We start from the raw sequence: 288,358 nt of genomic DNA, 5'->3' as shown, positions 1-288,358 counted from the left end.
TCTTTGCAGTTTACTGAAAGAGGTTCACAGCAAAGCAAACGCACATGAACATAAAAGCTTGTGCACTAACTGTATACCATGTATAAAGATGGCTGACATGACAGCTTGCCAAAACTGATGCATAAACATCTTGATCACACACGAATGACGGGATGCAGGAAAGAGGCATGAAGCCCATCTCCTACAGCTGGGCAAAAAGGGCAAAAGTCAAAATCAGTGTTACTTGAACATTCTTCCTCGATTTCATTTAATTCATGACTATCCGACTCTCAACTTAGTTTATTCTGTGAATATTTATATAATTTGAAACAAGTAACTAATATGAACACGCACAGATGATTAATTAAGGACCAATGGAATTGAAAACACATCAGCTAGAATGGAAATGTTTTGTGAAAGAAAAACAAAGAAAACTTTTTTTTTTTTTAAAGGAGCAAACAAAAAACTTCTATTTCTTGAAACAAAACAAATCATCTTGGTGTTAATGCATAAAATAAATTTCACTCTATGAAAATGTTTCTTCACTACTTTTTGGTCAACGTCATCCTTATTGTAGCCAATTTTTTTCCAAACATCTGACACTGAATTTCTTTTTCGGTCCAAGCTGCTCGGCTTGGTGTTGGAGTCTGATTGCAATCGCATTACCTATGTGTGTGACTCGAGCTCTGCTCAGTTCATTCTTGGTCCAACTAAGCTGTTTACATGCATCTTAATAGTCTGATCTTGTGGTGACTAAGTGCATAGTCCGATTTCTTAATCTGCATGTAAACCAGTGGTGATTGCTCTAAGACTGCAAGGGCAGCTCAGCTTCCCCTAAAATTTCCCCCCAAAAAATGGTGTTATATACTGCTGTGTTTACATGAAATTGACAAAATATGCACAAGAATTCCTTCATCTTTTGTTCAGAATCAGCTACCTTTCACAGGTAACTGGCTCGACCTCCTTCTCATTCATCCCCGCAGCTTCACAGCACTTTAACACAGTCAGGCACTGAGTGTCTTCTGACTTCAGCAGGGAAGCATAGAGTAGGTTGTTCCACTGTGGAAACTGGACGGTCATTGGATAAACGCTGGATTGGTCCTGCCCATCGGACACTCAGCGTCTCTGGGGGTCTATGAGGTAGTGGGCTGGCCTGGAAGCTCGGCTTCTGCATGATGACTGGATGATCTGCCTGAGGCCGAATCCCTTTTTGATTGACAGTGAAATGAGCCAGTCAGTGATCTCGGAGCATCTTCTCAGTTGTTCTGGACTGATCCAGAGGCTTTATTGATCCCCAGCAAGTTTACCTTCCTTAAAAACAACGAGCGTTAAGAGAATACCGGTAAAATCCCTGGAAAAAACACCTGGTTGGTACAACAGGGTCACAGGTTATTTTCTTTAAAAAGGAACAGAGGGTAGAATTTACGTTTAAATAAATAAACAAATTTATGATGTAGGCTGGAATGAAATTAGCTTCCCCTCCTTGACTGACCAGCAGCTGCCACTGATTTAAATGTACTGTGAGTTGGGGACTGGATGGGACAGTGACAGCTACTTCTTTGACTGTTTTTCTGGCAGCCTTCACACTTTGTGACACCTGGCTGCCTGTCATGTAACTACACAACCAGAGGTGTATTATATGAGGATTTGGTTATTTTTCTGTCTATCACCGGGCCCTACCACCTCCTTTGTGTGAGCATTTTATAATTTGTATCCAAGAGCTTATTGTTCAGAATAGCTAAGTTTTGATCGGTTCTATGAAAATATTGAAAACTTGTCGTAAAGTCATGGTGAACAGCTCTGTAGTCAAACAGGCTCCTGAAAGGTTCTGGTGAAGGGCAAGAGACAAGGTATTGCTAGGAAGAACTAATGTCTCTGGGAGTTTAATATAATCAATATTCATAAAGATGGACATCGCATCTCCACTTTCCCAAAAGTAATGCCAAAAACAGAGCGTGCTGTTTGAGAATGAGCTATACAAACCAAACACATCATTTAACCAGGGTGTAAAACATCTGCTTTTTTTATTTATGTGTGGGTGGTTTCCATTCTACAGCAGCCAGCCTCAAGTGAACATTCAATGAGCTGCAGCTTTTAGCACCTTTGCATCATCTTTATTTCTCACAGCCTGAGGTTGCATCATGGTCCCCACAGAGTGCTGTGACAATCTTTGCTTGGCAACCAATCAGATGCTGGAAAAGGTTGATGGCAGTGTTCAGAGCTCTTGATGATATAATATGACTGTCTTCATATCAGACATCAAGTAAAAAAGTGTTACCGTATTTTCCGCACTACAAGGCGCTTCAGAATATAGGGTGCACCTTCAATGACTGGCCTATTTGAAAACTGTTTTCATACATAGGGCGCACCGCATTATAAGGCGCATAGAATAAGCTATAGTAGTGGCTGGGGTTGCGTTATGCATCCACTAGATGTAGCTGTGCTAAAAGGAATGTCAACAAAACAGTCAGATAAGTCAGTCAAACACAGACTACATCCACACGGAGCCGCACATTTTCCTATCCAACTATTTTCTGTGCCGTTTACAAAAAAAGCGCGCTGTAAAGACGAAGCCGTTTCTGCCGTCCACAAAAGTCGTTTCCAGAGATCAGTTCAAATGCCAGACCTTTGGGGGCGCTATATTGCTCTAACAATAAACAAGAGAAGAAGCTCGGGCTAGCCTATGAGCTAATGTTAGCACTTAGCAGAATTCCTCTTTACAGGTTCTATTGCTTACCGCGGTTACTCCGGCGACGCCCCCTGACTACAGTAGCCATGATTAATCAATATCGCTCCATATATAAGGCACATCAGATTATAAGGCGCACTGTCGACTTTTGAGAAAACTGAAGGCTTTTAAGTGTGCCTTGTGGTGCGGAAAATACGGTAGTCTGTGAATCAGCTGTTTACAACTTCAGGTAAATGTCTCATTTCCAGACCTCAAATGGAACCTGAACTGCTTGGATTAAGTTGAATATATACAGTGGAGAAAATAAGTATTGAACGCATCAACTTTTTTCTCATCACATTTATTTCCAAAGATGCAATTCAAACAAAATGTCTACCAGACATTGGTATTAACTCAAATAATCCACACATAAAAAGAAATCACAACGTTCAGGTCCATAAATAATGATTATGTGAAATTAAGTGAGATAACACAGGAAACAAGTATTGAACACGCTGACTGAGACTCATTCAATACTAAGTCTTGAATGTCTTTAAACCTTCAATATTCTTTGGTGCCCTCTGGTGAACCCTTTTCTTTAGTTCTTTCCACAAATGTTCAATTGGATTTAAGTCAGGTGATTGACTAGGCCATTCTAACAGATTGATTTTCTTTTTTGAAACCATTTGAGAGTCAACTTTGCCGTGTGCTTTGGATCGTTGTTCTGCTGGAAGGTCCAGCCACAACTCATCTTCATCATCCTGGTGGATGGCAGCAGATTCATATCAAGAATTTCCCCATACATGGCTCCATTCATTGCTCTGTCAATTTTATGAAGTTTGCCAACACCATGAGATGAGAAACAACCCCATGCCATGATGCTTCCACCTCCAAACTTCACTGTTGGTGTAATGTTTTTTGGGTGATGTGCAGTGCCATTTCTCCTTCAAACATGGTATGTAGTATGACAGCCGGAAAGTTCAATTTTGGTCTTGTCTGACCAGACAATAGTCTCCCAGTATTCTACAGGCTTGTCAAGATGCTATTTAGCAAACTTTAAACCAGCTTCAACATGCCTTTTCTTGAGGGATGGAGTCTTGCGGGCTGAGCGTCCATTGAGGCCATGGCGGTGGAGTGCATTGCCTATTGTTTTCTCTGTAACAATTGTACCTGCTGCCTCCAAGTCTTTCAGGGTGGTCCTTGGCTCGTTGAGTACTCTTCTGACTATCTTTCTGACTCCCTGGTCAGAAATCTTGCCTGCTGATGGTAAGGTGGTGCTTCTTCTACTTGTGAATAATGGCCCCAATGGTGCTGACTGGAATATTTAGGTGCTTTAATATAAGTCTGTAACCAGTTCCATTCTGATGCTGAGCAACAATCAGGTTGTGAATGTCTTCAGAGAGCTCTTTGCCTTTACATCATGAGGTGTGCCGTATTTAACTGCTTGGTGAAAAAAACAACCTTTTTTATAGGACCATCAATTTGCTTGAGCCCAGCTGATGTTGGTTCACATAAATTGGAAGTTCATGCAATAATTACTGACAGAGTTCAGGTGGTATGGTGCATTTCCTTGCCAAAGTATACAGCCTTTCCATGATGTGTTAAATACTTTTTTTTTCCTGTGTTATTGTACTTAATTCCACATAATCATTATTTATGGACTTGAATGTCATGATTTCTTTTCATGTGTGCATTATTTGAGTTAATACCGATGTCTGGTAGAAATTCCATTTGAATTTCATTTTTTACTTCTTTCAAGCTATGTTATGGGTTTTTTGTTTTTGTTTTTTCATTTTTTGTATAGTTTGTAATAGCTCAAAATTAGAAGTTTGTCAAGGCTTTTCGAGTGAATGTAGCTTTCTTTGAGTGAAGTGATATTTTATCTTTAGAATAATGATCCAGAAACACTTACTTGGTTTTGAGGTTTTGTTGTGTGGAGTCTGCAGGGATTGGCCCTCTGAGCCCAGTTCTCACTCAAAACAGCACAGATTCCCCAGGACGGTACAGTCCAAAGCCAAACAGATTCAGATGTTTGTGTTGTTTTAAACTTCTCAGAGCTCCTCTAACTGTCAGTCTAAGGGAGTGATGTTGGTTTGTTGATGAGTTAGATGAGCATCTTGAGCAGGCGTGAGAGGTCAATCTAGCAGCACCAGTGCAAAGGAGATGTTTATAAAGTATTAAGCATATGTGTGAAACAGAAACAGCTGTTTTGTTGTGAACTGCGCCGGCCTAAGCTACAGTTACGCTTTTGAAAGCTGTGTGTTTTGGCAAGGTGCAAGATGTCAATATCATGGCATCAGCACAAGATTTTGGCAGTATCTTTGCCTGACTTTTGAACGGGGGGAGATGGAGCCTCTTCATCCATCTGTATGTGTTGTCATGGTGCTGGCATGCAAACTCTGACTCACTCCGGGTGTCATCTGAAGGCCTGATGGAGGACCATGTGGTGTTTGTGGCGAGTCAGCCCCCTATGGCAGTATGTGAATGACATAACAGCAACATGCGAGCCACCCTGCTTCTGTCATTAACGGTGAAGTCATGAAGAGCTTCATGTTAGAGGCTGAAGAGTGAGAATTGGACCTCGCTGCACTTCCACATGACGCAACTCTGACAGCCTGGTGAGCAATATAGTAGAATATTACTGCACAAAACGAAAGTGCTTTGGAGGATAAAGAATGAAACTGATAGGAAATCACTGACGTGTGGGCACAACAGGTGCAAAATCAACCAACCTGTGGAGGTGAAGGAGAGGTGTGTTGTGGGGAAAAATGAAGCTGAGGGAGGTGATCTAACACCTCTGGAGGTATCATCTCCTACCAGCGTGTCATGTCATCCTGCCCCGTGTCAGTGCTCAAGCCGTCACAGAGCTCTGGAGATTCCAACACCTCTCCAGTAACCTTCCTCCTCATGTTCCCACCCCTTCCTTTCAAGGTGAGCGCTTCAAGAGCTAACGCTAACATTCCCCAGACAGGCGGAGATTAAGTTCTTTTCAATTTGAACGGGATGATTTTCTCTGTTCAATGCCACTCTCCACATCAAAGGAGCTGGCAGGGTTTTCAACAAAGTCAATCAGGCCTTTTTTATTTCTTTATTTTTTGGGAAGGCAGCTGTCCTACATTGAGCATGAGAGCTGCATAAAAGACTAGTAATGATACCGTGTGGGGAAATAATCATCTCATTTCTCTCGGACGTGTCACGTAGCGCTGCATGGGAGGGGGCAAAGATTTGTGTTTGTTTTCTGTGCCGAATCCTCCTCCGTCAGTTCATTTCAAAGGGGTTATCATGAGCTGGGTGCATGTCTGTGTTCTAACTTTACTTCAATCAAAGTAAAAATACTACAGTCTTTGGATCAAGTGCTGTCTTAAAGGAGATGGGAGGGACAAAAAAAAATCAGCCCAGAGCTGTGTCTCTTCCAGGGCCTGATGCCAGACGTTATATGGAGGCTATAATGTGCAACATGAATTAATATGCAGCCAAACAATATGGACAAACTGGGGCTTTGTGTGAAGCTTTGTGCCAAACTGCAAGCAATTCTCATTTCAGTAATTACAACATAAACATTTTAGAGTCAAACCCCCAGCTGCACTGGAATATGACACTTTCAGTCGATTTCACAGATGGAAAATGGTTTTGACAGAGTTTCTAAGATTTGAATTTAGTGTTTCTTTGAATTACAACTCCCTGATAAAATCCAAAGGGATGAGATGTAATATGTGATGGATGATTTCAATGGTTAAAGGTGTTGTGAGGACTTTTTAAGAAATCTTGAAAAAGACTCCTTTTAGATTTTTGCCTGATCGTAATTCACACATTAAAATCAGATTATAAGTGTCAATATAAATTATTCTTAAATGCTACTTCTTAGCTTCCCAATCAGGTCGAGCAGGGGGCCTATATCACGAAGCAGGATTATTGTCTTTGCAAGGTAACTTCAGGGTTAACCCTGGTTTATCAATAGCACAAAGCTGGTTCATTTCTTATTGGGATGGATCACCACGGTGACTAACTCTGAACAGCTAACCTGCTCCAGAGCAGAGTAAGTTAAAGGTTGAATCTGTATTTATAAAATGCCTCTCCCACCGGCCAATCAGCTTCTCCAAAACAATGAAAGGTACCAGTTCTCGCAGCCCAGACATATCTACCTCCACAGGGTAGACTACATCGTCCATAGGAGCGGTGCACTGACTGTCCCGCAAATATTAAACTAGGAAGGGATAATCAAAGCAATCAAACTTCATTTCTATAGTCCCTTTCATACAAATGCAAAAAGGATGTAATGCTGATGTGAAACAGCACAATAATCTATTATGTTATACCTACTCTTCATAAATTGTGTTTGAGGGGTTTCTTTCCTTAAGGGGGGAAAGTGTATTTCACTCCAGCTGATTTGCGAATCATAAATTTGGGTCAGATGTCACCTCGGTGTTTAGATATGATTCCATTGTGGAGACAGCTTTAAGCTCAATTGTAGCATGATGTTATGACATGAAACAAACCAATTTACCAGAAGCAACAAGGTTTTTGTACTTAATTCTTTATATATATATATTTTTTTAATTTTTAATAAATCATGTGCCCCATGCCCTTTTTACTCCAGAGGGAATATGTCTGGGGAATGGGATGATAATTGTAATATACGCTATTCATCTGCACAATATACTGTTTAAATAGATTCATGAGTGTGATAAGTGTCGGATTGAGCCATTGATCAGTAACGTATGCATTTACACAGTCTGCTATGTGTTGTCTTGCATTTTGCCTGTGATTGGCAGCCGCCATGGTGTTTCCTTTTCCATTACTTTGGCTCTTTCTTCTTCATATTTCATCATGATCAGATGGTGTTACTCACAAGAGAGATGGGGTGCTCTGTCACTCTGCTTCTCTGTGTTTGCTGTGTTCACGATTGCTATTGGTCAGCTGCCTCTGAGCCCACTCTTCATATGTGAAAGTTCACGGCTCTTGATGAGACAAACCTGGGTTGAGTTACCGTGTTGATAACTCATGTTGTGCAATTGATTACCTTAATTGCCACTGTTGGGATAAGTCAACCGTGGATAGAAGTGAGTTACCCATAGTACGCTAATCGCCCTTTGTGCTATAGGCCCCAGGACAACATGGGTTTACGTCATGACAAAAAGAACAGAACAGTATGAAAGCGAAAAGGAGACATTACTGTTTGAATTTTAACAGACACTAAATTTTAAAATACTAAAATTAAAAAAAAAACACTGAATTCATTGCATTGAATTATTTTTGCTATGAAAACCATGAACCTGAATTTAATTGTCCTGAATTTACCTCTTTAAAATTCAGACCCCCCAAAAAAATCACGAAAAGTTCAGATCCAAAAATTCAAGTTTCAGAACTCATTGTCAAAAGATTCAGGTTGCTCAAATTCAATTTGTCAAATTCAGTTTGAAATTCAACTTGTCAAAACTCAGATCCAAAAACTCAAGTTGAAAAATTCAGATGGCAATATCTGGGCTACCCAGGGCAGGAAAGACAATATACTGTATTGACATGAATATATAAAAAAATATTTTCTTCTGCTTATGGTTAGTGCTGCAGCCTCACAGCAAGAAGGTCACGGGTTCACTTCCAAGCTTGGCCGGTGGGCCTTTCTGTGTGAAGTTTGCATGTTCTCCCCGTGCATGCGTGGGTTCTCTCTGGGCACTCCTGCTTCCTCCCACAGTCCAAAAACATGCTCATCAGGTAAATTGATCACTCTAAATTGTCCGTAGGTGTGAGTGTGTGAGTGAATGGTTGTGTGTCTCTGTGTCAGCCCTGTGATTGACCAGTCCAGGGTGTACCCCACCTCTCGCTCAATGACAGCCGGGATAGGCTCCAGCCACCTGTGACCCTGAACAGGATAAGCAGTTCAGAAAATGAATGAATGAATATGGGTTGCCTGTAACGCTACATACAGCCGGCTACTAAACTACCGTACAAACTGACAAAGTTTGATTGTTGTCATGTTTCAAACCATATAGCTCTACCTAACTGCTGATAAATACCTGTGAAAAGTTGTCTTGAACAAAGAAAAGTAGTTTTAAAAACAAGAACCGATCCATTTATTTCCAAAACAAACACACGCCTTGTTAAGAGGTATGTCTTCACAAGTGTGTGCAGGAGTGCAGATCTAAAGGAGTTGCTGCAGTCTGTTGGAAATGAGGTGCTCATTGTATCACCAAAATACCTTAAAATTCATAAATCTGACTCCATACTTCCCTCACCTCCTTCCCTGCAGATCGTTTGATGGGGAAAGATGAGCAGGAGGTGTCCCTGGATGCTTCCCTGACCACAACATGTGCTGGGTCACTTCACAAAGTCTGACACCGTCTGTCTTTCTCAACACCCATATAAAGTCTAACAGAGTTTTGTCTAAGCCTGTAGGTGGAATCATCTTCAGGTGGTGTCCCTTCTCATTGGCTGTTGACCTTCTTCTCTGCCTCCCGGCAATCTGAGATGTGCTTTCCTTTCTGTTTATCCAGCCCCCCCCATCACCGTCTGCAGAGAAACTGTAAAACACCAGTGGCGTGGCGTGGCGTGGCGTGGCGTGGCGTGGCGTGGCGTGGCGTGGCGTGGCGTGGCGTGGCGTGGCGTGGCGTGGCGTGGCGTGGCGTGGCGTGGCGTGGCGTGGCGTGGCGTGGCGTGGGGATTTTTTTGAGGAAGCCAAATGAGACAAAGCCTCTAATCTGTTTTTTTTTTTTTTAGGGAGTGGGGTACATAAAAGGCTATGTTGCAGCTTGTATATTCCTATTTCATGTAATGAAACGACCTGTTAGAGCGCCCAGACAGCGCTCATTTTACTTACTTTGAACACCCACACACGCCCTTTAACTCTCCCACTCTCAGTCACTCATTCACACACGTACATGAGCCTCTTGACTTAGCTTAAACATCTTATTAATTCATTCAACCGCCCACTCAAACGCACAACCGGCCGCTTCGTGCACACTGCTAACATGCTAATCTCCCTGATTTCATTCAGTGGCTTGACGATGATGAGGATACTGTGATTTGATTGGTTTGAGGCCAAAGACGGGGTGGCTTCCCTTGACACAGTCTTGGCCAATCACAGGTGAGCAGTGCCATGACCACAGCCTCATCTGATTGGTTAATCATTTTTTTTCACCAAGGGACGCCAACTCGGCTTGGCTTCCTCGCGGACAACAGCGTGCAATATTGTATTTTCACCACTCATTCACAGCATAACATTTAGGAGGGCGCTGTTTTACACATCGTAAAATGCTCAATAAATAGAGGAAGAGACGATAGTGATGAAACAGAAGAATTATCGAAACTGTCAAAAAGGAGGGTTTTCATTAAAACACAGCTGCAGTCTGAAAAAAGAGAGGAAGCATGGCTTCCCTTGGCCTCCGGGAGAAAACGCCACTGTTAAACACACATCTTCCTGACTTCTGTTCATTTATCATAACTGCTTTAAATGAAGCATACACCTAAACTCTACAAAAGTAAATTCCTAAATTGAGTTATTAAAATTACACACTAATTCACTTATTATTGGGCATAAGCGTTACCTCCAGTTGTGGTCACCCCTCATCTTTATCCTGGGTGATCTATGACCTTCCAGGAGCTTTTAACCTTCCTTCAAGTGTACAACAATCTCCATTACTGCAATGAGCAGATTTGTATGACAGTGTTGGTAAAACACATGTGTATAAGCTATATTTTAATTAAAAGAGATCCTCCTCCTCTTTAACATTTTGAGGAGTTAAAAAGGGTTACCTTCTTTTTCTTGCAGCTGTTTTTTCATCGCCCTGCCCCGTCCCATTCAACCATGACTATAATTGTAATTGTTCAATAAACTTTGCAGCAGAGTTGTTATTGTACCCATGACCATCATCTTCATTAAGCAGTGATTTTGTCACATCCTAGCCGGATGCTTGGGTTGTAATGTCTTTGTTTTCAGAGTCGTGTTTTCTGTTTTTATGCACCTTTTGTTTTAGAAACCTTCACTCCCTGCCCTAATGTCTCATCACTTTCATCTGTCTCTCATTACTTTTGTTTCTCTGTGTGTGAGTCCTTGAGTTGTCGTTTCAGCTTCACACTTTGATGACGTCTCTGCAGCAAGCTGTCCAGTTTTGGTCTGCATTGTGCACAGTGTCTGGTACCAGTCTGATCATTTCAACTCAAATTCAGTCTCATGGACTAGATTTAGTCTTACCCTGTCCAAACTGTGACTGAAGCAGCGTCAGATCAAAGACTCAAATAAGAAATCAGGATCAGATCCTATGAATTCATGCTCCCAGATAACAAAATGCACTCATGTTGTTCTAGATGAGGGTTAATCATTCTCCAAGTCCACTTGTGATCAAACTGACACCACTAATACTCAATCATCAGCCCCTCGCTGGCTGTTCAATACTGTTAAGGCATCAAAAGAGAAAACACTCACAGCTGCAAATTTCCCCAGATACACTGTTAAATTATCAAACTTTGTCTTCCTCCCTGATAATGACATCTTTTTATTGCAGTCTTAGCATCTTGAATGTCGAATGTAACATTCTTGTCAGTGCTTGGTGGCTTCATCTTCACCAACGCTTGCAGAGTTTTAATCGTCGCACAAATTTAATACCCCCAACATCTCTTCTCTTAGCAGTGGAAAGAGAAAATGTGTGTTTCTCCGCTTAAAACAGTTTCTTGGATTAATGCAGTAACGATGGTGGACACTAGAGTTGAACTGCCAAAAAGAAAAAGGGGTGTCAGAGCTTAACAGGAGAGCGAGAACACAGCTAAAGGCTAAATAAACGAGCAAAAGGCTAAAACACAGACTTCAATATGAATATAGCCAGCTAGTAAACAATACTACAAACTGAGTTTATAAAGTTTTCTTATTATCAAGTTTCAAACAGCAGCGCTACGTAAATGTTGAACTGTTAGACTAATAAATACCCTACCTCATGGCGTTGTATCCTGTAAAATGTTGTCTTGAACAAACAAGATGTGGTTTTCCAAAACAAGCACATGCTTTGGTCCTCACAACATTGTCTTTGTCGCTAGTGCTAACACTAGCTTTTTCAGAAAGTCCTTACAGCACACACTGTCTTACCACACATGAAATGCAGTTCATTGTAGTGAAGTCTGTTTAATGTGAATCTGTCACCCAGGGGCCTGTACTACGAAGCTGGATTAGCTCTTAGAGAGATAACTTCCTGGATAAGTTTCAGGTATTCCATACTACAAATGTGGATCCCTTTTTATCCAGACACGTTGCCCCGGTAACTGATGCTGAATGCCAAACCTGGTCTGGAGCAGCTTAAGTTCCAAGATAAGAGCTCATGGGGTGTGATAGACCGCCCTCTGACCAATCGGTTCTCTCGGGCGGACATGAAAGACCGCTCAGTCACCAATTTGCTCAGCCAGAGTGAAGTCCTCCGGCGCGGGACCACCCCCTGTCTTTTTGGCCCAACATTTTTTCTTATGGGCTGTGAACAAACAATATCTTACTGATCATCATAACTGAGACATTGTCAGGGAAAAGTAGAACTGTGTGCAAATGGAATCTTTCATTCTGACCACTTTGAAGGATGTTTTTATATTTATTTCTATTTGCTCCCACGTCCTTTTTCCCCCACTGCTGTTGCATCTGCAATACAAATTGCCAATGATGAGCGTTTTCCTTGGGATTTGTAGGAAAGTGGACTCTTTCTAATTATGAGGTCTGACATGATGTTGCTCACACACACACACTGACTGACAACATGAATGAATAAGGACCTAACTACCCGTGTCGTCACATGATGAGATAGGTCTATCAATATCAGCATTTTGGAAGTTTACGCATTCACTAAGTCGACGATTTTTTGCAGCAATCCCTCCAGCTTCTCGCGGCCGCAGTCGTGTTGCTCCTGGCCTGGATAATACTGCGGTACTCCCTCATATTTTTGCAGGATTATTTACTGCTCCTCCGCCGTAAAGTAGGCTGCTCTCTTCTCCATTGTGGAAAATGTGCGCGCACAGATCCCAGCCAGATTCACTTATCCAGTTGATAACGTAGTACAGCAGATCTGGATGACGGAGATCCGGTGAAGTTCAGCGAGTTGTCGCAGAGTTATCCTGGATGACTTAATCCAGCTTCGTAGTACAGGCCCCTGGTCTGACATAGGTGTAGCTGTTATAAATTGTAGCTGTCACAAAAGCAGCTTCAGCTTTATTGTTGTAACAAGCAATTTCAAAAATACAACCAACAATTTAAAACATGGCTAATATTTGATATTGTGTAAAGGGGCAACCCTCCCCCTCCATTTCTGCAGCAGACCAAAGTTTATGTAGGTTTGGTAGGCAGGAGTCAAGTTACCCTGTAAACTAATTATCCCAGCCACCTCCTCCACCAATCAGCAACCCTGGACACCCCCTGTCAATCATGCTCCTGCTCCCTGAAGAGACAAGTCTGGGCTAGTTTCTTTGTCATTCTCAGCCCACCTCAGCAACTTCTTCACCATTTAAGGACTTATTCTCTTATCATTTCATTTCCTGTGTGTCCTTAAGACTAAACCACACATACAAACACATACACACATACACACCACACCACACATGGTTACAAAGGAATAAAGAGTGGGATCCGTATGAGTGTCTGTTCCCATCATTTAATGCCATCATTTCTGTTCTGACCGGACAAACTGTGTTGATTGCAGCTGTCACTTTACAGCAGAGTCCTGCACCGAGTCGGGTACCTGCAAAAACAGCTGATTTGCGGGTGGTTTTTAAAACCTTTTTTTTCCCCCGGGTTCGGATCTGGGTGGAAAAAATAACATGCGGATTGGGTCGCAGGTTTTAGTTGGACACATCAAAATTAATATATAATAATAGTAAATACAATAAAATAAAAACGTAAGTTGTAAGCTGGTTGTAAGGCTGTGACCATAAAGAGTGTAAAAAAAAAACATGGACGTCATCTGTAAATCTGTAACATGGTGGAAGGCTGAGCCACGCTATCCAGTTCTTAAAATACATTAATGATTGTGCATGATCACGAGCCGTACCTGCTGAGCGTCGCTTCAGTCTGGACAGAAAGTAAGTCTACTATTACACATGTTAAGGTCCTTTTAAGAAATTAAAAGTTTAAAAGCATTAAACGTAAAAAACAGTGATTTTACAGTTGTATGTGAGAAGATCACAGAGGGTTGATGATGGAGCTGAAGTCAGGCTTTTATTGGAAGAGTTGCTTCATTCAGGTGCGTTGTTTACTCACTGGCATCTGAACTATGGCGATATACCGTTCTATTTTCAGACAATATGACCCAAAATGATTACTTTAAATGGGGCTGCGGGTCGGGCTTCAACAGGTCGGATCGGGTTGCAGTACTGATCGGGCTGATGCACGGGTTTGTGGTTCGGGTGTGGGTTTGTACATCCCCCGGTCGGGGCGGGGCGGATCTTGAAAATTGGACCTGTGCAGGACTCTGCTTCACAGGCAATTCAGTTTTCATTTGAGGTCACAAGTATGGGATCCAGCTAACCCATCGACTCTTTTACAAATATATATATATATATATATATATATATATATATATATATATATATATATATATATATATATATATATATATATATATATATATATATATCCCTTTTTCTTGGTCTTATGGAGAACTGAGCGGTGTCTTAATTCTATGAATCACTGCTGATCTTATGCCATTAAAGTATATGAAAAAGTCTCGATTTTACTTTTATTGTTGTTTGTTGTTCATCTCAATAGAGCCCCCTACTGGGCTTCAGGAACCAATCCCCTTTGTCACAGTTGCACATCAGAAGATTTTTGCACATATAGAGTTTTTAGAGACGTGAAGAAGTGAAATAAAATCTTGCAAAAAATACCTGCCATTTCAAGAGGTCCTTTAAAAATGTACTGCTCTAAACAGGTTTGTCTGGGCCACTTGAAATGAATATAAGAGCTAGAAGAGATCTGAACAATGAAAATCAAGCTTCATGATTCCTTTCCAAATCTCAAAATTTGTTCTAAAGTACTGAAAAATTATACAGAACAAAATTAACTGCCATCAAAGAGCAAAAAAGTACAAGAAGCTAACACACATGTTGCATATGAAATAATTTCCTGGAGAACCAATTCTTTTCAGCAGACTCAGTACATGAACACCTCCAACTATGAATACTTTAGATTCCAACAAAATGAGTAAATAGATCTGCATGGGTAGTGAGAAAACAAATCTGATGAAAGCTGGACTACTCATAGATTAATCAGCATTAAACGAGCAGAGATTAGCAGCAGGCAGATGCCAAGACATCGCTTACAAGCAGATCTGCAGCTTAACTCCAAACACACAAACACAGACTGAACAAAGCCAAAACATCAGCTCGTGATAGTCTCCCCACTCAGAGCAGCGTTGGAGGCTAACAGCTGATTTAAGAAGTACTGCAAACAGGATTATTACCCAACAAAGTTGTCCTGAAGCAACATCAATGTTAGCCAGGGGGTGAGCTTATGAAATATCACATGATGAAAAATACAGGAGTGTTGGAATAAGGGAGTGGAGCAGGGATTGAATGATATGATGAAGTGCTGTTTGATTTTTTTTTTTATAACCTCAGGATTTTTTTCTCCTTTAATGGGCTCTTTTGTTCTCTCTGCCTCCTCAAAATGTATGTTTTCCATGTGATGTTTATACTGAAGCACACTACGAAGTAGCAACACTCAGCCATAAGGTTTCAAGCAATTTAAAGCGATATAAGCAGTATTTCATGTAAGTGTCCGTAAAATATCTTAGTTAATCTACTCCTGTTGTGTCAATCAAAACCTTTTTTTGTGTTTGGCGTTTCAGTTTGGAACCTCATCCATAATGGCAGATTAAACTGCAGAAAGCGAGGCTGAAATACACCTGGTGCATCTGCATTGTGTCTCCGCTCCATCATTGCAACAGATCCATGAGCTTCCATTCAAGTCCATAGTTGTGTCCAAATTCATGGGCTGCTTTTGGGGTGCTGCGGAGGACAGATTTGGTGACTCCTTCTTAGCTTTGCATAAATCACTTTATTAAGTCTTTTAGTGAAATTTGTGGGTCTTTGGCTTTCCTTCCAGCCCACAAAATGTGATATTTAATGACCAAACCTGTACTTAGTGCTTGTGAATGTAAAATCCTGACCTAAAACAAGCTGTTTGGAATTTCTGGGGTTTGCCGACGTCAGGGATTCCCTTTTTTGACTAATCAGGAGCAAATCTGACCTGATTTGTCCACCGGAGCAAATAGCCCCGAACCCCCTCCCTGCCCACTGGACAGAGAAATCTCTCCAGCAACGGGGAGAGGAGTGTGGCTGTTATTGACTGTAAACAACCATATAGTTCTATGCACAAGCTTCCCATCTCAGAAGAAGACAAGACTAAGTAGCTAGAGTACATTTATCAAGGAAATGTGCCAACTACACTCAGTAAAACAGTGCATGTGTGTGCAAGTCACTTCACGGCAGACTGCTTTTCCAACTTTGGACAGTACAACAGAGGGCTAGCAAATAGACTGGTCCTGAATCCAGGAGCATTACCAACCATCCACCAACAAACCTGGGACCCTGGAAATGTGAGTATTTTAAATGCTGTGTGCTGTGGAGCAGATGTAAGAGCTTTTCCTCAGTGTCCCCCCTGCCTCTGTGTTAGCTTTAGGATACTAACTTTTGCTGCGGTTAGCCTGTTGTTTTAGCCTGTATTGTTATGTTTAACGAGCTTCACTGTTTTCTAAACATTGTGCACTCAGAGCTTGTGGGGCTGCTCTCAGTGACGTGAAAGAGCGGGGCGGTATCAGCAGTGGCTCATTTACATATGAAGGCCACGCCCACTAAATCCGAGCCTTCTGAACAGAGGGGCTCTGAGAGCCTGGAAACAATGCTGCTGTGCTTGATTTATTGGCTTTTTGGACCAAAACATGGTACTACCATTTCATGAAGACATCAATGATCCATATTAAACTGCAGAAAAGGAGCAGAATATGGGACCTTTAACCAGTTGTGAAGGATTTCTGGCAACAACTGAGATTGTATTTCTTAAACAATGAAGATTTTGTTTTACTGTGGAAAAATGTGTTATTTGGGCTCTTTTTTAAGTAATTTACTGAGGAAAAATAGTCCTTCTTTATAAATCATCTCATTATGGAAAAATTCTATGTTCATAAATGTAAATTCTTGCGGAAAAAAAAAAACTTAAAGGATAAGTTGGGTTAATACAGCTACAGCTGACAGGTGAGGGCAGCACTGTGTGGCATTGCGATCGACAAACAGGAAATGGTTTGCAGACAGATCGTCTCAATTTAGTTTGGCCTTTGCCCTACAAGGGCTGGGTCTTCTGAAGGCTGAATTGGGACACAGCTCAGGAGTCAACTTACACTGAATCCATTCTGTTGCAGTCCATCTGCGTGGCTGGTCCATCATGTCGCAGGTAATACACAGCCATCTTATTTTCGATGGATGCAGAGCTGTGATGCATAAATTCAGCATAGGGAAGATCAAGCGGGACAGGAAGTTGTGACCGGAAACCACTTAAAAACAACCAGTGACTTTCAAGTTAAACAAACTGTGTCAAAATCGGTTCATATTTAGCCTAACTACAAAAATAAATGGACATAGTGAGTGGAGCCAGAACAGGAGTCAACAGGTTTGAGGTTTTACAGTCCAATATGGAGTGGGGAGAGCGGGAACTCCACGGTCTGTGACTCCAGCTGTCTGTCAGTCATTCAGCTTGTCGGACTGAACATGCAGTTGTAGTGGGTTGACAAATGCAGCCAACATGCAATGGAGAGGAGTCAGACTACAGATGTATCTGGTGTATTTGAGATGTAAGGAGTGTTCAGAAGATCTTTAACACTTTTTTTTTAAGGTCAATGTGAAATGTAAGACCTAAATTGCTTTACTGCAGGATCTGGGAGCAATTTGAAAAGCTGTAGTTTCATAATCTGTGATAACTCACAGCTTTTGTTTAGAGAGGGCCATCGAGCTGTCATAACCTCTTTAAATGTCCAGAGAAATAATTACTAGTGGTTATTTTTAACCCAGAGATTCAAACTTTTATCAAAGAGTTCAAATCTTCTCGCCTGAAAAATGCTTACATCAGTCTTGTCATTTATTTCTTTCTCAGCTTAATATCAGTCAGTGTTCCATCTTTAGCCGCTCACAGAGACCTTTACTACAACACTGGTTATGTCAGAGTGAGTCACAGCTGTGTCAGGATCTGCACATTGATCAGGATACGAGAAAGAGCTTCTTCCCTGAATGTCAACGAGCACACCAATTTTACGGTCAGCTCCAAAGACTCCCCCGAGCCATGCAGAAGAGAGGTACCACAGCTGGTGACAGTAAGGAGGTGGGTGATGTGGATCATGCAACACACTGTCTGCGGGATATGGACCCACAGTTGAACCCAAATGATGTATATCATTTTCAACTTGAGAAGTCTGATACAAAGGAGTGAGGTGACATGTACATATTCGAAGGCTGTTTTCACATTCTGGGTTTGTTCCCTCTCTACCTGTTCACATGAAAAAGATTCCTTTGTTACATTTTCTTTTCCTTGGGTCATTATGTCCCTTCTTCTCACACAGCATAGGTCATCAAATTCCTCACATACTTCCTCACATACTACCCACTGGATGCTAAAATGAGTTTGGGTGGACTTGGTGTCATGAGGAGGTGAATACCTCTTCAAAATTTGATCAGATCCTTTCAGACAGAAACCCATAAATGAAATCCTGTGACGTGGCTTTGCGGTCAGCATGAACTCCGTAAAGGTAAGGTCTGCAGGAATTGTTGCTTCTTCCGTCCATAGCTACGTGAACACATTCACTAGCACCTGTAGCATTGCGTTTCGACATGGGAGAAACTCTAGGGCCGTACACCAGACTTAGCATGTTAACACAAGCAATTCACGGGTATTTTACACAAACCTGGTTAACAGAAAGCTAACTTGCGCTGCTCTTCGACCCGCACTGCAATCCAAGTTCCTGAAAGCTAGTTAAGGCGAGCCAAGCTTCAGCCTCATTTAGGAAAAAACTTTTTCTGTTTGGTGTTTTGTTTCACTTTGGTTGTGTTTTTCTTCCTCCATGCTACATCTACTAATCTAGCTGCTCTGATTAGCTTCCTCACTTGCTAACCAACACGCAAAGTCACTTGTGCACTGGGTGGGCTGTGGTTGGCTGACATAACCATAACCACCAGTACAACCAAAACATCAACATACAGGCAGGGGAGGGGGCCGAGGCAGACTCAGACACTGACACACATGTAAAGAACCCCATAGGAGATGACAGAGCAGGATTATTCCAGGAAAAGTTGACAATTTATTTTTTTAGAAAAATCTTGCAGACTCTACCTTTCAGATAAAACTTGAGAATGGGAAACTTATTTATTTATTCATTTATTCAAAAGTCAAAGATGCAGATTTAGCTACAAAACTTTGCTGCATAAAAATGAAGAAAGCAGCCCAATGCAACAACTACTAGTTAGTACTGTTTAACATAAATTCCACTGGAGACAAATAAAGAGCCAGGGGTAAAGAGGGGTGTATTTTGCTTTCTCATAATTTTTTTAAAAATGGATATGACGTATTAGAATATATAGCTTATGTATGCATGTTTTCCTAACAATTTCCTGCACCTATAGTCGTTGTAGCATTGAAAAACAGTTGAAGGGAAATTGGAGATAAGAAGTGATTACGGCCTTGAATAATTATTGACTAAAGTTACCAGTGTAGCCCCAAGAACAAATGAATACTTACTTTTTAGAGTCAGAGTGAAGGAGGTAACTGGTCAGAGGAGGAAGAGAGAAGTGTGTCCCCTAACAGTTCCTCCTACAGATAAAGAAGAGCCATCTCGCTGAGGAATAGGGCTCTCAAATTGCAGAAGACCAAGGACGGCTGGCAGCCAATGAGAGGAGAGGCAACACCCGAAGATGACTCAATCTACATTTCCTTTGTACTGTTTGTTCGGTATATAAGGGTTCTATCTGTGAAGTACCCTGTCAGGACAGCAGTGTGGGAAAATGACTGAATGCACAGTTAAAGGTACCCTGTAAGACAGTGTGGAAAAAGTAGCTCTGCCAGGATAGCAGTGTGGGAAAATAACTGGGCGCACAGTTAAAGGTACCCTGTAAGACAGTGTGGGAAAAACAGCTCTGTCAGGATAGCAGTGTGGGAAAATAATTGGGCGCACAGTTGAAAGGTAAGGCAGTGTGGGAAAAGTAGCTCTGTCAGGATAGCAGTGTGGGAAAATAATTGGGCGCACAGTTAAAGGTACCCTGTAAGGCAGTGTGGGAAAAGTAGCTCTGTCAGGATAGCAGTGTGGGAAAATAATTGGGCGCACTTTTAAAGGTACCCTGCAAGGCAGTGTGGGAAAACAGTAGAATTGACCCTCAGAAGTCATACACCTTGCCTCATTTCCAACAGAAGGCATTATGCCGTGGCAAGACTAAACGTGTAGAGTTTTAGGCTGCTAGCTTTTGTTTAAACCCCTTAATCTGTCTGTACTACTCAAAATGTTCCTTTCCAGAAGAAAGCACAAGATCTTCACAAGATTTTGATGAGACTTGATGTAATGATGGGGTCATTACATTAGAGTCCCAATGGTTTATGGAGGTGGGAGCCTTTAAAAGACCGCAGTTAAAATGAGGCTGAAATAAGTTGTTTTTTGAACACAATTGGGAAAAAGAAAAACAAAATCTGTAAAGCTACTAAGGGACAGTAAAAAGCCTGAAAACAGGCACAGTACCCCCTCTTTAAGTTAGGGTTAAGATTTTGCGGGATGCCACCATATCTGACAGACCCTCTGGACTCACCTCTTCACCTCCCCATCCAAAGAGCAACAAGGATCCAGAAAAAATAACTCACAAAGCAGTGGTGCAGTGCCAGAAAATGTGAGAGAAGCAATAAAGGATGATGTGGAAAAAATGAGAGAGATGCTTCCAGGACACCTCTGGGTGTTCAGCATCCCTCTCAACAGGTGGGCAAGCCCTGAAATAAAATAAAAAGAAAATACCACAATTGGTGAGTAAGAGTGTGTGCTCAGGATGATCCTAAAGCAGGGATTAGTCACTGTCAGGAACAGCTGGTAAGAAGAGCTGCTGAGGCTGAAATGGTGCAGTTACATCACTGAGAATCTTAAAATGTTTGCAGGGATTCATTCAGATGTTGTAGTAAGTGTGGGTCTGATATGCATACATTTACATATCCACCTGTTGCAAATTCACCAAATCTAGATCAGTTTTTCTGTTTGCAAACATCATTGTTAGAGTAAATCACAAAGAATTATACTTTTTTTCCCCTGCTTTTTAAATAGAGGAGGAATAGAGCATCAGTTGACCTATAGCTAAGCCACGCCCCCTCCACTCCCTCAGACGGTAGGTGTCACAGACATTTCACAGGATGCCATTGATGATTTTTGGAGACAGAAAGATCACATACCATCTAGAAGTCACCAAACAGCTTTTAAGTCCACATTAGAGGGATATATGAATCGTTTTAATGTTGAGGTGGTTGATAAAAAGCTTCAATTACAGACCAAATTTACAGCTCCCAGAGCAAACCTGACAAACAGCATCTTAGCATCAGCATCTCAAACAATAAGATCGAGGATCAGCATTGGTCAGGACAAAAATATAACCTCCTTTTTACCATCTTTACCAAGAGTGTGTCTCTGTTGGTTTGGAGCTACAGTATTTACACCGAATCATACAGCACAATGTTTGACAACCTTTGTTATCTCAGCTATTACAGGTAAGCAAATGAAGCTAAGCTCCAGAGGCTAACGTTAGCTTAACTAGAGCCCTTTGGACAACAGCTAACAAAGATGTAAGATCACCAAAGAACAAATATTTAAAAATAAAACCTAAAAAAAAAGCCAATGAACTCCGACAAACAAAGAGCCACGATGAACAATGCAGCTAGAAGCTAACGTTAGCCTAACATTAGGCTAACTATAGCTAACGTTAGAGAAAATCCCAAAGTGTCCTGCAGACTGCAGTGGTGGTTCTAGTGTTAAAGATAACTTTATATTTCTTTACAGCAAAGTCACAATCTGCTGCCTTAACTACGATGTCAGCTTACCTTAGCGCAGATGGAGACATCCCTCTTCATTTGATTCACAGAGTTGATGTTGGTCTACTACACAACTTTATCCAAAGAAGACACTTTTCTCTGTTCAGACATGTCTTAGGAAAGGGTAAAATAATACATCCTGGTGCCCAACTTCTCAAGATATGTTGTGTTGGAGTTGCATGAACCCATATACACAAGTCGAAGGTTGTAAAACTTTTTTTATATTTATTTTTTTAACTTGTCTTGTCCAGCTCTTCTAGTGTTCTTTTTAAAAACAAAAAAGGTATTTTTTTACCTTGACATGTTTCAACGTGCAACCTGCCGTCTTCTTCAGAAGCTGTCATCCAGAAAGCTGTGTGGTGTCTTTTTGTCAGCTGTTTCCGGTAGTAGCTGGTGGGACAGATTGATCACGTGGTCTGTCCCGCCAAAAGAGCCGGAAAAGAAAACAAACAAAATAGGACAATCAATTCAGGGACATCATCACAGTGGCATACATTAGGGGGATCACGGAGCCAATACATCGAGCAATAAGGAAACATAACATTGGAACAATCGTCAAACCTCACACTGAACTCAGACAGTTACTCGTACACCCCAAGGACAGAATACACCCGGGCAATAAATGCAATGTCATATACAATATACCATGCAAAACATGCAATAAATCATACATCGGGGAGACGGGGAGAACTTTCAGCACAAGAAGAAAAAAACACCAGAAAGAGTGCGAAAAACAAACAGCAACACGTCTCACCCGGGCAGACAAGGAAAAGGCAAATCAGGAAAACTTAAAATCTGCAATATCAGACCACTGCAAACATGAAAATCACATAATGGACTGGGAAAAATCTACAATAATCGGGTCAGAAAACAACAAATACAACAGATGGATTAAAGAATCAATAGAGATCAGGAAACGGGGAAAGGACACCATCAACAGGGATGAAGGAGCCTTCCAGCACCTGGGACACACTTCTCCAGAGGCCGTCAGGCAACGGGGGCCGTAGTTGGCGGGACAGACCACGTCATCAATCTGTCCCGCCAGCTACTACCGGAAACAGCTGACAAAAAGACACCACACAGCTGTCTGGATGACAGCTTCTGAAGAAGACGGCAGGTTGCACGTCGAAACATGTCAAGGTAAAAAAATACCTTTTTTGTCTTTAACACTAGAAGTCCCACAGCCCAGCCATTTGGCTTTTCTACCTTCCATGCCCAAGGGGCAGCCAAGTGGCTGGATTAGTCTGGAATCAACATCTCTACTTTAGGTGTGAACAGCCATCGGATCACCATTGTTTTGTAAATGAGGCAATTACTTTCTCCTGAACTACTGAAAAAGGAAAAGATGTTGCTATGCCTTCACCTGAATAAACCAATGTGTTGTAATGTTATGAGAGAGAGGTAGAGGTTTAGTATAAAATGTTAATGACTTCATTTTATGTTCAACAAGCTATAATTAGTCCGCTTTGTGATCACGACAGAAAGTTATTTTCCCCTCCCTTCTCAGTATGAGGTCAACACAGTTTATGATTTTTATTTCTTGCTGAGATTTATTGCTGATGCACAGGTTGAGTAAATAAACTATCATGGGCTGTGAGTGAGCTTTTTATCCACTTCAGGTCCCTAGTTTAGCCATCGGTCACAGCCACACCCACCCTTCCACCTTGCATCCAGTTGGCCTGCTTTTACATTTTCCATCCATCTTTCTAACTATTTATTTTCTTATTTTATTGTTTTTACCAGGATTTTCTGTGTCTCTCAGGAGTAAATGTCAAATATGGGTAGATGAAGATAAACTCTATCCAGGCTACTCAAAGCACCCCGTGTCAACTTTGCATGCTTGAGACTCAACACTCTGTTATAGTGAAAAAAACACAGGATCTTTTTCTTTTAATATACATGTCTTCAAAGTTAGATCTTTGGGTGGCACCTGTGTGTGTGTGTGTGTATGTGTGTGTGTGTGTGTGTGTGTGTGTGTGTGTGTGTGTGTGTGTGTGTGTGTGTGTGTGTGTGTGTGTGTGCATTTGTGAAATGTGAACCAAAAGTTATACAAGCAGATATATTGTTAAAAAAAATAGCAGCCATGCAAACAGTGGACCTGACGGGAGCTTGTGACAGAGGCAGTCAGTTCAGTTTAGGTTTCTTTTATGTAGCAGCTTACAGTGTTCACAGTTGCACAAAAGGCTGCATGCATATAAACAAAGATCTGTCAAGAAGAATATAGAGATAGTATAGCTATTAAAAAAAACTTCAAAATAAATATAGTAAACTTAAACTAAACAGTCAACAGCTGTTTTGGACAAGGGCACTCTAATATGGGTTATGGAAGAAATATTTTTTTCTAATTATATCAGAGATATTTAGCTACACTTGCCTCACACTCTAACAGCCCGATGCAAAAAGTTTCAGTAGATGTTGGAAGCTTCCAGGCTCTTTTCAGGCACACCCCTCCCCCCTGATCATGTATCACATCTGTGGACTGCCAATCTGTCAGGTAAGGGCTGCATTTGCAAAACAATGGTGGCTAATTGAAGGCCGTTCAGTTGTACATTCTAACTGAGCAGCCTTTTGGCTGTCCTCTGGGCATTGCAGCAGGGGTAAGAAAACCCTGGGACTTCTAGTGTTAAAAAGAACACTAGAAGAGTTAAGATTTGCTCAGAAGACAAGATGAATCTAATCAGTGACTTGTCTTGTCCAGCTTCGCGACAACAAGAATTATGGTCTTGCTGCCTTATTGTGCAAAACACATCTACTTTTCCATGGGGAGTCACCTTGTTAAACTTATAATCTCAGAAAAACGTATAAGACCGAACAAAAACCAACCTTCTACAATGTATTTCAATGGACGTAGGGGCAGAGAGTGTCCGAGAGTATTGGCTGGCTATACCCACTGTGATTGGCTCATTTAGGACCTCAGACACACTGCATAGTGTTCAGCTTTGTGGTTAAACCATGAGGCCCATTCTCAAAGGCTCTGAAAAGCAGGGTGGCATGAGCCTGGCCGTCACACAGCCCTGTTCTGGTTATGATCCTCCACCTTCTCTTCTTCATGTCTTAATCTTTCCAGCATCCCATCCTCTGAGTAAAAGCATTACAGCCTTGAATTTAAATCTTAATAAAAGGGAAAGAGGTGTAGAAAAGATTGCCAAAAGTCATTCTGAATATAGCAATCCCGTTTCCTCTGAAGTCGAGAGTGAACTTAATATTTCCTGTATGGCTGAAAGTGAAGCTCTTAAAAGGAGGAAATGTTAGACATCTCTCTGGAGCGAGCAATTTAGAACTTTTTAAACTTTTTCCCACCATAAAATACCTTCAGAAGTTATGAGCAGATATAACTGATATTTTGAGGTATTTGTAGTCTTTGGGACTGTATGATGTAGTCATGAATCATTATTCTTTGAATGGTTGGTGAGACTCATTGTTTTATTTATTTTATCTCCCACAGAGCTGCAAGTGTTTCTTAAAAAGACAAGTTAAAAGCGTGCTTCTTCTGCCCCAGCTAACATTCAACATTTATGGGACTGAATCCTGCAGTAATGCATCAACATGAATCAAGAAACATAACACCTACTGTGAGTGTGTTTCATTATTAAGCTAACTGAAATAAACTTGAGTATTTCTTTGATGCATTTTTTATCCATAGGCATGTTCACAGTTAAATATGTAAAACACTTTTTAGACATGTTGTCCTTGTTGTAGGGATGGTTATTTAGAAGAGTTTATTGATACCAATAAGTAAATAATTATGACATGGTACTTTTGGTATTTAACACCATGCAATAACAAGTTGGTTGTGCTGCCACTGTAGGATAATATAACTGCATTGCACAAATCACACTTTGCGCTGTTGGCGTCCTTTTTGGTAAAGTCGACCCAAGCTTTCGGTCACTCCGCCATTATCATGGAAATTTATGCAGCTGAAACAACAATTTTTTTTGTTTGGTATTCAAATGAAATTTGGCAATGAAAAACACATCTTAAAACTAACAAAACATCAGCAATCAAAAATGTGTATCATAAAAAATCCACAACAGCATCAAAACAGGTAATGGCATTGATAACATTTTGCTTAAGTTAAATGTTATAAAATTGATTTTAATTAGTGCTGGGCAAGTTAACGCGTTAATTTCGCGTTAACCCATCAATCTATTAACGCCGTTAAATATTTTATCGCACGTTAGTGCATGTTGCTCACATGCTTTTATTTTGTAAATGTCTGTCGCTGACCGGAAGTGAAATTGGCGGAAAAACACTATGAACAACCAAAACAAGCATGGAGAAGAGGGGCATTTCGGCTATATTTTGTCATCCATCGCCAGTGTTATCATAAAGTCAGCTCGTCTACCGTCTTCAGACCAGACTTCGAGTTTGACGGTTGTCCTTACCAGTTTGAGCCTGAGTACACAGACGAGGAGCTCCATGAAAGAAGGATGCAGAGGGAGAGAGACGAAGAGCTGGCTCGAGAACAACAAACAGGAGTACGTCCACGACTCAATGCGAACTGGTGGTGCGCTTGTGGACAGTGCTCGCCTATGGCAACAGAAAAGGATTGTGTTTGTGATAACGATGGATAGCGATGGATGAAAAAATATAGCTGAAATGAGCAATTTTGCAGAGATTATGTCCCGCTCTGAAGCTCCCTTGCCGTGGCCTCCGCTAAGTGCGGCTAAAATCAGCTGGATCTAAATAACTTCTGAAGGACTCCGAGCTGCACAATGTTTGTCTGAGTGAATATATGAGCATGCACACACCTATAAATAAGGTCCAGGTGTCAAAAAAACGGAGTTGCCCTTTAAAGGCGCTCGCCGCTTAGTGTATCAGTCCGCGCGCACGGTGTGCCAGATATAAACAAACGCAGGTAGTCTACCAGGACAAAGAGACACGATGAGAACTAGAGCCTTATTTAGCTGTGTTTTTGTGTGAAAGCAACGCGCTGAAAATTCTCCAAATAAAGCGTGAATGCAGACCGATATCAGAGTTTTTCGGTGGGAGTTCATTTATTTGTGTTCTTGGTCAAGTAAAATATGGCCCCGGGTGTTTGGTGCAAGCGCCCTGGGCTTCTGCTCCACAAAATCACTGCTGTAGGGGTAATTTCTGCCCTAAACCTTGTGATAGGACCCAACTTGTTCCATCCCGGAACATCACTTTAATGCCCTGACAGTGGCAATAAGCTTTAATTTCGTATTTACATTTTGTAAATTTGATTTGCACTAAATATGTGATTTAACTATTACTGTATAACAAGTACTGATTTAGTGTTTGCATCACAGATGTTATGGCACTTTCACAATGCGATTAATTTTGATTAATCAGGGAAATCATGCGATTAATTACGATTAAAAGTTTTAATCGTTGCCCAGCCCTAATTTTAATACAATTTTTGCATTCTAGTGTGTTTTTGAATTAAAATGGAATATTTATTTGATGTCACTGTTTGATCAATGACAGTAATTAATTTTAATGACATTTTTCTTTTTTTAACACACTTTTTTTTTTCACTTAGAGCACAGTACGGTCACACTACCCCTATATGAACCAGACCTTTGGCAGGTATCACACACGCGCATGGCCCGCCTACGTCATCTGTTTGAATAAAGTACAATCTCATCAGAGTCAGCACAATGAGACACAGAGAGCACTGCAACAACTCTAGAGACTTTTGGACTTATGGTAAGTCCTTTTTGCCTGACAGCCCTCTAACAACCCTCTAATACCCCCACTTCATTGAAAATGATTGTCAAGATATGCGCTTGCGGTGTTCATACATCATGGATCACGTTAGACATCCACAAGTTCACCTGGAGCTCAGAAACCACAACTAAGTCTTTTTTCTTTGTGCTGTTTATCAGTGAATAGGATGGCAAATAAAGGCTTTTCTGATTCTGAATGGAAGAATTTTATATGATTTCAATTCAAAAACATCAGAATGCAAAAAAAGTATAAATATGGAATAATATGACATTTGATGTCTGATTTTTTTTTAAACATCAGCCACGTTATCAATGCCATTTCCTGTTTTGATGTCATTATAGTTTTTTGTAATGCATGTTTTTCAATTCCAGTGTTTCTTTTTTTCAGTTTCAGGGTGTTGTTTCCAATGCCAAATTTTATTTTCAATACCAGACAATAAAGTCATCATTTCAGCTCCACAGAAACTCTATTGCTAATTGACAAGAAAGATTGACATGTGGCACATCACATGATATCAGGGTATGGTCCAGTCGCTCTGGTGTAATATAAAGAATTTATAAGGCATAAAGCCTAAGCATAAAGGCTAATGATGTCACTTGATGGAACCGCTTCTTACAGGAACAAGCTAACTTTATCCATCCCTACCTCGATGTGAGTGTATTCCCTGCCATGACAAATGCCAAATTCCACTAGATCTGTGTCCAGTCCATCTCTGCTCTGTCACCGCACCAGATCTGATTGATTTCAGTTGTTATCACCGTGGTAACTTCTACTTACTTCCCTCTGTTGTGTTTCAAATCCAACAGGTCAGAGCTCCCACAGCTGCTAGTAAAGATTTATATTTTAGCCAGAGCCGAAGCTATGATTGGAGTTTATGCTGTAGTTTATGAGTTCTGTTGTTTCAGATGGTTTATAATTGATGAAAGTGACTTATATTTGTGCTACCAACACTAAACAGTAAATTACACAGATGCTCTACACAGCTACAGAACAGCTTCACGCATAAAAATTAATCTCATGTATTTAGGGACACGCAGTATTTGTATCATTGTTTCTTTTTTGTGTCATGCTGGAGCATTCAGGAGTCTATTTTTACAGACACTGAGTTATTTCATGCCTCTTTTTTTGCAAAAAATACCTATTGACTTGTGAGAAGTACAAAGCAAAGAAAACAGAGCTCTTAAATGTATTCATTTAGATGGGAAACTGAGTTGCGGATGAGGATTCAATCCCTGCTGACTTCTTAACCCTCGCTGAAAGCGCTTGAAAAAAGTGATGTTGCTTCACCCCGGCACTCACCAGTTGCAACATGAAAGGGAAAAAACTTTATCCCCATCAACTTTGAAGTGAAAGTTGTCATCTCTGCTCTTCAGTAGTCCCTCTTCACCTCCGCCAGCTCCTCGCTCCATGAGGGGGAGGGGGAGAGGTGAGGCGGGGCGGGATCAGATAAGGTTTCCATGGTGATTGTCTGTCCCACGTCTTTCCCCTGGGACCTGTCATAAAGGAGACGGTCTTCCTTAGCGGTGACTTCAGCGGCCACTTCCTGTCAGTGCGTCCATTGTATCTTGAGCGTGCATTAATGCTGGCTGACATTTACCTCTCTCAGGCCTCAGAGCAGATAGGAGATGACAGCTGTGATGGGCACCAGGGTAATACCGCACACCACCTCAGCCAAGGAATCTCACAAGAGCCATCGATGTCCTGCTGCTCCCGCCTGTGAGAAGAACATCCTGAGGAAATGAAGATTGATGAGGTGGCTTTGAACAAGCATGTCACAGCGTCTGATGGCAGCCACGCGAGCCCACGTCTGCCTCTGAAGCTTCCCATATTCTTTAAATCTTAGCAGGTATCTGACAAACAGCTGCTCTCCTGTCTGAGTTAGGGAAACATGAAGGGCGCTCCAAACAAAACCCGCTGTGATAATCCTCCCTGTCTGTCACAGGGAGCGAGGTTAATGGCTTCATCTGGCTCTGACGAGCGTTTGCCTGCAGATTTCTGAGGATAAGGAAACAATAAGATCAAACCATAAAGCACACGCAGTCGCAAAGCTTTGCTGTGAACTTGGCTACAGAATAAAATCTTTCCACTTTCCCCAAATATTGTTCCTCTCTGTGGGTTATTTTGAGATGAGACGGCTTGAGGAGCGTTTCCTTGGAAGGTTTGACGTTTTCACATGAAATAGGACATCGGGGTAAGATTTGTGTCAGGAGAGCTGGATTTAGACATCAGAACATTTTTGTCACATTGGGAAATATTCACTTTTTGTGCCTCCAACTTTGGAAGGATAGTTCCCGTTTTATTGCAGCTGTCACTTTGAGATATTGAAACAAACGTGGCCATCTTTGACGTATCATTCTTTAAATTTAGCCTGACAGTCTAACCCAGGACTGGTAAAGACCCAGCTATACTAAAGCAGATACAGGGAAATATTCCAAGCACTCCTACACTGTTTGACTCCAGGTGCACAAATATCAAAAATGACAGAATCTGTCATGATAAGCCGTTCTGTGAGACAATGAAACAAGACAAAGGAAAAACAAGAGGTATCATTTATTATATTAACCCGAGAAAAGTAGAGATTTACTGCGTTCAGAGAGTACAGTCTGAGAAAGAACACCAATAAAGATCTTTAATGCTCTTTATACATCATCAGATTAAACTTTGAACAAACGACAACTAACTCTGAAGTTCTTTAAATCAGGGCCTTTTCCATCTTAACAAAGATCAAACTGAGGTCGTTGCTTATAGTCAGTGAGCGGTTCAAGACGTTTAAGTTTGCCCAGAAACCTGGGTGCAGGGGTGTAGCTACAATTAGGAAAACACAGGCAGTTGCCTTGGGCCCCAAGATTCCCAGGGGCCCCCAAAGCATCTCTTAAAAACTGAATTATGAAGTTCTCTTCAATTGAAAGCATTTCTTTTTTCTAATTCTTACTTCACATGCTTCAAAATACATCAAAAGGCTTAATCTTTAATGATGGTTTGGGTACTCCCCCTCCCTTCTTATTCAATGGGCTATTCCATGTTACAACACATCTGAAAATTTGATTCAGGAAGAAAGTGGTAAAAAACACTTTTTTCCCATTTTTTTCTTATTTTAAACCAAGTTGGAGATTAAAACAATGTTGCTCTGAGATCTGAGATAAACTTATAAGACTTTTAGGATTTTAAGGACTTTATCTAACCCAGGAAACAGCATAATTTTCTCAAAATCAAACTTTTTGAGTTGGTGATAAACATTATTGCATAAATCTCTTTTTTGGAAACATAACTCACTGGACAGGGGGTCAAATAAAAATACATTAACTTTAAAATAATAGTACCAAAAAGTATGGTAACTGTAAATATCACCTCTTTCAGTAGATTTTTTTTCCAGTTTTATGTTGTGCTTGATATTTACATATTTTTTCTTTACTGTTTTTTTTTTATATATATATTAACCTATTGTAATGTTTTTCACTACATACTTTCTTGTTTGTTACTGTTGCTCTGTAAATTCCCCACTGTGGGACAAATAAGCTGTTAATTGACCATAAAAGATTTCAAATCCAGGACAAAGTGGACTAAATTATGTATTTACTTTTTCCAAAATCAAACTAAAGTACAGAACTTGAGGAAATGCATTTAGTTGTGTTAAGTTACCATGTAATAGATTAGCACTGTCTCATGCCTTGATTCTCAGAAAGAGACAGTGGACCCAGGGAAGGCCAGTCTAGCTCTGAGGAAGATGAGTTACAAGGACATGGAGGGCCCCATTGACTGGGTTTGCCTTGGGCCCCAAAACGACTTAATACGCCCCTGCCTGGGTGTGATCACAGACTCAGACCTGAATTTTAACAAACACATTAAGACAGTTACAAAGTCGGCCTACTATCACTTAAAGAATGAGTGGAGGATTAAAGGACTGATGTGTCAACAGGACCTGGAAAAACTGGTCCATGCTGCAGAAGGCTTGATTACTGTAACACTGTCTCCCTGAATAAATCAGTCAGACAGCTGCAGCTGGTTCAGAAAGCTGCTGCTCGAGTCCTCACTAAAACCCTGTTTACACAACAGCATTTCACTCTGAAACACAAAAAAGGCACAGAAAAAAATCTGCGTTTGTACAGAAACGCTGTAGTATGCATGCCAGGCCTGTAGTCTGCGATATAACTGGAAGAACACACTTCTCTACCCACCAGAAGAAATCCAGTAGGCTGCTGATAAACAAAACGAGAGGAGTCCAGAAGTATTGCAACAGATGCACTTTTTGTTAAAAGGCAGTCATATGGGGCCAGTATTGTAGCAGAACTATTTACAAATGTGTATTTTGATCTGTGTGTGTAACCAGATCCTCAAATTTGTAACTAAAACTATCTAGCTCTGGCCAGTGTATTTCAACGACGTAGCCAGGCTAAAAACAGTACAGGTGACCATTATTATTGGTGCTTGCACCCTGTAGAAGCCCATAACGTAATAATGACCCATAACGTAATAAATTCAGCCTTTTTAATATGTAATAGGCCCATAACATAATAACTGACCAATAACATAATAAAAGTCCTAATCCTATAACGTAATAACTTTTGACCAATAATGCAATAACTTATTACGTTTTTGGCCGTTTTTTACGTTATAGGCCTGATGCAAAAAAAAAATCTTTTTAAAAAAGCCAAATTTATTACATTATAGGTCGTTATTATGTTATGGGCTTCTACACACACCCCTGGTGGTCTAAAGCTGTATCGCCACGGAGGCTCACAGACAAGTCTCCAAACACAGATACAAATCGCTGCACAAATGTTTCCCTCTTCCGCGGCAGGAGTGTAGCAAAAGTCACGTGTGAGAATACATCCAATGTAGTGGCCAGATATTCACGGACCACACGCCTCCACGGTGCTGAATGTATTTACTGACCTGTCTACGCTTACAGATCACTTTACACAGCTGCAGATTTATTTTACATATATGTGGATCTGACTACACACACAGAGTTTATTTAACACACAAACAGATTTTTTTTTTTAAATAGACACAGTTTATTTTACACAGAGAGAGATTTTGTTTTTACATTTAAGGATGTAGTTACACACAGACAGATTTCCTTTACAAATTTGTGGGTCTGGTAACACGCACAGATCCAAATACACATTTGTAAATAGTTTTGCTACAATACTGGCCCCATACAGTCAGCAGATTGTTACTGTTGTCGATGTCCGGTTAGCACATGGCAATTATAGTTGCCCCGACAAAAAAAGAGTAATCGCCAAACAAAGCGTGACGTCAGCATTTCTACTGAAAACTCAAGCTTGCTGTTGGCAATACATGGCAGAAAATGTCATTTGTGTAAGTGAGAGGCCAGAACGCAACCACACTTTTGTGTTTCACCCTAAAAACGTAGAAAGTGGAACAAAGAAAGTAGATCACATCAGTCCAGTTCTGGTGTCTTCACACTGGCTCCCTGTTTGTCAGAGGATAGACTTTAAATTCAAGAGTCAGGAGCAAACATGGAGAAGCAGAATTCAGCTTCTATGCTCCAAATACCTGGAACAAACTCCCAGAGAAAATGAAGTCTGCTGACACTTTTTATTGGAATATTTTAACGAATCATTTTAATATCTTTTTTTAACTGCACAACTCTGCACAGTGACTTTTAGGCCTGTATCTTAAAATCTGTTTTAACCTTCTTTTTTGCCATTTTATTTTACTTTATTTTATTTTTTGCTCTTTAATTGATTTTTAACTGATTTCTTTTGAAACATTTTGCTGGCCTTTCAATGTGTATTTGTATCTCTGTAAAGCACTTTGAATCGTCTGTGCTACATAAAAAAAAACTTGCCTTGCCTTTCACACATTTGTCAGAGGAATGTTAACATCCCCACTCTAATTTTCTGTTTTCATTCTAACCTTTTTCCTTCATAACTCAAAGTTATAAACTCTGCAAAACTGAAATATTTTCATTTGAACTGTGAAGCATCAACAGTAAGGGCCTGTTTCCATTAACAGTCTAATTTGTTTTGTTGCACAAACTAATGCAGCAAATGGCATCTGAGGGACATAAAGTTTTTCTGTCATGTTTTTTTTTTTTTTTTTTTTTCAGTAGCTGCCCTCAAAGTGCTCTCAGTTGAAAATACTTTCAGGAAACCACATCGTCCGTCAATACCACCTCTCTATCACTGGTCAATCCAAATTGAAAAAGCTGGTACCAACTTTGTGAAACAACTCCATCTGAGAGAAGCAGAAGTGATGTGAGACAATTTTCTCTTTTTTTATTTTTTAAACTAATACCAGTGTCAAAAAGCACCCTGAAATTGAGGTCATGGGAGAGGCTGGTGTTAAAAGACTGTTGGTGGGCACAGGCCCTAAAGTCCTACCTGGATACCCCAAGAGATGACCTGTCTTTGAGTGTTTTCCAAGGTGCCCTCACAGATACATGTGTTGGTGTGGACCTAACCTTTTAAGGTGACTTTCCAGTGACTGGAAACATCATGAAGTGGACTGGGATGACCTCAGAGGACAGAAAATATCACAAAGTGTCCTCTGGGGTGGCTTTCAGAATAGAAAACTGGATTTAGTTCCCTTCTGCTGCTGCTAACAAGGTGTTGTTCCAACTCTACTCCAACCATTTGGGTTTACTTCAACTGGAAAATCAATCGCCACCAGAAAAAGCCCCCTTCCAGATAATATTAAATGTGATGAAATGACCACAGGTGTGCCCTAGAAGAAACCATGGCAAGAGCCCTCTCAAAAAAACAACAACAAAAAAATTCCAGTGGAGAGGCTGCAAAGCTGCCCAGCAAAAATAAAGGTTGTTTCTGATGCTTCAAGTCAACAAACAGATGCTCTGCCACTATTTTCAGCACCTGATCCTTCAAGCCTGAGTCTGCCTCTTCAAGTTCAGTTGATTGAATTCTATTTTTTATTCTTTTCTGTCAAACCACCAAACTTCTCATTTGAACTGTGTTAACTTTCTCTCATTCTAAAAGACAGAGTGTTTCTATTTGGCAGACATAACAGCATTAAACTTTCATAAACTAAAAGATTGTGTGGTAAAGCGAGTGTAACATTGAGCAAAGGCAGGATCCAGACACTAACCCCCATCATTTCTCAGAAATCATAACGTTAGATTATTGGTTTAATGGTGCTTCTGGGTCACAAAGCTTATGCAGTTTTTAAAGGGCTGCCAGGACACAAAGACAGGGAGTCACAGGCTATAAACTGTTTCATGAGCTCCAACTCTGAGGAGGGGAGGAGGAGGAGGAGGGAGGGGGTTGACATCTTTAAGCTCCAACTTCACATCGTTAAGCTCCAGCGCATGTAAAAGGGTCATAAACAGTCAATAAGGCATACATATTATGATTTAGCTCCGCTGGGAGTCGATGATGACGTAGGCTGAAGCTGAATAACCTGAGCGCACAGATGATGAGCGGAAGCGCCAGTGCGCAACTCCCCATCATAATCTGGCGGAGCAGCATCGCTGTCTTTTCAGCTCCACTCACTGACAATCCAACCAGCCGTGAGACAGGACGAGGGGGGAACTGACTTCTTCTGCTGCTTACTGATGAAATTTTGATTGGTATAGAGTTTTTCCAGCTGCAGAATTTTTTTGTTTCCTTTTTGAAAAGGAGCGACCATGTGGTTGATGCGCGTATGATTTGCTGTTTTTCCTATATTTTCCACACTGTTACCCGTACTTTTCGAATATTTTGACGCACTTTTGCCGTTTAAAAATGCCCACAACCGCTCAAACCGTTGAGTTGTCTGCTAAGTAAGTTCATCTGTTTACCAAACAGGAGAGATACCGCGATCAGTGAGTAGACTGGGAGGCTGTGTATCCTTTCACACGTGGATTATTCGTATCCAGTCGGAATGCTGACTCTATTAGTCGGACTTCTGTACCTGGTCAGCGGACGCGCTGTGCGGAGCCAGGATGCTACAGGTAGCCGTTTTGTTTGTAACGCCATTCCCCCGGGCGCAGAGCCGGGCTGCGCGTACGGTACAACGGGGAACCGCGTCCAGAGCAGCACCCCAGTGGAAGACGAGCTGCGGAATACTATCATCCAGCTCCGGGAAACCATCCTGCAACAGAAGGAGACCATCGTGAGCCAACAGGGCACTATCAAGGAGCTCAACTCCAAGCTTGCGCGCTGCGAGGCGGCAGCGGATGAGTCGACGCAGGGCAAGTCCCGGGGTCAGGGCTCCAGACGGAAGGAGTTGGGGAAGAACACGATGGGAGACCTGCCCCGGGACCCGGGTGAGAGCATAGACCAGCTGGGGAAAACGATGCAGAGTCTGAAGGGTCGGCTGGAGAACTTGGAGGTAAGGTGCTAAAATATGCTGCTGGTGCGTAAAAGCAGCGGTGAATCACTTTAGTTTGTATTTTGAATCATAAACCACCATCACAACCAACTGTAGCATTTTGATAAACATGCAAACGCCTGGTAATAGGCTGCAGGCACAGCAGGAAACCTGTCAGTGAGATCAAAGGGTCAGCGGGTTGCCAGATAAACCCGTTTTTAATCGTCAATTTCTGTTCAGTGGCGCAACCCCTGAAAAAAAAATGACCAACAAGATGTAAGCAACACAAAGTGTGTTAAATATGTTACCATGCGTGTGTTACAGGGTTTTCAGAAGCAACCCTGAATAATTTATGAGCACTCTGTGTATACCACATAGTATTTTATTTGCAGACACGTGACTCATTTTTAAAGCAGTTTATGGAATTAACTCCAGGTTTAACCTTCACCACAGTGGAGCTGGAACTGGAAGGCTGAATCAAACCCGTCATGGTGGAGTGGAGTGGAGTGGAGTGGAGTGGCTTCTTTTCCTCTTGACCTCAGATCTTTTGCAAACCAGTGCTTTGTTCACACCCAGGGGACCCTTCCTTCTTCCTTTTCAACTACTTCCTCCGCTCTGAGCATTAATTCCAGCAGCCTCGGAGATCACAAGCAGATATTGAGGTCACCTTTAATGAAGCGCTTTCCATACACTAAAAGGTGGATGGATATCAGCTGTTGTGGCTTCAGCTGTTATGTCATTAAACCTACCTTCCCGCTCAATCTGATTCCCTCACTAAGCATTATAGTGTTTATTTAAACTCAAGGTTATTTCTGTACACTCTATGCTGCATTGCTGATACATCCATCTCTCTTCCCTCCCCCCTCACACCCTCCTCCTTCCCTTGATTGGAAGCTTTAATACCCTGATCAAATCAGGGGATACTGCAGCTGTGTGCATACATATTATATTGAATTTTAATCTATTGATCTGCATCTGCTTTCCATAATTATTATTGCATGAACAGTGTTGCATGTAGCGTATGGCAGCCTGGAGCAGGACCTTTCCCTCACATCAGAGACATTGTGTAACTCAACAACTAAAACCAGGACCTCGCAGTAGCTGCTATGGTGGCCTTCAGCAGATTCTCTTTAACTGAGCTTTACAGACGCTTCTGTTTTGTGAGAAAGTACAAATCAACCTCTGAATGTGTCACAAAGAGTCTGACACCAGAAGTGAACTGTAGATTTATTTATTCATTAGATTTATTTATTTTTATTCTGAAGACCTTGCTTTAACCAGGAAGTGGCAAAGAGATTAAAAATGACTGTACGGGAGAGACACAGCCGCATCAGAAATCACACACACATCAGAACTTGGAGTGTCAGTTTTTTGCCCCCTTGGTGACCTCACCAGCTACCACCCATATAGGGCGCTGATTGTCAAGTTGCACAAACTACAAATAACGTTTCTTCACATTTAGCTCTAAAACATCACATTTATGCAGATTTAGAGAAACATTTGTGAAATATATCTGTCAAATATCATTTTTAAATGTTCAATGTAAAAAATGAATGTCCTGATTCTAAATATTTAGCTACATTTCTAAACATTTATTTTTTTTTATTCTAAGTATTTATCTAAGATTTCTAAATCTTTAGTAAATATTTCTAAATGTTTGCTAATATTTCTAAATCTTTGGCTAAGATGAAATAGGTTCTTCAAATCTTAAGCTAAGATTTCTAAATCTTTAGCTAAGAAAAAATTTTGTCCAAGATTTCTAAATCTTTAGCTAAGATGAAATATTTATCAAAGATTTCAAAATCCTTAGTGAATATTTCTAAATCTTTGGCCAAGATGAAATATTTATCTAAGATTTCTAAATCTTAAGCTAAGATTAAATATATATCTCAGATTTCTAAATCTTAAATTAAGAAGAAATAATAAGTGTAAGATTTCTAAATCTTTAGTAAATATTTCTAAATATTTGCTAATATTTCTTAATCTTTGGCTGAGATGAAATATTAATCTCAGGTTATTCAAATCTTAAGCCATTATTTCTAAATCTTTAGCTAAGATTAAATATTTGTCTAAGATTTCTAAATTTTTAGCTAAGATGAAATATTTATCTAAGATTTCTAAATCTTTGGTAAATATTTCTTAATATTTGCTCATATTTCTAAATCTTTGGCTGAGATGAAATATTTATCTAAGGTTCTTCAAATCTTAAGCCATGATTTCTAAATCTTAAGCTAAGATAAAATATTTGTCTAAGATTTCTTAATCTTAAGTTAAAAATTCTAAATATTTGCTAATATTTCTAAATCTTTGGCTAAGATATAATAGTTATCTAAGGTTCTTGAAATCTTAAGCCATGATTTCTAAATCTTTAGCTAAAATGAAAATTTTGTTGAAGATTTTTAAATCTTTAGCTAAGATGAAATATTGATCTAAGATTTCTAAATCATAAATTATTTCTAAATATTTGCTAATATTTCTACCTCTTTGGCTGAGATGAAATATTGATCTAAGATTACTAAATCTTTAGTGAATATTTCTAAATATTTGCTAATATTTCTACATCTTTAGCTAAGATGAAATATTTATTTTAGGTCCTACAAATCTCAAGCCAAGATTTCTTAATCTTTCTCTTAAATGAAATATTTATCTTAGATTTCTAAATCTTTAGCTAAGAGGAAATATTTCTCTAAGATTACTTAATCTTGAGCAACAATTTTTAAATATTTGCTCAGATTTCTAAATCTTAAGCTAATATGCAAGTTCACACCCCCGTCCACCGGAAGCACCAAAATAAAAGCTTGAGGAAGCGATCCAGCCAATCAGGGTTTGAGAATGTCAACCAAAGTCGGCTAATTCAGCTGTAAGAAAAGAAACATACCAAGTGCTGTGATGGTGCTGTTGGAGATCCTGTGGCCGACTAGGGCTGCAACGGTTAGTCAACATAATTGACTCATCTACCATAAAAAAATATTCGACGTAATTTTTAATAGTCGATGCGTAGTATTATTCTTTTTATTGTTGTTGTCATATGGTGAAATCAAATACCAGGGAGTAATGCTCATCCGTAATTTCAGTTCACTACATGAGGCTCCATGTTAACAGATACTTTAGTGGGAAAAGATCACTAAGTTCATACATGAGGAATATTAATGAGGAAAAATCTCTGCGCCCCAACGGCAATGTGTGCTGACGGAGGCTCTGTAACTCTGGCTTGGACAGCCTTACAGCTCCTGGTGTTTGACACTTGATAACGTGATTTAGAGAGTCTCCCTTTCTCTCCGTTTTAAACAGTTTTTCTGGATCTGAGTCACAAACTAGCATCAAAACTCCCCTAACTTTTTAAAAGAGAGGACATTTATCTGATGGAGCTCTCACTCTCAAGCTCACACTGCACCGGTAACACTCAGCGGGGACAAGGAGGGGCGGAGTGCGCATGAGCGAAATAGAAGTAGCCCATGTAGAGCAACAAAACTTAGCGCGTTGTTAAAATCTCGCTTGGCTGGGTCACTTCGTCAGGCGGGAGTGTAAATTTGGGTATTAGCTAAATATTTGGAAATCGTACCTCAGTATTAGAACTCAACTAAATATTTAGAAACCTTAGCTTAAGATTTAGGAATCTTAGATAAATATTTAGAATCTGGACTTTTATTCATAACATTGATATGTATTCTTCAACATTTAGCTAGGTATAACATTTAACACTCAGATATGACGTTTAACATTTATATTTAATATTTATATTTATATTTAATATTAGAAAAATTAATTTAACAAATATTTTTTTTTAATCTGCATAAAAAGTAATGTTTTAGAGCTAAATGTGGAGAATTGTTGTTGTTTGTAGTTTGTGCAACTTAACACTCAGCGCCCCACACACCCAATCATGTCTGTCTGTCAGGCCACCAGCTCCAAGTAGAGCACAGGGACACAATCTTCATTTTGATGGATCAAAAACAATGGTTCTAAAAGGATCAGACCCGAAATGAATTCAAGATCAGTCATCCGGTGCAAATCTGGGTCTTTATGGAGACTGAATGCCTGGTCGAGTGCACGGGGTTAACTGGATTAAATGTCTGTTTCTCAATCCATCTATCCATCCATCCTGTTCTTCTCTTCCCTGTTTCCATTCCTCGCCTCCCAGCAACAGAGTTTGCGTCTTCCCTCCACGAATGTATCAGCCGGGGGTGTCTCGGCCCTAGCCCCTTTGCCACCGGAGCTGAGGGAGCTGCTGCGGCAGCGTCTGGGGGCGCTGGAGACGCAGCTCCTCCGGAAGGTGGCTGAGCTGGAGGAGGAGAAGAGCCAGCTCTACAACGAAACGGCGGCCCACCGCCAACGCACCGAGAGCACTCTCAATTCCCTCTTGGAGAGGATCACCGAGCTGGAGAAAAGTGAGTGAGACAATGGGGTGTTGGGAGATGCTGGCCAGAAATAATCCCCCTCTTTTTTCTGTTTTTGTCTTCTAGATTTAACTCTCATTAGCTAATCCTTGTGCAAATTTCTGATGATGCAAGTAGAAACCTCACAGCACAGTTTCTTCTTAGAGTGGTTCTCAGAGCCGCTCCTGATTTTGGAAAAAGGAGGCTTGGAAAGCTACACTGAATGCTTAATTAGTTTAATAAATATTAGAGAGATGTCCTCACTCCGGGGTTTCACTTTGAAGATGGACGTCAAAATATCTCCGCCTTCGGGAAAATAAAATAATCTCACCACTCACTGGACATTTCCTGCAGACTGTCCCCTGAGGCTCAGCCGGCTGAGTCAGTGTCTGCTGGATGATTCCAGGTTTAACCAGAGCTAATTGCTTGGAATTAAAAAAAAGGTCAACCCAACAGCAGCCACTTGTCTGACAATAATTACTGCCTTTTTTCAGCTTTACAAAGTTCACTTCACATCACGTCTCTGCCGGAAATGTCAGGGTTCATTCTGCAGGGATGTTGACGGCTGCGCTTTGCGGTGAAAGCTCTTTTTTTCCACCGGTGATAGCCATGTAATGGCTTTCAAACATGCTTTGGTTGTCCTCCTGCTCTGGGCTTACAACAAAAGAAGTCTGGGAATCGGTCCAGCACCCCCATGATCCTTGGAGGTTAGGAATGAATTGAGTTGAGGAGCTGAGTAAATGAGAGCCTCAGAGAAAGTTACAGGGACCGTTGGTACTGAACCACAAACTTATTTACATGTTATCCTCTCCTCTTGTGTCGAGCGACTGAAAAAGGTCTGACAGCTTCAAACCTATGAACTCTCTTCTTACCGTACGAGCTGCAGTAGTCTGCCTCAGCTTCAAATCTTCTGCTCCACTGAGATAAAACCCTGCTTCAGTCTCATTAAAAAAAATAACATGTTTTCTTGGTGCGAAGACGTGTGTGTATGAGTGTGTGTGTGTGTGTCCTTTTCGGCTCCTTTATCCTCATTTTCTCTTTAAATTTTCACTAACTTTTCCTCTTTGTGTGTGTCTGCCTTTTTTCCCATCATGCTTAATTTAGTATTACCATGTTTACTCTGTTTCTGTATTCAGCCTCTGTGAAATATTAAAACTCTTGTAAGTTTTCTTTTCTTGACCCACCGCCTCTCTGTGAGTTAGCTGTGATGCGTGAAGTCACAGATGACTTGGTATGAAACGTAACTACATGAAACCTTTTAAATAATGATGAAGCTTGGTCTTGTTCTTGTTGTGATGCTAGCAGCTATGCTTCAGGGACTGCAATGTCAGTCAGGCTCTTGAGACAGAAAGATGTAAAACGTCTTAGAAGTCATATATTGTTACATCAAGAAAGCCAGAATATACTTTTGTTCACTCGTTAAAGGGGACATATCATGCTGATGCCTGATTTAATACTTACATATAAAATAATAAATTTGAAAACAAGACCTTTCAGCCCCTGAATTTTCAAAAAATGAGATATTGTATTTTTTCTGATATCCTAGAACGAGATTTGATGCCTCTGAAAACAGGTCAGGCCATTTGGCTGCAGGATTTCGAACGTCGTGATGACACGAGGATCCTTTCTTTTTATTGGAGTAATCTGATAAAGCAGCTCCTCCTCAGTGATGTCAGTTAGTCACACAACCGCCACCGAGGGATACACCCACCAAGAGCCGAGTATAAACGTATAAACTATACATGATACAGTACCGGTTGGACTCACCACACTGAAGCGTCCTGAAGTGATCTGTGTCGAGGTGGATTTTCTTCCTCCTGAGCTGCAGAACCGTCCGGGTCTGACTCGGGGTCCAATACAAAAGGACGTATCCTACACTCTGCCATTTTATTAGTGCTATCAATGCCTTACGGTGAAGTTTTGTCAAACAGCAAACTCGCTCGGTCTGCCCCATCCAATATGTCGATTTTGTAAATACTGCCATGCTGCAAAAACCGCCCCCTGGCTCTACCCCCTCTGCCCCTCTGATAGAACTGACCAATCAGAGCACAAAGGGCTGTGATGTTGCGAGGTTACTGGAGGTCATTCTCCAAACTGAGCCTTTCAACGAGATCTTCAGAATGGCCTAAACTGAGGATATTGAGAACGCTATTGTGGGGCAATGAAGGAACTAAATGACTTGTACTGAGGGCAGAAATGCTTTACAGGCATCCTAGTCTGGCATAGTGAAAAGGAGAAACAAGCATGATATGTCCCCTTTAAAAATCTTACACATCATATACATAGATCTCCATCAGGACAGGATCCGACTCTTCATCCCCTATGAGCCCAAAACTAGTAGAATTACCATTAAAATTTATTATAAAATCAATTATATTTTTTATTACTTAGATGTTTTGGTTTGCATATGGGGGTCAATGGCAAAACAAGCTAAACTAATAACACTCTACCTCAGCTCTTCAATATGCTTCATAGGCACTGTTAGCACACTAGCATTCCCAGCAAAGAAGCTAAACCTGGTAACAGAAATGATTGCACTACAAAAACTGAAATATAGTAAAGTGTTTTTGTCTTATTTTTAGTAAAAAATGTCTCATTGTACTGGATATGAACCACGTTCAACTGAGAAGTCCAGAAATGTTTTATTTCAAGATATTAAGAGACAAAAATGAGGTCTGAATTGCTAGTAGCAAGTAAAAATATCTGCCAGTGGTGAAAGTGGAATGTCGAGTCAAGTTTCTTGATGTTAGAGTAATGTCTTCATCCAAGAAACTTTGTTCTTACCTCAAAGGGAAAATAGTTTTTCTCCGAACAAGTAATGCAGACCTCATTTTTAGTCTTTAAATAACTTGAAATAAGACATTTTTTGACTGGTCAGGTGAAATTGGCTCATATTAAGTCTAAAAGACTTTTTTTTTTAAACTGAAAATAGGACAAAAAAACTTGATTAGATTTCAATTTTTTTGCAGTGTAATACCATTAAAGTAGTTTGTTGAAAATTCTAATCTTGGTTATTTTCTGATGGTAAAGTGAACTACATACATGAGCAGTACAAGCAGTCCCATGGTCTTTCTGAGAGCCACGTGTAGCACAGAAAATCCCTTGATGTAGTGCACCCTGGAAATTAGCTAAATAGTGGTTTAAAGGCAGGGTTTCACAACCTCAACCTCCCCTCCTCCCCCTCCCCTTGGAGCTCCTCCAAAGCAATGCCCTCGCTCACATACACGAGCGCCGCTGATTCACGACTATGATTGTGAATGACTGAAAGACGGACTCAACCCATCGTTTTATGTTTTGCACTATGTCAAGTCATGTCTCATTTAGAGGTAAGGAAGCACCAAAAGGTTAAAACGTAAAGCTAAAAATCAAATAAACAAACGTGACTTTTGTCAGTACTCCCAACTGTCATGCTAGCATTACCCACTTTTTTGCTTGTCAGAGCCCCCTGTGGTGAGAGTTTATTAGACTCTGATCCAGACTACAGCCCAGAGCCAATTGGCTCCTCATCGGGTCAGAGGGTACAAGCGCGAGGTCGAGCAAGAGGGGCAGTAGTTAGAGACAGGGGAACAGAGCAAGAAAATAAATCCTCTGTCTTTCTTTTCTTGCTCTGTTTAGCCAGAGGAGCGGTTAGCAGTAATCGGGGTATGGGTAGTTTCTCTGCTGTTCTTCTGCAGAGTGCAAAACTGTACACCGCTAAACTGGGGAACACACATTGAGTCAGGGGCAGTGCGCACTGGTGAAATGTACGGGCAAGAGGAGAGCATTGATTGGTTTAACAGACTGGATCCTAATCGATGTGATTGGCTGATGTTTTCCTGGGTTTTCTCCTGCTGTAGATAGCAGATATTATTTGTCTTTATTTAAGAACACGTCATGTATTGCTTGCCATTGGGACATTTAGATCATTTTTAACCAGTATAACAAAAAGTGTATCTAAATCAAACTCCCAATTATACCTTTAAATCGGAATAATTAACGGACATATTATCTGTGATGTCACCCATCTGTTTCTTATACAGTGTTTTGAAGCAAATCATCAGCAGGTGTTCTGTGCCTCTGATTGGGCAAAACTGGGAGCTTAATTTCTTCTACACTGCAGAATTATAAATATTTTTTTAAAAAACCTGTATAGTGTGTGCTGATTAAGGAATAAGGTAGCCAGACCCACCCATTTTTTTTTAACCAGGCTGTTAATCTCTTGGTGTGTATGTGGTTCCTGATCTTTCTTCAGCCGGCCTCCAAGCGGCAACCTCCGGTCTAAGAATATGAGACAATGCAGAAGTGCTAAGACCTGCTGTTTCTTGAGTGTCTGCTTGAGGCTGGCTCCAGAAGTACTGGAGGTCACTTACACACAAGCCCCCCCCAAAAAAAGCAGTTTCACAGCAGAAATAAACCCATTTACAGCCTGGTTCAAAAATCCTCTCCTGCCTGATTCGTCAATTTCAATATAAACACACACTGAACAGGGGGCACCTGAAACATAGCTTGAGCAACCCTTGCTGTGGGGCTAACACTGTGCTGTCATGGCATTAACTGCAAATTCAATACACCATTAATAAACCAATAGGATGTGGGTGAATGAGGACCTACATCCTGACTACAACTGGGATAAATCATTGTCATTAACAGAATCACTCCACCATCTTTGATTAACCGCCACACAGAGTGCACGCTTTTGTAGATTATCTAATTCTTATGAGGAGTATGGGGTGATAACAAGAGTAAGAATTACATGAAAAAAATCAAGTCAAAGTGAAGGCTTGTTTCAGAGACTGCTTTTAGGAATACTCAACCATGTATCCTTATTTCTCAACAACAGGTAACAGTGCCTTCAAGTCACCCGAGGACTTCAAGGTGTCCCTCCCTCTGCGGACGAACTACCTCTACGGACGCATCAAGAAGAGCCTCCCAGAAATGTACGCCTTCACAGTGTGCATGTGGCTCAAATCCAGCGCCAGTCCTGGGATAGGAACCCCGTTTTCATACGGCGTGCCAGGCCAGGCCAACGAGATAGTCCTCATCGAGTGGGGGAACAACCCTATTGAGCTACTAGTTAATGACAAGGTGGGTACATAACGAGAAACCGCTTCCTTACAGGGCTCATCATGCTTTAAAGGTTTTACAAACAAGTAGTGAAAACATTGGCATGGTATGAGGTAAAGCTTCTTGTGCTGTAAATAAATAAAAAATGGCCATCATGGGCCATACCTTCACAAGGAATTATAAAACCCACTGATGACTGACATCCTTGGGGTTAACTTGGATTCTTCCCATGAAAATGCTTGTGACTCAACCCTATGGTGACCAATCTGCCCTGTGTGTCTCAGACTGGACACAACGTAGTTAGATTTATAGTTACAGAGGTGAGAGAAAGGAAGCACCCCTTGAAAAGCATAGGATAGGTAAGATTTTTAAAGCGGGACACACTTTTGCTTTCAGCACCAGACTGATACAGGAGTTAGTGCTCTATGCAAATCTCAACTTATTCTCATCTGCCTCTGCTGTTCTGTCTTTTGAGTGAAATGTGGTGAAGTTTCAAGCTGTGTGGTTTTATTTTTGTGGGTCTGCTGCCTCACAATGAGATATGTGGTTGGAATTCTTGGCTGAGCAGGGGATTTTTAGTGTTTGCATGTTCTCCCCGTGTGCATGTGGGTTCTCTTCTGGTTCTCTTGCAAAGACATGCCTGGTAGGTAAACTGGTCACTTTGAAGGTCCCATATTGTGCAAAAATTACTTAATTAAGTCTTTTAGTGAAATTTAATGACCAAACCTGTACTTAGTAGTGCTTGTGAATGTAAAACCCTGACCTAAAACGAGCTGTTTGGAATTTGGGGGTTTGTCAACGTCAGCGATTCCCTTTTTTGACCAGTTAGGAGCAAGTCTGACCTGATTGGTCCACCAGAGCAGATACCCCCGAACCCCCCGAAATCTTTCCAGCAATGGGGAGCAGAATGCCAAAGTTGAAAAACCATCACTGCTCTGTTTTTGGCTGTAAATAGCCACATAGTTCCATGCACAAGCTTTCCATCTTAGAAGAAGACAAGACTAAGTGGCTAGAGCTCATTTATCAAAGAAACATGCCAGCTACACTCAGTAAAACTGTGCATGTGTGTGCTAGTCACTTCACGGCCGACTGCTTTTCCAACTTTGGACAGTACAACAGAGGGCTAGCGAATAGACTGGTCCTGAATCCAGGCGCATTACCAATCATCCGCAAACAAACCTCAGACCCTGGAAATGTGAGTATTTTAAATGCTGTGTGCTGTGGAGCAGATGTAAGAGCTTTTCCTCAGTGTCCCCCCTGTCTCTGTGTTAGCTTCAGGATGCTAACTTCAGCTGCAGTTAGCCTGTTGTTTTAACCTGTAATGTTACGGTAAACGAGGTTCGCCGTTTTGTAAACAATGTGCACTCGGAGCTTGTGGCGCCGCTCTCAGTGACGCTGAAGAGTCGGGCAGTATCAGTGGTGGCTCATTTGCATATGAAGGTCACACCCACTTAATCAGAGGGTTCTGAACAGAGGGGCTATGAGAGCCTGGAAACAATGCTGCTGTGCTTGATTTATTGGCTTTTTGGACCAAAACATGTTACTACCATTTCATGAAGACATCAATGATCCATAATAAAGGAGCACAATATGGGACCTTTAAATTGATGGTAGGTGTGAGTGTATGCGTGAAAAGCTGTTAGCCTGCACATTAGCTTTGTAAAAGATCTAAAACTGCTGAGGGTGTACTCCAACTCTGTTTATGTCTAGTCATTAGTCTCGGTCTAGTTTGGTTTGTCTCGGTATTTTGAGGCGTTTCCATTGATTAATCCCGGGACAACTCCCCAAATTACCAACCTGAACCATCCCACTTTTTGGTACCCTTCTGTTGGGGTGCCAGACATACTGATCCAACCCCAGAAGCTGGAGCTAGAAACACTGCAGACCACAGATCACAGAGAAGACACCTTGCTGGATGCCTTCCATCATTGCTCTTTGATTACTGTGTGGTTTTCTTCTTCCTTGATTTTTTATCAGGGTCACACTCTTATGGCATCACACTATTGCGTATTTGACTTGACTATTGGCATCGGCAAACCCAGCATCTGGCTCACACGCCACCTTCCAAGAAGGGTCATGGTGGGCAGGCTTTGCCAACCCAACCTGTCCCAACCTGTACTGATCCAAACCGGACTGCTTGGTGGAAACAGGGCTTTAGTGTTTCTGTTCTCTTATGCCCCGTATCATGAACTCAAGTACTACTAATCAAGTCCTTTATTCAGTATCCAAAACACGGAATGATCAAGACCAGAGTTTCTGATACAGACAGGCCGACACAAGCCCTTTTGCAAATATTCCAGAGGACTGTGTAACACAGTTTGCATCTTTATTCATTTCTATTTGAACTCTGATCTCTGCCCTGATGATCGTTCGGGGAGTGGAGATGTGTTTAGATCAATAGCTCTTATTCATCATTTGCCTGACGGCGCTGCTGGCAGAGATGTTTTGTAGATCCGCTCATTAAATGCAAAGAAGGCATTGATACCATGTTAATATTTCCTCATCGGTCTGCTCCGTGGTGTGAAATACTTGTACTTCTAAGCACAATAATGATACAGCTGAAAGCAGATCCACTGACCATCAGCTCTGAATTTTTAATTTTGCTCCTTATAAACATTTAATATCATTGACCCACATTCCTCACACACCCAAGAATAACAGTTCTTCATTAGGGAACTTAAGCTGCCATGTGCGCTCGCTGGAATGCCTCGTCTTCTTTGCTTTCTGCACCATAAATCCACACGCAAACTGTTAGCTTTCAGTCAGCCGAAACCAGGATTTCAATTAACACGACAGAAAACAAAGTGGTAGACACGTACATAAATATTTTATACCATTTATTTTTCAAAGGAAGGGATTTTGTGTAATTGTTATGCTGATTTGAGCTGTAATACAAGATTTTCCTGTTTCCCCCCGTGGCACAGATGCGTTTGCAGCGCTGTTGTATCAAATTTGGGTGATTTTTTTTTGTGTGTGTGAAATGTTGCTGCACTGGAGAGGATTCTTCTCCCCTCACTGTCTTGTTTACACTGGCTGTTATTGGCACAGGCAGGTCTCCTCATAGCTTCCCCTTCACCATGCATTATACATGTGTTCAGCTCAGACAGATGAGAGCGAGAGATGGCGGGAGAAAGGGATGAGTGAAAAGAGGAAAAAAGGAGAGGATGGGGGGTTTGGAAATGGAAAATCTGCAGAGCTTTGGAAGAGTGGATAGAGTTCTGCTCGGAGAGAAGAGTGAAAGATCACAATGAACCCTGGAAAAGAAAGTTATCATGTACAGGAGGAGAAATACAGCAGAGCCGGAAACAGGCTTGTTATGATCTCTGCATGTGCGGCGGCACATCCATGAGTCGAGCTTGCTCATGATGATAACAGGGTCCACAGGGGCACATTGTTTATGCTATTGATTTGAAGAAAAGGGAAGCAGCGAAGCTTCTTCAACAGGGATAGAAAAGTGCAGCGTTGTCTGGTTCTGCAGAGGGAAAATCTTCATTCTCATGAAGTAAAACCCCCAGAACAGTTAATCTCTTTGTAGATGTGTCATTTTTATCCCAATCAAGAAAAACGTCTTTGTAACATCTCCATTTGTCAGCTGAATGAGGCCGCTAGGAGTTTAATCTGAATTGGATTCAGATGGTCTTGTACTACATTAAAAATGACTTCTCCTGGCAAGCGCGCCTATGCAGTCTGATGCTCATAAACAAGAGTAATCTGAGGACCAGTCCCTGAATTTTTTGATGAATTCAACCCAACTCTTTGTAGATTAATCCCAATAATTCCAGTTTTTACCTCACACCAGACAGAATTCATCAGGTTGATGCATTTTTTATCACTCGTTGTTGAAAGCAGATCATTAACAGGCTGATTCTCTTTTTATGACCCTTTAAAACATCTCAATGAGGAGAGACAAGTTAATAAATTAAAGATAAACATTTATTTTAACAGGGGTGATGAGATGTTGAATCACTCGCAGAGTCTCTAGTGCTTGCACTGTCGGTGAGGATTTTGCCTGATGGTGTCATCTGACGCGGATGAGATGATGACACGGCGATGAGGGGGCGCTGATAGGTGGGTGGAGGGTTGCACACAACAATGGCGTGAATGGACTGGAGGGAAAAAAGCCACAGTAGCAAAAGACACAGGAGGTATAATAGGTTAACAGTGAGGCACGCTGCAGTGCTGGTGGATAAATTTGACGCAAAAAGGAAAGGAACAGCTAATGACTACAGGGAAATAAGTATGCATGCATGAAGCACTGAATGCACAATAACAGAAGAGAAACAAACAATGAATCAGTATGCAGAGCATAGTGTTCCTGACTGAACACCAGCCCAGCAGAGACGTAAAAGCTCCTACTGTTCATATGTTGACTCACAAGTTTGCAAACTTCCGTGTTTTTGTGTTGTTCAATGTTTGAGGAATATACTCATCCGCCAAATGTTGATGAGGAATTTGACCTCCTCGCAGCTTCAGCCCATGACTCAGGTTGCTGGTAGGTAAACGGGCTGACGTTTGCCAACGTCATAAGGCCAGCTGCCTTCCTACAAGGCAAAATGCGACTCATAGGTATGGCATTTGTCTGCTCATTCATTTAGGAAAGGGAACAAAGACAGTGACATAATGACAGAAGAGCAAACCTGCAGTGTGTGTATAGCTTTACATTAATGCAGTGAGAACACAAAGGGCTCTAATTTCATGGCGCAGCGCAGGGGGGCGCAAGCCTGGCGCAAAGATGGGTGTGACTGCACGCCAGGGGGAGTTGACAGCAGATTCATGTTGGCGCAGTAACAACTTTGTGCCAAAAAAGTGAAAGCTTGCCAGCTCCAACCTGGTCTATCCTCGGCGCTAAGTGGAGCGCACCCTCCGCAGCTGTAATTTGGTGACAGGCGCACATGTGCGTGTATGTCAACAAAGCCTCAGAGGCAGGTTTCCAGAGTGTCAGGCACATTTTAATGCAATAAAAAAATCACAGCAATCACTATTTAATGTAACTGTCTGAACCAGCAAATACATTTGTATCTATATTAACTGTCCCATCACATCTGAAGCAGCTGGAAGTTTGATGCACATCTTATAATTACACAATGAACAGCCTTAACATTTGATACTGAGTATATATCTGGCTTCTCTCATTTCATTTAATTCAAAGAAAAGAGGGAGAGAAAAGACGAAGAAAAAAACAGACAAAATAAATGTATGTCACTCAGGATTTACCGGTGATTTCCCATATTTCTCTGTTTTAGTCTTTATTTTTAACGTGATCTAAAAAGATGGAGTACATTATTGTAAGGAGGATGAGGCGGAGACACCGGGAGAGTATACAGTATATCACCAAAGGTTCTGCTTTTATGCGATGACAAACCAGGAGTGCAGGTGGATCAAAAGTATTCTGAATGGATAAGCCAGCTGTGTAACTGCCTCTTCATTTTGTTCTCCTATTAATGACAAAGGAACAGATTACATCTGTCCCGGGAGCTGGCCCACAAGGTGACGCGCTTCGTGTCCTCCGATGTTCCCCGCTGTCCATTCTCCTGCTGCAGGGACAGCGGCTCTGACTGTCTATCGGGTTTTTCCAGCACACTGTTTCCGCGGTGCTGGGGATCACTCAGACCAATCAGACGCGCCTCGGCAGCAGGGCATTTAAAGGCAAGGAGAGGCGCTCATTTGACTGGTGAAAACAGCGCTCGGCTGTGTTAAACCCACTCACGGCTTTTCTCCTCCCTCTCTGTCATTTGCGCGGAGGGAGGCGCCTGGTCTACGAAATTAGAGCCCAAAATGATCAAAGAGTAAATCATTTTATGATCTGAATTCAGACAAAGCAAACTAACCACAAGTGTGAAAGCCTCAGCCCAGTTTACACAAGGAACTTCACGCCACCTTCAGCCAGTGCCATGAATTGCAGAGCCAGTTTGTTCCCAGTCTAGTCAATACTTCAGTTTACACTAGTCAGAATTCTGACTTTAATCTCAGAACTCAGAGAGAAAAGTCAGAATTGAGACATTTTTTCAGAAAAAAAATTGTAAAAAAAAAAAATGGATGTCTTGTTTTTTCAGTGGCCCTAATCCTCTTCTGTATTTATCGTATCATACTATCTGGATAAGAGATACTCATTGATTATGGATGTTAGATGAAATAAAATTCTTTTTTTGCCCCAAAATGGGGAAATTTGCAACCGTAATAAGAATTTTTAAAATAAAATTATGGAAAATATGTACAGATGTATGAGCAACAAGATAAACAAACAGAACAAATATGAAAGTGAGAAATGTTCACAGAATCAGGGCTTGACGTTAAAACCCACCAGTCCGCCAAATGCAGGTGAATTTCAGCAGTAGCCGGTAACACCACTACACTTACTAGCCACTAGGTAGGTTGAATTATTTAATTGTAGTTTTCTGAAACATCATCTGAAACAGCATCTGAAATACTTAACCAAGTGCAATGTGAGACTACGACACTACAACTCCCATGAGCACTGCCTGCACACAGTGTTTGCTCATTGGTCCATTTGTGAAGCCTTTTGCTGGCGGCTGACAGGATCTCAGACTCCTCTCCAGCTTTGACAGCTCCTGGTGTTTGGTGCCTGATAACGTAACTTAGAGAAATAAAAGTTCACTCACGTCTTCTTTGCTCTCCATTGTAAATAGTTTTTAGGATTTGAGTCACAGACTAGTGTCAGGACCCCTGGCACTTAATAAAATTGAGGACATTTATCCGATGGAGCTCATTTGGGCTTACACTGCACTGGTCTGATGGGCAACACTCACACTAGAGCGGGGAGGAGATGGAGGGGTGGAGAGGAGCGCACATAGAGAAGAGAAACTGAAACCTAATTATGGTCACAGATAAGAGGAGTAGGAACAAAATTTAAATGTAGGGTCTGCAGGAATTTCCGTTACTTGTTAGTAAACACAACATTCAAACTGGGCTCCTCCTCCTTGGATCAGTGCCAGCAGCAGCACACACCCACAGCCCCTGACTGAAGCTACCTGAACACAGAGCCATGCACCTGACTTAGCATGTTAGTACAAGCTAATCATGGGTATTTGACACATATCTAGTTTGCAGAAAGCTAACTGGTGTTGCTCTCCATCCTTTACTGCTCTGCAAGTGTCTAGTGAAAGTCGAGCCAAGCTTCACTCTCGTTTAGGAAAGCGCTTTATCTGTTTAGGGTTTTGTATCGCTTTGGTTTTTTTTCTTCCCCTGTGTTACGTCCACTATCGTAGCTGCTCTGATTAGCTTCTTCCACTCACTATCAGCACACAAAGTCACCTCCACACTGGTTGAGAGAGCTGTGATTGGCTGATGTAACCACACCTACTCTCCGCCCAGAAATGTCCCAAAACAACCAAAACATCAACATTCAGGCAGAGGAGGGGGTTGAGGCAGACACAGACAATGACACATATGTTTTTAAGGAAAATCCTCCAGATTCTACCTTAAAATCTTATACAAATACTTATCAAAGTTTCTTGTAATTAGTTTCTTCTGGAAATGCTGTCAACAAACCAAATTATTCTTTATTAATGCGTCTTATAGTCCAGTGTGACATATATGTTTTTTTCCTTTTCATGACACATTTTTGACTGATGTGTCTCATACTTGGAGTGATCAAATATCTTCTATACCCCTTCACCACTTTATTTCATGCAATAATAAACTACTCCTTTTATGACTTTGTCCTAATAAACTGCATGTTTTTGTAAAAAAGGAGCACAACCGTATCAGAGCTGAATACCTGATAATGACCTGTGGCGTTAAACATTGATGTCATCTTGATTTGAGAGTGCACAGAGGTCATTTACATTTAAGAAGGTTATAAATCTAGTTCAAGTAAACTAACATGTCATAGTCAGCTTTAATCATATTAAACATGATTACACAACATCAAAATTGTGGTAAGTGAAAACGCTGAGTGGCCCTGGGAAACCATCAGCCACACACTAAAAAAAGAAAACAGTTGGACCAACTTGAATTATTGCTTCAATTGGTCACACCTAAATAAATTAGGTTATTTGAAATGAAGTTAATGAGTTCAATAATCACAATTGATGAAGTCAAATGAACTTAGAAATTTGATTGTTTTCAAATCAACTTTTTTGCATTAGTCCAACTTAAGGTTTTCAGTTGTTTCAACTCAATAACCTCAAAAGCAAAACCTCAAAGTAAAATCTGACGAGGTGTTTTTATACTTGTGTGTGGGACAAGTTGAGTTTACTTAAAAGAATCTAAGAAAACAATTGCACTGAAAAGGTTAGCAACTATAACTAATAGTCTTAAGTTGAGTTTGTTTTATGTCTATATGTAAAGTTAACTTTACAGCCTATTGTATTCACTTATTTTAACCATGAAGTGATGAGGGAATGCAGTGGATATTAGACCCCACATTCAGATGTTAACTTGCCAAGGTCACAGGCTTTCTTTGTTCCACATGGCATGGACCTGCTGTCTGTGCCCTGTGGCATGCACTGTGTACCTTTAAGTGTGTTTAATGTTTTATATGTTAATGAATGAGATGTGCTGATGGGCTAAAATTATGATTAGCAATGACAAACTGGGTATTGTCTTCAGTTAAATTACCATTATCGAGAGAGTATTTTAATTGGGGCCCTCACTGCCAGGGAGCACAGGCAGCCAAGACAAGCAGCCTATGCCATGGAGCACAGCCAGGACAAGCAGCCTATGCCGTGGTGCACAGTCAGGCAGCCAACCAGCAGAGTGGACCACAGACAGCCAGCTGGTCTATGCCATGGAGCACAGACACACTGACCCTGCGTGGTAGCTTCATTTGCAGCAGGGTCTCATATCCACAGCATTCCCTCCTCCCCCACGGTCTTTCCTTTTGGGTTTTGCAGATTATTGATTTGAAACAACTTAAAACTTTAAGTTGGATTGATGCAAAATGTTGATTTGAGAAGAATTAAAATATTAAGTTTATTTGACCTATTAAGTTGTGTTGATAAAACTTGTGAATTTAATTTAAAAGGATTCATTTAGGTGTGACCAATTGAAGCAATAGATTTAAGTTGGTCCAACTACTTCCTTTTTTTAGTTGTAGCAACGCAGAATTTCAAGTTGATATGATCCACAAAAATACATTGGAAACCTGAACTTAAAAATATTGAGTTGGATTGATTAAAAAAATTACATCACTTCAACTGATTGAAGATTACCTTTTTACAGTGCAGTGGCTATTGAGCAAAAAGTTAATGTCAAGCCCTGCACAGAATTATAAAAAAAAGTAACCAAAAACAGTTAAATTTCATTGATCCATCAATAAAAAAGGGACTTTTAGCTGATAGCCTTGTCAAAAGTAACGACTAACGACAAATGCTAAATATATTACACATGCTAAAAACACAACTTTATAGTCATGCAGCACACTCAGTTATGGTAAAAGCACAGAAAATTGAGCAGGAATTAACCACAGACAGACTTTAACCTTTTGTTTGTTTGTCCTTCTTATTACATCATACCCAGCTGCTCCTGGCTCTTCACTTAACCTTCGATCGCTCCCTGTGTGAATCAGGCATCATGATTCCCAGGGTACTGCAGAGGCACATGCTGGCTCAGTCTCACACAAAATAATGTAACACCTGTGTGAAAATCATCTCTGCTGTGTAATAACAGCAAAATTGAACTTTTAAGGAGTGGGAACGAGATCTTTTGCAGTCATTTGAAGGAAGATGAGCCGTCTTTGCCCTGTGGATCTGGTGTTTTATTCATCTCTTTGTGTGCAAAACCTCATCGCCATCACATCAGCGCTGCCGAATATTCTACAAGAATTTGTTTCATTTTGGGCTACTGCATCTTTAAAGAGTCAGCGAGGCGCAGACTCCTCCGACTCAAAGAGACTTTGTAATCACAGTGGCAGTGATCCCTGTAGTCCCAGTGGTTTAGATTAAGATACCACCTGGATTTCTTAACCAGGATTTAATTAAAAGGGAAATATATTTGATTTTCAGTGGCTATCTTTCCAGGTTTATATCTATCTGGAGCTTAATATGAGTATGAATCTGAATGCTGATAAGAAATGAGCTAATGAGTGGTGTAGTAGTGTATGTGCGTGTGTGTTGCTCTGTATCCTCAGAGGAGTATGATGTCACTGGTTGGTAGGATAACCACTTGTTTTTCTTTGATCCATGAACAAAGCAGGGAAACATACGAGGACACTGTTTTTGCTGTTAGCTACCCAAACGCTTTGAAGGACGTTCTCTCCCTTGATGTCACCTGGGTAATCTAAATTTGATGTCGCATCTGGAGACTTCTCTGCACAGGGCTGTCTCTTTGAAGCCCTAACCCTTCTAATTGTCGTTCTTGTTTCTAACGTGTCGCAATTATTCTCAAACCCCTCTTGTCCCATCTTAACCTGGATGCTCTCCTCTCTGCTCCTCACTCTTTGGCCTCCTCCCTGAACTTCCCCCTTTTTTTTTGTCTGGAAACCTCTCCTCCAGGTGGCCCAGCTTCCTCTTTCAGTAAGCGACGGGCGCTGGCATCACATCTGCATCACCTGGACGACCAGAGACGGCTTCTGGGAGGCCTACCAGGATGGAGAGCGTCTGGGCACAGGGGACAACCTGGCCCCCTGGCACCCAATTAAACCTGGTGGGGTGATCATCCTGGGCCAGGAACAGGTGAGAGCAAAGGAAGCAAAGGAGTGTGTGTGTGCGCGCACAGGTGTGTGAGTGTTTTCCTGTGCAAAGTCTCCCCTGAGCGCAATGCCTGAGGTGCGGAGCAGGGAGCAGGGGAAAGGAGGCAGAGAGGCTCCTCACACGCTATCATTCCTTTCAATATTGCCTCATTCATCTACCTCTTAACTGCACCTCTGAGCCATTGGGAGCTGCATTAGCAGGTTATTGTAGCTGCTAGCTCCACGACAGCTCATTTCATATTCTGGAGAAATGTACAGTGACATATGATTAATCTCCACAGAGGGCCATTAACTCACATTGCATTAGATTAGAGCCAAAGGAGCAATGTATTGCCACTCACTCAGGCTGAGATTGCTGCATGTTGCACAATATTGCAGTTTGCACATCACTTAGGTGTCTTAAAGTGGCAGTGCACTGAAAATTACTCAGGGCTGTTAGGCAGTTTGCTTCAAATGGAGCTGATATATTTTATGGGAGTATGTTAGCATTTCCTGTAAAAGCTAAAGCTACTATATGGAAGTTTAGGTTGAGTTTGGCGCCCCCTGTGGGGTATATTTTTCTTTCAGTTTGGTCTTTTTATATGTTATTAGTTTGTTCTAAAGACAAATAACTCAAACCTCTTACTCAGTGGAGTGTCAGTTTAGCGTAGTGACTAGAGTGTGCATCACTTATAAAAAGGTTATACAGTATGTCTGAAATATACATCAAGCTTGAATTAACACATCTGCGTTTGAGTCTTCATTCTAGTTGGTTGGTCACAGAACCCCAAGGTCTGCTGTTCCTTTATTGACCATTCACAGTCATGTGTCTTCTCTGACATCACTCACTCCAGCGGACAGCAGAAGTAGCGGTGTTAGCATTAGGCTATGAAGCATTTTGGCAGATAGTTTTACTCAAGGTGTATTTTAGAGCCTAAAGGATGGATAATGGTTTACACACAGATGCGATGCAGGGGAATCAGAACATATGTGGCTTTTAATCCTTCTAACACTGCAGCATCTGTTAGCATCCATTTCCAAACTGCAGGCAGTGGCACATCTACCACAATGTTAAACTAGAGTAGAATAAGTTTGCATTTGTTAACATTGTTAAAGAGGCTTTGAGGAGTTTTTAAGTGATCTTAAAAAAGTCTTCTTTCTAGATATATGCCTGATTGTAATCCACACTTAAAAATGAGAATACTAATGGAATTATAGGTTATTTCTAAATGCTACTTCTTAGCTTCCCGATCAGGTCAAGCAGGACCGAATTGATTTACAGCATGTCTACGTCTCTATGACAGCACCATGCCAACTGACAAACACTACAATCAAGAAGAGAGATACACGTTTTTTCTCAGCTAAAAACAATTTCTGTCATTAATTTTGTTGTGATGGTGGACACTGAAGAAAGCTGAACAGGAGAGTGATACAGCCCAACTTAAAGACTAAAACACGAGCTAAAGGCTAACACACTGACTAAACTGTTTGTGCTAATGTTCATTCCAACCCACACGCAGCAGATATTCTGCAGTGGTCTGTTCAAACTTGAGAGTTCAGCTCTGCTTGGTAGATGACTGGCAGGACATAACCAGGATTCACTAATGTTACACAATACAGACATGTCTTAGAGCACCGGGCTGTAAGTAGCACTAAACATAGCCGGCTACTAAATTGTGGCACAAACTGAATAGACTGTATGATAAATGTACATAGTTTCCCCGAAGTCACCCGTCTCTTTCTGAAACAGAATGGCTTTTGGGTGCCTGTCAGTCAAGTGAGCTAAGCTGTGCCACTGAATGGGTGAACTCGCAATCTAAGGCTTTGTAGAATAGAATAGAATAGAATAGAATAGTACTTTATTGTCATTGTAACAAGTACAACGAAACTGAAGTCACAGCATCAATCAAGAAAACAAAAGTAAGAAAGTGCAAAAAGGTCCATAAGAAAATAGATGATGACAGCTTGTCCATCATTGTCCAGTTCAGCCAGCCTCCACCTCCACAGGGTCCAGGACTGAGCTTCTTCAGTCACACTCTATCTCTGTCTCCTAGATCCTGTCTGCTAACAGCAGGTGAAGCTCTACCAATGCGGCGCTGGTGTCTGATGTTAGCTCCGTTAGCCATGTCTGTGAATAGCATGGTGCTGCTCTGTCCTCTGTTATTCCCTCTGTTGCTGGGCTAGCACAGCTAGCTCGTCCATCTTATTGGAGATAGATCTTGCGTTCCCAATAACAATGGATGGAAGGACAGGTCCATGTCATCACTTCTTTGCTCACACCTGAGAACCAGCACGTCGTCCTCACCTCCTTCTCCTCACCTTGGGGGAAGGCATCAGGCCTTACACCAGTTAGCATTGACATGCTATAGGCTGCTAACAGCTGAGTTCACATGTAAACAATGCAGCCATGGTCACATGTAGGATCTCCAGACAAACACAGGAGAAAAAGTAATAAAAATATCGCTGAAGCCACAAAAAGTTTGGTGTCCATGACCAACAATGAACCATACAAAGTAATGACCCACTCCAAATACAAAGATGACGAAAAAGAGACGAAAAAATTACAAGAAATGGACAAAGAAGAGAGCGCTGCTGCAAAAGGCAGCCATAGCCAACAGGGCGGCGCCTAGCAAACTCACAATCTTAAGCCTTGTACACACGTAACGGGGTATTTTCAAAAATGAATACCCCCCCTCATATGTTTTCTTGTCCACACATGGCGGGCAAATCCACCGATGAGTCCAGCTTGATGTATGCCAAACCCATAATGTGTTTTTCAGACGTAAAACCTGTCAGCCAATCAGAGTGAGCCCCCATCCCAACGTTTGAGAACTCCATTTACTGGTGTCTAGACAAAACCACAAAACCAGAGTTTTCCAAAATCTTCACTTTGGCCAGAGTTTTCAGAAAACATTGTTTTCAGAAAACATCGTTTTCAGTTTCAGTGACATAAAGCTGCGTCTTCGTAAGGACGACAGGACCTAAACATATAAAAATATATGTTTCCCAAACACCTGGCTACATGTGAACATGGTCTTAACATCCCCTGAACTGCCTAGTTAGAAAAAATTCACCTCCCGTACACTGTGTGCCAATAGTGAAATTAGTGATTCAGAGGGGAGAGTTTTTTTTTGTTGTTTTTTTTTTAACCTGACTGTTAAATTTTTTTTTGCTGCTGTGAAAACTGCTTTTTTAGATTTTTTTTTTAGATTGATGTGAGAAACAGCAGATTTTAGCACTTCCTCATTGTCTCATGTTCTTAAACCCCCAAATTTTTGTACTTCAGACACCCGGAGCTCCAGTTTGTCTGGCATTTCATCCAAGCGCCTTTTGTCTGGCAGTTAAAAAAAATCAGATATGCGCAAAAATTCCCGCTGTGAAAGGACTGCACAAAAGGGACGGGGCTACTAAAATGATGCCATTCATCCACACAGAGTCTTGCCAACCTTTAGGATGCATCGAGCATAAACGAAGCTTTAGAAGTGCCAGGAAAGATCAGAGTAGAGTTAGCTTACTTGCTAACCAGAGTCTGTATTTCAGCATCTGCTTTGTTCAGCATGCAACACTCACAAGATTAGATTAAAGAAGACATGAGATAAGACCTAAAAATCCTTCTTTTTACATTTTGTGACAAATCCTGTGACTGAAGCACACAATAAAGCTTGTCTTCTTGACCGCTACACAGTTAGCATCAAAGCTAGCACAGCAACATTTACTGCCAGTTCTTTCATTGTACGAATGTGATCCCCTTTGCCCTCTTTCTGTTTCCCTAGCATACAATGAAAGGTTGTATTAGCTTTGCTTTTTAGTGCACTCCACTGCACAACATGAGATACTATTAAGCCTGTTGTTGTGTAGCTTTGCATCGCCATCCAGTGAGCACTAAATCCATTTTGCTGTGCAGGCAAGGGCAAACAGGCTTTGTGACGTCACATGCAGACTAATCATAACTGCAACTTAACTATAATCATATTTATCCCTGTGTGCTCATATCCACATGTTTATTCACCATAAAAGAAGCTTGTGTTGCAGGGAATAAAAGAAAGGAGACAAATATAGCAGAGGAAAAGGAGATGATGTTGAGAGATGTTAAATAAAACTTCAGGCTACAACAGGAAGATTTACAAAGCTGAGGATGACACTTTGAGTAAACACTGACAGGGACACAGAATGGGATGCAGCGCTGTTCAAAGAGAGTGAATGAACAAAAGCGTCAACAGACTCCGACAGTGATGAAGCAGGAGAAACTCATCCAGGTGCAGAGTTAATTCATTCAGTCCCCCTGCTCTCACTGGTGGTCTACTTTGCTTTGTGGGTCATGCACAGGCATCAGTATTAATTTCAGTCTGTTTATCATCCTGCCAAAATCTCCTCACAGGAGCTTTAACCCACAAACTTTCCTCTTTCTTTTTTTCTCCATGAAGGACATCGTTGGAGGACGTTTCGACGCCACCCAGGCCTTTGTGGGCGAGCTGAGCCAGTTCAACATGTGGGACCGGGTGCTGCGGCCGGTGGATATCGTGGGTCTGGCTAACTGCTCTGCGTACATGCCTGGAAACGTGGTTCCTTGGATTGACGCTAACGTGGAGGTGTTTGGTGGTGCGAGCAAAGCTGCCTTGGAGATCTGCGAAGATCGTGCGTTTGATTCCTAGAGGAACTGATGGGAGGGAGGAAACCCAGTACAGCCACGAGGATGAGGAAGCAGCTGTGTTTTCTGACTCAAGTGACCCTTAAGTGAAGGGCAACGGGGGCGACATTTTCACGTATTTAAGCTCTGACTGCGTAGTTTGGAAAGACTCGACATTAGTTGGACTCGCATGTTGATGCACAGTTTGAACTCAGAGGACGCTGCAGGAGACTTTAAATTAGTCGGCTCATCTGAGAGGCTACGCTGTTGCATCAGTGCATTGTGATGACATGACCTCACGTCATTCTGTGTTATCTCTTCAATCGATCGGCTCTCATTTGACACCTCTTTGAAAAACAGCTCTTTTCTGTTGCGCTCATTCTTTTTACAATGCTGCTCTGTATCTGTAGTGAATGTGAGCCGGAGCGCTCTTTGATGTTGCTGAGGAACACGCTTCCCGTGTAACACAGTCGAGTACTACACGCTGTGCGCTCCCCTCATGTTTAAAGAGCAATGAGGCACCGTTGAAATGAGATGGATGCTCCAGGGTTCAAAGTGGATGAGAGCAAACCCATGTGGGTGATTATTTTCAGACAACCCAGCGCGTCAGAATGACCAGATATGATGCATGAGCCGGGGCAGTGACTAAAAGTCAGTTTGAGAGTGACGGTGCATGCTTTCTGTCACTCCACAGAGCGCATGTGAAGCGTCCAAACAAGCCAATGCTGCACTCTGACGTTATGTAAGAGACTGCTGCTGTGTGTGCGTGTGTGTGTGTGGTGTGTGTGTGTATCCCTGTGCGTATGGCTTGTCTTGCGTGTAAAAAGATCACAGATTATGAGCCAGAGAGGACATTTTCATTCTTGTCAATCTACGCTTAATACCTCTCTGCCCCTTGAGCAGCTGCCATGTCCCAAACAGCTTTACGGATGGGCTGGCTCTGCTCAGGTTAATAGCGATGTCGGACAGATGCCCGGGTCTGGCGTATCGACAGAGCTGTGGACCCGAGCCCAGAGCGGGCAGCGACTGGAGTTAACCTTCAAGGACAATCCTTAAATCCTCATCTGGGTAGTAATTATCTGAGCTCATGCTAACTCAGCTAACTGAGCCATAATTGATAAGTTTGAAGATGCAGGGAGGGTGCCAAATGAGAGCAGCTCTCTGCGGAAGTTATGAATGTCGATGTCTGATGATCTTGAGTCGTAATTGCCTCTCAGTGGAGGGAAAGAACAGCTCTAACCAATGGATATGTTTTTGTTGAAAAAAAAAAGAAGGATACAAATTGATTTCCTGCCACTGCTTGGTGGATCAAATGCTTTTCTTGAAGCCTGAGTTCTGTTGCTTCTTAATGTTGTGGCAGACTTTTTGTATTGGATAAGGAGTAACATATAGGTATCTATGGGGAGCTGATTGTAAAGATGCACATGCTACAAATAACAAAAATATTTCTCCACATTTAGCTGTAAAACATCACTTTTGATAAAGATTTAGAGAAATATTTGTGAAGTATATATGTCAATTATTATATATGAATTTTGAATGTTTTGTCTTTAAAGGGGACATATCATGCTGATCCCTGATTAAATATTTACATATAATATAATAAATTTGAAAACAAGACCTTACACCCCCTGAATTTTAAAAAAATGAGATATTGTATTTTTCTGATATCCTAGAACGAGATTTGATGCCTCTGAAAATAGGTCAATGCCAGATGGTCGTGAGATTTCGACCTTCGTGACGACACGAGGATCCTTTCTTTTTATTGGAGTAATCTGATAAAGCAGCTCCTCCTCTGTGATGTCAGTTAGTCACACAACCGCCACCGAGGGATTCACCCACCAAGAGCCAAGTATAAACGTATAAACTATACATGTTACAGTACCGGTTTGACTCACCACGCTGAAGCATCCTGAGATGATCTGTGTCCAGGTGGATTTTCTTCCTCCTGAGCTGCAGAACTGTCCGGGTCTGACTCGGGGTCCAATACAAAAGGACGTATCCTACACTCTGCCATTTTATCAGTGCTATCAATGCCTTACAGTGAAGTTTTGTCAAACAGCAAACTCGCTCGGTCTGCCCCATTCAATGTGGCGATTTTGTAAATACTGCCATGCTGCAAAAATCGCCCCCTGGCTCTACCCCCTCCGCCCCTCTGATAGAACTGACCAATCAGAGCACAAAGGGCTGTGACGTTGCGAGGTTACTGGAGGTCATTCTGGAAACGGAGCGTTTCAACGAGATCTTCAGAATGGCCTAAAATGAGGATATTGAGAACGCTATTGTGGGGCAATGAAGGAACTAAATGACTTGTACTGAGGGCAGAAATGCTTTACAGGCATCCTAGTCTAGCATAGTGAAAACGAGAAACAAGCATGATATATCCCCTTTAATGTTCATTGTTAAACAAAAATGTTAAATGTTTTGTATAGAAATTATAAATTAAAATTTCCCGATTCTAAATATTTAGCTACATTTCGAAAACATTTAATTTTCATTCTAAATATTTCTCTAAGATTTCTTAATATTATGCTAACACTAAATATTTACCCAAGACTTCTGTTTTTAGCTACAATTTTTAAATATTTAACTGATGTGAAAATTCACATTCCCGCCCACCAGAAGCACCAAATTAAAAGTTTAAGGGAAGCGATCCAGCCAAGCGAGATTTTGAGAAAGTCAAACACAGTTGGCTAAATCAGCCGTTAGAAAAGAAATATACCAAGTGCCATAATGGCGCCGTTGAAGATCCTGTGGCCGACATCAAAGAGGTAGAGCTTGAGGTTCTTAAAATTCTGCTTGACTGGATCACTTCCTACAATTCTAATTTTGGAACCCCCTGCAGAAAGGCAGGAGTGTGAATTTGCAAATTAGTTAAATATTTAGAAATCATACCTCAAGATTTAGAAATCCTTAATCCCCAAGGAAAAACATATCAGTTATAACAAATAGTATCTGATTTAAAGGTCAGATTCTCCCAAAAATTGAAATTTTAGCTTTTACAGGAATAATCCTGCTCAATCGTCTCCTATGGGCCTCTAATCATGTGTGTCAGTATCTGTGTTTGCCTCAACCCCCTCCTCTGCCTGAATGTTGATGTTTTGGTTGTGGCAGGATGTTTCTGGACAGAGAGCAGCTGTGGTTACGTCAGCCAATCACAGCTTTCCTAGTGTGCCAGTGACTTTGCGTGTTGATGATAGCGAGTGGAGACACTATCCTGTGCAGCTACAATACTGCGCATAACAGAAAGCTGTAGTAAAGGTTTAGAAATCTTGCCTCAAGATTTAGAAATCGAGACTAAATATTTAGAAATCATTGTGAAATATTTAGATATCCAAGCTAAATATTAAGTCTTAGCTTAATATTTCGAAATCTTATCTTAATACCTAAAATGTAAACTAATTGTTTAGAAACGTAGCCAAATATCTAGAATGAGGACATGTATTTATAACATTTAACATTTATTTAAAACATTCAAATTTAATATTTCATATTTTAGGAATATATTTCACAAATGCTTCTCTAAATCTGCATAAAAAGTGATGTTTTAGAGCTAAATATTGAGAAATGTTTTTATTTGTGGTGTGTGCAACTTTTCAAACAATCCCCCATGGATAGAAAGCCTAGTGCTGGAGCTTCATAAGGAAGTAATATCACAGAGGCGACAGAGACTTCATCTTTGGAATCAACTCCAGGGTTTATTTTCCCTTCTCTTAGAATTCACTAATAGCTGGTAAAAAGCTTTGATCCCTGTTGAAAATGCAGTGAAATCCAGAATAAGCAGCAGGTGTCAGGACAGCGCAGAATGTTATAACAGTGAGGGCGCACACCTTATATAAAAGACGTGTTGGAAATGTCGCAAACATGTTGTAACTGTTCCTCTTTTGAGTGTCTTTGTTAACAACGTTACATTGTGAAACCAGGAGACGTCTATTTTCTGTAGAAAGTGTTTTCTTCTTGCTTTTTCTGCTTATGATTTTTGTCCATTAGCAGCACATAAAGAACAAAAAAAGAAAAGCTTGTAGAAATGCTTTGTTTATGTAGTGAATGGCCTTTTTCTTGTGAGAACCATACGTGCTTCTGCCTGTGGACAATGTTCTTGTCACCTTTTAAAGCACACGCAGCTCACAGAACGAGGGAGAGATGAAAAAAGATGTATGTGTTAGCTGATCTTTGTTTTTAAGTCATCTTTCTGCCATGTGGTTGAATGTCCTTTTGCACCCAATAAAAAGAAACATGAACAAAGTTGCAGAGTTGTGGGAATCAAAGCTGTGAGTCAGTAATGTGGAGGAAAAGCTGAACAGCTGCTTGATGCATGTTTTATGAAAATATTATCACCCTGTGTTCATGAAGAAGTCAGAAGGGAGTGTATTCCTGTAAAGGTGGTGCTCTGCTCTTTGTGTGAGTTTCCTAACATAGAAATAATCTAAAAGAGACAATAAATAAAGTCATAACTGTGACATTTGTTCTCTGGGTGCAGCCGTATCAGCTGTAGGAGCTGCCATGATGCACAGGAGAGGATACGTCCTCTCATCTGGCCGGTGTAATGTTGTCAGCAGTGCAGAAATCCTCTGGATTGGCAGATGTCCAGGTGGAAATGAAAAAATCTGCCCATGCGGATTATGGACGCTGCTACAATGTAGGACACTGTGAGCCTCCTTCATTCTCCACAATGCTCTCTGCCTGTGTGTCGGACTAGTGATGCACCAGGGAGTCGGTTTTCTTCACAGAACAACAAACCAAGACTCCTGGTCTGCAGCCAACGCTGTAACTTAAGCTTTATATTCTGTCTTTGAACATCTTCTGTACGTCTCTCATTTCATTCCCACTGAGGCTTTCACAGCACGTCCTGCTGGTTTTACATGAAACATACAAATGAATAATCAAAGAAAGGTTTCATTTATAATGGAAGCATTAGTTTGTGTACAGAGCAGAGCAGATCCTCTTTAAAAGTCTAAAGAACAAAAGAGCACTGCAGATATAATGGCAGCGGGTGATCCACAGGGGAAGAATTTTAATTTCCACAACAACTTGGAGACAGGGCTGAGCATTACCACTGCTGCTTCTTCTTCTTCGTGTGGAAAAAAGCAGCAAGTGTCTCAACTATTGACCATACATAAAGATAGATGCGTATCTCCATTTACATGCAAAAGTAAAGCCAAAATAGAGCTGCAGTCCAGTAACTGCTATAGAACTATCATTGTTCACTATTAATGTTTTTTGATTTGTTTGATTTTTATTGATTAGATTTATTTATATAAATACGCTAATTTTAGGTTTTGTTTTTCGTGGCAGTAAAATTTTTTGAGGGCTTATTATGCAAAGAGAACAAAAACAGTAGATAGACAAAGATCAGAGTAGAGAGTGACATGTGAGAAAGAGGCTGCAGGTTGAAGTCTAAACCTGGGGCCTGTTCTACAAAGCTGGATTAGCTCTTGGAGAGATAACTTCCAGGATAAGTTTCGGGTTTTCCGTACTATGAATGTGGATCTCTTTATCCAGACACGTTGCCCCGGTAACTGATGCTGAACGCCAAACCTGGTCCAGAGCAGGTTAAGTTCCAAGATAAGAGCTCACCAATCACCAGCCTGTGAAGTCCTCCGGCGCAGGACCACCCCCTGTCTTTTTGGCCCAACATTTTTTTTTATGGGCTGTGAACAAACAATATCTTACTGATCATCATAACTGAGACATTGTCAGGGAAAAGTAGAAATGTGTGCAAATGGAATCTTTCATACTGACCACTTTGAAGGATGTTTTTAAATGTATTTTTTATTTGGTCCCACGTCCTTTTTTCCCCACTGCTATTGCATCTACAATACAAACTGCCTATAATGAGCGTTTTCCTTGGGATTTGTAGGAAAGTGGACTCTTTCTAATTATGAGGTCGGATATGATGCTGATCACACACACACTGACTGACAACATGAACGAATAAGGACCTAACTTCCTGTGTCGTCACATGATGAGATAGGTCTATTAATATCAGAATTTTGGAAATTTACACATTCACAGAGTCGGCGATTTTTTGCCAGCAATCCCTCCAGCCCCAGTCGTGTTGCTCCTGGCCTGGATAATACCGCGGTACTCTTCATATTTTTACAGGATTATTTGCTGCTCCCCCACTGTAAAGTAGGCTGCTCTCTTCTCCATTGTGGAAAATGCTCCGGGGCCGCTAACCACGCCCATTTTATGTGTGCGCGCACAGATCCCAGTCAGATTCACTTATCGAGTTGATAACGAGCTTCATAGTACAGCAGATCTGGATGACGGAGATCCAGTGAAGTTCAGCGAGTTGTCGCAGAGTTATCCTGGATGACTTAATCCAGCTTCGTAGTACAGGCCCCTAGACTGTCTCCTTAAAGAGGACATATCATGCTGATCCATGATTTAATACTTACATATAAAATAATAAAGTTGAAAACAAGACCTTACACTTCCTGAATTTTCAAAAAATGAGATATTGTATTTTTTCTGATATCCTAGAACGAGATTTGATGCCTCTGAAAATAGGTCATTGACATTTGGCCGCCAGATTTTGACCTTCGTGACGACAAGAGGATCCTTTCTTTTTATTGGAGTAATCTGATAAAGCAGCTCCTCCTCTGTGATGTCAGTTAGTCACACAACCGCCACTGAGGGATACACCCACCAAGAGCCGAGTATAAACGTATAAACTATACATGTTACAGTAGCGGTTTGACTCACCACACTGAAGCATCCTGAGATGATCTGTGTTGAGGTGGATTTTCTTCCTCCTGAGCTGCAGAACTGTCCGGGTCTGACTCGGGGTCCAATACAAAAGGACGTATCCTACAATCTGCCATTTTATTAGTGCTATCAATGCCTTACGATGAAGTTTTGGCAAACAGCAAACTCGCTCGGTCTGCCCTATCCAATATGGCGATTTTGTAAATACTGCCATACTGCAAAAACCGCCCCCTGGCTCTACCCCCTCCGCCCCTCTGATAGAACTGACCAATCAGAGCACAAAGGGCTGTGACGTTGCGAGGTTACTGGAGGTCATTCTGGAAACGGAGCGTTTCAACGAGATCTTCAGAATGGCCTAAACTGAGGATATTGAGAACGCTATTGTGGGGCAATGAAGGAACTAAATGACTTGTACTGAGGGCAGAAATGCTTTACAGGCATCCTAGTCTGGCATAGTGAAAAGGAGAAACAAGCATGATATGTCCCCTTTAAGGATGAGCCTCATGGAGTGTGGACCCCACAGTTAGGCCATACCAGCACAACTGGTTTAGTTTGTATCAGTTCAGTGGGTTTTAAATCACATACTCATCAGGAATAAGACCCTTAAAAACTGAAAACATATTAAGGATGGGTGGTGATTTTCCAATCGTTGAACATCCATTTCTTTGGGAAAAACATATCAGTTATAACAAATAGTATCAGATTTAAAAGTAGGATTTCCTAAAACATAAAATGTCAACTTTTACAGGAATAATCCTGCTCAATTGTCTCCTATGGGCCTCTAATCATGTGTGTCAGTATCTGTGTTTGCCTCGACCCCCTCCTCTTCCTGGATGTTGATGTTATGGTTGTGTCAGGATGCTTCTGGACAGAGAGTATTTGTGGTTACGTCAGCCAATCACAGCTTGCCTGGTGTGCAAGTGACTTTGCGTGTTGATGATAGCGAGTGGAGACACTATCCTGTGCAGCTACAATACTGCACATAATAGAGAAAGAAAGACACAAACAACTTGAAACAAAACACTCTTTTCTTACTTGCAGACCTTACCTATATAAAAAATAACTGATGCCTGCTTGTAGTGCGATATCCCCACCAGATGTTGGCTGTAGCGCACCTAATGGCTGATTACTAACGATATTATGTAACAGGAGAAGAAGAACTGTGGCTGTGTCAAATAGCAAAAGAAAAAGAAAAAATTGGCAACAGTTGCTAGAAACAGGGAGTGTATTGATACAGTGGCCGCTGGGTGTCAGACGATTAGCAAAAGCCACATCATGAATGCAAATGCTACGCAAACGCAAAGCCATCTGTGTTATTATTGATAAGTGTTACTATCATTTTCTAGTCAACCAATCACCAAGTAGATGCCAGTGGCTATCGAATCATACTTTAGCTTGAAAAGCTCAGCCCTAAAACAAATTGTGCAGGAAAAATTCATTCCATCATGGCTCATTGCTTGTCAACAAAAGGAGATATTTTTAAATTAAATATACAGACCAAAGATGCTACTTACTGGAATGAGAGCCCACGTATTATTCCACCCATGCATTAGTCAGTGCTCCATTGAAGTTATGGGAAATGGTTTTGCCCATTACTTTTATGATAACCTTGTGCCTCATCCCTACACTTATCTTACCTACAAAGCAGCAACGCTCCCTCAGGTTTCCCAGTCTGCAGCAGAACAGCTTCACGTGTCAGTTTGAAGCAGACCTTCAAGGTTATGGAGAGTTGTGCTTCTGCCTCCTCTCAGCATTTCTCTCCTGCTCTGATGGTCCCCTATAGATCTGTTACAGGAGCCGCATCTATCAGGAGAGCTGTCAATCATGGAGTTATAACCTATTTTATAGCCTCAAATAAGAAATCAACACACTATCAGTAGATATTCCACGTGAATTTTTCAGCAGACAAGTAACATACAACTAATTATTAGTAGACTAAAAGGTGTTGATTTCAAGGTTTACAACATTTTACCAAAATTGTCTGCCAACTGTCTTAGTTTTTGCAAACAGGCTATCAAATGGCATTAAACTATCTGTACAATGTCAACTTCTTGTTTGTTGATGCTCTACTACTCTGGATTGATCAGTCAGTTTAAAGTATGATAAACAACAACATATCTCCAAGGTTTCTCATTCATCAAATGACTAACTGTTGGTACTTTTTTGGTTGTCAACTACTGATTAGATTAAATGACTATCAACACATAATATATTAATTAATTAGTAGTTGGCTATCTATTGATTGTCAACATATATAGAGACAATGATCAACAGACTATCACTTGGCATTCTCTACCAAGCATTTGTAGACCTGAGTCCAATTAAAGTGAAAAACAGTCAACAACAGCTCAAGCCCTATAAACTTTCAACAGAGCTAAATACAGACAAGTTTGCACAACTGCATCTCAGAGGAGGACAGCTCATTTATTTGAATTACAAAACATACACAAAATTACGATAACATTTCAGCATACATAAACTTATTTTTCCCCAAAACAACTGCACAAATGTTTTCTGAAAAAGATCCCATGAGAGGAACCAGAGGCAGTTTTAAGGTCCCATATTATGCAAAAATCACTTTATTTAGTCTTTTAGTGAAATTTGTGGGTCTTTGGCTTTCCTCCCAGCCCACAAAATGTGAATTGAGATTTCTCTCCAGCAGCGGAAAGGAGAATGCCGAATTTGAAGAGCCATCACTCCTCTGTTTTTGGCTGTAATCAGCCACATAGTTCCATGCACAACCTTCCCATCTCAGAAGAAGACAAGACTAAGTAGCTAGAGCTCATTTATCAAAGAAATGTGCCATCTACACTCAGTAAAACTGTGCATGTGTGTGCTTGTCACTTCACAGCCAACTGCTTTTCCACCCTTGGACAGTACAACAGAGGGCTAGCGAATAGACTGGTCCTGAATCCAGGCGCATTACCAATCATCCGCCAACAAAGCTCAGACCCTGGAAATGTGATTATTTTAAATGCTGTGTGCTGTGGAGAAGATGAAAGAGCTTTTCCTCAGTGTCCCCCTCTGTCCCTCTGTTTGCTTCAGGATGCTAACTTTAGCTGCGGTTAGCCTGTTGTTTTAGCCTGTAATGTTACAGTAAACGAGCTTCGCTGTTTTCGGAGCTCGTGGCGCCGCTCTCAGTGACGCGGAAGAGCGGGGCGGTATCAGCAGTGGCTCATTTACATATGAAGGTCACGCCCACTTAATCAGAGCGTTCTGAACAGAGGGGCTATGAGAGCCTGGAAACGATGCTGCTGTGCTTGATTTATTGGCTTTTTGGACCAAAACATGTTACTACCATTTCATGAAGACATCAGTGATCCATATTAAACTGCAGAAAAAGAGCATAATATGGGACCTTTAACTTTGTCTTATCTGCACTGTATAAGCTAATTTGTTGATTCAACTTAACTCACTCAAGCCATCTTGTTGCTTTAAATGAGTTAAGTTAATTCAACATGAAGTGTCAAGTAATTTGAACTAGAACAAAAAGTTAAGAACTACATAAGATGCTGTTTGAACTTATAAATCAAGTTTTTATAGTAAAGTATTTTTTGTTGTGATGGTGTTTTGTAACTGTGAGTGAGGAGGAAACGTCGTGGGTATAAGACTCTGCTGTATATTGAGATGTTGCACAGAGAACACTGTAAACACATTATAAAATTCATTGAACACATGGGCCCATGCCCTGTGGAGCACAGACAACCGGTCTGTGCAGCAGAGCACAGACAGCTGTCAATGAACAGCAGGGTCTTATATCCACAGTGTTACCTCCTCACTCACGGTTGCAAAACACCATCACAACAAAAAATAACGATTTATATGGATATGGATTTTTGAGTTGAAACATATTTTTTAGTTGACATGATGCCAACTTTTAATTATGTCGGTCTCGAAATGGTATGTTACAAGCAGCCTTACTCAGGCACGTGCACACCAACCCTCTGCAGCTGAAGTGTAACGGAGCCTAAGAAGACGTTGAGTCCAAGGTTGTGTGTGTGCCATGTGACTTCATGCGTGTATGTGTAAGCCCATGGACTTCATCCCCGCCCAGACTCAACAATGTCTGTCATCTGATGTTGGCCTTGGAGACGACCTCGAAGAGTTCTGATCCAGAGACAACTTTAGAGTTTCACTGGTCATCTCTGTGGCGGTCCAAATGACCTGATTTGGTGGCCCATTACAGCCAAGCCGAGCTGACAACTTCTCCAAGTTGTTATCCATCCTATCCTGCCAGCGATTAAGTTGGTTAAGTTGGAGTGTCGTGTTTGTTCTTTGTGATCGAGTGTGTGGCGCAGAGATAAGCAAGTTACTTCTAGTCGTTATTCATTTAGTATGTTGGCGCCGTGTTGCTGCGCAGTTTGTGTGGAACTGAGACAGCATTGTGTGCGTGTGTGTTCGCATGTGTGTGTTTGGAAGTGAATGTGTGTTTGGGATTGGAAGTGAACACAGAGATTAAAGCAAAAATTTGATTTAGGTTAAAGTGACACTTTGGGATAAGGTATTGAATTAAATGTTATATGGTTAAGCAGTCAAATATTTGAATGTATAAATTAATGTTTATATGAATGTTTTCTGAACTTTAATTGTTATTGAGAAATGCAAATGTATTATGCATTTCAGCTCACAATAAACAGAGCTAATCTGTGTCCATGTCTCTCCTTGCTTCACAGTTTCCAATATTATTTTTAAGTTTCACAGCGTGCCTCTGCCTGTGATAACTTTTGCTATCAGCCCAGATTCCCCTAGGTCTGGCGCCGGTAACATTTACATCGATTAGGAAACTGCCAGCTCCAAACAGCAGAAAGGCTGATATTATAAATCCAAATATGTAGACATCTTCGACATCCTCAACGGAACAGATCGACAGGTACACAGTCCTCCAAGTATCCCAGGAGTCGATCGTCTACCTGGCTGCAAATGTTCCGCCGGGACAGGCCGGCTCCCCTTTGCCCAGTTTCCTCCTTGAGAAAATTTGATCAATTGCGTTGAGAGATCAGCCAATCGAATCCATGGTTTTAGGATTTGGATAGGATACAAAGAGAGGCTTTGATAGTTCAGACAGAGACAGACCAAGAGCAAGCAGGGCAGATAGGGAGGAGGGAGCCTTCGTTGAATGTATTTTCCTTGTCTTTTGACTCGTCTTGTTATATATCAACTGACACACAGTTGATATGCAACTACTTATTACCTGCTACCTTGTAGAGTGTCAACAGATGGAATACCAAAATAAAGTGTTACTGAAATCACAACTAAAATCTGAAAAAGAACTAACTATAATGACATGAAGCATGTTAGAAATGGAACATATTGGACATGTGTATTCTTCATTTTACTGTCAGACCCATTTCCCATCTGTTCATATGGAGGAGCCAGTTTATGACCTATACTCAGCCAATGCAATAACACTATATAAGGCACAATAAAAGATGACAGGGGGCGATGGTTAAGTTTTGGCATCACTCTTTGGGAGCTGCTGAGCCATTAATCTTTTGATACAATCTTTGTTATGAATCCCATGAAATGCACTTTTAAATTCAAGCATAAGTACATTAGATAATGTGAATCCAATCACAGACTTATTTCAGTCCAGTGACGGCAACACAAACAGGATTTCAGTCTTTCAAAGAGCATTTTATTTATTGATTGTCCTCCAGATCTGAAGATGATTTCAGAGTAATAAAACAACAAGTGCATCCAAAATAAAGTTGATGCACTCTCTTTAATGTGGGAGAACAAAGCAGCTGTCAATCCAGCCAAAAATATGTATTGGTAATAAACGGATGCCTGATGTCACATCATCTCCTGGTTGATTTGCAGCCATCCCCCCTCAGGTTGGAGGAGTATTGTCTATAAAACAAATTATCTTTCCGAAGGTTTCTCATGGAACTAATGAAACCTAACAGAGAGGGGAATTGAGCTGGAAATCTTCTTCCTCTGTGTCACAGATATAATCTGTCTCTCTGACAGCGCTATGATTCAACAGGACAAACAATGTGTGTGTGTTTGTGTGTGTCAGCGTATGTGGGTGTGCGACAGAAAGCAACACTTTCTTGCTGTATTGGGTCTGAGGAGTACATTTGTTCCAGTTATTGAGTTTTTCTCGCACAGCGTTGGAGTTTGAAAGGGAGATTTTCCAAGCCGGCGAGATCCTGGAGGGTTCACGAAGGAGTGAACTCAGCAGCTGCGGCAGATGTAATGACAGCACTACATCACTAAAAACGAATTACCAATTCGGCGGTGATGCCAGCTTGTCCATTTATCCATTACACATATCTGTTTGGAATGACAGGGTGTAATTATTTGGCACATTTTGTATCAAAGCTTTCTTTCACATTCATACACTCTTGTCTTGGGATCATCTGGGTTTCTAATAGCGCCCAAGGTTGTGAAAAAATGTGTGAAAAGCTTATAATTAAAATCAAATTACATAGATTGTATTGCTACAGGTTACATGCAGCAATCTGCAGGGGGTTGGGGAGTTGTGTGTGGGGAAGAGGGGTAGAATTAAAGTGCCATACTGCTTCAAGCACCTTCTCTCATACCAAGAGTCCCAGTGGAGCCCCAAAGAAGAAGCACTGTAAAAAAAAGAAAGCAAAAAAAAAAAGGGGGACGACATGTGAGAAAAACAAGTTTGGACTGGAGAAGTCCTTTGGCTTGGTAATTAAAGCCTGATGGAAGCAGAGCCTGCGCAGAAGGCGAGGCTCTCCGAGGCGTTTGAAAACTGCTGTTTTCTTGGATGTCACAGACTATTAGTGAGACCCAGAAACCCCCTTCAGCCTGTATCACCAGCTTTATAAAATTATGCATCAAAAATATCATACTCTGTTCCTGTCCCTGGCTCAGCCTGGCAGCCGTTTTTGAACCAGACACAGAAGTACTTTGTGTTTTTGTTCATTTTTTCAACACAATGTGTCGCCTTTAACTAAAACAACATTGTTTATCACAGAAAAAAACATCATTTGTGCGACAATCTATCACTTATCGGTGATAGATAACAGATTTTCTCCTCAGGGGAGACAGATCAACATCCCTGCTTAACTTTTTCAGACGTATTCATGACGTACATCAAACCAGGAGGGGGTAAAAAGAGAGAAGACATATTTTGGAAACAGCTGCTTTAAGACTGTTTGTGATGCCACCGCTCTGAAGATCAAAGTGCCTTTAGATGCCAGACGGAGATACTCAATCATCTCCGTTCTCTTTAGCAGCTCCTGTATTTTTAGTCTCAAATACACCTCAGACATTTTTATGCTCATTTCACAAAGCATCACAGCTCCCCTCTTATATTTGTTGCAGACTTTAAAGGATGATACGCTTGTTTTTCTATGGAGAACTTTTAAATTTCTGTACAAGTATTTTTTTGCAAGAGAAAGCTACAATAATGAACTTTGAAGATATGATTTTCTGCCTGACAAGACAAGCGTTTCAATCTCTCGCACAATCGCTCTGAATCAGGCAGCCGAGCACCTGTGTGGAGTACAAATTTGACACAACCCTTCAATGTTTATTTTGCAACAAGCAGCACATCTCTGCCGCTAGAACAAATCCCTCAATATGCATCAGTGAGACAGCTCTGCTTAAAATCTGTGTCCCACTGCAGCAAATAAAGACGCTGACTGGAAAATGACCTTAGCCTGTGCCTCTTTTGTTCCCTTTCACAAACTTTTACAAGGAAGTGTGTGAGCTTGTTGGGTGACATCGCACTTGTAAAGTCATTGAAAATCCTTGAGTATTGTGCTCCGGAGGAGACAGCGAGAGAATCTTCAAAATCCCTGATGTGAAGATGTCTGTCTCAGGAGATTATGAGCTGAAAACAGAGGCAAAGTTCATGTATTATAAAATATACGTGTATCCTCGTCTTTTTCAGGCCTTTATCAGAAGATTTACACCACTTTCCTTCTTCTACATTCAGAACGAAGCTAGCACACGTTAGCTTAGCAAACAGAAACAATATATCCCCTAAAGGTAGCAGAAGCAAACTCTCACACATTAAAAAAGTGGCGCATTGGTCGAGCACATTAACATCTTTTCTGCTTGTTGCCAGGCAACCACACTGCAGCAACATGACTCCAGGAAGTGACAACAAAACAGTCTGGATACAACATGTTAGAGAGCTTTGTTGTAAAGAACTGAGCCCAGCCTGCTTTTTCTGTCTTTTTTCCTGTTTCATGCTCGACTGAGGAACAAGCTGTTGATGCTAGCTCTGTGTTCACAGGATGGATGAAGAGGTGCATTTTGGGAAAGACTGAAAGCTTGTGTTCCAACTTTTAAGTGGGCTCCACATCTCATATACAGCATGTTTTTGAGTTGTGTTTTAGCCACTCACAAGGGAACTCATAAAGACTCAATAACCACCCTAAAGCCTAAACACTGAATCCTCAGAGACCTGGATAATCCCGGGTTGTCAGTCCATGAGGGCTTGAGATGATATAAAATGAGAAAGAAACAAAATGTGCAATGAGATTGATTCTAAAAAAGGCCAACCTTGAGTGTTAATTTGGTTTATGCTTCTTTCTTTACTGTATTTATACGTTCTAGAGAGCTATAGAAGTCAGACAGGTAATGATGTTCATCCTCTGCTGAAAATTCATCTCCACTGACATTCAACAGCAACTAAAGTGATTAACTTCATTCATGTCATTTCATTAAGAAAAATGATACTTTCTCTGTCACCACTGCTTATTTCTTTCAAACATTTCATTTTTGGTTGTTCAAACTTTGCATAAAAATAGTGTAGTGTATGAACACCTGTGGTCAATCATAGATCTCATATCATGTTCCTTCTTTGCATTTAATAGCAGATGACAATTTAATAATTGCCTCCATTATTTCACACACACCCTAAAATTTAATACACACGATTATCTTGGTCAGTAACATCTTTTAGATGGATTCTCTAATTAATTCATGGAAATGAAAAATAAATTGTGTTATACTATGGATTTCAGAACATGAGTGATATTCATTTTAGAGGTAATATTAAACTGTATTATTCAATACATCATAAAAGATTTTATATTAAACGCTAACCAGATGATGGTGCCTGAAGAAAATGATATTAGAATGCAGAATGGTGGACGGGGCGTAAAGAGAGCAGCAAGGTCTGCAGACGTTATTTGATTGTTCTGTTGATCGATCTCATGAGAGCATACGTCAGCTGATGCGATTATGACAAAATGTGATGAATCAGCTTGAAAAACCACGCCTCCCTCCGCGCAAATGGCAGAGAGGGAGGAGAAAAGCCGTGAGTGGGTTTAACACAGCCGAGCGCTGTTTTCACCAATCAAATGAGCTCCTCTCCTCGCCTTTAAATGCCCTGCAGCCGAGGCGCAGCGTCTGATTGGTCTGAGTGATCCCCAGCACTGCGGAAACAGTGTGCTGGAAAAAGCTGACAGCGGAGACAGTCAGAGCCGCTGTCCCTGCAGCAGGAGAATGGACAGTGGGGCACATCAGAGGACAAGAAGCGTGTCACCTTGTGGGCCAGCTCCCAGGACAGATTTAATCTGTTCCTTTGTCATTAATAGGAGTACAAAATGAAGAGACAGTTACACAGCTGGCTTATCCATTCAGAATACTTTTGATTCATCTGCACCCCTTTTTTGTCATCACCAAATAGCAGAAACCTTGGTGATATACTGTATACTCTCCCGGTGTCTCCGCCTCATCCTCCTTACAATAATGTACTCCATCATTTTAGATCACGTTAAAAATAAAGACTAAAACAGAAATATTGGAAATCACAGGTAAATCCTGAGTGTCAGACATTTATTTTGTGTCTTTTTTCTTCGTCTTTTTTTTTTTAATTAATTAAATGAAATGAGAGAACCAGATATATACTCAGTATCAGATGTTAAGGCTGTTTATTGTTTAATTGTAAGATGTGCATCAAACTTCCAGCTGTCGTCAGGTTAACTTTCCATTATGACAAACGGCTTTAATCTGACATCAGATGTGACGGGACAGTTCATATAGATCGAATGTTTATGCTGGTTCAGACGGTTATATTAAATAGTGATTGCTGTGATTGTTTATTGCATTAAAATGTGCCTGATACTCTGGAAACCTGCCTCTGAGGCTTTGGTGACATGTGCACACATGTGCACCAGACACCACATTACAGCTGTGGAGGGTGCACTCCGCTTTGCACCGAGAATAGACCAGGTTGGAGCTGGCGAGCTTTCAGCGCACTTTCTGCGCTGTTTTTGGCACGAAATTGTCACTGCGCCAACATGAATCTGCCGACACCTCCCCCTGGTGCGCCGTCAACTCCCCCTGGAGCGCAGTCGCACCCATCTCTGTGCAGACGGTCTGCCAAATTGGCAAATTGGCAGCACATGGCGGTGCGCCGCACGAAATTGGCACTGTGCAGGGTGCGCCCCCTGTGCTGCACCATGAAATTAGAGCCCAGGGTGTTTATGAACTCTCTTTTCGAATGCTGGATTTACTCAGTGTTTTATGACTGTTTGATGTTGTGTCGTTACCTAAATGTTTTATACTCTCATGCTAGTGGTAGTGAATACAGCTTTTAAAATATTTTGACTATTTTTGGTAAATATATACAGACCTGATCAAAACCTGAAGACCTGATAAAAAATTGCTAGAATTTACCTTTTGTACATTTGAATCTTAATGAGGTTTTAAGTAGAGCTACAATATGCAAAAGCAAGAAGGTAGAGTCTGACAAAAAGCGCTCGGACAAAGTAATTTATTGAAAACAACAAGTAAAGTGAAATAGGTTGTTTATCAGCTGATCAAAAGTTTAAGACCACAGGATATTAAAGCCTAAACCTGCTCAAAATTTTCATTTTCTGTCAGGCATTCACGGGGCCTACCCTTCTGATGGCTAAAGCTAAGAAGCTGTCTCTTCTTGAGCGTGGTCGGATCATTGAGCTGCATAAGCAAGGCCTCTCGTAGCCTGCCTTTGCTGCTGAGGTTGGACGCCGACAGTCATTCTACATTTTTTGAAAGATCCTGAGCGTTATGGAACAAAAAAGTCAAGTGGTAGACCCAAAACTTATACCTGCACTGAGCCGAAGGATCCGATTGGCTATCTGTTAATTCACAGGGTGGTCCTCAACCCAAATTAAGGCCCATATTGGTGCCGACTGCAGCGCATTAACCATCAGACGGCATCTGTGGGAATAGGGTTTCAAAAACAAAAAAAAAAATTCAAAGACCTTGTCTCCTTCAACGCCACAAACTGCCCGTTTAGACCAGGAAGCATCAAACATGGGACATTGATAGGTAGAAAAAATTTTATTCTCTGATGGGAAAAAATCTAACCTTGACGGTCCAGCTGGCTTCAACTTGAGGAGACAAGGAGATCCCACCTGAGATATTTTCTACCCAGTACAGTAGAGGGGGGTCTAACATGATCTGGGGGGTTTTCATTCAGTGGAACACTGGAGCTTCAGGTGGTGCAGGGTGGTCAAACACCGGCTGGTTACGTCCAGATGTTGCAGCAGGCATCCCTCATGACTGAGGGCCCTGGTCTGTGTGGTAACAGCTGTTTTTTCAACAGGACAACGCTGCAGGTCACAATGCTGGCTTGATGAAGGACTTCTTCAGGGAGAATAACATCACTCTTTGGGACCATCCCACATGTTCCCCTGATTTAAATCCAAGAGAGAACATTTGGGATGGATTGCAAGGGAAGTTTATAAAACTGTCATCAGTTTCAGACAGTTGATGCCCCTTGTGAAGCCATCTTCACCACTTGGAACACATTTGCCAAAAGCTTCCACTCACATCAAGTATGCCCAAATTTTGAAGTGTTTAACAAGAACAGTGGAGCTACTCATTACTGAGTCCTACTGAGACAATTTTTTGTTCTAGCCTGGAGAGTTTTTTGTAATTTCTTTTGAGCGATGCTCTTAAACTTTTGATCAGCGGATAAAGAGCCTATTTCAGTTTACTTGTTGTTTACAATAAATTACTTTTTCAAAGTTCTTTCTGTCACACTCCTTCTTCTTGCTTTTGCATATTGTAGCTCTACTTAAAACCTCATTAAGATTCAAATGTGCATAAGGTAAATTCTAGCATTATATATATATTTATATATAGTTGCAGCAGCTCTTTTTGTCATGGTTGTTTTTCTTTTTTTTTCTTTTCTTTTTGATTCTCTTTGTATCTGAAGCCTGTTATATTTTATGTCTCATTTGCTTTTAATTGGCATCAAACAGGTTGTGTTTGCAGTGGTGTTTTCATTTTTTTTTTTTTAACTCCTGTGTGAGCCCAGAAAGCCTACATGTAACCATGGTTGCATTGTTTACACACACAAGATTTTAGCTGTAGCAGCCTGTAGCATGTCAATGCTAACCGGTGCTGGGGCCAGTGTTCTCTGTGAGCTGAGGAGAAGGTGGTGCGGGTGGTGTTCTAGTGCTGCGGTGTGAGCTAAGAAGACACGACACGGACTTGTCCTCCCATCCATGGTTATGGGAAACGTAAGATCTATCTCCAATAAAATGGACGAGACAACCATGCTAACCCAGCACCAGAGAGAATGCCAGAGGGTAGAGTATGCTCTATACAGACATGGCTAAGGGAGCTAACACTGGACACCAACGCCACATTGGAAGAACTTCACCTGCTGTGAGCAGACAAGGTACAGGAGACAGAGACTAAACAAACTGCTGAAGAAAAAAAGAGGCTCAAGACCCATCTTTTTAATCAAGCTTTTAACTAACTAGATTAAACTCTTTTTATGCTTACCCCTATTTTTACACTTTTTTTTATTATTACTCTACTTTATACTATTATTATTAATTCTGTTTTGTTTATTTATTTATTTATTTATTTATTTATCTATTTATTAGATTAGTTTATCCTGTTCTATTATGTTGTTTCATTTCAATGTTGTTTGATGTTAATGTTAGGATAAAGATTTAATTAATCTCTACTGTTTTATTCCTTCAGTTTTAGCTTCTAGACCTTTTATCTCATTCTACTATTTTAGTCCCTCGGTTTTCCAGTGTTTCCTCCTGGGGGCCTGCCACACCGGGAGCTGTTTTTGGCCCACTGATTGGGGCGCTGTCCCATGGATGGCTCCGGCCCTGGTGGCTAGTGAGCTCTACACCTTGGTGTGGAGCCACCTGTCTGCCTGGGCTGGGGTGGTCCCTGTGGTGGCGCCCCTTTCAGTCATGGGCCATGGCTCCTCCCGGTGTGCGCAGCCCCCAAAGGTAGCTTTTTCCTCACCTCAGATCTTGGTGCTCAGCTATGTCTCCTCATCAACAGCCTGTCTATGTGTGTGTGTGTGTGCGTGTGTGTGTGTGTGCGTGTGTGTGTGTGTGTGTGTGTGTGTGTGTGTGTGTGTGTGTGTGTGTGTGTGTGTGTGTGTGCGTGCGTGTATGTTTGTGTGTGCCGGTATGTATGTCTATGTATGTGCGTGGGTGTTACCGTGTTGCAATGGGTATATTTGTGGGGGTGGGAGGTTTGGGGTTTTAATGGTATTCCTTTGTCTTTGTTTTTTTTTTTTGTTTTTTTTTTTTTTTGTTTGTTTGGTCTTGCCTTTTGTTTTTATCCTCTGTGAGGCACTTTGTGTTGCACAAGCATGAAAAGTGCCATACAAATAAAATAAAGTTGAAGTTGAAGTTGAAGAAGCTAAGTTCTGGACCCTGTGGAGCCTGAGTGGAGAATGAGCAACATGGTGTCGTCTATAATAGATTTTTTTTTTTTTTTTTCTAGTTGACATGTATGTTGGTTCGCGGCAACCTGTAACTCGTATATTTCCCACCTGTAACTCGTGAAAATGCCCTGGAACGGCAGTCAAACTCGTAACTTACGACCCGTGAACTCGTACCAGATTGATGTACTCCGAGTTACGACTCGTGACGTCACATCTGTGCCAAAACAATATGGCAGCCTCTATGGATGCGGTGGTGCTGCGCGTGACACGCGGTGAGAAATAGACTTTACAACAATGTAAAGTAAATTCGAACGTTGCAATCACAAATTACACACACGATTATGTACTATAATCTCATATGTGTCCGAGACGGTGGAAAAATGCGTCGCTAACACAAAATAGCTAAAAGAGAGAGAGGAGAGAGAGAGAGAGAGAGAGAGAGCTATCATTACTGGGCTACAAGTGTAAACTTCTAGTCTGATGTTCACACATTGAACATAGGCAGCAACTCTGCATTAATCAACAAAAAATACACTTTAAAATAACGACATATACCGTGAAATATAAAGTAAATACCTCATGCCCGGTTTCCCCTCCTCTGTTTCACCTAAATAAAGAACTTGCAGGCTCCTTTGGTAATTGAAATGACCAAGCATAAATCTTAGAATTTCTGCCATGCTGGTTTCTTTACATCCCAGAATTCCTTGCGCTCAAACCGAAGTCGTAAATTGCCTGGAATGCTCTCAGGTCGGAACTTGGAGATTTCAACTGGGGAATATACGAGTTACGGGTTGCCTCGAACGCACCATTACTTTATTATTCTATTTGAATATTCTTCAATGATTTGCACTTTTTGTGTGTGTGTGTGTGTGTGTGTGTGTGTGTGTGTGTGTGTGTGTGTGTGTGTGTGTGTGTGTGTGTGTGTTGCAGCTGTGACTCTGAATTTTCTTTATTAATATTAATATGGGGATTAATATGGTGTATTCTCTTCTCTTCTCTATGTTCTGTATATTTTTTACTTCTGTGCAAAGGTTTTGTTACAGTACAACTAACTGTGAAAGTACACATGGAGTTTTTTGGTGGTATAATTAATCTGTAGCTGCCTGTATGATAGTGTTTTTTTCTGAGGGGCTGTGAGGACTTTTTAGAAAAGTCATGTTTTCTGGGATAGAGACACTGTTTCCCATGAGCACTATCACCCTCTGTCATAAGGACGTGACTCTTGTTTTGGAAGCAAATGAATTGAGATTGGCTCTTCTTTAAACTCTACTTTTCTTAGTTTGAGACAACTTTTTTCAGGGTGCAAACACACTATTTGTAGTTATGTAGCTTTGCAAACTCAACTTGTAACCCAGTTTAGTCTACCAGACTGTTTGTTATGTGCTAATCACAGCCTGGTGCTTTAGCACAAACCGTACCCTAAGCCTGATAAATGAAAGCAAGTTTTATTGGTAAATTTGTAATAATAGATACAAAACAAACTCCCTGTTAGGCTGATGACCTCTGCCTTCTATATGTTGTGCATCTCTTATTGATTTTAAAATGTTAGACTTAATGCATTTTGCAAAAAGTATCAATAATACCGTTTAATTTCGATTATGTGGGCTGCTAGGATCTCCTGACTCCACATCCGCTGATACTTCAACCCTTAGCCCTTGGAAGAAAAGAAAAAAAAATAGGAACACCTCTGAGCAATTATGGTTTCTTAGTGGAAAAATGGAGAACAAGATGTTATCCTTGAAGTGCAGGTGAGAAAATGTAACTCACCCCATTTCCAGCCCAGCTCAGCCTTTCAAAATAAAAACCCTGAACGTGATGAATGAATCAGAGTGTCATGACTGGAGACTTAACATAGAAAGTCATCTTTTTATTATCTGACGTTGATTCATGGAAGAGACTCTCTAAGTCGCCCAGTAATAAAGGAGACATGTGACTCCTCGTGATCCTTTTATCTTTGTGGAATCTAATCAGATGCTGGTGGCTCGCCTTCTCCCACAGGGGCCGTGGATAAGTGCATTATCTAGATCATTCCACCGCTGCTAACAAAATCATCACCAGTCAACGCTTCCTACCCGAGAGATGAGCCTGCCCTCCTTTGACTCACAGAGCATGTGTGCACGCAGACTCGCACCATTAAGCCCCTGCCCCTTCCCTGATCTGACGTGAGCAGGTCATGTGGCTCTAATCAGGAAGGAGAAGTGAGGGCATTTGTTTATTTGCGTCCTTAAATCCATGCAAGCTCTATTTATAGAGATGCTTACTATTTATGAATATGAACTTCCTGTTCCCAACAGCTCAAAGTAAGCTTATCCTGCTTTGGATCAAGCAACAAACTTATTAATTTACCCTGAACCAATGACAGACAAGAGGCTAAAGGTTGACGGGACAGATGGGGGAACATGCACAGGCTTGTTTCAGTGGTATGGTGGAAAAAACGAGTTTGTTTGAGTGTGATGTCTGAGCTTTTCGACCCCGAGGAAGCTAGGGGGATCAACAGAGTCTGAGAGAATGGAAAATAAACGTGTGTCTGAGAGAAGTGATGGAGGAGCACGAGGCTGTGCACATCAGCAGCCCTGATTTCAAGGTCGGTATCATGATGTCTCCCATATGTTCATCCTGCTGGGCTGAAAGGTTGTTGTGTACAGGAAAAGCAGATGCTTTGGGTTTATGGATTGTGAGATTGTCTCCCTCCACAAAATATTAATGGTTGATGATGATGATGACAGTAAAAGTATCCTTTGTCATGCCTGTACATATTATCATTCAGTTGTACTCTTAAGCACAGTTTGCACGGGACCTCTGGTGATTTCACAATTACACCCTGAAGTTAGTTTTGGTGTAGCACATGCGCACAGCATAAGCAAAGCCCACAAATAACTTGCCGTTTTTCATGTTTCTGATTGGAAAAGCTGCACTTACCCACTGCGCTTTAGCAGCACCTCACTCTGCAGCGTGCAGCTAGCCATACTTTCTGATAAAAGAAGAAGACGTCAAACAATGAGCATTAAAAACTTCTGGTCATGCTGAATGTAATTATCTTAAAACTTAAAAGCTACTACACAAAAGATGGGATCTCGTAAATTTTGAGCAACAATTTGATCATGTGCTCTAAAACAACTCATCAGTGCCAACCCAACGCACACAGAGAGACTCCAAATCATATTTTAGGCCAAGTGTTTTTGGAGCTCTTCGGTTTTGTAGCGGTCTAAATATTTGCCTGTATGCTGATTGTGTCAGCTATCCTGTGAGTGAGACTAACCCCTTACTGCCTGGGTTAATTTAAAGTTATATAAAACAATTGTTTTTGTGTGTGTTTTTAATTGTTATAGATGCTTTCAGTGGAGGTTGTAAATTTGAATGAAGCACACAAAATAGTTATGTAAAAAGTTACGATATTTATATATATATATATATATATATATATATATATATATATATATATATATATATATATATATATATATATATATATATATAGAGAGAGAGAGAGAGAGAGAGAGAGAGAGAGAGAAATATATATATACATGTGTACATATATATAAATATATACATATATATACATATATATAAATATATATAAATATATATATATATATATATATATATATATATATACACACACATATATATACACATGTATATATACACATATATATATATACATATGTATGTATATATATATATATATATATATATATATATATATATATATATATATATATATACATATGTATGTACATATATATAAATATATATATATATATATATATATATATATATATATATATATATATATATATATATATAAATAGAGAGAGAGAGAGAGAGAGAGAGAGAAATAGAAATATATATATGTATATATGTGTGTGTGTGTGTGTGTGTGTTCATCCACTGACCAACATATTAGGGAATGCTGCATTTTATACAATCCTTGGTATGTGGATCATAAGCAACACTGGGGTACCAAAGTCATCTCAGCTGCATTGAGACCTGACAAGGTATGTCACAAATTTGCGACAACAGGCATTTAGGGGTTGAACAAGTGATGAGCCTTTTTTGTTTGTTTTTGTTTATGTTTTGTTTGTTGTTTGTTTTTTTTCCAGTATTTTAATTGTTATACCTTCATCTGAAAATGAGACTATGTAAAGCCTATTTAGCAATGACATAGGCTTCCATCTCATTCCTATCCAAAGTGCTGTTATAATGTTTGTTTAAAATACCCAACACTCCTTCTGTCTTTTTAATTTTGTTTTATACATGTTTATATATATTTATTTATTTCTGATTTATTTATCTATTGAGCAGAAAAAGCTGCAGAGACCATCTTTCAAAAAAAACTTACCACATGGAAAGTAAAAAGATGGACTAGATGAATAACCAGGCCCCCCCATACCTCACGAACATGCTCCACCCCTACATCCCTTCCTGTCCCCTCCGCTCCTCGGACTCTAACCTCCTCACCGTCCCTTGGACCAAGCACCGAACCTGGGGGGACAGAGCCTTTTCAGTTGCCGCCCCCTCTCTCTGGAACTCACTCCCTCAAAACATCCGCAACTCCACTGACCTCACCATCTTCAAATCCAGTTTAAAAACACACCTCTCCCGCACTGCTTTCAACCAGTAATCCACAGTCCCTCCTCAACGCTCTATGTTTTTACCTTTGCACTGTAACCTTCCGTTTTTATCTGTTTTCTGTTGTTCACATGTCTTTTATCTGCACTTTTAACTTTTTATGTAAAGCGACTTTGAGTTTTTTTGAAAAGCGCTCTATAAATAAAATTTATTATTATTATTAATAATATCTGTGGACCTATGTGTATCTCCAAATATGGTGATTGATTTGCCCTAGAATTTTTACTTTACAAATTACAGACATGGTTGATTTGTACAGGATTAAAGACAAAGACGTAATCCTTATTTATCACAAACTATACTAGTGAAACTATAGGGCTCTGGTCTGTATTTATAATCAATCAATCAATCAATCTTTATTTGTATACCGCCAAATCACAACAAAAGTTATCTCAAGACACTTTACAAAAACATTTACAGGTCTAGACCGTATATGTTAATAAAATTTTATTAGCAGAAACCCAACATCAAGACAAGATAAGGAGTCTTATCATATATTACATAATTACATAATTGTTTTTATGTTTTTTTTTTTTTTTTTGTGAAATCCTCTTACTAATACTAATACCTAATAAACAAAGCCTTTTTTTAAAACAGACTGTGTGGTCAGGAAAGCAGAAGTGACATGAAACAACTTTCGTAACCTAAAAACACTGGGTGCACTCTGAAATTTGATGTTATGTGCACTGTCAGTTAGAAAAATGCTGTCAATGGACACAGGCCCTAATAACCCACATTTTGGAATGCATTTTGTTATTTCAGGCAAATCAAACCTAGTAAGTGTTAAGTTTGTACGACTTTGGGTTTTAACTGGATGTGGATCTTTGGTTTGAACATGTTTACAAAATAAATAAATAAATAAAAATCTGAAAACACCTCAATGTCAGAATTTCAGTTACTTAGCTATAAATTGCCTCATTCAAGCAGCAGCCAGTGATAAATGTGAAAGAAAAAGATCCTTGAAGCACTACACAGAATAAAATGTGAGGAACAGCACAGGTTGACCTTGTACTATTCGACACATTTCATTCCTCCACAATACTTCACCATGAATATGATGACACCGTTTAATAATCAAGCAGTTATACATTCAGTTAGAGTGTGAGTGAAATGCCAGTGCTGTACAGTCAGAGGAGATTTAGATGCAGCAGGCATTCACCGCAGGCTTAGATCGTGCCAAAAAGCCAATCGTTCACCTGAGCTACACCGGCCATGATTGATCACGGTGAGATTTTGGGCTGACTCATTGCTCCCAAGCCAGACAGGAGTTTCAAGGTTGTTCTCATTAACAGCAGTAAATTTTGCATAATTGATAGCGGGCTTGTTCTCGACAAGTCATTCTTCACAGGGCCACAGACAACGAAAGCCATCCCTTTCCTCGCTTATGGCATTTTCAGCTTCAGTGTGATTCAGACCAATATGAACATGTGGTTTATGAGCTTAACAAGTTTGCACAAAAATTTGTTTGGGTGTAGCTTTACGGCTTAGACACATCAATTGGAGGATGGTAATTCTGCTCTCCATATCCATCCTGCATCTGTTGCTAAATATGTCTCTTTCACTCAGTGGTTACATAAAAGAAAGTCTGCGCTACAAACAACCATATCCCAGTGACATCTCTCATAGGCTCCCGAGGGATTTACGCGGCAGCTCCACATGGTGTGACGCTCAAAGGGCTGGGGGACATTGCATTATTTCCACAGTGCCCTTTGAGGAGTTTCAAAGCCTGTGCAAATATGTACCCACTCAAGGGTGAGTTACACGACAGTGTTTGATCTGCAACAGAAGATGCACAGACAGGCACTCAAAGACGCCTTTAATCATCCCATACCTTCTGTGCTCAAAATATAAGATCACTCTCTCCTTGAATCATCCTCTTGAATCATTACTCATTCTAACAGATAATACTGTTGAAAAAATATGTCACCTCAGATGCCTTCATGGTCATAAGGAGTTTTTTTTTTTTTCTTATCTCAAGTATTTTAAAGGTTTGACCACTCATGATATGTGAGAGATCCCACACATGGTGACAAATGATGATAGATTTGATCTGTGAGAGTGTCAAGTCAGAGGAACTGCCTACAGGCTACACCTGGGGTGGCCAACCTGTGGCCCTCGAGCCACATGTGGCTCTTTGCCTTTCGGTGTGTGGCTCTTTGATCCATTCATAAAAAAATATTTATATTTATTTATATATATTAGTTGGTGTGCTGATCAATTCCTCCCAACTGCAATAAGACTGTATGACACACAAACCTGAAGTTTCACCTCGTGCCATCCAGCATTAGAAAAATACATGTCCTTTTGCACATTATGCCAGTTCTCATAGTTTATTGTTCAGTGCTGCTCTTGTACTTTTTTGTCTTAATGTGAATGTGTAAATAGTCATATTTTCTACTTTTCTATTTTCCTTCAAATTTCTTATTTCATATTCTTATTATTCTATTTCTGCTTATTATTACACTTATTGCACTTTTTTGTGCGCTGTTGTAACAAAAGAAATTCCCCCCATGGGGGATCAAAAAAAGAATATTCTGTTCTATTCTGTTCTGTTAATTTAAATTTTTGTATGTTGATGTCACAATGGGATCAGTATTGGTCAATACTTGGGTGATAGGATGAGTACTTAAGTTTCAATTTCTCTTCTCTACATGTGCTCCTCTCAATCACTTATGTGTTTATCTATCTATCTATCTATCTATCGATAGATAGATAGATAGATAGATAGATAGATAGATAGATAGATAGATAGATAGATAGATAGATAGATAGATAGATAGATAGATAGAACTTTGTCTCTTCTGCAGTAAAAATAGAAATTTGTCTTTGGCACAGCTCCAAGTATGAGTTTAAACACTCAAACACATTAAATATCGCTTTGAAAAATGGAAATGTATTGATTTTCTTGTCATTTCATTTCATTTATGTGTGAGAGGAAGTGTGTTTGTAAGACCACATGGGTGATGGGGCTCTTTGTGCAACCACAATCATTTTTGTGGCTCATTTTTGTGACACACAAACACATGTGAAAATTCTGGGCTCTAATTTAGTAGACCAGGCGCAAGCGCAAGTGCACCTGCCCTGTGCCGGCCTTCCCCGCGAGGACAGGGTGTGACCAGCGCAATTTGCAAGTTTCCTGCAGTCCCAAGAGAGGCGCAGTCAAGCAGTCGAGCTGCGCGTCCACGCCTCCCTCCGCGCAAATGGCAGAGAGGGAGGAGAAAAGCTCTGAGTGGGTTTAACACAGCCGAGCGCTGTCTTCACCAATCAAATGAATGCCACAAAATTAGAGCCCTCTGTGTCGCAGACAGTCAGGAGGGACAATGTCACAACCACCACAAGAAATACAGATTTTTAAAAAATCTTTGCAGTTTTTTTTTTTATGCCTTTCCAGCGCCATCTTTGTTTCCACCCCAGACCCAATGCACCAGTCGCACTGACAAGGTTCCAGCTTGGCTTCTTGCTCATGTAAAACCAAACTGGTTCTTAGAAAGATCATGATTAGATCCAACAAAGCACTAGCACCAGCATCGAACAAGCACTGGTGGATAGAGGGTAAAAGTGTGAGCTTGGTTGTCCTCAATTCCTCCTTGCCACACACACACACACTCACATACAAACACACACACACACTCACACTTAAAAGGATATCTTGTCATAAACATTGAACAAGTTAATTATTTATTACACATCAGAAAAAAAAGATCAAATCAGTTCAGCCCTCATCGCCTTCAGTGCAGATGGCAGGAAGTAAATTGTGGGAGTCAGGCACAAAATCAGCCTGATTATCTTGTCGTGTGTACTCTGCTTTGCACAAGATAAGCAACTACTTTTCAAGTTTTGAGCAATTTTGCAAATCTAGCAGAGTTTTAATTCATTCTTTTTCAAGCAGAGAGAAGTCTTGTTTAATTTTTCATCGATTTCTATGAATTGATTTTCTGACATTTTGTTTTCCTGTGAGTATTTTTAGTGTTTTAAAATGTTAATGTAGGACTGCTCATTACAGTAGATATTTTTTAGCCTATTTAACATACTCTAGGCTGCACATTGGAAAGAAAAGTGCTGTGTAAATAAAGTTGGGTTAAGCTGAGTTATTCTTGACATGTCATTAGTGAGTAAGTTAGAAGCAAAATGTGCCATTTTCATGGTAAATAATGCATGATCGATCAAGTTGCTATGCAAACTGTCTCGTGTTTCTGTATAAGCCACGAGCAGGAGCACAAGTTTTACATTTAGCAGCTTATGTTTTATGAGTTGTATTTGGAAAAAAAGGACATGAATTCACTAGCTAGAAGGTAATATAACATCATCTGTGCAAAGCTTTTCCTGTCTTTCATCAGGATGATTCAGACAGCAGAGCTTAGATTCACTGAGATAAGAAAAGTGTAATTAACCCAGATTCAAACCTTGAATTTTTAGGGAAGGCATAGTGATGACAGAGACAGCAATTAGCATGTGTGTTAGAGTGTGTATTTTTGTGAGAAGCCTTCAAAAGCTCTGAATCAAGGTCCCCGAGCATAGAGCTTTGTAGCTTAAAAAAAAGTGACAGCTCTTGTCTCATTCAGACAGATTCGTGGGCGAGATGTCTCAGTGCAGCATTACGAGTGTTTCCAGCTTGAGGAGTTTGGTGTCATCAAAAATGTCTGGATTCTGTAGGGAGTTCTGCATAAACACAATGATTAGGGGATCAGTGTTGGTGTTGATCCCCGATGCCACACGGCCTGGAGGTGAGATTCTAAAATAGCGGTTTGTGACTTTAAATATGAGTCTCACCAGGCGCCAGGCTTCAGGCTGCTCAGTCAGGCTCATTCTTCACTTATTTCCTTTGAGGACAGAAGTTCATTAGTGATCTGTGTAAAATTCAAAATGAGACTGATTACTCCAAAAGGAAGTCACAGCTGCAGGTGGGGAGAAAGTGCAGAACTCCTGTTACAAGCAGCCTCCACGGCACCTTTGTTGTTACATCGTTACAAACTGTGCAAATATTGGACATACGCACAGAGACGTTGATTGTTTGTTTGACATTTTGAAAGCCGTATGTTCAGCAGCGCTGCCTTCATGAAGATGATGTTGTTCAGCCAGATGTGACTATGTTTGACAATGTTTGGCCTGATGGTGAAACTGGAGAGGAGTGATTGTTTGATAAGCACATAGTAATCAAAGCAGCAAACATTCTGTGCTCAAGGCTAATTCATTAACCAGCCACCATGACACAGAAACTTGGTATCTGTCCAGAGTTTTGGCTGTCTGCAGCTTTTTTCTAGTTGTTACAATTTATTCTGTATCATCTGTTCTGTTTTGTATAAAAGAACTGCTGTATGGTGTAAAGAACTTCTGTGATTAATTTTGTAGTGATGGTGGACACTGGAGCCAAAATGTCCGACAGAAAAAGGACAGAGCAGAAGAAAGATAAACAGGAGAGAGATAGAGCACGAGCTAAAGAATAACACAGGGGTTAAACTGCTTGGGATAATGTTGATTCCAACCCACAGTCAGCAGTTATTCTGCAGTGGTCTGTTCAAACTTGAGAGTCTATCAATAAAATGAAGAGTGAGGTTACGTTAGCTCTTCTTGGTAGATGACAGGCAGGACAGAACCAGGATTCACTAACGTTACAGGTTAAAGACACGTCTGCCACAGCCAGCTGCATTGAATATAGACAGCTACTAAACTACAAACAAACTGACAATGCTTATTTGTTGTCAAGTTAGCCTACAGATACCTCAGCCAACAGTGGGAGCAATTATGAGGCGCTGCCCAGGTAGCTGCCTGTTGCAGCAGCTCTCTCTTTTTTGTCCGTTTCTTGTGATTTTTTTTGTCTCTTTTTCGTCATCTTTGTATTTGGAGTGGATCATTACTTTGTATGGTTCATTGTTGGTCATGGACACCAAACTTTTTGTGACTTCAGTGATATTTTTACTACTTTTTCTCCTGTGTTTGTCTGGAGATCCTACATGTAACCATGGCTGCATTGTTTACATGCGAAATTAGCTGTTAGCAGCCTGTAGCATGTCAATGCTAACTAGTGTAAGGCTTGATGATTTCCCTCAAGGTGAGGAGGAGGAGGTGAGGACGACGTGCTGGTTCTCAGGTGTGAGCTGGGAGGTGACGACGTGGACCTGTCCTTCCATCCATCGTTGTTGGGAACGTGGGCTCTATCTCTGGTGGGATGGACGAGCTAGCCGTGCTAGCCCAGCAGCAGAGGGGATGCCGGAGGGCAGAGTGGCATCATGCTGTTCACGGACGTGGCTGACGGAGCTGACATCGGACGCCGGCGCCACATTGGAGGAGCTTCGCCTGCTGTGAGCAGACAGGATCCAGGAGACAGAGACTGAACAGACTGCTGGGGAGGCTCAGTCCTGGACCCTGTGGAGGTGGAGACTGGCTGGGCTGGAGAGTGGTGGACGGGCTGTCGTCATCTATTATCTTGTGGACCTTTTTGCACTTTCTATGCACTTTCTTACTTTTGTTTTATTGCTGCTGTGACTCCTGAATTTCCCCTCGGGGATAAATAAAGTTTTTCTGTTCTATTCTATTCTATTCTATGAACAAGTCATAACGTTAACATTAAAGCTATATTTATTATAGCTGTGGTTAAAAAAGAAAAAATCATTGACTTTCTTTCTCAATTTTTCTGTGTCCATTGGGAGAACTGACCTCTTAACTTTGTGTGCTGTGATTTTTTCTTTCGTGTTGTCACTTTTGCATATCATCTGACACCTACCAGCCACCGTAGAAAGGGTACTACAGGATTCCCATGAGATTTCTATGGATGGTAGTCAATTTTATCATTAATCACTTGATTGAGATGGTACAGGTTAAAAAGTTAATGGGAGTAGACAGGGGCGGGAACCAATCATGGAAGATAAAATATGATGTGATTTGTAGTTTATTTCCAATAAGCCTACACTCCAACGCAAGTGAAAAGAACTACACGTTCCGGAAGCCAACAGTGCTCCCAGTTGCTGTCTTCTACCAGAATTCATTTGTTGCCATTTGAAATAAAGCTGCAAAGCACAAAGTAATCTAAAAAAGAATGGGGAGAAAATCAGATCAAATTCAATATATTGCCTAAAAATTAGTAGAGCAGGTGAAAAAATGGGAGCGGTACAGGAGAGGGAGTCATTTTACTGGGAGTGGGGTGGAACAGGAGTAAAAATACACTCATGTGTCAGTCTCTACTGTGGAGCTACTACAGGGGGTACCAGAGGGGTGCTGCATTCCCTCATCCAGCCCTTAAAAAAAGATAAAACCCAGGTTCTCTAGACTCACAGTCCTGAAGAATTAGCTGTAACAAGGTTTTGTGGTCCAATAAAACAAGCCCTCTTCTGGGTAAAAAGGAGCAGCTCTTGTTGATGCGGGGATCATGGATGCTCTGTTTACTATCTGTAAGCGTTTCACGATGTCACTGAAGCATGGAGAACTCATACAGTTCATGGCAAGGGAGTCTAGCGCCTGACATCAAATATGTTATTAAATTTTCACACACTGCTGACCGCAATATCATCAGGAGCAAACTCAGGCTGCTGTGTGTACCCCCAGGTGCTCAGACCTGTTTACTGGCTGAGCCCTGAGTGTTTGCATGATTGTGAGTTTACACCTCGGATATCGAATCAACACTGACTGTGTTTGAAGATTTATTTTACCTGTCAACAAGGTCAACACTGACCTCACGTCTGCTCCTGGGAATGATTGGTTATTAAAGGCCTCGCTAACCTTTGGAAAGAGTGTTAATAGACTGGAGAAGGCGATATGATAGTAAAATGTGCGGAAGCAACTTTTACAAGAATCTTCCCGAAACTCGTTGGCTCTTAGTGAGCGAGCTGAATGTCAAACATGATTTTCTCAGTCAAGCGTTGAGGAATATGATTGAAAACAAATCAGCAGTTTCACGTAATTGGAATAAAATCCCCACTTTACAGCAAGCAATAACCGAAAAATATACTTCGACCTCCAAGACACGACAAAATGCACGTTTCCTTTCACACAGCCCCTTTAAAAAACAAAGTTTTGAATCAAAGTGAAATAAATTTGACCCCGTTCATTTAAAATCTTTTCTCAAATGTGAAGTTTTTCTCTTCATCCACTTCTTCCAGCCTCCTCCAGGCACCAGCACATCATCTATTCAAGCTTTTTTCCTTTTTTCTGTCTTTTTTTTTTTTTTTGACTGAGATTTATGTCTGCCTCAACTCAGAAAAAACTTATCCGGGAATAATTTGGTGCAGAGCAACCCCAAATGCTGATAAAACCCTACTTTTAGTATCAGTCACGACGAGGCTGTCAAGGCCCGGTGTCTGTTAAATGATGGTTTGTACCGAGAAAGCTTGGGTACTGAAGATGAATGCAGTAATTGATGTTTTGTGGCAACGCCGTTTGAGCTCTCAGATATATAGTGTTTTTCTGATGAATGAACGATGGCATTCACTTCCTGCCATCGCAAAGATGTTATTAAACCAATGCTTTGTGATTAAGCTTTAACGCAATATTTCAAACAAGAATTAGTTGTTTCGCTTGAGGTTTTCTGTGTGCAGGGTAGATTAAAGTTAAATTTATGACTGCATCGCTGCTCAGTCAGGAAACACAGTCGGGTCCCACACTTGAAGTGAGTTGGTGAAAACTGATGAGTGTAAAGAAGAGTTTTTTTTGCCTTTTTTACCCTCCCTTGGCTTTGTTCCATCCTCACTCCATTTCAGTAACAATTCGAATGACGTCAATAAAGAACTGAAAGAAGTTTCAGGGAATCAAGGTCGGAGTTACTGGAAACAGAAACCCACAAAAGGCTTTTTGTAGAGCAGCCTTTCACCACTTATCCTGGTTGTGGCTTCGGTTAATGGCTACTGCCATAATGCAATAATGCTCTGCCACAGCAGTGTAAACAAACACAGATGACAGATGCTTTCTCATCACACAGAATGGTTTGACTGCAGTTTGCTCTAGAGAATGCATTTAAAGTTATTTGTCACAGGTCTGTTGAGATTTTCCTAAAAGAGCACCAAAGGCTGGGGAGCTAGCTCTGCTAGTGTTAGACCCACTCAGCAGAGCAGTATAAAAGTGTCTACACTAGGCCTGTCACGGTAACAAATTTTGCTAGACGATAATTTTCCAAAATATTATTGCAGATAAACAATATTATTGTCAATATTATTTTGATTTTTTTTCCATTTTTTTTCATTGATGTAATTATGATAAATGGGATAATAAAGTGAGTACACCATATCAAAAGCAAGAAACTTTAATTTCTTGAGAGTATTTAGCTGTAATTAAAAGGTCAGGCTCTTTTAAATAAAATAAATTAAACAAAAAATATAGTAAATTTAACAAACAAGAAAGAGAAAAAAAATACAATGAAAATGAAATGGACTCTCTTTTAGAAAAAAAATACATGTCAATGAAAATAATTAATACCAATCAAAAACAATAAAACATAGACCCTGTCTCTAAAGAAAAAACGAAACTCCAAAAAAAAACAACAATAAAAACTTTAGCCTAAATAAAAGGGAGTTTATACAGTTCCTGAATTGTTTGTAACATGTACTTTTTCCCAGTCAATCCGTACTGTCTGTCAAACATTTTGAACATTTCTGGCTTTCAACCGTATTGAAGGGCTGCATTTCTTTGGCAATGTAGCTGTCTTTGAGCGCCCACCATTTGGCGCTTTTATTTCTATTTACTTTGCAGACCAAAAGCCTCAGTAAGAGCGGATTGTCAAAGAACAAGGCTCCGCTGCACCTCCCCTTCTTCTTCTTCTTCGTCGCCACTATTTTCAAACAAATGTGACATATCAGCTCGTTGGTGTTCATGAGCTCACACTTTGTTCATCCTGATAAAAAATAAAATATTACCACTCTGGGACTGTGGCAGGCGGCTTAAGAACCGTATCTTTGGTGCCATCACTCATATTAGCGTGTGTCTCCTCCTTACCCCTCAGGACGCTCGCTTCAGCTCTCTTCGTGTGTACGCGCGAGCAGCCCCGTCTTCACCCCAAAGATCGCATTTTTGACAGATGCTCACTCCGCTATAAATCTGCTGTAGAACCTATGCACCCCGATAAAAGGAAAGATAGACGTAGTGAGCCATCTTCTCATTCAGCCTCTTTGGTCGAAAGAGAGTAGGAAAACAAACATGCATGCACGTGTCAGTTTATCGAGGCTGGCAAACTTACCAAGGACGTTTTTATTATCGTTCGGTTAATTGATTTATTGATTATCGTGACAGGTCTAGTCTACACACTAGTGTTGTGCGAATCATGAACGAATCGTTCAATACCCAAGAATCACTTTACTGACTCGAGAACCATGATTCTTTCCAAATGACTCATTTACTGACTCAGTACAAAGCTCACGGTAGCCCAGCCCACTCACATCTTCGGGAGAATGGCTGGTACGTAGAATGGCTCAACTCACAGTGTATACGGGTCATTAACTCACCCACAGTACATACGGATCACTAACTCACTCACAGAATGACTCAAAGCACATACGAGTCACTCACCAGCTTGAACGTACGTAGCATGGCTTGACTCTTAGCACATACAGGTCGCACTAACTCACTGATCTCTCATTAAAACAGCACTGCTGCCACCTATGAATCTCTCTGAAATATAGATTTCTATGCACTTTCTGGGTAACTGACTTGATTGACTCAAATGACTCAAAAACCTGATTCACTTCGGTGAGTGACTCATTTAAACTTGATTCAGTAAAAAGAAACGAGTTTCCCATCACTACTGCACACAGACTCTCTGATCTGTTTAGCTGTGGTGAATAAATTTCACTTAAATTGGAGTTTTGTCTGAATGTTTTCTCACCTTAAGGCTAGTTGGTTAGTTAGACATTGAATTTCTCTTCAAGCAAATAGAAGATAAATTGCTTTGGACCGTCCCTGCTCTAAGCACAGTAAAGCCTCTTGGATTCATAACACCACAAAGTTATCTGGGCCAAGGCTCTCTCTTCCCGTGCTGGTCTTTGTTGATGTCATAATGGAGAATAAAGAGTAGCGTTGAGAGGTAGGGAAACAAAGCCTGTGAATGGATTGTTGGCCGTACATGGAGAACACATGCAGATTTCTTTAGAAAAAATGAATCATGGGTTTGCATTTCAGACTGCAGACTGTTTTCATGCATCGACGAAACCCACTCATAATCTGGAGAACAATACCTCTCAGACATCAGGCAGAAACCAGGACGCTTCTCACATGATCGCACACTTAATAAGTATGCCACGGTAGCTTGGCAGGTGGATCACGTGCATGTGCACAAAAGCTACAGCCCTCAAGCAGGAGGTCTGGGACTGATTTGAACAGTTTGTTCAGTCCTTAGCTGGATGTCACTCCTCACTCTCTCTTCCAAGCTTCCTATGATGTCTACGGTCAATGGAAGTAAAGGTTATGCCTCAAATGCACTGGATACGTCTGCAGTCTGGCTCTGTTCCGTAGAGTGTTGAATGTTTTTTTCAACTTACCTGCCTGTTGCATTGACAGGCATTAAGACTGAGGAGTTCCCGTGCTTCCCGCTCCATTGATGATCCTCTCTTCATTCATGTTGGGCTGTGAAACCTCAAACCTGATGACTCCTGGTCTGTCTCTGCTCATTATGTCCATTTCAGACATTGCATTAGATAATTTAATTCTCCGTCATTTTGACAGACAGGGTCCTAAAAATCCTGCTATAATGAACAATAATCCCTCAATTAAAAAAAAAACAACTGATGATAAGACCTGTTAGTTGTCAATTGTGTATTTTAGCATGTCGTCACAAAAGCAACTCAAATACAACTTGTAACATTAATTATACTGGGCAACTATGTTGCTTATTGGGCAGAAATAGATAGACAAATACTAGAAAATATAAGTAATAATACTAACCCTGCTGTCTAAAGCTTTATAAAGCAAAAAAATAAAAAAATAAATCACTTTCCCAGCAGTGAGCACCAAGCCAAACTCAGAACTGTTTTCACAATAAGTATCAAGTCAAATTTTTTGCCACCTTTTTTTCGATTTGCCTGAGTTCAAACTTTTCTGAGTCGCATAGACTTAAAGTGGAAACACATTTGGGCGAAATTGAAGTCATCGAGCAAGAGGGCAGTGGAGGAGATCAGCATCAGGTGTCTTTGCCAGACGACCAACTTTTGGCGTCCATCTTGATTTTATAGATGCTGAAGCCTCGTTCAGCTGCTACACTACAGACTGGAATGACCACTGCGGCTCCAGTCAGTGTATTAAAGTGGTACTCCGTGATGGAACAAGTTGGGTCCTATCACAAGGTTTCCACAGTGGAACAACCCACTTTAGCTTCCCCACTGAAGTCAGAAGACGCTCAGCGTCCGACTGTGTTAAAGCGCTGAGACGCTGCGGGGATGAATGAGAAGGAGGTGGAGCCAGTTGCCTGTGATAGGAGCTGATTCTGAACAAAAGATGAAGGAATTCTAGCGCATATTTTGTCAATCAAATGTACACACAGCGGTACATGTCACCATTTTTTGGGGGGACATTTTTGGGGAAGCTGAGCTTCCCTTGCAGTCTTAGAGCAATCACCACTGACTGGATCGGGGTTTCTAATCCGTCAAAACGACAAACAACCTTTTCCCATCATTGCTCAAACAATTCTGTCAAAGACAGGGAATAAACGGTTAACGGGTCTTCTGGACCGTTTGTTGTTGAAGTCAAGATGAATACGATCTGGTTTTGACACTGTTTCTTTTATCTTGAAAGTCACTGGGTGATTTTAGGTAGTTCCCATGCATGACTTCCTGTCCGACTCAATCTTCTCTTTACTGAATTTATGCGTCACAGCTCTGCGTCCAGCAAAAATAGGATGGCTGTGTATTACCTGTGACGTGCCAGACCACCCACACAGCCTGACCGCATCAGAGCGGATCCAGTGTAAGAGCTGGACTGGAGATACATCTGGTGTATTTCAGCTGCTGGTTAAATCACTGCAAAATCTATTAAAAGTCACAATCATCACATTTATCCATACCAACACATAGGTGGTCTATAAACTGAATATACCTTTTATCTGAATGTTTATCACATGTACAGCCTGCCTCCACCTGGGGAGTCAAAATCCTTTCTTGACATGTTGTCATGGGATTGAGCCAAAGCTTGAACAGAAGTGATCTGGATGGTTGAGCTGCAGGACTGAGATGACACCCTTTCTGCTATATCAAAAGCATATATACATGCATTCAAGTTCTGGCTCCACTTTAGCAGCTGCTGAGCTGTTCCCACAAAGTTGTATTAATAAAAAAAACAAAAGTTTTTGAAAATGTGTCTTTATGTAAGAAGTTCATTCAAAAGAAGTGAGATCACAGACCTAATAATAGCCCACATTTTCTTTGGCTACAGAAAAGTTAGTGAAAGCTTCAGATGTCTTTTCTAGCCCTTCAGAAATGTGAGCGACTTCATAAAATTGACCCTTACCCTGCTTTATATACGTGGCTCCAGATTCTGTCAGTATTGATTCCTGCCCACAGGAACATAACTCAGTGGGAGGCTGTCAGGACGGCAGTGTGGCAGGAGATAACAGGAGAGGAGACAATGTAGAAAGGCACTAACACAGAGGCTTCGGAGACTAATTACTTTGTATGCGTCACCTTACAACAGTTTAACGGTTGAAGACAGTGGTATGTGTGCCGAGCCCGGGGGCAAAATCTCATTCTGCATTCAGCTCTATCAAATGCTCCCTGTGGCTGCAGGAGGCTTTTCATAGTTTAATATGAAATGACATTTACTAAGCAAAGGTTTGCTTTATGTGCTCACATTTAGAGCTCATGATATCTGTGGATGCTTTGTTTGATTTTTTGGAAAAATGTCCCAGTTTGACATCAAATATGCAGAGCCTCTATGTGTAAGCTCTCAATTTTAAGCTCATTGGATTGTCTTCATACAAGAGTGCTGACTTAAACCACATTATGAGAAACATTAGAATATACCAAAATACTACTGATTTATGAATACATGCATGCCATTCCTTTCAGGTCTCTCTGGCTGTAAAATAAAAAAATTAGCTGACCATGGGGGACATCTAGTGGTCGTGCATTAAACTTCTTCAAACCCATAATCTCATATTTTACCAGTCTGCAGGAATGCTATAAATTCAATAAGTGTTTCAGCTGTACAAATTGGAAACAAACTAAAAATCAACCAAATTTTGACTTAAAGAAGCACAAGTTCTGTGTTATTCTGATTCAGGTCTTGTTTACAAACTTTATGTTAAATGTGAAAAATAATACATGAGTTAAAATTCTATAAAAATTGAGTAAAAGTTATTTTTGTTTCCTGTTTTTTTTAAGCCATTGTATGTGAAGTTATCTCAGAGGCTGATAACTTTTAAATTTCCAAAACTCTTAAACTCCTAAACTCATCTGAGATCCGCATTTTCCAAAATAAGGGTGCGTGAGATGTGGATGGTGTGACGTGCTCCCATTGTGTTAAGGATTAGTAACCTCCAGGGAGCGCCCGTCTCCTTTATGAGCTCTATTGTCCACATTTTCTACCTGCAACAGCGAGTGTCAAGCACCGCAGAAAGAGCCAGACGAGCAATGACGAGGGGAGGATTTCAGAATAAAGGCATGGTAAAGAAACTAAGTCAAATAGAAATATTTGGTAAAGCCATAAAAGTTAAATAAGCTGTGAAATATAGGCATGCAATGTTTGATTAAGTGTGATAAGATTCAATGCATAACATTTAAACATTTCGAGGGAGTTGTATTCATTAAAAGCGGAATACAGATACTTTTTTTTTTAATAGATTTAAATTTACTATCTGGATTTTTTGTGTGAAAAAATGTACCGTAACCCTTTAGCACCATAGTAATAGCTATTTTATTAAAGCTCCTGGTCTTTTTTTGTCTATTTTTGTCAATAATTTTGTCAAAAAAATACCCTGTGTGTAAATAATTTACACCCTTTTCCAGGAGAAGTAAAATTTTCCAACTCTGTCAAGTATTTACCATTCTGATGTATGAAAATACCCCAAACTGTGTGTTTTAAAAGGAAAAGGACGAAAATGGAATTGAATTTTCTTCAACTTTCTTTATATAAATTCTTGAAAAGTGCAGATTGAACATTTCTGAGTTTGCAAATATTTAATTCAAACAATTTTGCAACAACTTAGACGGTTTCACATTTCTGTAGCTTTCTGAGTCCATGTTACAGGCTGTATAAGATGTCAAAAAGCAAGCCGTTTATTGTTATTATTATTATTATTATTATTATTATTATTATTATTATTATTATTATTATTATTATAGCAGTGGTAGACTCTGAAATTGTTCCTGTCCACCTGAAGACAGAGACCCACTTGACACACAATGGCAATAACAATACACAATGGCAAAACTACAAAAACACGGCAAAATACACACCAAAAAAAACAGTAAAAACTCGATCAAAAAACACACAACAATTGCAAAAAACGACAAAATCACTTCGAGAAAAACTTTTATTTACAAGATTCGAATTTATTTAAACAGATTATACCTCTAAAACTCTCCTGAACTCCAAGAAACCGCACCAAAAGTTGACTTGAATCCTCCGCTCTCTCTCACAAACGCCGCCCACTCTTCCTCACGCAGCACTCAGTCATTACCGTAATGCATGTAATATCGCCAGAAAGCCCCGTTTCACAGCTTTCAGGGGCACTTTGAATGATTAAAATTGCACGAAGTAGCGATGAGTTACGGTAATTTGAAATACACTTGTGCAGCGGTGTCACCGGTGATCAACCCAAGTTTTAATTTGAAGGTCGCCAGCCGGAAGTGTAGTCTTGTGTCTTGTTCTGGTTAGCTTACCACCTGTGTCCACCTATTCCTACCTCCACATACCTCCTCCCCTCTTAAGTAAGCCAACCACCTACAACAAGTTTGACAGCTAAGCATTTACCGAGTTCACAGGCAGCGCTGCAGCAGCAACTCTGTTTTCTCTCCTCTCAGTTTTTACCTTTTCCTCGGTATGTGTGCGTCTTGCGTCTCCTGCTGGCTATGAGGAATTTCACGTGTCCGTAGGTTTTTGTCACTTTTCCCCCCTCTTGGACTTTTTCTTTGTTTTTGTTTTTTTTCTGGTTGTGGTTTTAGCCCACTCTGTTATTGAACACTTTTCGTTTTCGGGCGTCGCTAAGGAATTAAACTTCATCATGTCGAGGACCACGGAGGAAGTGTACAAGCTCACAGAAAGTACTTACAAGGTGGGTGCTGCTGGGAACACAACAGGTGCGACCACGACAGGGGAGAGGGAAACAAACCTCCATGGTTTCATGTGTGTAATAGTGAAGCTGTAGTTTAAATTTCCACAGACAGCAACAGAAACTTTTACATGTTAACTGACTTACAGTTATTTAAATACTTTATTTTAGCAGATAAAGCATTCAAATGTATACTAAAACTTCTGGACTGCAGGTAGAGTTAACTTGGCATCATAGTGAAAGGCTCTGATGTATATTACCAATAAATAATAATTTATTGCTAACACTTTGAGTAAGGATTTTGTGTTTTTACCCTATATTTCCTTCATTAGTCTATTTTTCTTGATATAAAATCCAATCCAAACAGCCTTCTTGTTAGAGGTTTTCTGAGAGACAGTTAACTGAAGTAGTGAGTTTGGTTTTGGAGTGAATAGCCCCACCCTAGGAATGCCATTTCCTCATTAAATTGCCACCTTTGTTGCTCAGCATTATTATTATTTATCCAAGATAATTTATGTTTGGAAAAGCTTTTACTGTTTTTCTCTGTTGGACAGTTGAATGACTGTCCTGAAATAATTGAAAGGACAATATAGCTTGATCATAACCACTTTATCGGGTGTTATTTGACTTACCTCATTGTATGGTCACATATGTATTCATTAGAGTAAGGATAAGTTTGTGAAATGTGTCTTCATGGGTCCAAAAAAAAAAAGCTCATTTTGCCCTCTTGACTAGTTTTTGCATGTCCAGCCTCCTCTCAGAGCAGCCCTGCAGCTCCTTGCTGTGATGAAATGCAGGTAAAAGACTCCAGGTTTAATAATTCATCTGCTTGTGTGTGTTCTGTGGTAAGGTTATACACACGGCTCCTCCAGCAGCCATCACCTCAGTATAATACAATATGTTTACATGAGGAGGGAAGCGAAATAGTGCTGATTCCTGCTGTTTCTGATCTGCAAAGTTTGATGTTAACTCTCTATATTTGATAGATACAACCCGATGTCAAACCTATTCCATGACATCCAGGTGAATTTGTGCCTAAAGCTCCTGTTAATAAATAGTCGATGTCATGACTGAGTGTTTCCTCTTCCCCACCTTTACTCCCATGTGATGTCACTCAGTCATGTTTGAGCCACCCACCTAGAAACTCATCTATGTTTCAACAGCATTCGTCAACGATTAAAACTTTGAATGAACACTGTGTGACTAAGTGTCCCCTCCTTTTTTTGTGTCTACCCACCCAGAGTGTGATGGACCAGTTCAACCCAGGACTGAGGAACCTGGTCAACCTGGGGAAGAACTATGAGAAGTCTGTAGCTGGTGAGTTTTCACTTTATATAAATGAACATGAACTAGGCCTGTCACGATAACAAATTTTGCTAGACGATAATTTTCCAAAATATTATTGCCGATAAACAATATTATTGTCAATATTATTTTGATTTTTTTTCCATTTTTTCATTGATGTAATTATGTTAAATGGGATAATAAAGTGAGTACACCATATCAAAAGCAAGAAACTTTAATTTCCTAAGAGTATTTAACTGTAATTAAAAGGTCAGGATCTTTTAAATAAAATAAATTAAACAAAAAATATAATAAATTTAACAAACAAGAAAGAGAAAAAAAAATACAATAAAAATGAAATGGACTCTCTTTTAGAAAAAAAATACATGTCAATGAAAATAATTAATACTAATCAAAAACAATCGAACATAGACCCTGTCTCTAAAGAAAAAACGAAACTCCAAAAAAAAAACCACAATTGAAAACTATAGCCTTAATACAAGGGAGTTTATACAGTTCCTGAATTGTTTGTAACATGTACTTTTTCCCAGTCAATCCGTACTGTCTGTCAAACGTTTTAAATATTTTTGGCTTTCAACCGTATTGAAGGGCTGCAATTCTTTAGCAATGTAGCTGTCTTTGAGCGCCCACCATTTGGCGCTTTTATTTCTATTTCCTTTGCAGACCAAAAGCCTCAGTAAGAGCGGATTGTCAGAGACAAGGCTAAATCTGCTATAGAACCTATGCACCCAATGTTAGGAAAGATAGAAGTAGTGAGCCATCTTCTCATTCAGCCTCTTTGGCGGAAAGAGAGGAGGAAATGCATGCACGTGTCAGTTTATCGAGGCTGGCAAACTTACCGAGGATGTTTTTATTTATTATTATCATTATTATTATTATATCGTTCGGTTGATTGCTGTATTGATTATCGTGACAGGCCTAACATGAATGAAAACAGATGTGGTTCAACAGTTACAACAGGAGCAGCAGAAAAGATAATTTATTAAATTATTAAATCTAGTGGGAAATTCACTCTCTGCTTTGGATCATATGATATTGGCCAAATTACACAAACACAGGCAAAAACAGGACCTGATGACCTTGTATTAATGAAGAGGTGTCAAAGTGAGGGAGCTTTACCCATGTGCGTTCCTCAAGGTTGCCCAGGATGTGAACTGGCACCTCTCCAGGAACCAGTTGACCTATTCCCAGACTGAGCTTCTGCTGCCCACTCAACAATAAATATAACCCTGTACATTGGCGTCCCTAATCTTCTTGAACATCTGCAAAAATGTCATACACTCCATGCACTTGGTGCAAAATTAAATGTCTAAAAATCTCTAGGGAAACTTTAGACTCTGCTTTGGTGCACAGAGTTCATGAGTGAGCTAAGGTTTGTAGGCGGTATTGAATTTTATAAGAAACCAACAAAATAAAAACTTCTTTAAGAGAAATATTTGTGATATTTTTGTCATTTTCTTTAAAAAAATTATCTTGCAGTTGATTGGCGTGAACATTTTTTTGTTTTCACTCCTTGATGTAACTTAAATGAACTGGTGCTTTTCCAGATTTTGGAATATGTAGGCTGCTCTGTCCAGTGGGTGAAAATCTATTTGTCCTTAATGATTTGGTCAAACATTAACAACAGTTTTATCATTTTCCCAGCAATGACCCTGGCGGGAAAGTTGTATTTTGATGCAATGTCAAAGATTGGGGAGAATGCTGCAGTGTCTCCTGTCTCCAGAGAATTAGGTAAGTCTCCGTCTCCCCTGTCCTCTGGCTCTCTCCTGGGATAAAGTGAGGGGAATCTGCAGACTGTGACGCTGGTTCCTGCAGTCTCACTGTGGTCCCTGATGCTTTTGTTGTTGTTTCAAGAGTGCATTTCTGCAGAGTAGTACATCTTATAATCTCAATCAGGACTTCTCTCCTGCTCAAAAATGTGTCTAAATTTATTAACACGGTTTCCAGTCAATAGAAGTAGAAAGCTAATACATTTATAGTGGCAATTGGTCAAAAATGTAAAGAGCCATGAATGCTACATGAAGAGAGGTAATATCAACAAAGCAACATCTGAGTTAAAAAAATGAAGCCTGTGCAGAAGTGCTAAAAGTTGCAGTTCATAGAGAAACTGCTTGAGGCTGGCTGCAGAAATACTGGAAACCACGTACGCACCGCGACAAAAAACAAAACAAAACAGGATTTTACAGCGCTAAAAACATATTCACAGCCTGGTTCAAAAATCAGCTTAGGTCTGAAACGCTCATACTGTACTGGGGGGGGGCTAACTCAGTGGCTTAGAAGATACAACGGTCATCTGATTGTCTGATCCGAAGCCAAGTTTCTGTTACACCTAGAATTGTGCAAAAAAATAAATATTGCAATAAAAATAGTAATGGAAACACCAAAATTTTGAAAAACTGCTAAATTCCGATGAGAAGTTTTTACGCTGTCATGAGGTGGTTTTTCGATTGATTGATGAATCAATCTTTATATAGCTCCAAATCATAACAAACATCTCAAGATACTTTCTAAAAACACTGACTGGTCTGGACCCGTTAATATTTATAAAATGTATTAACAGAATTAATTGTAAACTTTTTTTTATTATTTTATGCTGTTAAATATTGTACATTTTCTGAATTTTAAAGGCCCAACTAGGGACAAGAGTTGGAAATTAGCATTTGCTATAAACTCTGTGCAGCACATCAGATTCATACTTAGTGATGGAACTATATTAAACTGCACCGTCCCTACTTTATGAATAAATTCAATTCAATTCAAAAGAAACCCAACATCAAGATAAGACAAGACAAGGAGTCTTATGTCATCGTAGCCCACCATGAGTACAGGGCTTTGCAGCATTTAACAAGTTACAATAGAGAGCAACATCTTGCCTTTAATGGGCAGAAACCCTCGACAGAACCAGACATATGTTAGACAGACTGAGGGACTGAGTTGTTTCAGAAGTTTCCATGTAGAACTTTTTCACAAAAGTGCAACAGAAGCACCGTTTTTGCAAAAACCTTTCACCAGATGTAAATAACTGCTCCTCTCAGAGAAGTCCCAAGTGCGTGTCCACTGCCACACATACAGACTCTGGTGTTAATACTGTAACAGCTCTGCTGTTAGTTCTGTGTTCAGTGCAGATGTTGGTGTTTTTGAGCGCCAGTGAAGGCATCAGGAAGGCTGTGAGTGGGTCAGAGTGCAGAAGGAGGGAGGGGTGGAGGAGATGATGATTTTCAGTCAGTGTTTTGTTTCTGCCTGTTTTGAGTTCCAATCCAATCCACTTTATTTATATAGCATATTTTAAAAACAATCAAGTTTGTCAAATAAATAAAAATAACACAAAGAAACCAATAAGAGCCATAAAAACAAAGGGGTTAAGACCATAAAAGACATAAAAGGACAGAGATCGCACAACTGTCATGGTGAATTAAAAGCCAAGGAATGAAATAAGCCTCAAGACGTGAGGTCACGGCGTGATTTTGCAAAAAAAAGTCTAATGGGAAATGCAGCTAGTAATACAGTTCAGCTCGAGTCACTGACAGGCCCCCTATAGCTGTTAAAAACGAAGCTAAAAGCCTGCAACATATCCAATATTGCACCGTCTGAAGACTGGCTTCTTTCCTATCGTTTCGGAAACAGATGGCTGATGTCACAGAAACTACGTCCATATCTTATACAGTCTATGGTCTGAACACTGGGCTAGTTTTAGCCCAACTTGCAGTAGTTGGGCTAAAACAGTTTCAAAAAGACAGAATGTGTTGTTTTATTTCTGCAGAAGAAAATCTGCAGGATCTTAAAAGAATCTGACATTTGATCTGCAGAGAGGAGACCAAACAAAGTCTGAAATGAATTCCACAAAACCAGATTTTTTTCAAAGGCGTTTTTGTTCCTTCAGTTACAAGAATCACTGCTGCATTTTGAGCAGGCTGTTGTACCTTTTTTGTAATGACGGCGTGTAAACACGAACAAGTGTGCACTGTCAGATCTCTTCATTATTATCGAGGTAGACAAACAAGGGAGTCCTGTTGCTCCATCACAGCAGCAGTTACACTTTGATTAATGTCAGCATGGAGCTTGTGATGGATGTGCTGAAGTGTGTGTGTGTGTGTGTGTGTGAGTTTGAAACACACTGTGGCACAGAGTTTGTTTGCTTCTGTGTTAGTTTCTAGCTGACTCCCCACGCTCTGGATCCCACGGGCTCATTTGCAGCTTGAAGACGTCTGGCATCCTCACTCAGCGCCACTTGTGGCTCACTTTGATTTAACTGCTGCGTGTCTCTTGACTCTCCCGCTGATTAGCAGCAAAACTGCTAATTAAATTCAGCAGCACAATGGGGAGTGCCACGTGGTGCCGTACTGCTACACAAGTCCTGGCACAGTAAAAATGAACGAGAAAAGCCTGGTGGACATATAACGTCGCCTCCATGGGATTATTATCCGCTTCCATTTTAGCTACAATAGATTGTTATTATCACAAGCGCTCACTGTGCAAAATATGTGATTATAATTCCACATCACAGCTTTCCATCCTTCCATCTGCTCAGCCTGGTGGAGACAGTCTTTGTTTCTGTTGCAAAGACTTGAGTGGTGACAGCATTTCAGACTAAAGACAATGAGACGGATGCTGCTGTGAGCCGGTGGAGAAGTTTGAGTGGTTTCTTGGTATCAGTTTTTAATTTGAAACACAATCAGATGGGAGTTAGGTTATAAGTTGTTGTATTTGAGTTTAAAAGACAACTTAAACAAAACACAATATAAACAAACATGAAAGAAAACTGAGAATACTTGAAATGCTGCTTGTGGTATAAACTGTTGTGTCTTGCCTGTTAGCATGTTTTTGGCTGTTTTTTTTAGCAGAAACTTACCCCATAGGAAGTACTTTCTGACTCCTTGATTTTGGATTTAAACCTTAAAAATGCTCTTTGCTCTTAATACTACAGAGTTTTTTTTTGGTACCTAAATTAATTTGTAATGGTCGTGTGTGAAAATCCCAGTAGATGGAGCGCAGAAGGCCTTGTGATGTCACTCCCTAGCCTCACCCCTTTTCGTCCGCTATCCACTATCTTTCCTCCTATCCATTGAAAGGCAAAAAAGCCCAAAAAATCTTAAAGAAATAAAAAGGTAATATATTTGCATTAAGGGCTAGTTGAACAGGTATAAATAGCTGGTGCACTTCATTGTCCTGAAACTAGCAATTTGTTTAGGGTTAAGCCCTGACGGTTCTGTGCTCCTTTAAGGTGGAGTCTGCAGGACTTTCCTAAAAAATACAATTTCAACTTTCAGAGGAGTAATCCTGCGCAATTGTCTTCCCTAGGCCTGTATTCATGTGGGTCAGTGTCTGTGTCTGCCTCAACCCCTTCCTAAGTCTGTTTGTTGATGTTTTGGTTGTTTCAGGACGTTTCTGGGCAGAGAGTAAGCCTGGTTACCTTAGCCAATCATAGTGCCCCCAGTGCACAAGTGACTTTGTGTATTGATGGTAGTGAGTAGAAGAAGCTAATCAGAGCAGATATGATAGTGGACATAGCACGGAGGAAGAAAAACAACCAAAGTGAAACAAAACAGCAAACAAATAAAGCTTTTTCCTAAATGAGGGTAACTTTTACTCGCTTTCGGGAACTTGGAGAACAACACAGGATAAGGAGCGATGCAAATTGGTTTAAGGCTAACCAGGTATGCGTCAAATATCCGTGATTAGCTTGTGCTAACATGCCGAGTCAGGTGCAGAACTAGAGCCTTATTTAGCAGTGTTTTAGTGTGAAAGTAACACGCTGAAAATTCTCTAAATAAAGCGTGAATGCAGACTGATATCACATTTTTTTGGCGGGAGTCTGTTTATTTGTGTTTTTGGTCAAGTAAAAATTGGCCCCGCCTGAGTGCAGAGGAAACCAGCAGAGGAGCAGGGAGGGGGTGTTTGGTGCGTGTGCTCTGGGCTTCTGCTGCACAAAAACACTGCTGTAGGGGTAATTTCTGCCCTAAACCTTGTGATAGGACCCAACTTGTTCCATCCCGGAGTGTAACTTTAAAGGAGCACAGACACATAGATATTACCTCTACGTGGAATATTAAAGCCGTTACTGGCTGTGTATGGTTTTGAATAGATGGCTGGAAGACATCTGCTTGAGACAAAGTTGATGCTGTCATCAAAAAAAATACTTCTGGTTGATGGAAACTTTTCAACAAAACAGAAAGCGGGAGCCAAAACTGCTGGAGGTCAATTTAGAATTTAAAAAACTGAAAAAGAAAACAGTATTTTTAGGTGGATCATTTTTTCTCCATGTTTTTTCATTGGAACACCTTTTTTTCAGTCCTGAAAACAGCTCTGTCCCTGAGGACCCTTGCAGAAAATCATGATGCATTGCTGACAAAAATAAACCTCAGTTGCCGTGCTCTTAATAGGGAAAGGAGGGGAAGTTTTGTTCTACTTTTAGTCACAGCAGCATTTAAGGAAACAAAAGTAAGAAAGTGTATAGAAAGTGCAAAAAGGTCCACAAGAAAATAGATGACGACAGCTCCGTCCACCACTCTCCAGCCCAGCCAGTCTCCACCTCCACAGGGTCCAGGACTGAGCCTCCCCAGCAGTCTGTTCAGTCTCTGTCTCCTGGATCCTGTCTGCTCACAGCAGGCAAAACTCCTCCAATGTGGCGCCGGCGTCCCATGTCAGCTCCATCAGCCACGTCCGTGAACAGCACAATGCCACTCTGCCCTCCAGCAGCCCCTCTGCCGCTGGGCTAGCTCGGCTAGCTCGTCCATCCCACTGGAGATAGATCCCCCGTTCCCAACAATGATGGATGGAAGGACAGGTCCACGTCGTCACCTCCCAGCTCACACCCGAGAACCAGCACGTCGTCCTCACCTCCTCCTCCTCCTCACCTTGAGGGAAATCATCAAGCCTTGACATGCTACAGACTGCTAACAGCTAATTTCACATGTAAACAATGCAGCCATGGTTACATGTAGGATCTCCAGACAAACACAGGAGAAAAGTAGTCAAAATATCGCTGAAGCCACAAAAAGTTTGGTGTCCATGACCAACAATGAACCAAACAAAGTAATGATCCACTCCAAATACAAAGATGACGAAAAAGAAACGAAATAATTACAAGAGACGGGCAAAGAAGAGGGAGCTACTGCAACAGGCAGCTACTTGGGCAGCACCAAGCAACAAGGATAACTGTGAGATAATTTGTCATCTCCTCTCTTAATTCCCTCTTTCCTTGAACATGTGTTTGTGATGGTCCCTGCTTCCAGAAGACATCTTTAGACCAGTTTACTCTGAATCAAGCTGGAGGACATCTTGGGATGTGCTTCCTGTGATAGGAAATGAAGAGGAAATGAAGGGAGGGATGCAAACAAGCTGCTGATATTATCAGTATCTATCAAAGTAATTAAAACCTCAGCAAACTTAAACGGCTAACAGCAGTGTTAATTTTTGAATAAACCCACGGATCATTTTCCCTTTCTGCAGAACAAAAATGAGAAATGACAAGCCCTGGGGGTGATGCAGACGTGACATTAGCATTACAAAACAAATTTTATGTAGGGTGAAGTTAAAATGTCAAAACTGAGTCATGCTCACCTCTGACCTGTGGACTAACTCCAGCTCCCACTAATCCCTGAAAGAGAGACAGACGGAGACAGATCAGTTCAGAATGACTCATTATGGGGGATTATGTAAAGCAGGAGGCGATTAAACACTCACTACTCTCAGTCATCTGGTCTAATAAACCTGGACTGTTAACCTGAATGCTTTGTGAATGGAGTCTGTGAATGTCACACACCTCAGGAGTAATATCATGTCAGGCTTTAACAAGAACAGAAGAAGTCTCTGGATCTGCGCTCTCATTCTTCTCACGAATGAAGTGAAGCTCCCCCGTCAGAAACCTGATCTCTGGTGGCGCGTAGCAGACCAGAAACCAGATACTCTCTAGAGGCATTCGAGGACCGGTGCACCTCGTCCTCCTACCTTCTTCCGTTAACTCTTTCTGTCACTTGCCCCCTCTGCTGCCAGAGTTCAGATGTCAACGAGTTGTTTCATTCAGACACTCAGGTTTCTGACTTGTTTCCTTCACCGGGCAAAAACAATAAACAAGAATTTGGATCTCCAGGGTCAGGATGTGCAACCGCCAGGAGTTTAGATTATTTAGAGTTCAGTAGGCCTGTCACGATAACAAATTTTGCTAGACGATAATTTTCCAAAACATTATTGCCGATAAATGATATTATTGTCAATATTATTTTGATTTTTTTTTTCATTTTTTCATTGATGTAATTATGATAAATGGGATAATAAAGTGAGTACACCATATCAAAAGCAAGAAACTTTAATTTCTCAAGAGTATTTAACTGTAATTAAAAGGTCAGGATCTTTTAAATAAAATAAATTAAACAAAAAATATAATAAATTTAACAAACAAGAAAGAGAAAAAAAAATACAATGAAAATGAAATGGACTCTCTTTTAGAAAAAAATACATGTCAATGAAAATAATTAATACTAATCAAAAACAATAAAACATGGACCCTGTCTCTAAAGAAAAATCAAAACTCAAAAAAAAACAAAACAATAAAAACTATAGCCTAAATAAAAGGGAGTTTATACAGTTCCTGAATTGTTTGTAACATGTACTTTTTCCCAGTCAATCCGTACTGTCTGTCAAACATTTTTAACATTTCTGGCTTTCAACCGTATTGAAGGGCTGCATTTCTTTGGCAATGTAGCTGTCTTTGAGCGCCCACCATTTGGTGCTTTTATTTCTATTTCCTTTGCAGACCAAAAGCCTCAGTAAGAGCGGATTGTCAAAGAACAAGGCTCCGCTGCACCTTCCCTTTTTCTTCTTCTTCGTCGCCACTATTTTCAAACAAATGCGACATGTCAGCTCATTGGTGTTCATGAGCTCACACTTTGTTCATTCTGATAAAAAAACAATATATTCCCACACTGGGACTGTGGCAGGCGGCTTAAGAACCGTATCTTTGGTGCCATCACTCATATTAGTGTGTGTTTCCTCCTTACCCCTCAGGACGCTCGCTTCAGCTCTCTCCGTGTGTACGCGAGAGCAGAGCAGCCCCGTCTTCACCCCAAAGATCGCATTTTTGACAGATGCTCACTCCGCTATAAATCCGCTATATCCACTTTAGAACCTATGCACCCCGATGTTAGGGAAGATGGACATAGTGAACCATCTTCTCATTCAGCCTCTTTGGTGGAAAGAGAGGAGGAAAACAAACATGCATGCAAGTGTCAGCTTATCGAGGCTGGCAAACTTACTGAGGACATTTTTATTTATGGTTCGGTTAATTGATTTATTGATTATCGTGACAGGCCTAGAGTTCAGTTTTTTTTAAATGAAACTGCTACTGTTAGCTTAACTGAGCAGAAAATTTTGACAAACCCTATAACTGCCAAAGAATCTCCAGAGAAAGAAAAAGCCTGTTTGAGCATACAGCGTTTCGTTCTCCTCAGAGAGCTACACCTCATCCAATCTTATCCTTTTTACAGCCGCCACAGCTTTACACACACATTAAAGACAAACACACACATACACACATGCTGCTTCTTGATGGTCCTGGCTCGTTCAAATGGCACCAGTCCCACTTTACATAATCCAAACATGTTTGCATGGTGTGTCAGGTGGCTCTCTGTGATGCCAGGATTATTTTGCCCACAGTCAAACACAGAGGAAGAACTGTGGGCCGCTTTGCATGCTACCAGCGAAATGTTGTTTTTAAAATCAGCTTAGAGGAGGACGTTCCTCTCATTTTTCTTTTTTTTATGTTTCACACACACTCTGTTCCCAGACTCTGGTAGTTTTCTGTTGAACTTTATCTTTCGTGTGTTATCTCTGCTCTGAGGTGGGGCTCAGGAACAAAGCCTGGAAATTCTTTTTTAGTTAATCCACCTACTACAATGCCATGACCCTTCCTTATACAAGTCATTAGAAAAGACCTGGCTTTCTGGTGTGTTTTAATGATTTATATCATAGAAAATGAGCAAATAACTTAACCCTTAGGGCTGCAGTTTTAAATGCTTTCCATTGTTGATTGTCTCCTCAATCAGTGACTTGTTTTTGCCAACAGTGTAAGAGGCAAGTGGCAAACCCGGGCCAGAAATATGCAGAAGTGCTAAAAATGTTAGTTCTTCAAGAGTCCACTTGAGGCTGGCTGCAGAAACATGGGAAACACAGGAAATCACACACACACACACACACACACACACACACACACACACACACACACACACACACACACACACACACACACACACACACACACACACACACACACACACACACACACACCAGGGTGTTGGCAGGGTCTTAAAAAGTATTAAAAGTTGATAAATCAATTGTGGGAAAATTAAGGCCCTTAAAAAGTATTAAAAAGTCTTTATTATGGTTTTCTGAGGTATTAAATTTCATTGGTATTCTAGCTTTGACTCCAAAAGTATCCATGAACATTTATTTTCCTTCTTGCAACCCCTGATTGTACTGTTGGTGGACACTAGAATCTGATGGAAAGCAAATCACACAGTTTCAGGCACATGAAATGAAATGAAATGGAATGAATGAAATGAAAAAATACTTTATATATCCCAAAGGGAAATTCAGGAATTTCCTAACAACATTTCCTAAATTTCTTAAATTTAAAAAATTGTGAAATAAGTTCTTGTTTTTTCAGCTAGTTGGCCGCATTTAGGTATGTAGACATGGTCAAGACGATCTGCTGCAGTTCAAAGCAAGGATCAGAATGGGGAAGAAAGGTGATTTAAGAGACTTTGAAAATGGCATGGTTGTTGGTGCTAGACGGGCTGGTCTGAGTATTTCTGAAACTGCTGATCTACTGGGATTTTAACCCACAACCATCTCTAGGGTTTACAGAGAATGGTCCCAAAAAGAGAAAATATCCAGTGAGCAGCAGTTCTGTGGGCCAAAATGCCTTGTTGATGCCAGAGGTCAGAGGAGAATGGACAGACTGGTTGGAGCTGATAGAAAGGCAACAGTAACTCAAATAACCACTGGTTACAACTGAGGTCTGAAGAAGAGCATCTCTGAACACACAACACGTCCAGCCTTGAGGCAGATGGGCTACAGCAGCAGAAGACCACACCAGGTGACCCTCCTGTCAGCTAAGAACAGGAAACTGAGGCTACAATTCACACAGCAACACCAAAACTGGACAATAGAAGATTGGAAAAACGTTGCCTGGTCTGATGAGTCTCGCTTGCTGTGATATTCGGAGAATTTGGCGTCAACAACATGAAAGCATGGATCCATCCTGCCTTGTATCAACGGTTCAGGCTGCTGCTGGTGGTGTAATGGTGTGGGGGATATTTTCTTGGCTCACTTTGGGCCCCTTAGTACCAACTGAGCATGGTTTAAAGTCCACAGCCTACCTGAGTATTGTTGCTGACCATGTCAATCCCTTTATGAGCACAGTGCACCGATCTTCTGATGGCTACTCCCAGCAGGATAACGCTCCATGTCATAAAGCTGGAATCATCTCAGACTGCTTTCTTCAACATGACAATGAGTTCCCTGTACTCAAATGTCCTCCACAGTCCCCAGATCTCAATCCAATAGAGCTCATTTGGGATGTGGTGGAACAGGAGATTCTCATCATGGATGTTCAGCCGAAAAATCTGCAGCAACTGTGTGATGCTATCATGTCAATGTGGACCAAACTCTCTGAGGAATGTTTCTGGTACCTTGTTGGATCTATGCCACCAAGGATTAAGGCAGTTCTGAAGGCAAAAGGGGTCCAACCCGGTACTAGCAAGGTCTACCTAATGAAGTGGCCAGTGAGTGTAATTTTATGTTGATAAGCTGAATATTACATCCAGTAAGCAATTCAATTCCAATGTGCCCCACAGAAATGAGGGTATCCTTCATATCAGGATAATAACACAAATAACAGCATTGTGGTCAAAGCGTAGCAGCAATGCTGCTAAAAACACAGAGGGACATACACTAAAGCAAAATGGGTAAAATTCTGTCTGAATTTGGTAAAAAAAAATGCTTCATGGGATTTATGTCCACAAGTTGCAACCCACTCGAGGGATTGTCATTTTTCTACAAGGGGAAAAGCAGTCAACAGTAGCATGACAACAACACATCTTCAGCTGCATTTTTATTTCATTACTACATTTGAAAATTAAGTTTGTCTTTTCTGTGAAAAAATGTTTAGAAAGTAAAATAAGTATCTAATGTTTAGAAGAGAAATATGAGTATTATTTCTTTTTTTCTCATTAAAAATCACTTTAGCCAGAAAATGAAACAAAAAATGTTCAGAAGTTACTTCAGTTGTGCAACAACAAAAGCATTTGTTGCTAGAACTTGTTAGCCCGAGGCTTAAACACTGCATATTTCCTTTCATGATGTAAAAGGCGAGGTAGGAGTGATTTAAATCTGCTCTCTAAGTAGTTTGAGCGTAGCACTTACTCATTTATGTATTGTGCTGTTTCCAACATAACTCAAATCATGATAGCTATTGAGGTTTACGTTCTGAAGCAATTTAACCTTTAAAGTTATTGACCCCGAGGCAAGATCTGTCACACGGTAAAGACTCTGCCACACAGACTCATGTACAAAAACACTGTCAAACACATAATTATGTGGAAACGTCATGCAAATACAGGACACCTATGGTATGTAAAATGGTCATTAAAGCCATCACCACTCATCGGGAGAGAAAGGGAAACTAGTCATTAGCAGGATGCTTTCAAAGTTTGTCGGTCTGACACATGAAGAGTTGAAATGTCTTTAGAGGCTGTTTTCTTAAAGAAGATGTCAGACTGAGCAGGTAATCCAACTGTGAGCTTTGATTGTATGTTACAGACAGAGTGCTCATGCTAAAAGTTCACAGGGTTTTACACAGGAAGGCAACAAAGACCAGGTAAACTTACAGCCAACCAGGTATAGAGGTGTTTGCTGCACTTTATTTACAGTCCATCAAACTTAAACATCACATCTCATTCAACCATTCACACCATGTTCATACACTGATGGCTGAGGCTTCTATGTAAAGTGCCTTTTGAAATCCCATTCACCATCCGCTGCTACAGCCACCAGGACAGTTCTGGGTTAAATATCTTCCAGAAGGACACTTCAGTACGTGGAGTGTGAGACCTGGGAACCCTCAGTCTTCCAATTTAGAGACAATAGCCTCTACTACAGAGCCACAGCTGCCACTTCATGGTGTAATAACTTTACTGAGATTGACTGAAAAAACTGTTTCCCGTGGCCTTGATTTTAGTATGAAAAGTGTTCTCTTTTCTTTTTTTAGTGCAACTATATTTGCGTGCCATCCTCTTTTAGCAGGATTTAGTGTAGACGAGGAAAATCTATAGAGCGCATAAGTAAGCAAAAGGCAGTCACCCCTGGCTCCCATTGGTGGTATCCAAACAATGATTGATTTGCATTCAAAAGCTTACGCAGTGTTGCTAACGCCAAGTAGCATTTGCGCATTAGAAGGGATATTTCTATTCGACAAGGATCTTAAAAGTCTCTTCTCTTTCTTAAGTTATTTTTTGGCTTTTTATGCCTTCGATTAGATAGCAAAGGAAAGTGGATAGAGAAGGAAACAGGGCAAGAGAGGGGAGTAAAGAGGCCACAGGCTGGATTTGAACCCAGGCCAATCGCACAAGGGCGAACCTTCTCCCCTTCTCTTGAAGATGAAGTAAAACGACTTGAATTTCAAAATTTTACAATTTACAGAATCTATTTTTTCTGCACCCTGGTGTTTTTTTTTTACAAAATTATGCTAAGTTGACTTTAAGCCGTGTTTCCACTGAGTGGTTTGGTTTGGCTCGTCTTGGCACGGCACGCATTTTATGGCGTTTCCACTGACTAATCCTTGAACGGATCACAGAATAACCAGACTAAAGTGATCCGATCCCAGAAGGTGGAGCTAGAACACTGCAGTCTCTTGATTGGTCGAAAGAATCGTCACTTCCTGTGCGACAGTGGCTGCTGTATTTCTCCTGGCGGCACACAGTCTTCTCTGAAGCAAAGTTTGATTATTCTTCGTAACAAAGAGCCACATGCCAATCACAAAAAAGACAAATTGCTGGAAGTCTTCTATCATTGCTCTTTGTTTACTGTGTCACATTTTTCTTCTTCGATGGATTTATTAGCGGGTTCACTGCATCGCGCTGCTATGGCATCATTATTCAACTGATATGGCTAACTATTGTTGTGTAAATTCTCCTGTTTCTGGTGAAGAATGAGATAGAGACTTCTGCCAGCCAGCAAGGTTTTATTTTCCTTTGCAAAGGAAAAGGAAAAGGTCAGTCAACATGCAAGCGGTCAAAGTGAAGAAAGACCTTGAACATTGTTCGAGCTAAACAATTATGCTTGAGAGAAACGCCCCCTAAGGTACTCTTCACGCCCCTATGCTGCAGGAATCCACATTGAGACAGAGGCCTAGAAGTTGGCAGAAGGTGTGATGACAAAAGGGCCTGGAGGCTTATTGAAGAATCAGGAGATGGGGTGTCTCAAAAAAGCTGGAGATGGAGCGTCTTAAGCAGTGAAAACAAAGACAATGAAATTACAAGTACACTATCGGCATCTGGCTTACACGCCACCTACCACAAGGGAGCTCGGTTGGAAACGCAAACAGGATCAGGCTTCACCGATCCAGCCCGCACCAAACCGTTCTGATCTCAAACTAGGCTGCTTGGTGGAAACAGGGTTTTTAAGTAAATTGCAATTATTATTCTTTTTTTTTTTTTTTTGAAGGAATAGAATAGAAGAATAGAATATTCTTTATTGATCCCCCTTGGGGGAATTTTATTTGGCACAGCAGCTCACGAAAAAACATATTGCAGTAATGCCATCATAATAAAAATAGAATATGATAACAAAATATTAAATTAGAAATTTGAAGAAATATAAAGAAATATAAAACATTAGAAAAATATTACTATTTACATATTTATATAGGAGCGAGATATATACAACGATTGGTTCTTGACAATGAAAATTTACAGTCAGTTCTGGAACGGTGAGCAAAAGACATGGAAGACCTTTACTTTACCATAAAAAAAACTAAGACCAGAAAAGTGTTTTTTTTGCAGTCATGAAATGAGCATGTGTTTCACTTTGCTCATGAGTACTATCATACTATTAACAGTGAAACTGAGACCCACACTCAACAGAAAAATGGGTACCTCTTAAGGCATGTAATAAACAGGACCTGTCAATGTTTTTTGCACATCATAAACTTAAGTTTAAGTTTCACTTTGCTTCTGATCTGAACAGTTACTTTTAAATTTGCTAACTCAGCTGTAAAAAGTCCAGCACAGAAAAAAAAGCCATGGCTGAACCCAATTTGCTGCTAACCACTGGCTACACTAGAATTCCCTAAAATTTGGGCTCATATCTCACGTCATCCACAGACAGCAACAAAGTTTCTGAGATAGGCGTTAGAAAAAGAAAGAATCAGGCAGGGCACACAGGTGTGTATAAAACATGTAGAGCTATAGTTGTCAGAGAACAGGTGAAAACTGAAAAGAAGAAGGGTTAGCAGATGAAAGTTGTGAACTAACACAATTATAAAGTGAACTCCTCTTGCTGAATCTTCAGGTGTTATAACCCCTCTGAACGCAGAGTGTTTGCAGACAGGGCTCCATCCCATTTACAGCCTGGGCGTACAGCAGCCGTCTGTACTGAGGCTTTATCTCTGTGTCATTTTGTTGGCTAATGGTGGAGGATTGCCTCTGCTCTTATTCACAGCGTGACACACTTTTGCCCTCACACTTCGCTCGATCGAGATCACCTGTTGCCCGGCAACGTGTTGCAAAGGCAATGACAACAATAAACAAATGAGCGTTATCAGCTGTAGAGAGACTGTTGATTCACGTAACATTTGTATACACTCAGTAAAAGCTGCAATTAAACTGGATCAGATTTTTATTGGTTGAGAAACAACGCGCAACTTTGTGTCTAATTTCTCTGGTGTTTGTTTCATTCTGTTGACTTTCTGTGACGTTTTGAAGATCAGGAAAGTCAATGATTTTTCAGTTTTTATCTTCTGCTTTATCAGCTCTCTGAAACACTCCTCTTCTTCTTTCTTTGCTTCCCTCCTTTTTTTTTTTTACCCATTTGTCTTCTAACTCTCTCACTGTTTGATCCACTCTGAGTCAAAAACTGAGTTTCCCTGGAAGGGCAGGTGTGGCTCTAAAAGGTGTAGCAGACAGATCAGGGAGGGGCTGTGTTTACATACTGATGAATCTCCGGGGTTTCGTCATGCAGCAGACTGGAAGTCCATTGAGCATCTGTCACAGAGTTATGCTGTAAATATGTCACAGGTCACTACTCTGATGACTTAAGAAAACAGTTCATTTCACCAAAGAAAAGCAGGTCCTTTGAAAGCTGATTTTGTAAAGTAAAGAAAATAATTTACTGTTCCTAAAAACGTTACACAAGAACGACAGCTGTCAATAGTCGTCACTAACATTACACATGAGGGACATGTCTCAGAGCACTGGGCTGCCAGTAGTGCTGAATTTGGTTGATGATAATTTGGTTGAGGGACTAAATGACAATGTGTGTTTGTTGTCATGTTTCAAACAAAGGCATTACATAACTGTTAATAAATAAATACCTTACCTCATCAGGTTGTATCTGGTAAAAAGTTGTCTTGAATAAAGAAAAATTGTTTTGAAACAAGACCTGATCTCCATTCATTTTCAAAACAGGTATACACCTTGTGAAAGGCAGTGTTGCCACAGTTACTTTGAAAAAGTAATCTGATTACTAGTTACTGATTACTCCTTAAAAAGTGACTTAGTTACTTTACTGACCACTTGATTTTAAAAGTAACTCAATCAGATTACAAGTTACTTTGTTAGTTACTTTCAGCAGCTGCCGGCAACACCTGCAGCTGCATAATTTGGCAAAAATTGAACAATGCAATTAAAATGAATGATAATATGAGCCCACATGTTTTGTTTTAAAGGAACATGTAGTCATTGGTAGTTGTAAAACATGTACTTTACAATTAAAAACAAAAATATTCATTTTACACATTTTGAATTTTAAAATACAACTAAGGGATGCTTTTACAGTACCATTTTTGGTGCACTGCGCAATTTTTTATTTAAATTATTTTCTTTTTAATTATTTTTTTTTTTTGGTCTAGTTTGGTTTTTATCAGTTTCATTTTCTTAAAGCTGTAGTCTATTAAACCTGTATTTGTAATACAACAAGCAAAAATAAATGTTGCTGGAGTGTGGGCTCACATAATCCTCAGTACCCTGCTCGGGGCACCCCAGTCTAAAAAGTCTGGGCACGCCCCTGCTCTGCTGTAGCCTACGTTATGTTGCTCTGCTCCTCAGCGGATGGATTTGTGATAAACAGAGGGTTCAGCTCTTGGAATAGAGGGAGTTACAATGAAAGACGGGACTCACCTTTCCCCAGGTAAAAATCAAACAACTTCTCAAGCGTTTATGGCCGCAGTGCACGAATCTCTCTCTGACTGATTCCTAAATGTTTGAGTCAAATATCTTAAACAAACTGCCAGTGTAGAGTGAACAACAAACCATAATATTATCATCTTTAGCAACATCTCTCCTCTCCCCCTCTGTTTACCTTTGTGTCGCTGGCTGCTATTACTTGTGAGTTGTCCTCATGCTGAAAACGTGATGAACACGCGACTCCCGTCAATCCCCGAGACACAAGAAAAAAGCATTTAGATTTTTTTACATGAAAAATGAAAAGAAAAGTAACGCACAGTGAGTTGAATAAGTAACTTTAATCTCATTACTGGTTTGGTAATAGTAACGCGTAATATTTCTCGTTACTGAAAAAGGTGGTAAAATCAGAGTAACGCGTTAGTAGCGCCTTGCCAGCATCAATGGTTGAAGGGCATATTTCAGGTTAATTTTTTTTTTTGAGTTAACACTTAACATGGTCTGATAAAGGCAGTCACTGATTTTGTATGATATTCAACAAAAAAGGCACAATTTTAGAGGAAGAAGTGGCTGTTTTAAGTATAGTTGTTTAAAACGCTCTTTTTCAGGATCCCGTCATTTGACTTAACAAAAGGGACTCACATTCTTTTACTCCACTTTGAGCTAATATGAATAACAGGTTGTTGGAAGTGAGGTTGGGCATTTCAGGTTGTGTTTATTGTGTTTTTTCCTCAGTATTATTTAATTTGACCATCCATTAAGATGAATCCGATGTGTTTGGATGGATGGATGCAGAAATATTAGCTTAACAGAACATTGAGTCCACTTTTTCAATCTGTGAGTTAGCTTTCATGCTCAGATTCGTTTTTGTGTAGCTGACAAGACAGGACTTTATTGCTGAATCGGTCCCAAAAATAATGCAGTCATCCCTGGTGCCCATTTCTCAACAGGAAGATTGACATGATAGAGTCTATTTTATAAAGTCTGTGGATGCAGTACATATCACCACTTTTTGGGGGAGACATTTTAGGGGAAGCTGAGCTTCCCTTGCAGTCTCAAAACAATCACCACTGCTCTCACAGTATCCTGATCAATCCACTGTTGTATCCTGCTCTCTCTGTAGTTGTAAACAATGTCATATAATTGGTTTCATTGGCAGAATAATGTCACACTGCTTGTTGATGATGCTAATTTGGCCATTTGCCATCACATTTGCTGCTCCAAAACTCTATAGAAATCACTGACTTTAACAAACTCAGAAATACTGAATTGATTAAGTTGTGTTTACTCACTGTGCCAACACTTCCTCTCCGTGTTGGTCTGGGTCTTGCATTTATTATAGACAAATTCAAATTTCCACTTGGTCTACGCGCTGGAAAAATCTATGTTTTCTCAAGGTTGCATCACCACTAACACCCCTGAGTCTAGTGCAGCTGTACATGTTGGCTACTGATGAGTATTTTTTATTTACTCTCTGCACATGGAAAATAAACACCCATGGGAAAAGACCAGTGTGAGAGAAAGTCTGAACAGTTTCCATCAGGGAAATTTGCATGAAATGGAGACAGATAGGAAGAGGAGATATGTGCTGAAAGATAATGTAGAAAAATAATTTCTGAACAGAATCCTGAATTCATGTACTCTGTTTAGCTGCTCTTGGTCTCACTGTTTTGCCACCACTCCCTCTGTTTTGCTTCTTGAAATAAATTGCGCCTCCTTCTGTGCTAAAATAAGTTATCAGCATGGTTTGCCCACACACATTTTGTTGCAAATACACACATTGTTCAGTCATGTCTCTCAGTTATCCGGGCGCTAAAGTAGTACTTGTTATGGGACTCTTAAACTCTAAATCCATAAACACACACGCAGAGGCGCCTTTGTGACCTGCTTTCATCTCCATCTAGGCCACAGACAGTGTGTTAAATCACACACAGGTCATCATGAAGGACACTTTATTTGGTTATGTGAATATTTAATGATTTTGTAATCAGTGCGCTTCAAAAAAGGTCATTTGGAAATTTAGTTTCAGTTTAATTGGGCAACATAATCCTGATTTTATTGCCTTTTTGGCCAACATCTGAAGACAGGCGCTGTAACACGTGGCGGCCTGCCATCAGAGCTTTTTTTGATTAGCGGAGCAGTAGGTGGTCCGGTTGTTCCAGTCCTGGCACATGTGTTTGTTTCCCTTTCATCCCAGCCAAGGAAATCCTTTGTAATATAATCTGTAGTCTGTGGCATCTGATGGATTCACAGTTCATTCATATAAAGCACAAACCGTGTAGTGTATACACAGAGCTTATTGTGGCTTTACTGTTGAAACTGTTGCATAATATCTTTAGATAACATCATTTTCCCTCCTCATCAAAGAGTGTGAGAGAAAATGGCCCTGTCATCAGACTTTCACTAACCTACTCCTGTTTTCTCTCTGTGTGCTTCAGGTGTCGTGCTGATGGAAATCTCAGAGGTCCACAGGAAAGTGCATCTGGAGCTGGAAGAAAATGTAAGTGCTCCATGTTATTCTGCTTACATACATGCTTTCTGAAAACAATTATGTAACCTAACTGCTGCCTTCGTTGCGTTGCATTACCCTCCAAACCTGTTGTTCAATGTGTTTCCTGACAACCACAAGCCAAGCCTCTACTCACCAAACACTGTTTAGCGGCATACGCAGTCAGCCTGCAGCTCTCTCTCCTCCTCCTCCTCCCACCCTTTATGGATAATCACCTCCTCCTCCTCCTCCTCCTCCTCACCTACATTAACTACAGTAAAATAAGAAACACACAAAGATTTTGTGCTTGGAGGGGAAACAACAGGTTTGGGCTGCAGAAGCACCTGCTGGTTTATTTGGTTGATGAGTCCAGGCGGCAGGTCTCAACATGCCCGATAAAAAAACACCAGCTGGAGCTGCTACAGGTGGAGCACTGGGAAAGTACAGAGTGATCAAGGAATACCAGCTTCAGATATTAGTTTCCATTTTGTTTCTCTAAAATGAAACCTAAATCACATGGAACATAAAGGGAGACAGAAAGTCATCAAGGGGAGATGATGCTTAATTTCACCTTTGCCTGTTGGCACTGTGGCAAAAAGTTAGTTTACGCTCCAGGCTGTTTGTGATGATGCTTACATTTTTTAAAATACAATTTGTATTGAATTTTTCTATTACAATAGATTTTTAGCAGAGCGTGTTTAAATCCTCAAACTGTTGCTTTTGTTATATTTTATTTTAATTTTAAATTTTTCTCTGGCAATAGCACAGGCAAGACCTTAAATCCTTCATCTGTTGTGGTTTTTATTTTTCTGTGGTTCTGGTTACTTTTATTTGGTGGTAGTTTTACTTTTATACATTTTACATTTTATTTTGTAAACCACATTGTAACCCTGTTTTTTTAAGTCCTTCATAAGTGTTTCATTTTTATTGAAACATGTCTTTAAAAATATGATATTTATCCCTTAAAGTGATACTCTGGGATGGAACAAGTTGGGTCCTATCACAAGGTTTAGGGCAGAAATTACCCCTACAGCAGTGTTTTTGTGCAGCAGAAGCCCAGAGCGCACACATCAAACACCCCCTCCCTGCTCCTCTGCTTGTTTCCTCTGCACTCGGGGGCCATATTTTACTTGACCAAAAACACAAATAAACGGACTCCCACCGAAAAAATCTGATATGGGTCTGCATTCACGCTTTATTTAGAGAATTTTCAGCGCGTTACTTTCACAAAAAACACAACTAGATAAGGCTCTAGTTCTCATCTTGTCTCTTCATCCTGGCAGACTACCTGCGTTTGTTTATATCTGGCACTCCGCGCGCGGACTGATACTCTAAGCGGCGAGCACCTCGTAGCCAGCTGTGGCTCTGCAGCGGAGGTAACGCCGTTTTACAACATGATGAGAACTAGAGCCTTATTTAGCTGTGTTTTTGTGTGAAAGTAACGCGCTGAAAATTCTCTAAATAAAGCGTGAATGCAGACCGATATCAGATTTTTTCGCTGGGAGTCCGTTTATTTGCATTTTTGGTCAAGTAAAATATGGCCCCGTCTGAGTGCAGAGGAAACCGACTGACGAGCAGGGAGGGGGTGTTAGGTGCGAGCGCCCTGGTCTTCTGCTGCACAAAAACACTGCTGTATGGGTAATTTTTGCCCTAAACCTTGTGATAGGACCCAACTTATTCCATCCCGGAGTATCACTTTAAAGTCCCTGTGAGGAGTTTCTAACTGATCTAAAAAAAAGTCTCCCTTCTAGATAAATGCCTGATTGTAATCCACACTTTAAAATGAGATAAACAGCACAAGTGTAGGTTATTCTTAAATGCTACTTCTTAGCTTCCTGGTCAGGTCGGACAGAACCAGATTGATTTATGTCACATCTAGGTCTCCACAACATTACCACGCTGGCTGACGAAGTTTAGTAGACAGAAGAGAGATCTGTGTTTTTCTCTGCAGAAAGTGATTTCTGTGATTAATTTTGTAGTGATGGTGGACACTGGAGCCTAACTGTCAGACAGAAAAAGAACAGAGGAGCAGAAAGAAAAGATAAACAGGAGAGAGATAGAGCACAAGCTAAAGGATAAAACACAAGCCAAACTGTTTGTGCTAATGTTCATTCCAACCCACAGTCAGCAGTTATTTTGCAGTGGTCTGTTCAAACTTGAGAGTCTATCAATAAAATGAAGAGTGAGGTTACGTTAGCTCTGATTGGTAGATGACTGGCAGGACATAACCAGGATTCACCAACGTTACACATTACAGACATGTCTTAAAGCAGTGGGCTGTGAGTAGAGCTATATATAGCTGACTACTAAACCACGGTACAAACTGACAAAGTTTGCTTGTGTTCAGGTTTCAAAACCTTAGCTCTGCCTAACTGTTGATAAATACCTTACCTCATCACGTTTTGTCTGGCAAAAAGTTGTCTTGAACAAAGAAAAGTTGTTTTTGAAACAAGATCTGATCTCCATTTATTTCCAAAACAAACACACACCTTGTTAAGAGTCACATCTTCACCACAGTGCGCATGAGACTCCAAGCCAAAAGGTGGCACTGCAGCCACTCATGTGAGTTTTTTTACAACCATCAACTTTTTTTCCTCTATCAATGTTACTATTATTTATTATGGGGTCTGGCAGGCTGCAGTCTTTACATCTTACTCTATAAAAAAATATTTCAATTGTTTCTCATTACTGCTTTGCCCTTTTTCTTTAATGAGTTAATATAGCACTTAAAGAAGTTTTCTAAACCCACTTATGGGTTTGATGATGGAGGATATGAGCTAGAAAATGTCATCAAAGCTTGAACATTGTCGTTAGATTTGTTACTTAAAGTAAGTTCTCTGTCTTGCGAGTGCAGTTTCTCCCTACGCTGCACAGTAGTTTAGTTGCTGGTTTGACTCCCTGTCAAGGAGACTAGTTTTGGTTGAGATGCCAATTCGTTTTCTAAGCACTGCTGGGATCCCCTTGAGCAAGGCACTAAATCCCTTACTGCTCAGTGCACTTATTGGGATGCAGCTCCCTTACCCAAACGTCTCATTAGGGCACTTCTGTAGGAAGCTGTTTTTGTTTTTATCCAGCCTGTGTGTGTGTGTGTGTGTGTGTGTGTGTGTGTGTGTGTGTGTGTGTGTGTGTGTGTAGAATGCTCAATGAAGGGATAAAAAAGATGAATTTCCCAAAGGAATAAATTAGGTTTTTCTTCTTTCAACCTTTCTGATTTTACATTTTACAGCTCTGTTTTTCAAAAAACACACCTGGGATTTTTTTTATTTTTTTATCTGATTTTTTTTTTTTTGCCAAGACAGTCTGGCTGCAGACCTCACCTCCCAAGCCCCTATCCTCAAAGCTGTCAAGTCTCCCGTTTGGCTGGGAAACTACCGCACTTTATAGAGCTGGGACAATTTGCTTTTCTCCTGATTCGATTCATCTACAATGTTTTGGGTGCTGATTCAAACCAAAAAATCCTAAAACTTGGATTCATTTTTTTTTTCTCACACCTATAGTATTTAACCCTTTGTTGCCGAGGAAGGGCGGCTCACTGCTAAATTTCAAATCCAAAACTTGCCTCTCCTGCAGAACTAAAACTCTGCCATCAGGCTGAAAATACAATGAGAAATTTCAAATAAAATCTCTTTCCAATCCCTGTTTAAAATCTCTGTTATAAATCAACGCTGGTCTGATGCTTATTTCCTGAGGAGCAGCAGTGTATATGAAAAAAAAAAAATCAGAAAGTCACTCCTTGTTTAGTGTTTTAGTCATATATGGATAATGCGTTGAATACTTTCTCTTTATTTACACACTTCACTTCTTGATTCAGTTAAAAACGGGAGATGAACTTTTCATTGTGAAAAGTAGAGGTGTCCCAGTCGGATATTGATATTGGATATTGGTTCGATATCAGCAAAAAACAAGTATCGAATTATATCAGAATGCATCTAAAATCTCCGATATAAGCAGTCCATTCCAGACTCCGCTCCTGCTGTTTTTATTTGATTTATTTAGGTTATTTTCTGGGTCTTCTAATTTATTCTTTATTTTATTCAATTACTAGTATTTTTTATGTTTAATGTTAAAAATTTTGTTACCCATTGGTAAATAATAAATGGGTCTGTTTTCCTCATACCTGCTGTTGCTGATTACTGTTATTTGTATGAATAATATCACTTAATCAAGCCTTTTTTAACATGACAGACATACTACAGAATAAGTAATAAAAGTGTGCATGTTTAATGCTGATATTGTATCGGATTAATATCGGTATCGGCCGATACTCAATGCTGCAGTATCGGTATGGTATCGGAAGTGAAAATGTAATATCAGGACATCCCTAGTGAAAAGTACTTTTTTTAAAAAGCTGCTGATGAGGCAAATAAGATCAAATAACAGGCAAATCTTTTTTTTATTATTTCGTTATTTATTTTAAGCTTGTCAATATCTACAAAAGCCCATTAATGTGGTGTTTTAAACTTTTTATCTACAGAATAGTCACCTTCAGTTTCCTCCGTCTGTAATGAAGTGTTTCGATTTCTGGTTCAAATGTGTAAATCACAACTTTTCCAGGGCTGACGGTGGAGGATGAGGTCTAAAGACAGACCTTTCTCCTTTTTTGTCCTATGAGTCTTTTGGACACAAAGTAAAAAATTATTTTATAATTATATTTTATAAAAAATGTTCCAAATTAGGGAAGATTATGTATTGAAAATCTTTTTTGTATGTTTTTTTGCTTTGTTTTTTTGCAGTTATTAAATTTGAAAACAGGGTAAATACTTATGTGAGACACTGTTTTTGATTTTTTTCACTACTTGATGTAAAATTTCTGTCCATCCACTGAAATAAAAACTTTTTTTAACACATACAGAAACTTTAATTTCAGGCAACATGACTCCTCTACCTGTGAAATGAATATTAACAGAGCTTGAAAATAACATCCAGTTGATCTTCGGGGTCTGAAAGTTTCGTAGCTCTCCTCTGGGCTTTGTTGCTAACAGCAGCAGTGAGTGGGAGGATTGTTAATGGACTTCTGTGTGTGAGTCACAGCATCAGTCCAGGTCAAGGGAAGAGCACCACAAAAAACTCCTGGACCGGTGAGGATGTATGCTTTGAGTTTGATGCGATGTGTGTGTTCATAGAGGGGTTTTCCAGGTACCGGGTCGCTCCTCTCTGTGAGGGGCTCCATCACAACAGCAGCAGCATCAGCATTAGCATCAGCAGCAGCAGCGGCGCTGATGGGAGCGCTCCGACACCCTCACACTAATGAGAGAGAGCTGCAGAGCAGAGAAACTGCGGGCATTCCCACGCTTTGTTTCTGACTCATTCATGAGCGCAGCCTCAGCTGTCGCCCACACACACACACACACACACACACACACACACACACACACACACACACATCTATACGCTCTAAATGATCACTCTCCATGTCTCTGAGACTTGCGTTATTTTTTTCTCTGTTTGACGCTGACAGCTGACTGACAAACTGTTGCTCTCCATCCTCCCAGCAAGTTTCTAATCACCAGTGTGTCTTCTCCCTCTCTCCTCTGTCTGTGGCCTCCTCCTCCTCCTCATCCTCTTCCTCCTCCTCTCCTGAAGTTTAAGAGGTTTCACAGAGAGATAATAGGCGAGCTGGAGAAGAAGACTGACATGGACGTCAAATACATGACAGTGAGTACTTTCTCTGGGCCTCTCATAAAAACATACAGCTGGAAAAACATTTTGTTTGGATTTGAGTCAATTTCACAGAGTTTTTAAAAAGTTTAACCACAAAAATAAAGTTTACTTCTAACAGCTTAAGGTTCTTCATGAACGCATCAACAGTTTGTCCTGTGACATGTGGATCCTTTTGCATCCTTCAAGTTTTTACATGTTTAGAAAGTTTGACCACTTGAAGAAAAGTCTGCATCTATTCATCTATACTCCATCGACCTCAACACGTTGCCCACTCCTCGTCCTCTCATTAGGAGACTTTACGAGGTGATCAGTGATCAGCTTGTTCTCCTGGGTGCTGCAGCGGGTATCCAAAACATAGAGGATATGTTAAAACAGTTATTTTTCGAACAAATGAGTATGAGTGATCAGTGATGCTTTGTGTGGGTCATTTGCTCAGATAATGCATGAAGTCATGAGAGAAAATGAGTTAATTTATGTTTTCATCCAGTTTGCATTTTAAAACCTGCTTTTTAACCAACCTCAATTAGAGACGCTGAATTTGCCATACCCAACCATTTCATTAACATCAAAACTCTGACATTTCAAATATGTATTGAGATTTTTTGAACTGTAAAACTTAGTATTCAATTTGAGATGTATGATTAGGGATGGGTACCTTTCAGATTTGAAATGGTACCTATGCCCGGTACCTGGAATAGGTATTGGTACTCAACGGTACCAATTTGGGGTTTTTTTTGTTTGTTTTTTCCAACTTTATTTATGGATTTTTCATTTTACAGATGGAACGTAAACACACCCTTATTACTCCCCAACCACCTAGTTACCCTCCCATCCCATACAAACACACTAACAAAGACAAGGAAGAAAGGAAAAACAAAACGAATCAAAACAAAACAAAGTATTCGTCCATTCATATATATATATGACAAGATGAAATAAATAAATGTATCACTTCTTTACAAGTACAAATATCTGTGAGACAAGCTTATATCTTACTTACTTGATATTCTCAGTCTATACATATGTATTATTATTATTATTATTTATTTATTTTTATTTATTTTTTTTCTTCTTTCTTTTGTTGGCTGTGTCTTTAACGTTATTCTTCTTCTACATTTTCAAAATAAACTTTCATTCATTCATTCCTCTGCAGTCAGACGGGGCCATATTTTACTTGACCAAAAACACAAATAAACGGACTCCCACCGAAAAAATCTGATATCGGTCTGCATTCACGCTTTATTTAGAGAATTTTCAGCGCATTACTTTCACACAAAAACACAACTAGATAAGGCTCTAGTTCTCATCGTGTCTCTTCGTCCTGGCAGACTACCTGCGTTTGTTTATATCTGGCACACCGTGTGCGCGGACTGATACACTAAGAGGCGAGCACCTCGTAGCCAGCTGTGGCTCTGCAGCGGAGGTAGCGCCATTTTACAACACGATGAGAACTAGAGCCTTATTTAGTGGTGTTTTTGTATGAAAGTAACGTGCTGAAAATTCTCTAAATAAAGCGTGAATGCAGACTGATATCAGATTTTTTCAGTCTGTTAATTTGTGTTTTTGGTCAAGTAAAATATGGCCCCGTCTGAGTGCAGAGGAAACCGGCAGAGGAGCAGGGAGGGGGTGTTTGGTGCGAGCGCTCTGGGCTTCTGCTGCACAAAAACACTGCTGTAGGGGTAATTTCTGCCCTAAACCTTGTGATAGGACCCAACTTGTTCCATCCCGAGTATCACTTTAAAGTCATTTTCTCTTTTACTGAAAGTAGTTTAGATAAGTCAGACATTCAGTTAAAAGTGTCTATGTTTATGTTTACTGTGATAGTTGGTTGTCATCATTTGTGTGTACCCATGGTCTGGGGAAGCTTTAAAACCAACAACAACAACCAAAAAATCAACTAAGAAAACTTTTATGAATCAAAGCTTCACAAATGTTCATATGATTTAAGCACAAATTTGTCCAAACACACTGTTAGTGAATGAGGACCGTTGTTCTGATCACAAGACAAACAATTTTCTTTCATCATTTTTTTTTCACTCTTCACAAGTAGTTCAAACTTCATTAAATATCTTTGAGTAAGTCTTTTTTGGGTTTCTCTGGTGAATGTGGCTCATATTCAGTCTAATTTGACAGTTTTTACTAAAAATCTGATGTAACACTTGCTTGGATTTCACATTTGCAGTGTGAATGGATGGAAAACTGTGATCTCTCTGTGATATTAGGGATGAATCTACATTTCAACTCCTGAACCAACCCTGTGAAGCAGTTTGCTGCTTTCATTTCCCACGTTATATCTGCAGTCATTAAATTTTATTTATTTATTCAACACGGTGCAAATAATAAAATGTGTATGAGGAGTTACACCGAGAACTAAGCGTGTTATTGTTTCTCTTTAAATTGGACTCTAATAAAACAGTTGAATTAGTTTATGGGCTACAATGGCTTGAACATCTCAACAAACTCTAAACATATCATATGAGTCAAAAGAAAGTGATGTCTGTCAAGTATAAAAAGTTCAGTTTCACAGAAAGTAGGATGAATCCAGTTTCACATGTGTATATTGGGTGTTTTTGATAAAGAGGCTGATTACATTAAAATTGATAACAGTTTAAGAATAATTTTACGTGTTTGTTGATTGCATTCTTAGTCAGATGATACACAGCTGTTCAGACACTTGTAAAAAATAAGATCTGGATGTTTTCAAACCACAGTTTTAGTTTCAAATAAGCACTGAGCTAATTAAAATCAAAACATAATCTCACTTTTGATTTTTTTTCTCCTGAAGCAGATGTGCTCAAACTTCAAGCCCTGACATAGATCTTTCATTTTTTCTAGGCCACATTTAAGAGGTACCAGATGGAGCACAAGATGAAGCAGGACTCACTGGAGAGATCCCAGTCCGACCTGAAGAAGTTGAGGAGGAAGAGCCAAGGCAAGAACGCCAACAAGTATGAGAGCAAGGAGAGTGAGGTGAGAAGTTAGACTGAACACACTCACAGACGTGTGACACACACAGCGTTGGACGTAATTACAATGACACTGAGAAACTTGACACCTGATAGCATGTCAAAGACAGTGTAACAGTAGCTGGAAAGATGTGCGTTGTGTCCGCTCTGTGCGCTCATGCAGCAACACGGGTGTTGGTTGCTTCGCCCACTTCAAACATACCTGCATGAAGTCCTTTCCCACACCAGCATGTCGTTCCAGCTTCACGCACTCTGAGAAATGTACACACTCACATGCAATAACAGACAACAGAAGTAAGGGATGACGGGCCTGAGCGGGAAGAGCTACCTGTCATTAAGATACAAATAACTATGCAAATAACGCAAAAGATCAGAGGAAAGTGCTGCACACTCTTTAACTCAGCGAAAAGATTTGCCTTCTCAGAAATGTTTGTTTGATTCAAACATTTCAGAAAGTAAGAGCAATCATTCAATAATATGAAAAGTTGAAGCTCCCAGTTAAATCTATCTTAAAGGGGACATATCACGCTGATGCCTGATTTAATACTTACGCATAATATAATAAATTTGAAAACAAGACCTTTCACCCCCTGAATTTTCAAAAAATGAGATATTGTATTTTTTCTGATATCCTAGAACGAGATTTGATGCCTCTGAAAATAGGTCATTGACATTTGGCCGCGAGATTTCAAACGTTGTGACATCTTTTTATTGGAGTAATCTGATAAAGCAGCTCCTCCTCCAGGATGTCAGTTAGTCACACAACCGCCACCGAGGGATACACCCACCAAGAGCCGAGTATAAACGTATAAACTATACATGTTACAGTACCAGTTTGACTCACCACACTGAAGCGTCCTGAGATGATCTGTGTTGAGGTGGATTTTCTTCCTCCTGAGCTGCAGAACCGTCCGGGTCTGACTCGGGGTCCAATACAAAAGCACGTATCCTACACTCTGCCATTTTATTAGTGCTATCAATGCCTTACGGTGAAGTTTTGGCAAACAGCAAACTCGCTCGGTCTGCCCCATCCAATATGGCGATTTTGTAAATACTGCCATGCTGCAAAAACCGCCCCCTGGCTCTACCCCCTCCGCCCCTCTGATAGAACTGACCAATCAGAGCACAAGGGGCTGTGACATTGCGAGGTTACTGGAGGTCATTCTCGAAACAGAGCGTTTCAACGAGATCTGCAGAATGGCCTAAACTGAGGATATTGAGAACGCTATTGTGGGGCAATGAAGGAACTAAATGACTTGTACTGAGGGCAGAAATGCTTTACAGGCATCCTAGTCTGGCATAGTGAAAAGGAGAAACAAGCATGATATGTCCACTTTAATAGAAAGCAGTCGACGTCATCAAAAATATGTGTGCGCATTTTGGCGACCATTGTAGCATTTAGCTCCATTCATTCAGACGTGTGTTAGCGCTGTAAGCAGCATAGAAATGTCTGGTTGTTCTGTGGTCAGTTTGACCGATCTTTCATGACCCATAAAATGTTGTCTCCTACAAAGTAAATACCAAAACCACCAAAGAAGAGTAGATCCTCTTTGTTGTCTCTTCCTATTTTTTAGAAAGCACTCGTCTCAGAATCTCTATCCTTTGATCCTCTACATGATACCCGTCGTCTTTTCTCACGGTCCCAACACTCTGTCTCTAAAGTATCGCAACAGAATCTCTGCGTTTGAGCTGCCTGAACTTTGCTGACTTGCAACGTCTGACCATCCTTCTGCCATTTTGCATTTTCTAAGCTAACCTTTCACCCAAAGAGAGCACCATCTACAGTAGTTTACAAGCCTGATATTGAAAGATGATCTCCACCAAACCCCACCTCCCCACGTTAAAAAAATAACTGGCGTCTGCAGACGCAGTCAGTGACAGCCAGGGAGATAACAGTTCACACTTCACTCTGAAACACCAGCAAGGTCTGTGTTATTAAATGTGTCTTCATTATCCAAATAATTAGGTTGGACTGCAGATAAATAATTTTAACTGCTGGTGTTCTAAATCCAGTTTTTTCACTATGGAGAGTAAATAATAAGTAACACTTTTTATGACCAAGTGAAACTACATATTACTAACTAACCATTAACCTGTTTTTTCAGTAATCTTAAAATACAAAACCATAAATATTCTGATAGATTTGGTGCAGTTCTCTTCTCCTTTTTTTATGAACCAAGACTCAGACTCAGCAGTCTGTGTGCTCTTTTTGTTTTGGAAGGGGTTATGATCTATTGACACGTGTTTACATCCTGGTATTTCACAGTCTGGTAAGCGTTAATGGATAATGCCGTCACAAGTATCGAGTGTGTCTAAACTCCTCTAAAACCGTCTGTCCACTGAATGTCTGTCCACTTTTTGATGTTTTCTATTCACTCACTGATTCCTCTCAAACCTGTGAGTTGTTAACCAACGTCAAATTGGTGTTACTTGGGTAAAAAAAAATGTGTTTTTTGATGGTTAACACCCTCACGTCGCTTGACCAATTATTGTACTCTGCAGTACTTCTGTTGCCAAAATGTGTGCGCAGCCGTTACTGTTTACAAACAGGAAATTGGTCTGTATCTTTAAGATAAGATATAAAAACATGACTTGGACTTGGACCTGGTTTCCGCCTGGAACAGCAGTGATCCATAAGTAATTTTGGATACAACTTGAACATTTTTTTCCAAGTATTTCTGATACTTCTCAGGTTACTCAGGTCAGAATACTGTTTGGGTGGTACTAAGTTCTTCAATTTAAGTACTAAGGAGTTTTTCTTCTTTTTTGATTCATTTCACACAAACAGTGCTGATGTTTCTTCTTCTTTTTATGTCATTGTTGAAGTGTTTTATAAATAGATAGTGCAAAAATCTGTTTTTAGGGCAGAGGTTTGCAAACTTTTCAGCCCAATGAGCACAACCAAAAAGTCACATTGGGGAACTATGTCGACATAGAAATGTGAAACACAGATCTATAGTTTCTGTATGCCTGGTTTTATATTAAGTTTAACCCTTGTGCTGTATACATTGTTATAATAATGGATGAAATACACAAAATGTAAGTATTTGGGGGTTTTGGGAAACATTTTGTGACCCCAACCCCCAGGGATTCTTGAACCCATTTTGGGAATCACTGTTATTGGGAACATGTTAGCTTTGTGGGAACTGTACATTTGTTTATTTTTCAAAGAAATTTAATGAAGATAGCACAGAATTTTTTTCAGGCCAGATTACATTTTTGTGATACTGTATGTAAAAGAACATAAAACTGTAGATAAACATGAACAAACCTGCAAAGTGAGGACATAAGAGCTTTGTTTTTATCCACCACTATTTATATTGTTTTTTTTATTTTAGACTTGCCTGAAAAAGGATTGTGGGATTTCCTTTTTTCTCTGAAGGGATGATCTCATTCATGTCCCTTTGCAACAGGGATCAGTCATGCTCAGTTTCAGAAACAAGTGAATGTGTGTTCGTCACAGTTACCACAGGTGTCTTTCCTCACTATGCTGATTAATCACCTTGGAACATTATGTCAGTACGAGCTGTTCAAATTCATTACAACACCACTGCCACACCCTCACAGTGACTCCACAGACACGAGGCTGACCTCTGAGCTGCTGCCAAGAGAGGACGGCAGCCTCTGAATGACATCAGGCAGCCTGCGCACCTACGTGTGTGTGTGTGAGTGTGAGTGAGTCTGTGTCTCTGTCTCTACATGTTCAACACTAAGCCCCAAAGCAAAGTAAAGACAAAGTTATGAGGACATGCATTATTAACATATCTTTTTTTTTCATTTGGCAACTTGATAAAAGAGAAAAGAAATGTTCAAGTTCATTCATTTTTGATGATCAGAAGGATGAAAACTTTACAAGTTGTAACTTTTATGTTTAAAGAAACTGAAAATGGAAAGGAAACTTATTTTTTGGTCATGTTTAAACAATGTTATAAGAACATATACACGTATATTTTTTGCTTTCAAGAAGTAACAACTAGCTAATACCCTTGGCTTTGAGTCATAAAAATATGACACTTTAAACTGTCTTGGCTGTATGAAGTCATTTCCTAGCAGCTCTTAACATTATATCTGACAAATAAGATCAATGAGACAGCCTGATTTTGAAAATGTTGACCGTAGTGCTAAAAGTGTTTAATTTACAACTTTGAAGATGCTATAAGGAGGATCTGTTTTAATTGGACTGCCTTGCCACCCTCTGGCCTGGAGTCTCACGCACACTGTCGTAGATTACTTTTAGATAGGCATGTGTTTGTTCTGGAATTAAATGGAGGTTGGATCAAAATAAATTTTCTTTGTTTACAACAACTTTTTACCAGATGCAACGCGTTGAAGTAAGATATTTATCAGTCAGCAGAGCTACGTAACCTCACTCTTCATTTGATTGATAGACTCTTAAGATTGAACAGACCACTGCAGAATAACTGCTGACCGTGGGTTAGAATGGACATTATCATAACAGATTAGCCCCTGTGTTAGCCTTTAGCTCATGCTCTATCTCTCCCCTGTTTATCTTTCTTCTGCTCTTCTGTCCTTTTTCTGTCTGACAGTTAGGCTCAAGTGTCCACTATCAGTACAAAATTAATCACAGAAATCGTTTTCAGCAGAGAAAAACACAGATCTCTCTTCTCTCTACTAAACTTTGTCAGCAGGTGCGGTGTTGTCGTAGAGACTTTGACATGCTGTAAATCAATCTAGTCCTGTTTGACCCAATCAGGAAGCTAAGAGGTAGGATTTTTAAAGGTAGAATAGAATAGAATAGAACTTTATTGTCATTGTAAAAAGTACAACAAAATTGAAGTCACAGCAGCAATCAAGAAAACAAAAGTAAGAAAGTGTATAGAAAGTACAAAAAGGTCCATAAGAAAATAGATGATGACAGCTTGTCCATCATTCAGTTCAGCCAGCCTCCACCTCCACAGGGTCCAGGACTGAGCTTCTTCAGTCATGCTCCATCTCTGTCTCCTAGATCCTGTCTGCTCACAGCAGGTGAAGTTCTTCCAATGTGGCGTTGGTGTCTGATGTTAGCTCCGTTAGCCATGTCTGTGAATAGCATGATGCTACTCTGCATTCTGGTATTCCCTCTGTTGCTGGGTTAGCACAGCTTGCTCGTCCATCTTATTGGAGATAGATCTTACGTTCCCAACAACGATGGATGGAAGGACAGGTCCATGTCGTCACTTCTTAGCTCACACCTGAGAACCAGCATGTCATCCTCACCTCCTTCTCCTCACCTTGTGGGAAGACATCAGGCCTTACACCAGTTAGCATTGACATGCTACAGACTGCTTACAGCTGAGTTCACATGTAAACAATGCGGCCATGGTTACATGGAGGATCTCCAGACAAACACAGGAGAAAAAGTAGTAAAATATAACTGAAGCCACAAAAAGTTTGGTGTCCATGACCAACAATGAGCCGTACAAAGTAATAATCCACTCCAAATACAAAGATGACCAAAAAGAGACGAAAAAATTACAAGAAAGGACAGAGAAGAGAGAGCTGCTACAAAAGGCAGCCATAGCCAACAGGACAGCAGCAACTCAAAACATGTAATATTGGTGCTGATAATCTCATTTTTAAGTATGGGTTGGGATCAGGCATATATCTAGAAGGGAGACTTTTTAAGATCACTTCCAAACTCCTCACAGCTCCTTTCACTCGGACAGATAGCCTTAAAAATTCAAGTTGTGATCCCCTCTTCATTTTCCATTTTGTCCTTCAGTACATTGCTGTAGCTTCCCCATTCCTCTGTGCTCCTTTCCCACTGTCTCTCCTCCCTCCTCCACCTTCCCTTCCATTCTCTCCTCCCTGCCTTACCCTTCCAAAAAGCCGTGAGTCAGAGTATTTGTGCTCACTTCTTTGATACCAGCCCAGGTATCAGGATTTAGACACAAAGGCGGGCTGGAAAGACAGACAGAGGGACAGGGTGTCAGGGCTTAGAGGAAGGAGTTTACAGTAAAGATGATTCAGAGGACTAAACGCTGAGGAAGCACAAAGGGAGCTGCAAGTTACGTCAGAAGGAAAATAAAGAAAGGCTGTGATCAAAACTGTGAAAGAGTCAATTTAAAAGCTTTCCACATGAACTCCTGTTTTCCATTGTTATCCATAGCAACAAGCCTGCTGTGATGCTGGCAGATGTGATTAAGAAAGGGTGTGTGTGTGTGTGTGTGTGAGTAGCATTTTCACTCCCGTATTCCTCCTCCCTCATCCACTTGTTGGTAGGAATTATTCCGCCCACTTCTCCAGCTCTGGTAAGGTATCCACTCTTTCTGTCCTTTTCACTCCATTGATATCAAACCCTCAATTTATCACCACTGAGATGAAACTCCGCAGTGTTTCTCGCTTCCAAAACACAGGAGCAGATAACAAGACATTAAAGGTGCTAGAGAAGCAGCAGAGATGCTTCATTATTGAATATCTGAGGCAGAAAAGAAACGATAATTAACCTCCAGGTCTGGGTGGATATAGATGTGAAACAATGCAGATACAGCAAGAAAAATACGCGTACACATTTTTTCACATTTGTTTTATAATCCTTAATCACTGAGGAAGTGGGTGCACACACAAAGCTCATTTTCACTCCTACAGAGACAGAAACAGATGCAGCAAAGCTCTGAAAAATACAGTTCTTTGCATTCTCCACCTCCCATTGGTTCTGTCAATGAAAAGACAGGCAATTGATGGGATTGTGTCACATTGCTGAGCGTCCCCTACAGCAGAAGAACAATGGTTGTTATGCACCACTGAGGCTATTTAAAGGCCACGAACGCCTCACATGAAAACCATCTGTAAATAGAGACATCTCCATCATCTGCATAGAGCTTCAGAGAGATGTTCAATGAGTCTTCTACAGAAGCATATTGCATTCACTTGAAGAAAAAAAACAACTGAGGTTTTTCAGAGTAATTTATTCTTCTGTTTGTTTGTTTTTTTTTGTTTTTTGTAATTAATTTTGTTTTTCTGATAAATATTTTTCTATTGGTTTGTTTTTTGTTATAATTACTATATTGGTATGTTTTTTGTTATAATTATTTCTGTTTTTATGAGTAATTTTTTGTAGTACTTAATTTTGTTTTCTATTGGTTTGTTTTTTGTTATAATATATTTTTTATTGGTTTGTTTTTTGTTATAATTATTTATGTTTTTATGAGTAATTTTTTTTCTGTTTTCTCGATACTTCAGGAAAAAAATGCTCCGAAAAACAGGAAAAAAGTAATCTGAAAACAGAAAAAAAAAATTACTGATAAAAACAGAAATAATTATAACAAAAAACAAACCAATAAAAAAATATATTAATCAGAAAAACAAAATTAATTACCACAAAAAATACTCATACAAACAGAAATAATTATAACAAAAAACAAACCAATATAAGAATTATAATAAAAAACAAACTAATAAAAAAATATTAATCAGAAAAACAACATTAATTACCACAAAAAACAAACCGAAGAATAAATTACTCTGAAAAACCTGAGTTGTGTTTTTTTTCTTCAAATGAATGCAATACGCTTCCGTAGTCTTCTGCTGAGGACTTACTGGTTAAAAATTTACTGAGTGCTTTTGAATTCTAGAGAACAGGAGGACAAAAGCTCAATTATCCACTTCATAAAGTACATTTTTCTTGTACTGGAGACATTCCTCATTGATACCAGTCCATATTGACATGATAGTATCACACAGTTGCTGCAAATATGTGGACCTAGCATGTGCTCTGTTGGATTGAGCTTTGGTGACTGTGGAGGCCGCTAGAATTCATTGAACTCATAGTCATGTTCAACAAACCAGTCTGAAATGATCTTAGCTTTATGGCATAGAGCGTTACCCTGCTGAAAGTATCCACCAGAGCATGGGTACACTGTGCTCATAAAGGGACGGACATAGTCTGAAACAAGACACAGGTAGGCTGTGGACCTTAAAACAGGCTCAGTTACTAAGGGCCCCAAAGTGACCCACGAAAATATCCCACACATCATACATAGGCAAAATATTTTCCTGTCCTTTCCACCTTATGACATAACTGTCTCTGCTCAGATATCAGCATGTCTGGCTGATATCTCCACATTGATGAAGGAACGACACCTTCAGCTAAATCCAAACTGAGCTCATTGTCCTTCCTGCTTGTCTCGGTTCAACCACAGATCAATGTCCTGCTTGATTCCAATCAACCTGTGCCACAAACTCTGCCAGAAATCTGGGTGTCATGATTGATGACCAGCTGACCTTTAAGGTTCAGGTGGCCTCGATTACACAATCTTGTTGATATGCCCCCTATAACATCAAGAGGATCAGACCCTACCTGACACAACAGGCCACGCAGCTTCTGGTACAGGCCCTACAGGCATATTACCCAGAATGCAGCAGCACATCTGGTCTTTAACTAGCCCAACAGCACATGCCACCCTGCTGTTAATCTCTCTTCACTGACCTTCAGTGGCAGCTCTACTGGAATTCAAAGCTCTTCTTCTGGCTTACTTAAAAGGGACAAGAACAGCTCCTGCCTACGTGGGGTTCCTCATCCAGGTCTACACTCCTTCTCGCCCACTACGCTCTGCTTGTGAAAGACGCCTGGTACTCTCAGCCCAGTGTGGCTCCGAATCTCTAGCCAGACTTTTCTCTTCTATTGTTCCCAAATGGTGGAATGAATGACCTAACTCTATACGATCCTCAGAGTCCCTATCTACTTTAAGAGATGTCTGAAGACTCATCTGTTCAGGGAACACTTGGGCCCTTAATCTGACCCTTCTCCTCTTTGTCCTCAGGGGTAGAATGAGTCAAACGGTCTCAGCAATAGCTCTTAGTGAATTTTCAGCAGTGAACATTGCATGATGTTGAAGGTTGAACTATAATGTTGCAGATAGGGATGTCCCCATCCGATCACTTGATCAGGATCGGATCGGGATCAGGCATTTTTTAACGATCGGAGATCCGGGGAGACAGAATCGGAAAAAGCCTGGGGCCTTAGTTCTTGTTTTTAATTAAAATGTGTATAATAGCACATCATCATTCATTTTAGAATATAACTTTATTTGTCATTATAAGTACAACGATATTGCAAACAAGAAATTGCAACCTTATCGTCACACACATACAAGGTTATCTTGTGTTGCACCACCGAGAAGCTTTATTTTTACTTTATTGATCCAATGCTGCACTAAGTGGAGAAAAAAAGCTATATCCATGTTGGCTAGAATGATACCTTCATTTAAATAAAATTAAAAAAACTCAAAGGACAACTTGTTGGAAATTTTTTCTTTTCTTTTTTCTCAATGCATTGCTGAAAGATTGGATCGGGAAATATGGGGATCGGCAGATACTCAAAATAAAAAAATTGGAATTGGATCGGGAGCAAAACAAAGGTGATCGGGACATCCCTAGTTGCAGAGATTAATTGTGGTTAGTTATGGATGCATTATTCTACGCGGGGAAAAGAAAGAAGGTCTGCTAAATGAAACTGTAGAACTGTAAAATCTAGGCCACACCCAGCCCTTTGAGCGCCTCTTTCAGGCCTGTGTGAGGTCAATCATAATTTAGAATATGAATAAAAAAACAAAATTTATGCCACAAACACAATACAGTTGTGTGGCGTACTGTTTGGATACAGGAGGTTTATTATGTCTGGTTTATGGAGGTTGATTTTAGCCACTGCCCTGTCTCTGCTGGCAGCCACTCTCTTATGAAACTCATCTGTCATTGGTGTAATCCATTATATATTTTAAAGATCTTTCTGGAGTTTATCAGGCTGCAGCAGAGCTTGTCATTAGAGCTGCAGGGATGATGATGATGGTGATAGGATTTTATAGGTAAATGCAAACACCCAGGAGAGTAAGCTTACTGGAAGTCACACGTCAAAGAAATGAATGACGGAGCAGCAGGGCAGTCGTGGAAAGAAAAGAGCTATTTCTGAATCTATTTGTATAGGTGTGCATGTTTGCTCTGGGACTTTGCATCTGCTGGTCTGTTGACATGTGGCCACAGAGGTTAGCCTGTTATCCAGATCCTATCAGCTCTTAATGGTCGAGTTCACTCGAGGACTTCCTGGCAGAAGAAAGACAGACGGAGTCTCTGTCAGGGGGACAGGCAGATGATACTGTTTGGACAAAGATGACGTCACTTCTACCCAGAGTCACTTTTTTTTTTTCTCTCTGTGCAACAAACAGGTCATGTTATTTTATATCTACCACCTAAGTATCCTCACTGACTTATATTTGTCATCCTCTTTGGCTGCTTCTACTGTTTTGTTTGTTTTCTTGGGGCATGTTTACTGTGGGTATTTCCCTCCCACAAGATCTGATACACAAACATTTTGTTTAGCTCATCAAGAAGGAATTTAGTTCTTAAACTTTTTGATTGGCACTCCCAGTGGATGTGGTCAAACATGCTAACCCTGTGATGGAAGCTGAAAACTATTCCCAAGTGTTTGCTCAGGTTACATCATGTATTTCACCCACTGTTTTCTTGTCCCTGGGCCTTTTGAGGCTTCATCGTTAGAAAACGGTTGTAGGAGCTGAATAGAGAAGGCGTGTGCTGTGGTGTTAACAGCCGTTATGGGCGTGCCATTCTCAGCTAGTTGGATGAGCGTGACGACACAGATCTCACGTGAAGCTTTGACAGAAAATCAGGGACAAAAGACTGACTCAGGAGGGCAGAGGTTCTTGTAGTAGTCTGTACTACTCCTCTCGGGAGAAGGTGTGTGAGTTATAGGCGGGTTTGGAAGAATTGAACTAATTCATAAAAACAGACAGAAAACTAAACTAAGAATGAAAACGTGATCTGGATTTTCTAGAACATTGTCTCTGGGCATTAATAATTAAACTTAATATATCTGATGGAATGTGGACATTTTTTTTCTGAAACCATTATTCACAGTGCAAATCACTGTTTAGTAAAATTCAACTTGGTATTGTGTTGTTAAAGCGCAGTGTTTTATCTGTTTAATATAATTAGGCTTGATGTAAAGCTATACTTCCCTGAAAAATACCTGGAACTTTTAGGCAACTTTTAGGACTGAAAGTTTCCTCCAGTCCATTTTATCAGCAGTCTTGGAGTGGAAAAAGTCTCACATGTCCCATGTTTCCATAGACCCCACAGTCCCTGTGCTCTTTCCCCTGATGGGGACCTTTTTCAGCTCCAGAAATTGAATGCAGACACCGGCCCTGTTCCGTAAAAAATTCCACAGTAAAATTACAGTAAATACTTGCAGCAGAAATGGCCAGAAATTTTCATTTTTTCTACCATTATTTTACAGCAAATTAATTTTGTGGTGTTGGTGTTTTGAAACCGTGAGTGAGGAGGGAACACAGTGGATATGAGACCCTGCTGAACATTGACATGTTGTGAGGACGGCACAGACTGCCTCAACTGTGGTTTTTAAAGTTTACTGGGGAAAAAAAAAAAAAAAAAAAACTTAGTTATCTTTTTTTCCTTTTTACAATCAGCCAACACACTGTACGGTGTCACAGTTGTCACTCCACTGGCTTCCAGTTCACTGGCTTCCCTATGCACGAGCACAAGCACGCAGACAGTGCGTGCGATCCATTACGTATGATTGCCGCGAGCACACCTCTCGACAATCATTTTTAACAAAGCGGGGGTGTTAGAGTGCTGTGTTGGGCGAAAACGACTTAATATAAGTCCAAAAGTCTCTAGAGTCGCTGCGGTGCTCTCTGTGTCTCATTGGCTGACTGTGATGAGATCGCGCTTCATGTAAACAGACGCTTCACGATAATGTAGGCGGGCCATTGGCGTGTGTGATACCCGCTAAAGTCTGGTTCATATTGGGGTAGTGTGACCGCTGGCCATACTCTCAAGCTGGGGAACAGCGCTGGGGACAATTGTGCTTAAGCACGGCACGGTTTGGATGGCCAGTGTGACCGTGTCCTTACTTCTTTAGAACAGTTTGTAATTCTGACTAGGGCTACTCTGTTTTATGCACAGACTGTTTTATCCTGTCTTATTTTTTTCTGAAAGCCTTCTAACACCTGTAGCTGTGCTGCACTGTCCCCTTTATTTTTACATATTGTTTTATGGTTTGCTTGTTTTCTTACTGTTACTCCTGACACTGCTGTAAAGCACTGTTTGGTTATAGAGCTACAGAAATTGATTGATTGATTGATTGAACTTTTATACAATACACAGGGACACACACCATCTTATCCTCTCAGAAAACTTTTGACCTTTTTATAATCCAGCCTCTCTGTGTTGATAACACCTCCTCCCCCCGGAGCTGCTGCCTCCTCTTCCTCCTGTTACTCTGTCCTTTTTCTCAACCCTAAATCTGTCAATACTGAAAACAGAAACTCGACAATACCTTCTCCCGCTGCTAGAAAGAGATTGGGGAATCAAAAAGAGGAGGCTTTCTCCTGTTGTAGTGTATGTCTTTGTTGTGTTTTTGTAGAGATCTGCAGTGAAAAGAGATGAGATGGCTGCAGAGCATGTGGCCCAGCAGATAAGACACAGCGGCGAAATTGAGATGTTGGTTTTTTGAGACAGCAGATAACAGGAGACCGACTTTTTATTCTTCTCTTCTTCTCATTGACTTGTTTTTGTTTTTGCTTCCAGTGCCTGGAGACATTGACAAACCGTCAAATGGACATGCAGTTGTTCATTGCAGACGGCTATAAGGAGGCTCTGCTGGAGGAGAAGAGACGTTTCTGTTTCCTGGTGGACAAACACTGCATGTTCTCCTATCAGTTCGCTTCCTTTCACGACAAGGTAAAACACACTCCTGTCACTCTTCATGTAACAATCAAGCAGACCTTTTCTTGCTTTCTTGACTTTCGAGGTTCCTTTGTGTGATTCAGAGGTGCTGGAAATTGAAAGTGAGGTTCAGCCTTGAAATACATCACTTTAGACCTTGCAGGAAAACCTTTAATCTTATCTGAAACACCAGCAGGTCAATTTATTTCCAAACCTTCAAATTCAGGAAAGTGTCACATGTTTCTATGGTTATACAAATGTCAGCTCTCTCCACTCATGTTTTCTTTTCATATCTCCCTTTGTGCCCCGTGCTCTCTGGAAAGGCCAGGGACATCCTGATGGCGAAGCTGAGCAGCTGGCAGGACCAGTGCAACGACGCCAGTGACATGCCGGAGAGCATTCTGTCGATGATCGAGGGGCTTCGAACACCCATTTCCATCACACCTCTGCCCTCCCCCTCCCCGTCACGGCACAGTGTGGTGAGTTAGGAGACTGATGAAGACACATGCTGTGACAAAACTGTTGTTTAATTTCACTTCTTAACAGTGGCAGCCCGTAACGAAAATTACTGAGGAAGCCAGAATGACGAACTACAGATTTGACTCACTATTATTTTAAAACTGCCTGTTACAGTACTGTTTTTTTACTGTCTCCTCATGAATTTCAGTTTATGTGTTAAAAAAAGGGCAGTGTTAGTCAGAGGTAGTAAGCCTGAGAGTATCCTAGTATACTATCAGACTTCAATCAGTCCGTTAGACTTTATTTATAAAGCACTTTTCATACTGAAAAATGACACAAAAATGGTCACACAAAGTACTTGACACAAATAAATTAATAAAATCAAAAGCAAAGTGACATGACAGCTCCCCGTAAACACATACATCAACACACAAACCTCCACCCTCTTCATACCAACCCATATCCCCTGGGTGGGCCAGACAAACCTAAGCTGGGCCTTAAGTTACAAAAATTTGTAGATCATTAGTTCAACGCTTTTTCCCCTTTAATTGCATTTTAATAACTCTTTTCTGCATCAGACAGATATGCCTGCAATCACTCGCCATGGTACTGACCAATGAGTGGCGCTCTAAAGCACCATCATAACTCTTTTCTTCCAACAGGCTAATAAACATGACTCATTTTACAACAACAGAGGATCTGACGCTAACGAAACAAACATGAAGTGTCAAAATTTTAAGTTGCTCCTTTTAGACTGGTTTATATATGTATATATATAAAAATTTTAAGAAATGTTTCGGGTGGGCCTGGGACCTTTGTAACCCCGCCCCTGCTGTACAGATGAACTGAGGAACTGTAGAAACACTAGAGACCTTAATGAGGAAACACTGATGTCAAAACTCAAGACAAGAAAACTAAACCACCAAATTAAAAAAATAAAAAGATAATATAATACTACAAAACTAAAACAGTAAAAGAGAAAAAAATGTATAACTAAAACTTAAAAGTACAGAATTAAGGAGTGCAGATGCCCAGTGGTCTAGGTTGCGCTCCATGAGGGTCACCCTCCCAGAGTTGCAGTGGGTTCAAATCCAGCCTGTGACCTCTTTCCCGCACGTCACTCCCCACTCTCACCCTGCTTACTTCTCTATCCAATGTCTTTCTCGATCTGAATAAAGTAAGTAAACTTTGTTTATGTAGCGCTTTTCACAGATAAACATCACAAAGTGCTTCACAGTAATAAAAGAGAATAAGAATATATTTATGTATATAAAATATTTAAAAGATAGGTGAAATTACTAAAAATGTTTAAGAATATGCAGAAGAAGTATAGTTAAAAGAACAGGCATTAGGTATCAATAAAAAGGTACAAGAAAGTGCAGTGCTGAAACGTCTAGAATACCTGCTGAAATAAATGGGTTTTTAGTTGCTTTTAAAAAACATCTACTGAGCTCACAGATCGCATCTACACTGTTGGAAAAAATCTACGCTCTGTTTGTCTGGAAACTTTGCTGCCAGTGCTTTTACCTTTTTTGTTTATAGTTCTTTTTCTTTTCTACAGTGCTGTCCTGTATTTTTATACTTATTTTACATTGGTCTGCATTTTTAACAGTGTTAAACTGTAATTTAACAGTATCTGTGTGGAAACTTTGCTGCCAGTGCTTTTACAGTTTTTTTACACTTTGTTTTTTTATCAGTGAATTGCAACCATAAGTGAGGAGGGTACAGGGATCATCTGGCATAATGCCTATAAAAGGAACATCCCAGATGTAGTTTTTACAGATATTTTCTGTAATTTTACAGTTTTGTTTAATGTTTTTGAAAACCAGGAAAAATACTTTTAAAATTAAGAGTAAATAACTGTAAAATTCTGTTTTTTTTAGCTGTGTAAAATTACTGAAAATTTCTGTAACTCTACTAGCATTTTGTTGTTTTATAAGAAAACAGAAAAAATCTGTTAAAAATTAGGGCTTGAAAAGTTAGCACTAAGATTTTACAATGAATAAGATATACAACAGGGAGCCAGTGGAGGGATTTTAAGACAGGTGTTATGTGGGACCGCCTGTTAGTGCAGGTCAGCAGCTTTGCAGCAGAGTTTTGGACAAACTGAAGACGAGTCAACTCCTTTTTATGCAGACAAGTGAAGTGGCTGTTGCAGTAATCCAGTCATGAGGAGACAAAAGCATGGACAGTCATTTCAAGCTCCTCTCTGGACACCATGGGCCTAAGCTTCACAATGTTGCGCAGTTGAAACAAACACTTTTTGACCAGTTGCCTTAAATGGTGCTCTAGTGACATTTTACAATCAAGAGGCTCAAATCACCTAGGTGCTGCTAAATGGTGGGAATAGCACTATCTGAGGTAATGACAAGTGTCTCTGTTTTTTCAGAGTTCAGTTGGAGACAGTTGTTACTTAGCCATTGCTTAGTTTGTGCCAAGCAGGTGATTAAAGAGCTCAGTTTGTGAGTTTCAGAAGCCTTAAATGAGCAGTGAAACTGAAGGTCATCAGCAAAAAGATGGTAGGAGACATCATTGAACTGAGACAAATAGCCCAAAATTAGCTTAAAAAACAAGCAAACAAAAAACAAAGAGCAGAATTAAAAAGCTGATAAAAGCAGCTAAGTAAATAAAAAGATAAATGATCAAGTTCAAACAGATAAAAAAGATAAATTAATATTTATTTAACTCAAAAGATTAAAATTTAAACTATATGCTTTTAAACAGATTAAGATCAGAAGGTTTTTGGAAAAAAATCAAGCTAAGTGAAAAGCTAGTCTATGGCACACAGTCGTCTATGTTGAGAAAGAGAAAGCCCATGCGAAGCTGGTTAACGTCTCATAGCTCATTGCAACAGAATGCTGAATGAATAATGGGGATCATACAGCAATTATGACAATATTTAGACTTAAAAAAAATATTGCTTTGGTGCACATTCACACAAGTTGTCACCTTAGCTCTCCTCTAAGTTAAGCTAAGCTTACCGTCCTGTTTTACTTTGAACTGACCCTTCAAAGGATGTTTTATAAAGTCTTTTTTATAAAGTCACTCAAGGTCCCCATCTGTGTTCATTCTCTGACTTGCTAGCTACATCGATGTGTGATCCAGCTTGTTACAGCGGGCCAGTTACATGAAATTTGGGTGTTTTTTGTAACAGTTTGTGATTGGTTGGACAACAGGTATGACCTGGCCTCCCTCAGGTTTTTTTGTAATACACAATGAAAGTACGCTGATGTGATGTTTGACAACAAGACACTGACAAAAATTATTTTTTTTAAAATCAAACTGCAAACTGCAAATTAAATAAATAAAATTTAAACTTTTTAATATTTTTTCTGTCTTGTTATATTTCATTGGGGAAGCCAGGCTTCCCTCAGCATCCGTAAAAAGCACCACTGCTTCTTAATGCCACTAACAAAATCTTAAGACTGACTTATGACAGATAATAATACAAGCATCACATTTTCTTCCTGAAAGAAGTTGATGTAATTGGATTTCAGAGCTGGCTGTACATGTTTGACTGTTCATGAAGGAAGAACAGTTTTCTTTGTAGTCGATATAAAGGCTTCAGAAGCTGTGTGAGGGAAAGTTTGCTGAAAATGCTTTGATATTTAAATCATGATTATCTGATACACTTTTAAATAGCAGCTGCATAACCACAAAATCTTTGACAAAGTAGACTTATGTAAAGGAGACTCATAAAAAAAGAAGAACTGATAAAAACTCCTCAACAGCAGTGGGAAAAAAAAGCACAGAGGCTTTGAAATAAACTCACATTCTTAAGAAACTACAGTCCCATGGAGGACATTTAAAAATGATGTACAAAAGTGTTTACTGAATTAGACCTTGGTTTGAATCAAGTGGTCGAGCAGCCAAGAAACTTAAATCCAACTTTTATATTTTGCATCTTTCATACGGACAAGCATGAAGTTCAGGGCTTTACAGAGAACAGAGAGAAGGAGAATGACAGAAATAGCTAAAGCATTAGAAGACTGTAAGAAGAGAATAACAACAGTTAAGGGAAGGGTCTACAGGATATTCCTAAAAAGACAAAATATCAACTTTACAGGAATAATCCTGCTCAACCGTCTCCTATGGGCCTCTATAGGGTGTGTCAGTGTCTGTGTCTGCTTCAACCCCCTCCTCTGCCTGTATGTTCATGTTTTGGTTGTACTGGGACGTTTCTAGGCGGAGAGTAAGCGTGGTTACATCAGCCAATCAGGACACATTCAGTACGCAAGTGACTTTGCTTGTTGATGATAGGGAGTGGAAGAAGCTAATCAGAGCTAAAACAAAAAAAAGAAAATTTTTATTTTGAAATAAGACATTTTTCTGGACTGGTCAGGTGAATGTGGCTCATATTAACTCTGAAAAGACATTTTCAACTGAAAAAAAGATAAACACTTGATAAGATTTTAGGTTTTTTGCAGTTTAGAAAAAAAAAACAAGATTAAAAGAAAAATGTTTTTTAAGATAAAAGGCAAAAAAATAAATAAATAAAATGGAAAAGATGATCATTTCTCAAATCAGAAATTGTCTCATCCATTAAACCTGAAGGCAGTTTTGAAGCTCCTGTGAGGACTCTTCGGCTGATTATGAAAGAGTCTGAAACACAGTGTGAAGCCTTTTTATGACCAGAAGAAGCAAACAGGTTCATCAGCAACAACATTGCCAATCTTTATTTTGATCGTTTTATTGCTTGTTTGTGCTGGTGAGTGGAAAAAATGACTGACAGCACAATGAAAAATTGCCTTTCTGTATTTTTTCACAGCAAATATTCACCATGAGTTATTGCACTTTGCTGATGATCCCCTTTAAAAACAGCCAACACTCTGGCATTAATGTTGATGTTTTTTGTTTCTAGAACATGTCTGCTCCCCCGGCCCCTCCTCTGAAGGCTCAGACTAGTCCTCTGGCAAACATGTTCACCCAGGAGAGCAACATCAACTCTGTAACCACTGCCAGCAACAACAACACAGGTATTACTTGTTTTATGGTCTGCTTCTTGCCTGATCATAATTTTAGCATCACTGAAGTATTGTTCTTCCCTGACTCCTCCAGAACACAGCAACAGTGAGGACACCAACCTCAGCAGGTCCGTGTCAGTCGCCACAGGCCTGAACAACATCGTGAAGAGGCCGCGTGTGCGCACCATCTTCCCTCACACTGCCGGCAACAACAACACGCTGCTCAGCTTTGACGAGGGAGACGTTATCATCCTGCTGATCCCAGATGAGAGAGACGGATGGATGTATGGAGAAATGGAGAAAAATGGAAAGTGAGTGGAAACTCTAGTTGCTTTTTGGTGGAAAAAATTGTGCTCATGAGGTCTTCAGATTTTCAATACAAAAAAGGCATAAACATGTGTAGGGGACACTGGGGAAAGTTGTAACACTTGCAATTGCTCCATTCAGGAACAAGTTAGGATCACCTGAATCAGTCTGAACATGCTCAGTTTAGTCCTTAGTCCACATGTGTTGAAGCAGTTCCCTGAAGCAGACACAGCCAAATGTGTGAGGGGAAACATCATTATGAGCTAAGAGGTGATAATGTTTTTTTTTTCAGTTTATGATTGTGATGACACAGCTTCGTAGTTGAACTCAACAAATGTTTGTCATGTTCCGCTATTTTCTTTCAGATTGTTTTTGGTAATCTTTCAGCTGTTAGCCAAGCTAGCTCATCACTGATCCACTCAGGAACAGCTTTAACAAACTTGCTTAGCACACCCACAATCAGTGAACATGTAGCCAGTGTGTTTTATCACATTCTGTTCATTTTTATTATTTCTTAAGTTTAGTGTAAGACAAGAACACAAACTATTTAATTGTTGAAGCTAGTTCACAGTTTCACCTTTTGTACAGTTTTATACTTTAGCTGCCTGTAGAAGAATGATAATCCTCAATGGAGAAGAATACTTTTGTTTTCCTAATGTTTTGTTTTGTTAGTTTTTGTTAAGGAAACTATTTATCATGCTGATGAGACAGAGGTCTGTGAAACTCATGGGTCAAATATGATGTGTTTGGTGTTATAGGGTGAGGCTTTCATTATCTGAATTCATTGTCGTGGTCCTTATTTCATCATGTTACACAGTTTCTAGACCATTTATTAGCAGAGACATGAAGCTAGTTCATACAGTGCTTTTAAGACACTGGGTTGAATAAGCTCAAAGCCAGACAGAAATATCAACTTAACAGGAATAATCCTGCTCAATTGTCCCCTATGGCCCTCTATATGTGTGTCAGTGTCTGTGCCTGCCTCAACCCCCTCCTCTGCCTCGATGTTCATGTTTTGGTTGTATTGGGACTAGTGCTGTCAGGCGATTAAAAAAATTAATCTAATTAATTACAGGATTTGTAATTAATTAATCTAATTAATTGCATTTTAATCTCATATCTGCTTAAGGTCCCAAAATTAAAGAGTTTCAATTCCAGGACATTAAAATTACATTAAAAGACATTAAAGAAAAACATTTAAAAATAAGGTGGGAATGTATACAACACAATTTTAACGCAACAATTTTTAACACAATGTACAAAACGCTTAATTCAAGCCCCGCGAGTTTGGATCCAGATTAATCTGCATTAATTTTTATAACGCGTTAATTTGCGGTGTAATTAATTAATCTAAATAACGCGTTCAAATGACAGCCCTAATTGGGACATTTCTAGGCAGAGAGTAAGCGTAGGTAAAATCAGCCAATCACAACACATTCAGTGCGCAAGTGACTTTGCATGTTGATGATAGGGAGTGGAAGAAACTAATCAGAGCTAAAACAAAAAAAAAACAAGAAACTTTTATTTTTCCCATTGGCAGATTGGCCTCATTTTTGTCTTAAAATAACTTGAACTAAGACATTTTCATGGACTGGTCAGGTGAATGTGGCTCCTTTAAAGTCTGAAAAGACATTTTTTTACTGAAAATAAGACAAACGTTTGATAAGATTTCAGTTGACAGAAATGTCAAAAATGTTACAACTGTCCCTGGTCCCCCCTATGTGTGCACACACTCACTTACAGATAAACTTTGTACTGCAGTGATTATAGGTAGAGATCATTCCTGTTTATAGACTTAGTGTATTCACCACCTCCTGGACTTAGCTTTTGGGCTGTTTTTTAAAACCATCTAATAAATAATCAATAACAGCTTCAGGCTGAATTCTTCAGCTCAAAGTGTCTGCAAACAGGAAAAGGAGAGTTTTCACATAATCCTTGAATAAAAACATTTCTACATGAAGTTCAAAAGTATTAACGTTTGCACTGCTCGACTCATTTCTGTTGGTTACATGAGCTCCTCCATCCTCCCAGCTTCCAGGTGATAGGCATGAGTTTTTCTGCACAGCCCTTCACCTGATCCTCATGATGACTGCGCACACACACACATGCACACTCACACTCTCTCCAGGCAGGCCGAGAGCTGCCAGAGCTGAAACCCTCTCTGATACGGAAATCAAAGTAAAGTATGGCCTGAGGGTGGGATGTACGATCGCGCACTGAGGAGAGGCTGGGAGAGAGGTTCAGAGCACCACCTGCTCTCCCACACACACAGACACCGAGCTCGCCAGCTCTGCCCGGGTCTCTGATGTCTGACTTTTTAAACAGGGATTTGATCCGAAGCCCTTGAAAATGTGCTTTTGAATTTTAATCATTTATCAAGTTTGATCTCACCTGGCAAATTCATCCAAAAACCACAGATCAAGGGGCTGGCAGTAATCGTTTCTTCGTTGCCTTCCAAAAGAGAGGCTGCCACAAACTAGAACTTTGTTCTCGCAGCAGAAAGCGAGGCGAGCCTGAGCGCCTAAAGGCTTAAAAAGTGTAAATCATCATGTTTATCAGAGCACAGCTTTGAAAAGATAGACTGCGTGTCCCACAGGAGGGCTGGCTTTGATGCTTTTTGGTCTCTCGCTAACTTTCCTATTTGTCATTTATCGGCTTTGAAAGTGTATCCCGGCAACACGTCTGGCAACACCCAGACTGACTCAGATACCCACACATGCTGCTGATGGACTGATGGGTAAATATCAGCAGGGCAAAGAGATGTGTGAGTCACTGTGAGGGAAAACAACACCAGTCATAAATAATCAGAGCAGAACATTTGACAAATTATGATATCTGACGAGAAACTGTGGAGCCCTCACACTTAGTCAGAGCTTTAAAGTTTAACCATCACAATGACCTCATGGTCTTTGCTGGGTGATATATTTCACGCTGGTTCATCATCTTTGATCCCAACCTTTCTTATATTTGTGTACATAATACTGGTCATGCTCCTATCACCATGCTTCCTTGTTAGCCTTTTTTCCTTACCCGATCAGAAACACTCTTGACCTGAAAGTGGACAAACCTGGTTACCAGGGAAATGTCCTTGAACGCTATCATTGTTCATGCTAAGTCAACTTGTTTAGTGGTGAACCATCAAATCTACAAACATCCGTCTTAACAGCTAGAATAACACTAATAAGGGTATTGATTGCCGCTGTTTTCCAGGTGGAGCTATTTTTATAGCAGGTACAGGAAGAGGTTGTCAAGTCTACCGAACAAAAATACAAACTTTAATGTGCACAGAGTGAGATTCTGTCTGCCCACATGCTGGTCACTAACAATCCTGCTCCTCACAAACTAAAAAGACACAGAGACCTTTGGCTTGGGCTGTTACAGACAAGCTGCAGAGGAAACAGAAGAAGGCCAAGCCTTTTTGTGTGTGATGCTTGTTTACAAAAACTACATTCTGTGGATAATAAAAGTTGGTAAAAGTTAAAGTTAAAAAAAGGCACAGGCTCTGAAAGGAATGTAAGCGATGTTACTTTTTACTTTTTCATTGCCATCACAAAAGTCACATTCACCAAAGCTTCTCTTACCCTTAAAGTTGTCTCATCAAACTGTAAATTAGGCGCCCCTGATTGGCGGCGCGTGGGGGTACTCTCTTAGAAGTAAGGGTTCCAAAAGGGTTCTTCTTGAAGGGCAGTAGTTCCACCCAGAACCAGTTGCTTCTGAAAAAACTTTTTTTTTAAAGGGTTCTATGTAAGACCTTGTACACATGTAGCTGAGTATTTTCAAAAATCACCCATTCATTGTGCTTATTCTGCCGCAATCTTAAATGTCTTTGTTAGATAGAATTAAAATGTTAGGTAGATACAACTGAAAATGAGATTATCATTTAGTCCAACTTAATAACATTGTTTTAATGAGTAACAGAAACAGTTCAAGTATTTTAATGTTATTTTTTTATGTTGGACCAACTTAATTGTTTAGGTCACCTGTTCTGAGTAATTTGACTTATTTCAAATCATCTCCCTGAACAAATCCACGCAACTCGAAATTCAGACAAGCTAACCTAAAATTTCCATACTATTCGACTAAATATTTTCTGGAACCAAACTTCAAAAAAACTGCTACTTTACATTTAAAGGCACAGACCATGTACCTGAAAGTTTTAATACTGTTTTATGCTAATAAATGAGATGTGTTAAAGGGCTCTGTAAAGTACAACATGGTTCTTCGTATAATCATTGAAAGACAATAGGGTCATTAGTGAAACCCTCATTAAAAGGTCCCTAGGTGGGTTCTAGATTAAACTCTTTTAGGCTTACAGGGTTCTGGATTGAACCCTCAGCAAGGGTTATCGTCGAAACCACTGTACCATTGCGGTGTTCTTTGTTGGAACATAAGGGGTTCTGGGTGGAACCTTTCACAGATGGTTTTGGGTTCTAGGTAGAACTAGGGATGGGAATTGATACGATTATGTCAATACCGATGCCCTTATCGATTTTGATTATCCCTATGATACCTTATCTGTTCCCTTATCAATTCGTGTTGTTAACTTTCTTGGTACAAAAAGTAGCTTTACAGGTTTCTGTGTCAAAAACTTTTAATTGAGTTTATACTGTAAGTGAATGAAATGTAATTGGTCCCTGAGTCTGGATATTTCTGATCTTAATTATACAGAAACAGGTAAAAAATTGCACACAATGTGACTTTGATGTACTGTGTTGTAATATATTAATAATTCAAGTAGGCCATCTAGTGTCTCAAAGTGGTTACAGCAATGGTTTAAGTTGTTTGGAAGCTTTTGGTGGTCATGAAGTCAGCCATGAGCCTTTCAATTGCCTGTTAGCTTTTGACATTTGAAATTCTCAGTATTTTTTACAAAGAGTTGATGTGATATGTTTCTGTGATGAAAGTTGAAATTCTAATCTGAAGCTGAAGTTATACTGATGTATGCTAACTGCTAGCATATCAATGCATTTTTCTGGTATACGTTAGCATCAAGCTTGCGCCATTTTGTTATTTTGGTAAATAAACTGATTTATACCATTTTGAATGTACTGAATATGAATCTCCCAAGAGAGAGTAATGTACATTTCTTTATGAAGTCAGTTCTTCAGTAAAACTTCAAGCTGAAAATCCTGAATCAGAGTTTTCTTGGGAAACGTTATCTAACTGCTAAGCTAAGATGGCTGCAGCAGACCAGTCAACGTAAGGCCTGGCGGCTCCGGCACAATGTAAAGAATTGATAAGGGAATCGTTGAGCACAAAGGCTAACGATATGGATAGATTCAAACATTTCTTATCGGTTCTCAACAGGAACTGATTTTCTCAAGGTAGAACCCTCTGGAAGGGTTCCAGGTGGAAACTTTATAAAGGCGCCTTACAAGAACCAAAATCAGTTTTCCTGGGAGGACAAGCTGAAGAACCTTATGTGGTTCTAGTCAGCACTAAGAAGTACCAGAAGCTTATCCTATAAATGAATGTTCCTGACAAATGTGTCTCCATTTAAAAGAGAAATAAACAGACTTTGCAACTGTACAGGATGTATTATCCAGAAGCCTTGTTACGACAAAGAATCTACCAAACAAAAATTTCCTTCCTCTACTTTTTATTCTCAGTCTGTTTTTAATTTGAAACAAACAGAAACCAGTGATTTAGTTAAAGTGGTGTTGTGCTCTGCTGATAAGTTTTGGACTACCATATAGCCCCCAGTGTCCCCAAAACCTGAAACTGATTAGATCAGATAGGCAGTGAGAGCTGGTACATCACCAGGGTTATTGGCCCTGCAGCGGCACTTCATTCAGTTTGAGGGAGGCTAAACAGTTAGCTCCAGCAGCCTGGACCCATCATCTTCCAATGCTAACTCTCAGGTCTGGAAAATTTAAAAGGAGGTTCTGGAAAGCGTGCAGAGATGACAGCACCAGGTTAGATCATAAAAGAGCAGTATTTTCACATTATCATCAAGATCATGGCAAATGTCAATGCACTTTTTTTGTTTTTGGAAAGGTCCAGGCCTGTTTTGGACTCCACATGTTGCAAGAATTAGCATCATTCATGCATCATTTAAATACATGTTAGCCTGATGGTTTAAACCTTTTCACCAAGTTAATGCAAATATCATTGGATGCTAATTTGTAGAAATTGTAACGTGAGTTGCTGTTTATAAACTACTTCTTACTTCTGGCTTAATCTAAGGAGCTTGTTGATGCAGGATGTTTTTGTTGTTGTTGTTGTTGTTGTTGTTTTTCCTGTGACCTGCAGAGAAGCGTTGTGATGGTTGTGTAGAGACTACAGACGTGATCCCCCATGACTCGGCTTCTCTGTCTTTGTCTGTGTCTTGCAGGAGGGGCTGGTTCCCTTCATCTTACTGCCGCGCACTTACAGAGCCACTCGTGAATAACAACAGGTAAGGAGACTCCTCACACACACACACACACACACACACATCCACACACCATACACGACAGGCGGTTTCATGTTGCAGCCAGCTGTATTGTTGGCAGTGTTTCCTCTGGTTACTCCTGTTAGCGTGATAACCTTTCTAATCCTTTAGGGGGGACTCTCCCATTCCTTAACCTTTGATTCCTGTTGTGCTTCAGTCACATTTCCTCCTCTATCTCCTCCATCATCCAGCCATATGAAACCTTTCTGTGTGTGTGCTGAGTAGCATGACTAATGCACATTCATGAAACCTCTGCTGCGTTAGTATTTCAGGATTAATGCGCTGATAAAAGCTTTTCATTATCTTCTTCTCCCATTAATATTAAATACTCATCAAATCTGTGTAATTGAAATGAATCTAAAATTAGACTTTTTGAGGCAAGTTCGGCCAAATATCAGGAAACAGGATGTTGTGTGCTGATGAATAGATTTTGCTGCTGATTAGAAAGAGAGAGGGAGTTCATAGAGTCAGCTGCAGCCTCTTCTTCAAAGAGACTAATCCCTGTCGGATTAATTTATTAGATCTTAATGTGCTGAACCTCCCACAGAGAGGCTGCCAGCCAGCTGCCAGCATTCAGGGAAACAGAAAGTTTAATCTGTAACCAGCGCTTGGGGACACAGCTACACATATATTCACCCTTGTTCTTGTCCTCCTTTCTCAGTCTGTAAACTAAAGTGTTGGAAACCTCTCCTCAAGCCTAACATGGATTCTAAGATTAAACCTAATCTAATCTGGTAATCGTAGACTCTGGAAGCAGGCAGAGAAAGTTGGAAGTAGAGGAGCACAAACACATGCCAGAGGACAAATTCTTTCTCATTAGTCTGATGAGTCTGAACCTCCAATTTCCCCCCCCCTCTCCCTCCTCTTCCTCTTCCCCCAGTATGTCCACCGCCCCGTACCGCAGCCGGAGCGTGGTGAACCTCCACCACCAGGACACAGAGACAGACGAGGCCACCATGGTGCTCCCTCCAGCAGACTACAGCGACGGCTCTCAGCGCAACGCCGTCAGGAACAGCATCTCGTCCAGCAGCGTCGTCACCACACACAACAATCACCGGCACTCTCCCACGCCATCTGCAGCTTCCTCTTCCTCATGCGATCAGAACACGGTTAGTCAGTGGCGCCGTTATTGAACATGTGTGCAGGTTGGAAGAGGTTTAAGCTCAGGGTAAATATCAGTTAGCCTCATTCCTGGATTTTAGAAACAGTTGTTCCTGGAACAGAATAATTTGACCTACAGACCTTTGTGCTTTCCTGGCACAGCCCTGGTATTGTGACGTGAAAGAGCTGGCAACGTGAGGCTGCGTCTCACCTGATACCTGCTGCCACTGTACACCCAGCGCGTTTGTGTGTGTGTGTGTGTGTGTGAGTGTGTGACTTGTTTGTTATCCATCAGCAGTAGCATTCTAGCTTGAATTAGCCTCAGGGTTGGAATGTTTGCTGAGGCTTGGAAACACAGGCAGCACGTCTGTTTCTTCTTCTGCTTTTTCTCATTGGCTGAGGAAGCACTGATGTCGCAATTCACATATAAAATCCTGAGTAACATCCAACTTTGATACAATCAGGACGCGTCTGAAAGTTTGTTTTGAGGATGAATTAGGTGCAGTTTAGCCTGGTTTGAACTTCAGCTTTCCACAGGGCGTGGACCAAGGTTATTATAGTAAATGAAAAATTACAAAAAAACAGAGGTGGATGACACTAGAGTCCTCAAATGGTGTGCATATGATAACGATTAAAGAGTGGACAGTCAAACTCAAAACTGACCCATGTCATATAATAACCACATTGACCTGAATACAGGGCAGCCCTGATTATAAGACGACCCCCTCTTTTCAAGACAGATCTTTAGAAAATGATCCTTATAACCAAAATTTACTTTGTTTAAAGAAACCATTTTTTATAAATAACTAAGGACTTCTTTCATTTTTGGCTTTAAATCCAGTCACTAAGATCCAGTGGTGATTGCTCTAAGACTGCAAGGGAAGCTCAGCTTCCCCTATAATGTCCCCAAAAAAGTGGTGTTATGTACTGCTGTGTTCATTTGATTGACAAAATCTGCGCTAGAATTCCTTCATCTTTTGTTCAGAATCAGCTACCTATACTGATAACTGGCTCGACCTCCTTCTCGTTCATCCCCGCAGTGTCTCAGCGCTTTAACACAGTCGGACGCTGAGCGTCCTCTGACTTCAGCGGGGGAAGGATAGAGTGGGTTGTTCCACTGTGGAAACTGGACAGTCATTGGATAAAGGCTGGGCTTTGTCCCGCCAATCGGACGCTCAGTGTCTCTGGGGGTCTATGAGGCAGTGGGCTGGCCTGGACTTGATTGACAGTGAAATGAGCCAGTCAGCGATCTTGAAGTATGACCCTCCACCGGAGCATCTTCTCAGTTGTTCTGGATTGATCCAGAGGCTTTATCGATCTTCAGCGAGTTTACCTTTCTTAAAAACGGCGAGTGTTGAGAGAATACTGGTAAAATCCCTGGAAAAACACCTGGTTGGTTATGACACGGTCACAGATAATGTGATGGGACCCTGTGACAGGGTCAACGGAGGGTAGAATTTACATAAATAAATAAACAAATTTATGATGTAGGCCGGAAAAATTGAGCTTCCCCTCCTTGACTGACCGTCAGCCGCCACTGCTAAGATCTGTGTTTCAAATGTAATTCTGATGACAGCTCTGGTAATGGGCATGCCTTCGATGTTTCTAAACTCACACTCCCTCCCGTCAGTCTCTTGGTAACGGACACTTTGAAGACCACAAGTAACTTTTCTTTTACAGTTCGCATTTTTCAGACGGTCTTTTTCCGAATGCAGTCTTCAGACATTACACTCTGTAACTCCATATTTTTTGCTGCCTGACAGTTGTTAATGTCTCCGCTGCATTGATCACCATTATTCTAACATTAGTATCATGTTCATCACTCCGCCTCAGTTGTCTGTTAACTTGCCCAACTTTTGGGACCCTTTGCTCTTAACCAGGGGTCCCCAAACTTTTTCCCGTCAGGGCCAAACAACTTTTCCCTTGTCTGATGGGGGGCCTGGGTACGTCTGTAAAAAAAAAGAGTGTGACGATCGCAGAGGTGTCCACATGTAAATACTTATTGTTTCTCAGAAAGCCACACATAACCAGATATTAATAAACCTTTCTGGGATCTTGAGAGAAAATAAATAATAACACTACTAATGAAATATCTGACACTACTTATGAAATAAACAATAACCCTTTCAGGTTTTTCACAGATAAGAGAGAGTGAAATATTAACTTTCATGTAGACACCACTGTTTGCAGCTCTCTCTCATTAATTTCACTGTGAAAACCAGAAAGCAAGCAGGCTAAGAAACTGAACTAAGTGATGGTTGTATAACAGGATTTTTTTTTTAAGGGAGGGGTTTCAGATAGGGCACAAATTGCAGAAAGGTGGAATAGAAAGTTACGTTCTATGCATGTGTAAGTCTCAGTCACTCAATCAGACTGAAGTCACTGGCTTTACAAAAAGCTGGCACTTTCTGCTGTTGCAGTCATGTAGAGATCTGAGACAACTATCAGCAAATACCAAAGGTTAGACCCCGATTATGAGATGACACCCACCCCCCACCCACTAAAAATTATTCAAAGAAACCTCATCCTATATTTGGGTCAATACGGTAACGCTGGAACACTGTTCAGCTTTGATATTCTCGAAAAGAAAGTTTCAGTTGGGAAAGCCAGACTTCTTTCAATAATTGCAGTTTGGCCAGACATCTCACAGCAACACAAACGCTGGGCAGCAGAGGTATTAACAGGCAGAGGGAGAGATGGGAGATCTTCAGTTTAAATGTATTGTGAGGTGGAGGACGTGATTGGAAGATGGCTATGATGAGTAAGACATGATATGTGCAGAGCAGCCCAGCTCAAGTTGTCTGCCTGAACTAGCTCACAGACTCGCTCCATTTGCAGAATTTTGCTCCTAAAAACAGTTAAAAAAAAAAAAAAACAGAAAGACATCAAATATATTTTTAGTGGAATTAATTAAGAAAGCAAATGTTTCATACAGGGCTATTTCTGACCTTTTTGAACCTTGGACTGAAACTAATAATAAACTAATAAAAACTTAACTAAGGCTAAGAATTAACAAAAATATAAACTAAACTAAACTAGAAAACCAGATTTAAAAAGTAAACTGAAATAGAAAACCAAAAGTCTTAGCAAAACAAAAATAAAAACTTTAAAAAAGCTCTAACAACCTTGGCACTGACACCTTGCTGAGAAATGTATGCAAGGCACGAGAACTGAAGTGTGCTCATTATTTTCATTTTTGCTTGTACAAGCTGTGCTGTGCTTTGAGTCCTCGCTCCATGACCCTGAACAGGATAAGCAGATACTACAAGTCAGTTTTTTAACTCTTATGTAGACTTTCCAATAAATACCCACCCTGGGTAAGGATGAACAGATGGTCAGAGGCATAATCAAAGCTCTGGAAGTTTGGCAGAAAAACTTGTGTGCATATCTTTAGTTATCTGTTGCCTACTTTGAATCAAGCAGCGACCGCTGGTGTTGAAAATAAAGCTTATGCAGAAGGGTGAAAACAAACCAGCTAGTGCTTAATACAGAATCTGTTCTAATGTATAGAATGATGGGCTTTTAAAGAGGGGGTGTCATGCTTCCCAGCATTTTAACCACACAATAACAAAGCTGGATGTCCTTTCTTAACGTGTGCAAATTTTCTCACTGCTATCATATCTACATCATATGGTGTAAAAGAGTAAAACAGTCGTACTGTACAAAATGCTCTGTTCTTCAAATGGCACAAGGTCTTCATTAGCTCTTCATGAGACTTACAAAAATGATGAGGTCATGGCCATGAATCTCCTAACTCAGGGGTCTGCAACCTTTACTATCATGAGAGCAATTTTTCCCCTCTTCCAACAAAGACGAGTACTCTGGAGCCGCAAAACATAACACAGCTTGTAAAGTTTTATCAGTTTTATTCTTTGTCTGTTCATTCATGTCACGACAAAACGACTTTGGAATGAATTCAACATTAAAATAAAGAGTCCTTTCCATATTTGTGTAAAACTAATAAAATAAAAACTGGCTGGATTTAAGATGCATAAAAAGCCCATATAGCAGCTGCTTAGCAGCTTGGTATAATATAAACACAAAACAGGGATTTTTATGACTGTGGCTGATATGGCTGATGACTTATGGCCATAACATGTGGCTTTGATCACAGTTTTCCAGAACAGTTTTGAAATTAATTACTTTTGTCCTGCTTTAATTTGGCATTTTTTAGAAAATGCTTTTTGCTTTTTCTGAAAATTTGTTTTCAACTGTACATTTTTTGTTGTTTGCTAATTTCTCGCCACATATTTGCATGTTTTCATTGAGAAATTAACAACTTTAACAAAAAGGAAAGAAACTGGGCGACAAAATGAACAAAAAAATCAATAAAAAATAATTGGATCAAGAAGAACTTTCCTTTATCTTAATGATTTTCTTTGTCAAGGCCAGAGGGAGCCGCTACAAGGAGGCTAAAGAGCCACTTGCAGCTCCAGAGCCACATGTTGCAGACCCCTGCCCTAACTGGTTTGTAAAACATTGGAAGAGCAGGCCTCAAACACCAAGGCCTCCAGAGGGCTGGCCAATCAGAAGGAAGGGGTTTGTGGAACTGGGAGCCTTAAAAAGCCCTGTTTCCATGAAACATAGATAGATAGATAGATAGATAGATAGATAGATAGATAGATAGATAGATAGATAGATAGATAGATAGATAGATAGATAGATAGATAGATAGATAGATAGATAGATAGATAGATAGATAGATAGATAGTCCAATTCCGATCAACTGAGTAAACAAGTGATTGGCCGATGTCCGATCACGTGGTCTGAACAAAACATCCCTAATTGCAGTGTTTCTATGCCTGTCAACCTAACAGAAGGGTACCAAAAAGTGGGACAGTATGTGTCAGTAATTTGGGGACCTGTCCCTGGATTAGTCAGAGGAATGAAATGAAATGCCACAAAATGCGTGCGATAGCAGGACAACCGTACTGAACTGCTTTGTGGAAACAGGACTATGGAGGGATTATCAGTCCACGTCGTCATAAAGATGCGCACGCATCTCAACCTCAGAGGCAGCATTTTAGCTCCATTCATTCAGACGAGTCAGCGTTTTATAAACACTAAATTCAACCTGTTAGAAGCATCAAAATGTACGTTTTTTTCTGTGGACAGCTGTCAAAAACAATACTACACAATTGAGGCAACTTCTGTCAAGTTTGGACCATTACAGCGCAATTGGTGTTTCAGCGTTGATAGCGACCATGCTAACTGGTGACTTTCAGCCGACAGCAGCTGCAATTAACTGTCGTCGAGAGGCACCAGTTGACAGGGTCACACTTTACACTGGTACACCAGCCATGTCTGCGTGTGTGTAATTAAATGTGTATTCTGTAGGACAATAATCAAGACATTTATTGGTTTTAATGCTACGAGGGTATGAAGCTTGTTAGACCATAAAAATCCGTAATTTAGCCGCGCTATTGTTTAAACCGCAGGGTTCAAAGTGTGTGAAAAATGTATCGGCTCACAGTCCACAAACCACGGTTTCAGTTTGCCTCAAAACGTTTATTTTGATGCCACTACTTTTGATAAAAATGGTTGTATCACATTTTAGGTTTTGAGGTTTGACCACTTTACCTATAGCAATATACAGCCTGTGTCCAAAACAGGGCAGCCCTCATCATGCACACCAGCTGTTTCGCTTTTTGCACGTGGTAAATAATTACTTTGTCATGTCACTGACTCGGTGCTTCTGGCCTCAAAGGTGTATTTTCAGAATGGCTGTGGCAGAAAAGTTTCTTCTCACGTCAGTAGAAAAAAATCTCCCACATACATTAACCACTACTTGGACTAAATCATGTGTAATAGTGCTTTACCCCGGTAATGACAGTATAGCAAAATTAATTTTGTGGCAAAGTATGATACCAGTGACGGTGATGAAATTCAACCCGTTAGAAGCATCAAAATGTTCGTTTTTTCTGTGGACAGCTGTCAAAAACAATACTACACAATCAAGGTAACTTCTGTCAAGTTTGGACCATTCCAGCGCGATTGGTGTTTCAGCGTTAATAGCGACCATGCTAACTGGTGACTTTCAGCCAACGGCAGACGCGATTTGCGGCCGAGAGGCACCAGTTGACAGGGTCACACTTTACACTGGTACACCAGCCACGTCTGTGTGTGTGTAATTAAATATGTATTCTTTATCCAACCTCAGTTAACCAGGTTTGGCTGCAAACAAGCAATAATAACTGCTGATACTCAATACAGATTTGACTTTGCTTATTTAATAAAAAAGCTGGTTTGGCGCTGAGGTTCTGACCAAACATGGACTCAATAAGGACAGTAAATAATGAGTGAACCTATAAATTATGATTAACAGAAACAGATTTTATGACCAAAGTTAAATTAGAGAATATTATGAAACAATGTTTACATCCTGCTACATAGTATGAGTCATGAGCATCGAGTGAGAGTTGTGTTTCCTCTCTGGGTACACCCTAGGTTTCTCTGCTAAAACCTTCTGTCCACCTAACATCTGTCCACTTGCTGATCTCTTCTGTCCACTCACTGCTATTTCCCAAACCTGGGAGCATTTTGCCATCCATCAAAGTGATAGTGATTAAGTTAAAAAATGTGTGTAAACAAATAATCCCTCTATAGAGACAGATGCTAATACAAAGCATTTCCAACAGGGCTAAAACAAGACTTCTAAATTTCCACTTTGAGGAAAAATTGTGATATCTTTTAGCTGTATGTGATGTAAGCTTTTTAAAGAGTACCAGTAAGACAGTATAAAAAAAGCAAATTACCCCCTCTTATATATGGTTTCAAGAGAGGCCATCGTGGTTCCTAGACGACCTTTGACTAAGAAGTGGTTTAGTCATTTTTAATGTTAATATAATGGGGAAAGACAAAGAGTTTGAAAACTGTGCCAGAGTTTGTTTTCTTCTCTGTTAGCAAAGTCAGCTGGAGTTTAGAGCTCCCTAAGTTATTAAGTTATGCTTTAGTTATTGCGGCCAAATCTCTGTGCAAGCAGCATCCTGGCAACGTCCAACCCAACCCCACAGGGCAAGAAGGAGGAGAAATTGTCGGATTTGGCTCTCCAGAAATAAACAGAGAAACTCTCTTAGAAACAGAAGTGGATCGAAAAGTTCCATGATTACTGTCCAAAGACTGTTTATCCTCACACATTCGAGGGAGGTTGGTGGGGGATGAGCAGGACACAGATCACTTTTAGTTCAGCAGAACTCACACAGCACACAGCATCCTCATCTGACATTACAATGACTGAAGCTTCCCAGCACTGGGTGTTTTGTTTAGATAGATTTACATACATGAAAAGAGAAAAAGAGAAAACAAAAAGGCTTTCTGAATGAAACCAAGACAACTGCAGAAAAAATGACTCCTTCCTCTTTTCATCATTCTAAATTACCTCACAAATGTTGCTCTGTTTGCATAGCATGCAAAACATCAGCCAAAGAGGTGGTTTTTCTGTCTCTGAAAGCTTCTCCCTTGGCTGGATGATGGATGTAAATGTTGTGGCACGTCAGGTCAAATGCACCGGCCCTGGCTGCACGATCACATCTACAATACTTCTTTATTCCATCTGTAGATTTCTGATAAGATCTCACACTTTTTAGCCACAGTCAGGCCGTGGATGTCACACAGATATCTTTTTATCAATGCAAATGTTTATTCAAAATTTGTAGAAACATCCCACACACACTATCTGAGTAATCTGTGGCAATACTTTCCTCACAGTGAATATGTTCTTTGCACTCCAAAACAACTTTGTCCCAGAGTCATTTAAAAAATACATAGTTACACTTTACAACCAGATTCTCAAAGGTAGGGTCTTAAGCAAGCCAAGGTTGATGAAAGTGGACGTTTTGTGAAGAGAACTTTGGTGCATTCTTTGTACTCCAAAGATAATCACATGACTTCTAAAGCACTCTGTCCACAGGCTGATTTATGGAGTTGTTGTTTGTGCCAAGAGTTTGAAAATTGATTGGTTAAAGAAACTGTGAGAAGGATCTGTTTTAATCTGACTGTAGTGACACTCTTTGGCTCGGAGTCTCACACACACTGTTGTGAAGATGTGACTTTTAACAAGGTGTGTGTTTGTGTTGGAATTAAATGGAGATCAGATCATAAAAAAATGTTTTTCCAAGACAACTTTTCACTTGATACAATGCCTAGAGGTAAGGTATTTATCTACAGTTACACAGCCATGTTGTGTGAAATGTGATAACAAGCAAACGTAGGTTTAAACCATTGTTTAGTAGCTGTCTATTTAGTGCAGCTGACAGCCCAGTTCTCTAAGACATGTCTGTAATGTTTAACGTTAGTGGTTATGTCATCTACCAAGCACAGCTAACATAACCTCACTCTTCATTTTATTGATAGACTCTCAAGTTTGAACAGACCACTGCAGAATAACTGCTGACAGTGGGTTGGAATCAACATTAGCACAAACAGTTCAGCACTTTTAGGGCTCTAATTTCCTGGCGCAGTGCAGGGGGCGCAAGCCTGGCGCACCCTGCACAGTGTTAATTTCGTGCGCCGCACCGCCGTGCGCTGCCAATTTGACAATTTGGTAGACCGTCTGCGCAGAGATGGGTGTGACGACACGCCAGGGGGAGTTGACGGCGCACCAGGGGGAGGTGTCGGTATATTCATGTTGGCGCAGTGACAATTTTGTGCCAAAAACAGCGCAGAAAGTGCGCTGAAAGCTCGCCAGCTCCAACCTGGTCTATTCTCGGCACAAAGCGGAGCGCACCCTCCACAGCTGTAATTTGGTGACAGGCGCACATGTGCGCACAAAGCCTCAGAGGCAGGTTTCCAGAGTGTCAGGCACATTTTAATGCAATAAACAATCACAGCAATCACTATTTAATGTAACTGTCTGAACCAGCATATACGTTTGTATCTATATTAACTGTCCCGTCACATCTGATGTCAGATTAAAGCCGTTTGTCATAATGGAAAGTTAACCTGACGGCAGCTGGAAGTTTGATGCACATCTTACAATTAAACATTAAACAGCCTTAACATCTGATACTGAGTATATATCTGGTTCTCTCATTTCATTTAATTCAAAGAAAAGAGGGAGAGAAAAGAGACAAAATAAATGTATTTCACTCAGAATTTACCTGTGCTTTCCCATATTTCTCTGTTTTAGTCTTTATTTTTAACATGATCTAAAAAGATGGAGTACATTATTGTAAGGAGGATGAGGTGGAGACACTGGGAGAGTATACAGTATATCACCAAAGGTTCTGCTATTTGGCGATGACAAACCAGGAGTGCAGGTGGATCAAAAGTATTCTGAATGGATAAGCCAGCTGTGTAACTGTCTCTTCATTTTGTACTCCTATTAATGACAAAGGAACAGATTACATCTGTCCCGGCAGCTGGCCCACACGGTGACGCGCTTCGTGTCCTCCGCATTCAAAGGCGAGGAGAGGCGCTCAATTAATTGGTGAAGATAGCGCTCGGCTGTGTTAAACCCACTCACGGCTTTTCTCCTCCCTCTCTGCCATTTGCGCGGAGGGAGGCGTGGAAGCGCTCCTCTGCGCTCCTCTGTGCCTTGACTGCGCCTCTCTTGGCACTGCAGGAAACTTGCGAAGTGCGCTGGTCACGCCCTGTCCACGTGGCGAAGGCCGGCGCAGGGCAGGTACACCTGCGCTTGCGCCTGGTCTACGAAATTAGAGCCCAGAGACTGGACAAATCCAAAACACAAAAAAACTAAGAACATAAAAGATCAACACATGACAAGAACCAAACCAGAACCACAAGGAACAAGAACTAAAGACAAAAACAGGAAAAACAGATAACACACAACAGCTACTAAGATTAATAAAAGAAACACAAGCCCAGAATCACAAAGAACAAACACAGAACAACTCAAGATACACATGAACATGGATCAGTCAAGACAACCCACAACCCTGAAATACACAAACCAGAAAACCAAAACATGACACACAGCCCCTTTAGAAAAGTGTGCGTTATCATAGTTTTTAGTCACGCACACACACACACACACACACACACACACACACACACACACACACACACACAGACATACATCTGATGCTCCCTCTGTGATGTTTGACCCAGCTCCAGGTTCAGTGATCAGGAAGCACATGGTGTTACCTCAGCTCTATTTATTATTCAACATCGTTTGGTCCACGGCCACCAGAAGGCTCCGGGGCCCATCATTACCATACTTTGAGTGTGTGTGAGTGTGTGTGAGTGTGTCGCTGTCAAGCCTACATCTCTCCACCTCTGACTCTGCATTATGGTGGAATTCCACTCTGTGTGAACCCGCTCCCACCTCCTCTCTGTGTCGCTCTCATTCTCTCAGTTTCTCATTTATCTTTCTATCTTCTGCACACGTCATCTCTGCTGCTCACTCCTCTTAATCTGTCTTTCACTCTTGCTTCATCCCTCTCTTGATTTCCAGGGTAAATACAGATCTCTGACAGAGAAGTTTATCCTGCAGTCATTCCTGGCAACTCTTAAACCTCTGCTTTAACTTTAGAAAACACACACACACACACACACATCCCAGAATAGACTTGTGTGTGGGAAAAAGTTCTCCACTTCTGCATTAGACTGTTATACTTTGGTTTATGTTGGGTTCAGTGTGTGAGTGGGATGCTGAGAGTGTGTGTTGGTGTGTGCACATGTTTTTGCATGTGTATTAGCTCAGTTAGCAACTTTTGGCTGCAGTGTTCATAAAGATTGACGTCAAAATGCATTGAGTTAGTGTTGTTCTGCAGCTCCAGATGTTTATTTTCTCATCCTTTGTTTCCTCTTTGTCCTGTGTCAGTAATCCATTTCACACCAAAATTGAAAATCTATGATCTTGTCGTTCATTTCCCATTTTTTTTTTCTCTTTTGGTGTCATTGAACTGCTACAAAGCCTTTACAGGTTGGTGTACAGGGAAGAAAGGTGAGAGGAGGGGAGGAAGGGGAGATTAGAGACATGAAGGCTGCAGGAGGTGGGGTTACCCTGGAATGCACTGTCACTATGAGAAAAAATGCACCCTCACTGGTTTGTTGAGAGTAAGATAACGACCCACAGGAATGAATCTATTTAGAGGACAGAGAGAGAAAGAGATCTGGGAAAGTTAAAGGGGCAGACGAGCCTTTGACGTCTCAGTTAGACAACAAAAACTGAAATCCAAGCATGAGTTTCTGTCTTGTATTTAGTAAAATTGTCTCATTAGACTCAATATGATACTCGTTCAGCTCATTCAAAACTATAAAAGAAAAAAAATGGAGGCTGAATTACTTGTAAAGAGTAGAAAAAATGTCAACATGGTATTTGCTTGTCTGGTTTTTAAAAGAAGAAACTCAACAAATACATTTTCTTAATTTACTAATAACAAGACATAAATGCTTTGGTTTCAGTTGTTGTTGTGTATCAGTGTAAAAGAGAGAACAATGTGTGAGAGTTTAACAGAGCTGAACTGACAGAGGAGAAGGTGATCTTTGCTCCCTGAGGAGCGCTGTGATTTTGTATGTTTTTAACCGCTCTCACAGAAACTCAAACGCACATTAAGACAGGAAATTAGAAATGTTGACATGTACACAGACCTTTAACTTTAATTTATAGCTGCTACGTGATTTGAAATCCAAACATCTGTTAAAGCAGAACAGATGTGAAAGTCTTGACATCCTGTGGGAGCGAAAAGCAGTCACAGAGCAATCATGCTCAACACTGCAGGCTACATCATTAGAAACCCAATCCATGGGTGACCTCTAGTGGAAGTTTCGTGGTACTGCAGGTTCAGAACAGGACGACAGCCAGCAGCCTGGATGTCCAACTACCACTCCAGTTAAAAATAAAATAAGGAATAGGTGGCCTTTATGAGGTTTTGGACTGTATTTGTGCAGCTTTATCATATTTTACATGAATGTGTTTTGTGAAAAACAAACGGGAAACATTCAGCAAACATGGCAACCCCTGATAGTGTCACACTCCTTACTGCAGTTTACACATATGGGAAGTAATTTTTTTGTTTTTTTGTTTTTTTCTCAATCCTAAATTTTTTTAGTTCAATTATTAAAGAGTTCAAGTCAAGTCAAAGTTTATTTGGAGAGCACATTAACAACCTAGGTTGACCAAAGTGCTGTACAGGGGTACAAAAAATCTTTCATATACTTTATATTGAAAACCCAGTAATGATAATAAAATAGTCATGAAAATAGAAACTGTAGAAAAATGAAAATGGGACAAATATTGAATGTAACAAAAATAAATAAGAATAAAATAATAAAAGATGAGTAAAAAAGAGGATAGGGGATAAAATATAGGGGATAAAAGATACGAAGATTAAAGAGATAAAAGCCAAGATTACTTGTTTAGCTGAGACTGAAAGCCAAATCAATCCATCAATCAATCAAAATTTATTTATATAGAACTTTTCATACAAATAAATTGTAGCACAAAGTGCTTTACAAACAGACACATGAATTAAATAAAAGAATTATACCCCAAACCCACTCCACCCAGCCCCGGAACCCACCCACACAGCAACCCATACACAGTGTTAATAAAAAGCAACATAGATAAAAGACAATAATAAAGCACATTGCTGTACCCAGTATGTACTGAGAAAACGCCGTCTTAAAGGTTTTAAAATGAGAAAAAACTGGAGGTTAGGTAAAAAGTATAAAATTAAATATATAATATAAAATAAGAAAATGATTTTTAAGAATTAAGAATAAAAATACTTGAAATTAAGTTAAAATATACATTATACATAAAATATAATGTATAATGTAAAATATAAAATATACATCATTTTATATATATATATATATATATATATATATATATATATATATATATATATATATATATATAAAATGATGAATAAATTAAGAATAAAACAGGAAAACTAGAGAATAAAATACAGAAAATACAAAAGATTTTAAAAAGAAAAGATTAAAAAAAAGAATAAATAAGACAAGATAAAATAATAAAAAGTGGTCTGTACTTAAAATAAATAAAACACTCAAAAGTAATTCAGGTAAAAGCTCGACTAAAAATAATGAAGATGGGTTTTTAGCAGTGTTTTCAAGTGCTCAGTTGACTGTGCAGCTCTAACCTGGAGAGGTAGGCTGTTCCACAGCTTTGGTGCCGCCACCGCGAAGGCTCTGTCCCCACGAGTGGAGAGCCTCGTCCGAGGCACTGCCAGGAGCAACTGGTTTGATGACCTAAGCGCCCTGGTAGTCATATGAGGCTTTAACAGCTCGGATAAAGGTGGGGCCAGACAATTCAAGCACTTATAGTTACATTGAGCCTCAAATATTGTTAGAACAGTTGTCAAACCTCACCTTAGAGTTCAAACTCTGCTTGTACTCATTAGTTTTTATTTTCTTCAACCTCCCAACAGAAAAAAAGCACTACCCCAGTACAAAAGACTGTTTTGGTGGTGAAAGTAATGGAGAGTTACTTTAAAACCCCTTTGACTGAAGTTTATTTGCTCCTCCTCTGTCCTCCTCAGGTCACCTTTCTGTCTTTTCTTTTAATAAGCCTTCACTAACCCAACATCCCACCTAGAAAATATTAAATAAGAAGGGTGAAGATGTTTCCCCGGTTGTTACCTTTAAGGTGTCTGTTAGGGATGAGTACGGGATTAGGTGCTTTTATGGGTACCAACCAACCAACTTTATTTATAAAGCACTTTTAAACGACCACAGCTGTAAACAAAGTGCTGTACAGATAGGTAAAAAAAAAAAAAGAAAGAAAGGAAAAAAATGGTAGTCAAACAGACACACATAAAAGAGAACATATTAAAAACAATTAAAAGCAAATAAAGAGACTAAGTCTTGCTGTGGTTAAAAGCCATGGAATAAAAACGGGTTGTAAAGCTATGGTCTACAATCTGAAACCCAGTTTGGCTGAAAAACGCAGCCTCACTCACCCCTCCCCTCCATGTTCCAAGATCCCACCCCCCAGCTAGTATCGCCTTTCTTCACCTCCTAACAACACGCCCCCTCCGACAGAGCAAGAAGCCGGCCGGCAGAAAATGTAACAAACACGACAGTCATCCTCCTTGTAACACACAGTGGTAGCTTTTTCAATTGGACCGGTGCAATCAAAACCATGAATTAGCCGGCGAAGCAGGTCTGGTGTTGCCACTGCCAGCTGATCAGAGCAGAGCCGACTGTAGGCGAGGCTTTTCCTTTCTCAGCGTGTCTTCACCAGCTCAGTTTACAATGCTGAAGATGTGTGGCTAACTTATGCTAAAATCTATTGACGGAGCTGACCCGTTCCCACCAGCGTTCAGTCATTAGCCAGTATAGGCTCAGACTAACCAGAGTTATTCAGCTGACATCTCCCACTGTGGTAAACAAAGTCATTACCTGTTCAACAGATACTCAGCTGCCTCGGCGTCAGTATTCAGTCCCAAATCCCTCTGCAGCTTTTCCCACCGGTCGTACATTTCTCCAATATTCAGTCTCTGTTGGCACCTGTATCGCTCATAATTCTTCCTTGCTTCAGCCTTTTCCTTGAAACGTTTTTGTTTTTGTTTTCTTCCCTTCCCTGTGGAGGGTAACAGTAACAGCTTCCCGGTTTCGGTCTTCTCTGGCTCCATGATGCTTCGGTAGCTGTGCAACTAGCTGACGTGAGAGGGGTAGTGGGGAAGGACGAGGTGGGACCATGGGCATGACTGTGCAGAGCAGGGGAGACAGTGGATTCAAATTTTAGACCATAGCTTTAAGACATGATTTAAAAAATGGACTTGGGGGGGGGGGTCCTCTATAATGTGGAAGGGCAGATCGTTTCACAATCAGGGGCAGCACTAGAGAAAGCCCTGTCCCCTCTGAGCATCTTCCTGGACCTTGGTACCTGCAGGAGCAGCTGGTCAGCTGACCTGAGGCACCGAGGGGTGTGAGTGGGGGTCAAGAAGCTCAGAGAAGTAAGGCAGGGCTAGATCATTTAAACATTTCAAATGAAACATAAGGATTTTAAAATCAACTCTGAAAGGCACAGGCAGCCAGTGAAGTGAAGGGCTGATCTACTCTCTTTAAAGTCTACCAGTTCAAAGCTGTCCAGCGGCGTTTTGCAGATTAAGTGTTTTCCTACTGGACATGAATACAGCATTACAAGTTTATTGAGAAAAAATGTTACAAATAAATATTTATTACCACATAAACACACACAAAAGTCCAAAAAAGTGGTACTGTTGAGTGCTGATTGCCAGGTATCGAGCATCGTATCGTTTCAAATGTGAAAGGTACCATCCCTAGCGTCAGCCCATGTACCCAGTAAATCTGTGTTTAGCCTGCTGTAACATTTGCATTCTGGGTATTGTTTTCCTGTGAACACAGTCACCTGCATGAACTCTATTCTGACACAGACTTTGCTCTTCATAAGAAAACTTCAAGCAGCTGATTGCAGAACAGACTTGAATTTCTAGAAGGTCGAGATTCCACTGTGACTGTCTCGTGATATGACACAGCATGTTTTCTTTCCCTGTGAGTCTGGTTCTTCAGCAGCTTTGAACACACATATGCACTGGAAAAAAACTTAGATCTTACGTAAGAATGTGACTGATATGTACTCAGAATATTTCACTGGTCTTCAAATAAGCTGTATTTACCTGAAAAGTCCAGATACAACTTCTTATTTCTAGATTAACCAAGCAAAAAATGCAGATGTTAGACGGAAGCTTTAGCTTAAGTGTTAACTCCTACTTCAAGAATATAAACAAGTTATACGGAAACCAGACAAACATCTGAAAAATAAACAAGTAAAATTTGAGGAATAGTGTAATTTAATAACCAAGGTTTTAACTTCTTATTCCTTGAAACCTGAAAAAGTTTTTAAGAACTTCAGACCTGAGTTTTTGTGAGTCTGAGACATCTGAGAAAACAAAAGACTTTAAAGTCAGAATTCAAAGAACAAAAATAGAAGCCAGACGTCCAATTTTTCTATTTGCAGGCTAGATCTGCTGTTTCTCTAAGTTATTTGGTGGATGTAACTTCTCTCACACAGCTGAAACAGATGATGGTTGTGATATTTAAACATGAATCTGTTTCTTCTCTACAGGCATCTCAGTCCAACGGCGTCTCCAGACCCACGCCTGCTTACCTCGCGTAAGTTTCCCAAAAACAAAAAAATCATAATCTGTTTTTCTCTTCACCTCCACCCCACTCATCGTGTGTCACTGCTGTTTTCACAGGGGAGGGAACCCATTCTCCACAGTCAGGCTACGTCCAACTGTCACCAACGACCGCTCTGCACCGGTCATCTGATCGGCCACTCGCCCCCTCTTCGTCTCCTCGGGATGTGCAGCTCTGCACAGACTCCTCTGTCCAGCAGCCTCTCCTGGTCCATGGAGGAAAAACTGAGAAAAAAATGCCATTTGAATGTGGGATCCCCTTTACTGCTGCAAAGAGACATCTAGAGTATTTCGGGACCGTTTTATCGACAGAACAGATGTTCATATATTTAAGATATATATATTTTCCAAGTCTATTTTTGTCCCTCTGTTTGTGGTGGTGATATTTAAAGACCACTTCTTACCTGCACTTGAGAAAGAAATGAATAAAAATGGTCAAAGAAAATACTGCGATGTATTTAAACCGTTGTTTGTCATTGAAATGACTGTTAGAAATCTTTTCTGTTGCCATAGGACAGTAAAGGAATGTACTGTAGAGGACCTCTGCATTTCACCTCCAGGTCCTTATGACGAAGTTGAATCTCAGTGTTGATACTGACGTGATGTTGGCTGCTGAGAGATACCTGCAAACTGAAAATAGACGCATAAAAAAGGCACACACAAGTGATCTTTATCCTCAAGTCCCTCTTGTGTATATATTTGTACATCAGACGCTTAAATATTGTCCTCTGCCATCTAAAGGACCAGTCTTAGAGTTAGACAATCATGGAGAAGGACTTCTGCCTTAATGACATACCTACTGTAAAAATAAATCATGTACCTGTCGCATTCGTCAAATTGTGCACACAAGATGTTACAGTTGTCTCACCTCTGCATCCTCATTTGTGCTTTAATCATAACACACGGCATTTGAAGACCAAAATGTGTACCCTGGCTTTGGTCTTCAGCCAACATTAAACTCTTAGAATTTGCTGTATGACAAATAAAGATTTATTTCTTCAAGCTGCTGTTTTGTCCACTCTACCCAATATACGCAAAAGTCGCATTTCCACCAGAAGTGGCTACGTTTCAGGAACTAGTTTTCAGGAAACCAAAAGGTTCCTCCAGACTGTTGACACTTCTACTTTAAAAAAAAACAACCTTATAAAGACCAGGGACGTGTAGGTTGTAAGACAGATGTTTTTATTTGGAAGAGTGTTTTCCCTATTTTAAGATGTTTCAACAGCAAACTTCCTGTTCCTGTCACTTGATGTTGGGGGTGGTCCATCAGCTGATTTGTGGAGGTTTGTCCGTCCCATGAAAAGGTCCAGCATGCCCCCTGTTGTCTGGCAGTCTTTGGACAGACCCAGCCCTTTATGAATCAGCTGATGGACAAATCACAGCAACATCCATGAACTCTTCTGAAGTAGACAGTACAGTTTGTAATGACAAGGTAACAAATTGGTCTGGTTACGAAAACTTTCTATCAATGATTCAGAATGTCAATGTCTCCAAATGATCCTTTAAAGACTATGTTCCAACAACATTTCAATGGGAGGGCCCAACAACAACGCTCCATATGCTTCAAATAGGTTCTCCTGATTTCCACAATAGTTGCATCTCCAGTACCAACCCTTCAGCAGCACCTAAGGTGTTTTAAGTATTGGTGATATACCAGCAACTTCATCCGGACTGTGTCCCTGTGGTGGAGACATGGTGATATTATTCCCCCTGATGGGAGTTTCTTTAGTGGCTACCTAGCTTGAAAGCCCCAAGAGCTTTTGCTAGAGTAGAAAGTTCCTCCAAAGGTTCACAGCCCATGGGGAAAGCTCTAGATCAGTGATCGTCAAACTTTTCTCAGTGGTCTACCCCTTGTGAAAAGTTTTTTTTGGTTGGAACATAGAGGTACTTCTAGTGTCTGATTTAGGAAATATCTTTTTTAATAACATTGTTGTTAACCCTGAAAACCGTGACCCTCCAGGCATAACATGACAACTACATCAACCGTAAAATAAAAATAACTAAAGACAAGGAAAGAGTTGTGCACATAGAAATAATTGTCAACTTAAAGTGCTCTCTTTTGCTATCAAAATAACGGGATCTTTGTAAACTCAATAGAAAGATGAACACTTCTTCACAAAAAGACATTCACTTAATTTTGAATAAAGATTTGCTACAAAAAAAAAAAGAATGCCACTGAAGATGCACTGGCTTCATGCTACTGTTGGCTGATTTCTCCCCACAGAAAAATAGGGATGGGAATCGAAAACTGGTTCCTGTTGAGAATCAATAAGAAATGTTTCAACCCATCGATATCGTTAGCCTTTGTGCTTAACGATTTCCTTATCAATTCTTTACCGGCGGGCCTTACGTCGGCTAGTCTGCTGCAGCTATCTTAGCTTAGCAGTTAGATAACGTTTCACAAGAAAACTCTGATTCAGGATTTTCAGCTTGAAGTTTTACTGAAGAGCTGACTTCATAAAGAAATGTACATTACTCTCTCTCAGGAGATTCATATTCAGTACATTCAAAATAGTATAAATCACCTTATTTACCAATATAACTAAATAGCGCAAGCTTGATGCTAACTTATATGGGAAACTGCATTGATATGCTAGCAGTTAGCATACATCAGTATAACCAGCTTCAGAATAGAATTTCAACTTTCATCACAGAAACATATCACATCAACTCTGTAAAAAATCTGAGAATTTCAAATGTCAAAAGCTAACAGGCTAATGAAAGGCTCATGGCTGACTTCATAACTACGGAAAGCTTTCAAACAACTTAAACCATTGCTGTAACCACTTTGAGAAACTAGATGACCTACTTCAATTATTAATATATTACAACACAGTACATAAGGGAATTGATAAAGAATCAGATCGATAAGCAGAATCGCTAAGGGCATTGGTATTGACAAAATCTTATCAATTCCCATCCCTACAGAAAAATCACAGTGCTTTGGGTTGGGTCGCAACTTGTGGATAAATCTCATTGAGCACATTTCTCCAAATTCTGCTGGTTCTTGTTTTGCGTATGTCCCTCTGTGTTTTTAGCAGAATTGCTGCTACCAGACCGCTGTTATTTATGTTATTAACCCGGAATGAGGGAGACTCTTATTTTGGGGAGGGTACAAAGTTATTGAATAACCTACTAGATATAATATTCATTTTATGAACTTAAACTTACATTTGACTCAAACATTGGTTGAATTAATCGTTTTAAAGGGGACATATCATGCTTGTTTCTCCTTTTCACTATGCCAGACTAGGATGCCTGTAAAGCATTTCTGCCCTCAGTACAAGTCATTTAGTTCCTTCATTGCCCCACAATAGCGTTCTCAATATCCTCATTTTAGGCCATTCTGAAGATCTCGTTGAAACGCTCCGTTTCCAGAATGACCTCCATTAACCTTACAACGTCACAGCCCTTTGTGCTCTGATTGGTCAGTTCTATCAGAGGGGCGGAGGGGGTAGAGGCAGGGGGCTGTTTTTGCAGCATGGCAGTATTTACAAAATCACCATATTGGATGGGGCAGACCGAGCGAGTTTGCTGTTTGCCAAAACTTCACCGTAAGGCATTGATAGCACTAATAAAATGGCAGAGTGTAGGATACGTCCTTTTGTATTGGACCCCGAGTCAGACCCGGACGGTTCTGCAGCTCAGGAGGAAGAAAATCCACCTCGACACAGATCATCTCAGGACGCTTCAGTGTGGTGAGTCAAACCGGTACTGTAACATTTATAGTTTATACATGGAAATATAGGCAGACTTCACCAATAAACTATTTTTATAACAGGGCTCCATCCTGCTCCTTCACTTTCTCTGTCTGTTTTATCCATCATGCTGAAAGTGTAGTCTAAAGATCGCCTCTACCGTCAGTTCGTCACTATGTTATTACTGCAGTATTATTGTGGTCCAGGTTCACAGTGCATGTCAGAACGAGCATGCAAATATCACAGTCTCACAAGTATTACGACATCTGCTACAACAACAGTGTTTTGACTGCTAACTTACCATGTAAAGCCGAGCTGCTCAGCAGAGCAGAGTCCCTGCATCCAGCACTCAGTCGGCTCTTGGTGGGTGTATCCCTCGGTGGCGGTTGTGTGACTAACTGACATCACAGAGGAGGAGCTGCTTTATCAGATTACTCCAATAAAAAGAAAGGATCCTCGTGTCGTCACGAAGGTCGAAATCTCGCGGCAAAATGGCAATGACCTATTTTCAGAGGCATCAAATCTCGTTCTAGGATATCAGAAAAAATACAATATCTCACTTTGTGATAATTCAGGGGGTGAAAGGTCTTGTTTTCAAATGTATTATATTATATGTAAGTATTAAATGCATGATATGTCCCCTTTAAAGGAGTTTTGCTTGAGTGTTGTGTGAATACACATTTTTGAAACTTATGTACCCCTTGGAGTGCCCTAGTGTTCCCCCAGGGGGACATGTACTCCCATTTGAGAACAACTGTTCTAGGTTATCAAGATTCAATTTGTGTTTTCCTTTAAGTTTAAAAAGTTCAGTATGTTTTGGTGCATTTGCAGAGGTAATATTCATTCATGACAAGAGAAAAAACAAGAGAAAGTAGCATAAGTAGCATTCTTTTTTAATTACAGTAACTCATATATAAAAAGTAAGAACCTCAATCATAAGAGCGTGCGTAGTGTATTTTCTAAAGCAGGAAGTTTCTTTTTTTAAATCCCTCCCACCCTTTATACCTCTTTTTCTTCTGCCATGGACAGTTATATAACATCTCGCTGGATGGAAGACATATACACAGAGATACTGCTGATACACAGACTGACATTCATGATTTGATTGTCTAGTTAGGAGGAATGGGGCGGGCTGACTTGTCACAGAGTAGAAGGTAAAAATCCAGAGATTTACACACAACAGTGAGAGATTTTTCCAGCTTTTACTCTCAGCATGCTTCCTCGAAGTGATGCTCCACCCGTTAAAGGAGAGGTCTGCGCTTAATGAAAGTCCTCTTAAAATTAGGTAGACGTCCGAGTAAAACGACAGTAATTGAGGTTATGAAGTCGAGGGCGTTTTCAGATTGTACGTACCTGAGGTCTGTGTTGGCCCTGGGAAAGCACAACCCAGCAGAGTTATCATTACACAAATGATCAGTGCAAATATGGCCCCAAGAATTAACATCAACAAAATCAGATGAACTGTTGCGGGCTTTCTGTCTGAGGCAAGTCCATTGTTTCAGCCATGACAGTTCAAAAGATCAGAGATGAACATGTCTGCCTTGTTTTCGAGAGACATGTTGTATCTGTTATTCAACGTAAAACACAGCCAGATAAAGAAAAAAATACAGAAAAGCTAATACATTAGCAATCTATGTGGATGCTGTGATAAGTACAATGAAACTAAGCACAATTTAACTAAAAAAATATGTATAAAGCGTGCCAGCAAAGACAAAAAAATAAAACTGAAATTAGGCATCAAAAACAAACATGAGTCTTGAATATTTCTGGCTCGACGAGACATGAAGGAATCCGCTCAGATCCTTTAAAAACTGAGCTACGTCTACAGAAAGAGTCATGACTGATGGAATCTCCAATGATCAGCATGAAGTGAAGGCACTGACAACACATGGATGTCTATACACACAACAGGATATATCGTCTCAACTAGCAGATGAAAATAGATTTCTACACGTTCCTCTAATAAAGACTCAATCCAAGGTAATTTCTTGATCATTATGCAGTACATAATATAATGGCAACAGCGAAGTGCATCATTAAGGAAACATAAAGTAAAAGACACAAAAACGCTGGATTATGTGTGTATGTGTGTGTGTGTATGCATGGGAGCACAAGCAGGCGCGTGAGCTGCAGTTTGGTCCCTCTAACCGAAGGTGGCGCCACAGTTGGGACACCTTCTCTGGCGCAGTGCAAAGCAGAAGAGGAGGCCCAGGGGGAAGAAGAAGATGGCACACAGGATCCCGAGGCAAGTGAAGTCATCCTCCAGGACACCGACTCTGAAACACACACAGCAGGAAATATTCAATTATTAATGAACTACGAGGGTTTGAAAAACTACAAAAATGGATGCCGAATGGTGACACGAGTTGCAGAACAATACTAGAAATGCATCAAACAAATATGTGGTCCACGCTAAAAGCATAGACTGTAAAAAAAATTGACTTCCGCTTGCTCGGCTCGAAGTGAGGTCTCCACAAAAACTGCTCCCCCTGGTGACTGGCTGCAGTACAGGTTAAAAAATCCAGCTCTCCAGTCATTCCAGATGGGCTGTGGTCAAACTTAATTCATACCCCCCGTAGAAATGTTTCTCACGTCCGATTGTTGTGGTGATTTGAAGATATCATTTAGCTGTCTTGTATTTAAGTCCTCGTTTTTCTGAAAACTTTTGTTTTCATTAGTTATACCACGTTAAAAACGAGGTTTTACATAATGTTTAATGATGATTGACAGCTGCAGTTCTCTTGTATTTTTTTCGAGGATTGTAAAATTTGTTGGGAGGTAGAGTCAAGAAGTGATTAGACTCTCGAAAGAAAATGATAAATGATGGATGATAAATGGCAGAGCCACGCTGTCCACTCTATATACAGTCTATGGCTAAAAGCTTCTTGAGGGGATCAAATGGCATTATACACATAAAGACCTTTTAACACACCATGAAGGGATGAAAAATGACCACAGAGATAAAAAAGCTTCATAGTTTTTAAATGGCTAAGATACTACACTAAACAACAAAAGAGACAATAAAAAGTAACAACTAAAACATAGGGAAAATGTGCAAAATTAAGATGAGAGAAGGGATGCAAAATAACTACGGAGACATGTAATATGATGATCACGTGTTGGTAGAGCTAAGATTAAATATAGAGTAATGTAAACAACAAACACGATAAAAAATAAAAAATAAAAAAGCATTGTCTATCAAAAAAAAAAAAAAAACTACATAAATCTTCAACACTGGGATGCCAAATGGCTGCAGGAGTTGGAAAACGCATACAAGGGTTTAAGATGACCACTAAGCCGTCCCAATCAATCACAGAGACAACAAAAATAAAGACTACAGGACAAAAAAAAAGGAAAAAAAATGAATAATATGAGTCAAACAACTAAAATGGGATGCAAAATGACTGCAAATGCATCATAGTATGGCACAAATAACACCCATAAAGAGCCTAAAACAACTAAAAAAACAGTGGAGAACAACCACTGAGGTGTGAAATTACACAATAAACAGAACAGAACAAAATAATCCCATCACGTGCACACTGTTTTGAAGACGTGACTCTTAACAAAGCATGTTTAATTTGGAAATGAAAGGAGATCAGATCTTCTTTCTCAAAACAACTTATATTTGTTCATAACAACTTTTAACAGGGTACAACGCGTTGAGGTAAGGTATTTATCAACAGTTAGAGCTACGGTGTACAACGTCACAACAAGCAAATGTTGTCAGTTTGTACCATAGTTTAGTTGCTCTTTTGTCCTTTTTCTGTCTGACAGTTAGGTTCCAGTGTCCACCATCACTACAAAATTAATCACAGAAATCCTTTTCAGCAGAGAAAAACACAGATGTCTTTTCTTACTGCTAAACTTAATCAACCAGCGTGGTGTTGTCATAGAGATTTTGATGAGGCATAAATAAGGGGCATTTTAAGTTGACAACTGTCTTCAGAACTGCCTTGATCCTTCATGGCATAGATTCAACAAGGTACTGGAAACATTCCTCAGAGAGTTTGCTCCACATTGACATGATAGCATCACAGTTGCTGCAGATTTGTCGGCTGAACATCCATGATGAGAATCTCCTGTTCCACCACATCCCAAAGGTGCTCTATTGGATTGAGATCTGGGGACTGTGGAGGCCATTAGAGTACAGGGAACTCATTGTCATGTTGAAGAAAGCAGTCTGAGATGATTCCAGCTTTATGACATGGAGCGTTATCCTGCTGGAAGTAGCCATCAGAAGATGGGTACACTGTGCTCATAAAGGGATGGACATGGTCAGCAACAATACTCAGGTAGGCTGTGGACTTCAAACCATGCTCAGTTGGTACTAAGGGGCCCAAAGTGAGCCAAGAAAATATCCCCCACACCATTACACCACCAGCAGCAGCCTGAACGTTGATACAAGGCAGGATGGATCCATGCTTTCATGTTGTTGACGCCAAATTCTGACCCTACCATCAGAATGTGGAGCATCAGAATGTGGAGCATCAGACCAGGCAGCGTTTTTCCAATCTTCTATTGTCCAGTTTTGGTGTTGCTGTGTGAATTGTAGCCTCAGTTTCCTGTTCTTAGCTGACAGGAGGGTCACCCAGTGTGGTCTTCTACTGCTGTAGCCCATCTGCCTCAAGGTTGGACGTGTTGTGCGCAGGGGCGTATTTAGTGGTTTGGGGGCCCAAGGCAAACCCAGTCAATGGGGCCCTCCATGTCCTTGTAACTCCTCTTCCTCAGAGCTAGACTGGCCTTCCCTGGGTCCACTGTCTCTTTCCCAGAATCAGGGCATGAGACAGTGCTAATCTTGTACATGGTAACTTAACGCAACTAAATGCACTTCCTCAAGTTCTGTACTTTAGTTTGATTTTGAAAAAAGTGAATAAATAATTTATTCCACTTTGTCCTGGATTTGAAATCTTTTATGGTCTATTGACAGCTTATTTGTCCCACAGAAAATATGTAAATATCAAGCACAACATAAAACTGGAAAAAAAAATCTACTGAAAGAGGTGATATTTACAGTTACCATACTTTTTGGTACTATTATTTTAAAGTTAATGTATTTTTATTTGACCCCCTGTCCAATGAGTTATGTATCCAAAAAACAGATTTTGTACAATAATGTTTATCACCAACTCAAAAAGTTTGATTTTGAGAAAATTATCCTGTTTCCTGGGTTAGATAAAGTCCTTAAAATCCTAAAAGTCTTATATGTTTATCTCAGATCTCAGAGCAACATTGTTTTTATTTCTGACTTGGTTGAAAATAAGAAAAAAATGGGAAAAAAAGAGTTTTTTACCACTTTCTTCCTGAATCAAATTTTCAGATGTGTTGTAACATGGAACAGCCCATTAAATAAGAAGGGAGGGGGAGTACCCATAACGATCATAAAAGACTAAGCGTTTTGATGTATTTTGAAGCATGTGAAGTAAGATTTAGAAAAAAGAAATGCTTTTAATTGAAGAGAACTTCATAAATCAGTTTTTAAGAGATGCTTTGGGGGCCCCTGGGAATCTTGGGGCCCCAAGCAACTGCCTGTGTTTGCCTAATTGTACCTACGCCCCTGGTTGTGCGTTCAGAGATGCTCTTCTGCAGACCTCTATTGTAACCAGTGGTTATTTGAGTTACTGTTGCCTTTCTATCAGCTCCAACCAGTCTGTCCATTCTCCTCTGACCTCTGGCATCAACAAGGCATTTTGGCCCACAGAACTGCTGCTCACTGGATATTTTCTCTTTTTGGGACCATTCTCTGTAAACCCTAGAGATGGTTGAGGGTTAAAATCCCAGTCGACTCAGACCAGCCCATCTAGCACCAACAACCATGCCATGTTCAAAGCCACTTAAATCAACTTTCCTCCCCATTCTGATGCTCTCTTTGAGCTACAGCAGATCGTCTTGACCATGTCTACTTGCCTAAATGCACTGAGTTGCTGCCATGTGATTGGCTGATTAGAAATTTGCGTTAAGGAGCAGTTGGATAGGTGTACCAAATAAAGTGGCCGGTGAGTGTATATCAGTGCTGATCACCTCATTTCAAAGTGTGGATTAGGATCAGCAATATATCAAGAAGAGAGACTTTTTCAAGATCACTTGGAAACTCCTCACAGCCTCTCTAAGGAAAGTTTAATGAATGTCATTAATTCTACGTACAGGAGGGTTAGTGGACCTTTGAGTGTCCAGGGACCTGTTGTCTCTCTGTTGTTGAGCTGAAGTTAGCAAACAGAGAACAGATAGTTTTACATTACACTAAAGTTACGGATGAACAGTGTGACTGTTAATGGTTTACTTCAGCTCAAATGTTTAAAAACGAGTCGACACAGTTTCTCTGATTTTCTCAAACACTTACGTAAGACGCTGCTTCAATCAGACCAACAATCAAACTTGTCTGGATGTTTCCTGCAGGTCACATGTGATTACAATAGATTATATAAACAACTGTTTACTGTATTTTTATCTGGGATCTCTTTTTGTTATCTCCAATCTGAGCCATGTTCTGATATTAAACAGAGAAACCATCGAGTGAACATTACCTGGTTTGAGTCTGACTTAAAACTTTGATTGAAAGAGATGAAAAGCTGAATTGAAACAGGTTTTCTCTCTTTAAAAAATCAGTCTAATCACTTCCAAAACATGAAGCAAAATGTCTCATATTCTGTCTCAGGTCAGCTTGAGTCCAGCGTCACGGTAAACAAAGTGCTAACCGTGGTCTCATGACTGCAGCACAGAGAGCAGTGCAGCCAGTAAATCTGCTGGAGGCCCTGGGAAAGAATTAACACATGCACCGAATCAACCCAGATCCTATAGAGAAGAGAAATGAAAAGCTACTTTACTACGCTCACACTGCTAATGCTCTTAACATGACATAGCTGTGGATTGAGAACAATTAGAATTTTCAATAAATGAAAATAATCACAGATAATATACGATTCTGATGCAGTGATGAACAGGGTTAAACCTTATTAACATCATTCGAGCCTCTTAAGGAGGACTTGGTTGAACAGAATTGGAGGCATTAGGGTGTGACCAGTCAACCACAACAATCTGCCGTGTCATAGCTATTTGGATTAGCACAACTTGTTTGTACACTTGTGCCAGGAACTGTGGCTCTAATTTACAGGGGAAACATACCCATGACGTGAAACCTGGCTGAAACTGTTCCAGCTGCTTTCAACACTTCTAAAAGTTTGCAACGTACGAGTACAATGAACTCAATTAACCTGAACGCACCATCACACCCATACATATCAGTGATGGTGATAGCATTTTATATAATAAGTCCCCAAGACCCGCTCAAATGTTTTCTTCCTAAGAGAGTTAAGCATTTAAAAACTGAAATTTTAACCAGTGTTTTGTCTTATTTTAAAGGATAAGTTCGGTTTATACAGCTTTTACATTGTTTATAGAATGAAGTAGAACAACATACTCACCCAGAAGGTTTTCCTGATCCAAGCAGTGCCTAAAACTGCATTAATCGTCCAAAAACTCATGTTTTTCACCAATATTCCATCATGGTCCACTCCAGGTTAGTCCTCTGCTGCAGCCTGTGTCACTCCAGACAGCGCTGTGTGGCTGTACTGACCTCTGAACTGACAAAGATTTTATTTACGTTTACCCCTCCGCACATGCACAGTACTCTCTGGAGAGCTGACTCCACTTCCTCCTTTCTTTGAGGGGCAAACGTAAATAAAGTCTTCGTCAGTTCAGAGGTCAGTACAGCCACACAGCGCTGTCTGGAGTGACACAGACTGCAGCAGAGGACTAACCTAGAGCGGACCATGATGGAATATTGGTGAAAAACATGAGTTTTTGGACAATTGATGCAGTATTAGGAGCAGCGCAGTCTATGCCCCGATGGATCCCATTATACGGACGTCCACTGCCGGATTTTGGATCTAAATATCTTCAGAAGCACTGCTTGGATCAGGAAAACCTTCTGGGTGAGTATTTTGTTCTAGTTCATTCTATAAACAATGTAAAAGCTGTATAAACCAAACTTATCCTTTAAGTAAACATTGTCTTGTTATACTTGATTTAAGCCACATTCAACTCATCAGTTCAGAAAAAATTGTCTTATTTCAAGTTATTAAATGACAAAATTTAGGTCTTAACTGCTTGTAACAGAATAAAAAATCTTCCAGTGGAACAAGAAAAATTAGCTCAGACATTTACCTAAAATTCAAATAATGTTTTGATTCAAGTAACTTTTCTATTTTTCCATTGGCAGATTTCTGTACTTGTTACAAGCGATTCAGACCTTGTCTTTAAATGACTTGAAATAAGACAAATCTGGACTGATCAGTTGAAAGTGGCTTGTATCTAGTATATATTTCAGTTTTTTCTAGGGTTTATGATTAGCTTTGTTCAAAACTGACCTGAAATTAAAAGAAAATGTAAAGATGAACTACAGTCTACATCAGGTTGTTAGCACATCAGTTACCCTCAGTTCATTTGACTGACTTCCCTTCTCTTTCTTAACTTTAGAGGCAAAAATGGATTATTTCAGGAAGTTAGCAAACTGAGTGGTGGCTAAAAAAGTAGAGTTCCCCTGTTTGAAAGCAGAGACTTCAAGATTCACAAAGACATCAATCAGAAGAGTATAGGGCTGCAACGATTAGTCGATATAATCAACTCGTTGACTTTAAATAATTCACCGACACAAATTGAAATAGCCGACGCGTCTAATTTTTTTGTATTGTTTTTGTCATACCATGAAATCAAACACCAGGGAGTAATGCTCATGTGTAACTTCAGTTCACTGCATGAGTCACCACGTTAACAGATACTTTAGTGGGAAAAGATCACTAAGTTCATACATAAAGAATATACAGCACTGGGCGCTGACAGAGGCTCTGCATCTCTGGCTTGGACAGCCTGACAGTTCCCGGTGTTTGGGGCCTGATAACGTGATGTGGAGAGTCTCCTTCACTCTCAGTTTCAAACAGTTTTTCAGGATCTGAGTCACAAACTAGTGTCAAAACTCCCCTTACTTGTTAAAAGAGAGGACATTTGTCCGATGGAGCTCTCACTCTCAAGCTCACACTGCACTGGCAACACTCAGCGGGGAAGAGGAGGGGCGGAGTGCGCTTTAGCGAAGTGGAAGTAGCGCGTGTAGAAGGTCACTAATAAGCGGTCTGTCCAACCAACAGTGCGAAGACAACTTAATTTCCTTGTTACCTGCTTAATTCAGTTTGAGATTTATTTTGTTTTTGTTTTTTCTGTATTGTACTTGTATTTTTATGTCATCATGAATGAAATAAAGACAAACAAACAAACATGACACAGAGCTGACCAAACGCAGTGAAAATGCAACACACAGGTTAAATTTTAAAACTCTGCACATTTTAAAGGCCAAATTAGGTTAAAACACAAAATAACCAACAGATTAGTCACTATTAAAAATAATCATTAGATGCAGCCCTAGAAGAGTATTTGTTTAAAGAGTAAAAGTTTCAAAGAAATTATGACCCTCTGCGGCGCAACTGTTAGCGCTGCAACCTCGCAGCAAGAAGGTCACCAGTTCAATCCCCAGCTTGGCCAGTGGGCCTTTATGTGTAGAGTTCGCATGTTCTCCCCGTGCATGCCTGGGTTCTCTCCGGGCTTCCTCCCGCAGTCCAAAAACATGCTCATCTGGTTAACTAGACACTCTAAATTGTCCATAGGTGTGCATGTGCATGTGCATGGTTGTCTGTCTATGTGTCAATCCTGTGACTGACTGGCAACTAGTCCAGGGTGTACCCCGCCTTTCGCCCAACTGTCCACTTGTGTATCAACATGTCGAATGCCTCTTGTCATTTTTATGCAGATGATATAATTTACTGTTGCTCCACTTCAATGATCCGGGCTTTTGAGTATCTGCAGTTTCATTTTAATGTGGTTCAATCTCAAACTCTCTTTCAGAGCTCACATCGCCAACCCTGTCAGTAAGCTTAGGGTGAAAGTCGGCTTCTTCTACAGAAATAAATCCTGCTTCTCCCTCAAAGCAGGAACATTTCTCTTATCTACAGTTTCTCTACCATTGCTTGATTTTGGTGATGTTCTGTTCATGTCGGCTCCAGCCAAATGTTTGCCGTCCTTGAGTGTTGATAATCATTGTGCTCTGAGGTTTGTTACCGGTTGTAGTCGCCTCACTCATCCCTGTGAGCTCTACACTACGCCTTCTCTGAGTGTTCACAGGTACGCTCGCTGGCAGACTCTAATTGACGAGGCTCTTCTGGGCTTGGTTCCTTCATACCTATGTACTCGTCTTCAAAGAACTCAAAGCCTTTATGCCTTGCACTCTGAAGACCACATTTGTTAGATTGTTCCTCTGTCAGGACACAAATGGGGAAAAAAGTGTACAGCTTTGCTGACTCCTCTGCATGGAATGCTCTACAGAGGGATCTTAAGGTCTTTGAGTCTGTTTTCTAATCTGAAATTGATGCACGTTTAAAGGAAATCTGATCCCATGTTATGTAAATCATGTTTGCACACTCATGCTGAAAATTTCATCCATCATTATTGGTTTTTTTGGCATCTGCCCAGCTCATTTCCAGGGTAGTTTGACTATTCAGACACACCGTAGGCTACTTGCAATGTCACAACTTCACATTTCCTAATAGATTTTTTGCTTGATCACCGATTGATGATCCCATTTTACTTGTATTGCTATTTTTCGCAATTAATAGAAACACAAACACATCAAATTCTTTGTGTGACTTTTATGGGATTACGGATCAAAAAAAAAAAAAAAACAGACTCTTCTGCAAAGACTTAAAATCTGTCTGAACTCATTTCTCTTGTAGCCCTTTGTTCCCTGTTTAATGACAAGAGACAAGACTATGAACCAGTGCCTGTGTTCATGAACTTGTATTGTGATTCACACTTTATTTTTATTTCATTTATAATTTCCTTCTGAAGTATTGTTAGTTTGAAATTAGTCTGGTAATATAAATATACTGATTTACTTACTATGGGTGTGCTGCTGACCTCTTATCTATCTTATCTTGGCGAGGCCACCCTTGTAAAAGAGATCTAGATCTCACTGGGTTTTTCCATCTGGTTAAATAAAGGTTAAATTAAATAATTAAAAATTTAGCAAGAATCTTTATTTATACCTCACATTGTTAGTTTGTCAGTGTTGGGCTACCATAAATAAATGGCAGTGCAAAATGACCTACATTAGATGAGATCATCTATTTCCTCTTTAGATAAATATTGCTTATTATAGGGTGCAAAGTCTCAATACTTTTTTATTGCAGGTAGATTATACAGATCCCCATAAAGACGTGCACTAGCCCTTTAAATACCTGGGTTGGATTTATAATGTATGTCAGTAATCGTTTAACCAGCTAAAGAGAGAAACCGTTTGTTTTTATGTCCTGTCCCCACCTTTGGCCTCTGTCACATGTTTGAGGCTGAAATCATCTGACCGACAGATTGTTGACTCAACCTGAAATGAAACTTCTCCATAAAAACTGAAAGTCATGTCTGATTTTTTTTTTCTAAAAGCATCACAGGAACAATGACTCGGCACACACAGACGGTGAAAGTGCATCAGCGTGAGCAAAGACTTGCAGGCAGGCAGGCAGGAGCTGACAGTTTTAGTCACAGAAGAAAGCGTGCTCAGAAAGCAGCTTTAGTCACAGCGAGCATGAGACTCACATAGAACCAACCACATGCTGTGAGAGGGAACTCGCGGTCACTGAGTGGTCTGATGTGCATTAGTAACCACCACCAGTATCGGTGCTTTACTGTCACAATCCAGCACACTTAGACATCGTTCAGCTCTCTATCATCCACTAGACCAAGGGTCTGAAGCCTGCAGCTCTGTAGCCTCATGCAGCTCTTTGACTTCTTTGCAGTCGCTCCTTGTAGCTTTAAAAATATATTATTGAAATATTTTTTTCCAACTGAGGGTATTGATGATTAAAGATACCGACACTAAATAAAATCATAATAAATATGCATTACATCTGTCAATAAAGCCTGCCACTGCTCTACTTCACCTCCAACAACATCAACAGCCCACCAACTTTCCATGCACCTGTGGCTAACCTCAAGTTTTACAGCCCTGGGAAGAAAACTAAATCTACAAAAAAACAAAAAAAACAAATCTGTAAGAAAATACAGATTTGAATTCTGTGAATTGATCCATTTAACTGCCAACATGGAACACTAATATACATCCTTGATATGTGACAAGACATTATCAAACAATAAAAATGATGAGTTAAGTGATGCTACCCAAGTCAAGTATTCTTTCAAAAGTTTTGAAATGTTTGCTAATTTATTATGTTTCTTTTTTTTCTTTTAAAACTGTTTAAAATTTGTGCTTTTTGTAGAATTTCCAAATCGTTTTTATATTTTGCATCTTTTTTTTGCAAAATTTGTTGCAATTTTTGCTAGGGATTGGGCGAGTACCAATACCAGGTATCGATATCGGGCTGATACCAGCCTTTTTTCAAAGTATCGGTACTCATGAAGGCTGCAGATACTCAAAGCAAATACTTAACACCACGGCAAATGTGCACCATGTCCTGTAAAGACAACATGAACGAACCAAGGAGGGTTAACAGTTAAACTTATTTATTTATTTCACATATCAGTTTATTAAAAAAAAATACTTAAAATCTGACAGTTGTTAGTTTTATTTGGCACTTTTAATATTACTTTTTCATATTTTTTTTCCAATCGTAAACTCAGAGAGAGTTTTATGTGTTTTATTTTGGACTTATTTGCAGAGTGACAGTGCTGTCTTTGATCAAAATGATTTGTTACTGTGAATTTTTAATTTTATGAATCAAAAACTCTAGCAGTATCGGTACTCGGTATAGGTGAGTACTCAAGAGGGAGAACTGGTACTAGTATCGGTCTGAAAAAAAGTGGTATCGAACATCCTTAATTTTTGCAAACTTTAAATTTAAAAAAAAGAAATTTTTGCAAATTTATGAAAATTTTGTGAGATCTCAAAATTTTAAAAAATAAGGAATGTCAAAAATTTTAGACATTTCTGCAAATTTATTAAAATAAAAAAAGAAACTTACTCATCACACATACAATTACATAAATTCAAAAATCTTGTTATTTAGATGATTATTCAATAGATTTTCACTGCATTAAGTACATTTTGTGGCTCTGTAATGACTTCAATCCAGCTGGGCTGACGCAAAATGGCTCCTTTGGAAGTACAGGTTGCACCCCTGCACTTGAATATGCATCCATTTAGGCGTGTGTGTGTGTGTGAGTCCTCACCTGCAGGCAGGGCAGCCTCCTACCACCACTACAGAGGGCTGGATGATGGTGTAGGTCCCAGGATAGGGCTGCTGGGATACAGCAGGGCCCATCTGGGCTGAAGGGTACCCTGTGAGGCAGACAGAAAAAAAAAATTTATTAATCAACAAATCTCAAAAAATAATAAATGACAACAAAGCTCTTTTTTCTTATTTCACACACTTACACCTTTACAAGATTACCGTGGATTTTTAACTTAACCTGCAGTGATTACAGCCGCTCAGTGAGTTTATTACACACTATTTCACATTGCTGCTTTTTGCACAATTACATCTAAACTAATCTAGAATTTAACATGCCATGTTAGATTTATTCAATGGTTATTAATATGATTATGACTCTGCACACACTGCAGTGAAACACATGGACAGATTGGAGGCAAAAACAGCTCCACAGGTCCAAAGTCAAAGTTAAAAAGAGCGCCAGTTCAGTATGAAGTCAAAGGAAATCGATCCACTTGTGGGAAAACTGCGTTTGAACAAGCAGGTCACGTTACAGAGAGGGAATACGCTTTGTGTGCTCAGCTGACACAAAAATGATACAGCTTGTTATGTGTAAGAAACAGTAACTGCTGTAAAAAGTGTTTTTAACTTTAGTTGAATCTTCAGATTACTATAAATAAAAGCTGAGAAAGAATTTCAAAGAACAGGTTGTGATGAATGTGTGAGGTGTGTCACTGTCACTGTGAATGTTTTTGAAAGATTTGAGGATTCACTTTCTCACTTCCCATACACTGTCACGTCTGAGCTTATTGATTTTTACTGCTTGTGTAACCATTAAACTCTGACAACCACTCTTCAATTCTCAGAAATGTTTACTGAAACACTTTGTGTGATAAGGATCCCTGCATGTGGGAAGCTAACAACACTGTGGAATGTAAATGTTAGAATAAGTATCCTCTTCAGCAGAAACTTCAATCTACAGTGGAAAGAAAAACATGCTGTTTCACAAAAAGGAAATAACTTCAGTCACAGGAAATGAGACTTCATGTCAGGAAAGCTTAACTTCCTTGCTGCCATTCCTCTCTGAAGCCCTTGTAAAGTTAATGATAGAAGCTTCCTTAACAAAAAGCAGACACATACCATACAAAGCTAAGTTAGCACATTTTTTCTCTCTAAATGTTGCTGCAAAGCTTCCTGTACAGGTCATATAAAGTCAATGTCAACCAGGGCTGTGCAAGTCTGAAGTGATCACAGTAAATGAGAATAAATGTTTTATGTATTACAAGCAATTCTGTTTTTCTCAGAATATGTATATTTCATATGTTGGCTGGAGGCCTAAGTATAAGGCTCATGTTTTGACAGCATACTGATGCAATTAGATGATGCTAAACTAGCTCCTAACTACACTTAGATTAATAAGTGTCACTATGATGATGAAAAGCCTTTGGGGGAAATTTGATTTCAGGTGGAACATGTTGTAGATGCAGGTGTTGTATATTAGTATGGTGGTCTTGAAGTTCAGCTAAAAAAAAAACGACAAAAAACAAACAAACAAGAAAGAATTACATAAAATGGGGAAATATTTCAAATAAAGGTATCTGAGAAATAAACAAATTGAAATACAAAAAAAAAATCATGATGCACAAACACCAAATGAAAGAAAAATGTAGGGCAAAAAAACGTTTTACAAAATGCATTAAGTAAATATTTATGAAAGAGTCCATTTGGATCCCAAAACACACAAAAAAAAATTAACAATAAAGAATAAAAGTTTCAGAGTTTTGTTAATTTTTCTGCTTCATAAAATGACTTTTGAGAATTTAACAAAATTTACTTGTTATTAGTGAAACGTTTTTGGTGTTAAGTTAAATGTTCTTTAGTACGTTTCTTCAAATATTTTAAAATTTCTTAATTTTTCGTGTGTTATTCATTTATTTATTTATTTATTCATTCATTCATTTATTTTTTTATTTTTCTATTTTTTTCATTAAAACGAGCCAGACTTTAATTGCGTCAGAGAAATTAGATTCATGAAACATTCCTTTGAATTTTTTTAGGGTAAATGTTTTTTTTTTATGTTGCCCTAAATGTTTGTGTAATTGACCTTCATGACAACCATTAAGAACAAACACTGGAACAGTGTGTTTTAGCTGATATGCACTCTTTATTCTGTCTTGCCTACTTTAAGCATTTATTTTCATCGCCATATCAATAAACAAAGTATTCAAACATAGCTTATTTATTACATGTTGCAGACCAAACATATTTATATTTAAATATTTAATTTTAAACACTTGAGCTTTAAGGTTTAAGAGCCATGTTTTTTTTAAAAGCAACTCATACTATTTAAGAATGTGCATGTTATCTCATTTATGCAAAATCTGCTCGATATCAGTAACTTACATCTCTGTTGCCTTTACCGCGCATGCGCGACACTAGAGCAACCTTTAAACGAAACTAATGTCTCGTGTGTAGAATTAAAAATGTACTGCCAGACTGCGAGGCTCAAATAAGCCCCGAATTAGGTCAATGTTCCCGTCTGCAAAAAAAGCAAGCTTCAATGTTTCTCTAAAACGAAGGCGGAAGTGGGTACAGTGAGTCCTCCTTATCTCAAGGAAAACGTGGGACCCTGTACGGTGTGGATCAGTGCAGCACAAACTGGGATACTTGCCTTGTCCATCGGGGTACGGATACGGTGGCGGGGCCGGAGGGGGGATGGCCCCGTAGTTGTGCTGCTGTGGGCCATACTCGTAAGCCCCGGGGACGGCGTTGTAGGCGGGAGGTCTGTCCTGAAGAAGAGGTTTGCTGTCCACCATCTCACCCGACGTTACACTGCGTCCTCAAGTTGTGTCGTTCTGTCCTCAACTTAATCAACTCTCAAACAGAAAGACTCAGAGCTCAACTCCGGCTGTTTGCCTTCTGTCGGCCAAAGAGCCGTGATTGAGACGCGGAGGCGACAAAAACAAAGAAAACAAAGAAAAGATGCTGCGCAAAAATGAAACTTCGTCCCTCTCCATGCGCCAACTTTGTCCCCGTCGGCGCAACACCTCGAATATTTCACAAAACGTCCACTTAAAAAACAGGAATGGCCCGAATCAGTCTGGTAATGGTTAACTTAACTCCATGTTCCTTCTTGAAGTTGGTCCTTTGGCACAAAAACAGCAGTGATCTGTCATCGCAGCGCCTTCTAACTCAGCTGGAAGTCAGAAAGGCTTTTCCTTTCTGTCTGGATTGTCACAAGAGAAGAATCATGTGATGCGCTGCTGTAGCGCCTCTGCGCAGCGAAAGGCTTCTTAAAGCGACAGATCATGAAAACAAAAGGCTGGAGTGCGTCACGCAGCGCACTGCAGAGACACAGCAAACAGCTTCTTTTCCTTCAGCACATCATAAAAAGCCTCCAGTGCAGACCGATTTAATGCATGATGCAGTTGTAGTTTACCTTACATAATATGATTTGTTCCCTGCCCCAGAACTGAACAGACCCCATCATGTGAAGCCAAACTTGTTGTCCATGACTTACATAATATTTGTCCTGATTATGAGTGGGTTCCCCTCAGTGTTGCATAATATTAGGCCCACAGCCTCACATACAATCAGAGGATGAGGCTGCAGGTTTGGGATTGGTGATAAGGTATGAACAAAACCTCATTACTGTCAGGTTTTATTCCGACTGGTTTAGAGCTTTAGAGACTTTACTTCAGCATCTGCAGATCCTCTCAATCACAGAGGCCATGGTGCAACAAGAGATTACATGAATATTATATTTGGCTGATCCAAGTTAGGACAATGGCTATGACAATAATGAAAAGTGGAGCAACCTAAATCAGCACAATTTACCCCAAAACAGATTCCGATTGTCCTTAATTCAAAATTTGATGTTTAAAAACTCCATGTTTTATTTTATTTTATTTCATTTTGACATGCATTATTTTGAATTTTAATAAATATTTTTATCAGCATAAAAAATAGATATTCAGATAGAGTATCAATTCAAGTATTGTAAAATAACAATTTAGTCTGGACCAAGATCACAACAGATCAATGTAAAAGTAAATGTTAATGTTCTTTATTTATATAGCCCTTTACAACAACCCTTTCGTTGAACCAAAGTGCTTTACAATAGTTGGAAGAAAGCAATAAATAAAACAATTAAAAACAAATAGAAGCAATAACAGCAATAAAAACAATAAAAGCAATTAAAATAAACGCAATAAGAGCAATAAAATACAGTAAAAAAAAGAAAATTCAAAAAAATAAAAAAAAAATAAAAACAGACTAAAAGTAAAAGTGTCACCATACTACTGGGTATTAAAAGCCGTACTAAATAAATATGTCTTCAGTCTGGATTTGAAAAATCAAGTTCCAGAATGCCCCAACAACAACACAACAACAAAGTCAGCTGTTAAAAAGCAGATGTTGTAATTGCATGGTTATTGGTTGTTCAACATGGATCAGGGGTTGTTGCAACATCTGTCAGAAAAAAAAGAAAGAAAGGCAAAGAAACTTTTTTTTCCATAATACATTTTGTCAGAATCAAGGCCTCCCTGAACTATTTGTTAAGACCATAGACTGTATAAAAGGTTAAGACGTTAATGGTGCTCACCAAATTATCTCCATTTACAACAGGAGACTGAGAAAACAGACAATTTCCAAAAAGCAAAATCATGTTTTATAACACAATGTCTGCATTTCATTGCGTTTTTTAGATCAAAAAAATAAACATCACCCTGTCAGAGTCATGATGAAACATTATATGATGCAATGCTTCGCTGCTGTCTCTGACACAGGTAACCACTTATGATAGATTCAGTCATAGGTTAAGACACCACATCGTCACCATGCCCCATGAGTTTTTCTAGACCAGGGGTCTTAAACCTGTGGCTCTGGAGCTTCATACAGCACTTTGACTCCTTTGCAGTGACTCTTTGTAGCTTTAAAAGAAATCTGCTTTTTCTTACACTTAGTTTTAATGATTGATGATTGACACTATAAATAAAATCATGATTTAACATTTTGATGAACTAAATATGCATCACATCTGTCAATAAAGCCTGAGACCTTTCCACTTCACCTCCTACATCAACAGCCCACCAACCCCCCTTGTGGCTGTGGCTAACCTCAAGTTTCTCACCCCTGGTTACATGGCTAAACTTACAAATAGACAAATCTGGAAGAAAAAAAGAGATTTTTTTATTATATTGGGTTTATTTATTTACCTGCCAATGTGCCGGCTTGGTTTACATCAATGATAAGTGGCAAGATATTAGCAAACAACAAAAATCATGAGTTGAGCGACATTTTCAACACATGTTGTCAAATTCAAATATTTTTGTAGTTCTACAACTTCGTAAATTAACAAAAAACAAAAATAAAAACTTCTTGTTTAGATAATTACTCAATGCATTTTAACTATGTACAGAACTTTATACACTGTTTTGTCTTTACTGAGAATGTAAAGTAGAAATTGTGGCCCCGGGATGACTTTTGTCCAGGCCAGATGGGGCCAAATGGCTCCTCTGATTGTGAAGGTTGCAGAACCCTGTTCTAGACTAAAGTAAAAGTAAAGTTGGAGAAGTAGTCTCAACTCTACTATATGTGTCCTCAGACTCCTCTATTTTATTCCAGAAGAAAATGGGTGATTCAACAGCAAGAGGGGTGTGTGGAATGAGTTTGGGCATTATCAAAACATATCACAGTGGGCCCCATTATGACAACCTTACACTTTGCTTCAAAAAAACAAAAAAAATCTGCCTAAAAACTTTTTTAGCCATATTTGTCCAAAAAAAAATTAAAAACGATTTCTGTGCATTTTTAGATTTGTTTGATCAGCTGTGTCAGCTCATGCCTAAAACACACCATTTTAAGACCAGTCAGAGCTATACTGACTTTGCTTGCATCAATCACTTGGCCACAGATAACTTTGAGGTGTAAAATAAGTTTGAAAAAAATAAACACATATGGGTCCAGGGAATCCATTTCCAATTTCCCCCAACTGTGTCAATAAATTAAATTCTCTGCACCACTCTGCAGTTTTCTTTCTGTCCCCTGTGATCAGTCAGCCTTGTTCAACACCTTCTTCGTTCATCACCCTCTGTTTTCTGAATTAAACAGTGTCACAAACTAACACTAGCCAAAGTAATGCCAACCTTTCCTTAAATAATTCACTTGGCGCTGAATAAATTATTGAAATATGTGCATCAATCAGCAGCGGCAGCGTGAAAAAAAGCATACCAGGTGCTTCTGTCTTCAACCAATAAGAGGACGAGATCCCGCCCTCCTGCTGAGTCTGAGCCAATCAGAGCGGCACTCTCTCCATTTCCTGTTGTGGACTGAGTTTGGTAGAGCATTCCTCTGGTTCAGAATGAGAATTAAACACCACTGCAGGAATGTGCACGAATGACTTAACTTTGACTTAAGTTAACACCTGGACATGTGTTACTTCTGACGCAGCCTCATGCGTAAGTTACCGTTTGTGTTTGTACACCTGTAGGTGTTAGCTTAGTGCTAACCGCAGCCTGTAATGTAAACAGCTTACAGCCGACTTTGCGGCAAACGGCTCCATATCAGCTGTGTGTGTTATTATGCTGCATAGCGTACCGTTACTCCCTGTGTTGTTCTTAAACGCAAAGGTTTGAATGTGACCTAACGTGGGCCTCAGAGACGGCAGCTATCGGCTGTTACACCTGATGCCATGACACGTCTGTTGATATTCCCTTGACAACCCAGTAACGGATCGGATATCCCACCTATACAGGTAAGCTGCTGTTTGACATAACAGTGTTTCTGATCCTGGATTTACTGAAGCGTGTTTACGTGAAGCTCCATGCAGGTTCTTTAAGTTTATCCTCAAGAACTACAGATAAAAATATAAATGATGGATTCGTTTTTTGTCTTGCTTATTAGAAATACTGTAGTTTTTTAAACGTTTGAGTATAAAGTGTAAGCGACCGGCTTTTATCCCATGATTTGACATTTTATCCTAGTGAACCGATTAAAGGCCTGTTTGAATGGGGAGCAGGGAGAGTCAATACTGTAGAGGATTAGTATCAGTCGATAAAGCAGGAGCTCTGGACTTCCGGTCAGAAACTTCAAATTAAAACACAATTGCAAAGGTTAAATGGTCAGATGAATGAATGAGAACAATGCAGTTAAAAATAGTTTGAATATTTAAGGAACAACACCAAGATCCACAGAAATAAGTCTAAACACTGAGGTTAAAACTTTGGTAATTGGAAATGTATAGAAAATTGAAATGAAAGATTTTAAACTCTGAAATTTCATCACACAACAGATGGCTTCTTACTTTTAGTTAATGTCTAAATGCTTTTAATGTTCCGTGGTTTTACCTGCCTAAAACAGATGTCTTCAACAGGGTGTCCGTGGAGGTGCTGCAAGGGGTTTGTGATTGACAATTTTGGTTGATTTTATATTTCCAAATAATTATTTCCAAATAATTCATTTTTTTCCCCCAACATTATATTTATTGTTTTAACAGGCTTAATGCAAACACAACAATGCACGTAACATAACTAAGTGCATAAAAACCAAACATCACTCAGGTACACAAACAAGGGTCATAGAGCGTAATAATAATGATATTTGTGTATAAAAAATAAATTAAATTAAATAAATAAATAAATAAATAAAAAAAATTAAGAAAAAAAGGAAGAAAAGAAAAAAATATATTGATAGATCCATGTACATACACTTACACACTAATATATATTTACATAAATACCCACATACGCATACGCACACACATATTAGTGAACATACACATGTATCACATGTTAGTATATAATGGGAAGTTAAGTTAGAACTCAAATTGTTGTTGGTGTTTTAAATCAAGATAGAGACAGTAATTATAATGATAGTTATGCCTATACAAATACATGTATAAATACATACATATTCAGAAATTAAGCAAAATATATGTAATAAGATTAATGAACTGATAAAATAGAAAAAAAAGAAACAATTTAAATAAATAAATATGTATAGGATAAAAAGATAGTTCCTGTATTTGCCAGGTGTTTAAGCTGGGGAGTGATCAAACTGATATGAAACAGACCAGTTGACAAATATCTATTGTGGTAATCACAGAGGGCTAACTATTCTTCCACAAACGCCTCCTACAGATGTGACATGTTTATGTTCTCTAGATAAATTATGAAGGGGCTCCAGATGTTTTTAAAGAGTGACTCCTTCCCCTTCAAAGTCTACGTAATCTTTCCTAAGGGCAGAGTTGTGTACAGTTCAGAAAGCCATTTTTTCAAACTTGGTGTACCAACCTTCTTCCATGAAGTAGCAACTACTCTTTTTGCCAAAACTATAGTCAGTTCCAAAAAAATCTTCTGTCTATTTCTAATTTTACAAACAAATAATTCAATTTTTACTTGTTATTGTCCCATGTTATTGCTCTGTCTCCCCATCAGTACAGGTTTAAAAAAACATTGGACCCGTAGCGTGAAGCATTTGAGAAGCTCCATGTACGGGAGGTGTTTTATGCTAAACTTACTTTGCTTTGTGAACTAAAAATTAACTTAAAAAATCACCACAAACAAAAGCAGTCTATAACAAAAACAACTCTATTTGGGCTTCTCACAAAGAAAATACATCATTTAAAGGTTATATATATAAATTAAAGCTTGATCAAGATGGGTGCTCTCCTTTGATCTCTTTGTTCAGGGTCCATCATGCCCATCACGCTGCTGTGGGCCGTGGACGTGTATGGCAGGGTGTACAGCCTCTCCACAGCCGGACAGCGCTGGGAACGAGCAGATGACATGCTGCTGGAGCTGAAGCGGGTCACTGCGGGGAAGGATCGTTGCTGGGGCATCGGCTGTGATCACCATGTATACATCAATATAACACCCAGTGAGACCTCCATCCGCTACCGAGAGGAGACCTACGAAAACCAGGTCTGTCTCTGTGCTCTAACAACGTAGTGCTGTATGCTGTTGGAGCTGTATTAACTATGTATGTGTGTGTGGTTCAGAGGTGGAACCCTGTGGACAGCTTCACTGACACTCTGCTGCCCACTGACCGCTGGCCATGGAGTGACGTGACTGGGATGAATCCTCAGCCGCTCCACAGCTTCCAGCTTCCTTCCCGCAGCTGGGAGTGGGAGGGAGACTGGTATGTGGATCAGAGCTGTGGAGAACCCAGCCAGACCGGAGTAAGAAACTACCACTGTCTTCTGATTTATCTCTTTCTTTTTCCTGGCTTGCTGTCATTCCAGTATGGATCAATAAAGTCTCAGGTGGTTTTCGCACTCTGTCAGCTGTAACAAAAATCTGTTGTCTCCTGAGGGCTGGGAGTATGCGGTCGATTTCCCGGCTAACTTCTCTCCTGACAAGAAGTGGAACTCATGTGTTCGTCGAAGGCGATGGATACGCTACAGGAGATACATAGCACAAGGCACCTGGGCCAAGGTTTGAACTCTTTGTATTCATACAATTTCCTGTAAGAGTTTCATGATATATGTTATTTTTTAAAATTCATATTAATGACGGGACTTAGCATTTCTCAAAAACAAATCACAAAACTGATTGTGTCACATTGGCTTAGGTAGGTTTGTCTCACCTCAGTTCAAATGAAGCCTTTACACGAACTGTGTCACTAAATTCTACAACTTTGAAAATGAAAAACACTAACTAAAGATTTGAAACTCAGAAATACTTTTATTTTAGATGTTTAAAATGTTACAAAGTCTGTTTTTCTCCAGCACCTTATTGCGTGTGACTGATATTTTTGAAAGCATGATTACAGGTGTCATGAATGAAGTAATTTCCCCTTTGTTTCTATAGATCCCTCTGGACAACCCCAGGAAGCCCCCACTGCCACTCTGTGACATCAGCTGTGGTGGGTGGGAGATGAGCGACCAGTCTGGAAGGTATCCGTATCTTTGGGGTGTGTCTCAGCAGGGACAGGTGAGCCTTTTGAAATTTTGAGCATGAAATAGAAAAACAGTTTCACAGAAGTTATACGACTTTACATTTGTCCAGCTCATTTGCCAAAGTGTGTGAGTGCCCCCCAGTAGACAGCTTTCTGCTCTGTGCTCTGCAGCAACAGGCAGATATTCTGCTGTGTGTACAGGTAACTTTGGTTTTTAGCCACTAGGGGGCAGCATGACTCCATGCAATTCATGAAGTCAGACTTTGGTTTTCAATGAATTCTGTTTTACAAAATACAAAACAAGTAAGCCTTAAAAAAATGCACGTTATTATTTTGCACCCAGTCAAAAATCAACCAAATAGGCTGCAATAGATACTGCCTATCTTCTGTATGTTTTACGTCTTTTTACATATGATGGAAGAAAAATTCTTTGCTATTGCCAAAGTCTCTATTTTTTATGCCGTAGGTGTGGTTCCGGGAGGGGATCCACCCTCGGGTCCCAGAGGGCTCCTGCTGGGAGGAGGTAGAAGTGCCCAAAGAGGTGGCTCAGCTGTCAGCCGGCCCCAAGGACCTGCTGTGGGCTTTGCTCTGGGATGGGAACCTGCTGGTTCGTACAGGCCTGACCCTGGACAGCCCAACTGGTCAGCGTTTATTTGATTCAGCATTTATGAAAACCTGATTTTTTTTTCTTTGATTAGTGGGTATTCTTTTCTACACTGAATAAAGGTGATTAAGATATTTCCACGGTGCGATTTAAAGAAATTAAACATTTCTAAATAAAGAGATGAGACCTGCTGATCCACTTTTGCTCAACAGATTCATATTTTATAGTCTTAGGATTTTAAAGTAACTTTGAAGCAACAAGGTATATCTCTGCTAAAACTAACAACTCTACTATTTATGACCATGACTTATACTGTATATAAACTCATCATCTCTCCCTCCAATAGGTACCTCATGGGTAGAGGTGGAATCACCGGTGAAGGAGGTTGAAGCTCTTCACGTGGCTGTGGGGGTCAGTGTGGTGTGGGTGGTCACTAAAGACTACAAGGTAAATCTTTGATCCTCGTGAGTATTTAAAGGCACTGTGAGCAGTTTTTATGTGTTGATTCTAGTGCCCCCCTCTGGATGAAATCAGTAGTGTCATTCCAAGTTGAAGACAGCTTGAAGAATCCTATGATTATCATCACACACTGGGGTTAAGTGTGGCTCTAACTGAGTGTGCATTTGTTGTGGGAGCAAATTAATGGGTAACAGATCCTCTTATAAGAACAAAATTTTAGTAGGGCTGTCAATTTAACGCGTTAATTAGATTAATTAATTACACCGCAAATTAACGCGTTATTAAAATTAACGCAGATTAATCTGGATCCCAAACCTGGAAAAAGTGGTGTTCTCGTCAGATTTTCAAATTTCCGACGGTCCCTGAATGTATCTCACTTGAAGTCAGCAACATGCTTTAAACCGGGGAGGGGGGGTGTCGAGAGTAATTTTAGTGAGACTGCCGTCCACATCTCGTTTATTCACACGTCCTTTTTGAAAATCTGCAGAAAATCAACCGTTTGCTCTAGCTCAATTCTGAAAAAAAAAGCAGATAATTCTACACTCTTTACTGCTTTAGTTAAGCCCTGAATGATATATGTCTCATATTTAAATCTAAAGAATTCTTTAAAAATTTCCTTCCATCTTCCTGGTGTCATGTTTCAGCTTGGGGCTGCTCTGCACCAATCAGCAACAGTTTGTGTGTTCAGAGCATGTAAAACTCAAAATACTTCACTTTTCTTTGATCCAAGACTTGAATAAAGTGTTTTGTACATAGTTCCTCACAGTTTTTAGCCTTTAGCCCTGGTTCTCCTGACCTCACAGAAGTATAGAAGTTCATATTGCAGTGAAAATTGAGTCCACATCGAGTAAAAATGTGGCAGAAGTAAAAAACGTCCTAAAAATCGAATCAGCTTATCTTAGCTGCAGGAATGTGTAGATTTAGTAAAGATAGAACCATAACACTTTTTTCATGTGTTCTTTATGCCTCAGGGTACCTAAAAATGGGTTGTATACATTCTCACCTTATTTTTAATTTTTTTTAAGGTCTTTTAATGTAATTTTAATGTCCTGGAATTCAAATTCTTTATTTTGGGACCTTAAGCAGATACGAGATTAAAATGAAATTAATTAGATTAATTAATTACAAATCCTGTAATTTGATTAATTTTTTTAATAGCCTGACAGCACTACTTTTTAGCAGAATGATGAGTAAATTAATTGATTTGTAGATGTGTAAAACCGTTACCTGGGACGTGAAAACTACTAAACTTAGCAAAATGATAGACCTGTTAAAAGGTAGGGTCTGCAAGAATTTTTGTTACTTGTTAGTTGTCAACATTCAATACAGGCTCCTCCTCCTCCTTGAGTCAGTGCCAGCGGCAGCACACACCCACCGCCTCTGACTGAACCTTTGTGAACACACTCACTAGCCCAGCAACCACCTGTAGCATCAGATTTCTACATAAGAGAGACTCAAGAGCCGTGCACCTGACTTAGCATGTTAGCACAAGCAAACCACGGCTATTTGACACATACCTGGTTCGCAAAAAGACAATTCTCTTCCCTGTAAATGTCCAAAAGTGAGTCAAGCTTCACCCTTGTTTAGAAAAAAGCTTTATCTGTTCGGTGTTTCGTTTCTGTTAGGTTGTTTTTTCTTCCTCTGTGCTACGTCCACTATCATAACTTCTCTGATTAGCTTCTTTCACTCACTGTCATCAATCGCTGTGATTGGCTGAGGTAACCACACTTACTCTCAGCCCAGACACACCCCGTCACAACCAAAACATCATCATACAAGCAGAGGAGGGGGTTGAGGCAGACACAGACACTGACATATATTTAGGCCCATAGGAGAATATAGAACAGGATTATTCCTGTAAAAGTTGACACTTTATTTTTCTTAGAAAACCCTACAGACATTACCTTTAATGTCACAGAATATCATAGTGAGTGCAAAGCCCTGGTTGTAAAGCTTCTCTGTCTGAAATACTACTTAAGTTGGCTTTAGGATTGGCTATGAGTACAAAATGTTACGTCTTAAAGAAAAGAATAAGCTCTTGCTGGCTGATCTAATCCAGAAGAGTTAAATACACTTCCAAGTGAATGCCAAATATTAATCCAGCTTTTTCCCCAGACAATCTGATCCAGGCACAAGCTCTCAAAGTCAGTTTAAAGAAATAATCTTTCTTGTCACAGTTCACATTTTACTCTGTAGGCAAGAAAGTATCTGTACTGTACTGGTGCTGAAAAACTCCTTATAGTGGCTTTAAATTTCTAAACTGTATTTCCATCATGGCAGTACCATAACTTAAATTGTGTGTTTTTGTTTTGTGTGTGTGTGTCTGTGTGAAGGTGTGGTTTAGGCGGGGTGTCAACTCCCACAACCCCTGTGGCTCCGGCTGGATCAGCATCGGAGGGGAGATGATGATGGTGGATGTAGGACTCAATGACCAGGTTGGAACATTTCTGCTGTCCTCTTCTTACTGTACCACTGTACCGGTGTCTCCTCTAAAGGTTTTCTTTTTGAGCATTGAGTTCAGCTCAGCAGTGCTGCCGTCACTGCAGGTGTTCCCTCTTCTTGAAGAAGTTAAAAACAGTCAGAAACAGGTGTCTGTGTGTGATGGGGAGGAGTAAGTTCAGACAGGAGACACATTTTGGGGCTCGTAAATGTTTACACACATAAAGCAGATATAGAAAATGCACTTTATTTTTTCCTTTGGAACTTATATCTCAGTTTATAATCCTCAACCCTCTTTCTGACCCGCTGCTTTCCCTCCTGATCGAGGCACCACAGCCCTCTCCTGGATCTGGTTTCAGGATAAGCCAGATCTGGGCCCCTTCGCTCTATATCTCACTGCTGAGGACTTTGCTAGCACTGCAAACTCACATCTCACACCTCCTCCCCTTCCGTCTGTCACCCCTGTCCCTGTCCCCCCCTCATGCCCTCCTTCCTCCAGCCTCTAGTGCTCAAGTCCTGTAACTCGAGTACAGCCAGACGATCCAGCCAATGTCCCAGCAGCAGTATCTCAAGCCCAGCCTTATATATCCCCAGACTATATCCCCACTGGCCTGACATATGGGAGACTCCCTAATTAGAAGCTGGCCAAGGCGTCGTCATCATATCCCATATTTCATATTGCAGAGCTGTAATTATGGGTATGGCCTGTGTGAGGTGGCAGGCGCCAGTGTTACAGTATATGTCCTTATAAAGTAACAGTGGCTTGTGTCCTACTACTGCCTCTGATACATATGTGAAGACTGATTCAAGTTTTGTTCTTAAATTTTGAAGGATTCTGCCATTTTTATCCCAGGATTTTCCCTTTGTTCTTCCTGAGTGAAGATTTAACACCTTAATATTAAATCCTTCATGTGGTAACAGGTGCTTTTGTGCTTGGGATTGTTTGTTTCATCCCTGTCCTTCTTTATTTTCCTCTCTGTGTTTGTGTCAGGTGTGGGCGGTGGGTGAGGACCGGGGCCTGTATTTCAGGATGGGCGTGACCCCATCTGAACCCAGCGGAAGCGGCTGGATTCCCGTCTCTGCCCAGTGGGGCAACAGTAAAGAGGTCATCCCACCCAGGTCTGTATCAGTAAACAACTTGAGTTGTCTAAGTTTAAATCTCATAAAACGTATTTCAATATTATGATACTGAAAAACCATCAAGAAAACTGAATAAAACATATAAGATAGAGAAACTCTGTCACTTTGTCAATGGTAAAACCAGAGCGTACCAATGTGGTTGTGTTGACTTTGGTGCCCCCCTGTGGACAAAGTGTTTTTTGCTAATTTCACATTGTTAAAGGTAGGGTCTGGGGGAATTTTAGTTTAACGTCTTTAACAAAAATCTATCTAATCTGTCGTCTATTTTTGTGAAGTAAGCACAACATTAAGACTGGGCTCCTCCTCCCTGGCTCAGTGCCAGCTGCAGCACACACCCACAGCCTCTGACCATGACTACGTGAACACACTCACCAGACGAGAAACCACCTGTAGCATCATGTGTCTATGTGGGGGAGACTTGTCGCACACCTGACTTGGCATGTCAGCGCAAGCTAATCACAGCTATTTGACACATACCTGGTTAGCATACAGCTAACTCACCTTGTTGTTCATCCCATAGTGCTGTACAAATGCTGCAAAGTGTGTGAAAGTCAAGCCAAGCTTCACTCTCATTTAGGAAAAACCTTTATCTTTTTCACAGCTTTTCTTCCTCCATGCTATGTTCACTATCGTTGCTGCTCTGATTAACTTTTTCCACTTGCACTTGCCAACATGCAAAGTCACTTGCGTACCGGGCATGCTGCGATTGGCTGAGGTAACCATGCTTACTCTCTGCCTGGAACATCTTTAAACAACCAAAACATCAACATCCAGGCAGAGGGGGGGGTTGAAGCAGATGCTGACACTGACACATGTATAAAGGCCCAGAGGAGAAGATTTAGCAGGATTATTCCTGTGAAGTTTACATTTTTTAGGAAAATCCTGGAGACTCTACCTTTAAAAAACCTCAGCCAATCTTGGCAAATCTAAGTCATCCTTTGTCCAAGGTTTCTAAGTTGCTGCCGTTAGATCGTACATTCAGCCTGCCAGCATGCAGGACAAAGAGTCTGAGAAACTCATTTATTTCTGCTGCCATCAGCTTCTTAAACAATTACTGCATTGCTTCTGCTTCCATTTGTCCTTCTTGACTTTTGTACCTATCTATTTATTTTTTCTCCATCCTCAGTTTGTTTGTCTGCTGATTGCAGTATGTATGTATATATGTGTGCATTTTTCTGCTGACTGCAAGACAAAATTTGGGGATAAAAGAGACAACCTTGAACCTTATCTTGTACAATTTTCAACCCTAGAAAAAGCTAAGCTTCATACCATAGACTGTATATAGTGTGGACAGTGTGGCTCCGCCATTTATCATTGTACGGTTTTGAAGCCAAAATTCCCGTCACAGGCAGAGCCATTGGCAGCAATTGCAGCCAGAGTCTGCGAAGTAGAGGCTGTGAGGGATTTTAGGAGAATCTGAGTGTAGCCGGGTGACAAAAATAATACATATTTTTTTCTTTCGCGAGCCTAATCATTTCTTGACTTTACCTCCTGACTTAATTTACGATCCCCGAAAAAAATACACAAGAACAGCAGCTGTCAATCATCGTTAAACATGACAGACATAAAACCTAATCTTTTGTCTCTTATAACCAATGAAAACAAAACTTTTCAGAACAAAGAGGACCTAAATACAAAGCAACCAAATGATATCTTCAAATCTCCACAACAATCAGACATGAGAAACATTTCTTTTTGATCAAAGTCTTTTTTTATTTTATTTTGTGTGTTATTACAGAGAGAACAACATAAACAACAAACAAATAGGACAGTCGGGGACCAAAAAATAACATGCCCCTGTCCTAATCCCCCCTCCCACAATACAGGGTCATCAATATTTGGCCAGGCAATCAAAAATAAATAAATACATAAATAAATAATAATAATAATAATAATAATAATAATAATAATAATAATAATAATAATAATAATAATAATAATAATTGTTATTATTATTATTATTATTATTATTATTATTATTATTATTATTATTATTATTATTATTATTATTATGATAAAATGAAATAAAATTTGATAAATAAAGAAATAAATATATTTTCCATGTATATGTTTACACACAAATATACCTAACACACTCTTCAACGCACATGTACCTAAATGCATTCACACTCAAATAAAAAGATAAATAAGTAATCAAATAAAAATGAATAAAATAAAGGGGAATAACATAACAAGGGGTTACAAAGTCATATTGGTAGCTGCCATGTTTTCAACATATGATAGAAACAGTTGCCAAGTTACAAAGAATTTCTTTGTACAACCTCTATTCGTATATCTAATTTTTTCTAGGTGGACAAGACATATGACCTCCTTCATCCACTGGCCATATACCGGGGGCGAGGGGTCTTTCCATTTTGATAAAATTAGCCTTTTGGCCAAAAGAGAACAAAAATCCATCATGTTAGCTTGATGAGAAACATTTCTACAAGGAGTATTATTTTTTTAAAGTTTGACCACAGCTCATCTGGAATGGCTGGAGAGCCACCAGGGGGAGCAGTTTTTGTGGAGACCTCACTTTGAGCCCGGCAAGATGACGTTCATTTTTTTTTTAAAGTCTGTGCTTCATTCTAGCAGCATTTGAAGTACACACTGAAACTGGGCAGCAAGAAGGATTATTTAACACAGGGGTTCCCCAACTGAACAATGCCAAGCCCCCCGAAACAGCAGTTACTTCTTGCCAGAGACCCCACTTCGGAAACCAACAGACTATGCTTCAAAATATGTCAAGAAATGTCAATTTTAGGATTTTTGTTTTCTCACTTTTATTCACTTTTCAATAATTATTACATTTATTTAGAACAGGAAACTTTTAACGAACAAAAGCCAGACTTACACAAGTAGGTGGTTGCAAAAGGGAGAAGGTGCAGCCGTGGGTAGAGCCTCACAGTTGAGTTCAGTTTTTTAGATAGCTTATTAACAAGCTCAAACCACCTAATTGAAACCACGAATCATGACATCATCATGCCAAAATTGTAGCTGTTACATGAGGTGCGGTTTTGTACAGTCAGAAACTTGAGAATCCGATGATTATGGCACTTTACTTGTTACATATTCCGGACAAATTGTTTTTTTTTTTAAATGTTATTCTATTTTTGCCCTCCCCTCCAATTTTTGAGGCCCCCCCTAGTGCCTCCTGGTGGCCCCCACTTTGAAAACCACTAATCTCACATATTAAATTGAGTAATAATACACACTCTTTAATTCATGTTTGACTTTTTTTAGGAATGATGGTGAGTTCAGCACCCGTCTGACTGAGGCCTCACAGGGCTCAGTTCTGAGCTGCACAGACTCAGACTCAGAGCTCGGCCCTGCTGATCCACAAAGCAGCACAAATGACACCCCTGTCCTGGAGGCAGCAGCTCCCTCCGTGGTCCCTCTCGGTGCAGCTGACACACCCTCACCTCCTCCGAGCACAGACGAAACCCCATCAGCCCCCCAGCAGGACGCCCCCAAACCTTTCATCCCCGCCAGCGACAGCTTCATCAACAGCCTGGTGTCCGACCGAGACAAAACCTCCACACCCCAGCCGTCCATCACCGAGGCGCCACAGGAGGATGGCGAGGAGCTGACCACGGCTTCTGTGCTCCTGACTCCTGAGGCTGCAGGACAGGACGTCCCCTGGATGAATGTGGATCTTGAGGGGGCAGGAGGAGCTCGCAGCACGCACTCAGCACAGCTGTCATCAAGTGATGCTGGGGCTGCCGCCACCTACGCTCTCGGGGCTCTGGAGACGACTCAAGGTGTGGGTGAGGAGGACGGACCGGTGTGGACCTGGATCTCTGGGGGAGGGTGTGACGTGGATGCAGAATCACAGATCAGCTGGCTCAGTCCTACAGGTAAAAAGACGACTTAAGACTCATTGATTTACTTAATAAACATTTAAAGCCCCTACGAGGAGGTTTAAGTGTAGTTAATCAGGGTTCCTTTAAAGGTGCAGTGTGTAGAAATGAGAAATTAACCGAAATGGAGCGTTCAGATTTCAGAATGAGCCCATCTGTTCCTAAAACATCCCATCACTCAGTGACTCTCAGCCTTTGCAGATCAAAGGGGATCCTGAAGATGGCCTCATTTATTCTGATCATCATGTTGATGGTGTTGATGCTGAGGGACATGTCTCATAGCTGGAGAATCAACAGGCAGAAAACTCCATGACAGACACATCACCCTCTGATAGCTCATGTTCTGTTTGACAGAGCTAGCCTTCAACAATGAAGCACCAATCCACCTCTGACTGTCAGAGAGAAAAGAAAACTCTCAGACAGAGAAACAACCACGTTTGTTAGACTGTTCCATAACAAATGTCGTAACAATAAGCAATGACCTTTACAATCAATAAACGTTGCTACAGAAGCGTTCTCTAACAGTACGTGTCACCTTAACCTGTGGAGCAGAAAACAGCCAACTTCAGCGTCCTCCTTCAGACTTCTTCCTCTTCTTCATTAACAGCAACAGCCGCTGTCTTCTTCTTCTACTGTTAAAACAACTACCCCCCCCCATCCCGGCCTGACTTTCAGGTAGATTTCAGGGTGAAAATTGCAATTTGTGTCAGGGTTTTAAACCAGTAGTTTGAGTTTGGACCCAAAAGCAAGGCAGAGGCAGAGAAGGCAATTTCAGAACTTTTATTGTGTAATGGAGCTGAGGATGTTTCCTTTGTCCTCAGTCCAAAAGGGGTTGTGAAATCTACAGAGAGAGTGTGGCAGTGTGGTAGAGCTTGGGCGGCATAGCAGGAGGTTCGGGGAGGCACTGGGAAAAAGAAGAAAACAGCAGTTAGTTTCAGGTAAGGCTCAAAATTTAATCCAAAATCTGGAATTCTTGAGAAGGCAACCGAGGTACAGCGTGTAGCAGCCGGAATACCTTGGCACTTGTCTTCTCTCTCCCCAGAGCTTAAGGCCATGTCCACACGTAGCTGGGTATTTTCTAAAACAAATACCCCCCCCCCTTCCTCGTTTTTAAAAGTACTTCCATTCACACGCAGTGGGTAAATCCGCCGGTGAGTGCGGCTCGAGGCACGCCAAACGCATAATGGGCCGTGTTTTCCAGACGGAAAACCCGTGTCAGCCAACCAGAGCCCCCGTCATTCAGTTGTGACGTTTAAGAACCAAAAACTCTGTTTACCGGCGTCTACATGAAACCATAAAACTGGAGTTTTCCAAAATCTCCATTTTGGCCTGAGTTTTTAGAAAACGTTGTTTTCAGTGATGTAAAACTGCGGTTTTGTGTGGACGACCGGCGTAAACGCATAACAATATATGCGTTATCCTAAATACCTGGCTACGTGTGGACATTTCTAAGAGCAGGTCTCTGATTAGCCTGATAGGGACCAGGTGTGCAGGAGCAGGGAGAGCAGGAGAGAGAACCAATGCAGGGGAGAAGGAGCCGCCCAAGACTCTGTAAGGGAGACCAGAAAACACTCCACTGCAGAAAAACCTCAGGAACCACCACATTTTGCTCTTTTTGTCCCCCAAAATCTGCCGTAGACAAACATGGCTGTATGTTTTGTCTGCCTCCATGAACAGGACCCACAGTGACAAAATATAAAGAGCTGTTTTCTCTCTTAATAAAGAGAAAACTAAAGTTTTATGGGGATTATTGTTCACTTGTTGTAAGATACTTCACAAACATAAATAAATATTATTTCTCATTTCCACTGTTTCTGTTCGTCTAAGTGCTGCCAACTTCTACACACCGCACCTTTAAAGGAAACCAGACCCTGTTGCACTTTATAAAAAAAAAACATGTCAGAAAACTTAACTGAAGTGAGGGTGAGGCCCCCTGTTAACAAACAACTCTGTTAACAGGGGGCACCAAAACTTATGTAAGTTCATAATTCCTCACTGAAAGTACAAATTCTTGTTTATTTTTTCTCACATTCTGTTTTTTTTGTTTATTTGCTACTGTCTGTGTTGTTTGTTTACATTGTGTGTGTTGGGTTTACATCCATAGAGATATACTTTATGTGTCATCTCTATAGTCATCTGTCATGTGGGTCTCTCCATCAGGTCCTCTCACCAGCTCTCTGTCGCTGACCCCGGTGCAGTCAGCAGCCTGGAGCGAGCAGCAGCAGCAGGAGCACAGAGAGATCAGCAGAAAACCTCTGGAGAGGAGCAACGTAAGACCCGGCCTTTTTGAGATTGAATTGTTCTGAATTAGCGCTGAAGGCTCCTTGATTGATGGTTTAAATGTGTTTAAGTTCCTTTGTGTGTCTCCTCAGTCGGTGTGGGTGCGTAAAGGCTCACTGCGCTGGTGGAGGGACTGGAAGCCTCAGCGCTGGGTGGATGTAGGCGTAGCTCTTGAGCAGTCCACCAAACCTGACGGCAAAAAGGACAGCATCTTTTTTGTCTACTACACACAGTATGATGAGAAAAAGGTGAGTTCTGCTGTGAAGCTTGAATTCTTATTCGATCATTGCTGTCCACTCACAGGCGTCTCTTTTCTCTCCTTCAGTACCTCCATGTGTTTATAAATGAAGTGACAGCGCTGGTTCCAGTGCTCAGGGACTGCCACTATGCCTTTGCTGTGTACACAGCACAAAGGACCAAACAGAGGTGGCCTCTGGTGCTGGCTGCTCACTCTGAGAGGGACATGAACGAATGGGTAAGATCTCAAACACACAAGAGTTCATTCGTTCTTCTACTTTCGTTCTTCACTTTTGATCACTGCTGTTCCTGCTCCTGTATTCAGCTCAGCCTGTTGTCTGACTGTTGCTGTGAGTGTCGAGGGATCATGGGTCCTCCCTCCAGACATGCCTTGTGGTCCACAACCTCAAAAGGAGACATCATGGTCCATGAGCCGTCCTTCTCCTTAGAGACGCCTGGGCAGACACCAGCCTGTGACCTCATGTGAGATGAGGATTGTCTTGTTTTTTTCACTCGTTTTTAATTTCTCTATTAACTGCACTCTCTAAATTCTGCATCATGTCACTAACACGGTTGCATACTGCTCTACACAGTGAAATCAGGGCTCTGAGTGTGCTCTTTTTGATCTAGAACAGGGGTCTGCAACATTTGCTTCCATGGGAGCCATTTTGCCTCAGCTTACCTGAATACAAGTCATTTCAGAGCCACAAAATATACTTTGTCTTCACAATAAAGACAAGAAAGAGTAAAGAATTCTAAATGAAGCTAAAATCAAGGGAATAGTTGTCTAAACAAGAAGTTTTTTGAATTTATAAAACCGTACATGATTATTTTTTTCAATACATTTAGAAATATTTCAAAAATTTTGAAATGTAAAAATTTTTAAACATATCTAAATTTATTTTAATATTAAAAAAATGGCAAAAATTTAAACAATGAAAATTTCAAATTTTGCCAAAAGTTTTAAAAATTTGCTTAAAATTTTTAACTTAAACAATATGCAAAACTTTTGAACAATTTTAAAATTTAAAAACTCATTGAATTTTTAAAAATATTTTTTAAAATTTAGCAAAAAATTTGAAATTATACTTGAATTTAGAAATATATATTGTTTATATTGCCCAGAATTAAATTTTTTATTTTCCTAAGGTTTTTTTTTTCAGATTAGATTAGTTTCCTAACCAGAGCTGTAAAACTTGAGGTTCGTCACAGTTGCATGGAAATTTGGTGGGCTGATGATGTTGTAGAAGGTAAAGAACAGCAGTGGCAGGCTTTATTGACAGATGTGATGCATATTCATTTCAACAAAATGTTAAAGGGGACAAATCGTGCTTGTCTCTCCTTTTCACTATGCCAGACTAGGATGCCTGTAAAGCATTTCTGCCCTCAGTACAAGTCATTTAGTTCCTTCATTGCCCCACAATAGCGTTCTCAATATCCTCATTTTAGGCCATTCTGAAGATCTCGTTGAAACGCTCCGTTTCGAGAATGACCTCCAGTAACCTCGCAACGTCACAGCCCTTTGTGCTCTGATTGGTCAGTTCTACCAGAGGGGCGGACGGGGTAGAGCCAGGGGGCGGTTTTTGCAGCATGGCAGTATTTACAAAATCGCCATATTGGATGGGGCAGACCGAGCGAGTTTGCTGTTTGCCAAAACTTCACCGTAAGGCATTGATAGCACTAATAAAATGGCAGAGTGTAGGATACGTCCTTTTGTATTGGATCCCGAGTCAGACCCGGACAGTTCTGCAGCTCAGGAGGAAGAAAATCCACCTCAACACAGATCATCTCAGGACGCTTTAGTGTTTTATCCATCATGCTGAAAGTGTAGTCTAAAGATCGCCTCTACCGTCAGTACGTCACTATGTTATTACCGCAGCATTATTGTGGTCCAGGCTCACAGTGCATGTCAGAATAAGCATGCAAATATCATAGTCTCACAAGTATTACAACGTCTGCTAAAACTACAGTGTTTTAACTGCTAATTCACCATGTAAAGCCAAGCTGCTCAGCAGAGCAGAGTCCCTGCATCCAGCACTCGGTGAAGTTAGTCAGAGCTAGTAGGGAGCTTTATTTATACTCGGCTCTTGGTGGGTGTATCTCTTGTGGCGGTTGTGTAACTAACTGACATCACAGAGGAGGAGCTGCTTTATCAGATTACTCCAATAAAAAGAAAGGATCCTCGTGTCGTCACGAAGGTCAAAATCTCGCGGCCAACTGGCAATGACCTATTTTCAGAGGCATCAAATCTTGTTCTAGGATATCAGAAAAAATACAATATCTCATTTTTTGAAAATTCAGGGGGTGTAAGGTCTTGTTTTCAAATTTATTATATTATATGTAAGTATTTAATCAGGGACCAGCATATGTCCCCTTTAAGGCATGATTTGATTAAGGGTCAGAGTCTTTCATCATCAATACCCTCTGTAAGAGAAATAAAAATTCTTCATTTCAAAAATACTTATTTAAAGCTACAAGGAGCCACTGCAAAGGAGTCAAAGAGCCGCTCCAGAGCCACAGGTTGCAGACCCTTGAGCTACAATGTTTGTGTGTGCTAACTGTATGTCTCTAACCCTGGGTGCTCCTGCAGGTTCTGGCGGCAGGTCCCAGGTCACCTGCGCTGTGTAGAGTCTAACAGTCTGGGGCTGGTGTGGGGCATCGGGTGGGACGGCACTGCCTGGGTGTACAGCGGGCGCTTTGGGCATCAGCCCACTGAGGGTAAACACGGCCCTGTAGACACCCACGCACATGATTCCCTGTTTATGAATGTTAGAAGATAGATCTTCACTGTGAGTTCAAGGATTATACATTGAGTGGATGTTTACAGAATTAATCTGACTTTAGTTTGACTGTGAAGGAAATTAGTCTCATGTATATTTCTACACTAATGTCTCAAATGGATGCAGTAATCCCCACTGAAAACAAACACTAGCTGCAAAGCTGTCTGCTTCAACTCTCACTTTTATTAATCATCTTTCAACACAAGAATCCTCTTTCTAACAACTTGTAATCCCTGCTCAAGCACGCTCTAAGACTCTTCTATCTGCTGCAGCCGTAAACATGCAATGCACACAAATGTGGAGTTATTTATTTGCTTGCTTTACAATTAGTCCACATTTATGTCCAAAGGAGGAGATGGGGTTGAGATGCATCAGCAGTCGGACGTCAGGAGTGTTCACGTGTACGAGAATCAAAGATGGAACCCCATGACAGGATACACAGACAAGTACAGACATCTATTCACTCCCTTTATTGACTCTCTAAAAATTCAGCTCATCTCCCTAGTAGGTTTGTGTTGTTTTTTTTAAAATGCTGTGTCTCTGTCCCTTTTGTTTCCTCTGCAGAGGACTTCCTACAGACCGCCCTATGTGGAGCGATGAGAGCGGCCTGAAGGAGTGCACAAAAGGAAACACACACCCGCCTTCTCCTCTGTGGTCCTGGGTGAGGGTGAACTTCTTCTTGCATGCACACCTTTTATTTTCCTGTCAATTCAACAAGCTAACTATTCCCTCACGCTGTGTTTAGGTGTCAGAGTGGGCAGTGGACTTCAGTGTCCCTGGAGGAACAGATAATGAGGGCTGGCAGTATGCTGCAGACTTCCCTGTGTACGTAACTTCTGGTTGTAATGAGATTCTAAGTGATCTTGAACAAGTCTCCCTTCTAGATAAATGCCTGATCCTAATTCACACTGGGCACCAATATAGGTTATTCCTAAATGCTACTTCTTAGCTTCCTAATCGGGTCGAGCTGAACCAAATTGATTTACAGCACGTCAGGTTATCTATGACAACACCACGCTAGCTGATGGAGTTTAGTAGAGAGAAGAGAGATCTGTGTTTTTCTCTGCAATAAACAATTTCTGTGATTAATTTTGTAGTGATGGTGGAAACAGGAACCTAACTGTCAGATAGAAAAAGGACAGAAGAGCAGAAAAAAGAGAAACAGGGGAGAGATAGAGCACGAGGTAAAGGCTAAAACACTTGTTAAACGCTGAAACACCAGCCAAAGACTTAAAACACAAGCTAAAGACTAAAACACAAGCTGTAGGCTAAAACAGAAGCTACAGGCTAAAACATGAGGTAAAGGCTAAAACACTTACTAAACAGGAGAAACACAAGCTGAAAGCTTAAACACAACACTGAGACATGAGCAAAGGACTAAAACACTTGTAAAAAAGGAGTAACACATGCTAAAGGGTAAAACACAAGCTAAAGACTGAAACACTTCTTTGTCAGTGAAACACAAGCCAAAGACTGAAAAACAAGCTATAGGCCAAAACACAAGTATAGATGAAAACATGAGCTAGAGGCTAAAATGCTGGTCAAAGGCTATAGTACAAGCTAAAGGCTTAAACATGAGGTAAAGGCTAAAACACTTGCTAAAAAGGGAAAACATAGACTGAAGGCTAAAACACAAGAAAAAGACTAAGACATGAGCTAAAAACTTAAACACTTGTTTAAGGCTGAAACAAGAGCCAAAGACTTAAAACACTAGTTGAGGACTAAAACTAAAGCTGGAGACTAAAACAGAAGCTACAGGCTAAAACATGACATAAAGGCTTAGGCACTTGCTAAACAGGAAAAACACAAGCTGAAGGCTAAAACACAACACTGAGACGTCAGTCAAAGACTAAAACACTTGTTAAACAGGAGTAACACAAGCTAAAGGCTAAAACGCAAGCAAAAGACTAAAACACTTCTTTGACGGTGAAATACAAGCCAAAGACTGAAACACAAGCTATAGGCCAAAGCACAAGCTTAAGATAAAAACATGAGCTACAGGCTAAAATGCTGGTCAAAGGCTGTAGTACAAGCAAAAGGCTAAAACACAAGCAAAAGGCTAAACACAAGTATATGGCTAAAAGGCGAGCTAAAGGCTAAAACATGAGCTAAAAACTAAAGCACTTGCTAAACAGGACACGAGCTGAAAGATCAAAGACAAGCTAAAAACTATAAACATGAGTTAAAGACTAAAACACTTGTTGAACGCTGAAACAGGAGCTAACGATCAAAAAACAAGCTAAAGGCTAAACCCAAGCTTATGGCTAAAAGACAAGCTTAAGGCTAAAACAGGGGTTAATCTGTTTGTGATAATGTCTATTCCAACCCACAGTCAGCAGTTATTCTGCAGTGGTCTGTTCAAACTTGAGAGTCTATCAATAAAATGAAGAGTGAGGTTACGTTAGCTCTGACTGGTAGATGACTGGAAGGACATGACCAGGATTCACTAACGTTACACATTACAGACATGTCTTAGAGCATCGGGCTGATTATAGTCGACTACTAAACTATGGTACAAACTGCAGCTCTACCTAACTGTTGATAAATACCTTACCTCATGGCGTTGTTTCTGGTAAAAAAAAATGTCTTGAACAAAGAAAAGTAGAGTTAAAAATAAGATCTAATCTCCATTCATTTCCAAAACAAACACACGCCTTGTTGAGAGTCACATCCTCACAACAGTGTGTGAGACTCCAGGCCAAAAGGTGGCGCTGCAGTAACAGATCCTCCTCACAGTCTCTTTACGATGTGAAAACTATGAGGAAAGAAAGAGAGGGAGTAATCTATGTGATTGTCTCCCTCTTTTAGGACATTCCACGGCCACAAAACCATTAAAGATTTTGTCCGGCGCAGAAGATGGACTAGGTGATCAAACACACACCCTCACACTTCTCTGTGGGTTTTAACTGTAAATTCAGCATCATAATGATGTCATGTTCTGTTTGTTCTGTTTACAGGAAGTGTAAGATCACACTCAGAGGTCCATGGCTGCAGGTCCCGCCCATTCCTCTCAGTGACATCTCTGTGATGCCGTGCCTGGCGCAGAGCAGGATGGAGCATGTCCCCGTCTGGGCCCTGAGTGATAAAGGAGACGTTCTGTGTCGTCTGGGAGTCAGCCCTGAAAACCCCGCTGTGAGAGAGTCCTGATGGAAGAAGACTATCATCTGCTTAAAGTGGAATGTTACAGGTTTCACCAAAGATAGCTGATCACTTTTCTCAGACTCCACTGTGTTTGCTCTCACAGGGAAGCTCCTGGCTACATGTGGGCACAGACCAGCCTTTTAAGTCCATCTCCATCGGCGGAGCCAACCAGGTGTGGGCCATCGCCAAGGACGGAGCTGTGTTCTACAGAGGATCTGTTTCCCCACAAAACCCTGCAGGTCAGACAAAGACGTAAAACTGACTGCATGCAAACCTTATAACACATCAACATAAATGAACATAAACATGAAATGGATTTTAGAGTCTGAGTTCAGCCACTTGTCTCTACAGGAGAATGCTGGTACCACATCCCGTCCCCACTCAAGCAGTCACTCAAACAGCTGTCTGTGGGGAGAACATCCGTTTTTGCAGTAGATGAAAATGGTGAGCAGATATAAGCCACTCTTTTACTTTAACCACAGCTCCTTTTTGAGTTACTTGTTTAAAATCCAACTTTTGTCGTCTTCATGAAGGTAACTTGTGGTACAGACAAGGCCTCACCCCTAGCTACCCTCAGGGCTCGGCCTGGGAGCTCATCTCCAACAACGTCACCAAGGTTTCTGTGGGACCTCTGGACCAGGTCGGTCTCAGCATGACCTTTGTTCTGTCAGAGTTAGTGTGTCGTCTTTTCCCGATTATAACTAATGAACCTTTTCACGCTGTCTCCTCTGAAGGTGTGGGTCATGGCAGATGGAGTTCCAGGCTTCCCCTCAGAGACCCCTGGAGCTGTGTGCCACAGACTGGGGGTGGGACCCATGCAACCTAAGGGTCAGGCCTGGGACTATGGGATTGGGGTGAGTTCTTCAGTGCAAAACCAAAAACACACAAACAAAAACATTAACTGCAGAGCCTGGCTCCTCGTACCTGGCTAACTCAGTTTAGATCAGGCTTGTTGTGTTCCTTGAAGCAGATTAAGCTAAATTGCTACAGCAACAGATCAGTGATCTTAAACCTGCTTCAGAGCAAGTTTATTCCAGTAAGCTGGATCTAAAGACACACTTGAGCTCCCCTCCTGAGGGATCCAGTCGATTTAGGAGCAATAATAATCTGTGCTGCATTTCATAGGGAAAACTGATCCATGATAGCCTGGATCCTTTCATTTCCGTTTCTTTTTTCTTTTTAAGTTGCAAATGCATTATTTATTCACATCAGCTGATAGGGTCATACATCGCCAACACCACCTGGATACACATACAGCGCCTTGCAAAAGTATTCACCCCCCTAGGAATTTTTCACGTTTTAACACCTCACAACCTGGAATTAAAATGTATTGTTTGAGCATTTTCATCATTTCATATACAGAACATGTACAACAACTTTGAAGATGTGATTTTTTTTTTATTGTGAAGCAAACAAAAAAAGGCCAAAAAACAAAAATTTCAATGTGCATAATTATTCACCCCCCTGAAGTCAGTACTTTGTAGAGCCACATTTTGCAGCAATTACAGCTTTAAGTCTCTTCTGATAAGTCTCTATGAGCTTGCCACATCTTGCAACTGGGATTTTTGCCCATTCCTCATGGCAAAACTTCTCCAGCTCCTCCAAGTTAGATGGTTTCCGTTTGTGAATGGCAGTTTTCAAGTCAAACCAGAGATTTTCAATTGGATTGAGGTCCGGACTTTGACTAGGCCATTCTAACACGTTTAACTAAAAGGTGTGTTTATACTGACACATCATGTGACTCTTAGATTGAACACAGGTGGACTTCATTTAACCAATTCTGTGACTTGTTAAGGTAATAGATTGCACCAGCACTTTTTAAGAGGCTTCATGGCAAAGGGGGCGAATACATATGCACATGCCAATTTTCACTTTTTTATTTCTTAAAATTATTCTTTTAGATATATTTTCTCATTTCACTTCACCAACTCAATTACTTTGTGCAGATCCATCATATGAAATATTCAGATGAAAAACATAAAAATTACAGGTTGGAATCTAACAAAATCGATAAATCCTGTAGGATAAAAAAAGGGGGTGAATACTTTTGCAAGGCACTGTAGATATGATAGCTTAATACTGAATGCACACTAGCAAGGTATGTTAATACGTAGCACCAGGCCCCAGTAAAATATCTTTGGTCTAAAAAACGTAAAGTTTATCTTGCGCTGAAGACGTTCATAAACATCTTTATTATGTTCCCTGGCCATGTCAGAGATGGTCAGATTTGTCTTTTTGTAGATTTAGTTTTCTTACCAGGGCTGTAAAACTTGAGGTGAGTCACAGGAGCATGGAAAGTTGGTGGGCTGTTGATGTTGTAGGAGGTGAAGAAGAGCGGCAGCAGGCTTTATTGACAGATGGGATGAATATTTAGTTCAACAAAATGTTAAGGCATGATTTTATTTAGGGTCAGAGTCTTTCATCATCAATACCCTCTGTAAGAAAAATAAAAATTCTTAATTTCAATAATATTTTGTTTAAGCTACAAGGAGCCGCTGCAAAGGAGTCAAAGAGCCACATGAAGCTCCAGAGCCACATGTTATAGACCCTGGTTATGACAGGAGATAGTGATTTCTGTAATCCACTGTGCTCCCCTTTCAAGTATCCTGATCACTCATGTCTGGATTTAGTTAACCAGACTGATTGAGCGCAATTCAACCGTGGAGGAACGGACTTAGCCAGCTTCCAACTGTCCTGCTAGCTGAATCAGGTTAAAAGGACCTTAGCTCAGATTATTTAAACCATGTACGGGGAACACGGCTCTGTTTACATCATGTTACAGTTTTCCTGAGTCCTGGTGTCTGGTATGTGTTTGATGGCTTGCAGGGCGGTTGGGAGCACATCAGTGTGAGGGGAAACTCAGCAGAAGCCCCTCGCCCTCCTCATCCTCCTGTAGGATCCCCACGCAGCCCGCTCCCTCAGCGGCCCCCTGCACAAGTGAACGGGAACGCTGTGGGTGTGTAGCACCCTCATCTCTTCCCTTACCTCCTCTTTCACCTGCTTTCTTCCTTCCTTCCTTCCTGTTTGTGCCTGGATCAAACATTTGTGTCCTCAGACAACTCCCACAGGCTCTTCTCCCTTCATGGAAAGGGAATGCACAAACCGCAAAGTTCATGATGAGAGTGAAGGTTGGATTGATCGATGGATGAATGTTGGTTCCTGGTGCGTTAGCCGGACAGAGATCTTGAGAGCACAAGAGCATTTCAGTCCAAGCTTCCTGATCTTGTTTTGGGTACTAATAAAGGAGGAGTGCATGTGTTTGCCCTTACCAGGCTTTGGTTAAAGGTGTTTGGGACCTAGCAATAGCTTTTATTCTATTTAAGAGAATCCTGTGAAAACCTGAGCAGGCGGGACTCTGATAAAGGGCTAAGGCTCGGGTACCAGACGAACTTCAAACTCACAAATCCACTGTAGCTGAATTTGTTTCAAGAGTCTGTTTGTTTTTGCCTGTCAGACATTTGCATGTGACATTATTTATTTTATTTATTTATTTATGATGTATCGTTGGGTTTTCTTTCTCCATATGTTTTGGCCTGTTACATGTTTGCAATGGAGTGTTTTTTCACCCAACAAACCTTGTTACTGGGTGTTTTTCCAAGAACTACTGGCACAATTTGAGACCTCCATTCTTCAGGACAATAAAAAGCTTCAACCACAAGTAAAGGAAGTCTACATTTCCAGATGGTACCTCTCTTTCTGCCTGCAATAAGGAAAGCCCTTTCTGTTTGTGTTTTATCCATCCATCATGAAATGACTGTGACTGTTGAAGCTGCTCAGCAGGTACGAGCCTCACCAGAGCTCGACGTTCATCCTTCAAGGGCATTGAAAAGTGAAATAAAAGTTTAAAACCAAATCTGACTGAAGAGTATTTTTTCTACTGAACTTGATGCTTTGGGTACAAATTTGATTGTGACGCTACAAAAAAAATGGCAACCAGAAACCTAAAGTACACACAGCTCTCTGCATTTGGCTCCAGTTTTATGAAGAAAAAAAAATCGTTTTCTTTTTTTTTCCCAAAGAACGCACTGTCCTTCAAAACTCTGTCAACTGCCCTACTATCCACACTGACTCATCACATTGGAAAACTGGAGCAACAGGTGAGCTTTTCTGTTTTGGAGCAATGGATGCCAACACTGGAAACTACAGTGGCCGTTAAGTGTCAGCCAATTTGCAAAAGCTACAACACAAATGCAAGAGCAAAAACATGAACATAAAAATCACAACACAACGTAAGTAAAGCCACAGCAGAAGTTAAGAGGAAAATTATCTTAATGGCCAAAGTTGTAAAAGTAAGAAAACAGTTGTTTTCTTTTCTGTCATCTGTGATTAACAAAGCTTCGTAGAGGTCTCACTTTGTAATATCCTTTTTATTACTTTTAGTTTATTTTCCAACCCCCCAAAAATGTCATCTTATATTTATCTTTAAGAATCAATAACTTCAGCATTAAAGCTATCTAATTGTGGCTTTTGCAAATCGTCTGACCCCACGGGCCACCATAGAAAACAGGAGGAGTGAGAATAAACCACAGTAATACACAAATGCAGCAGCAGATACAAAACACGCCCCAACAAAACATACACACTTGTGCTAATGGTTGAGGAAGCCTTTAACTGTCAGCCTGTGACCACACCAATTATCAGAGTTCAAGGAGGAATAACTGAATGAATTAGGGTTAGGGTTAACCACACACATTCTCACACATGAACACACACACAGGCTGTTTCCCAAAGCCCAGGTACCTTGCCTTGCCTTGGTCTAATGTGGGTGTGGGGTGGGCGTGGGCAGGCACCCACGTCATCAGTCGCTGCCCAAGTGCTGTTCCAATGTTCATGTCCTCCAGAGGCATATGTCCTCCGTTTGGTTAGCATGTGGCTAATTGACCAAGGAGACACTGGTATTTCCTTTGCTGCCTTGCCACAGCTATAAATACCCAACATGCAACGCATGAATCTACGAAAAAGGAAAAAAAAAATGGAAGGAAAAGACGCACCAGGGAGAGACGCTTCAGTGGAGGCGCGCTGTAAATTCCAATTCAAATATAAGTAACAAAATACACCTCTGAAAATAACAACTTATACCATCCAACACTTAACTCTTTGTGTGTCACTCACGTAACTATAATTACTGAGAAGCTGCACCTTCAGAGTGTCAATGATGTGACAATAAAAAAGCAAAAATCGTACAAAAGTGGTAAGCCATGACAAAATTTGTAGCCTTGAGCATACGGTCTACTCCCACCTTTGTATTTACTTTCCAAGCACTGTCCACAGTGCAACACATGTTATGTAAGACAATGTAACTCCAATTACATATACATTTGTGACAGGTATCTGATGGTAAAATATGTCTTTGTGGGATGTTCCATTAGCATCTCCTTTTGAGCAGAGGCAGGACACTTGCCTTGGATTGGAAGGAAATGGCTTCGAAGGCACTGCCTTCAAAGGCAAGGCAAGGCAAGGTACCTGGGCTTTGGGAAACAGCCAGAGTCCTATTTGAACCGCCATAACCATCTTCCTTCTGCTCCACACAGCCACTTATTGCAAGCATGATTTGATGGATCGATGGTTTGTTGCAGGTGTGTTTTGCAGGGGGTGTGGTATGTTGCTAGGCGCTGCCCAAGTAGCTGCCTGTTGCAGCAGCTCTCTCGTCTTTGTCCGTTTCTTGTAATTTTTTTTTTGTCTCTTTTTCGTAATCTCTGTATTTGGAGTGGATCATTACTTTGTATGGTTCATTGTTGGTCACAGACACCAAACTTTTTGTAGCTTTGGCGATATTTTTACTACTTTTCTCCTGTGTTTGTCTGGAGATCTTACATGTAACCATGGCTGCATTGTTTACATGTGAACTCAGATGTTAGCAGCCTGTAGCATGTCAATGCTAACTAGTGTAGGGCTTGATGATTTCCCTCGACTGAGGAGGAGGAGGTGAGGACGTCGTGCTGGTTCTCGGATGTGAGCTGGGAGGTGGCGACGTGGACCTGTCCGTCCATCCATCATTGTTGGGAACGTAGGATCTATCTCCGGGGGATGGACGAGCTAGCCGTGCTAACCCAGCAGCATCGTGCTGTTCACGGACGTGGCTGACGGAGCTGACATTGGATGCCGGCCCTACATTGGAGGAGCTTCGCCTGCTGTGGGCAGACAGGATCCAGGAGACAGAGACTGAACAGACTGCTGGGGAGGCTCAGTCCTGGACCCTGTGGAGGTGGAGACTGGCTGGGCTGGAGAGTGGTGGACGGGATGTTGTCATCTAATTTCTTGTGGACCTTTTTGCACTTTCTATACACTTTCTTACTTTTGTTTTCTTAAATGCTGCTGTGACTCCTGAATTTCCCCTCGGGGACAAATTAAGTATTTTCTATTCTTTCTATTCTATTCTTTATGTAGTGGCTGCGGCTGCAGCTACACTCTTCTCACAATAACAGGAGGATGGTGAGGACGAGGCAAGCCAAGGACGGTCAACCCTGACGGTCACTTTGGTAGACCATGTGGTCCACCGTGGTCTAACAATGAGAGGAGGCTGGAGAAAGGGTGCAGCCAAATTTCAGTACTGTAGCATCCATCATCCAGACTTTCTGAAATAGAGCAGGTCATAAATCTACTCTCAGTGGAAAACCTCAGGACTCCACATCATTACAGTACTCGGTGAGCTCAGTAGGACAGTATGACCTATGGACTGTTTGGACTGAAAATGTTTATAGGGAAATGTTTTCCTACTCTGTATTCCTACATACAGAGGAGGGTTAAGGTAGCAATGGGCCCTCAGGCTGTTCTTTCTGAGGGGCCCCCTTACAGATCATTCTGTCCCACAGGCACACACTCCAGGCAGTGTTGCCAGATCTTGTGATAGACCAGCTTTGAGGAAACAAGCCAGAAAACAAGCCCAACAGGTGACTTACCACAGAGTGTAAAAAATAGACCTCTTGATAACATGATGAATATTTTTTTGTTGTTTGCAGTAAACACAGTCAACATAAAAACACCCAATGATTTATTTCATCTTTAACTTTGATAAAAAGAAAAAACATACACATTACGCATACAAAACAGCAAACTGACAATAAATAGTAAACATAAAAACGTTGAATTACATAATTATTCTTTGTTTGAAAAATGATTAATAAAAAAGAAATAATAAACGTGATCAAATTGAATAAATAACACTAAACGTTGTGAAGAGCTGAGAGAGGATCAGGCGGGGATTGTACAGTTAACAAATCAAGCCCAAATGAGAAACTACACTTAAGAAATTAAACCCGAAACCCCTTAGCCCATGACTGACGAGATTTGCAAGTGACTTTACAGAAAAAGAAGCTCTGAGTCACTTTAAATAAGCAGACTTGGCAACTATTGTGACTGCACCAACAGCAGTGAAGCAGGTAAACAAATGATTGAGCATGGTCACATGGACATAGGGATTGCACATTTGAAACGATACGGTGCCGATGCCTGGTACCTGGCAATCGGTACCGGAACTCAGCGGTACCAATTTTCGGTACTTTTATCTGTTTATGTGGTAAAATATATCAATTTGTTAAATAATAAAACAAAATAAATTCAACTTCCACTCTCTCATAGTCACAAGAATGCTTTTAGGTATCTAAACATGGTACCCTTCAGGTTCACGTGAAGCAGTACCTGGTACTTATGACAGAATTCAGTCGGTATCTATAAAAGTACCTAATTCGGTACCCATCCCTACATGGACACCTGTTGATTGGATCTGTAGCATAATTGAATTTCCCCAAAATAGTCTGACCAATCAGAAGGCCGCTGGGCTGCAGCCTAGGTGAGCCTGTGCGTTCATCCACGCCTGTCTACACAGTATTTAAATTATTTACTATTTATGTTGCAGAACTGAAAGTTTACCCACACAAGGTGGTCGAACAGGAAACTAAGATCATGAGAGGGTGAGGAGTTGTTTTCTTTCACTCTAACTGTAAACAGTCAATTCTTCTGTTGTTTTGTATGTAGACCTGTTTGTGCCTCTATGTGATGGCTGGGATGTTCACTGTGTTCATTGTTTTTGTGGGAAAAATTAAATCTATTTGTTTCGGTGTGTGCGTGTGTGTGTGAGAGAGTGTGTGTGTCAAGAGTATAAAAACAATATTCTAAAATGTTTCGCAGCAAACTTTTGTATTTTCTGTCTGTAGGCAGTGAAACACTGAACATAAAAAGGCCCAAGTCATTATGATGACTGGAGAAGAAGTGTTTTGCTACTGTGTCTGGTGAGGGTCAGACGATTTGCAAAAGCCACAGCATGAATGCAAATGTGACAATAAGAGTGCAAAAGTGTTGATATTTATTATAGCTGAAGGTAAAAAAGAATAAAATTATATACTTTCACAACTTTTCTGTGTCTGTCAGGATATCTGTCCTCTCAACTTTTGTTGTGTACTTCTGTTGTGTTGTGGCTGTTGCACTTGTGCTGTTGAGTTTGTACTCGTGTTGTTGCTTTTGCAAATCAGTTGACACCTACCAGCCACCAGTTTTCCATTTATTATAGTGTTTTACAATAAGCACACCAGTGTTTTTTTATATGTCTGTTCATTTGTTTTTTTCATTCATTCATGTTCTGAACCCCTTATCCTGTTCAGGGTCACGGGTTGCTGGAGCCTATCCCAGCTGTCATTGGGTGAGAGGCGGGGTACACCCTGGACTGGTCACCAGTCAATCACAGGGCTGACACATAGGATGTGTCTCAATTCAGGAGCTGCAGTCTCCGTAGGCTGTAGCCTTTGGAGGACCCGGCCTTTGTAGCCTGTGTAGACCGCAAAGGCCAGACTGATTTGAGACGGTCTGGTCTACAAAGCATTTCCTGTTTGTCACCCTCGATGACACACAGCGCTGCCCTCACCTGTCAGGCTTACATTACTTTTTAAACACACATTAACCAAAACCTCACATTTAAAACAGGATGTTTTTTTTTACTATTTATTTAAAAAAAAAACCTTTGCGTCAGTATTATCAATTATTTCATAATATAATAATATGATAATAATTTTTATTATTATTTTCTTTATTGGTAGAGTACAGAACCACTATTTACATGAGAGTATAGCCTTAGTAAGGCAACAACGTATATTTTCAGCGTCTGAACAAGTGCTGGAGGGATGATGGATAAAAAAATAAAAAAATAAAAGCTGCTGAAATGATTTAATGTCTTTTTTGAATTCCCTGCAAATAAAAAATCACCAAGTAAGTTTTTTCCCAGAGAATTAACATTTATGAACATTTTTTTGATCTAATGATGAGAAGATTTATAAAGAACTATTTTTCCTCAGTATGTTTCTTGAAAAGAGCCCAAACAACACGTTACAAAGTAAAACAAAATATTCTTTCACGTTTTAGAAACACAATTACATAGTTGTTGCCAGAAATCCTTCACATCTAGATAAATCAGGACTCCTTCTGGTGTTCCACAGTGGCCAGTGTCTTCTGCGTTCACACGCAATGCATCTTGGGATATGTGAGGCTATGAAGGATTCACAGAATCCGTCCTTCGTGGAACCTGAAAAGGAGGCCGAATTCGTCGGCCGCATTTAGAGGAGCCTTTGAAATGGGACAATCTTCGACGCACTGCTGTGATGTAATCAGTCTTCAAATTCAGCCTTTGTGGGCTGCAGCCCCCGAATTGGAACACAGCCACAGACAGACAACCATTCACTCTCACACTCACACCTACGGACAATTTAGAGTGTTCAATTAACCCAATGGGCATGTTTTTAGACTTTGGAAGGAAGCTGGAGTACCCGGAGAGAACCCACACATGCACGGGGAGAACATGCTAACTCCACACAGAAAGGCCCACTGGCCAAGTTGGGAATCGTACCGGTGACCTTCTTGCTGTGAGTGACTGACTGTCATGCCACTGTGCAGTCTGTTCATATGATTTGTATGTGTCATTAGAAAACAAAAAAAAAAGTAAATAACTCAGATTTGAATGTGACGTTTCATTTTGCAGGAATTGAAATGAGGGGTTTTGCTCATTTTGTTGTTTGGTGTTTTGATTTGTGTTTAGAGTTCTGAGAGTGTGAAGCATACTATTCAGAAAAACAAGCAAAATTATATTTAAAAAAATGGCATTAGCTGATTAACCACAGAGACCTTAGAAGTTCATTTGCATTTATTTTCATATTAAACAGTGTAATTATAAACATTTCATTCAATTACACTAAGCATGATAAATATGACGTAAAAATATTTTTAAAATCTACAAGTTTTAAGGACAGAATGAATTCACATCTCCTTTTGTGTGTCTTAATTTAACTCTTTTCAGCCCATGACGGTGATATGTTCCTCTGATCAACTCAGCTTTAAGTTACAAAATGAAACCTCATACCTAGTTACATCATTTCCCAATTTACAGACAGAAAAATTAACATTTACATACATCAGTACAGTTCAACATTAAGTTACATTTCTCAAATGTGCAAGATTAAGCAAAAATGTATATTGTAGTCAAATAAAACAAGATCTTCTTAAATAAATGTTCAAGTTTAACTGAAGCACAGGCTGCTGGTTTCAAACAGAGGTTAACATTGTCTAAGATACTGTACAGTGCCTTCTGTGTGGGGCGGGGAGATGGACTTTGTCTACTACAGGTGGAGTAAAGTTTGTTCATCAGCTTTAAAAGGACAGAATCAAACAGAAACTGTAAATCTTACAGTTCAAATAACCGTGTTTTAGACTCTTATGCATGAAACCTTGAGTTTGAAGCACAGGCAGCTTCAGAACTTTGCATTTTGCTACAGAAACTGATGACGCACACACACATACATCCCCCACACCCTGTACAGCCACAGAGACGATGTTGGGCCTGAAAATGATAATATACAATAATGAAATGCTGAAAGTAGCAACCAGGCTGAGAGGAAAACGCTGTTTGAACAGGTTCATGAAGTTTGACACAAAGTAAAAAAAAAAAAAGGCAGACATCTCTGTTCATGACACTGTTAAAAGCAGCGTGTTTTTGTTCTTGTAGTGTTTTCTGTGACGCTTTAAGTCCCTGCACATGACTGAAGAAACGCTCGCCTTCCTACGGCGCAAATTTCAACTAATCAACGAAATCCATTGCACGTTTTTTCTTCTTTTTTTTTACAAACAGCTTATTACATTTCTTCATTCTGACATTTAAAAATAAAATCTCCTGCTTTTTTATTTTGTACACAATCTCACAAAAAGTGTGATCTGAAATTTGTAGTGATAATAAATGGAGCATCACAGGCACCATGATTAAACCCAGTGACTTAACCATCCGAGCAACTTTCTGCAGTTTTCAGAGCGTTAAAATGAAGCATTACACGACTGTCTGTCAGTTCCATCACCTCCATGGGATCAATGTGAAAATGTTCGTCTTACAGCACAAACTGTTCTTACTGAGACGTCTCAAAAATATGAAACTACATACTGTGAGTGCTCCCTTTATTCATAAATAAAAGGAACACACAGTGTGTCACCTCTATAAACGAGAGGTCTTTATCCTGTGTACAATCGGTCATCCTTTGCACTTATTTTCAACCCTTCTTATACAGAAGTTGCTACAGAAGGAAACCTGGCGCTTTCACTCCAGTAAGGAGACTAACCAACATCCAACAAGTGTATGAAAAAGGGTTCTTTAAAAAAAACAAAAACAAAGGCAACCACTGAAATAATCGCACAACATGAGGAAGCAAAATGATGATCTTCATTTTTAAATCTGCAGTAATCAAAGAGCTTATTCCTATCGGCTGTGGTGAGAAGTTTGCCAGCCAAGTGTGTTGAATTCAGAACACAGAAAGTCTTTTTCTTCAATTTTTTTTGGTGATGCAAAAGTCCTGGAAAAGGAGTGCACTTGGACACACAACAAAAAGAAGCAGCCAAACACCTGGAATGCGCTCGATGAGTCTTTAAAGCAAACATTTAGAAATTTTTCCCCGCCGTGGTGGAATTGCACTGAACTGAGATTTACACACACTGATGAAGCTGGAGAGGTGAGGTGGGTCAGACCCCGAGGCAGAGTCTGCTGTGTCTTATTTTGTCAGTTTACAGCCATTTTTTTTCCATCATGGCCATCTCCACACAGGTGAAGAGCTGATCTGCCTGAGAGACGCATCAGCGGTTTGCCCGACAAACCGCCTCATCTGTCCGTATTCAGCCGTTTCCCAAAAAGTGCGAGTTCTTTTTTTGATGGTGTGATGGAAATACGTCCTTTTTTTTCTCATGCCACACTAATCCTTCTCTCCGTCTTCACTGCTTCCTGAGAGGATCAAAAGGAGAAAAGGAAAATTAGAGCAGCTTCACTTTGAATACCTTACAGCCATGGTATGGTCAGAACTATACTATACTACAGTATTACACTATTTACTATCTTTTGACAGACGACTGGAAGAAACAAGAAACTGATGGATCGCTACACTTTACAGAAACAAACCAGGCAGCAAAAGCTGGATTTGCGGTTCCCATTTTGTGTCAGTTAAAGCAATGGTCTACGATTTGGAAGCTTTGTACATCTTAACACCGTTTATAGGGCTGTAATGGTCCTATGGTCCAATCTACACCATGTAAAGACCAAAAAGAACGAAAAAAATCCATTCAGTATATCTGCTGCAAAGCTGCATACTAGTTGACCAATCCAAACCGCGCATGCCATGCGCGGTTTGGATTGGTCCGTGAGGCCATCCAATCCCCTGTCTCCCTCGCTCCGCACCGTGATGCCCATGGTCCCACCTCGTCCTTCCCCACTACCCTTCTCACGTCAGCTAGCTGCTCAGCTCCTGAAGCGTCATGGAGCCAGAGAAGACCGAAACCAGGAAGCTGTTACTGTTACCCTCCACAGGGAAGGGAAGAAAACAAAGAAGTTTCAAGGAAAAGGCTGAAGCAAGGAAGAATTATGAGCGATACAGGTGCCAACAGAGACGGAATATTGGAGAAATGTACGACCAGTGGAAAAAGCTGCAGAGGGATTTGGGACTGAAGACTGACGCCGAGACCGCTGAGTTTCTGTTGAACAGGTAATGACTTTGTTTCCCACAGTGGGAGATGTCAGCTGAATAACTCTGGTTAGTCTGAGCCTATACTGGCTAATGACTGAACGCTGCTGGTCGGAACGGGTCGGCTCTGTCATAGATGTTAGCATAAGTTAGCCACACATCTTTAGCATCGTAAACTGAGCTGGTGATGACACGCTGAGAAAGGTAAAGCCTCGCCCACAGTCGGCTCTGCTCTGATCAGCTGGCAGTGACAACGCCAGACCTGCTTCACCGGCTAATTCATGGTTTTGATCGTGCCGGTCAAATTGAAAAAGCTACCACTGTGTGTTACAAGGAGGATGACTGTCTTATTTGTTACATTTTCTGCCGGCCGGCTTCTTGCTCTGTCGGAGGGGGTGTGTTGTTAGGAGGCGAAGAAGGGCGATACGAGCTGGGGGGCGGGATCTTGTATCACGGAGGGGAGGGGTGAGTGAGGCTGGGTTTTTCAAATGTGTCTCATCAGCCAAACTGGGTTTCAGATCGTAGACCATAGCTTAAATGTTAATTTAGGCTGTATTTTAGGGTAAAATCATACCTTACATTACGAAAGCCCTGTGTATTAGCATTTTTTGTTCAGCAACATTTTTCATAACTGCCTTCATTTGTGCTCGACATGATTTGTACACTAACTTTAACTGAGGCGAACCCAGTTTTCTAAATAAGGGGGAACTCCAACACAAAACAGTTGTAGCTGTGTTGTATAAAGTACTTAATATTAACTATAAAAAAAGGCTCTCTTATGTATTCAAGCTTTGCATTTTGCGTTTTCCCAGTTGAAATAAGGTACAAATAAATGTCAGGATATAATTTCTGGCCACATTTCTTCTTCTTCCTTGGACCCTGGTTCTTTGGAGGCTTTTACTGATCAATGTCCAACTGTCCTTCATTTCATGTCAAATTCTACAATCTTCCTGGTCTCGCTGTGAGTACTGCAACTGTCCACAATGTCAGGCGAGGTTTGTTTTGCAACTTAGTCTGACTTAGAGGGGGCGTGCCCCTGAGAGGAGGTGACTAAAAGTATACCCTCTAAAGCGTCAGCTACAGCTATAATAACTACACCAGGGGTCTGCAACCTGCGGCTCTGGAGCCTCATGCGGCTCTTTGACTCCTTTGCAGTGGCTCCTTGTAGCTTTAAAAATATAATAAATAGACTTTTTTTTTTTTTACAAATTTTTCTTCCAGAGGGTAAAAATGATAACATCACAGACACTAAACAATTCACAGGTCAACATTGTGTTGTACAAAATATGTATAACCTCTTGCAATAAAGCTCCTACACTTTTTGTCATTTTTTTAAAACTTTTTTTAACTTCTTTTTTTTTTTACTTTTTTTTTCTAATTTTGAAAAAAACGGAGATTTTGCAAATTTTTTAAGTTTTTTTTAAATCCCTTTTTTTTAACTTATTTTGCAGTTTTAAGATTTTTTTTTTACATTTTTTGAAAAAAAATAAAGAAAAATTTAGAAATTGCATTAGGTTCAGCAATTTTTTTTCTATTGCTTTTTTTATATTTCACATTTTTTGCACATTTTTACATTTCATTTTCCTTTTTTTTCAAATCTTGTTTAGATAATTATTCACTAGGTTTTTACTTTTCCTAGAATGTTATACACTTTTTTGTCTTTATTGTGAAGATGAAGTATATTTTGCAGCTCTTGAATGACTTTTATCCAGGTGAGCTGAGGCAAAATGGCTCTTTAAAGTAGAGGTTGCAGACCCCTGAACTACACCGATGTCACCCAGGGTGACAAAATCACAGCAAACGGACTTCACTACAATGAACTGAATTTGATGTTGGGCTTCTGTTGATAAAATCGTATTAAGATTGATATGTCTAGACCTGTTCATGTTTTTGGAAAGTGTCCAGAGCTAACGTTTGGTATGATTTGGCGCTATACAAATAAAGATTGATTGATTTCATGAATGATTAGACTGATAAGCTGCATTCAGGAGCTACAGAAGCTATGATAAGCTAACGTACAGAATTCAGAAGCTACATAATACAGCTTCTGAATACTGTAGCATTAGCTTAATGTTAGCATTTCATAGCTTAGCTGTCTCATCACTCTTGTAATGCAGTTCAGGGTACTAATGTCTGTTTGCTGTGAATGTGTCGTCCTAATCTGACATCAGTTTGTCATCACTTTGTAAAAATGTAGATTGTTTGGAAGTAAATAAACAGTCCTTCTGCCTACAACAGCCAGCGAATGGCCCTCAAAACAGAGGGCTAAGGGGAAGGAATAGTTGACGAGATGACAGTTGGGATTGGCCCTAAATCTCCCTTTTATCATCGTTTGTAAAGATTCATCAGGCCTGGTGTGACTGCAGGCCCAGCTTACCTCCTTGTTCGATGTCAGAGTCCGTGAGATGTGTGAGTGAGAAGCTTGCGATGCTAGCCGGTGAGATGGAGAAGCGAGAGTAGTTTGAGGCGCCGGTCCAGCTGGGCTCCAGCATTGTGCTGGGCGGAGAGGTGAAGCGTGAAGCCCCAGACGAGGACATGGTCTTTGAGACAGGGTCTTTGTCTGACTTGGGCAGGAAGGCAGGAGCAGGGGAGGAGAAGTCATCATCCCACTCAAAACCTCCACCTGTGAGGATTTGATGGAGGTGTCAGTCGTGGGATTATGAAGACAAGAACTGTAAATGTAGAAAGTTCTGTTCTTACCTTCTTCGTCTGTGGAGCTTTCAGAGTTGGTGAAGCGGTTCAGGTAGCTGGATGTGGACACTGGACTGCTGAGCTCTGGAGCCTGACTGTTTGAGCCGGAGGAGTGGTCACCCAGCTCCTTGGTGGGGGTCTCCTACATCACAAAAAGTTGGAATTTGAATAAAACATCAAAATTTTCCAAAGAAGCGATTTCCAAATCATGAATTTCCTGTCACAGAATTTGATCATTCTTTACCTGATCAAACAGGAAGACGGTGACATCATCAAAGAAAGACACAGCTCTTCTGGAGTTATCAGCATTTGACCTCCCAGGACATGGGGACGATGACGACTCAATGTTTAGCGTGGTTGGCTTCAATAAGCTCTTCAGATTTTTCGCGCTGCTGTCATCAGAGATGATGACAGGCACCGTATGAACGGTATCATCATCGCTGTCCTCACTGGAGCTGTGGAGCCGGTACGCACGCATGTCATCGTCGGAGTCATCGCTGTTCTCGTCCTCTTCGTCTGCATCCACACCGTCCTCCTGTCCGTCCAAAGCCGAGCCATCCCGCCTCCCCAGGTAGCGGCCCTCCATGTCCGGCTCCTTTATCTTGTGCCCATCGCTTGCGTAGGTCCTGGTTAGCTTGGCGTGGACTGCGTTCAATGGGGGAGTTGAGGGAAGTGGAGACGAGGCCTCTGAATCTCCTGATGGATCGTCTTCGTCAGGTGATGTGACAACAGGTATCACCTCTTGCTTGTTCCCATTTTCAACATGATTGTTTTCAGACTCTGTGGCGTCATTTTGAAGTTTTTCTGAGATATTTAAATCTACGTCTGGTAAAACTCCCTCAATATGAGACTCTGGTGACTGTCCGTTGACTAGTGCTCCAGCAGAATTTGAAGATTCTCCCTGTGAAAACAAAGAATCAATGTCTTTCTCCACGTTTACTTCCACTGGGCCTCTTGTTGCCTCACTACCTGAGCCACTCGAGTTACTCAGCCATGTCCCTTCACCAGATCCTGCTGCGGTTAACTCTTCTGACTTTTTCTCTGGCTCTGATTCGTTGTCGGAGAAGTAGGCAGAGTCTCTGTAACTGCTCCCCATGAGTGGTTCCTCAGCGGGAGCAACAGGCTCTGGTTGCTGGTCCTCGCTGCGATCATTGCTCTCAGCATCCAGCACACCCTCCACTTCAGAGATGATGATTTCAGGGGGGATTAGATTTGTTGCAGATGCAGACTCTTCCGTCTCCTCTTCTTCTTTGGCAACACTCAGGCCGTTTTTCACCGGGGAATGTTCTTTGACGCTGGGCTGAGAGTTCCACTCCGGAGACTCCAGGTTCTCCGTCTCATACCCGCTGTCTGATATTTTGTACGGAGGCTGCAGTTTGTGTTGGACTATTTGAGCAGTCATTTCATCTCCTTGTTCGGCTAACCTGTGGATGTCCAGAGAGTCTAAAGAGTCTGGTGTCTCAGCAGAGTTTTCTATAGTGGGCAAAGTGGTGGACATACTGTCTTCTAATAGACTGTCCTGACTGATCTGGTCCAAAGATGGTCCAGAGACTAACAGAGAGGACCTGACAAGAGGACGCCCGTTAGTGTCCATAAAGGACTCTTCATGATCAGAAAGAGTGGTTTCCAGTTCAATATCTGCGTCCTCAATGAGTTCGCTTAACAGGTCATTACTCGTCAGGTCTTCACCATGCCCGTTGTCTGTAGGCAGCACTGGGACAGGCAAGGTTTCAGAAATATCACTGTCTAAGGGCTGAAGATTATCCTTTGAGGTCCCGAGGTCGTCTTCAAGGCTGGGAATTTTGGCATCTGTGCACAAGGAGTCTAAAGTGGCACTTTCAGAGAATGCAGGGGTGTGAACATCAGTCTGACTGATGGTCACCTCAAACCTCTCAGAGGTAGAATCAAACCCAGAGTCTAGACCTCTTTCTGAGGATTGCAGGAGACCAAAGTCCTCAGTGGAAGAACTAATATGAACCGGCAGCTGGATGCTTGTGTTATCTTCTGTGACCACTGTAATGGAAGGCACCAGTGTTTGATTTCCGACCAGAGACTGACAAGGCTCCCTTAAGCTGGCACTCGGGGAGTCTAAAAGTTCCTGTTGAGAGGATGTGCTACTTGTTGCAGGTCTTAAATAAGTGTCTGGTATAGTTAAGCTGCCTATACACTCAAGGTTGTCCCAAGAACGCATTTTGAATGAATCTTCAGGTTCGTGGGCAATGCCAGGTAAAAGAAAGTTCTCTCTTGGACTTGAGAAAGTGGATCCCTCTTTCATTAGATTCTGTTCCCTGAGGAACATATAGTTATCAGCTAGTTTTTCTGTGTTCAGAAGCCCCTTCAAATCTGCATTTTTCTCCCCCTCTACCGAATCTGCAGGGTGAGTGGCTTCTGAACTACCCCCTAAAAAAGAATCCCCGCAATTTTTATCTGCATCTACCACTGGGACTTCTAGAGACACAGCTTCGAGAAACGGGTTCACGTTGCGCTCAGGGAGCTCCATAAAACTCTGTCCCCAAGACGGAGAGTCCTCCTGCTTGGACCCAGTGTCAGTGAAAATGTTGGTGTGGTATGGGCTGTCGTTCTCAAGAGACGACCAGATGTGGCTGTCTGGCAAATAAGAGTCCTTGGAGTCAATACTTTGGTGGAAAAAATCTGCATCAGTGCTGGACTCATCCAGACGGACATCTTGGAGAACAACAAAATCTTGTCGGCCTGAGCTGAAGTCCAAATCTTGCCCTCTGTTGCTGTCTCCTCCAACAGTGCTCTCCCCTTGTTCTTCTAGCTGTATGTAATATTCATTCCCATTTGATGGCTTTTGTGCATCAAACACTGGTACTACCCCAGGAATGCCTGAAGGAGTGTTCCCACCCTCTGTGCCCTCTGCTCTGCCCACAGGATCGGGGAAATGTGCCTGGATGTCTTCTCTGGAAACAGGGAAGAACATGCTGTGATAGTTCAGCGTTGTGTCCATGCCTGAGCGTCCATGGTTTCCTTCATAGTGGTCGTGCTTGGCTGCTTCCCAAACATACTCAAAGCTGAGACCTTTGCTTGTTTCAGTTACAGTGAGGACTTCGTCGATCTCCTGTCGCAGGGCATCATCAGCAAACTGTTCCAAGATAGGGAAAGAGGAGTGGCTGACAGTGGTCTGGCGTGTGGAAGGATTGGGTTTGAGGGCGTCCCAGCGTTGCTCGAAATCTTCTTCAATGTCTTTCTGGCCTTGCATGCGCAGGTAAGTAAGTAGACGGTGGACTTCCTCTGCTGTGGCCCGCTTGTCTGGAGACAGCCAACAGAACTGCAGAACCTCATACCTGCAGAGATAGGAAATAGGTAGCAAACAGGAAAGACTGTTATTATCTTCCAACGTGGCTTTAACGCGACACATTTTCAGAAAGTTAGAAATACATCTTGATTGACTGGTTCAACCAATCCATGCACGGCTGTCATGGTTGTTGCTAGGTAGCGCCTGTGGCAACCTGTTGCAGCAGCTCTCTCTTCCTTACCCCATTTTTCTAATTTTGTTCTTCCCTTCTTTGCCATTTATATTTAGAGCCTGTCGTTACTTTTTATGGCTCATTTGTTGGTCACTGAGACCAAACTGGTTATGTTTGCCGGAGTGTTTTACTTGTGTTTGTCCAGAGATCCTACATGTAACCATGATCTCATTATTTACATATGAGATCAGCTGTAAGCAGCCTATAGCATGTCGATGCTAAGTGGTGCCAGGCCTGATGTTCCCCGTGATCTAAGGAGAAGGAGGCGAGAACGACATGCTGGTTAGTGGTGTGAGATGAGAAGACACGACATTGACCTATCCTTCCATCCATCATTAGGGGGAATGTAAGAACCATCACCAATAGCTAGCCATGCTCACCCACCAACCAAACGGAATACCATGGGGCAGAGTAGCATCATTGTATTTGCAGACGTGGCTAATTAAGCTAACGCTGGACACCAACGCCATTTTGGAAGTATTTAACCTGCTGTGAGGGGAGAGAATACAGGAGAGAGAGACTGAACAGACTGGTGAAGAAGTCCAGCTCAGTCCTGGACACCGTGAATGTGGAGGCTGACAAGAGAATAATGACCAAGCTGTCGTCTCTGATGGACATTTTTCTTCGAGCTGACACTTGTCATATTATTCTATTTAAATATTCTTGATTTTTTACTATATACTTAATCACACATATCATACATCATTGTTTTGCTGCTGTGACTCTGAATTTCCCTACGGGGATTAGTAAAGTACATAGTATTGTATGATATACTTGCCATCTGTCAGAGTAAGGAAGCTCCAGCTGTGGCTTGAAGAGTTTAACTTGTTGATCCTTGATCACATGATTGAGAACCTCCCGGTCGGACAGATGTGGGTATGGCTGACCGGCGTTCTCAAAGAGCTCCCACAATGTGACCCCCAAGGCCCTATGAACAAAAGAGGATAGAGGAGGAAATGGAATTTACAGCAGGACACAAGTGTTCAGTACATTACCAATTTTAGACCTAACCTTAACCTCTAGACTCCAGATCATAAAACTTCTTTGAGTGAGTCGTTTGGGATATCTGTAAGGGACTGAAGCAAGAATCGAACCTGAGAACCTAACGTGTTGCTTGTTATGGAGAGTATTCTGAGTAAACATTGTTTAATGTTGAAGGCAGCCTGGCTTGTGCAAATGCAACTACCTTATGTAACCTTCATAATTTATGACCACAAAGCATTTGAAGCCAAGGAGAGGCTGAAAGGAATTTAGTGTGGACAGATGCTTGGCTGGAGCAAGGTCATATTCTTTTGACCCTTTCTTGGAAATGATCAAGTTTCCACCTCTTTCTTATCAGAAAGAGGTTGTCAGACATGTTTTTAGAAGCCTCACTGAAAAACTTTCATATTTTTATGCCTGAGCATAGGTCCAACTGCATCAACAATGTAAGAAAAAGACTTCCTAAAAAGTAACAACAGTGTGAAATGTATTTGGATGACAGTCTTGGTGTTAGGTCTCTCTTTTCAAACTGTCCTCTGCTGTCCTCTAGTGTAGTGAGGAGCTGTTAAATTGTACCTACCACACATTACTGGGCTTGGTTGGCTCCATTGTGATCACACCCCCATGTCTCTCGCCCACCAGCTCAGGAGCCAACCATCGAAGTGGTGCGAACACATCTTCCTCCGTGATGATGTAATCCTCCTAGAAATAACACGGTCAAAAACAAACAATCACATACAGTATTTGCAACTTTCTGAAACTGTAGCTTTCGATAAACACTTTGTAGGAATTTGTATTTGGGATTCATGGTTCGTGATTCGCTCTCACAGACGCAGCACACACTCCAGCCTCTCCCTTTCTTTACAGAAATAGACTGTACACTGGGTGACCTTATCTTACGAGTATTAAATTCAGACAGCCAAACTGACAGATCAGCAGTATTCGGGGAATGCAGCAGACAGAGCTGCCGTGAGACATATGCAACGTGTCGAGTTTCAGATCAGGACGACCGGAATTGTTCAGTGAAATATAGAAATCAATCAAATGAAAACAACTGCACAGCCAATGACGAAAAAGGTTTAAATTCTGACGGGTCATACAGGGCTGGACGTCAAAGATAGATGTTGACAGTGACTTCAGATAGGCAACTTAAGTTCAGCTGTTGCACAATACGGAGTAGTTCTCTGTTATCTAGGGGAGGAACATCTGTTGGGTTCAGTCAGTTAAACCGCTTCTAGCAACAAAAGCTTGATGAGCATTCGTCTTTGTGACTAAATAGAGGGGCTGTGGATAGAGGTTCTCATAGGCCTGTCTAACTCTCACTCACCCACACATGCACACCCACACCCTAAACATAAATGGGAGATATGTTGTTTTTGTATGATCTGTTATGTTATGCTGAGTTTGGGGTTCAAAGGACATCTGTAACTTATTTTTTAATTAAGGAGTGGCCAATCAGTTTATTTATCATACTCACTCTTCTTCTGTTTATAACGTTAATCCATCAGTACATGTTTATCAATGGAGGTCTTTTAAGGATGTTATTAAGGGGGAACTGGTAACCGGTGTGTTTTTCTGCTGAGTGCAGGGGTAACTAGTTGCACCTGTGAGGAGCTCTTCCTTATAGTGTTTTTGCCTCTTTCTGGCCCTAGAAAAACTCCAGATGACATTGTTACCTCCAGAGGGACTGGATGTGTGCGCAAAGACATCCATCAGAAGTCCTAATAATACTATGCTATGCTATGCTAATAAATTTGTATTTACATTTATGGGTCTAGACCTGTAAATGTTTTTGTAAAGTGTCTTGACATAATGTTTGTTGTGATTTGGCGCAATACAAATAAAGATTGATTGATTGATTGGATTGATAATTATAATTATAAAATCATACCATAATACTAATTATGTATAATCATATATGTAATAGAATAATGATGACCACAATGTGAGCATATGTGTCCAAATTTTCTCTTAGCTCTGATGTCATCTGGGTTTAAAATAAAGGAACGATCTGATCAGGGCTTGACGTTAACATTTTGGCTCACCAGCCACTGTGGCTAGTGGTTTTCCAGAGTTACTAGCCACTCAGCATTTTCACTAGCCACAGTTTTGTCGTTGGATAATTATGTTTAATATGATGGAAGCAGACAAAAACATGCTAAAGTTTACTTGAACTAGATTTAAAACCTTTTTAAATGTGAATGACCTCTATATACACCTAAATCAAGACTACAAAAATGTTTATCCCCATTATCAGGTATTCAGTTCTAAAACGGTTGTGCTCCTTTAATAGGAGAATACGCAGACAATTAAGACAAAGTAATTAAAGGAGAAGTTTATTTTTGCATTGAATGAAATGTGTTATGCTTGAAGGTTAGTTGAATAAACTAAGTACCATACTTTGTGGACTATGTCACTTTGTGGTATAATTATACATTTTTTAAAGTCGTATCAATCAAAAGAAAAAATGCCTCATGAAGACAAAAACAGCAGATATGCTATAAGTCACACTGGACCATAAGTTTTATCTATTTAGAATGATTTGGTTTGTTTACAGTATTTCCAGAGTGAACTTTTTACACATAACTTTGATAAATGTTTGTTTATTAGGAGGTTTAAATATTGTTCCTACAGCTCCTTGTATCTGTGACCAGTTTCTCTTCTCTACATGCACTCCCCTCCCCTCCCCTGCTCTAGGTGAGTGTTGCTGGTGAGATTGGTGCAGTGTGAGTTTAAATGAGCTCCATCTGGTCAACATCCTCACTTTTAAAAAGTTACAGGAGTTTTGGCGCTAGTTTGTGACTTAAATCTGTTTACAATAGAGAGCCAAAAAGACGTGAGTAAACTTTTAAATCACGGCGCTAAACACCGGGAGCTGTCAGGCTGTCCAAGACGGAGGCTCGAGAAGAGCGCGTCCAATGAACAAACACTGTGTGCAGGCAGTGCTCATGGGAGTTGTAGTGCCGTAGTCTCATATTGCAATGGGTTTAGTATTTCAGATGCTGTCTCAGAAAACTACAATTAAATAATTCAACCTGCCAAAGTGGCTGGTAGGAGTGACGGTGTCACCCGCCGCATCTGCATTTGGCGGGTTGGCGGGTGTTAATGTCAAGCCCTGGATCTGATCTTCGTCCACATGTTTTCAGACAGTTCATTTTGCCAAATGGTATGATAAAATGTGCCGAATTTCAACTCCTACCCTCAAATACAGTCACAGTGATTACTAACATCACTAAATGAATATCTGATTGGATGATACATTTATTTAAAGGTTCAATAACCAAAACTGGTTTATGGAATGTAGCAGCCTCATTTATATTTACAGTATCTTTGCATAGCCATGTCAATGAAGTTGACAGAACTATGTTGTACTTAAGTAATGGTAAAATTCAGTCTCTGGATCCAGTGGCAACCTCCAATGTAAAAATACAAGAAAAAGCTGAAGTGCGAAAATCTGCTGTTTCTAAACTGTCTGCTTGAGGCCGGCCAACATCAGAAGTCACGTACACTCTAAGCCAAAAAAGTTGTTTTCACGGGACAAATTCATCTATTTACAGCCTGGTACAAAAAAACGTCTGAATCTATGATTTCACTATCAGTACACGCTGAATTTTTTTCATACTCTACAGTTTAGAGGATATTAAGACCCCGAGTTCACCCAATCATAGGCACAGCTCTAAGCTCAAAGCCCGCCCACTTCAAACATGGCTGCACTAGATGAATTGCTTCAAAAATCTGTTTCAGACACCGACAGGTGATGTCAGTGCATGGTCTAAATGTGAAGTTTGTGCTTACTTTGTATCTGTAGGGTCCGATTCCATAGTCCCCCACTTTGACGGTAAGATCTGCAGTCAGATAGCAGTTCCTCAGAGCCAGATCACTGTGAGAGAAAACAGAAAGACATCAGGATGGTACCAAGTGGCAGATTCATTCTAAATGAGTTTATAATAAAACAGTCGGGATTTAGGAAAATAGCTTTAGTCTTCACTGAAATACAAATATTAAGCTTTTCACCCAAGTGAGTTGGTTGTGTTTATTCTAATGCTGTGAAACAGATAACACCTGCCATCAATACCAAAAAGTGATCCACTATCTGCATTCAGAATTACAGTTTTTCTCCTACATCAAAGACAAGGGAGTCAGGCGAGGATCCTGAAGGACTTTAGGAACTGTAGGAAATTCTTCTGTTGTTTGCCTCTGCTCTTTACAACAGGACCCATTCAGGCGCTATTCCTGACTCGTGCATACAGGAGCAGGATAACGTTTCAAGAAGGGAGACACAGCAACCTCTGCAGGGCTGCCAGTAGAGGGCGTAAGAAGCTGTGCCCTCCCTTCACGTCCAGCAGACATATGTTAGATCATTTTCAGCCACTGACGGAGCAGGCTTTGGTTTCCTGTCAGCCCTGTGGCTTTCCTTGCGCGTAAGTCCCATGTCCCTTTTACCCACCTAACGACAAACACTGCTGACACCAGTGTTTTGTGTGTACATGGCCCAGCTACTGTCAGAGCCTCTGAAACCTCTGCAAGATAAATGGAGATTTATTTTAAAACTGCCTGTCCACAGCGTCTGGCGAAAAGCCCAACATACAGTAACACAGCAGCACAAAATGAGTCCTGTATCTTAACCCTACAAGGCTAATACATGGCAGGGCAATGATCACTCCTAAAATATGAGCCAGTGGTGGAGTTAGCGGTAATGTCTACAGACACCTTCTTCATTTCGTCGGTGACAGCAGATACAGTTTCAGGTTCCAGGTAGTCTTACTTCTGTCAGCTGGATATCTTACAAATGCTCATTCGTGATTTTTAAAAATACACATTTTGGGCTTTTACATGTCTTTATTGAAAATAGGACACAGGATACAGACTGTGGAGAGAGGGAGGAATGAGAGGCGGAAGAGGCAACCGGCTGCAATTCTGGGTCACACAATTTAGCCACTTGGCTGAACAGAGACCCCAATAGTCCCTGATCTTCTGAATCAGTCATATTTCTACCAGGCTGATGTTTCTGAACCAAACTTCTGTCTTAAAGTGAAGTGAATAACTTTAAGGTTCAAGCAGGTATCCAATGGTGACTTTTAAATAAAACTACATCATTAACTCCTTTGTTGAAACTTAACATCAGATAAAAAAAAATCAGCCAAAGAGAAGACGGAAACTTCCTTCTGAGGTTTTCCCACCCTTTGTATCCAATGAGATTCCAGCTTCTGCTTTCAGCACACGCAGCACTGCTCTGAGGGTTTCGTGTCAGTGTTGGAGCGCTACAACCAATCAAAAATCTTGTCTGATTCTTCTCCCTAGCTGCGCCCAGAATTTTTAGTTTGTCACATTTTTTGAATTTTTTCGCTTGAATACCACATAAATATTTTTAAGACAGGAAATTAAATTAGTCCACGTGGAGGAAAGCTTGTAGAACTTCTATTAAGTTGTAACAAGGATTAAAACACAAGTCCCAATATTGGGCTATCCTTTTACACCCAAAGAGCAGAATCATCATATCCCTCTGGCAGCGGACAGCTGACACTGTAGCAATGCATGCGAGCTGTGTAATTGGAACCCTCTGAGCTTATTCTGAGCATGCAAAATAGAGCTGATGAGCGGAGCATCGTATGTTGCCCCCAAGCCACACGTTCCCAACACCCCCTGTGCCCTGCTGTCAGACATCCAGCACTCGGCGGGGTAAAAATGAAAATGAAATGCAGCCTCTCTGCTGTACAAACCTTTTTTGGAGAACACTGGCACTCCTGAGGCTGGACGGACAGTAAGCACTAAAGTAAAACTAACTGTTGACCCAAGTCTTTACAATCATGGTTTATGAGACTTGTTACCCCGTGTCTGACAAGTCATATTACATACCCAGAAAAATTGCAACACATTAATCGTTTCACATGATAATTATGTAGGTGTTTGTTGATCTCAGAGGAAGTGGGTTCTCACGTTTATACAATGTGTTGACAACATCTTGAATTGAAATACTTAAATTCTTTTCAGTCAAAACTGGGACAAACTCATGTAAATACCTCTGGGAAGGTAGCACCTAAATGACAGCAGCTTTTCCAGATGGGATCATTGTAAGCTAATTAGTATGTGTATTTACTAAAATAAATAAATTCTGGATAATAATCAGGTCTTCAGAAAATAACGTCTGTTAACTAAGGCTGTGTAAAACTTGAAGTGAAGTCAGAAAAGTGAAGTTAGACTGAGGGGAATGTGAGGCATAACGTCTAGAGGTTGTTAATAAAAAAGGAAGCTGTGTCTGCTGTTCCAAAGTGCTACCTGTGCAGGAAGTTGTGTTTGTGAAGGTGAGTGACACCAGCAGCGATTTCACAGGCCATCCTCTGCAGCTGCAACAGCTCAGCATTTCTGAACACCCAGTCCTGCTGGGACAGGTAGCCTCGCAAATCCCCCTGCAAACACACACACACACATAAACAAAGAAACACATTTATCAGCACATAAACACCAAGAATGTCACAGAAAAATCAACGTTTGTGTCACGGAAATGTAACAAGTGATTAAGTGTATTGTGCATTGATGGCCACATGGTGGCAGTAGATTCTCCTGTTCCTGTCTCCTCAGCACTTCTCACTGCTGATGTGGGAGAGGACCAAATAAGGGTAACGCTGTTAGGTGGACCTCTTTGCTGTGTCACAGAGATTTATAAATAAAAGAGTCCAGCTCAGGTCAGTGAAACAAACTGTGTCTGCATCCGGCTGTGTTTCTGAGCTCATCAGAAGAGGAGGGATGAAGAGAGGAAGATGGCATGAGAAGAAAGGGAAGGGAACTTTGAGCTAACCGGTTATAGCCCTGTAAAATAAACAAATAAAAAGTCACACGCGTGGTTTTTATTTCCTCAAATCACATGACACCAGTATGACTGTGAGGTTACAACTCAAGAGTGTGTTTGAGAGACAGAGTATTTACATATTCAGATCACAGGGCTACAAGAGTGGATGAACGGAGTCTGGAGGGACTTGAAATGTGAACACGGGTCAACCACAAGGATCTCAGCTGTGTGGAGCCAGTTGGGAATTTTGTTGGACGCTTGTAGTTACTGTTTACAAACATGTGAAACTGCTAATGTGCTATTTTTTGATTCAAGCTCTTCTGAAATTTTAATAACAATGTTGAACAACACCCAAAGGAACATGTTAAAGTCAGACTCCTAAAACGTGAAACAAGGTGTTGGTTCAAGTCTCTTTTTGACCACAGTGTTTGAGTGAAGGGGAATCCTGCAGAATGGGGGTTGTCTGAGGAATGACAGCACACTGTACGCACGCACACTCTCACACTCACATAATATATGAGCCCCTTTTGCTGAGAATGTCATCTCACATGTGGTTACTGACCGCGCAGTCTCTGCCTGTCTCTCTGTCTGTCTGTCTGTGTGTTTACAAAGGGTTTATTTTCCCCCCAAGCTATCTAACTACAAGCAGCTTAGATCTGTCGTCTTACATAAGCAACTAGGTTTGTTTCGACCATGTTCACCCCGGCGCACACAAACACAAACACATTAATAAAGTGCCACACAGCTCTGAGAATCAGCCTTCAGAGAAGAGCTATATTCAATGTATGGTAAGTGACACCCCTCTGCCTGTCTTCATTTGTGAAGACTCTGCAGCAGGTGATTAGGTCTGGGTTTCTAGAAGGGGGAGGGGGAGGGGGAATCCGGTGCTGCTAATGAAACAACATTAACTGTAAAGGGCCAAAACAATAAGGACTCAAACGAACAGGAATGTGTTCAGTTTCCACCACGCCACTTCATGTCTGGCTCGGCTAAGTCATGATTAGGTTATGTAAAAAGAACATTTTTAAGATACTTCACAGGATTAATGTCCATACTAGTCGTAGCAGGTGACATCATAGTTATTTTCAGTTTATTTTCATGTGAGCCTGGCAGAGCAAAAAGGCCAAACAAGAAGAGAAAACTTATAAAAGGTGCATTTAGAAAGGAAGGAGGTAAAATAAATCAGGGATGTCACGATACAGATTTTTTTTACTTCTGATACGATTACTTCATGATATGTTTTGCTTATACCAAGGTTATAATAGTTAACTAAAACGAAACTAAAAACGAAAACTGAAATTTAAAATATATTGCAGTTAACTCAAACTAATAAAAACTAGAAAAGAAAACAAAAACGATAAGTAAACTAAAACTGTATCTTGTGTTCATAAAACTAATTGAAACTAACTAAAATTATAGACAAAATGTCCTTAATTATAGTTTCTAACAATGCTAATAGCCTTTAGAATTTAAATTAATTCGACACATTTTCCTGACCAATTTTAAGACAGTTTTCGGCAGTTGTCAGTGCCGTACGGCACCATCATAGCAACATACTGGGATGTGCTTGTTTACTGCACTGACTGGCTGTGCTGCGACAAAACGTAGAGGAGCAATGAATTGGAGCATCTGTAATAGTTTCATTGCATGTGAGTCTGACTTTGTTACAAAGCTCATATTTTATTGCTTTACATAATTTATGTTTATAATTGTTTATTTAAGTTTATATTATTTTTTGTGTTGAAGGCAGCAGCCAACAGTTCAGTATCAGCATTGACTGAGCAGTGAGCACTATGTTGGACTTGAAAATAAACAGTGTTACAAAATATTTACTCTGACCTTTTTGAATCCTGCACCTGGTTAATAAGGTATGAAAAAAACAAAACTAAACTAAAACTTAACTAAAAATAATTCTTGTTGCAAAAATCAAAACTAAATAAAAACTAGAATGCCTGCTCTAAAACTAATTAAAACTAAACTGTAATGGAAAAAAAAATGTCAAAACTAACTAAAACTAAAATGACAAATCCAAAACTATTTTAACCTTGGCTTATACTAGGGCTGGGCGATATGGCCTAAAAATAAAATCTCTGATTTTTTCACAAAAATTCGATTTACGAGTTTTTTACGATTTTTTTTTCCTTTCAAAGAAAACAATAAGTACAAATGAAAGAGATAACTCAAAACCAGTTTTGTTTTAATTTTGTCACAAACTTAATAAAAGTAACCTCTATTTGACTCTTGGAATTGAATTTTTAGCTTTTCTTCTGTTTCAGTAACTTCACTTTGTAGTTTTAAAGGAGGCAGGCAGACATATTTTCATTCACAGTTAGAGCTGAAACGATTCCTTGAATGATTCGAGGTACTCGATTACAAAAAATACTTGAGTAATTTTCCCTGCCTCGAGGAATCGTTTAATTTTTAAAAAGTTTAAAGAGTGGTATTTCAAATAGAGCTGAGGCCATATGAGGAGAGTTTTCAGACCCCTCAAGCCACCTCTTATACAAAATAGCAACTAGCAACAAATCTAGCTCCTTTTCTGGAGTTTGGAGACTAATGGGTCATTCTACGAAACGGGTGCCATTTGGGTCCGCAACATTTGATGAGGTGTACAAGGCACAAAAAATGTGTCAAAGTGTGTTTACAAATTTTGGAGCTACCAAAGCAAGTGCTCTTATTGACATGCTGTATCAGAAAATTCTATTTCTTAAAGAGAAAAAAATTCATTTGAAGAATAACTGCTCTTTAACTAAACAAAAATGTATTTTATCCGATTACTCGATTAATCGATAGGATTTCAGTAGAATAATCGAATACTAAAATATTCGATAGCTGCAGCCCTATTCACAATGAAAGCTGCACCATTTTGTACATTTTGAATTTAAAAATACTGCTAGAAAAAGCGTGTACAGGACTGTTTCAGTGCACTACAGCACTATTCAGTTATATTCTACTTTAAATTATTAAAAAAAAATCCCCACTTTGTTTCTGTCAAGTTTTATTTTTTAGGCTATATAGTCTGTTTATCCTTTAATTTTGATACAAACAAATAAATAAAATTACATGCTATTTATTCAAGTGTAGACTCATAAAATTCATGCCTCCCTGCATAAGTCAGTGCCCTGGTTGGGACACCCCAGTCTAATAAGTCCGGTCCGCCCCTGCTTGACAGAGCGCATCTCGATGCTGGTTCGTTATGTTGCTCTGCTCGTGAGCAGATGGATTTATGCTGAATGGGGGATTTAGTTGTTGGAATAGAGGGAGTTGCAGGGAAAGACAGAACTCAGCTTCCCCCCAGGTAAAAGTTCAACAACTTCTCAGTCATGTCTGTCCGAGCAGCGCGCCGCTCTGTGCGATCGCCCATCGTCGTCCCGTCACCCACCCTGTCTACTTTCACAAATCATGATCCATCCAAATTACCATAAGAGGGGATTTTCTTCGGTACAGTGAGGGTTTTCTGTGAAAAACTAATGTATATTTCTTTACTGTCTAAATCTTAAAATGATCAGAGTATTAACTTTGAAGAGCAGCAGGTTTTACATGCGTCAATCACATCATCAATAATCTGCAGGTGAACCTAAAAGGATCCCGGCTCTATAAATGTTTGAGTAAAAGATCTTAATCAAACTCCTGAAAAGTGACAGATTGAAAACGGAGTATTGGAGGAAAGGGATTTGAACATTCACTGACAAGAGGTCTAGTTTATATAAATCTCTTTGGGCTGTTGATACAGACTATAAGGAACACGTGTCCATCAAGGTGCTGGGTCTCAAAGACGCACAAGCACATTTTTATGACATTTAGGTTTCTGTTGTTTTGTTTTGTGAACTGTTAAAGCATGCAGCACACACGCGGAGTCAGCGCTTGCCGCGGTATAAAAGGTGCGCAATAGCAGGGGAGAAAAAATTCAAATTTTTCATTTTTCAAATCGTCCACAAGGAAAAATTCGAATTAATCGATATAATCGATATATCACTCAGGCCTACTTTGTTGGGTGATTCCATTGTGAATGACGAATTATATTTTTTGTATTAAAAGTGAGCCCTGTTGGTACCTCCTGGAGGAACACTCACTTTACAAATGCTGCAAGATGCTGTTTTACTATCATTGCTTTCCCAAAGAGAAGTAGTTCCGGACATGTTTGCAACATGGTTTGATTTACAGCAGCCGTAAAGTGTGACAGTGCTGAAAACCTGTGAAAACTGGATCTGCCCTGATCATGTAATGACATCCAATGCTATCTGGTCATCCAAAAATAACCATATCAGGCGCTGATACCGGTCAGAGTACGGGATCAGGACATCCCTAAAATCAACTTTAACTAAAGAGTGACTTATTAAGTGATTGAATTATTGTGCAACGTATGTGCAAAGTGCATTAAAATGCTGGATGTGAGTTTCAGCTACCCTCTGTCTAACTTTATTTAATGCTATGACAGTCGCATAAAGACTTCTGGGATACCCACCAGAGGATTGTCACCTCAACCACCGAACTAAATGCAGCAGATCAACAACTTTCAAAAGCTCAACGTCAGCTGGCTCACAGCCGAGACCCCGAACAAGAGAGGGGCCTGCCTAACTTCCTGGCTAAGCACCAAGCAGGAGACCCATGCATTAGAGCTGTCACTCAAACTCTGGTATGTGACATTCTGTAGCCTCTGCACCAGTTGCTTGATGTATTTTGATGTCTAAAATGCTTTGAGTCAGGGTTACCCGGCACAGGTGATACGGGACAGAAAAACCAGCATCAATCACCGGGCTGTCAAAGGGAACGTCACAGGAGACTGACTTTTTGGGATTCATCTTGTTCAGCGTGCAGCTGCGTTGTCATGTTTCATGTTTCAACATCTAGGAGTTGATAGACACGGCTTGAAGATATAAAAAGACGGATGTGTGTCTGATGAGCGTTTTATTGTCTTGTTGTGAAGATAGCGTGCATGTAGGGGAAACAACTTGTGCAGTTTATGACAATTAAAAAGTGAGGAAAAAGCCAGATGAAGTCTTTGAATGTCTCTATCTGGTGAAGGATAATGAGAACAGACATCACTCACTTTACGCATTATCACCGTTAACACACAGGACCTGCTCATCATCACACTATCTTCCCTAATGGCCGGTGCCCACGTGTGATAAGTCATTCACCTTGACTCATTTCCATCCCCTGTCAGAGACGTTACTGGAGCTGGCTGGGAAAGACCACAATGCCAGGGGAGCAGCCGGGCCGGAGCAGCTGACAATGCCCAAGCCAAACAGAGTTACGCAATCTCTGGACGGCGAGCCAAACTGGACCCAGCTGGAAATGTTACTGGGTCGGACAAATGGAAGGAAAGGTGTGGGGATGACGCTCAGAGATTCTGTGTTGGTAAACAGGAGAAGTGTGTTCGCTAATGTGGCCCAAGGTCCAAGGCTGCAGGATGCTCAGTACAAACAAAAGACCAATCGGATGAAAATCTAACAGATTATTTTTTTTTTAAACAGCTGTAATCGCTTGGGTTGCTCCATCATATCATCCTGCCATAAACAGGATGTAAATGGACCTATGCTGCTCCTGTGCACTCTGACACACCTACATCTTTTACACTTTTACACACTCATGCAGCGATGATAAGATTGAGATAATAAACTTGATGATGATTAACATAAGTCCATAAAAGTATTATAAGTCAATGTTGACCTTTGCTCGACCAGACCCTAAAATTTTCCTTCCAAACTTTTCTTTTTTTTTAGGTCAGTGCCACACCAAACTCAGCACAAAACAACTTTGGTCTAATCTTTTTTTTCCAAAAAGCCTAAAACTATTTCTTTAAACTCTAAAAAAAACTTAGTTTAAAGCTGAGGTTGGACAGTTTGCTCACAGCGTCAGGTGGAGTGTTTTATACAGATCTTCACCCAGAAACTTCTTTGCAACGTTTATTTTTTTACCTGGTTAAAATTAGGGATAAGTCAAGATATAAAAAAAAATGAAATGAATAAATCTACCTGACAGTGTTAGTAGAGCTTCTTAAAGCTGTTTTCTTTTTTCTTTCAATACAATTCTACATAACCAAAAAAAAGCAACAGTGCCAGTTATTGGTATAACAGGTTACAGCACTGAGAGATTCAAAAGTGGAGGAAAACTAAAACTTCTGCTGCCTAAAAGAGTCCTTGGAGGAACATCAGGGATCCTATTCTTTCATATATTATATCTAAATGTGCCATGAGGAGGATCTGTTTATTGGACTGCAGAGACATCTTTTAGCCCTAGAGTCTTATGGTGCGTTTGAGGCAACCCGTAACTCGTATGTTTCCAGTTGAAATCTCCTTGTTCCGACCTGAAAGCGTTCCAGGCAATTTACGACTTCGGTTTGAATTCTGGGATGTAAACAAACCAGCATGGCAGAAATTCTAAGATTTATGCTTGGTCATTTCAATTACCAAAGGAGCCCGCAAGTTCTTTATTTAAGTGAAACGGAGAAGGGGAAAAGGCGCATGAGGTATTTACTTTATATTTCACGGTATATGTTGTTATTTTAAAGTGTATTTTTTTTATTTTTGTTGATTAATGCACTGAACGCCAAAGTTGCTGCCAATGTTCAATGTGTGAACATCAGACAAGAAGTTTACACTTGTAGCCCAGTGATGATAGCGCTCTCTCTCTCTATTAACTATTTTGTGTTAGCGACACATTTGTCCACCGTCTCGGGCACATATGAGATTATAGTACATAATCGTGTGTAAATTATGATTGCAACGTTTGAATTTACTTTACATTGTTGTAAAGTCTATTTCTCACCATGTGTCACACGCAGCACCACCACAGCCATAGAGGCTGCCATATTGTTTTGGCACAGATTAGAGCCCGGCCGATTAATCGTGCCGATTATGCCTGTCACCGATTAATCAACATCGGCCAAAATGTAGCCAATTATAAAAATTTGTGCTCCACGGAGATTCTGTCACTCCTGCTCCTGTGTGTCTGTGTGTTGGGCTGCACACTGCCCGAGTGCCTGCCCCCTCCATCCACCATTATCTACTGTAAGATTATAGAACAACATTTTAACATCATGGAAGTTGCTTTTTTGGAAGATAAACAGAGATAAATGCTACTGTTAATTCACACGTCCACCATTTTCTAATGTAAGACTATAGAACAACATTTTGCTGTTGTGTAAGTTGCTCATTGTGTGTTTACAGTTTGATTTTTTTTTACTAACTGTGTTTACAGTTTGACTTCTTTATTTATTATTGTGTTTACAGCTTGTTCTTATTTATCATTGGTTTACACTACAGTTCTTATGTTGACAGTTTTATAATTAAAGTTCCTTGTTTTAATTTAATAGTGTTCTGTCTGTTGTCTTGAATCATATGGGTATTATACTTTGTGTTCATATACCTACAGTATATATCCTGTGTATATCAATGAATTTCTTATATATATCAGCCGATATATCAGATATCGGCTTTTTTTTGTCCCCAGTATCGGTATTGGCATCGGCCCCAAAAATCCCATATCGGTCGGGCTCTAGCACAGATCTGACGTCACAAGTCGTAACTCGGAGTACATCGATCTGGCACGAGTTCACAGGTCGTAAGTTACGAGTTAGACTGCCGTTCCAGGGCATTTTCATGAGTTACAGGTGGGAAATATACGAGTTACGGGTTGCCTCAAACGCACCATTACTCACTGTTGTGAAGACGTGACTTAAAAAGGCGTGTGTTTGTTTTGGAACTAACTTTTTTGTTCAGGACAACTTTTACTGCATACAACGCAAAGAGGTAAGGTATTCATCACTACAGTTAGATAGCGATGTTGTTTAATCCGTGACAACAAGCAAACAATTTTTTGTACTGTAGTTTAGTAGCCGGCTATATGCAGTGCTACTCACAGCCTGGTGCTGAGACGTCTTAACGTGTAACGTGCAAGTGAATCCTGGTTATGTCCTGCCAGTCATCCACCAATCAGAGCCAACGTAACCTCACTCTTCATTTTATTGATAGACTCAAGTTTGAACAGACCACTGCAGAATAACTGCTGACTGTGGGTTGGAATCAACATTAGCAAAAACAGTTTAGCCTTTTAGCCTTTAGCTTGTTTTTTAGCCATTGACTTGTTTTTTATCCATTAGCTTGTATTTTAGCCTTTAGCTCTTGTTTTAGCCTTTTGCCTGTGTTTGGCCTTAAGCTTGTACTCTATCTCTCTCATGTTTATCTTTCTTCTGCTCTTCCGTCCATTTTCTGTCTGACAGTTAGGCTCCAGTGTCCACCACCACTACAAAATTAATCACAGAAATTGTTTTCAGCAGTGAAAAACACAGATCTCTCTACTCTTTACTAAACTCCATCAGCTGATGTGGTGTTGCCATAGAGACTTTTACAAATATCAGTCCAGTCCTGCTCAACATGATCAAGAAGCTAAGAAGTAGCATTAAGGAATAACCTGCAGTGGAGCTGATAATCTCATTTTAAAGTGTGGATTACGATCAGGTATGTATCTATAAGGGAGACTTTTACAAGATCATTGAAACCTACAACAACTTTGAACAGTCATTAAATGGATCTGTAACTCCTTATGCTGAAAAGCTATCAGGAAAGGATTATTTTGCCAGAAATGCCAAACCTTAGTAAAAGCTTTGCATACATTACAAACCAACACTGATCTTAAATGACAAAAACAGGAGCTAACCCACTGACAAGATAACATCAAGCTCAGGTTGCCCTGTGGTCGAAAAACATCAAAGAAACAATAATAAACTGGTTAACAAGAGTGCTTTGGAAAATAAGCGACCCAGCATGACAACTACAAAGTGAGACCTCTCTATCTAAGAGTTAGTTTCTATTTCAGGCTGCGTTTCCTTCAAGTATCAATCAAACAACAAACAAGTTGTTGTAAATATCCAAGGCAACATCTTTGCCGCCCAGCATTCATCTGTGGCCAGCTCACAGGGTTCTTTAGGAACAGCTTGGCTTGCTTCACCCTCCACATACACAAGGTGCAACCCATAAAAATGCACAAACACAGCAACTGGTGGAGCTGACACCAGAGGAGCGTAAATGGAGCCTGTTGCTTTACTGGGTGAGGTGGGAATGTGAGAAGTCCCAGGCTTTGACTTGCTATGCAGCCTCGACAGGGGAAAGGGGAGCAGAGGTGTGAGAGAAAGAGACATGGGGGGAGTGGGGTGGGTGGAGGGGAGCTCCCAGCAGCGAGAGCCCAGCCCACCCAGGAAAGAGAGAGAGAGAGAAAAACAGAGGATAAATCAGCTGCCATGATGAAGTCTGAGTCACTTCAATATGTGAGGACGAAGAGGGGGCTAATTTAGGGCTGAGACAGTAAGCTCCTCGTCCAGGAGGGCAGGTCAGCTATTCATGCATGCTGGACTGTATCTGAGAGGTCCTGCTCTTTGAATGCATGAGCTTAACAAGCTGACGCAGGACAATTCTCAGATATCCCAATTAATGAAGCCTTCTTTAAGAAGAAGTGCTAAAAATTAAACCTTGTTTCAACTCCTCGGCACTTATTCACAAGAGCTGTATATGCAAAAGAAGAAAAACATCACAAAACAGGACTAAACAGACACTTTCCATCTGTTTCATTTCCAGTTGCTTCGATGTTTTCAACTGAAGACATCATAAAAAACCTTTAAGGTCACTCACCATTTCACAGTACTCGAACACAAGTAGGAAGGGAATGGCCTCTACACACTGTCCCAGGCACTGCAGGATGTTTGGGTGCTGCAGAACTCTGTGTAAACAAAAACAACATTTAGTCTGTCAGTAAGTGATGTGTAAACAAGCCTTGGAGTATCATTTGAAATCATTTGTAGGATGTGGGAGGGGGTATCATGCAATGTGTCAACAGAGAGATAGGGGGTGCTGCCGGCATAACAGTAATGTCACACTGCTATTTCTGCCTAAAAGTACTGTATGAAACTCTTTCTATTTCTATTCTATTCTAATACAACTTTAAAAAATATCATTAAAAGATCAAGTTAAAAGTATTCCAGCTACTTCTTCAAAAACACATTTCATGATGATAGTTTTTCCAGTTACCTGTATGGGTCCCCCTGCTGCAGGAAATCATTCTGCTCCCTGGCACTTGCATTAGCTTTTAACTCCTTCACCACCACTCTGGCTCCACCTGGGTCAGTGTAGATTTCACTCAGGAGCACCTGTATGTGTAGAGTACATTCAACTTAACATACAGAGGAAAAAAGGTCACAGCAGTGTGCTCTGACATGTCGAAAGAAGCAGTAAATGTGAATTAAAGTAAGTGAAGAAAGAGGTGAGTTCCTTCAGCATGTCCTCTAAAACTAAGTGAAGACTTAGTTTAAGGCTGTATTCAGACCAGAAAAGTCCTTTGGTCCTCTTGTTTGGTCCGGACCAAAAGCGGACTTTATTTTTATCGTTTGGCGCGGTTCATATTCAGATTGTACTTTTTGCAAGTGGACTATATTCTGTAAACACATCCACATGTGTGACGATCAGTGCTCTCATTGGACAGCACTGACAAAGGCGGCACACAGAATACAGACCCAGAAATGGAGGTAAACATGTGTGTTTGTGCTCTTATTAGAGCTGCAAAATCATTTTCAGTTTCAAGAGCAGCTCCTTCAAAGCAGGCTTAACAACACCGTTTACAATTTTGGAACAGTGAAGACGAATGTGCGCAGCAAGGAGACGCTATGCTCTGCGTGTCCTGACCCACAACATGCCAGCAACAGCGTGGCTAAACAGAAGACGGAGGATCAGGTATGAACCAAAGACGGTTAGGTTACGGTGGCTTTATAGGCCCAAAAGGCACATGTATCCTGTAGTTAGTTCGGATGGACCTTGGTTTGTATTCAGACCTGCACCGGAGAACCACGAACTGCACCAGAGTTCGTTTGGAAGCGGACCGAGACCACCTCAAAAAGTGGGTCTCGGTCCGGTTGTTTGGTTCGCACCAGGGTTCGTTTGTGTCTATTCACACCTGCATGAAAAGTCTGCACCAGCGTGGGAAACAAACCCTGGTCCGTTTAAAGTGGACCAAACAGTCCAGGTCTGAATTAGGTCTTAAATACAATGAAAACAAATGTTACCTGGCCAAACCAGCCGTTGCCAATCTCTTGGATGTAACTCAGACTGTGGCGTGCAACCTGGAAACCTGCAGATCCTTCTGTAAAACAAAGGACAAGGTGTTAAGAGTTTGTTGTTTAAAAGCATGGTGATTTTCAAAACACACATCTAAATGAGAGTACATCCATCTGCTTCTGAAATGAGGTGGGAGCCACGAGCGGTCCAGATCGGCTTAGTACAGTTTGGCACAGTTTGGATCAGTGAAGCCTGATCCTGTTTGTGTTTCCACAGCCTATCGTCCCTTTCTTGGTAGGTTGAGTGTGAGCTGGATGCCATGTCAGCTTTGTAATAGCGTGATGGCATAGCAGGGTGACGGCATAGCAACGAGACACAGCGTACCCTACTACTACTAAATCCAATGAAGAAGAAAAATATGATACAGTAAACAAAGAGAAACAGTGAAAGACATCCAGCAATTTGTCTTCTTTGTGATTGGCATGTAGCTCTTTGTTACGAAGGGCAACTAAGCTTTGTTTCCGTTGCATCCCACGAGAAGAAATACAGCAGCTGCAGTGTCACAGTAAGTGACATTCTTTAGCAGAAGTGATGCAACAGATGCACATTTTGTTGAAAGGCAGTCGGCAGATTCAGCAGCACAAGCATAACATGGTAGTCTGCCACTGTTACTGTTGCTGTTGTTGTCCGGTACGGCAATTTAAGTTGCTACATTGAAAGTGTAAGATGCAAAGTAAAGCGTAACATCAGCGTTTCCACTGAAAACTCTGGCTTGATGTTAACACGGCAAGGGTGGCCATGGCGTTTTAGAAACATTACACTCTGGAGGCTGTTTTCAAAAGTTTGCATTGGGTTCCTGTGTAAACGCGAGGCCGAAAAGCAACAATACTTTTTCAGTTCATCTTAAAACTGTTGTTGTGTCAACGACCCCTTTGTATCTTCACAACTGCTGAGTTACCGTATTTTCCGCACTATAAGGCGCACCGAAAAGCCTTCAGTTTTCTCAAAAGCCGGCAGTGCGCCTTATAATCCGATGCGCCTTATATATGGATCAATATTGATCAATCATGGCTACCACAGTAGTTGGTGAAGTAATAGCGGTGAACTGGTAAAGAGAAATTCCTGTAAGTGCTAACGTTAGCTCACAGGCTGGCCCAGGCTTCTTCTCTTGTTTATTGTTAAAGGAACACAGCGCCCCCCAAAGGTCTGACATGAGAACTGATCTCTGGAAACAGCTTTTGTTGACGGCAGAAACTGCTTCGTCTTTACAGCGCACTTTTTTGAAAACGGCACAGAAAAAAGTCAGATAGAAAAATGTGCCGGTCCGTGTGGATGTGGTCTGTGTTTGACTGACTTATCTGAACACACTCACATCAGATTCCCTGTATGTCAATCTATGGAGTGTAATTCAGTCAGAAGCTCAACCTTAACAGTGGTAACTGTGAGTCTGTTGCCTTCGGCGGCCCGCCACAGTCTCATTTGGCCCCGCCACAGTCTCATATGGAGACAAAAATACGATCCGTCACTCTGTCAGACCATTACACAGCTGTACTTTCCTACCGCACGTAAAAAAGAGAACAAGAGTGCGCGCGCACTGGTCACACTCGTAGACGTCGCTCTTTACCTGTTACGTTTGGCGCGAACCAGATTCCAGCGAAGTTAGAGCGGGGCGTCTGACTCTGAGATACGTGTAACTTCTTTTTTGGGCATTAGCGGCCATGCTAACTGCGGCCGTGGACACAGTATCTCACTGCGCTGTCTGCCTCCCTTCTTGGGAAGAGGAATGGCTGCACCGCGCACGTCTCGGTTCCAGAGTTTCATTATCACAGCGCATTCAGAGTCAGTGTCAGGCACACAGTACAATTACCTGTACGATACCAACGAGCTGACGCGGGTAATTATTTCATAGTCTCCTCTCCTGGGGCCTACATTTATTACAGCGAAGTCCTCTTAAGTTTCACTTACGACGAAAAGGCAAAACGTGGATACGACCAACATTCTTTTCAGATCTATCACACTCTGCATACACACGGCTGCACGCTATCCCCCGTGATAAATCACACCGCGACGACAAAAGCTTGAATAAGGTGAGCACGCCTCCTTTCCCTCCTTCAGCGTGCCCGAACGTAACCATATATGGTCAATGCAAATCAGTACGTGCATATTAAGTAGCCATGTGCTTCTGCGATTTTTGTACTGACGTCAGCGTAAGACGGTGAACACCACAGACGGAGAGAGCATGGAGGAAGATGAATTTCTCTCGAAGTCAGATACACAGCAATATCAGGAAATATCAGTCAGAAAATCTTGCATTGATTTAGGCTACATTTTGTGATGAAGTGGGCCTCAGCAAATTTAGGCATCTTTATTTATTTAGACTATTTTCTGCAGTCACTATAGAAAAAAACAGAATGAAAACACTACACTCCCAAATCCAGATAAGGGAGCAGAGAGAAGAAGAATCGTAATCAGACCCTTTATCCCAAAAAATATTTTTTTAAGATGTTAAAACAATATAAAGGGTTTCCACTTTGCTTCCCTTTCACCTACTCACATCCTGGTGCTCTCTTTTCTTCATCAGCTTCAAACACACACCTCGTTAACTCAGGTGAGAGAATAAGGGTAGGCTACAGTCTCAGTAGCCTGATGACAGATCACAGATCACGGGAAATAGTGTAAATAACCTGTTGTTGAAATGTTGTTCAGTAAATTGTTCAAAATATTGTGAGAGAGTGAGTTTTTGGTTTTGTTTCTGAATCATATTGAAAATATTTCTGATATGCCTTTGTAAGTTCTTATTTATCAGCGTATATTCATGTCCATGGTCCCAAACTGCGCTTACTGTAAAGGCGATACATCGCGCTTAAAAACGTACACATACATTAAAACCGCCGAGGGTCAGAGACTCCCCCACCACAGTCTCCTAAAATCCTGTGGGAAACACTGGCTCCATTTCTTATTGCTTGGTTTTGACACACATGGTTCTGATGATAAGTCTGTTCGTGCCTGACCTGTGATGTGAGCAGGCGGTTGGAGGTGTGGGGGTCCAGGCAGGGCCACAGGAGACACAGCGAGGGTGTACACCTCAGCTGGGGACTGCATAGATGGCGTATCCTCTGCTGGTGGAGTGAAGTCAATTTCATCCTCAAAGTGGTCCTCAAACTCCTAAAGCAACAAAAAAAGGCTCAAAAAAGCTTGCCAGGATACTTCATCCTCACTCTGTATCCATTAGGTGTGACCCACAGGAGGCGTGTCAGAACTCTCACCTTGAAGTTTATCTCTCTTTCTTTGCAGCAAGTCACGCAGTTCACGAGCAGCACCACCAAGGCCACAAGTGCAGTCAGCGACACAACGAGGGACAGGTAGAGTGACGCAGACAATGTGTCGCCTGTGCTCCCAGCTGGAATAAAGCAAAAAGAAACAGATTAAAATCAGGCTAATTCATCTACATTTACAGAGGATTCATAAAGGGATGGAGGACAGTGATGTTGGGAAAACAAACAGAAGTGTGTTTAAGTGGAAACACAGCACATACACAGGAGTGTTCTGGCTCTGCAGCTAAATCCACCCACAACAAAGGTAGAACTTCAGATACAAAAATAAACCGCACCGTGCTGATACAATGGAGCTGAAGTGCAGTGAGAGAAATGCCCGCTCTGACACCGTGTAAGAAACAAACACATCCATTTCAATCCTTAAATCTAAAGGATTTTTAAGGTTGTCATTTTCTGCCGACATTACGTGACGGTAAAACAGAACCTCCACCTGAAACCAGCCATACACAGAGACAGCTGTGAGGGCTTCCACTGACTGCTAAGCAGCTGATGGTGCAGCAGTGGTGACAGCAGGTGTGAGTCCGTGCTGCTGTGGACGCTGCTGGCCCAGCAGATTTAGCGTGAGGGCTGACAGCAGCCTTACAACCCACCCACTGCACGGCTCAGCTGCTGCTTCCTTTCCGCACAGATGCTGACCAGCACTCACACAGCAGCAGTATGTTTTATTGGGAGGTATTTCCAATTTAGTGAAAACAAAACACACTCACATCAGATTCCCTGTATGTCAATCTATGGAGTGTAATTCAGTCAGAAGCTCAACCTTAACAGTGGTAACTGTGAGTCTGTTGCCTTCTGACAACCTCACTTTGTCTCTCCATGTCTGAAATGTCAATGCTCATTTCTAACAGCTCATCTTGATGGTATGAGAGCGGTTGTGTGGCAGTCTCTGCTGTGTGTGAGTGAGAAGTCAGATCTCTTCCACATGATGCTCATGTGCATTTTTGTAAATATATAGGCCTGTCACCATAACAAGTTTTGCTAGACGATAATTTTCCAAAATATCATTGCCAATAAACGATATTATTGTCAATATTGTGTTGATTTTTTTTTCCATTTTTTCATTGATGTAATTATGATAAATGGGATAATAAAGTGAGTACACCATATCAAAAGCAAGAAACTTTAATTTCTTAAGAGTATTTAACTGTGATTAAAAGGTCAGGATCTTTTAAATAAAATAAATTAAACAAAAAATAGAATAAATTTAACAAACAAGAAAGAGAAAAAAACCCAATGAAAATGAAATGGACTCTCTTTTAGAAAAAAAATACATGTCAATGAAAATAATTAATACTAATCAAAAACAATAAAACATAGACCCTGTCTCTAATGAAAAAACGAAACTCCAAAAAAAAAGAACAACAAAAAAAAACTATAGCCTTAATATAAGGGAGTTTATACAGTTCCTGAATTGTTTGTAACATGTACTTTTTCCCAGTCAATCCGTACTGTCTGTCAAACATTTTTAACATTTCTGGCTTTCAACCGTATTGAAGGGCTGCATTTCTTTGGCAATGTAGCTGTCTTTGAGCGCCCACCATTTGGCGCTTTTATTTCTATTTACTTTGCAGACCAAAAGCCTCAGTAAGAGCGGATTGTCAAAGAATAAGGCTCCGCTGCACCTCCCCTTCTTCTTCTTCGTCGCCACAAATGCGACATATCAGCTGGTTGGTGTTCATGAGCTCACACTTTGTTCATTCTGATAAAAAACAAAATATTCCCACATTGGGACTGTGGCAGGCGGCTTAAGAACCGTATCTTTTGTGCCATCATTCATATTAGCATGTGTTTCCTCCTTACCCCTCAGGACGCTCGCTTCAGCTCTCTTCGTGTGTACGCGCAAGCAGCCCCGTCTTCACCCCAAAGATCGCATTTTTGACATGTGCTCACTCCGCTATAAATCCGCTATCGAACCTATGCACCCTGATGTTAGGAAAGATAGATGTAGTGAGCCATCTTCTCATTAAGCCTCTTTGGTGGAAAGAGAGGAGGAAAACAAACATGCATGCACATGTCAGTTTATCGAGGCTGGCAAACTTACCGAGGACGTTTTTATTTATCGTTCGGTTCATTGATTTATTGATTATCGTGACAGGCCTATAAATATGTCACTATTTTGAAGACATCTCAAAAAAGTGGCTGGATGTCATCAGTCAGTTATATCACACTATGATGATAAGTGTAAACATAGCCTCAGCACTACATCAGTAGGACTGTGCACTGAAAAAAGACAGAATATTTGCCAGAGTCCTGCCTCCCCATCCTCCCCCCCGTTTATTCTGTCTCCCACTGGTCTTTGCTTGTCAGGTACATCCTGTCAGCTGGAGAGATTCAACACCTACAGAGTCTCCTTCTGCTGAGCTACAAAGTCCCAGCAGATGAAAGCAGCCACTGAACACATCCCAACTACAAACTGACTCGCAGTTGTCTGGTGTTTTCACACCATCACATGAGAGAAAATTAAAACAGAATTGAGCACAAACAGTCTGAGCCGATCGGGATCAAGACGAACCAGACTGAGGCCAGTGTGTCGAACACTAAGCTGGTATGAAGTGAGCTTTTCTGAATGAGGCTAATCCAGAAATATTTTCATATTGTGGCAAGTGCTAGGGTAAGCACAAGTCGTCCAAATGCTCGCCTGGCAACGGCTTGTTTGTATACACATAGTCTGGTTTCAAAACTGTTGCAAAAAAAATTACAGTTAACTTCAAATCCCTCTCATTTATCCGGAAACAAACATCATTCAATAATTCTATTGGTATTTATGTTTCAGTTGCTGGTAGGGATGACTTATAATTTTTGAAAAAATACAATTAGGAAATCTATAAAGAATTGAATAGCTCATGTGACTAATTTTCAACCTACAAAATATTTTTTTCTATAGCTTTTGACGGTAAAACTGGTATACAGATTCAGAAAGCTGCTAACTGCCAATTAAACAGAAGATAAAGACAGCATTGGAGCCATGTATCAGAGCAGCTGGTGTTGTTTTGTAGGAGTCAGAACCAAAGAAAATCACTGTGACTGTGAGAAATCAAAAGGTTCTGTGTAGAACTTCCTTTAACAAAACCGAGGCCAAGTGTTTATTTGCTGAAACGGAAAGAATTCAACCTTTGTAAACACCTCATTCCGAAAGAAAAGTGCCAATCTGAATGGACATTTAATCGGTTTCACAGGGGTGGAATATTCCTTTCCCCAAATAGATTGAGGTATCATGTATCCACTCAAACGGAAAGTTGTCAGGGTGCGTTCCTTCAGCGCATGCTCAGATATGACGTAAGACACAACTAGAAACGTTCCTAAATTTTAAAAATGGCGGCGAGCAGTCAGCACTGGACTGCTGCGGAAAGTTTGTTTTTGAAAGAAATGAACATAATATCAAGACTGGACGGACGAAAAACTCGCAATACGGAGTATTGCAACACCATGATAAACAAAGTGTCGTCCTGTAACCGTGGCTACTAGCCCAGCAACCACCTGTAGCACTGCGCTTTTACTTGAGAGAGAGCTGTGCGCCTCACTTGGGATGTTAGCACAACGTAATCACAGAGTATTTGACACATACCAACTTGCGTCACTCTTCATCCTGTACCGCTGTCGAAGTTCCGAAAGCAAGTGAAAGTCGAGCCTAGCTTCACCCTCAATTAGTAAAAAGCTGTATCTGTTGAGAGTTTAATTTCACTTTGGTTGCGTCTTTCTTTCTACGTGCTACATCTATCAGAGCTGCTCTGATTAGCTTCTACTTGGGATCATAAACATGCAAAGTCACTCGCGCACGAGGCGTGCTTCGATTGGCTAATGTGACCACATTTACTCTCCACGCAGAAACGTCCTATTACAACCAAAACATCAACATGCAGGCAGAGGAGGGGGTTGGGGCAGACACTGACACTGGTACACATGTATAGAGGTCTATTGGAGACAATTGAGCAGGTTTATTCCTGTAAAAGTTGACATTTGAATTTTTTTAGGAAAATCCTACAGTCCCTACCTTTATTTGTCAAACTATCCAATCGATCCAATTAATGGTTGAACTGTTTGAACTTTTGAATTAATCTGGTTTATCAACCATTCAAACTATTCTATTCTGGGGGTGGCTAACCTGCCAACCTGAGCCGCATGTGGCTCTTTGCCTTTCAGCATGCGGCTCTGCGATCCATTTGTAAAAATATATACATACTTAATAGTAGGGATGGGTACCTTTCACATTTGAAATGATACTGTACCGATGCCCGGTACCCAGCAATCGGTACCAGTACTCAACAGTACCAATTTTCGGTACTTTTTTGTGTTTATGTGGTAAAAAATATCAATTTGTTCAATAATAAATTATATATTTTTTACAATTTAACAAACAAATTCTTCAATATATAACCTTGAAATGCTGTGTACATGTCCAGCATGGAAAATTGCCATCTCATCCACTCCCTCACAGTCACAAGGATGCGTTAAGGTACCTAAAAATGGTACCTTTTGATTTTATGTGAATCACGGTACTTTTTACATAATTCGGTCGGTACCAAAAAAATACCTAATTCGGTACCCATCCCTACTTGAGAGTAGTGGTATGCCGATCAATCTAAAATATTGCTTAACTGATGCCAACATTGGGATCAGTGTTGATCAATGTTTGGGTGTACAGATTGATACTTAAGTTTCAGTTTCTCTTCTCTAGTACGAATTTAAACACACAAACAAACACAATAAATCTTGCTTTGAAAGTTGGATTTTGGAGTTGATTTTCTTTTTATGTCATTTTGTTTCTGTGTGAGAGGAAGTGTGTTTGTAAGACCCCGTGCGTGACATGGCTCTCTGCAGTACCAAGGTCATTTTTGTGGCTCTTGGTCTCTGACTGGTTAGCCACCCCTGATCTATTCATTCCATTAAAAGGATTAATTGTCATTTATTTAATTAATCACATTAATTGTTAAGCTATTGGTTTAACTGGAATGATCATAAAACCATTTGATTAAGCGCTAAATAGTTCACAGTGAAGATCCAATAGCATAGATGCTTGAAATGCCCACCTCTTGTTGTTTGACGACTTCACAAATAGAGAACTTATTAACCATCGTAATATAACAGTGAATCATTTACTGTACAAAATGTGAGGTATTGTTCCTGAACAAAAGAAAGAAAAACTATTTTTCTGCTTTGCATTTACTTTCCTGGCTGGATCGATGTCCCCAAAAAACGAACAGCACCATCAGATTTGAGCTTTTCATTCTTGAAGGAAATATTTTCAGCCTCATGGTACTGTACAACCCAGCAAGTGCAGTTCCTCCAACTGACTAGCTTCCGTATTCAAGTTGTGCAGCATTAACTGAACAAATTGAGCTGGCATAAAATCCTGCTTCCCTGCAGTTCATTAATAAAATATCACCCTGAAATAAACCTGATGTAAAAACTTGTCTAACATCACGCTGAGCAGTGGTCTTACTATGAATCTGTGCGACACAGCCTGTCAAACTGAGGAGGAGATGAGCAGCATCACTTTAATCTCCAAAGGGAGTTTTAGGAGGTGGCAGTGATGAATGAGACTCAGTTTGATGCACAAAGACATCCATCACAAATAACATGTTTCCTTACTCTGTTCTATTCAAACTGTTTAAAATGCTCTAAACATCCTGAGTGCCTCATGTTATAAGAAACCACCGTGACTGGAGTTAAAGTAAGAAGAGATGTACTTAGTCCCAGGATTGCTTCCACAGACCTCTCCTCTGTGCTAAAGATTGCAACGGAGAAACAGAGTCTTTGGTGAAATATTGATGAGAAGAGGAATTAAAGATTGAAGAGGTCTACGGTGAGGACACAGGCCTGGCAGATTTACCTCTAAAGGCAGATGTGTACTTACAAATGTTAAATAAAAGTCTTTCTTACCTCGCAATTTATCAGCCACATCAGGAAAGAGGTGGTGAGCACTGCTGTGTCTAATGTGGGCTGCCTGAGGTTACCCACAATTCCTTTATGGTTCAATTGTAAGCGAGGCAGCCCAGCCTACTAGACTGGATCGGCTTAACATGCTTGAATAAAAGCCATGGACTACACGATACCTTTAATCATTTAAGCTTATTGTAAGTCTGACAATACTATTAACAGCACACAGTCCTCACATGAGACACGCCGCAGTAATGTGATGATTCACAGCTTTAGAGGAGAAAATCGGAGGCATCAAACTAGAGAAATTGACAAGAAATTTGCAACAAGAGTCCGAGAAACTCATCAAGTCTGGCTTACCCTGCTAAGTCTTAAGTAAGAGCACTTATCAAAACCACAGGAAGTGATTTAGCAAACATAGACGCCACAAATATAGGTAATCTAGACTCCTATTTGGACATTTTTATCAGCTTTAGAGTTCTTAAGCTACAGGAAATCTGTGGTGGTAAGGGGTTCAAGTACACTGCGAAGATTTAGGAGAACAGCCAACATCTAAGAAACAAAAAGGGGACCCAATGCAGGGCTCGACAGTGTGAGGAGGTACTCGCATTTGCTACTAGAAATATTACAGTGCGAGTTGTGATTTTCATTTCGTAGCTCCTGTACGACCATGAAAAATGACCGTTCAAAAGATGTTTTATCTTGTGTTGAAAACGTTGGAAGTTGTGGTTGGTGGTATCCCTGAACGTAGCCTTAGCTGGAAGTAGGGCTGAACAATTTATCGTTTTCAGATCGAGTTGCGATTTTAGACAATGCAATTTTGAGATCGCCAAAGCAGCAATTTTTTGCAGCGCTCCTGACTGACTTAGGATCTGTTGTGTCAAGTATTATACATATTCTGTTTTACAAATCTGTAGACAATCTATATGTTAAAAGTGCTGTAAAGCAGGTCAACAACACAAAGCCTCTGTTTTGGATTAGAAATTGATGAAAACAAATTATTTATCATCACTATTGATTATTAAAAAATCGTTGCAATATCTGCCAGAAAAATTAGATCTTTTACTAAAATCGTTCAGCCCTACATGTGAAGCTTGATTTGAAGAAAATCGTAAATCGAATTGAAATCACAATATCTGCCAGAAAAATCACAATTCAATCTTTTCTTAAAATCGTTCAGCCTTAGCTGGAAGCATGTTCAGCATTGAAACGTTTGATTCATTGACCTTACTGCACCGCCCTGCCCGAGATACAGACGAACATAAACAGGCGCTTGCAAGGCCTCATCTCGACCAACCACAGCACAGCAGTGGGACTGGTTGCCGGGCAACGTAGACTGACAGAACAGCGAGCAACGTTTTCAAGTATTTAAGGCAAAAACGAAACAATTAATAACACCTATATAATGCCCATCTGTTATTATTGTAAAAGACCAACAAAACCAGATCATGTAGACTCTAAATTGAGGCAAGAGGAAGAAATGGAGCAAGGAAGAGATATTGACGGCAAGGGAGAGTTCGTGTTAGATTCAGATGCTGCGTCTCAAGACGCTGCTGTGTTTTCATTACACCTAAAATTGCGCAAAACGTAAAAAATCGTAATAAAAAATGGTAATGGAAACGCCACATTTACGAAAAACCTTTCAAATTTGGATACAAAGTTTATACGCTCTCATAAGGTGATTTTTCATGTTTGGATGTTGAGGTGTCTCGCAAAAGTGCAATGGAAACACCTTTTTCGCAAAAATGTCACGTTATCATCACAACGCACCTTCCTCACCTCCTTGTACATGTCCCCTGCCATACAAACGGACTCTGGCAGGATGGCTGTGAGAGGGTCAGGGAGTAGCAGAAGGGAGGGGCGGAGGTCTGTGTGTGTGAGTGAGAGTACATGAGCTGGAGAAGATGATCTTCATTCAGTGTTTTGTTCCTGTCTGTTTTGAGTTAGCGTGATGACGACCGACAGTTTGAGCAGTAAATAATAACGCCAGAATCTGCATCATCATGAGTGCAGCGTCCGGACGGACATTATGTTTTACTTTACTAAAGTTGTGCGCCTTGCTGGTCGTAATGGAAACACCAGCGAGGCGAAATTGTTCTTTATCCAAACTTCAAAAACAGTGTAATTGAAACGCAGCTAATGACCCCGCTGCCGTTACCAGTTGTAAGAGAAACAAGTTTAATGCTGACTGGCATTAAACTTTGTCTAAAGAGACTGAGCAGAGTTTTATTTAGCACGTACAATGAGTTGGTTTGTAAATAGTTAATTTCTTTTGTAAGTAAAGGACAAACATTGATGCAAACCCCCCCCTCAAATTTCAAGCACCTTCTGTAAAAACTTCATTAATGTTGTATATTATAACACAGTTTATTAAGCTTAAGTCTGTTGGAGAAAAGTATTGGGTTAGGATTACCCATTAATAACAAACAATTGTTTTATGATTATGTTTTTATCGCCTTGTTTTTATATCATTCCTTGGTTGCACATGAATTCCCATTAATTCAGTTTAAGTCTATGTTTATGCCACTTTCGAATGTATTTTTTTAAATTCAAATAAATTTAATTATTCTACTTATAAAGGCTTCCTCCTTGACCGGCTATCTTCGTATTAAAGAAAAACATACTACTTGGTAACTTTTCATTGTGCTACTAAAAAAATTTGTGTGCTACTAGATTTTTCAACTTGGTAGCACCCATGCTACTTGAGAAAATGCTAAGCGTCAAGCCCTGAGTGTACCCAATTTCTTGTGAAGTGTTACATAGAATAGAACACAACTGATTTATATTTTTTAATTTATTATTTATTTTGTTACATTAAAATGTATTTATTTTTTTGTTTTATTTTTATTTTATTTTATTTTATTTCATTCTGTCATTTGCCTCGTCATTTTTCTCTGCGTGCCAACATAAATAGGCTTGCGTGCCAGCTATGGCACCCGTGCCCCAGGTTGCCCACCTCTGATTTAGAACAGCTGACATCTCCGAAACAAAAAGGAGACCCAATGTGCCTTTTTCATGAAATATTGCAGCATAGAAAAAGTGCAACAGGTGCCACAGTTCACAGAGAAATCTACTTGACATGCTGTAATGAAAAGAAATAGATGAAATTGAGATTCAGCATCGAACATCATGTGTATGTTGAAGCAGAGCAACAGGATTCCAGGCAGAGCAGGACACCCAGAGAGCCTGCAGCAGACGTCAGACATTAAAACAGGAGCCGGGTCACGGCAGCTCTACATGGGATCAGTTCTCCTCAGTTAGGCTTTAACTGAGTCATGGGTTCATATTATGACTTGGCAGGCCCTACCAAATGACTCAACTGGTTTTTGGGACCAATACAGCAGGGAGCTGCCAGGTCTTATTTCGGTTCCACTGCATATTTTAGCAGGCATTCACGCAGAGGGGGAGCTGACCCATTTCTGCAGACTTTACCCACCAGCGTGCACAACAGTGGATGTCTGTGCTTTCCGCTGCAAACGGGATGAAGGACGGCATTGTCTGGCTGACATGTTTTGGTTCCGCTAAGATTCATCTGTCTGCTGAGATTGAAGCCTCATCGATCAGGCGAGGAACTGAGGGATTTGAAGCTGCCGGTTCCCAAAACTGCCCTTGAAAAGATACACATCTGCAGAAATCCAGTCTCTGATTCATCAAAGTATTACAACATCATTTGATGCAAAGATGTGCATCAAACAAGGTGACTTGAACAAGTGAAGGAGCTCTTGTTGGAGCTTCAGCCCATGACAACATACAGGACGACTGGTTTGTTCAGGCAGAATCCCCCACAGCCCAGGCTGGTTGTCACTGAATCACTAAGCAATGTGGGGAAAGGTCAAGTCCAACGTTCAGCTTGATTTACAGGCCAGACATGCCACCATCACCTGGTTGTTACTTAAGTTTAAATGTCCCTTAAAAGTGTGATGTGTGTGAACAGGGCACTGGCCTGGAAAATGACTTTCCAGGAAGTACTTCAACATAGGATCTTACCCAAATATCCAACCAAAGCAAAAACTTGAGAAAGAAAAGAGAAATTAAAACATTTAACATGTGACAACTCTCACATAACATTCAACATCTCTACACTCTGGCCACACTGGGGCAAAGAACAGCTCACTATCTCATAAAGACATAAAAAGAAAGTAAATATCCCAACATGAGTTTCCTGTACCCTGGATAATGATTAAGCAGATGATCCAATTGGCAATCATTGACTGGTGCTGATAAGATTGGAATGTTGTACAGTTACACATTACCCTCCCTACTATCCCACAATCCCAAAAGCACCTACATATTTCACACAAGGAAGAAGTTATAACTGAAGCAGCAAAAGCAGTGAAATAACTCTGGAGCCACTTCCTTGTCTTGAAGTGGATGGATGAAAATCATCTCATCAGAGTTGTGACCTAAACTGTTGAACAGCTTTCTGATTGATTCATCTTCACAACTGAATCAAGGACAGTTCTTATATTTACATCAGCATCATAAACAAGCATGATAATTAGGCCTGTCACGATAATCAATAAATCGATTAACCGAACGATAAATAAAAACGTCCTTAATAAGTTTGCCAGCCTCGATAAACTGACACGTGCATGCATATTTGTTTTCCTACTCTCTTTCCACCAAAGAGGCTGAATGAGAAGATGGCTCACTACGTCTATATTTCCTAACATCGGGGTGCATAGGTTCTATAGAGGATTTAGAGGATTTATAGCGGAGTGAGCATCTGTCAAAAATGTGATCTTTGGGGTGAAGACGGGGCTGCTCGCACGTACACACAGAGAGAGCTGAAGCGAGCGTCCTGAGGGGTAAGGAGGAAACACACGCTAATATGAGTGATGGCACAAAAGATATGGTTCTTAAGCCGCCTGCCACAGTCCCAGTGTGGGAATATTTTGTTTTTTATCAGAATGAACAAAGTGTGAGCTCATGAACACCAACGAGCTGATATGTTGCATTTGTTTGAAAATAGTGGCGACGAAGAAGAAGAAGGGGAGGTGCAGCGGAGCCTTGTTCTTTGACATCCGCTCTTACTGAGGCTTTTGGTCTGCAAAGTAAATAGAAATAAAAGCGCCAAATGGTGGGCGCTCAAAGACAGCTACATTACCAAAGAAATGCAGCCCTTCAATACGGTTGAAAGCCAGAAATGTTAAAAATGTTTGACAGACAGTAAGGATTGACTGGGAAAAAGGACATGTTACAAACAATTCAGGAACTGTATAAACTCCCTTTTATTTAGGCTATAATTTTAATTGTTGGTTCTTTTTGGAGTTTCGTTTTTTTCTTTAGAGACAGGGTCTATGTCTTATTGTTTTTGATTAGTATTAATTATTTTCATTGACATGTATTTTTTATCTAAAAGAGAGTCCATTTCATTTTCACTGTATTTTATTTTCTCTTGTTTGTTAAATTTATTCTATTTTTTGTTTAATTTATTTTATTTAAAAGATCCTGACCTTTTAATTACAGTTGAATACTCTTAAGAAATTAAAGTTTCTTGCTTTTGATATGGTGCACTCACTTTATTATCCCATTTATCATAATTACATCAATGAAAAAATGGGAAAAAAAATAAAAATAATATTGACAATAATATCATTTATTGGCATAAATACTTTGGAAAATTATCATCTAGCAAAATTTGTTATGGTGACAGGCCTAATGATAATGATACAGTCCAAGATGCAAATCTGGCATCTGGGTGTCTATAAAGTATTTTATGAGCCCTGTTTAAACAGGAATCAATAAACTTCTGAGCTGCCACCAGAGAATTATAGCTTTAGAGCTTCCTAAAGAACCATATGCACAGTGCTGTTTTAAAATTAAATAAATAATAAATAATAAAATTAAAAACACAATAAGGACTAGTATTGTGTCTTGAAGAGGTTTCTGATCTTACAAGACTCGCATCTGACTCCATTATAAAACATGAGAACACTTCACTTTAATGAATACTTTTACATTTATCCTTAAATAAACATGTACATGATCACACCTGCAACAAAACCTGTAATACAGGAAAAGTACCAAAACAAAATCATTACATAACTGCTGCAACAAAAACAAAGAAGGAGCAGCGTGTTCATGCTGGTAGGCCTACATCAACTCAATTGTTCCGTAAACTGAGTTAAATGTCACTGACCTGACCAACCCAGTGAAGGGATAGCACCTCTGTACCTGCACTTTAAAGAGGCTATTGTATATTAACTTAGTCACACCACCGCTCCCTGGAGACTGATTTCTTCATGTTAAAGTTTAATGACAATTAAACTTGACTCAGTAAATGAGTATTTTCTGAGTTTTGGTGGATGGGGAATGAGCTGAGGGCAAAGAAATGTGCTGTTGGCTTGCTAAATGCGACCTGATGTTATCTGTTATACTGACATTATGTAAATGGAGGAACTTTGAATCAGACCGTTTCAAAGAGTGTGTAGCTTCCCCACTATCAGTAAGTCCTGAGCTGAGGTTCTGAATCAATAACTAGTCTCATGTAGTCTTAAAGGGGGAAAAGCCATGGTATCACTATCTCTAGCACACTGAAACTGTGTCTCTAAGAGGCTATAGTCTCTCTAGCATGATCTAGTCCAGGGGTTTTGGATCAGGACTTGGTCTGATATAGTCTAGGTTGAATTAAGGCAGTGAAAGCCTTTCACATTTCCACAAATATTTTACAAATCTGAAACTATGCATGAAAGAGGGTGCAGCCTCTTCATGATAATATGGTTCTGAGCTGACAAACTCCTGGTACAGTGGTCTTGAATCAGGACCTTGTAGTCATAACCTTCTCTGCAATAGTCAAATCGAAAGCTGCGGATAAGATGCTATTTTCTTTATCGTCAGTTGAAATTAAAAGTCAAATTTCTTCAATTCAGTAATTTCCCTCAAAATAATCACTTCTAATAAGTTTTAATACACTGATGACAGTCTGGTAAGAAGAAATGAAGTCAGATTGTTGTTGTGTTGTTAGCTTTTAGCTGCTGATTAGCAACACCTACACAAGCAAATATTAGCTAACAGAAACATCTGCTAGCTCAACAGCTGGATAGACACGAGTTGTAGTAATTGAACAAACAAACGCTGAGCTTTGTTTTAGCTTGCAGCAAGCTGACTCACCTGGTTTTTGAGGGTACTGAAGAGGGGCACCTTCACATAGACAGAACACCGACAGCAAAATCCCACCGGCCAGCAACAAAACATATCCATGGCGGCGGCTCTTCATCCTCCTAGCTAAGCTAACGAACTGTTAGCTGCGTGGAATCGTCGTCCTAAACTATAACAAGCTAATGTAATATTAAAAGGAGTATTCTATTCATTGATTGTACATAACAGTCGGCGCAGACTACATTAAAAACACATCTTCCTTCTGTTTAGCGTTAGCGACTTGCTGTTAGCCAGCTAGCTAGGAATCCAGCTAGCATGTCAATGCTAACAGTTTCAGCTGACGACAGCAAACACTACTACGGAATATAACGTCCCATTGTCCATAGAGACAAAATGAGTGATCACCTCTCACGACCTATCATATTGACTGTTTTTACCTTTGTGTTGTTTAAATGAACATAGCTAAATGATAACAATCAATAGACCTGACTATCATGAAACACCTCTCATCCAAAGCGCCATGTTCCTGTTCAACGTCACATCACGGAATGGGGCGTAAAACGGAAATGATTGACAAGCACTCAAGCCAATTACAGCAGAGAATACCAAAAATTTAGCCCCACTGAGCCAATTAGGTTGGAGCTCTATCATCAGGCAAGTAAATTCAGTCCGCTGTCTCAGAGATGAAAAATATTATGTCCTGCCACTTGCTAACCATGTCAGGTACTGACATGGAAATACGACCCATCTGTAAATGTTTATCTCTCAGGACTTATGGTCAATCTTTAACTACACTAAGAAATTTTAAAGGTGAATCTGATTATTCTAAGATTGCAATGATGCTGGCTGAAGACGATCGGATTTTGTTTTTTTACTCTAATTTCTATCAAAAAGAAATCTGTGAGGGTGAGAATTTTTGGCGAAATAAGAATTTCCTCTTAATTAAACATGCAATAAATAACAGATATAAGTCTGCTTTGATCACAGAAAGGATGCTCGTTTACACTGTTTTTTTTTTTTTTTTTTTTTTTTTGCCATCGATCCAAAGTAAAAACAGGCACAGGCTATCTCTTTGTACCTACATATAACAGAAATAACTTTAATTTTTTACTCACAGATGTTTTATTATTAATAAGTTGTGATTTACTGATGAAAATCAACATGTGAACTTATTTTTCCCCCTTTATATCAACTGATTTTATTTTTTCTATAAAGCTTGAACTACAAACATATTAACTGCATATGTACCAATTGAACCAGTCTTTGCACTGCTTGCACAACAGATTTGTTATCTATACTTAATGTAAAAAACATAATGATAAATCCAAAAATAAATTATTTAGTAAAGCTTATTTGATTTATATGATAATTCTGTATTATCATGAAGAGCAGCAAAAGTGTTAGTAGTTGTTGTAGAAATAGTAAAAGCACAGAAGTTTATAATTCTAATGACCAAGGTTAATTGTTACAAATGTCACTTTATTTATATTTCATTTTTAAAATTGTCTTTGTAGAGCAGTATGAGTGAGGAGATTATCTGCTCTGATTAACTGATGAAGGGGGAGGAGGATGCTCTCTGTGGCGTGGGGGAACTCTCCTGGGTTTGAGGACAGATACGTCAGGTTGCTTCTTGCACTCTGGAACACGAAGCTGCAAGAGAGAGCATCGCTGGCTTTTAGGCACCAAGCAAGAAAGTGAAGCCGAGGTCTGCGCATCCCCGACTTGAAGAGTGAAAACCTCACCCGAAGCACGGTAAGTACTAAGCTTTTTGCAAATTCATGTGTACTGCAGGGTTTGTGTGATGATAGCTGGCTGTTTTGAGGATGTGTGTGTGTGTGTTTGAGCATCTAGAGTGTGTTTTATTTAAAGAGGGGCATGGCAAACAGATGTCAAACCTATTTTGTGTTAACTCTTGTAAGTTCACTTTGGGTAAGGGGATAAAAATGAATTTACACAGTGAAACATGCTCTCCATCTGGTGCACTCATACTACTTTAAACCATAGAATGAATATATCACAAATATGTCTTTCTATGGGTGAAAATGACTTGTTTTTTTATATATCATACTTTTACCTTACTGTCAAAAATGGCAGAGCCCTAAAAAAAAAGGTAACTCTCAGCCCTTTTTGAGAGCAGATGTGCCTGCAGTCCAAACACAAGGAAATGATAAAGCTTAAGTTCTGACTGTTTGTATCTGACAAGAGCTGTTACCTGACAGCAGAGAGCACCTGCACCTGTGTCATTTACTGTCACTTTGCATTCCTTCCGTGCGTGTGTGTTTGCATCCCTCAGGCAGCTACAGAGAACCATGGCATTTGCAGGGATGCTGAGCGACGAGGACATCAGGGCTGCAGTCCAGGCATGTCAAAGTGAGTCACACACAAGATACACACATGCAGACACACACTTAACAAGCACCTTGTCATAAACACTTACTCCAGAGTAAGCACTTTTACATTCATTCACACATCACAGAGAGGAGGAGAGAGACATGCATTGTTATACCCACCCCCACCTCCACTCCCACTCCCACTCCCACAGGGGATACCTGTATGATGTGTTGGTCACAGTGGGAACGGGGAGCCTGCAGGTAACCAGGCAGCAATGTGGCAGGAGAGCTGTTACCACCCAGATACCACAGTGTTTATGCTGAGCTTTCACAGAGAGAAGCCTAAATCACACAAGCTCTCACATCCCGAAGCACTTAATCATTTATCTCAGGCAATTATGTCTGCATGAGGAAGCAAACAGAGCCTAGTGCTTGGACTGAAACCAAATGTCAGTGCTTATGTGCCCTTTATCGAATAACCTAGCTCTTTTTTATAAGTTTAACAAAATATAACATGCACACTTGGGTGTTTGTGATGCTTCTTCTTCTTTTGCACGCCGTAGTTTAAGAAGTTGGTACACCTGGTTTCATCTATTTTGTGGTAAAGAAGAAACACAAAGATCAGATAAATCACAATTTCCCAATTTACAATACTGCAGCTCAAAGAATTATTCATGTTTTTTTTAAATGCATGCAAGAAAATCTTCCTCAATCAGATTTATTTGCTTTGCATGGCCTGAAAAAAATTAAAAGGCTCTCAACATTTTGCTTGCATTAAAGCCATAGGCAACACTCAGTGTTCTTTGACTGTTTCAATGGCATAATGACGTCCCCTATAATGGCAAAAGACAGTGATGCGCTACAGGGTGTGTATTGCTAAATGTCACTGGTTGAAGAATGAAAGTCATCTGAGCGAATGAGTAAATGCGACAGCTCTTTTCAGCCCCTCACCACTCTCACTCTCTTGTCATTCAGCGATGGACCTCTCACTTTTGCATCTGTCCTCTCTGTCTCTTGCCCTCTTCATCTCCCTTTCTCCCTCTGTAGCTCCAGGCACGTTTGACTACAAGTCATTCTTTGCACAAGTTGGCCTGACCGGCTTGTCTGAGGCTGATGGGAAAAAAGTGTTTACAGTTCTGGACCAAGACAGGAGTGGATACATTGAAGAGGAGGAGTTAAAGTAAGGCGTGTGTGTGAGTGCATACATGTGTGTGTTTGTTTTCAGGGCTAGAGCAAGGATACTGAAGGGTGTGTGAGTGTGTTTGTCTCACATTTGTGTTACACCCTCAGGCTGAGGTCACTGTATGAATGGAGCAGCATTTCCCCTGTGAATGAATTGAGTAAGACACAGTAGGGGGGGGTTGGTGAGTGAGTGATGGAGAAAGACCCTAGAGGGGGTGAAAAATGCCATCAGAAAAGATAAAGTCCACACTGACACAAGCCTGATCTTATCCCTGGTATTTTTTTATGCACCTATCAGGCTGTTCCTGCAGAATTTCTCCCCGGGGGCGAGGGAGCTGACCGTGGCTGAGACCAAGAATCTGATGGCAGCAGGAGATAAGGATGGAGATGGCAAAATCGGAATGGAAGGTGGGTGTGTAAAACATCTGTAAGCACTGCCTGCAGAGGAGAATGGGAGCAGTTTGAAGAGAGGAGCTGTCCATTACTCGGTGCTGAAATTGCACTCTATAGAAAACACATGCACACAAACCAGTCTTCCTGCTTTCTGAGTGAAACCACTGTTTTTCTCTCCCCCACAGAGTTCTGCGACATCCTGAAATAAGGAGAATAAATATGTATGACCTGAGCTGTCTCTCCCTATCTTAAATAAAGGATCTCTTACGGAGATCCAGACTTTCCAGATTGTTTGATGCAAAGACCAGAAACCTCAGATATTCTGTACCTGCCTGCTGCTCTCCCTGTTGATGTGATACAATAAAGTGTAAGATGTTTGGTGGAATGACAGCTAAAGCTGGATATATGTTGTGTGTGTGTCTGTTGTTGAATTGATCAGGTTCCTGGTATGAATTAATAAATTGATTGAAGGTGTGATGAAACTTTTTGTTGTTGCCTCTTTTTCCTTTTGAAAGCATTCAACATTTTAACATAGTTTTAGTGGAATAAAGTATGGGTTAATGCAAGATTAGTACCCAGAAATCCTGATCACCAGCAAATATGTAACAACTTTAAACATATGACATATTTAACTCATAGGAAGCTTCATTTAATGAAGATTGTTAATAATCCTAAACACACTCTGTGTTCGTCCCAAACAATTAGTCGTTTTTTGCATATGTTCTGGGAGTGTGCCCTAGTGTCCAAGTTTGGAAGATGCTTGCCTTCAACCTCTGCAAGTAGTTTAAAATTATTTTGCCTTGCTTGCCTGCTGTATTTATCTTGAATAATTTACCAAAACCGAGCTTGTCCCCGGACAAGAGAAGAGCAGTGCTGACTGGCCTTACGGTGGGTAAAAAAACGTGTCACCTGTTAGAATATCTAGCTTGTGTATATGTGCTTTGCTTAAAATATTTTCAAAATGTGCTCATATGCGGTCATAAATTAACAAGTGTCTTTACAGATGGTTTTAAGCTCCTGAGAGACTACAGATCACCCAGAACTAAAAAGAAATAAAAGTCTTAATGTGAGGAATTTGGCTTAGAGCTGTGACAAAGGGTTAGGGTTAGGGTTAGGGATAAATAACCCTGCAGATAAATAACAGGAAGTTCAGCTGCGTGGGTGAAGCTGTGGTTTTGGGGAGGGCAGACACAGAAGGGAGGAACTTAAGGGTCTGTCTTTACAAAGGCCATGAGTGTATGCGTCTGCAAGTGTGTGTATATGTATGAAATAATTCCTTTTTAGGTAACCTATCGATGTCGCTGTGTCCTGTAAGAGAACAACAATGTGAACGAGCACAGAGGCGGTGATGTGACGCATACCAGAAGACAACGTCTCAGACTAGGAAATAATATGTCTAAATTAGGTGGAGCAAGAGAGTATAAAGTGGATCAGGAGAGAAGAGAGGGAGTTCTTTTACCCAGAGAATGTCTGTGATGGGGGGGAGGTAAAAAGAACCACAGATCTGTCCACATTTTTTGGCTTGTAATCAATAAATCTCAGTATCGAATTGAGAACTGAGTCATTCTTAGTCATCTCTTATCATCATAAACGAACACCAGGAAACAAGGTGAGGGAAAAGCACCTAGTTTTCCAACACACCACATGATGGAAACCCCACACTCACCTTTTTCCCAAGCATGGATTATGATGTATTTGGACATTGCAAACTTGGAGTTATCAAAAGCTAGACTCCATGGAGCCAAAGACTCTGTCCCCTAAGACTGGGCACTGACTTCTGACCAACCTCCGTGGACTTCAGGTGAAACATGCCACTGGAGTTTGAAGTTCTGGTTCCAGGGAATGGCTGGGTTTTAGTTGGCGTTGTGGTTTCCTCCTTTTCTTTTTTTTTCTTCCTTAACACTCTGAGTGATCTATTTTTTTTCACCTATGTATTATTTATTTCTCTGTTCTGCCATCATTATTATCACATATACTTTCATATAACTTTAAAATGTTGCAATTCTACTTATCTTTTTCTCTATATTTATCCCTATCTTTAGTATTGCACCTGTTTACAGGAAAAATAAAAAAATGTTGTAATAACTTTGCTTTGTACGACCATAAACGAACTTGGTAATGTGATTTTTTTATTTTATTTTATTTTATTTTATCTTATTTTATTTTATTTTTTTTTGACTATTAATGATAGTAATAACATCATTACTGTAAAGTTTATCAGGTAATGTAATGTGACTGTAATGACAGTGTTGGGTGTGGAGAGGTGAACATACGGAGTTGGTTTATGTGTGTGTGTGTGTGTGTGTGTGTGTGTGTGTGTGTGTGTGTGTGTGTGTGTGTGTGTGTGTGTGTGTGTGTGTGTGCTGTTACGATTTGCTTATTGTGTTTATTTAGATTTATTTATTTATCATTATTTTGTTTTGTTTTGTTTTTTATTTTTTATCTTATTATTGTTTATATATATATATATATATATATATATATATATATATATATATATATATATATATATATATATATATATATATATATATACTTTTTCATATGTATATATAATTTTGCTATCTTGTATTACGCTACTCTGCTCTTTATGTTGTTATGAATCTGAGGATCCCTTGAAAACGAGATAACTTATCTCAAGGGGTTATTCCTCGCAATAAAGAACTGTTAAATATATACTCCACTGAGCTTTATGTGCATTATTATGCTGATCACATTAAGAAATGTCAGAGGATACAGAGAAGAACTGTCATAAGGGGATGTGCGAATTTCTGCAAAAGTTACACATCAGAGGCTGATTCTCTAAAACCAGAAGCAATGGTGGGTTATCATTGTGCATAAAACTACTAATTTTACTTCTTCCCTTTACATTTTAAATGACCACCATCTAATAATCATTGGTTTCCTCCTGCTAAGAAAAATCCAATAAGCCCATGGTGCTCTTTTGGATTATGTGTGACAATGAATGACTAGCTGAATAATTAAAAACAAAAAGATAATCGCGCAAAATGTTTGTTTCGGTCAAACTGCAAACTATTTTTCCTTCCTGCAGTTTGGACTGCACCTACAAACCTCAACACACATTGGTTCTTCCCGAAATTCCCACATTTTCTTTTTCAGGACCAGCACTGCCTTCTACTGGACGGTTTCCAAATTCCTGCAAAACCAGGAAGTGACATTAACCACCACTGGTTTCAGTACTCATTTAATGACTTCTAATGAGCGAAGGGATAATTATTCAAGGTTAGCGTTTCACAGGGGTGTTAAAGACAAATAAGTTAACCAAGATTAAGACGTTAAGGTTGACGCATTTACTGCTCTTTCCGTAACAGCAATGCGCTGCGTTTTTGCGCCATGTGCGCGCGTCAGGGAGGTAAAAAGCTGTCAGCATATTCCTCACTTACTCTCGAGTTAATGCATAAATATGATTTGTGAATTTCCCACTCAGGATAGGAATCTGACGGGTGATATAGGCCCCAAAGTCTGCTCTCTGTTGGGTCGCGGGGTTCGTGTGAAACTCGACTCAGCGGAGTATAGGTCCTACAGTTGAATGTCACATATTAACACGCAGGCAAAGGCTGTCAATATCCAGGATCTGAGTCTATTTCAGGGTAATGGTGCAATGGTGCAACTCCAGCCTTTTAGATGCAAAATTGACTCCAGTGATTTATCAGAGGCCAATTAACTTCTGTGCTGCCGCGTCGAGACGGAGCAAGAGCCGAAGCAGCAGATACTGTTACAGATAAAGTAAGTGGCGCTCCATTAGGGTGTAAAGGAGCTCCTGATTTTAGTTGTGCATAAATTAAAACACTTTACTCCCATGAAGAGCGGGTAAACAAACACAGAAAGATGTAAGCAGTCTATCACAGAGGATGTCTCTTTACTCATTAATATTAAAGTGATAACACCACGATTAAAAAAAACAGGAGGATCTAAGAGGGCAATAATTGAGCAGATCATAATGATCCATTTACAACTTTTAAGTGCTTTGATACGCTATTACCTTTCAAAGTGATCAGTTACGTTAAAAGTCGTAAATTAAATATTTAGTGAAAGTGAGGAGGCGCTATATTTAGCACATGGTGCTCATTAATGTGGCCTGAGTGTTTCTCACAAACCGAAACAAGCAATATGAACCACGCGTCGCGTTATTTTCACTCTCGCACATTTCCATTCATTTCACATGTATTCACGGGTGAAACGCACAACATCGGAATCAGCATCTTAAATGCTGGCCGTAAATCTTTGGGGTGCAACATGTCCTGTGAAGTCAGAGAGCAGCGGGCCTGCTCAGGTTTCCACACGTCTAGCTATAGGCCTCTGCACACATGGTAGCATCCTCATTTGTTCACCTAAAAATAGGTCGAGACTAGTAGACACATTTTTTCGAAACCCATGCATCTTGGTACCTGATACTGAGACTCAAAGCTCTGTAAATGGTGTTGCTCAAGGATATATAAGAGAGGAGGAAAGCAGCTTGGGGCATTCGCTCGAATCCACCTTGGTTTTCACTCGCCTCAACGCAGCGCAGAGGTGAGTGGGGGAGTCTTCTCCGGGATGGCCACTGGCTGACTTCTGGCACACTACACTACATGGGAGAGAAAAAAAGGGCTTCATTCAAGGAGGGCCTCATGGACTATAACTGTAGAGAGAAACGGAGCCAACATGGCCAACAACCACGGACCACAGGACGATCCACTGAGTGCCAAACTCAGCCTTTTGATTTCTCAGGATGATAAATGCATCTGTTTTAATCCGGATGATTTTTAAGAAATCACACCTAAAGCTATCGACGCGTTTGACATCACTGCAGCTCCTCTTGGTGGCAGTGAATCATGCTGGCGTGGTTTTGGCTTCTCAGTGGGAGCATCATCAGTTTAGTGCCAGAGCTGCGTTTGGATACAGAGTCAGGCCTGTGTGTGATGACACATCCGCAGGCACAGAGTAGCTCTTTAGCCCACACAGAAAAAAAAAACAAAAAACAAAAAAAAAAACAGAACAGAGCTGTTCTGATGCCTGGCAGGCTTTTCACATTAAGGCAACTAATTAGTTTAATGGTGAAGAGGGGATCTTAAAGGCTGATTTCTATGTTTCTAGTTGCTTCCTCCTGCCTCAACCTTCACTCTTAAGAAAAACAAAGGAGGCTTAGGCTCAGGAGTTAATTAAGGAGACAAGATTTTAGCAGAAAATGCAGTTTCTTAGGCACTTTATATCTTTCACAGTCAAAATGGATGTTATTTTAATGTTTTCCTCTCAAAAAGGATGTATTTGTCATTAAATGTTTCGACTTTATCTTGATTTGTGATGTTCTAACCCCGGCGCTTGTCTTTCTCTTCCTCCCTCAGAATAAAAAATGGCCTTCGCTGGTGTCCTCAATGAAGCTGAAGTCAAAGCAGCTCTGGATGGCTGCTCAGGTAAGCTCCATCATCTCACTTCTCAGAAACAAAATTCACCACACACTCCTCGATCATTAGCGAAATTTCAGTGCTGCACATCTTTCCCTGCAAACACCAACCTTGCAAAACAACAACAACAACAACAACAACACCTCCAACCTGGCTAAAAGTCTCACTCTGACTGTGCAACATTAACCTCCTTGCAACAGTCATCATATCACATCAACACATTAGTCACATTAGTCCTGTGTTGTGCTCACGCAACCTCCCACCCCCTCGCTCTGGTGCTAATGGTGTTAAAATGTGTGTTCCAGCTGCTGACTCCTTCGACTACAAGAAGTTCTTCAAGGCATGCGGCCTGGCTGGCAAGTCTGCCGATGATGTCAAGAAGGCCTTCGCCATCATTGACCAGGACAACAGCGGCTTCATTGAGGAGGAGGAGCTGAAGTAAGACACTCGAGGAAAGCACACTTACAGAAAGCGAAGCTAAAAATAAACACTAGATCTGATATCACTGCACTAGGTGTTGGATTTGACAAAAACAAGTGGTGGTTGTTTAGTCTTGAGTTTTACTTGAATATTTGGGAGGAGCTTAGCTTGAATCTGAATCAAACTGCACTTTAAAGAAAATCTAAAGAAAGAAAATATTTACTGAAGCCTTGAGGTTTATTTGACACTTAAATCCCCAAAGACAGACATCCTGACATGCTAAATTATGTCTTGAATTCTTGAAATGCTGCTCAGTCTGCATGGGGATTTACAGCATACCATTCAATTAAGTGTGAGATGTTCATACATTAAACTCCTGCTGTTCTCTCCACCTGTCAGGCTGTTCCTGCAGAACTTCTCTGCCAGTGCAAGAGCACTGACCGACAAGGAGACCAAGGCTTTCCTCGCCGCTGGAGACAGTGACGGTGATGGCAAGATCGGAGTTGATGGTGAGAATCACATAACCACACACCTTCTCAAACACTCATGCTCACATACTTCCCACAAGTCTTGGTCTTAAAATGGGTCACACTGATCCTGAATTAACCCAAGAATCTAATATTTTCACCACTAACAGCAGTTTCATTTTACTTTCACAGAGTTTGCTGCCCTTGTTAAGGCATAAATTTCCACTGACCAAGATCTACTTCTTTTCATGGAACTGCGAACTCCTTTCAAGATTCAGTAATCATCAGCTGACAGAATATTTTTTATACCTTATTTATGAGTTGCCTGCGAAATATTTCTCAACATGGAGCACATAATTTACTGTTGATTTGATACAGATGTGTTATATGTTCTGAAAAATGACTTGTGCAAACTGTAAAACACCATATGCACTTTTGAGGAAGAGTGAAAAACCAGGAATAAATACTCTTTTGGTGTAAAGTCATCTTCAGGTCATTCTTTTTTTGCATGGTGGGTTTTTTTCTACAATGTGCTAGCATAGCTAACAGCTAAGTCAGCACAGCGGGGTTGGGGGACTTGCCAGGGGGTTTGAATACTAGAGAGTGGCAGAGAAACAGTCCAGCTTTCCCGCCTTACTCTTGTTGTGATCACTGGTTAATGAAAGAGGTAGGAGGGGGGAGGTCAGCTGGACTCAAGCCAGAGGGAATGGCCCCAGGCTTTGCTAGCATACTCCCTAGACTCTGGGAGATTAGCAATGGATAGCTGTCACACAAGGAAAAGGGCTGCTCCGTTCCAAGGTCTCAACTGCTGCGTAGTCAATTAGATGATGTGCTGTGGCAACAGGAGAGCTATTAACAGCCTCTGTTGCATCAGCAGGACCTTTAAGCAGCCTGGTGCAGAGATGCAGATCTGAAGTGGTGTGAGAGCTCGAAACTAATTCCTTCACTTTATTCTCTCACTCTTCTCAAAGTATTTGGAATTGGCTTCATTTTTCAACTCGAAACTAAATTTAAAGAAGCAGTTTAGGAATTTAGGAGTCAAGAATGGGATCCCAAGAATGTTCAGCTAACTGCAAATCAGCAATATGTAACCCCCTCCCCTACCCAACCCTATCAGGTAACACTCAAAGCTTGACACCATCAACCAGCGAGCACACTGAGGTACAGACAGACTCTGCTCTGTGAGCATGTGCTGCCACCTGCAGGTCAAAAATGTCCTCAACATCAATCACCAAGAATTTCTTCTTTACATTGCTTCAATTTCTTTTCAACTTTACAAAAACTTTAAAAAATGTCCACATTTTGAGCTTTTGTTATGAAAAAATGTGACATGGAGGTATCAAAACAATGGGTTTGTAAAATCACCAAGTTTTCCAATTTTGAATAGTTTGGATTTTTATAAATACATTTCATTTTTAATAATCTACTGCAATTTAGTAAAGCGTGGTGTGCTGTAAATCTAAATTACAGGCTTAATCCGAGAAAATACCTTATTTTTGAGTTGCCTGCCACAAAATATATATATATATATATATATATTACACTTGCAAAAGAACATACACTGCTTTTTTGGCCAAAGGAATCTGCTCTGCTTCTCCCAACACTCTCCAAGCAGTCTGCTTTAAAAAAGACCTACTGTAAATTCAGGACTACAGTACAATCAGCCTCCCAAATCAAAACGGAAAAAGGGAAAACAACCAATTAGCGCCACTTACGCCAGCTCTAACGCATGCATGCCCCGTATCCACCCTCCTGGATACGGCAGTGTGTGCCAGCAGCATTTCCAATTCGTCCTCCTCAGCAATGCACAGGCCTATTCTTAGCATTAGGGCATATTGAAGACTTCTTCAAACGCACCTTTTAAGCGTCTTCGTTTGTGAAACTTAAAATAGACCGCTCTCTGGCCACAGGACGGATTTTCGCCACCCCCTTCCCGGTGGTGTCAGTTATCTTATGCCTCAGATTGCCATTGAGTGAAACTATAAAAGGTCACCGGGAGCACCGGGAAGATCACTGCAGTCGACTCGGAGTCTTGTCAGTATCATCTGTAAGCTACAGCAAAGAAAGCAAAGGTGAGTGGGATAGAGACAGAGGGAGGACAGAGTCCGGGATCCGCGCGCACAAAGACGCAGCATCTCGATTATTTGGCATCTTTAAGACAAGAGGTTTTAAGTGAAGCAGTTTTGAGGTGGACTTTGGGTAAAATGGGTTTTGAGTGGCTTCATGAAGACATGGATTACTGCATCTGTAGAGCTGCATTGAGAGAAACAAGTGTCACTTTCAGCTTGTTTTAATGGGATTTGGAAATGCAACATCGAACAAGCCACTCGAACAGAAGTCTAAATGAGAAGATTTCTATTGCATTTGGAATAATTCAATCAACAGCCTTTAAAAGCTGCTTTTATAAAAGTCTTTAAGCCTGCGCTGCAGAGGATGGACTGGGGCTTGGTGTTTATTTGAAGCAATTTATTAGTTATTCTACAAGTTGAAATTTTGCTTTATAGATCCATGAACTACAGCAGCCAATAGTCGACATGATGTAATTAACAGCTCTTACTTTAACTTCAGCCAATAACAAAAACTTCATCTGTTTGCAGAGTATCACAATGAGCTTCTCAGGTTTGGCTGACGCTGACGTCGCTGCAGCCCTGGATGGGTGCAAAGGTGAAGTTACAGCCTCACATGTCAGCATCAGCTTGAATATATGCTTAATATGTATTTGGCCTTTTTGTTTTAATGATGAGTCTGTGTTTGTTTCAGACGCTGGCACTTTCGACCACAAGAAGTTCTTCAAGGCATGTGGTCTGGCTGGCAAGTCTGCCGACGATGTCAAGAAGGCTTTCGCTGTCATCGATCAGGACAAGAGCGGGTTCATTGAGGAGGATGAGCTGAAGTAAGACCACCGGGAAATGCTCTTTAGAATGTACAGCCTGATGTTTGAGAGGAGGTGACAACTTTAGGGACGCATAACTTAAACTATTTTCATCAGTGGCTGAAGAGGGACAGGCAGATACAATGAATTTTATAGTCCTACAGTACGCGCGGCGCACCTGTCATGAAGCTATTTCTTTAAATAGAGCCATACAGGCTTATTTGATTCAGTACAAAAAGGAGAATTTCGAAATTAAAGTAATAAATACCTTTTTGGCCTGAGCTGCAACTTCACTAAATGATTCACATTCATCATTCTGCTCATAGATGCTGGCTGCTCTGTCACATATCACCCTATAGACCATATTGTTTTAGCCTACGATAGATTATGTCTTTTGAATTTGAGACCTATTGATATCAATTTTGTGAATTGGAGACAACTTTTTGTAAATAAATCACTTAATTCGCATTAATTTACCCCTTACACAGACCAATAGTCTCAATAAATAAATACATAAATAAATAAAATAGCAGGATTTGGTTAGGGTATAGTATACATAATAATATAGTTTGTCTATTTCTAGATTTACGAAATATGAAATATGTATGAAACATCACTAACCTTTTTTTTTATAGAACAAAATTATTATTATTATTATTTTTATTATTATTATTATTATTTTGCTACATCCCATCTTAAACGCATCAGAAACGATAACGTAGGCCCCCCTAAATTTGCATATTATCACACTAAAGTTTAGGGATCTGTGCACTACCCACTAGGGATGGATACCGAGTTAGGTACTTTTATAGGTACGACCGAATTCTGTCAAAAGTACCGAGTACCGAGTCACATAAAATTAATTGTGACTGTGAGGGAGTGGAAGAGTAGGAGATTTTCCATGCTGGACATGAACACAACATTGCAAGGATATGTATTGAAGAATGAACATGTTAAATTGAAAAAAAAAATATGTATTTTGTTCTTCAATAAATTGATATTTCTTTTACCACTATAACACAGAAAGTACCGAAAATTGGCACCGTTGAGTACCGGTACCGATTGACAGGTACTGGGTATAGGTACCGTATCGTTTCAAATGAGAAAGGTACCCATCCCTACTAACCACCCCCTTTGTGTGTCCGCAGACTGTTCCTGCAGAACTTCAAGGCTGGTGCACGCGCTTTGACCGATGATGAGACCAAGACTTTCATGAAGGCCGGTGACACCGACGGTGATGGCAAGATCGGAGTCGATGGTGGGTCATCGCTGAACTCTGACCACAAGCATCTTCTTTGCGCCCATAAAGTGCGTAATGACATCATCATCACAGCGTCTATAACTGTCTCTTTCTCTCGTGTGTCCCCGCAGAGTTCGCAACAGTGGTTAAGGCATAAGAAGTCACCTGACCAACCACACCTGCTCCGATGGAACAACAAAGCCCATATCGACCTCCCCCTCTCCATCCGAATAGGCTAAATAATTTTTATACATTTGCTTAAGAGACGTTTCCTCCTATGCAACACACTGTCCAAATGATGATTGTGAATGTCGCTCGGTTGTGTCCATGTCTTAAATATGAATTTTGCTTATTGTAAAATTTATGATGCACTTTCCAGGAACGAACAGTAAAAAAGAATAAATATTCTTTTGCTACGGTCTCATGAGAAGTTTTCTTTCTTTTTGTGTCTTCAAAATCCAAAAACACTTTTTTTTTTTTTTAACTACAGTCCCTCTTTCACTATATTCATTTCGAATACACTTGTTGGCAGAAAAATAGACTGTAACAAAAGACAAACAAACAAAACACATAAAGCCAAAGTCCATGAAATTATATAAATGATGCCAAATGTAATCCCAAATGCTGAATTATCGCTTTTGCACACCTTTGGATGGAGCTGTTCCTCATTAGCCTGGCATTAATGAATTACCCACATCTATGCTGTCACAGTTGGCTCCATCAGAAAAAGCAAAGAAAGGAAAATAAAAAAGAACAACAGAAACACACAAGCACAATATAAACCGCGGAAGGTCACACAACCTGAGTCCACATGGCACCGGTTCACTATTTATACACGTTACTATTCATGTGCCTATATAGCTTTTAGGTTTTTATATCTGCAGCTCCATCCTTCTGCCACTAGATGGAGTTCTGTTCATTAATGGTGGAGGTTGAGGCAAGATTCAGTGAGTAATTTAAATACAATGTGACTGTTATAAAGATTAACGTGTTAAGCTCAGTGGGATCCAACCCTACCCCAGAAGAGTTGAGACAAAAACTGATGGCTTGGAAACCACTGAATTCTGATGGAAATAGTACAACAGCAAAAAAAATGTTGAAATTGAAGAATTGAACTTTTTTTGGAAGGAAATTTTATTTTAAAATTTAATGATAAAACACATTCCATAAAACATCAGACAATATATATATATATGCATATATATATATATATATATATATATATATATATATATATATATATATATATATATATATATATATATATATATATATATATATATATATATGTATATATAAAAACAGGAGGATGATCAGTACACTGTAAGTGACTGCATAGGTAAAATGTGTATCAATGTCAGGGTACTACTCCACTGCATTCAATTGCATACATTTCTGGGGATTTATTTTCTATTACATTCTATATTCTACAGTTAGTAACATCATTTGAATATTAGAAAAATTTGGATAAACCTCTGTACCAAAACAATGAGGTGGTTCATTAGAAACAGACATGGCTGTGTTTAGGGAGTGACTTCCACTACATTATGGTGCAAACAATTGGTTGATGCATCCACAAATACAGGTTAAGACTGTACCATACAAAGAGGGAACTATACCTAAACATGATCAGAAAATAATCAGAGACTTCTCCAGAAGTGGAAAACTTCCTTGTACTCTAAAAAAACATCAATGACATTGTTTTGGGAAACCACAGACACTGCCTACTTCACTCAAGAGGGAGACCACTTGGCTTGGATTAAAGCCTCTGTGAGACGTTTCAAAGTGATCTTTAAAAGTCTCCTTTCTAGATATATGACTGATCCTAATCCACACTTTAAAATGAGATTATCAACACAAATAAAGGATATTTCTAGATGCTAGTTAAAAGCATCCCGATCGGGGGAAGCATGACTGGATTGATTTACGGCAAGTCTAATGGTGCGGCCAAACCAGACGCAAATTGGTGAATTTAAATGCGCGTCACACCCGAGGCTGGACGCTGGACTATTTTGACAAGCTGAGGGGCGACGCGTGTCACTGCGCAGGTGGAGTAGAGAGCCCCCTCATCATAGATTGATACAGATATCTCTAAAATAAGTTGTCATTACTTTATGTGTGTGCATATTCATCTCTTAACAAACCTCTACACTCAATCCCTGAGGGGCCTGCTGCCTCTCCCTGGTAATCCACCTCCACTGGCCCTGCCTGGCTGTTCCCTGCGACCTCATCCTTGACCCCCTGACCCATGTGCCTGGAGGTCTCCCTAGGGATAATGAAGGGGTCAAGGAAAGAGGACGCAAAGAACTTCCATCTTTTTCCTGGCTCTGCTGCTGCCCCGCTCCTTTTTATCTGCTCCTTCCTCCTCTCTTTCAGGTTGGTGTCCCTGAGGCTCTTCCATCTTTTACGACAAAACTCCACTGAGAAAAACAAACGGACTCAGTGATGACCCGTGCAGGCAAATCCAGCTGGAAACAAATATTTACAGAACTTACCTTCAAAACCTGTCTCCTCAGTGACTTTCACCCAAGCCTGCTCCTTTTTTTTTGGTCTCTGTAGCGTACACATAACCTTGCAGAGCAGACGGACCTGCCTGATTCAGTTTCTGAACTTCTGCAGGTCCATCTTGCCAGGCTCCAATGACCAAAGATTTCACTCGGCCAAATTCTAACCGG

General features: G+C 40.4%; 8 protein-coding genes across 10 annotated transcripts; 6 read left to right on the top strand and 2 right to left on the bottom strand.

The window, feature by feature from the left end:
* The first annotated feature begins 34,690 nt into the window (after positions 1-34,690).
* nptx2a (neuronal pentraxin 2a) lies at positions 34,691-64,747 on the top strand. The gene is made up of 5 exons (XM_074697596.1): positions 34,691-35,684; positions 39,805-40,051; positions 44,859-45,103; positions 55,537-55,716; positions 60,137-64,747. The coding sequence occupies exons 1-5, from the start codon at positions 35,235-35,237 to the stop codon at positions 60,362-60,364; spliced, it is 1,350 nt and encodes a 449-aa protein (XP_074553697.1). The 5' UTR covers positions 34,691-35,234; the 3' UTR covers positions 60,365-64,747.
* Positions 64,748-101,092: 36,345 nt separating this feature from the next.
* On the top strand, positions 101,093-174,357 carry baiap2l1b (BAR/IMD domain containing adaptor protein 2 like 1b). Its single transcript, XM_074695737.1, has 14 exons — positions 101,093-101,489; positions 102,728-102,803; positions 104,436-104,522; positions 122,623-122,684; positions 128,256-128,327; positions 131,169-131,303; positions 143,861-144,013; positions 144,322-144,477; positions 149,319-149,433; positions 149,516-149,732; positions 156,062-156,124; positions 157,041-157,269; positions 173,283-173,329; positions 173,416-174,357. The coding sequence occupies exons 1-14, from the start codon at positions 101,439-101,441 to the stop codon at positions 173,486-173,488; spliced, it is 1,536 nt and encodes a 511-aa protein (XP_074551838.1). The 5' UTR covers positions 101,093-101,438; the 3' UTR covers positions 173,489-174,357.
* Positions 174,358-177,930: 3,573 nt separating this feature from the next.
* Positions 177,931-193,543, bottom strand: bri3 (brain protein I3). The gene is made up of 3 exons (XM_074696263.1): positions 192,930-193,543; positions 190,278-190,386; positions 177,931-179,329 (listed from the first exon to the last, which is right to left on the bottom strand). Exons 1-3 carry the CDS (start codon positions 193,072-193,074, stop codon positions 179,197-179,199), a joined length of 387 nt encoding a protein of 128 aa, XP_074552364.1. The 5' UTR covers positions 193,075-193,543; the 3' UTR covers positions 177,931-179,196.
* Positions 193,544-196,585: 3,042 nt separating this feature from the next.
* tecpr1b (tectonin beta-propeller repeat containing 1b) lies at positions 196,586-220,938 on the top strand. 3 transcript variants are annotated; one of them, XM_074696262.1, is made up of 26 exons: positions 196,586-196,716; positions 196,888-197,012; positions 198,947-199,179; positions 199,257-199,436; positions 199,570-199,692; positions 200,068-200,190; positions 200,622-200,796; positions 201,106-201,206; positions 203,552-203,653; positions 204,649-204,776; positions 208,041-208,654; positions 210,818-210,927; positions 211,030-211,185; positions 211,263-211,412; positions 211,500-211,657; positions 213,765-213,892; positions 214,307-214,400; positions 214,519-214,615; positions 214,700-214,779; positions 216,763-216,819; positions 216,912-217,086; positions 217,199-217,334; positions 217,447-217,539; positions 217,629-217,735; positions 217,830-217,949; positions 219,922-220,938. In XM_074696262.1, exons 3-26 carry the CDS (start codon positions 198,955-198,957, stop codon positions 220,057-220,059), a joined length of 3,570 nt encoding a protein of 1,189 aa, XP_074552363.1. In that variant the 5' UTR covers positions 196,586-196,716; positions 196,888-197,012; positions 198,947-198,954; the 3' UTR covers positions 220,060-220,938. The 3 variants fall into 3 exon arrangements, with proteins under 3 accessions (XP_074552363.1, XP_074552361.1, XP_074552362.1); XM_074696260.1 differs by having other exon boundaries at positions 214,304-214,400; XM_074696261.1 differs by having other exon boundaries at positions 196,586-197,012; positions 214,304-214,400.
* A 6,317-nt stretch (positions 220,939-227,255) lies between these two features.
* On the bottom strand, positions 227,256-271,908 carry lmtk2 (lemur tyrosine kinase 2). The gene is made up of 14 exons (XM_074696515.1): positions 271,387-271,908; positions 258,328-258,461; positions 258,073-258,226; positions 255,070-255,146; positions 254,042-254,160; positions 253,646-253,733; positions 243,506-243,636; positions 241,025-241,109; positions 237,810-237,931; positions 237,027-237,176; positions 233,002-236,065; positions 232,767-232,899; positions 232,444-232,689; positions 227,256-229,333 (listed from the first exon to the last, which is right to left on the bottom strand). Exons 1-14 carry the CDS (start codon positions 271,490-271,492, stop codon positions 229,305-229,307), a joined length of 4,638 nt encoding a protein of 1,545 aa, XP_074552616.1. The 5' UTR covers positions 271,493-271,908; the 3' UTR covers positions 227,256-229,304.
* A 996-nt stretch (positions 271,909-272,904) lies between these two features.
* On the top strand, positions 272,905-275,749 carry pvalb5 (parvalbumin 5). Its single transcript, XM_074695976.1, has 5 exons — positions 272,905-273,126; positions 273,668-273,744; positions 274,752-274,884; positions 275,185-275,294; positions 275,465-275,749. The coding sequence occupies exons 2-5, from the start codon at positions 273,684-273,686 to the stop codon at positions 275,485-275,487; spliced, it is 327 nt and encodes a 108-aa protein (XP_074552077.1). The 5' UTR covers positions 272,905-273,126; positions 273,668-273,683; the 3' UTR covers positions 275,488-275,749.
* A 3,909-nt stretch (positions 275,750-279,658) lies between these two features.
* On the top strand, positions 279,659-282,023 carry LOC141809135 (parvalbumin beta-like). The gene is made up of 5 exons (XM_074695973.1): positions 279,659-279,812; positions 280,625-280,693; positions 280,990-281,122; positions 281,504-281,613; positions 281,764-282,023. Exons 2-5 carry the CDS (start codon positions 280,633-280,635, stop codon positions 281,787-281,789), a joined length of 330 nt encoding a protein of 109 aa, XP_074552074.1. The 5' UTR covers positions 279,659-279,812; positions 280,625-280,632; the 3' UTR covers positions 281,790-282,023.
* A 1,477-nt stretch (positions 282,024-283,500) lies between these two features.
* On the top strand, positions 283,501-286,093 carry LOC141809136 (parvalbumin beta-like). The gene is made up of 5 exons (XM_074695975.1): positions 283,501-283,643; positions 284,169-284,235; positions 284,332-284,464; positions 285,592-285,701; positions 285,815-286,093. The coding sequence occupies exons 2-5, from the start codon at positions 284,178-284,180 to the stop codon at positions 285,838-285,840; spliced, it is 327 nt and encodes a 108-aa protein (XP_074552076.1). The 5' UTR covers positions 283,501-283,643; positions 284,169-284,177; the 3' UTR covers positions 285,841-286,093.
* The last annotated feature ends 2,265 nt before the right edge of the window (positions 286,094-288,358 follow it).

The sequence above is a fragment of the Halichoeres trimaculatus genome, unplaced genomic scaffold (assembly GCF_033239565.1).
Source record: "Halichoeres trimaculatus isolate MK-OKI-2021-1 unplaced genomic scaffold, fHalTri1.1 fHalTri1_scaffold_20, whole genome shotgun sequence".
Classification (NCBI taxonomy): Eukaryota; Metazoa; Chordata; class Actinopteri; order Labriformes; family Labridae; genus Halichoeres; species Halichoeres trimaculatus.
The sequence above is the reverse complement of the archived record's forward strand: the minus strand, read 5'-3'. Positions and strand labels throughout refer to the sequence as shown.

Bases quoted from the DNA above. Each gene is read 5' to 3' on its own strand.
- nptx2a (XM_074697596.1), top strand. From the start codon at position 35,235: ATGCTGACTCTATTAGTCGGACTTCTGTACCTGGTCAGCGGACGCGCT. The intron at 45,104-55,536 runs GTGGGTACATAA...CCTCTCCTCCAG, and splicing joins AGCTACTAGTTAATGACAAG to GTGGCCCAGCTTCCTCTTTC. The intron at 55,717-60,136 runs GTGAGAGCAAAG...TTCTCCATGAAG, and splicing joins TCATCCTGGGCCAGGAACAG to GACATCGTTGGAGGACGTTT.
- baiap2l1b (XM_074695737.1), top strand. From the start codon at position 101,439: ATGTCGAGGACCACGGAGGAAGTGTACAAGCTCACAGAAAGTACTTAC. The intron at 144,014-144,321 runs GTAAAACACACT...CTCTCTGGAAAG, and splicing joins TCGCTTCCTTTCACGACAAG to GCCAGGGACATCCTGATGGC. The intron at 157,270-173,282 runs GTTAGTCAGTGG...TCTTCTCTACAG, and splicing joins CCTCATGCGATCAGAACACG to GCATCTCAGTCCAACGGCGT.
- bri3 (XM_074696263.1), bottom strand. From the start codon at position 193,074: ATGGTGGACAGCAAACCTCTTCTTCAGGACAGACCTCCCGCCTACAAC. The intron at 190,387-192,929 runs GCAAGTATCCCA...TCTGCCTCACAG, and splicing joins TCCGTACCCCGATGGACAAG to GGTACCCTTCAGCCCAGATG. The intron at 179,330-190,277 runs GTGAGGACTCAC...TGTGTGTTTCAG, and splicing joins GGAGGCTGCCCTGCCTGCAG to AGTCGGTGTCCTGGAGGATG.
- tecpr1b (XM_074696260.1), top strand. From the start codon at position 198,955: ATGCCCATCACGCTGCTGTGGGCCGTGGACGTGTATGGCAGGGTGTAC. The intron at 200,797-201,105 runs GTCAGCGTTTAT...TCCCTCCAATAG, and splicing joins GACCCTGGACAGCCCAACTG to GTACCTCATGGGTAGAGGTG. The intron at 217,540-217,628 runs GTGAGCAGATAT...GTCTTCATGAAG, and splicing joins TTTTGCAGTAGATGAAAATG to GTAACTTGTGGTACAGACAA.
- lmtk2 (XM_074696515.1), bottom strand. From the start codon at position 271,492: ATGAAGAGCCGCCGCCATGGATATGTTTTGTTGCTGGCCGGTGGGATT. The intron at 255,147-258,072 runs GTCAGGCACGAA...TTTGTTTTACAG, and splicing joins ACCGCCTGCTCACATCACAG to AAGGATCTGCAGGTTTCCAG. The intron at 237,932-241,024 runs GTAAGCACAAAC...TGTTATTTCTAG, and splicing joins TCGGACCCTACAGATACAAA to GAGGATTACATCATCACGGA.
- pvalb5 (XM_074695976.1), top strand. From the start codon at position 273,684: ATGGCATTTGCAGGGATGCTGAGCGACGAGGACATCAGGGCTGCAGTC. The intron at 274,885-275,184 runs GTAAGGCGTGTG...TGCACCTATCAG, and splicing joins ATTGAAGAGGAGGAGTTAAA to GCTGTTCCTGCAGAATTTCT. The intron at 275,295-275,464 runs GTGGGTGTGTAA...TCTCCCCCACAG, and splicing joins TGGCAAAATCGGAATGGAAG to AGTTCTGCGACATCCTGAAA.
- LOC141809135 (XM_074695973.1), top strand. From the start codon at position 280,633: ATGGCCTTCGCTGGTGTCCTCAATGAAGCTGAAGTCAAAGCAGCTCTG. The intron at 281,123-281,503 runs GTAAGACACTCG...TCCACCTGTCAG, and splicing joins ATTGAGGAGGAGGAGCTGAA to GCTGTTCCTGCAGAACTTCT. The intron at 281,614-281,763 runs GTGAGAATCACA...TTACTTTCACAG, and splicing joins TGGCAAGATCGGAGTTGATG to AGTTTGCTGCCCTTGTTAAG.
- LOC141809136 (XM_074695975.1), top strand. From the start codon at position 284,178: ATGAGCTTCTCAGGTTTGGCTGACGCTGACGTCGCTGCAGCCCTGGAT. The intron at 284,465-285,591 runs GTAAGACCACCG...GTGTGTCCGCAG, and splicing joins ATTGAGGAGGATGAGCTGAA to ACTGTTCCTGCAGAACTTCA. The intron at 285,702-285,814 runs GTGGGTCATCGC...GTGTCCCCGCAG, and splicing joins TGGCAAGATCGGAGTCGATG to AGTTCGCAACAGTGGTTAAG.